The sequence below is a fragment of the Miniopterus natalensis genome, chromosome 8 (genome assembly GCF_054644295.1).
Source record: "Miniopterus natalensis isolate mMinNat1 chromosome 8, mMinNat1.hap1, whole genome shotgun sequence".
Taxonomy (NCBI): Eukaryota; Metazoa; Chordata; class Mammalia; order Chiroptera; family Miniopteridae; genus Miniopterus; species Miniopterus natalensis.
Genome location: NC_142088.1, coordinates 14,581,281 through 14,869,638, shown reverse-complemented (window position 1 = coordinate 14,869,638; position 288,358 = coordinate 14,581,281). Strand labels below are relative to the sequence as shown.

The window sequence follows — 288,358 nt, the reverse complement described above, 5'->3', positions numbered from 1 at the left end:
TCCAACCTGACCATGTGCAACTGGCCCACTACAGACAGAGAATTAAAGTTTGCAATTGAAATTTGAGAGACACTGCCAATATAACATTAATTAATTATATTTGAAAGTATCATGAGGATCTATAAGGAGACTTATTTTGGTCCCATACAATCTTTCAGAAACATCATGTATTCAGTCATTCAACACATACTTATAAGGCAGGTACTGTTTGTCAAGCACTGCATGACAAAGTATGTGTCCCCTGTACTCGGTCTTTGTTAGGGTACAGCCATAATGCAGTGTCGGAAATTAAGTCTAGATGCAGTTGTTTAAATTATCTGTGATTCTTCAAGTCATCAATGAAAACAATTGAAATTCCATATTTTAGAATGAAAGGGGGCTCCTTAAACTAGACATCTGGATTTTATTTTCTTCATATTTCAAAAACTAGACATTCTTTGCTATCTAATCCACATAGACTATTTCTTCATGTTCATAAACATGCAAACTCTTTGTGGATGTAATTGCTCAGTCCTCAGAGGTGAGAAAGCTCTGCGTCCAAGCCTCTCCTTAGCCTGATGTTCACCTGCTGTGGACCTGAACACTAACTTTAGGAATAGTGAACTCCTGTTAGTTACCACTGTCCGAATGTGAAAATCTGTTAATGCAATTAATTCCATACTTCTTAAATACCACATCTATCTTTGTAACCTGTCTTTTATTCATCTCAGAATTGTAAAATAATTTCATGATAGTCATTGATTCAAATGTGGGAGTCCTCAGCTCTCTCTGTGTTTCAGTTCTAGCTGGTTATGCAAGTCTGGGTGCAATTTAGGAGAAAATGAGTAGTATTTTATACTCAGCAAAATTGCTTGACCAGGATAGAGCTCAAATTTTTACACAAAAATTATGGCTTTTTCTCTTTTAGTCCTATAAGTTTTTACTTTCAGAAGTCAATTCATATAATTGCCTTCTCTTGCTTAAATTTGTATGGTACTTCTCACACAGATTTTTCTGACTCCTCTGAGCTTTTGGCTGGGGAATGACAGATTCACAGCTCTTCTGCTTGTTAGATTAACATGAGAAAACAGAATTTGCATCTGGCCACCAGGCCTTTACTCATCAAATCAGCAAATGGAACTAATGTGGAATAATAATGGGAGAGCTGTTTTTTGAGAACGGAAGACTAAAAAGGATTTTTATAAAACATGCAGTTCACATTAAAAAAAAAACCCACAAAAGCCATTAAACACTGAGTGCATCTTATTTTTCATGTCAGCTAAGGTTGTCGTCGTCTCTTCGAGGACACTCATGATTTTCATGCTACAAGTCATGTTGTTGAGAATTTTTAACTGTTTTAAATGCCAGTCATGTAAAGAGCCTTCCTTGTCTTTGGATAAAATCCTACACTAGACTGTGCGTTTTGCACATTTTAAAACATGGGGCTTAAATTGACGAATTTTTAAAAACTAAAGTAAAATGTGTTCCTAGGAGACTATCACAAGACTAGCAAATGCAAAATATAATTTTTCTGTGTTGAATGCATAAACACCTTTTTTAAAAAAACATTTTCCTCCATGATATTTTGATAGAGTGATTGAAAATGCTCCAGGGAAGAGAGAGGTTTTAAAGAAGGTCTTTAAAAAAAAAAAATGAACTTAATTACATAGTTAACTCCTTTACATGTAAATCCACTTATGTGCTATTAAAAGTAGACTTGCACCCTTCTCTTTTTATAAAAAATTGAGCGAACATGGTTTATCTTTTGAATTATAAGCGTTACCAACAATCCTCTTTAAAAGCTAGTTAATGCCACTTACAATTTTTATAAAATTTTGATTATATAGTTGGAAATGATAAAATGATTAAGAATTTTAGTTGAGTTACTCGATCTTCAAAATGACTGTCATAGCCTAAAGTTACCTTCCCGTTCCCTGTCTCATGCATATAGAGGTATGTTGTCAGATACCAGTCGTTCTCAAAACATTGGCACTGTAACTAGTGTCACTGGACTTTCTCCAGGTCTTTCCTCTGTGTTTGTCTCAGTACAGACACTCTCTGGCACACTTCTTGGATTAAAGAGTAGGTAAGAAAAATTAAAAGGGAACACAAGTGGTTCCTGGCCTGTGAGGCTCAGCTGGTTGGGCTTCGTCCCACACACCAGAAGGTTGGGGTTCAACTCCTGTTAGCACACATGCCTAGGTTGCAGGTTTGATCCCTGCTAGGGGCATTAAGGAAGGCAAACAATCAGTGTTCTCTCTTATGTCTCCCCCCCTCCCCTTCCTCTAAAATCAATAAGCACACCCTCAGGTGAGGATTTAAAGAAAAAAAGAGAATATGAGTGAGGAGCAGATTCCCTCTGTTCCTCACTCACCATATTGCACTGTTTGCTTTGGAATTTATCTAAGAAATGGCTTGAAAATTTTAGAGCTGAGTGCTTCTGTTCCCTCATGTATGCCTGAAAATTAAAATATATATATATGTTCACACAAAGTTGATGCCTACTATTATTCTATAAATTTAAATGATCACAAAGGATGTTATCCTCCAGCCTTTTGTGTATTATATAAGTGCTTTAAATACATTTTTTTCAAAAGTTTATAGCTGCAGATTTAAGTGAATCAATTTATGATAAATAGTCAAAGGCCAGTTCTTATTCTCAAACCAATCAGCCAAATCAGGCTGACTCCATTATCAATTCAAATAAAAATATTAGCATAAATCCTCAAAATGGTCATCTTTTGTAGTTCTAGATAGGGAGATAAAATAGTAGAATGATAGACAGACAGACAGACAGATAGGTACATATGAAAAAGAGGTGGTCTAACAGAATCCTGGGACTTGCCCTGATTTGATGGGAAACAGGCACAGCCACCTCTGACGTCTCTTGGCAACGCCCTGCTGGCTTCCCCGTAAGACTCCTGTTAGGAGACAAGCACTTTCCAACCGCCCCTTGGTTTACGGGGCTGACTTGGTTGTACGCAGGGCGCCTGAACCAGAATGATGGGAACCAATTTTAGGAAGGAGTTCCTGTGTCAACTGAGATAATTGCAAATGGTTATCATATAGCTCTGTGGTCATGTACCCGCTGGGCATTCCTCGTGACTCCTAAGGGTACCTCACACCAATTTGCTCCTGAATAGCTTTACCATCTGGGAAAGCACTCTACTTGCTATTCCACAAGGAGAAATGGAGACTTGTATCTTCTATTAAAGATGCTTTTGCCATCTGCAGGGGCAAAAAGCAAGGAGAAAATAGAATTTGTTTGCACAGTATATTTAGCTATAGTTTAGTGGCATTGTACAATCCCTTATATCTTTTCTCTTTTACTTTTCCAAAGAGGCAGTTCTAATATTTTATGCCATTTTGGATGGTTTTGTTTTCCTTAAGTATTTTTTTCATGTAATATTTCTCTGGTTAACAAGGACCCATGAGTAAGTAAAAATACTCCATTTTCCAGGTTGTACCTACATGAAATTGTTCTTCCATTGCCAAAATGCATTAAAAAAAGAAAATAGTGAAACTGCAATAAGTTTCTGTCATATATCTGATTCCTCTAGAAAAGCTTGACCCCTTGAGACAGGAATTCTCATGCAAGGGCTGCCTTTAGGAGAAATTTAAAGTGTAGTGAGATGAAGATAGGCAGCTGGTACTGGATGACGTCTCTGTTCAAGTCTAGCATCAGCCTGACACATGGGGAGCTCTGTGGAGTTGTCCCACCTAGAGGCAAAATCACCAGGCTTTGTGCCCCTGTATCATTCAGTGAGTGGCTGCAGAGGGCCACCTGGGGGTAGAGAGTGAGCTATAATTTCACAAACACTTCCAGGCAATATGACATTGAGCAAAAGATGATTTTTTTAAAAAAGAAAATATCACCTATGAACATTTAGCAGCCAACACTCCCAGCAACTGGGGGATGGATGCTTCACTGGCTTCAGAAAGGGGACCTGGCTGAAGTCCCAACAGTCTGCTAGGCCAGTCACATATTCTTGTGTAATTAAAATGCTATGAGCTTTCATTAAAACTCATTAACATTCAATCCAAAGTAATCTTTCTTCTGCGTGTCTGGCAGGGGTGTGGGGTGGGGGAGGTATCAATGGGTTGGTTTGGGAAAGCTCAGGACTACTACTGCCAAGGTTTCAGGCGGAGCAGTTCAGTTAGAAAATGAAGTTCTCTGTCAGTAATAGATTTGTTGTGATTTATTTCCTCTGTGACCTTGAGTAGTTACCGAGCTTTTCTGATCCTGTCCATAATCTCCGCAGTTGCAGTCGTAATACCTATCTGTGGCCTATCGTGAGAACATGTGCGCAGGGCTGCTGACCAGAGGGAGATACTCAATAGTGGCTCCTTTTATATACATAGTAAGGTTATTTTACTGTGCTCAGTTTCATGACCTCAGACGCTTCCACTGAAAACCAAATATATACAAAGGGAGCAAGTGTTGCTGTATCAGTACAAGTGGTATCTTACTGGGGGGAAAATGCTCAATACTCAGTATCATTTCTATGTAAAAAATCAGAACATTTAGTTTAGTAATTTTATTTTCAATAATAAATTTCGCAGACACTACTGAGGTGCATAAAGTGATGCACCATTCAAATGTATCGCTGTGTCAGCAAAATTGTGGTAGGCATTCTATAGAGGTTTCTAAAGAAAGTTACTCTTTATATAATACTCAGATACGATAGTCAGCAAATGGGAAACACAATTTGGGCAGGCAAGATATTTAAGACTGTCGCTGACACATTCCAAAGCAGTGTGTTATTATATAACCTGTAAGTATGAAGGGGCTTTTCTTTTTTCTGCTGGCCACCACTAGGTGGTGATATATGAAACGTCCGCTTCAGACTTGATTAAAGATAAAAGTCATGCCTTAGGTCTTGAAAATCAGCTACAGGCAGATCTATCTCCAGTACCTGGATCACAAGTAGTCACAAAGCACATGCACTAACACACATATATTCACATATATATTACTAGAGTACTCATTAAATCCCCTCCCTCGCTCTCTTTCAGAGACCCTGCACTCTTATTTTACAGACTGTCATAGTAAGCTTCAGGTATCTGGTATCTAAAACTATGGGGAAATGAGATAGAAGAAAGGGACCACAATAAAACTACACACTATTTTCAAATTCACATCTAACAGCCTTAGAGCCATAGTTCTTCAAATTTGTGTGTATTTTACCAGCATAAGATACATCTGTGATCCTTATAATATACTATAGGGTTTGCTGGTCAGGTAAATATTCTCATTTCACATGTGGAGAATGACCTGGCATGTTTTTTACTTTTGCAAAGTCACAAAGTTAGTCAATGACAATCATTTCAGATCCATATATTAGATCCACAAGGCTGCATGCTTATCATATTGCTAGATTTTAACAAAGAAGGCTCCTTTAACCCTGCTTCGGAATCCATTTGATACAGGGGGGAAAAATCTACACACTTACTATGAGGACTGAAATACATGACCATATATGTTAGTCAGTGCCTATTTATCTACACAGCCCCTCCATGTGGTAGCCACTGCGCTAGACCCTGGGGACTGAGTGATGAATAAAGCGATCGTGCCCTGCCCCTCGTAAAACTTACGGTCTAACGTGGCAGGCAGACACTAGGCAACTGGATGCAAAACTAACTGTAGCGTATTTTGATTGCTATGAAATTAAAGGACAGGGGATAGAAGAGAAAACCTGGCAGAACCTACAGGGATGGCCTCTTAAAGAAATAACTTAGGAGTAGGCCCGCTGAACTGGTAGCCTCCCTGGCCCAATGGGTGACTTGTAGGAAGGCCCTGGGGGCAGAAAATACTCTGCAAGTTTTAAGGGGAGTCAGAAATGAAGAGTAAGAGGAGCAGAGTGGCCAGTGATGGATGCTAACATGGAGAGATGAAGATAAAAGTATAGACAAGTGCCACACTAAAGAGTTAAATTGTATTCCACATTCAAATGAAGGCCTGGTCGATCTCCAGCAGGGGAAAGTATTATCATCAAATTTACATTTTAAAAGAAAGATTATTCTACCAACTGTGTAAGAAAAGAACTGGAGGGGGGTGGGAGTGAAGAGGAGAGACCCCTGATGGGGCCACGAGAGACACACGTGCAATGGAGGAAGAGAGAAGTGAATAATTTATAGTAGAAAAACATTGGAGGTAGAAGTGACAGCATACGAGCATGGACTTAGGTGGGAATAGGGGGTGGAATGAGTGAGGACGGGCCCTGGCCTTGTCCCGGTCACTCAGCGGTGTGCGGGCCGTGGCCGAGGCGAAGGAGGCTGGGGAAGCCTGGAAACAGACTCAGGAGAGAAAGCAGCAGTTCCCGTTCACACCTGATGAGCTGGGGGTTCTTAGGAGCGCAAATGAAGATCCGAGGAGAAAAGGAGCTGTGTATGTCTGAATTCTGAAGGGGAGTTCCAAGCTGCAGTTAAGAGTTTGAAGTCACCAACATTAAGATTTTATTGAAAGTCAAATAAATTAATAGTATCTTCTAGGATAGCAGAGAGAGAGAGAGAGAGAAAGAGAGAGAGAGAAATTAACAAAACTGCCCAGGACCGAGGCTGAAGAGCATCCGTGTCTTGGGGTCTTTCTGCTATGTCAACTGCTTTACCATTAAAATTTTCAAAATAAGCCTAAAAGGTTACCAGGGCCCGAATCACCCATGTCTAGTACTAGTAATACTTCTGGGCTCTGAAAGAAAGATTTTCACTGCTTCCCCAGTTTTAACTCCACATTGAACATCGTAATCCAGCAGTGTACACGCAGGGAAGGTACATCAATAGGAGAGAGGGAAGGGACTGTGTCAGAAGGGACCAAAAATGCCATGCCCAGCACTCTCCCTTCCCCTTTGTCTTTCACACCCCTCCACCCTTTTCTCCTGGTGAGACCTTGACGTCGCATCATCTTCAGCATCAGGACTTAAGTATGAAAGGATGTGACATCTTGATGCCATTTTTCTACCATACTTAGACAAGCTTCGTGACGGTTTGGAGACCACTTAGGTAGGATCAAAAGGAAAACTGTCCTAAGGTCGTGGACACAGGTTCTGTTCCTAGGTGACTGTGTAATAGTTAAGGAAATGCGAACAGAGACAAATACCGTTGCCGGATTCAGAAGGGCAGAGTGCTAAAGTGTCACCCGCCCCACAACGCTCCAGTCTCCACCGACGGGCCCCTGCAAAGCAAGCCAGACGCAGAAGATGCTCGGAAATTGTAGAGCAAGTCTTTGGAGAAGAAAGATGGAAAGCCAAACCAATTTATAATGCCTATTACATTATTAGGGGTTGAATAAAAACAAAACACATCATATTCGAAGTAGGTACAGTCCTTAGTTTAATTGAATTTAATATTTAAGTCTAAAAACCAGACACTAATTTAGGTTTCAGCTAAACATAATGTAGGAGAGAGCTGAAGGATAGTATAATGCAGTGAATCATAAAGCACAACATAATCCATCAAAACCACAGAGCCTACAATTTTCTTCCTTCATATTACATTGAAAAATGACTTCAGAGTATATGCTTCCAAGGATAAGTGATGAGAAACCTAAGTTGGGGGAAAACGACCTGATACTAGCTTTATATGGTAACGTGTAACTCTAAGAGCTGCAATTAATAATCGCTAAAGGCTTAAATGGCCCTGGGATATATAGTTAACAGGAGACAGGTACACCTGCCAATATGAAGCTTTGGAACATTACTCAGATGAAGTTAAGGCAATTAACCTGACAGCATCCCACTGAACCTCCTAGCACAAATAAGGGTTATCAAAATAGTGTAGGTCAGAAATTGACTTTACAGTATTAGAATTCTGACACATATTTAAATTAATCACTATTCAATCATAACTTAGAAATCAATGGATAAACCCGAACATCAATGTATATGGACAAAATAAATGGGAGCAATTCTTACTGAATTTGTATTCATGTTTTGACATTAATATTATTGTAAAAGGCTGTTAACCCTATTTAGAAATTACAGTAAATTTCAATTTAAATAAAACATCATTCTCTTGGACACATCCTACAATATGAATGGACTAAGTAGTAAATCCCCATAGTGAATAATCCCCAATCTCCTAAATTTTTAATGAAAAAGTTAAAATACTATTGTCATTGCAAATAAAACATAATTGGCATTATTGATAAAATTGTTCCAGGTACTCCATATAACATAGTTCACAAAACTTTTTTTCAGAGTTCAATGTCATCAGAGCCCTACTTCTGTTGTTTCTTCTTTAGTACTTTTTATTTACCTTCATACAACAGCTACATGAGGCTGTACCAGGTTATGGGACAATCCTCTGTTTTTGTGTGTTTTCTTCTATTGATTCAACCCATTAGTTTACAAAGTGTTTATGAAAATATTGAAGACCACAATTTTAAAAAATTATATTAATATTATGAAATAAACATTATCACATTTATTTTCACTTATTTTGTTAGTAAACTATTTGGGCCACATTTGCTATTGAGTATTACCTGGTCATTGGTTGAAAATAGCCAAGGTTTTAATATTCTATGATTTCATGTGTAAATCATGTGTAATATAACACATAACTCGCTTCCATTTTATTTCTAATTTGATAGCAAATGGACTTACTTAATTACTTAAAATGTAGATGACAAAGCAACTCCATAAGTGAAAATCTAGACCAATATGATAGCTAAAATTTTTTCAATAAAAATAAATCTCTATATCACTGAAATATTTTGTTTTCTAAGTATGAAATATTTGTATTGTTTTAGTTTAAATCGTAAGTGAAACAAAAATTTAATTGATGGAAAAAGAATTGATTAGGTATTTCTTTATACAGTCATGAGCAGCTTGTTCTGAGAAACGCATCATTTAGGCGGTTTCATCCTCATGCCAATGTCATAAAGTAGTTACACAAACTGAGATGGTGTGGCTAGCACACACCCAGGCTATGTACATATCTTACGGTGCCACCATCAGATATGCAGTCAGTTGTTACCAAAATGTCATTATGCGGTGCATGGATATAAATTTTTTAAAGATCTCATAAGAATATAAATTTATAAAAATTATAATCTTACAAAAACAAAGTTTTTTGTGAAAGCAGAATAAATTCTAAGGTTTCTGAAACAAATATAGAACTGGATTTCACCATCAACCGTTAGTATTTTTTCTATCATTTATTGTGATAAAATGCACATAATATAAAAATTACTGTCTTAATCATTTTTTAAGTGTACAATTCATTGATATTAAGTACACCCACATTGTGCAACAATCACCACCATCCATCTCAAAAGCTTTTTGCATCATGAAAAATTGAAACTTTATATTCAAAACAATAACTCTCCTTTCCTCTCTCCCCTCACCCCTGGAAACCACCATTCTACTTTTATCTCTATGAGTTTGACCTCTCTAGGTATTTCATGTAAGTGGAATCATACAGTATTTATCTTTTTGTGATTGGTTTATTTCACTTAGCATAATGTCCTTAAATATCATCCATGTTATAGCATATAACAGAATTTCCTTCACTTTTAAAGCTGAATAATATTCCATTTTGTGTGCATATCATATTTTGCTTATCCACTCATCTGTCCAGGGACGGCTGGGTTCTTGAACATTTATCCATTGTAAATAATGCTACTACGAATGTGGGTATACAAATATCTCTTTGAGACCCTGCTTTCAATTATTTGGGGTGGGTACTCAAAAGTGGGATTGCTGGATCATATGATAATTTTATTTTTAATTGTTTTTGAAGAGCAGCCGTACCATTTTCCAGAATGACTGCCCCATTTTAATTTTATATTCCTATCAGAAATGCACGGATTTTCAATATCTCATTAGCCTTAACCACATATGCTATTTTATTTCTATTTTTAATACTAGTCATCCTAACGGATAAAGTACATTTCATTCAGGTTTTGTCAGTCATTAGACTGTCTTCTTTGGAGAAATGTCTATTCAAGTCCTTTGCTTTTTGGGGGGAGCGGGGGAGGGGGACGTCACTTATACCAACAAAAGCCATCATTTAGAAAGAAGTTTAAATTTTTCTTAGGACCAAACCATGTTAACTTGACAGTTGCTTTAGGATATGCCTACACATAGAGGGGGCGCAATTCTCTGGGGAGACAGAGATGGGAAAGGGAGGTGGCTAAGGAGCATGGCCGCGAAGCTAGGGAATTATGACTAACAGTTCATTTCAATTTGTCTTCAGTCTTAGGATACTGTTAAAACCTTTGGTAAGGTAAGATCTGTTCATAGCTAACAAAAGGGCTTGGATAAGTGTTTAACAAAAATCATGGCGATGGCATGAGTTCTCACGATGGTCAGCATCAGAGCAGAGGTGAAGAAACTCAGAAAGGGAGAGACCGAAGCACAAGGATTCTGTCGAGGCAGAGAGTGGGAGCCGGATGCACCAGTGGAAACCTGAACTAGTTTTAAAAAGGACGTTGTAATTTCCTCAAAGCATAGAAGTTAGGTCTGAGCTAATCTCTTCTCCATCATTAAGGGCCAAGAGACAGAACGGCATCTGGGATACACAAGTGTGTTCGAAGCACCAGTACCCAGACGTATTCAAACAGAAAAGCAAAGGAAACAAAAGCTTTTTTGATTTGTCTCTTTGTATCACCACAGAAACCATCACAGATGGTTTTTTGTTTTGTTTTGGTTTGGTTTCCTGCTACCCTGCTAAGCTTTTAAAGAATATTAAAGGATATGATCTTGACAAACAGACCTAAGAGAACTCCCTTCTCTTTTGGTACTAAAAAAACAAATCTTCCTAAAGTTCTATTTTTTTAAATCCCCTGCCAGGTAAATTCTGTGCAGAAATTCAAAATTGATATTTTTAGCTGTATCAATTTAAATTATTGTCCTTTATGTTGTCAAAATAAAAAGATTTACTCAGAGTAAATGAAAAAACCATTATTTTTCTGTATATATGTGATTTATTATTGATGATGAAGGTAACTATATCATGATGAAGGTAATTTTTAATGATGTGTTTTATTTAATTTGCTGGTTCTGGTATATTTCTAAAAGGTCTTTGAACAGTGTACATTGATAACATGTTACTTTGGGTGCCTCGTTTTTTAATTAACATGAAGGATAGAAAACATAAGATTCTGACAAACATAATGATCTCATCTTCTTATCTTGATTTTTATAAATCTCTTATTTTAAGTGTAATTTTTATTCTTGATATTTATAAATTTCATATTTTATGTGTAATTTTTATTCTTGAGATTTATAAATTTCATATTTTAAGTGTAAAATATCTCTTTAAACTACACAGTTAGTGCAGGAGCATCTGTTGCACATCAGATGGCTATATTAAAAACACTTTTGGAAGCACATCATACCTAAGAGACACTTTTACTTTAATTGAGGATACAAAGCCTGCAGTCATCTAATAACATGTTATCCCTGCAAATAAAAATAATACATCAAAGTATGCACAGTATGCCAAATATGTTATAACTTTTGAAGGAACATTGAGAAATTGACCTAAAAAACTGAATCTTAGAAAATCTGTAAAGGTCAAGTCAGGGAAACCGTTGCCAAAGGTTTGCTCTCAGCCTCATGGAAGTTGATTCCAGCAACAGAATGTCAGAGTCCTAAAGAGGGAAACTTAGCCCTCCTGAGAACTCAGTCCTGCCTGAAGGACTTGTGTCGTTACCCCGAGTGCCCAAGCATTCCGAGCAGCTGGCTCTTAACCTGTGACATTTGAGGATTAGACCAGTTTTATTAGCCTTGTTCTTCAAAATTGAGATATATTTGTTTCTAAGCCTGCTGATAAAAAAAAGCCTTAATTGCTTCAGAGTCTTACCAGAAAAAGTTGATTTGCCTTGAGATGATTCTTATTAACTCCTGTGACGTTTGAACTTCAGCCTGTCCGGGTGGAAGAGTCGTTCTGCTTCTTCAATCTATTCTGCAGCGTGAGGTAGCCACAGGCCAGGATGCTACCTTCAAATAAGAATTTTGTAAGGGGCATTATTTTGTCTGTTTCTGCCCACAGTGAGTGCTAGAATTCTGATTGTAAACATCAGAGAGGGTCCACCTAGTTCAGACGCTTGCTCTGAAACCTTTCCTGACCACATTGTTCTGTGGGCTTACCAAAGCAGCAAAGGGTGCATGGAATTGCTTGTCCCCTTCCCGCCTGTCTGATTTCTCTTCCCATCCCATTACCTCCTTTATGAATAAAGTTATTCATTTACTCTAGTTGATTATGTTTTCACTGAAGATGTACAGTGATTTCTGATTCCAAGTTTCCACATATTCTCATTAAGGAATGGGTTCTAGCCCTTTATTAGTGGGGCTGATCAGTTTATATGTTCCTAGTTGCTCTTATCAAATACCAGCTCCCAAAGGCGGCGTTATTTTTATTGAAGATCCCAGCTTTTCTTTATAAACATGCTCAGGGCTTTCAGGGCTGAGTCTGTTCAAGGCTTTATTTTGTATAACGGACCTTTCAAAATATTGGTTAGAGAGCCCAAAAGCCTAAATCTGAATTCCAGCTCTTTCACTTATTAGCTGGATTAATAGTAATGTGACCATAGACAAGGTAATCTTCCTGTGCCTCAGTTTCTTATTTTATAAATTGGAGATTATAATAGTGCCTACTTTGTAAGTCTGTAGAAAGGAAGAAGTAAGACAAGTAATCACAGCCTTGCCTGGCACATAGTAAATGGTCTGTAAGTCAGCACTTTTTTAAATGTTTTTATGGTTATAGGATGATGTTATCTATTTCTTGAACCCAGCTGCTTTGTTCTTTTATTATTATCATTTGTTTTTTGTTCTGTTTTCTGGCTGCTACAATACTTACGCAGATCTTTATTTTTCCAAAAGCTATGGTAAAATTTTAAATCTTATTAGTTGAGAGGATCCTTTCCTACCTAGTGTCCAGACTCAAAATAGACCTACATGCTGGATATAGTCCTGTGTGGCCATTCTGTAACTTAGGCTGTTGCTCTTTCACCTGTTCATGCCAGTTTTCCTGGGGACACACCTGGAACTCTGAATAAGACCAAAGAGCAGAAACTCACCAGCCTAACTATAGAGAAACTTACCAGCAACCTATCGGAAACAGGGATTTCACTTCTGCTTTACACCCCACCGCCCCTGCCTCCTGAGCTATAAAATAACCGTACACAAGGCTCTGATTTATTTGAAATTTTGAAAATGTGTATTCCCTAAGAGCTGTTTGAATCATCTGGGAGTACTGTATCAACAACAAACCCACTGGTGAAATAAGCGACAGGGAGATGTTCTCTGCTCTTCTCTCTTTCTCTTCAACATCTTGAAAGAGTATTATGGGCCATAGAAAGAGATCTGTCTTTGCAGCTAGCTGACCTAGTTTTACCACAATAGTAGAGAACCTTGACCCTTGATTCCAGATATTGTTATCAATATGATCAATGCTCCCAGTTGGTTCATTACTGGCATTAATGCCCATAGCAATGATGTCTTGGAAGAAACATTAGCTCTTCCCCCTGTAGTAAGCCTAATGTCTTCCTCTGTCTGACTTAATTCACTTAGCATAACACCCTCTAGGTCCATCCATGTTGTCCCCAATGGTAAGATTTCATTATTTTCTATGGCTGAGTAATATTCCATTGTATATATGTACCACCACTTTTTAATCTACTCGTTTATTAATGGGCACGCGGGTTGGAGAAGCTTGCAGTTCTTAAGGTCACAAAGGTCTCCCTATTGCACAAGTCCCTTTCCCCGGCCTTGGAGGAAATCTCTTTCCCCAGACTTTGGAACAGTCTCTTCCTACTAAATCTGGATTTGTGTGTTTTTTATTTGACAGTGGAGTTACTGAAAGAAAAAAACACACACTACACAACACAGAAAAAATGAATAAAGGTGAAATTCTATCGAAGCAACCAGCTTCCTTTTTAACTATTCTGTGGCTGCAATAACATTGTCACTTGCCTCCTGAGCCATGTGACACTGTTCTATCTGCTACAATCCACTTCTCTATCAACCATAACTATAAATTTAATTTGTCAATAGTTTCAAAGGGTTCTGACCGCTAACTTTATTTTGTCTTAAATCTCACCTTCAATATGAATCAGCCTAGATCCTAATCCATTCAGACCTTTTCCTGGTTTAGTTCTCAAGATGACCTGACCCCTTTCATGCAATTTTGAGTCCATGAGCTAATTTTGAAGGGCCTAATAGGTACCAATTACAAAAAGTTAGACAAAGGCCATTCCAGATGCAAACAATTGTATGTAAAGTCTTGTAGGTTGGAATTGCAAATTCACGCCTAAGGATGATAAAATCAGCTTAATTTTAGTTTAACTTGGTAGAATAAGAAGAACAGGTTGGTGATATTCAGGTGATATCTTTAATTGTTAGCAGAGGTGATTGAACTTGATCCAAAGGACAAAGGAGTGAAAAGCTTGACTGTGACGGGGACATGATAAAACTGTTCCTAAACAGCCTTAGGAGGTTCAGTGGAGGTAGGAGGAAACTGGAAAGCAGGAAAAATCAACCAACACATAAAAGACTGAGGAAATAATGCAAGTGGGAGATGATCAGGATTCTGATTTACAGGGCTGCTGTAAAAAAGAAGCATGTTAGGAATAGATATTGATTGGAATAAAGAGCTCTGTTTTTTATGTGCAAAACTTCAGATATTGGCAAAATACACAAACAGTACAATTCTATAGCGAATGAAAAAGTGCTGGAACTGTAATTTGGGAGACACCTGAGTTCTGTCATTTAAATGTTTTGAAAGAGTCCTATGATTATTAAAAAAAAAATTCTAAAACACAATACATCTTTGCAGTACAAATGTACTTCCCAAATTTGCGGTAAAAATTTTAGTATTTTCTCTCTTTCAAAAAATATATTAATTGAATTCTTAACTGATTTTGCAACTTTATGTTAATTGTAAGATTTAGACAGGCTTATGTACCACTACATGTTTTGAACATTTCAATACAGTTAACATTTGAGAAAACTTAAGAACATTAAATACAGTTTTGAAATTATTATTTCATTGATTGAAGTTATTGTGATAAAGAGGTATGGATTAACAAATATCAACTTCATCAGACATGAAAGTCCATTATTTCAGATGAGGAACAATGATTTGTTAGAGTCAAGTGGTAGATTTAATACAACCCCATATTTCAATAAAAGTGTTACAAAGTTTTAGTTATTAAAAATTCAGAAAGGTTGATATTTTAGGTACAAAAAAGAGCAAGGCACCCATGGATTTAATGGGAGATAGAAGGTAAAGCACACAATGCTCAGGCTTCAAAACTCCAATTATTCCTATTACTTCCTCTGCATACATTAGGCCGTCATATTTTCGTGGCATCGCATGCCCCACTTGTCTCGCTGCCTCTTATCCAACCTGTTTGCATTTTAATTGACTTGGGGAAAAGCAAAGGAAAAAGGAAAAAAGAAAAAGAAGTTGTAAAAATAAAGAAAAGGCTCTACATATTAGAAAGCATCTGTGACCCCCTCTGATTATATTGTGCCAATGTTTTCAATACTATTGTGTTCCCTATCAGTCAGTTTTTAAATGACCTCTTCCAAACCTAAACACATTTTATGAAAGGTTATGTCACCATTCTTAAGAGTGCTTAATACATATAGGAACCTATTAGACTTGAATTAACTCCCACTAGGCTATATACACTTTCCACATGGTAAATGAATAGGCCATTGATTTGTTGGGTTATGTTTTACAATTATTTAGTGTCTGTGTACCCCGGTTTTCTCATCAGCAAATGGGAATGGCCAGAGCTACTTTACAAGGGAGTCATGAGAAGAGAGGTTAATGTCTGGGCGCACCTGAAGAGCGCCCTGGGCTCCCTGTGAGTTGATTCATGGGGCTTTGTTTGACTTCTGACGTGGTTTTGAAGCTGCTTCTGGGGCAGCGGTTCTCAAACTTCCTGATCTTAAAACCACTCTTAAAAATTATTGAGAATCTTAAAGACCTTTTGCTTATTTAGATCATATATTTTAATACTATATTTTAAATAAAAATTTAAATGTATGAATATTTTTAAATAGCTATTTATTAACTTATTTAAAACAACTATAATAAACTCCACCCTAACATTAAAAAATTTACAAAAATCTATATTTCCCAAAATAAACAAACAAACAAACAAAAAGGAGAAGATTGGCATTGTTTTACATTTTCACCTTCATGATGTCTAGCCTAAGAGACTCAGCTTCTAATATTTGCTTCTGCAATCAGTCTTTTGTGATACATTGTTTTGGTTGAAGCATAGTAAGAAAATCAGGTCTCACCCAGATCTGTGGTTGGAAAAGGGACCTTCTTGGGGCCCCCAGAACTCTTGAAACCACACTTTGAGAATCACTCACTGTCCTAGGGAATAGAAACTAAGGCAAAGAGAGAAGACTGTTTTCAACATTAGCTTCATGCCAAATCTGGGGAAACTGGACAGGAAAATACTGGAGACCTGGGGACCTCAGTTTTGCCTTCAAGATGCCTTTAACCTGGTTTTCTGTCTACTGCCCACCCTGGCTAAGCTTCCCTCAAGATGGTCAGAACTTTAGTCTGCACTCATTTGACAAAGAGCCTGGGAGAGAGCAAGAGCTACTTGCGCAATAACACATTGATGCCAAGGAAGTTTTCAGTACTACATTTTTAGTTAAATGTGGTTTGATTTATTATTAAATACTGTATACTTTTAAAAAATATACCTTTATTGATTTCAGAGAGAGGAAGGGAGAGGGAGAGAGATATAGAAACATCAATGATGAGAGAGTCATTGATCAGCTGCCTCCTGCATGCCCCTGACTGGGAATCAAGCCCTCAACCCGGGCCTGTGCCCTGACCAGGAATCGTGCCATCTCCTGGATCCTAGGTCGATGCTCAACAGCTGAGCCCCGCCCCGCCGGGCAATACTGTATATTCTTGATAAATGCAGATTTAACATTTGCTGTTTCACAGGTGGTCAGGAAGATGCATGGCGTGCAATCATTTGTAACTTGGTTGAGGCATGAGTTTGGAACAGTCCTTAAGACCAGTATGCAAGAGCGAGTGAGTCATGTGACAGTGGGCTTAGTGGACTGAATTTACTGATGGACACTCTCCTTTGGGGAACTGCTCCTAGAATAATTAATGTCATTGTTGGAAGTCTTGAGATTTGGAGGAATATTGTTGTTTTGTGAGGAATGGCCTTGGGAAATTAAAAAGCCAACTACCAGTCTTGGTAATGAAAAAGAAGGAGGGAAGTAACACTATCTAATGTATGGTGCTTGTTAAAAAAATAACTCCACATTTTACTTAGGTCAACTATTTATGAAATAATTAAGTATCCAAAGATATAACTTAAATTTAAGCTTTATTGTATTCTATGATGATAATTTTATGTAATTTTGGTATTCACAAATTTGGGTATTTGAAAATATCAAGAGTCTACTATATTACATCAGTATTTAAATTTAGAATGTTAGAATAATCAGCATTATACTTAATTCTCAATTTGGTGTGGTTTTTAAATCTTTAGTTAAAATCTAATCTTTAGGAAAAGCTGAAAAATATTAATGATTAGTTATATTGGACATTACTATAAAAACGTTTATAAAGTAAGACAGAAACAACTTATGAAGTGGAGGTATTGCCAGCTTATATATATAATTTTTTGCTTATGTTAAATTTTCTATACTATCTCTAATTTAAGATAATCTATTAATAGGACTAAATTTAAAAGGCTTGGAACAATTGCTTGGCATATAAAAAGTGCTATATAAGATTTGTTATTTTTATACTTTCATACAAATACCAATAAAAAATGATGACTAGAAAAAACAATATAATGTATTGAGTGCCTGTTCTTGTGCCAGTTACTATTTTAGGCATTGGAAATAGAGGGCCTGGAATAGAACTGAATGGTATATGTTACAGAGCACAGAATTTTATTTCATACATAAAATTTTCCAAATTCTTAGAAAAAAATTTTGCTAGATTCGCTCTATCTGTGTGTTTAGTGTAACTTATATGAATTTACTGTCACTAAAAGTAATTATTCTGTGTGGCAAGATGACAGATGATTATTCCCATCTGAAATACTAGGCCAACTGTTCCTTTAGTTGCCACTAACTGATGATACAAGCTTAAAGAGTATAAACTTTATTAATAAACTTAATAGGCATGAACAAAGATAATTTAGAAAAATGTATTGATAGATTCGTCCTCCAAAGAAACATATTTTAATCATTATATGTATTGATAATCCATTTCTGATCACTTATTTTATAAGAAAATTTTACATGTAGATAAAAACACTCACTACATTAACATATTAACTTTAAAAGAATATAAGATTAAGAATAAGGTATTTAAAAATAGAAAACTATAATATGATTTCATATGAAGTTTAGTTTAAGCTTTATTACCAGTAACTATTTAAACTTCATAATAAGAAAGTTTACACTTTTTTTTAAAGCCTTGAATCCTTGATCCAGATGGTCTTTTATCTAATAGTTTAGAGCCTTCACCAAAAAATCAGCTTTGCTTCTCATCCTGCCAACTGCCTTCTAAAACTTGCTTGATTTTTTTGACTGGTTAAAAGTTGTTTCAGATATTGGAGATTTTCTAAGTTCTGTCTGCTTGATGCATACAAGCATTTAATGTCTGACTGATTTCAATTGCATTTGAGCTTGTAAATTTTTAAGCAATAAAATTATCCGCATTCTCAGTCTGGAAAGACATCATATAACCTGAATGTTATGACACTCAAAGCCCTCTCAGACTCCCATTTACACCGCTCACATCCAAGCAGATTTAAACACTCCTCTCTGATACTACAATTATGGAACTTAGAATATTCAACTATGTATTACAATTAAATATGGTAGATTGTAAATTCCAAGGAAACAAAGGCTTCTGTTAGGTTTCTCAAATGCTTAGGATAGTGCCAGGGAAGTAATAATCCTTCGACAAGTGTTTATAGGGACTAATTAATTAATCAATTAATTAAGTTTTTTTTAACTTAAAAGCAAAATAAAATGAACATGGTACAAAGATGTGTGTCATGTGGCGGACATATTTTATTTTTTAGCTATTTGTTTATTTTATTAGTCTTCTGGGGGAATACACTTACCACATTCTTTTTCCATATGGTTGAAACAGAATGACACCATTTCCATACCACAGGGTGGTCATGTGATCAGGACTTTTGGAGCTTCTGCCCCATCCCAGTGGTTTAATTATAGGAGCCAACGTATTCTTTTATTTTGCTTTAGATAATTCCAGTTGGATATCAAACACATTCAACCGCATCCCGGCTAAAACACCGTCTGCATTTTAGAATTCCCCCATCGGAAATACCCATCAAGTTCACATTCTTTAGCTGTTTAGTGCTTTATTAACTACAGTTTATAGGCAGATGCAATTCTATGTTTTATTGCCTCATCCTACAAAAAGTTTTCAACTCCCACGAGTTTTCATTTATTTTTCTTTTCATAATGTTTCAAATATTTTGAGCAGAGCCAAACTATTTTTAAACACAGATTTACAGAATGGTGTTTTCTTTGTAGCTTGTCTCATTTCTTCCTTGAGTGTCTAATCTATGACGATTTTCCCTCTCCATTCTCTTTCTCACGCTTGGCATTTGTCTATCTTTTCCCCAGCGATTTTACCTTTGAGCCTATTTTTCTTACTCAAGATAAAGACAAAGGTACATCTGTATCAGACTTTAGCAATATTCATTTTTAAATGTAGCTCACACAGTGGTTAAAGTAAGATGCCTCACTGTATGTCATGGATATTGATAATGGCTTATCTATTAACTTTCTTTATTAAAGAGAGAAACTGCTAAAGAATAGATATCTATTCCTTTTGAATATATTTCTTTAGCTCCTAATTCCTCGCCATTTATCCCTCAAGAAAGGCATAAAAAAATATTTTTGCATTCCAGAACCTATGTACATCCCAGACTGGCTTTAGAACTCTTTAGATAGCTGAGGAGTGATAAAGAAAGTAAGAAAAATATTTATCCTATCTTTATAATTTTCACTTTAGCATTTCAGTTACATGCTTATTAGTGTACATTTATCTTATGTTTCGGGGGTTTGTTTTTAGGGCTGTTTTAGGTTCATGGAAAAATTGCAAAGAAGGTGCAGGTATCTCCACATGCCCACTTCTCCCACACATGCCTAGCTCTCCTCCTTGCCATCATCGCCCACCAAGGGCTACGTTTGATGTGGGTGATGAACCTACATTAACACATCCTACTCACCCAAAGTCCATAGTTCACCTGGGAGTTCACTCTTGGCACTATGTGCTCTGCCTGTTCGTTACTCTTTCCCAACCACAACACTAGGCAACACCAGCTGTTTTATTTTATTTTATTAATTTATTTTTATTGTTTCTATAGTTTTCCCTTTCCCAGAATGTCATATAGTTTGGAATCATAAAACACGAAGCCTTTTCAGATTGGCTTCTTTCACTTAGCAATATGCTTTTAAGTTTCCTGCATTTCTTCTCATGGCTTGATAGCTCATTTCATTTTAGTGATAAATAATATTCTATTTATTAATAAATGGATGTACCCATTTATTAATCCGTTCACCTACCAAAGGACATCTTGGTTGCTTCCAAGACTTTAGGCAATTTTAAATAAAGCTGCTCTTAACAACTGTGTGCAGATTTTTGTGTAGATGTATGTTTTCCTCCTTTGGGCAAATACCAGAGAGCGTGCTTGCTGGATTGTATGATACGAGTTTGTTGGGTTTTTAAGAAGCCACTGACATATCTTCCAAAGTAGCTGTATCGTTTAGTATTTCCACTGGCATAGACTTGAGAGTTCCTGCTGCTCCCCCTACTCACCAGCACGCGGCGTTGTCAGTCTTCCTTATCTGGGCCATTCTAATAGGTGTGTAGTGGTATCTTCCTTTAATTTGCATTTCCTTGATAACACCAGCAATGGAGAATTTTTCATATGACTTCCTGCCATCTCTGTATCTTCTTTGGTAAGGAGCCTATTAAAGTCTTTGACCCTTTTTTAAAATTCGGATTGTTTGTTTTCTTATAGCTGAGTTTGACTTCTTTGTATATTTTGGATAACAGTCTGTTATCCCATGTGTGTTTTGCACATAGTTTCTCCCAATCTGTGGCTGTCTTCTCATTCTCTTGACATTGTCTTTTATAAAGCAGAAGTTTTTCATGTTAATGATGTCCAACTTATCAATTATTTTTTTCATGGATTGTGCCTTTAGTGTTTTATCTAAAATGCGATAGCCTTGTTTTTGATGAGTATAGTATGATTATATTTTTTAGAATGTTAGTTTGATTAAACATTCAGCCACCACTATTTAAGAATTCTTTTAGAATTAGTAAAATGCCAGTTGCAATATATGTAAGATATATGCTAAAAGAATTGGAAAATATGTGAATATTCATTTTAAATCAAAATATATGTTTGTGTCTTTTGCTATCCAGTGTGATATTCAGAGATACTGAATGTGAAATCCATCTCTCATAGCTAATAGCTTTGATTGTCAAATATCTAAAAAATTAATATGTATTTAGAATTGTTTTCTTGATGCAATAAACTGAATGTTTATGTCCCCCCAAAATTCATATGATAAAATTCTAGTCCCTAATGTGATGGTATTAAAGTTGATTAGCCTTTTAGAGATGATTAGGTCATGAGAGCGGAGCCCTCAGGAAGTAGCTGGGGAGTTTTCAGAAATATAACCCAAGGCCCATCTCCAAAGACTGTCATTTAACTGATTATGGAAGTTGTAGTGGTCACTTTACAGACGCTCCGTTAGTGTCCTTATAAAGAGACCCTGAGAGCTCTCTCCCTTCTCATGTCGTGTGAGGTTACAGTGAGAAGACAGGTCTAGGAACCAGGAAGCAGGTCTTCATCAGACACTGAATCTCCCCGTGCATCGGTCTTGCAGTTCCCAGCCTCCAGGACCACACGAAGTAAATTTCTGTTGTTTATAAGCCACTGGGTTTATCATATTATGCCACAGAAGCATTAACTAAGACACTTGGTATTTATTAGCATGATGTGGAAAGATGACCTATTTTGAGCCCAAAAGAACCTTGCCTTCCACACAAACTTGTTAACCCTTTTCAGTCAAATTATAATCTGACATTTTTATCCCAGAAGAAAAATTTTATCATTCAGTCTATGAAAAATCACAGAACCAAGTAGATGACTTTTGTTTGAAATAAACACATTTTCTTCTGTTGTACACATCATGACATAGTTGCTTACTTACCATGTGGAATCCTCAACTACTATTAATATAATTATAGAAAGTGTCAGCAGCATCCATTTTCAGTGAAGTCCTGTGACTAACCCGGCTAAAAGCTATATTTCCAAGAGATTCACCTCAGGAGGCACCTGCCCTGGGATTAACTCACTGCACTTTGGAGCTACCTGGAGCTTCTGTAAAGCACACACTAGACACCTTCCATAATCAGTTAAATGACAGCCTTTGGAGATGGGGCCTTGGGTTATGTTTCTGAAAACTCCCCAGGTACTTCCAGGGTACAACCAAGGTGAAATGCCCTTTATTTGGGCCAAATGGATGTTCAGAATCTTATTATTAAACTTTTAGTCATTTGCTGAGAACTATTTTCTTCACAAAAAGACATTCACTTAGTGTTGATGGATAATGACAAATGTTTTTTCTTTTTAAACAGAATATGTTACAGAATCTCTTGATAATCACAAACATTTGCATTTTAAAAGATCCTCATTGTTGTGAACTATTTTTGCTCATTCAGATCTTCCTGGGGGGGACGTCATCTTACTGGGAGGTAATCTATGTTTAGCCTTAACTAAAAAGATGAAAACTCAGAAAGGCTTGTGGCATACAGGTCATTAGCAAAAAGCTGAAATGGAAGTATTCACTGAAGTACCCATTCAAATAATGAATACTACATTATTATGAGATTTATTTTCCTACAATAGCAGTTCTCTCACGTGGGCACTCTGCAATATTTTATTATAGTAGGTTCACTTTTTAAACTTATGACTGAATACGCATAATATGTAAATGAAACCCAATAGGGAAAAATGGGCATAGATCAAAAAAGGATTTTTTTAAAAGACAAAAAAAGTTAGGCCCAGGCTTTGCTTCAGAACAATAAAATGCAAACGAGTGCAATGGAATGTTTTATTAATTTAATTTAAGAGGCAGTTTTTCAATAGCAAAATTCAAAGCTATAAAAGTAATTTTGGTAATATTTAAAAATAACAAGTTTAAGTATCCTGTGTAGAATATACAATATCCTGTAGAATCTCCCTATTGAACAGATATTTCTATTATAATAAATTATGTATTCCAAATTATAATTCTTGAAATATTTATTAATGCCAAGGTTATTTTCATACTGTACAGGAGATATAAATATGTGTAAGAGATGACTCCTGCCCCTAGATAAGTAAGTATTTGGTGGGTGACATAGCTGTATGCATAACAATTGCCTGTGGCCAGCGCTGGGGCACTGAGCAAGGCTGCCCAAAGGAAGAGGCATCTGCAAAGGGTTTCAAAGGCTGGGGAGCAGTTTTGCCTGCGGAGAAGATGGAGTGAATTGAAATCAATAGGATTTCATTGTGTCCAGAACTTATCGGTACAGTGGGGCTGCAGTTGCTTTGCCCCCAGATCATGGAGAAGCTTGAATGTCATGCTAAGGATTCCAATCTCTCCCCAGGAGCAGTGAAACGCCATCCACACAACATAATTTTGAGTTGTCTAAAGGCTTCTGATTTCTTAGCAGCGTTCCTTGGCCTGACATCAGGCTGTCTCCCCACAGCCATATTTTAGCTTTTTTTTTCACTAGTCAACTTGCTAAATTACTAAAGTATTTTTTAAAAATGAATCAATTTCTGGAAAGTTAAAACAAAACAGTGAATGCCCCATAAAGATATACTTTATTAGCACATATTAGTTATTCACATGAAAGATAAGTCATTGTCATTGGGGTCTATGACTTCGATATGTATAAGTACTTTAATTTTGGTATGTCTAAAATGTTATCATTTATCAAATGCAATTTCCTAACCAATAAATAATATATCATATGAAAAGCTTGACAGCTAAGTCGGAGGAAGTGATTACAAAACTAGGGATTTGGAGAGGAGAGGCTGTACAAGTAATTACCCTGAGAACAGAGCTCCGTTTGCTTTCATTTGTTGGCTAGAAAGAACAGCTTTAGTCTTAAGGTTTATTCTCTAATACTAGGAAATTTTGTTTTTAAGTATTTACTTGTTGGAAATAAATAAATGAATATTACAAACATTCATTCATTTAACAAATATTTATAAAGCACAATGTCACACGTCACAGAACATGCAGCAGTGAAACAGTGGAGTGAACCCTGGCCTCATGGGGCTTGCGTTCTAATGGCAGTTGTCATAATAAGGGTGGAGAGACCATCAAACAATAATTGACTAATGCATGCTTATAATAGAATATCTGATTCAGAAAAAACAGTGAGGGTAAGTGTGAGATGTTAGTTTTGTTCTAATAATTTAAACTGACTACATTATTGAAATCAAATTTACCAACTAAGAGCTTATGTAGATACTCAGAAGCAATTACAGTTAAGTTGATAATATCTGGCCTTACATTTTGACCCTTGACAATCTAGAAATTATATGCTTTTTTTCCCTAGCGAGGTAGTCATCTTGAATCAAGGAGTCTGACTGACTACTTGTGGAAGAAAGCCAACAACAGGGCGACTTCAGTCCTTAGATAATATGGGCTGGAGACAGAATCTGAAAAGGATTTGATTTGCAAATCACTGCATAGCAAACCAATCTAAATTTATTGGCTCAAACGTGAACTGTTTATTATTTCTCGCAAGACTCAGTGGCTCTCAGCTGTCGTTCACTTGTGCACAATTTGCTGGTGTGTTGACAGGAGCCGGCTGGTCTCAGCTGGGATGCTCAGCTCTGCCCTTGTGGCCTCTCATCTTATGAAGGGTTTGCCTGGGATTTTTCTTATGACAATGGTGTAAGTTCAAGAGAAAAGTAAAAACTGCACAAGCACTTTTTGAAGCCTCTGCTGTGTCAAGTCTGAGGGCATTCTGTTGGCCTTGGCCAAGCAGGTTACATGGCCAAGCCCGGATGGAAGGAGTAGGGAAAAGGCTCTGACCGGTTAGTAAGAACTAGTAAGAACAACTTAAAGTCGCAGGAAGACGACAAGCAAAACAAATGGCATTAACCTCAAACACAAAAAGTATTATGCAACCGTTTCTTTTTCAAGTGTCAAGCCTAGAAGACAAGCAACTTTCATTAAGGCCTTATTTCCAATAGTGACCCTTCGCTGCTCGCTGAGACTTGACTGCTGCGCCCAGAGCAGCAAGGTGATACACAGGCCATTTAAAGCACTTGCACAGTTCTCTCCAAATCTTACCCTGGTAAACACATTAGTACAATCACGCAAGGTCATATTTTCAGCACTTAGTTGAAAAACAAGAGAGCCAAAACATGAAATTCCAGAATTATTCAGATGGCAGTTTCATCTTTGAGAAAAGATAAGGTGCTTGCTGGCCAAGTCTGATTCCCTGTCTTTTAAAGTGTGATTGGTTCCTTAAAATTTCAATGGTCAGGTCATTGAGAGTTTTAAAGTGTGCTTGGTTTCTTAAAGTTTCAATGGTCAGGTCATTGAGAATTTTACTTCATGCTTTTGTGTATCTTAGGCTTTACACTTATCTTTTATTGATATCAGGCAATAGCTAGACCGGCATTAAAGCATGAATAAAAATAATGCAAAGATGGTTAAAATCCTAAGGACACTTCACAGGTACAACAATGCACCAGTCTAGACAATTAACCCCAGAAATGTAAATAAATCCAATAAAGTCATTTTAGAAAGAGGTTTGAACATAAATTATTAATTATCTTCAATTGAGCAATTAAAATCATATAAACTTCATGCGTAAAACCTGTTAAATTCTGCCTTCCTCCTGATAATTATTTTAATTAATTTGTGGTCAAATAGTAATTAGGGAAGTTTTAGAGATTCTGCGTCTTCTGTTTAACTTATTTACTATAAACCATGATCTGAGTAATTTGCTGCCTCAATAATGTCAAAATTAATAAGCTGAAGTCAGTATAAGGAACTGTTTCAACATTTGCTGCCAAATAGCCCTAGAATACTTTTCAAAACACAATAGGAATGAATAAATAAAAGCCAATGACATTAATATTGTATTTTATTTTATTATTCCCAAACACTACATATATTTTATCTCCTGCCATTCTTGCTTAAACTCCTTTTCCAGCCAGGACTGCAGTATGCTCTCACCCACCTCCCAGAGACAAACGTGGTGACTCTGCACAGTCCCATTTTGCTCAGTGACATGGTGTGTCTTCCTCTTCTTGCGCTGGCTGATGCTGACAGGCGCCGTGGCTTCTCTCTAAGGTTCTCTCCTTTCTGCCATGTGTGGCAGCCGTTTTGAGAATTCCCACTTTGCCAAGAGTAGCTAACAGTTTGTGTTACTAATGAAATTGTTTTCTGGTGGAAACCATGTATGGCTGTGTGCATGCATGTATTTACACACCCCAAAACCTCTTCTTTCTCCACCTTACTGTGTCCCCCCTTACAGGTCAGTCTTGGATGGCCATGGTCTTGTCCAGATCAGGAACTAAGAATGGCAACTGGTCTAGAGATGAAAGTCTGGCAGATTCCTTTATTTAAGCAGTTAACCTGGAAAGTCTTTTCTCTCTCTACATGCCTTTTGCTGAGATTCTGCACTGTGTCTGTTTGTAAATATAAAAGCTGCTTCTGGAGACAGATGATTATTTACAGTGTTTTCTCTATTATGCTGGATAAATTATTAACAAGAAAATAATTGAATATTGAATATGCCCTGGAAAAGAAATAATCCTTCACCGACTCTGTCACTTGGTATGCTGCAAGCATGCATTACAATTAGTAGAGTGGGCCAAGTAGATTAATGTATCAAATTGTTTAAATTCATTATCCAAACCTGCATTTCTTAAGCACTTAGTACAACTGTGAGTTAATTGTTATTCAAGTTTGTTATCCTTTCTGCAAGTTGAACATAGTTTATGACCCATGGATTTAAATGATAATTCTATGTGCATACCATTGAAAAATTTTCTTGAAAGCATTTTTTTTCATTTTGATAGTATTATATCACAGCTGATCAAATAATTTGTCATTTTGATATGTTAAAATGTATCGTTAGGAAATATATTACCTCATTTTTTATAAGTAAGTTTTCAAACTACTAAGTATTAAGATAGTAAAGATTATATTCATCTAGGACAGTAGAATAACTAGAATTTTTGAATATTAAAGGATTATAATATCAATATAGGAGCAAACAAACTTTTAAATCATTATATAATAACTATTCCCTATATCGGTGGTTCTCAAAGTGTGGCCCTTGCATTGGCGGCATCAGCAGTACCCGGCAACTTGTGAGAAATGCAAATCTCAAATCTCAAAATCTCTGAATTAGAAACTCTAGGTGCAGGGCTCAGCCATCAGAGTTTTACAATAATATCAAAGTAATTCTGATGATCACTGAAGTTGGACAGCCACTGTTACCTAGAATTATTTATTCTTTTCAAACACCCTTACAATCATATTATTTAATTTGCATTCAGAAAGTCAAAGAACTACTATCCACCTTTAACAGCTGAGCAAGTTAAAACTCATCAAGGTTAAGGTTAACTTCAGAGTCCCACAACTAAACTGATAAATTCACCAGCACCTGATTTGACTTTCACTAACACTTGCCTCCATGAACAAGCTCACAATTTTCAGCTTAATTAGACAAAAGAAATAAAGGAAAAGGAAAGTCTAAGTCAGTCAGGCCAGACGTTGACTTTCGCATGATGTTGAATTAGGGGAAGAACAGTCAGTACACTCATATTTATTAAGTATTATATAAACTACAGGGGGGAATTTCCTGGTAGAATGAAGGCTACAAAGAACTATGTTATATTGTTCCTGCCATGGAACATTTTTCCCCCCATTTTTAAAACAAATCATTTATCAGTAACTATTTTAGGCATGGAGGATACAACCAGAAGCAAGACATAGTGTTTGCCCTCAAGGATCTTGCATTCTACTGGGAGAAACACCAGAAAGTGGGTAATTTCAGCATAGAACTAAAGATGCTACCACCTATAAAGGATGTCACGATGAGCACATAGGAAAATCACTTCTCGCTCTGAGTTTGAGAGAAGGGTTGGCAAGTGATTGAAAGGCCGCTTCCTGGAATATTGTAGAATCTTATGGTAGAGAAGAGAAGAAATGATCATAACCCATAAAAAAGCAAACAATATGATAAAGAATAAATGAGCATGAGTTCTTATCGTCTTGTCAATTTTTATCTAAAGAAGGGTACAAACATTTTCAAGTGTCTTTATTCTGAAGCACCTTTGCCCACAGATATAAATCCAGAGACAAGTTTTGAATTGAGTCTCTTTATTGGAATACAACAATTTAAGAAAATTACAGCATAAAAATTAAGCAAATATTCTGTTGGAAACCCTTGATAATTTAGAATCTTAAAAACAAAAAGAATGGCTTATTGCTTAGTTCATAGTTTGGTGGAATCAGATACAAAAGGTGACAATGCCACTAGAAAGTATTTACATAGTGAAAGTGGGAGTCAACATTGAACATGTAGAAGAATGAAAGAGCTGTAATCTGTATAACCTTCTGCTCTGCTACAGAGTTATTACGGTGTTAATCGATGCATTTCCTTCTCATAACAGGATCAGCTAATTTCAGCACAGTGATGGACTATTCCACTTTTTCCTCACTTAACCTTATATTGAATTTACTCCTATCTTCCAATGTTATACATGATGAATGTAGAAAACCAAGTGAACACCTAGTATACTGGAGAAGATGCAGCAAAATATAGATAGCTAAATCAAAATAATTCTCTACATTTTCAGCATGTGAGACAATGACAATGAAGATTTAATATGCAATCACCTTTCCATTGCAATTATTCTACAACAATGAATCCACAGTGATTAGAGTATTTCATGTATTAAATTATATTGTTTGACACTATTACTACCTGATTCTGGATAATATTTATATCAGCTGGATAATTTCTAAATTAACCAAAATGAGAAACTAATAGACCAAAAAAAATGTGACAAGAGAAAAGAGGTGTCCCTAACCCTGTGTTAGCCCACAAACATACTGAGCTCTAGAATATCTGAAGAATATAGTAGTTTTCACCATTAGTCAAGTAACATCAGTGTGCAGTTCTGGCTGACTATGCCTCAAATTCTCTTTGCAGCACGAGGTGTAAATAAATATGTCAGTGGTGTTAAATATTTATTACATTAAATGTTTAAGTGTTGAAAACAACAATTTATCTCAGGGAGAGATATTATGATAGCTTAAAAATTAGTTCATAAATAATTGTACATTTATAAATTCACCACTTTGCACCCAGCAGGGAATTAAAATACACCTCTATGCACATGCTGGTACAGAAGGCATGAAATGTAGATTAGGAACAAAAATTCGGAGACTGGATCCATATAGAGGCTGGAAAATACAGTCCAGTTCTAACTTGGTGTCTGATATCCAAGGCAGAGGCCACCATTGTGGAGATGTTGAATGGGAAGGCATTCAACAGGGGCATATTTCAGAAGTAGCAGATTTAGCAATTGTTTGGGTCAAGTTTTACAAAGAATATTTTGAAAGTAAGATGGGTCAAGCAGACTCAACCATCTCTCTGTCGTCTTGGGTATCAGTGCCCTTCGAGGAGAAATAGTGATTGAGAGAGACTGCTCATCCAAAAGGCCTTAGTGGGAAGTATAATCACAGGGTTCTAGTGTCTTCTTGACTGACTAGCTCCAGCTGACCTTAGCCTATCTCAGTCTTCAGTGTTGTCTGTAATAATTCTTTTTTTAAAAAATATATCTTTATTGATTTCAGAGAGAGGAAGGGAGAGGGATAGAGAGGGATAGAAACATCAATGATGAGAGTGTCATTGATCGGCTGTGAGCTCACAACCCTGGCATGTGCCCTGACTGGGAATCCAACCCCGATCTCCTGGATCCTAGGTCAACGCTCAACTGCTGAGCCACACCCGGCCAGGCTGTAATAATTTTTAATGTCCTACCTCATTGGTTCTAGTCCGAGTTGGAACAGCCAACAATGTCCTAGAGCCGTGGTCAGTGGAAACAATTGAAATGAGGACAGTATTAGGCCAGGACTTAATATAGTTTGCGTTATATATTGATAAATGTATTTCACATATAATCTAACCTAGAATAAAAAGTGTACAAATCAACCTGGAATAGATACTAAAAATGTAAAAATTGTTGCGCTGGCATGGTTCACTGGTTGAACATCGACCTATGAACCAGGAGGTCACAGTTCAATTCCAGGTCAGGGCACATGCCCGGTTGCCAGCTGGATCCCCAGTAGGGGGCATGCAGAAGGCAGCCAATCAGTGACTCTTATCATTGATGTTTCTATCTCTCCCTCTCCTGTCCTCTCTCTGAAATCAATTTAAAAAATGTAAAATTTAGCTTTACAAGTGGCTATGTTTAAATCTAACACTTTGTTAGAACATGATTTCTTCGTATCTAAGATATAAAGTCATTCTTTATTAAACTTCAGAATGAATTGTGGAAACCCATGATTTAGAAATAAGACAAAAATAGTATCAGCTTAGAAAAGAGTGTGGGCAAATAAACAATATTCATGATTTTAACTTTATAAATATTATATAACACACCCATGAATACCAAAAGTCATAGTATTCTTTCATTTACAGTTTTGAAATGTCTATTAAAATAAGACTATTGCTCTTATTTAATTATGATTTCTTCCATTAAAATAAAGAAAAAGTACATGGGGACAACATGTAGACAGGACATATTACTGAAATACTGAGCCCCAAAGGGAAGGAGAGAGCTAGTGAGGAGGGAGAAAGGGGCAAAGAGAAACTTGACAAAGTAAAGCACATTCTGCACTTGCAGAGGCATTGCGTATTTCTAAACCCATCGTCAGCTTTCACCAGGGACTATTACCTGTTTCTTTTCTTTTATCAGAGCGTATAAGAATGTGCTCATGTATTTTGCTTGCTAAACTAAAAGTTAGCTCAACATGCTTTTTGTTTTTTCAATGACTGAGAATAAAATTTTAAATAATTTATTTTGTGGGGGAAAAAAAGAAGACAGTATATATAGCTTTATTCAAATAGTTTTAATATCTGTTTATTATTATATAACTTAGACATATCATGTGATTAGTTTTTCTGCATTAGTAGTATATTTTGAAAATTAAACTGACACAGTTTTATATGAATAGAAAGAGCATATAATATCACATAAGACCAGCCTTAGAGTATAGTTGCCTGCAGTAACATCTATTTTCTGTTACATGAATTTTTAAATATACTTTCTTGTTCTCGCAGTCATAGCTAAGAAAGAAGCTGTAGGGGAAAAGTAAACATATGGTAGATGCTATTTATTCTCTTTTTTGGAAATAAGGAAAGTCAAATTTAGAATTTTAATCTAGAGTTGTCTCAGATTGTAATATCTTTACCTTAACTGTATTCTAAACTGCTATGGAATATTTCACTATTTCATCCAGAATTTAAATTAAGTTCACTTTTATTATTTTCATTTTTTTCTGCTTAATATTCTCTTTTGATAGCTGCAATATTGGTGGTGAATTTAATTTAGAGTTTTCAGTGGCTGTGGAAAGTCCAGTTAGTCATGGAACTGATAATTACAGAATTTTTGAGAATATTTCAGATCTTAAACTATATTAAGAAGCCTAAATTAGAGAGATGCATTCATCATCAGTGACCTCTGAATTGGGGGAAGGGGTTATTTCTTATTATATTACATTTGATTGATCTATTCTCAAAGTGCTAAATGAAGATGTGAACAGTAGTTCCTCTTAAACTTCTGTAAATATAATTATTGTCCTATATGAAATAAATAAAATTTAATGTGCATTCAATGACATTTTGGGGCTAAATCCTGCTTTTTCTTCTCTGGTAATTTTAGAAGGTCATCTCAGATACAAATGGCATCACTAAATTCTGAAGGGCTTCATTTTTCTCTTCTGAATAGATGTTATAAGAAGCCAAGGTCATTAGTTAAGGAGAGAACTAAGAAAACAACCCAAGCATCAGTCAACAGCAGAATGGAAAACTAAAATGTAATATATTCGTGCAGTGGAATGCATGTAATGATGAAAGTGAGCGCACAGCAAACCCTAATGTCGAGGGAAATCAATCAAGCAAGAAGAATACATAATCTATGATTCATTATGCAAAAAGTTCAACATCAGGCAAAACTATTCTATATTATTTAAAGATACATACTTGACAGAACTCCACAGCAAGACAAGAAGGCGATGACCATAAGAGTCATCCAGGGGCTGCTCCCAGGAGGGAGAGCCAGGGTCGGGGACAGGAAACGGCACAAGGAGGGAGCACGGGGCGGGGGGGGGGGATTCTGGCAATGCTCAGGTGTTTGCTTTACAGTAGTTTCTCAATCTGCATTAATTTATTAATCTGTATATGTGCCCTAACTCTGTAAAAATAAATAGATCAGGTAATTGATTGATAGATGTAAAAAAAAAAAAATTAAGAAAACCTGGGCGTTTGAGGTGGTGGTGCCTGTTTCATCCAAGGCGTCCGGTTGGACTGCCACAGAAAGCATATCAGAGGGTCGGAGAGAGACCGAGGACTTGGCTTCACAGCCCACATCCACGCTTACACAATTGCATTCTGTTTATCACGGAAATTCCCTTCAGCTCTCTGAGCCTTAGAGCTTTTATCTGCAGATTGGGAGTACAGAAAAGTGGGTGATAATTTCAACGAGATTATGAAAGTCATCTAGATAATTAGCTCCTCATCTCTAGCTTCTTGCCACAAATCCTCAGTCCTATACATAAGGATGTGAACACAGTGGCAGAGTTATAATTGCCAAAATGTGTGAAGTACTTTTACACATAGCAGGCGTTCAACAGCACATTTGACAAAAAAAAAAAATTCTACAACTACAATAAAATGTACATTGATTTTATTAAATGAAAGCCCAAACTTAACATTTCTCTGATTTAAAAATATTGTTTCCAAATAACTATACCTTTTTCAAACAAATATTGTTCAAATAGATATTGCACCCTAGCTTTCTCAAATAAATTCTGAACTGTAGCTGTCCTTTGAGGATTCAAATGTCTTGCATCAAATACCTGAAACTCTAAAGAGCCCTCCCTCGTGCCCTGTATAGAAAGGATTCAATACATATATGTTGAAATATGAATGGAATTGAAAAAGGTGTGTCTACCTCCCTTCTTACGCCACCGAATGTCTTACCGCTGGTGGGACAGAGGAGTGGTCTGTGGTCACCAGGTTTTTAACCAGTACTAAGAATGTACTTGTCTTTCATATTCATGCCCATTGGCAAAGTAAAACAAATTGCAATGTTTAAACCATTTCAGTTTTGCTTAGTTTTCTTTTGATCATAGCACCAACTCTCATTTCTAGCAATTCAATTAAACTGTTTATTTGTTGTCTGTATATTGTAGCTATCACAGCGGCACAGTATATACCCAAATCTATCACCGCATTTTACAACTACTAGTGTAATTGGAATTGTTATTTGTCTACTTTTCAGCACTTTTATTTTGAACTAATTTTAAGGACTTAGCAGTGCAGTGTGTAGAGTGAAGTGGGATACAGTCGTTTGTTATTCTGAAGAAAAAAATGCACATCTCAAAGGAATATAGTAGGAGTGTAAATATACTTATTTCATCATGACTTTGATAAATAGAGCCCAGCCGTCTTCTAGACCATATTATTGAGTAAGTAATTCCCATCAGGTGCCCTACTAGCAAACTCAGATCAATTAGTACTTATAATCGAAGCTTAGTAATAATTACAGCTACATCTAGTGAGCACTTATTTCCTGTGTGCCAATCATGGTGATAGATTCAATTTAAGCTGTTCAAGTTTAATACAATGAAAATTATATTAATATTGTAGGTGATTATAAAGAATTACTAGTGAAAAGGAAGCTAAATATTAATAAAGTCTTCAAAGATGTAATTTTTTAATTCACCTCCTATATTTTGATTGCCTAAGCATTTATCATCATGACTTACCAAATAAGGTGATGATCATGGAATAGGGATTTTTAGATCCTGAGGCCTTAGGCCTCCTCTGGATTCAAATGAGTCCCCTGAACATATTCTGTATCCTAAAAGTGACTGTGGAATGAGAATTAACCAGAAGGCTTATGGCAAAGCTGAGAGTGACAGAATTCATGCCACCTTTTTTAGAAAAATGGCATGATTTCCATTTTAGCTCCTTTACATGCATTTCCCATTTTATTACTGGACTTCACTCTGCTCATAGAGACTCCTTCTTTCCACATTCATAATGTACACCTTTGATCCTTGGACCTCATCATGAAAGGACAGGGAGAACTTTATTTTAAGCACCAGAATATGTTTTCATGAGAATCAAGAGTTAGAATATTGTGAGTCCTCATGTGACCAGCATTAATGTAGCAACTGCGAAACACAATTTCATCACTTTGCAAACAGATTCTCAGTCTTCTCTTTATGCTCTGGATTTAGGCTCTGTTCTGATGTCAGGAAGGATGTACTTCTCAAGAGCATTTTTTAGTTAATAGTGTTTGATGAACTGGCTATCACACATTTGAAAAACATGGGTTTTAATCCATTAATTGCTGTTAATATTTTATTTATAAGGTAAATAGCATCATGTAATCATTAATGATCTACTCCCATGGAGAATGTCTTTGTAAAATGGTATTTCTGAGATGTTTTCATACTGCATTACTAGATTTCTGAAAACAACTCTGAATTTCATTTAAAATGTTGATAGTAAATTTACTAAAATATTTAACACATAGAGCCTTCCTGGAAAATGGGGAAAAATTAAATTGCAAATTGCACTTATCTCTTACATCATTGTAAAATGCAGTAATAACGTGGGGACTAACATTTTGTTGATTCATCTTTTGTTACTTACCTAATCAAATAATAGTTTGCATAATATAATTCTGTTTCTATGACTTTATACTTTCCTTCCTGGGAGTAATTTTTTCTTTACTTTATCTAATTTTCCTTATAAAAAGTAACCCAGGATAAAAAAAAAAAATAATGTAAAAGTATGTTTTTGAAAGAACATGGAGAAGAAAATAAATTTAATATGGTAGATTTTATATATAAAAAGATTAAAATTAATAGTTATAGTAGTTTTAATTGCTGTTTTTCCCAGTTAGAAACTATAGTAGTATCATTTTCCTAAATCTACAAGCTTGTTGATATAGACTTAGAGATTAGAGCATTATATCTAATTCTAAAACAAACATTAAAATGGTGAAAAAGATCTTATACTGCAGAAATCTATTCTAATTTAGAGTGTCACTAACATCAAGATTTCTTATTGCATTAACAACTTTCAATTTAGTCAATTGCATAATTTGTTTTTATTTTATAAAAATGCAATATTTCCATATAGGTTAGCAACTGAAATATACTACTTCTAGCTTTTTAAATGTTACCTGAAGTTCAAGTTGTCAATGGTAGGGCAATATAATCTGGACAGATATGATATAAGATACTTTATGTCTAAAAGTCCGTCTTCTTAAGTTACCACTCTTTTACTGGTTTCACTTCATGCTGTCTAATTTCTATGGAATTCTCCCCTCTCATCTTGTCAATCCCTTGAAATTGAACTGTCTTTTATTCAGAAATTATTTTCATACCCAGGATCATCTTGTGAATTATTTTTTATTATTATAAACTACCCTAGTGTTACCTTTTAAATGGTATAAAATTTTGATTTGCCGGTGTTAATGTGTTCTATCAGTTACAGTGCCAAGTTCAGATGGTAAAACTGTAATTGCATTTTAATTAGAAAAGTTAATTTAATACATACTGAAGATATTTTGTTAAATTAACACTATCGCTGTTATTAATAAGGCACTATTAACTGAATATTGTATGAATTAAATTAAATATTAGACTACTTGAGTCGTTTAGGATTTCATGTGCTCAGTTTCCTCTTTTCACAAATTCATAACCTTATGTGCTTGACTTACAAAAACTTAACTCATGAGGCTCATAAACATTTTAATTATTTATTTATTTTAGAAAAAGACCATTCCTATAGCTCTTTATTTTTTCCTGTGTCAATGGGTTTTTTTCTTTTTTTTCTCAGTCCCTCCACACCCTGAACCCAGCCCCTCAACCCCCACACCTCCAACAGATGCCGGCTTGTTCTCTACCTATAGGTCTGTCTCTCTCTTTTGCTTGTTAGTTCATTTTGTTCATTAGGTAGGAGTAATTAAAGAAAGGTGAGAAAACTGAACCACAGAAATCAGTTAGTGTCTTCCCAAACTCACATGATTACTGAGGGACTAATATTCAGCTCCTTTCTCTCACCCCTCAATGCTCCTTCGGCCCTGACATTTGGAGAGCCTTTACCTTATCATCCAGTCCAGGGTCTGAAAGCAGCACAGAACTGCCCTCAGAAGACAGAGGTATTGTTTCTGATTTCCCACAAATTAATTCCTTGGAAAACTTCCAAAGCCAAATAATTCAAATGCTCAGTTGTATTTGGCTTTGTCATTTCATTTGTATTTAGTCACATCCCTGACCTATTTATCATTTTATCCCTCAGGCTTTTCAGTATCTGGCTTACTGCGATAGATAAGAAAGCCTGATGAGTGAATATTTGGCTTCCAGGTAGAATACCTGAAAAACTACCTGATTTCTGTTCCAACTGCACAGATTCCATGTCTCATACACACCACCACCAAAGCAATGCTTAGGAAGGGTAAGGTGTCTCCGAAAGGAAAGACGAACTAGAGGCCTTAAAGTGAGAGATGCAAAGTTTCCCTTTTTATTTCGCCTGCAGATTCTCTAAGGATTTAAAACATTTACCTGTACAATCTATCTTAGGTAATGACTTCTAGATGCCATTGGCCAGTTTATGCCAGATAAAAATCATCTGAGATTATAATGCAAATCAGTCATCATCAAAAATGTATAATACAGATCTAGAATTTATACAAATTCTATTAAGCATTTATTTTATATGAGAGAGGCATATATCCCACAGCACGTACATAATTAGATGTAAATGTATGCTGAAAGAGCCCCTAATCATGAAAAATCCATATCCTGATGGACTGCTTTTATTTGGCAACCTTTTCCTCCCAATATCTGTTTTAATATTCAAAGGTAGATCAGAAATTTTATCTACATTCCCAACTCTTCCTATGAAATATGTATAAGAGGAGGTATAGATAATTTTCCTTCAGCTGTACATAGAGATGGATAATTACATCTTTCTGAAAACTTAGTGAAGCCATTAGAGTTCTTCTGATGTTTTACTGTGTCTTTATGACTTTAATATTGTCAGCTAGTCCAATTTAGTTATGCACTATTATTTGAAGGTGACCATCCCATTTTTCTAGCTTCTTTTATGCTGTCATAACATTTATACACAGTATCAGTATATATGGCTTTATTGTGTGACTTAACATAAATTCTTTAGTGACAGCATTTTCAAGAGTAAGTTTTTACTATGTAGTTGAATAAAAACAAATTGATGATGGGAACTCTCTATACTTTCTTAGAAGTGCAGAGAGTTCTAAAGCTGTTCTATACATTTAAGACGGCCCTAAGAAGTAAAATCAAGTAATTTAAAAAATAAATTGATATAGGACAGGTTTTTAAAAGTATTACTTATTTTTCAATAATAAAACTTTTTTTTTTTTTTTTTTTTTTAAATATTACTTAAACTGGAAGAGAAGGGGGAGGAGAAGAGTTTGATAATCTTAAGGTTGATTATTTTACAGGGCATGCTAACTGCCTTTCATCTTCCAGAAGCATGGGGCCAGGACACGTACTTAAACTGTCCTAAGAGAGATATAAGGTGTATAAAAGAAACATGCTAATGATTAGAATTGGTGAGTAGTATTGAAACAGATTTCTGACTGAAATTTCCAGAATTTCATGTCCTAAAAAAATTAAATTGAAGATACAGGTAATCAATTTTCTGGTATGGCTTAACTTTCTCTTGCCTAGAGCAAGGAAACGAATTACTCAGAATTAGGAAAACCAAACCGACCTCCCGTGGCTATGATCCCGTTTCCTGGACTAGATTGCTCGGCCTATTAAAAAATGTGGGCTTTATGAATTGAAGGTCAGAGGTATAATTCTTATTTCAATGTGTTAGCTTCCCCTTCTTCTAAGGCCATAGACCCTACTCCCAACCTTCACAGATTATCTTGTAACTTTCTTCCATTCTAAAGACAATATACTGGGAGTGGCCAGGCACTCGATTATCCCCCAAGTCTCTAGAAGATGCCATGTCACAGGCTGGACTCTCAACACCAAAGGAAAATTCATGCAAAAGCAGGGGTGGGCTCATTAAAATTCTGCTTGTCAAAAACATATAAAGGCTAAGATTAGCCTAGCAAATTGCAACTCCCCTGTGTCAAGAAAAGAGAGCTTTAGAGGGTGGTTCTATTTTCTCCTTCAGAGATTTACATCTAATGATTTTGAATTTTGCTTCTCTAATTCTTCATTCCTGGTGAGTAGGAAACCTCTTAACTATGTTCACTGAATCTACCAAAATATTTTGTTTTGAAAAATAGTCAAGAAAGAAAGAATGCCTTTTCCTATGTTTTTGAGTAATAGAATCTCCTTGTTCATGGGCTATAAGAAAATGGAGAAAAAAAAACTCATGAACTGGTTAACATTATAAAAAATATATTAAAGCCCTACTGTGCAAAATAATGCAAAATCCACATTTCACAAAGTCACCATAATTCATATACTTAAATTTTTTGCAGTAAAAGAAAGCTTGCAAAACGTGTGGTGACTTCTGTCTGCACATATTTGGTGTCTTCTGCTTGGATGCTAAATGTAACCTATTAACTATCATTTGGGTAGATGTGGCAGCACACGGATTGTTTCAGCCTTTTTATAAAAGAAATCTCACCTCAGGAATGACTTGCTGATTTGAAAAGCTGAATTCTCTTAAGCTTAGAGCTTGGGAAATCAATAATTGGAAAGATAAATGTTTAGGGACATAATGAAAAGCAAGCATAATAAAATCTTCTCGAAGCTCCTGAGGCATCGTCCAGGTTTATAGGAGTGATAACCAAGTGTTCAAAGACTGAGGAGCCTGGAGAGAGCCTGAGACCTGGTTCAACACCTGGAAAGATTTCTCTCTTTATAGTGATTAATGAGTTTTAATCAATTTGACTGTAGAAACAGAACCAGAAGCAGCATTATTCTAAGTGGTATCAAGGCAGAAATCCTGCTATTAGGTGCTCACCATCTTTTTCAGTAGTCCCTTGAGATGAACTTAAGATATTAACAAAAAGAACTTGATTATGACAAATTTTCCGTATTTATTTACAAAATAACCTCAAAGTATAGTTTACTTGTTTATTTTTTAAAACATGTCTTTATTGATTTCAGAGAGAGGAAGGGAGAGGGAGAGAGAGATAGAAACAATGATGAGAGTCATTGATCGGCTGCCTCCTGCACGCCCCGACTGGGGATCGAGCCCGCAACCCAGGCATGGGCCCTGACTGGGAATCGAACCCCGATCGCCTGGATCCTAGGTCGATGCTCAACCACTGAGCCACGCCTTGCCGGGCTATATAGTTTATTTTTTAATAAACTTGTCTCCTTGGAGTAAGGGTTCCTAAAATTCATCTACAGTAACTGGCCTAATGTTTTATGAAGCATATGTCCATTATGTTAATGTGAATTACTAATTAATTAGTTTCTTATATTGATGACTATAACAAATCATCTTTCTATGATATCCTTGGTATGCAGATAACCACATAAAAGGTGATAATATATTCTAAACCATTAATTTCCGTCTATAGTTTATATGTCACAGGTGTCTAATTTAACTACATATAAATATATGCATACCTATCACTTCCTTTTTGAGACTTTATATTTAATTGTTTATATTTAGCTTCAAGTGGTTGCCAATCACATACAATCAGTCTTTCCTGATAATTTAAATTAAGTCCATATAAATAATTTTTTGATAATTTAAATTAAAAAGATATTTTAAATTGTGTCATAAAGTATTGAGCCATGTGGAGTTTGGATTGACACCAGTAAATAGCACAGAGTATGTTCCCGCTCCCTTAGCCTTTTCCTGAAGGTTTTCTCATCAGACTCACAATTGCATTCAGATTTCCAGCATACTGACTGCCTCTAGGCAGTGTGTAAATAAGAATGAAGAAATTCTCAAATCTTCAGTGTCACCATAGGGCCTGGGTTAGGTTTTGCTCCCAAGTCACATATCAGATAGAAATAACTAAAATTGTAATGTAATTACCAGTTGAGTTTCTGAAGTTCAAATTTAGAATTTTTACATTCATTTATAAATTCATAAGTATAATTTTAATCACAATGCATTGTGCATCCCATGAACTCCTAGTATAATAGCTTTCTTGGGAATCTACTCAATCATTTTATATGTAATAAGAAATTTTTAACAAGCCTTCATATTCTAAAAAAAAATAAATATTGAAATAAACATTTAAATTGAATATCTTTAAAATAATTGAAATTTTATATATAATTCCATGGGTCAGAATCCATATAAAAATTGGAGACATGTCCTATAGTCATCAGCTGCCAATGCAATTATAAACAGATTTAATTGACATTGGGATTTAAGGCTTACTTACTAGTGTGTAACAAATTAATAGAATTTTCAGCTCACTCAGCATGTGACTTCTTCAATGATAAGCTGAAATTTTGAAAATAAAGACAAAGTGACTATGCATATGATTTTTAAATTACTCTTCACCTTCTTTGACAAAATAGGAGACAACATGTAGTACCTGATTATAGGTTAAAATATTGGTAGAATAACCAATTGCTACAAGTGAACTTTTATACTACTAAAACTTTTCAGAATGCAATTAAAAATTAATTTTTAGAAAAATTGCTATTTTGAAGTTCATTATGACTACCAGTACTCTATTGGTTTCCAATAAATAATAACATTGAAATTCTATTTTTATCATAATGAGCTTTCCTGCTGACTAATCTAGCTAATTTCTATTATTACACTTTAATCAATTTCCATATTCAGCATATGTTTCTTATTCTTTGTACTCTAAACAAGAAGCTATGCTTAGAAATTTCTGTAGTCTTATTTTCTCTGCCTCTTCTAAAAAATAAAAAAAAGGCTCTATTACAAATATATCTTTCTAACTAAACTTTCTTAACTCTCTTTGCAAACCTTAAACTATGCCTAGACATCTTTCAGTGTCATGGCACCCCTGGTTAATTTTTGTGTTTCAATGTCCTTAAACTACTGTTGTCTAAATCTGCATTCTAAGTATAAATTATTCATGTTCCTCACATTCCACCTATAAACCTCTACTCCTGCATGCTGTTCCATAATTGTGAAGTTGCTGCACAAGGATATTATTTTGACTCTACAGCAACTTTCCAAAATGATCGATTTAAGATCAGTGTAGATTTTTGTAGATGTTTTTAATACCTACCATATCCTCAACACACTTGTTCTATGTATACCCTACAGTTTCCTGATTACCTTGCCTTTCTCCACCAATATCTCTTCCAAAGATAATTCAGTTATCTTCCACTAAAATGCCTTGGGCACCGCCTTTTCCATGGCCTAATGTAGCTTACTGATACATTTTTATATTTTTAAGGTTTTTATGTTTAAAAGAGGAATTAAAGAAAATAGAAGCCATTGAGCATTTTTCCTTTATATAGTCAAAAATACATAATAATATATTGGCTGAAGTCTTTAGAGAGAAACTTGAGCCATCGTCTGAGCATTCTTTTTTTTTTTTTAACTGGTTGGGATTTAAGAAAAACATATTTCTCACACATAAAGAGCTTGTCCTTTTTGTTTTATAGATTATACTGAACACAAGCTCTATGTGTAAGTAAGGCAGCATCTGAACATCTACTGATAAAATATAAGGATATTTCAGGTCAACTTCAAGCAAACATTTTTTAGTTTTTAAATGAGAAATTCATATCAGCATTATATAATATTTGATGTTTGTAATTTTTTATTGGATTAGACCCCTAAGCAGAAGAAATTTCTTTAATTTACCTGACGTGTTAAAATACCCCCAGAATACTTCAAAGTTTTGAATGATTCATAATCAAGTGGATGTGTTTGCAGCGTAGAATTCGTATGGTCATTTAAGACATTACATATATAGACAGGTTTCCAGTATATGTTCCCATTGCATTTTAGTTCTTTTAATGTTCAGTAGTCATTTTATGTGCTTTAGAAATTCCCAAGGAAGTCACGTCAACCACGTGTTCCTAGGTCATTTCTAAAGGCTACACACTGATATGTACAACTTTCTTCCTACTTTGTTGCTTTCAGTCCTGGCCTCCCTACATCTTCACAAGTAAACTCTCTGTTAAGAATATTGTAATGTATTTCAGAAGAGCCATGTGTTAAGTATAACTGAAATAATATATTTCTTCATGTTCCCCCCCCCAAAAAAAAAATTAAGATTTGGATTAGAGTCTTCTGAGGCCCAGTAGTTTGGGTTTTATTTTCTGTTTTTATACATGGAGCTTGTGTGGCTCTCTCATACATGGTCTCTTGAGGGATATAACTGTCATATGTATAAATGGATTCTTCGGGTTTACCAAATATCTGCCCGATAGTAGATGCTCAGTAAATGTTTGATTACTGAATGAAAACCAATAAGAAATTATGTTTTATTAGAGTATAACTTTAAATATCAGTCCCACAACATATATAGTTATTACACTTTGGTCAAGAGAATGTAGTATGTTTATGATTTGCAACACCCCTACTCCAACCAATGTCAACACACTGACTGCAACTATAGCTTTATGCCAAGCACTGGACTAAGGATCATTCTGCAAACCAGAACTGAAGTAATGCAGCATCAGTAAAAGGCAATATTACCTCAGGTCAGTTGTTCCACAATCACATTTAAAGAACTAGCTTACAGAGGACTCAGAGGACCGGGCAACTGCAAAACAACTTGAACCAGAAAGAAGCAAAAGAGACAACGAGAAAGGGTGGGTGAGGGAGTCATATTCAAAATGAATCTAAAAACCAAAATTCCAAAATATTTTTTTAAATTTATTTATTTATTTATTTATTTATTTATTTATTTATTTATTGTTCACAATATTACAGATGCCCCTTTTTCTCCCCATTGACCCCTTCTACCCCTTCCACCCCCTCCCCGGTCCCTCACCACACCACTGTATCCTTGGGTTATGCATATATGCATGCAAATTCTTTACTTAATCTCTCCCCCCCACCCCCCCTCCTCCCCTCTGAGATTTGTCAGTCTCATCCATGTTAAAAACTTATTATTAAAGAAGGTGGCCAACAAAAACATAAGATATTAAACAAGAACAGGCTGATAAAAAAAGCTCTATAAAAAATTATAGAAATAAAATTTGTAGTCATAATAAAATAAACAGAATAGGCGCTAGACCAGATTTAAGTAAGCACTGAGGAATTTATTCAGATCACAGCAAAAAAGATACCGAGATAAAAAGATATGAAAAGGTACAATATGAGTCTAACAATCAGGCCAGAACTAGGAAGTTAGAGAAAATGTCATTGGCTCCGAAAATATTGAGTACCTACTATGTGTCAGGCACTATTTTAAACACTTGACATTGCAATGAACAGGCAAACTTAAAGAATCCTCATTGGATTTAAGTTTTGGAAGGATAAGATGATATACAGATGAACAACTACTTATCTAAGGTGTAGAAGTAATTAATACTATGAAGAAAATTAAAGAAGGGTCAGAGGATAGAAGTGGTGGAGAAGACAGTGATACTTGAGATAAGATGGTCAGGGAAGGGCCCTCATATAGTGAGATTTATGGAGACCCTGGAGAACTTGACGTAAGGCTTACATCTGTAAAACTGGGTCAGTTTCAGAAGTTAAAAAAATAATAAGTAAAAGATACCAAACACTAGAAGAACTTAGAATTCTTTTAACTTTAACTTTTCTTTCCATGGCTTAAAAAATGAATTTATCCTGAAAACCTTAGGGAACCATAAGGACTAAGTGCTAACCACGACAAGAAGAAATACGCAACCTGAGCAGAGATAATGAAGATATCGAAATTGTTAAACAATTTGCTTATCTTGGTTCAATCGTCAGTTCAAATGGGGACTGTAGCCAAGAAGTCAAGAGAAGGCTGAGACTCAGAAGAGAGGTGATGGAAGAATTCGGGAAGAGCACCAAGAGCAGAGGCATGTCACTAGACATCAAGGCCGAGGTCATGCACATGCTCATGTTCGCAGTTAAGCTTGGACACTGCCGAAGGCAGAAGTGACAAAACTGTCCCGCTTCCGGCACCTTGTGAGAAGGCAGGATTCTTTGAGAAAGACCTTAATGCTGAGAAAAATAGAAGGAGAAGACGACCACAAACCTAGAGGAGCCGAGCGGGGCTGCTGAGGACAGGGAGTTGTGGATGTCGCTCTTCTCAGGGTCCCCAGGAGTTCAGCTGGCCCAGTGGCACGAAACACACACACACTACTGATAAATACCGTTGACAAAAATTGTGGTTTATTTATTGCGTCAAAACCCTATATATGAAAAAAACAAAAAACAAAACCCTATATATGTAAAAATTAATGTACAAAATTATTAATCAACAAATTCATTTTGAAAATTGTGCCTTAGGATGCGTATTACTGAATTTTATGGTTTCTCCATCAGATATTTCAAGAACAGTGTCATCTCATGGGCTGTTCTGTATCCAACAAATGTATTCCTCTAATGTTCTCGCTTCGTTTGTTTGACTCACTGCCTCTAACGTATTCCAGTATTTCTGTCTGTATATGGTTTTCAGCTCAAGGTTAAACTAGTCATTCCTGAAAGACAGAACAAATTGATAAAAAGTAAGGACTAAGTAGCCAAAGGGATATTTATGACTGCCTGCTAAATTTTTAGGAGTAAAACACTGAAAAAGTAGCATAGTGCTTTTAGTTTGCTCATTGTTTCCCTTTAAATTCTGAGGAATTACATCTAAATAACAATAATCTTAAATGATTCAATGTTTTAAATATTATCATTTTTCATTTACTTGGATGATTGTAAAAATTTCTACTCTGTAAGTAAAATTCTATTATGCCTAGCTCATAAAAAATATTCTCAAGAGGACTGTGTTTCCCATTCTGTAGTCAAAGTCTATTAAAAAATTAAATTCTTTGTAAATTTCAGGACCACATCTATTTCTAAAAAGCAGTGTGGAATGATAGTACCAAGAACACTGGATCTGCAGTAGAAAACCTAAGTTAAACGCAGGTTTTGACACTTGTTAGCCTGGGGGAATAATCACTTAATCTTCTGCTGCTATTAAATAGGACAAAAATAGATTGTAATGTGTGTAATAAACTAGTATATGCTTCCATTACCACTTATTACTATTATTGTTGCTTTAACATGAGGTAGTATTTTATGACATGAAAGTTACTTATGAGGCTTGTCTTGAATGACCTCAAGTGACTAGTTTTCTGTGCCCACTTGCAGAATCCTAAAAGTTTTTGTAGAGATCCTAACTGGGTCAGCCACGCACACAGGAGGCCTCACCTGGGTTCTGTTACACACCCAGTCCAGGTGGTCTCCACCCGACATTTCTATCTCAAGACTGAATCCTTGGAGCAGTTTCTGGGAGCAGGAAACACAAGCTGAGCACACATTCTAAGTACGAGGAGGGAGTGGGGAGCCTCAGTTGTCAGGGTCCAGCTTGCAAGTCAACATCTTTTGATGACCTCCCGTGACATTCCTGTTTCAGTGATGAGCAAACAGCAGCCCAAACAGACTGAAATTAACTTTCCATGGCTCTGTGCTATATACCATCTAGTCATTAAAACTTTTCTTAGAATGATGACATTTTGAAAGAGCTTTGTTGAATTAACCAAAATTTTAACAATACGTCATGTCAAAATAGCTCTTTTTCCCCCTTTACTCTCAGTCTCCTTATCTGCAAAATGGAGTCAAGGTTAACTCTGTGATCCCAGGATCCCCTATAGCTCCAAAAGCATTTGATTCTAACAAATAACGGCATTAAGTGCAGTTAATAAGTATCAGATGACAGGGTGTAGGACTGCCCTGTATAAAAAACCTTTCTTTGCAGTAATCCTGTCTGAGTTGCTGCTGTGAGTCAGCAGGGTTTGATGCTAAATCCTGCTTGTTTGTTGAATGTTTCATCGAGGGCGCAGGTGCAGTGGCTCCGCACATGCATAAAGTTCACATTTGCGTTTCAGCTCCTTGACTCAGCACCGTCCCCCTGTGTGTCCTCTCCAGTGAATTCTTAATTACTGATTATTTATGTCTTTACCTGCTTTGTATTGTTTGCAAGGTTTGCAATAAATTCTGCATATCCTTAAATTTGTGTAAATGTGTGGGTATGTAGTAATGAAATCACTTATGTTCCAAGCGCTTGTTAGAAGCATTTGTTTTTGTATCAGTCTCACAATTTCAGGGCAGTTTTGCATACATGGAAGATCCTGTTTTTACTTTATTGCATCACATTACAAAATAACCTTGGCTGTTATACTTCAAGGACTCAGGTGTTGAGACATTAGCAGCTAAGGAATAGATCAGAATTGCATTACAACTGCACAGCCACAAACCAAGGGTAATCCAAGATCTTTCAGGCTTAACATCAGCATATGGACAACTGCTCAGCACTTGCCTGGAAAAAGAGTTAATTTGGAAATTTTGAGCTACATTCCCTCAGGATGACTTCTCCAGATGATTTTTAACTTGTATAATGCAAATAGAAAGGCATTTGAAAATAAGCAGTGTTCAATTAAAAAGAGAACAAATGGTTGTGCCTACAGCTTCCAAAATTGGTCATTTTATAACCAATTGTGTTTTAACATATTTGATTTCTACTTGTGCATACTTGGGGAATATTTAGTTCACTGACACCTTGGATATAATTAAAGTAGTAACAGTAATATTTCTATATACAATTTATCAGCATTATTGAGTTTATACTAAAAATTAAGCAGGAAGTAGTACCTATCAGAATTAGAAACAGGAAACTGAGTTGCATGACATTTGAACTGCAAAAATGTATGGCTGTCCAGACTCTTGAAACTGTTATTGGTGGGGTCCTCTCTGTGTCCCCACCTGTTGCCAGTGAAAGTAGAATTCTTTCCTTGCAACAGCAAGGAAAGGAATATTCTGAGACGTTCACAGAAAGATGAGTGATTTTTATTTTCGTGGAATTAAACCCCTGGGTTTCCAGTGTCACATTTTCCTCTGTCCTGCCATGGAAAAAATCCAGCCATATCTTTAGCAGAGCTAGATTTAAGGCCACTGCCCAGAGTCTCTGCTCTGTAGTCAAATACAGTTCATTCCAACATTTGGCCAGGTTAGCTTGTGTTCCCAGCCGCAGTCCAGCGCATGAGCCATCGGGCTGCTTAATGCCACATGGCAGGCTCGTACACAGGCTAGTACACAGGCTAGTACACAGGCAGAGAGCAAGAGAGAGTAAGGGAGCAGGAGTGAGGCAAGAGAGAGAGAAGTCTTTGGAGATTATAACCAGGAGTTTAACCAATTAACCCTTCAAGATTTCCCATGCTTGCATTGGCTCCACCCTCCTGGCCAGTGATCTTTGTTCCCCGGGCCAGACGGACAGGCAGACACCTTCTCCATGTCACCTGGACTTCATTGCCTATGCACCCATCTCCCCCTGCTCCCCAGCACCATCCAGGGGCTGGTTTGGGGTGGGAGGGAGGGGTGTTAATCCCCTTGGAGAGACAGTGCTGCAATTGCTTGGGGTGTGAAGCTGTAGTTTCCTGGTGAAGCTGCCCAGATGACCATGCTTATGATGTGTGACTTCCCCTTTGCTCCTTTCCTAATATTAATATTAATAAACTAGCTAATTATGATGATAATAAAACTCCCTCCTAATGGTTCTCTCTGCTTGAACCCTCTCCCTGACTGTAGTCCTACCCATATCCCTGAAATCTGTTTCTCCTAATAGCCAGATGGATTGGGGGGAAATCGGATCAAATATCTCATATAAACCCCAGAATGGTTTTCCATTGCATCTTGAACGAATTAAAAATGTCTTCATGGCTTCTGCGAGCTTTCATGACTGGGTCTACCTCATGGACCCATCGCCCCCTCTCTCCTCTGCATTCCAGCAGTACTGGCTTGCACATGCCGTGTGAATTCCTTCTGTGCTTGCTAATCCTTTTGCCTACGATGCCCTGCCCCTGCCCTGCCCCTGCCCACGGATCTTCTAATGACTTTCCCTTTCCTTTATTTTTAGAGCAGTATTGGGTTTACAAAATACTGAGCAGACTCAACCAATCAGTAGAGTTGACAACTCCATCTCTAGTAGTAACCATAAAAATGATTTTCCCCTATATAGTCTGCCTCCCAGAAGCCATCAGGGAGCCTTTGCTACCAGGTTGGCACCACTTCCTTAAATAAAGCTTTAGTAGTTCCTTTGCTGCAAAAATAAAAGAGAAAGAGAAGAAAGTGCAGAGAGTTCTCATATACTCCCTCTCCCTCCACTCTTCCCCCACACCCCATACTCCCTTACACAATTCCTCCTGTTATTAACCTAGTGCATCACCATAGTATATATGTTATACTTAATGAACAGCTATTGATTCCTTATTATTAACTAAAGTCTATAGTTTGCATTAGGATTCATTCTACTGTTGTACAGTTCCATGTGTTTTTTTTGACAGATAGATGATGTCATGTATTTGTCATTACAATATTATATAGAATCCCTTCATTGATCTAAAATTCCCCTGTGATCCACCTACATCTCTCCTTCCCTCCTCCTGAATCCTTAGTAACCACTGATCTTTTTACTATCGCCATAGTTTTAACTCTACTAGAATGTCACATAAGTGGAATCATACAATATATGGCTTTTCAAATTAGCTTCTTTCACTTAGTAATATGCATTTAAGGTTTCTCCATATGTTTTCATGGTTTGATAGTTCCCTTTTTATTGCTGAATAACATTTCATTGTCTGATTGTACAGCAGTTTGTATATCCATACACCCACTGAAGGACATCTGTCTGCTTGTTTTGGAAATTATGAATAAAGATGCTATAAACACCTGTGTGCAGGATTTCATGTAAACATTAATTTTCAACTCATTTGGATATACCAATGAAAATGGTTGCTGGTTCGTATGGTAAGAGTAGGGTTAGTTTAGTAAGAAACTGCCAAAATATTCCCTAAAGTGTCTGTACCCTTCTGCAGCTCCACCAGCATTGCTCCCATCCTCACCAGCATTAGCTGTTGTCAGTGTTATGAATTTTAGAAATTTGAATAGGGGTGTAGTAGTACCTCATTTTTGTTTGTTTACAACACCCCGATGACATATGACAGTGAATGTTTTTTCATATGTTTATTTGCCATCTGTATATCTTCTTTGAGTGTCTGTGTAGATCTTTTGTCCATTTTAAAAATCTGGTTCTTATGCTCTTGCTGTTGACTTTTCCGAGTTCTTTGTATATTTTAGATAAAAGTTCTTTTTCTGATATCTGTTTTACAAATATCTTCTCTCTGTTCATTCCCTTAAAATGCCATTCACAGAGCAGAAGGTTTTCGTTTTAATAAAGTCCAGCCTATCAGTTTTTTTCTTTCAAGTATAAGTGCTTTTGATGTTGTATCTAAAATGTCATCACCAAACTCAAAGTCATCTCGATTGTCTCCTACCTTATATTATAGAAATTTTATACTTTCTCATTTTACAGTTAGGTCTGTGATCTATTTTGAGTTAACTTTTGTGCAAGTCCTAGCGGCTTTTTATAGCTCCTTCTTCTCTTTTGTATTCTCATTGTAGTGTCACCCCTCAGAGAGGCCTTTTCTGATTGTCCCAGCTAAGCCCTTCCTCAGGACCCATCCCTGACCAACCATTGTCCTGCTCTTTCCCTAACATTGCGACCATCTAAAATCATGTTGTCCCTCATTTATTTGCATGTTTGCTTTCCCTTCACCTAGAATCTAAGTTGCTTGGATGCCAAGACTCAGTCCATCTTGTCCTGTGCTTGGTGCATATTAAGGACTTGGCAAATATTTGGTGAATAAGTGAATGATCAGGAAATACTCTTAACCAAACTCTTAATTACATCATGAAATATGTGAAAGGCCTTGACTGTGCCTTTGTAATGAACAAGAACAGATAATCTCTAGGAACGAAAGCAGGGAAGTGCAGAAAAGAAATCACGATTAGACAAAAGCACAGCTATTTTGTGTGCTCTGCCTGTAACGCGTGTTAACCCAGCTGAATCTCGAATATGGTGCCTGCAGAAGAATGCGACTCTTAGGGAAATTCAGTGATTTGCATGGAAGTGTTTAGAGTCCCTGGTCCAATAGATTTTATTTTTAGAGAAAATCTATTTAATCACTGAACAGTCAATAGAAGACTCAGATAGATTGCTTCTCCTTTGCACAAGATGCAAATTAGCTCTGACTAATTTTAGTTGAATATCTATTAAGCAAATAATGGAAAAGAATGTATTTGTAATCTGGGATAGATTAAATGATAAATTACATCTTTCTTCTCTATAGGGAAATAATTATGTGACCCAATCTTCTTATAGCCTCTACTGAATCTTAGATCAAACCAAAAGCCAAAGAGGTATTATAATTGTTTCCTTGCCTGCTGATGGGCCATTCTGAAAAGACTTCTTGAGTTTTGAAAGTATTTATAGTCAGGTTTGCCTGTCATAGACCAGGGATGACTGCCTGGTTTATACTACAGTCATTATCATCAAGGTATTAATGTACCTATTGGGACCAGTTACTCATCAATCACTTGAATCTTTCTGGTCATTTTTTATAGTGCACAAGCCATAAAAAAATTTAATTTATTTTGATCTCTCCTACCGAGTCTAATTACCCATATTTCTGTACATGTTTATGAAGGAAGTGAGGGAGAAATATCTTTCTATTGTTGGATAAAGTACATTAGGTGAACAAAGCTACTATATGACTAAAATGGCTGAAAGCACTGTCTTGGTGACCTACAAATATGTGACACAGTTTCTGATTCGAGAAGTTACTGTCTTTTAGGAGAAATCAGACTCGGTTCCTTAGGAATTAGAAGGAAAAAGCAAGAGAGTGCTATGTGTAAATGTTACCAATTGCTTTAAATGAAATTTGTGATTCAACAAATCAACTACTCTGATTGCCATAGTGCCTAAAATTTGGTGTCCTGTCATTGAAATGATAGAACCATTCCCTAAAATTGCATTTAATGGTGATATGTCAGATTTTTAATTTTTATAAAGCAATGCTCTTATAAATACATTTGTCTTTTTAATAAGATTTCTTCTGAGAATAAATTGGAAATTTTTAAAGCTCCACTTTAAACTTAAATTCTAAGGGTGGACATTTATGTGTCTAGGGTATCCATGCAATATACAGAGAGTAAAATACATAGGTTTCTAGCTATACATGAAAATCCTAAGTAAGCTAGCATGTCATTATAGAAGGGCTTGTCTTCCTGAAGAGAAATGACATTTAAAAACATTTTTATTATAAAATATCATAGCATTAATCTCATTTTTATAAAGAAGAAAAGAAGTCATGCAGTCAAATTCCACCACCCAGATATGGGTAATTGGTTTATGTTTTAGGTATTTCCTTCTGATCTTTAGATATGTGTCTGTTCTTTGCATGGTTATAACTGGCTGGGATTAGTGAACGTAGAATTATGTGTTTTTGCACTACTGTGTGTGTATGTGTGTTGCTTAAATAAATTACATTACTATCAATTCGTTAAATGTCTATATTTTCTTAATCATGCATTTTTATTTACTGCAGTAAATTCAATATACATTTGAGTTTGCAGAACTTTTTCAACTCACTGTACACCAAACTGCAAATTGCAATGACATAAGAATTACATTGCATACACCTTATGACTTTGATCTATTTGTCGGAGGGAGAGGGGTGCTAAAACATATGTCACGTAGTTATCAGAGGAGATTTTCCCCAGATACTTCAAAAGGTTTTCATTCAGGAGAAAGTAATTGCAATAAAGAGAGTTAGTGAGAAGAATCTACCTCAGGCACTTCAGCTGAAGCCAGAAGTCCAGATACTGCCCTCTGAATGATGAGGGGATCTCTTATCCACTCTTCAACATTCACATTTGGTGAAGAAGCTTATCCTGATATGTTTGTTTAGGGGCAAATGTCATTTCCTGATTGAGATCCTATGATAAATTAGTGCCAGAGATAGAACTTAGAAAAGAGAAACAAAATGTCTTTTGATGTTCAGGGCCAGTACTGTCGATGTTTATTGTCATAGCTTTCTCCTCATACTGGACTTGAAACTTCTTCAAGATGAGAACTCTGTCATATTTACTTGAGGGACCTCAGAGTACCAGGTATAATATCATGCATCCAGAAATGTGTTGACCTGAGTAACGTTCCCATGGAGCCTACTTACCTGCATAAATATTCAATTGGCAAATTAGACTTGAAACGATAGTGTTACTGAACATTGGCTGCACCTTAACAACTGCTCCGTTAGTCCATTTGCAGAGCCTTTGTTCAGGTAGTTTACAGTTCATGGCCTTCTTTTCAACCACAATACAGACATATTTAAAAAATAAAAAATGAAGTCCTTCATGGGTGTTTTTTACTTTTGTAAGAACTGAGGTATTAAGCTTGCTGGTTGATAGAATGGAAGCAGTGTCTTGGGATATGAGCTATCTTTCCGGATCCCAATCTGAGGATTCTTTCACTCTCTGCTTACAACATATTACACTTGTTATAAAACCAAGGTTCTCAAAAGGACACACACGAGCCTTTGTGCTGTGGCACCTGACCCCATGTTCTACCTTTATCTTCAATCAGCCTCCCTCTTTCAACAACATTAGCTGTCTTTCTGATCTGGAACATCCTAGAACTTGTCCTTTGCTTTCCTATCTGCCTGGAATGCTTACCCGTTGATTAGTCCTGTGACTTACCCCATAGGTCTTGGGTCAAACGTCTCCATCTTACCTAAAGCAGCTCCTCGCCAGAGCTGTTTGCCGTCACGTCACCATTTTATTTCTTTTGTAGGACCTTCCATGATAATAATCGTGTTTATTGGCTATCCCCTCCAGCAAAGTGTAAATTCCATGGGTGCAGAAACCTTGCTCTACTGTTTCCTCTGATTTAATAGCGCCCAATACACAGTAAGAACCTGAATGAGTAAACAAGTGAAGTGCAAAAATGTAACACTGAACATCTTAACTTATGAACTTGAAGAGGAGAAGTAATTCCAAGGCTCTTTAACTTTTTTGTCTGTCTAGAACCAATCACTAGATTGTCTTCCGTGTTGGGAGCTAGCCAAACTGTATTATTATCAACAACTGAGACTCTGAGAAGTATGAAGTTAGGAGATTTTTCCAAAGCTAATAATAGAGATTAAAAAAAAAAAGAGAGAGAGAGAGAGAGATTTTTGCGCTTTGTTTTTATTAAGAGAAAAAAATAACTAAATATGTTTTTAAAACTTTTGAATATAAATAGGTGCCTTATGATGTCAAGTGTTTTAAATTTCTTATTTATATTTATTTTAATAATTAGCATGGGCAGAAGTTCATAAATTTGGAAGGTTGTTGGGAAATTGTTACTTGTAATGAGTAGAAAGAAAACAATAATTCAAACGGTATATCAAAACCTTATTAAAATAAATATTAGGAGACAAAACAAAACAAAAACAAACCATAAACAGCAGTATTTGAGCTTAACAAGTCTAACTGTTGAACTTTGAAGAGTTTTTACTAAAAACATGATTCTAATAGTATCTACCTCACTTCAAAGGAAACCAGTGAAAATGAATTCAGATAAAATAAGGAAATTTGTGATCTTAATACACAGTGCTATAATGTTGACAATATTTCATAAACATACTGAATATTTCTTGCTTTCCTTTGAAAATTTTATGTCGTACTGAACCATTTCTGTCTGTGTGCATTTTTAAATCATAATTCATATTTATCAATTTGCTTTTTAAAACATGGTACAGGCAGGGTAAGGAATAGCATTAGCTTTCTTTTGCTTAATAAAAACTTAGAATCCAAATTTTAGAGCTGAAAAGGATCCCAGAAATCTGGTAGTCTATCCCCTCCTTGAATGAAGGCGACATCTGAGGCTAATTTAATGACTAGCCTAAGATCTGAAGGATAATTAGTGGCAGAGCTGAAACCAAAATTCGAGTCTCATCACATCCACACCCAAACGCTCTGTGAGACATTATGAGCCACTTCGACTTGATATATTATATATGGTAGCATCATGGATTCTCTAACTAGGTTGAACAAGCCTTTACTTTGGACTGACAGATTCATTGAGCGAAGACAAAAGGATCACAGCAGGTTCAGGTGAAAAATCGACAGGAGCCACCATCGAAATCTGATGCTGACTCAGTAGGAGATGTACGGATGACAGCTACCAGCACTCTAAGATATTTGTATATGGGAGAAAAGCTGCAGCCTAGCACAAGCATAACCCTATATAAAGGAGAATTATTGAGAATTATTAAGAATTCCAGTGCACACCGGTCGTCTGTCAGTACATTGATTTTTATTCTGCTTTCCTGACTAGATAATTTGTTAGTCTTGCCTGTATCAGTTTTTTCGTTGAGTTATTATCATAATTATATGTGTGAAGCAGTTTTCTTGAAAGTGTAAGGACTTTGGTTACTTCTTGCTAATTTATGGCTTAATAACAATAGCAACAACAACACAAATAACAAATACTTATTAGGGTGCTAAGTATATATATGCCTGCTACAAATTAGCACTACGTAACACGTTACATATTTTCACTCCTTTAAATGCTTAATGCATTACATATTTGAACTCCTTTAATTGCCCCCAAAACTTATAAGTTTGGTGCTTTCATTATTTCCATTTTACAGATGAGAAAACCAAGGAAGATATACTAACTTGCAGAGCAGAATAAACTCTGGAGATAACATTCTCAACCACTTTTAAAATGTGTACAATTAGCTTCTTATAAAGAGGCTTGACACGTTAGCCAAAACTGAGAGAAAGGTTGCCTTCCAAACTGATACATTCTGCTGATGTTGGCAGGATTTTTGCTGCTCTCATAGTTTCCACTTAATGGACAAATTGCTTTAAGTACACAGACTCCACTATGGCAGTGAGGATAAAGATGTTTAGCCAATTTCTTTCTCACCTGTGACCATTCCAGTGCTGCCTATTTGTACAACAGCATTCTGAATTTAACCTGAAAAAATGTAACACTTAAGAAATTAACATCGTAAACTAAAAAATTACTAATGCATAAAGGGGAGCAATGAAATTAGTCATTTATTAAATAAAGCACAATGGAAGCATTTATTATAATGTTGTTATAAAAACAATGAGTAATCAGAATGCAGCCTACTGATTTGAGAGCTCTCCAGTGAGGAGACTTTCAGTAAGGAGACGACCACATTTAGCACTAAACACCATGCGCGCACACACACGCACACACACATGCACACACGCATGCACACATGCATACACACATGCACACACATGCACACACGCATACACACACACGTGAGAGAAAGATATGAGGGATGAACGTGCTAACTCACCAGAGGGGGAAATCCCTTCAATGTATACAGATCAAGTCACCGCAATGCACAATTTTGTCAGCTATGCCTCAAGAAAGCTGAATTTTTAAGTGCATGTTTATTTGGAGGTGCGCATGGTGCTAATTCATGTAAGGGAGCAGCAGCTAAAGGGCTTTCCTCTTTGAAGGGATTTGGTTAGTGCTGTGTTGAAAAGAACAGACACGGAAAGTTAAAAATCCAGTCAAACACTTATTAGGTGAAACATAACTGAGCCCTTCATTGGATAAGAAAGCCTGTTGGCTCTTGCAACAACTAGTCCAACCTCATCACCAAGTTAGCCTGTGTCGAAGAATCTCCAGTGATTTCAAATGTTTATGTCAGTGCTTATAAATTTATTTCTTTAAAACCCATGTAAAGCCTTGCCCTGCCGGGTGTGGCTCAGAGGTTGAGCATCGACCTAGGATCCAGGAGATTGTGGTTCGATTCCCAATCTGGGCACAGGCCTGGGTTGCGGGCTCGATCCCCAGTCGGGGGCGTGCAGGAGGCAGCCGATCAGTGACTCTCATCATTGATGTTTCTCTCTCTCTCCCTCTCCCTTCCTCTCTCTGAAATCAATAAAGGTGTATTTAAAAAATGAAATAAAATCTATGTAAAGCCTCAAATAATACCATAAAAGGACAAATAAGCAATTTTTAGAAATAATGATGGTAATGTGTTCTAATGTTCCTTGACATGATTCCTTAGAATTATTAGAAGTGGTTAATAGGCCCATGGAAGTGTTAATGCTCCCTGTAGTAGGTGACTGGTGGGTCACCTCGAACCGCATCTTCCTTGCTTCTTAAATTGAAATATAACTTTTTTGAACAATTGTGTGTTCTAATTATTTTAGAATTACTGAATTACCTAGAATTAAGGCTAGAAAGCCAAACTTACTGATTAATAAAGTCCTTTGGAAAGGATGTTTTAAATCACGTATTCATTTTGGTATATAATGACCTAAATATGATTATAGCCACAAAAACTGAAGTTTAGTTGTCTTACTTGTCTTTTCTCCTTACATATTTAGCAACGCCAGCACCTGCCATGGTCTGCTGTTACCTCCCAAACCTCTTTCTATTGATTGTACTCGTCAAAATATTGACTTTGAACAGTTGCTGAGCTCTATCCATAGATACACTTAGAGCATCTAAAACTAAAAATAACTCGACTCTCCACCATTTGTTTCTTTTATCTTTTCTCTCTATAAGACTTATTAGTGACTTCTCTCTATGTCCCATTATAGGAATGGTAGCCTGAAACAAACCATATGCTGACAGTTCTCAGGTTTATTATTGTATCTGATATATTCACATTTTAAAAGAGTGATGTTCCACAGTTAAATTAATCCAAAGAGGTTAAATCTCCTTAAAAGGAATCAATCCTCTGAGACTGGTGTCTTCTTGCCGGCACTGTTTGATCAGAGCACAATTGGATGTGGGCTTTCTGAGACTGCAGTACTTTTTATCTAATCGTCTACTTTAAGTAGAATTTTTTGTCTTAGTATCTTAAAATATTGATTTCCTGTCTAATCATTACAATCAAACGCGTTCTCATTAGTGCATATCAATGAATGTATCAGCACCAATAGAAAATTGTATTTTGGAAGTAGATTTGGTTCATGCGCTTGAAAAATCAGTGTGTGAGAAAATTAAAAAGTAACAATCTCATGAATATTAGCTTAAAGTGTTTCAACTGACATGCCAACTAAAGTTCTGAGAGGACTTAGTTCTAGTCATAGCAGTGAGCACCTGTCCACTTGAGTCCATGATTTGCCATCTCTCAATCTTGACTATGGTTAATACTCAGCCGGAGTCAACAGCAAGTCATGGGCTTAGTCACAGAGACTCCACTGAAGACCTGATTTGGGGCTGTACGTATTCCATCCTTACCAGGCTATAAACAGCCTACTTTATACCTGTACATGTCCTTCCCCCTGCCCCAAAGAAAGAGAGTTTACCAAACAAGACATGGTAATGCTTATGTCGGATCTTACTGCATTTCCCAAGGTGCTTGTCGGGTGCCAAACTACGCATCTAACTCTACAAAACCCCTCAGCACGCAACCAGCACTAACCAATATCTAACTCAACAAAACTCCTGAGCACGCAACCAGCATTAACATGTAACGGAGAATGCTTGGTTTATTTCAGAATAATGGTCGTGCCCATATTCCTGTGTGGGCGGTGGGCCTAGTCATGGTCACAGTGCTGTCGGCACAGGGTTTGGTGAAATCAGGCCCATCGACTATGGCGAGGTGGAGGGTAGAAGAGGCAGCCCCCTGGCCCAGTAGAAGGGTTAGATATGTGCATGGGAGACCGTGCCCAAGTCCACCACTTCACTCCGTTTTGGGATCAGAGCCCTGCTTTCATCATTGCTTTCTGACAAGTCATGCAGTTGACCCCCAGGGAAAGAAAGCGGGCAGGGCATTTTATGGCTGATGAATCTGAGTGATAACTACTCAATCAATGCATGCATGCTTGACTGTACAACAAATTTTCTGCTCAGACCCTTGCAGTGAGGAATATATTTTAATTCTAAACTTATTCCTTACTCTAATGAAACACCTTTTTTTTCCTAACTAGCATTTCTTAAGTATATTTTTTGCATCTTACCCATACTAAACAATCCTTAAGAAATTCTGAGTGCTCTCCCATCCCAATCTCTCCTTAATTGGGAAAGAAGGTGCATGAGATCAGACCAGGGTGACCAATCCGTTACATATTCTCAGACCATTTTCTTGGCCATATTCAGTAATTTATCTTTTTAAAGCTTCCCTTTAATTAGGTAACTTTAAAATGTGATGTCATCCAAGAAATAATATCCTCACTCTTTTGTGGTCAAAATGCACAACTAACCTTCTCACTCTACATAGCATGTTTTAAAACAATGTGAATCCTACTCTCTTGTCCACCACACTTTTCCTTTTAATTAGAAAAAATGGGAAAAAAAATGTTATTACATAGAAGAGATTAATACTGTGTGCATTTAAAAATGAAGAATTGTAAACCTTCCAGGATAAAAGTATTTCCATACTAATAAGTTGAATTATTCAAAGAAAAAAATATATTTTGTATGGGTTTTAGTGTGTGAATCATTTCCTTTATGATGAAAATGATCATGTTTAATGATGTGAATCATATTTTTTTACCAGTTATGATAAATCTCTTAAACCCAAACTGAAAATTATGTGTCAGAGGCTCTCAAATTAAAAACAAAAGAAATACCCTCCCAGGGTGAGTTAGTAATTTTGAGAAATGTATTATCTCTCCTTTTATGCACTTGAACACCACTTGGTAAGTTCACCTGCTGCAATAATGTGTGCTTTGGTTTCATGCAGAGGGAAAGGTATCTCATTATATCCTTTTAATAATTTTAATCCAAATGGCTATAGAGAGAATAATTTTCATCCTGGGTAAATTTGGTCATATCTCTAAGGTGTACCTGGGCCTGACTTTTAGCCCTTTGCATAGGGCTCTTGGTATCATCTGTGTTTAGCATAGGCTTAGGACACTCCAGATCAGACGAATCCTTCTGCAGGTGCTCATGAATGGACCCTAGATAGTGGCCTCTCTCCGTGTGTTCCAGCCTGCTGAGCTGCACTGCTTTCTAGAAGTTTGATTTTCTACACTAATGATGTTGTATCACTTTATGTATATGGAGCTGAAGGTATTGGTTTATTCTTTTACTTGAATAGCAATCTGTCCTTGGAATATGAGTGATTTAGACATATTATTTTAGAAGTGTCATTCAGTTATTCTAACCAAAAATTGTAATACAGTGGACTATAATTAGTTCCTTTTTCTGTATGGACTTTCCATTCCTCTCTTTGAGGCAGGTGACCTAAGTTCATTTCTGTGGGACAGATCCTGCTGACCAGGCATTCAAGTCAGGTTCTTACTGTGGAAGGGAGGTGGAAAATGGAAGCAACTCCTTCTTTTAACAAAGTATAACCTCCCAAAACAATCACATATGTTAAAAAAATGACTACAGAATAAAAAAATAAGTAAAACTACCTGCACATATCTTACTACATCATTTTAAATGAACAAACTCTAGTTAAAATTGTTTCAAGTAAACAAAATATGTATTTTTTAAAACCAGGTAAGTCAAACCGAGCATTTACTTTAATGAAACTTAATTTATGATCTGTCTACCTAAGTGCCACCTTTAAGGAAATTTAAATCACCACTAATATTTGTAAAAGTTGCAATCTACACTTGTTAGTCCAACTAATAGTAATGTGTACATTCTTGAAAGGGCCGTTGCAAATTCGAAATCACTTGTGATTTAGTTTTAAGGAAACTTTTGCTAAATCTTTCTTTTATCACCTGCCAAATAATTCCCAACAATTCACTAAAGATCTTTCAAAATTAAATTTAACTTTTTCTCTCATTTCACATGATCCTTTTCAATTTCTCCACCCATGATTCTTTTCCAGGTACTTTTTGTTTATTTGCAGAATAAAATTTTTGAAATGAGCAATCAAATATGAGTTTTTCATTCAGGCTGATGACCACCGGCAAGAAGGGCAACATGACATTTAATGGTTTTGGTTTTCTTTTTTAAACTTTTAAAATACTTCTTTATATATTATCAAGATTTGTTTCTTTTATTTTTTTTAATTATTTTATTTTTTGCTTTTCTGTATTATTAGACAATGGCCCGTATCTTTATTAAGCTTCTTATAGTAATTTTTAAGTAATTTAAAGAGATTATTGTTAATTCAAATATTGCTATGCACTCATAATTATTACAGTTAAATCTACTCCATAGTGGCATTATTGACTTGTGTACCTGAGGCAGTATTTGTGTATCTAGGCCTAATAGCTTTTTATTTATTACGACTTTTTTTGTAGTTTAGAGCCTAACATTCTATTGTTACTGTGTACTCTATGGCTAATTCAAAAACTAGCAAACATTGGTCAATTTATCTTACTTCTTTTGAAAATGAATGCATAATTCTATTTTGCCTTGGATTATGCTTTCTTAGGGATTGAATTATTACTATCCCATTAGTAACATTTTCACACATTTAAAATATTTTTTCTTCTTAAGCTAGTTCCATTTATGTAATTATGATTATAGTTGCATAATGTTAAAACTTATGGAGGACAGTTAGCACTAATGTTGTTATGCTTATGTACAATTTTTAAAGTTTCAGGAACCCTAAAATTTACACTAAGTGCTCACTTTATTGTCTCCAAATTCTAAAACATAAAGTCCTAAAGTTCCACTTTGAATTTTAGTTTTAATACTTTTAACAGTTAGGAGCATAGCACTTAAACAGTCTGTCCCTCTCTCTCTTTCTCTCTCTCTCTCTCTGGGCTTTGAATCCTAGCTCCACCACTTACTAGAGAAACCATGAGCAAATTACATAATATCTTCTTGAATATATTGTTGAATTTGGAAGGATGTCTGCCTTTAGGATAAGTGGAGGGTAGGAAGGGAGGAGATTCCAGTAAAGCGAAACAGTGTAATTCAGGCACGAGCAAGAAGTGGTCAGGAGACCCAGAGACGCATTGACTGAGCCAGACAGTGCGCAGGCGTGATGGGTTAGGAAAAGTCAGGAGACGGTAGTTAGACTGGACGGGTTCACAGGACAAAAAAACTTGAACACCTAGAAAAAAGTAACCTTTAAGCAGAAGAGTATCATAATAAGAACTGTTTTCAGAGGTAATTCATTTATGTAGAAAGAATAAAAAGAAGGGACTGGAACATTGTGAGAGGGTGTTAATGGAAGAATTGCCTGGGTGGAGGCTCCCTAAGCCTGTCACCTCCCAGTCACCATTCCCAGTTTCATCTATTTTTTTCCCCCACTGATTTTCAGTAGCAGGAAAGGAATTAACTGTTCGGCGAGGGAAGCATCAGTAAATGGGCAGGAGATGTTAAGAGCGGAGCAGTCAGGAGGTAGGATATTAGCTGCACTATCTTGAGTGGCCTTTTTTTGTACAGGCACAAAAGAATACAGTCCTACACCGACTATTTTTTTACATCTGTTACCAACATATCTGAAGAACACTACCTGCTGTTGAATATCTGTATAGGTGCTATTTATTATTAAACACATTAAACTGATTTAGAGACTGTTACTTCCTATCGTTGGTCCAGTTGCCATAACTTCAGTTTGAAAGAAAAAATAAAAGTGTTCTGTTTCCCTTTAAATAGAACTAAAACCATGAGTGATTTCATCGCAAATATGAGGTCATCTAGGGAGACGACGTGGCTACCTTGAGGTGAATACATTATTTTTTCTTTGTACCAAACCATGCATAAATATCTCTCTTATTGGCTTGGGCTATTCAGATGTAGTTTAAAATGGAAATGTACATTTCAAGGCAGTCCAGACCTCTGGCTTCTAATCCAGTGACAGTGGGGAATGAAATGAGGTTGGAAGTATCTTGTCATTTATCGGCACCAGCCTGTTTTGTCTGTGGAGCATTAATAATGGAAGAGGAGATTGTACTGATTTTTTAGTCCCCTGTATAACCAGCTTCTTTATTATACTAGCCTTGGTCACCTTGGTGACCATGTTCCCTTCTGACCTTTCTTTTTAAAGAAGGTTTTCTTTCCAGCTTATGAATCCCAAGTGCCTTAATGAGTGCCTTTGTAAGCAGCCTATCGTACAATGTTGTGATAAAGCAGAACTCCAGAAAAGCAACACAGCAGTAATCCTATTAAAGAAGGCAGCCTATGTGAGAGATAACGTAAAACACACTTTCAGAGGGATGGGAGAACATCCTGGCCCATGCGTGGGCTCCTGAACAAGGGACGCTCTTAACCTCATCAGCAGGCAGCTGACTGTGGATTCAAATTTTCATTTCCTTACCATGCTGCTGCTCAGTCACGGGCAGTTACTCTTGCCTGCTTTGGTGCTAGAACCTTACTTGGGGCTCTTCTAACAGGGACCGGTAATGAAAGTTGCAGTTAGTAACTGAAGAAATGTCCCCTCCCTCCCCGACCTCTATAGGCCCTGAGATATGAATGAAATGTATTTGGTGTGTTTTGGGTTTTTTGGAAAAATGCTTCCTCCATTAACTTCTATAACTCTAAGCCAGATTTATAGATTCCTCAATCTTAAATAGATAGACATGGTTTTCTTTAATTTTTAACTCGGATATTTTGTCTCAAGATTCTATTAGGGTCACAGGATATAAATCCTTATATGCTGACCCTTGTCCAGTAGCTTCAAAAGCAGCTGATATATTTATTGCCCACATCTTGGCTATTCCCACATTCCTACCTTCATGCTTCAACCTGCTGTATTCAGCACTTTGCCAAATGGTCAGTAGGTCTGATATTGCCAGACCCTGTGCAAAGAGCACTGTGATCCAAATCAGTTAATAAAAAAGCTCTCATTATTGGATTAATAACAAAGCATTATGCCATAGGCATGGATACATAATGAGACACAGAAAGTGTATAATGTGCCTTCCTTTGTCAGGAACCCCCCAGGTTGTAGTGCCTGTTCCTGGTTCCTGGCTGCAAACTGTAGGTAAGTTTGCACTAGAAAATTGGATCCAGGACCCCATTAGAGATAATAGGGTATAGATTCCTGACTTAGTGGTTGAGAAAACCACATCCTAGAGAAAATGCTCCATTTTCTAACCAAGGTCACAGTGAGGCTTCGTGTTCATGTAAGGACGAGAGTCCAAGTTTCCTGACTTCCAGCCCAGTGTTCTTTCCAGTGCACTTTACTGCCACAGAGCACAACTCATCAACATCAGCATAGGATGTACTTGGGGCACATGCTCCACTGGAAACAGTCTGTGTTATGGTATCAAAGAGGATCCGAGTCCAGGAACGGAAGCATTATGGCGTGAACTGTGTGGTGGGTCTCCCAAACGAAGTGAGCAGAGCTCTGAGCTCGTCCTGCCTGCTGAGGGATGCCTGTCCGTCACTTAAGCTTCCCAAACCTACATTAGGAAGTTTCTAGAACGCTTGAGATTCTTTGGACTGCAAATATCCCAACAGTTACTTCTAAAAGTGATGTAAACAACAAGGAGCTAAATAATTCAAAAAACAAGTAGACCAGAGGAAGAGAAGTTCCAGAATAAATTAATCAGTTTCACAATGTCAAGATTCTCATTCTCTGTAATTCTGTTGGCTTTGTTTTTCTGGTACCGCTCTGTTTCCCGGCATTACATGCAGCCATAGGCAGGGGGAAAAAGTGACTAATGTCTGTCTGTGTCCCCTTTTCAAAGGAGAGGACTTTTCCAGTCACTCTCCCCAGCAGATTTCCTCTTACGGCTCATAGTCAGAATTACATCACATGTCCTTGTCCAAACCAATCACTGTCAAGAAAATGGAATTACCACAATTGGCTTAGAGTAACCAACCTTTATTTCCCCTGAAGCAAACAGCCTCAGGTATCTGGACAAAATCAGAGTTCCGTTGGAGAAAAAGAATTTGTAGAGGAGGAGGATTGATTCACATAATTTGGTATATTTCTTAATTGCTAAGCATGTGTTTCTTGTAGAAGGTATTTAGAATGTAAGACATTATCAGAACCCAGGATTCATCAGCATCTGACAGGTCACTACCACTTGCCACAAGTCTGGAAACATCTGTTGCATGCAAGAACATGGCACCTGGGAGTGGGTACTCCTGTGCCAGTTATGACTGATATGCCATCCTTGGAAGAATCATTATTCTACTCACAGGAACAGGAAACTCAGCAAATGTTAGAGATCAAGACTTTTAACTTAGGCAGTAATGGAAGTTTCATTCACTTTCCCACCCTGTCCCCAAATAATCTCAGTGACTCTCCCAGAAACTGCACTTGATGAGGGATGTAGACTCTTTAACAGGCTCCATAGCAGCCCAGAATATAAACCAGACCTACTGTAACAGGATGTTCTTTTAAAGTCTGCAGGTGGGGTGGGCAGTGGTAAGAACAGGCGTCTTGCCTTCAAAGCCCTCAGAATACCCATTTGGCTCTAGCAGAGGGCTCCTGACATAGGTCAGAACCTAACCTGCAGGGGAGCAAGCCTGGGGGGAAGAGCTAGGTCCATTATGTGCAACCAAAAAATGCACTGCTTTTCAGCTCTCTTTGTATCAAAATCTGGCTTTTTGCATTGCTTCTTCTAAAGCACTCTCATTATGTTGCTAGGAACCTGTAAGTGGACACGTGGCCTTAAACACACTTTGGAAACAATGCCAGCCTTGATCATTTGTTCACGAGCAATCCCTTTTCCACTTTCTCCCAGTTATGCTTCAAAGTAGAGAAAAGATCACAAAGGTTGGGTTTTTAGATTCTGAAGGTTTCCTTAATGTTAGGCTAGACTATTTGGATTTTATACCTATGAACTAAGAAAATCAGGGCAAGTGTTTAAAGAGAGTAGTGAAAGCGTGAAATCAGGGTTTTAGAGAGACTATAATGTGTTTTGGACTGTGGAGGCTAGGAGAGTGGAGCAGGCGAAGTGAATGAAACATTGCACTGTTCAAAGGGAAGTGATAAAATCCCAAACCAAGGAAATGACTGAGGCAGAGGGAGCCATTACAGAAGAATAGTAATAGGAATTAATGGAGGACTGTACGTGGAAAAGTAGGTGGAAATAGGAAATAGTACAAGTTGATTTAGTGGCCAAGGCTGAGTGACAGAAACAGTGAGGGAAATGGAGATTTTTATGAGGATCTATGTTTTTGTTTCTTGTAATCTCAATATGCCCTTGAAGGAAAAGTCAGCTTTCTTCTTTCTTCCCATCTTTGTTAACACTAGAATATCTAACACAGTGCCCACAATCGAGTAGATGCTCGTTAGTATTATGGAATAGATGGAAGGTTTCATCTTGAATACACTGCTGTTAATATACCTCTGAAACTAGAATACGGTAAAGGTAAATAGACAGTGAAACTTAGTTTTGTAAACCATTTTTCAAAATAAACTTTTTTAAAAGATATCTTTACCTGTAACATAGAATATTCCCTATTGCCATACTCCTTAAAATATTTGTCTAGTGCCTTGAAATTACACACAGGAAGCCAAGCCCAGGGGAGGTTGTTCTGTGTATTTTGATCTTCCAGAGTTAACACTGCTTTAAAGACCCGCTGTGATCCAGCCCCTGCCAGACCCTCCAGCCTCATCTCTGCTATTTCATCCAACTCCAAACCCCACATCCCCTCTCTGTCCAGCCATGGTGACTATTTTCCTCATTTCTCATCACCATGATCTTTTCTTTGGGTCCTTTGACCTGAAAATTTTTATTCTACTTCTACCTTTACCTGGCCCAGTCCTGCTCATTTTATTTATTTTTTAAAAATATGTTTTTATATATTTCAGAGAGAGGAAGGGAGAGAGATAGAAATATCAATGATGAGAGAGAATCATCAGTCAGCTGCCCCCTGCACCCCTCCCACTGGGGATGGAGCCCGCAACCCGGGCAAGAGTGTTGACCGGGAATCAATCAGTGACCTCTGGTTCATCGGTTAGTGCTCTACCACTGAACCACACAGGCCAGGCCAGTCCTGCTCATTTTAAAGAGTAGTTACTTCCTGCCAGAACTCCGTGTGCTCTCAACCTGGATTAAAGGCTTTTGTCTGCTCCCATGACAGACTAGCCTTTCTTCACAGAGCTCACATCATACAATTTAGTTGCCTTTTTGTCTGTCTACATTCCTTTCATATCTACCATACTCTTACAAGCCCATAGGACATAGCCTGGTACTTAGCTGTTGCTCAATAAACATTGTTAAATTAATTTAGGCATTAATTAATGAAGAAAGAAAATTTTAAGTATCTGGGTTGGCAAACATAAATATTTGTTTAAAAGGCCATAATCCTCTCATAGAATCACATAAGCCTGTTAGTATGTTAGTAAATAAATATGTCGTGAATAGGTTAGAATACAATGAAGGTACTACAGCAAATAGTATTTCATCTAGCTTGTATTTCAGTATTTCTACCAGGAGTAAAGAGTGAGGTAATGGCTGTTAGAGAAAGAATAATTAGAATATTTTCATCAAAAATCGTTTGTGTGACAAGAGTGTGATTGAGAAATTTTCACATATGGGGTTTAATAAAGCAAAGGAAGGATAACTGTCTTCATGTAGCCAAGGAGGAGAAATTCCCCAAAGTTGTGAATAGACATACTCATTGTTATAAGTAGGCTTATACTTCTCAGAAGGTCATGTTCCTTTCTCTTTTCCTAGTGCTGCCAGGTCACATACAATGGTGAACACCCTATAAAAATAAACTTGAAATCTCCGGCTTTACACAAGTTTTATAGTCAAGCCAGTCAAATACTTCCTAAAAAACTAACAGATAGGATATACAGTCCCTTATCTCAAGGAAATCAGACAGGGAGATAAAACTAATACCGGTAGAAACAATCATGAATGCTTTAGATTAGCCTAATTAGTGCTGGTTTATAGTAGACACAATATGCACGCAGGAGAACTCTAGGTCAATGCAGGCTGAAGTAGTCAGGCAAGGCCCTGTGCACAGGATCATTCATTCTACCAAAAAGTGTGCATGGATTCAGCCATTTTGATCACTAGTGACATTAGTTGACTTTTGGGTAGAGGATATGTAAGCATACTTTGTTGATGTTAATGTTTATATTTGCATATAATTATTCTTGGTACAATTCTACCAAGGGATACCAAGCATGGCTGCTCAAACCTACGCAGTCAAAGGTGGTGACCTTGGTTCCACCCTCTTCAGTAGGTTAAACTGACATATTGCTCAAATTGTTTTAATTTACCTAAAACCACTGCATATTAGAAATGTAAATGTCATAAATTATAACATCCTAATTATTTTAGTTGTTTTTTTTGATTTACAGAAATACAAACATAGATTCCAATAATACATCTGAAACACAATTTCCTTTGTTAGAATACAGTTGTTTGTTTATTAAACTGGAATATTATTAGATATTAAATAAATGCTACAAAAGATCTCCCTATGTTGATGTACATAATATTTTATTGGTAAGAAAATTCAAAAGAGTTTTCAAATTGATTAATAGGTAAGGGGCCTAAATAACTCCACTTGTCCTTAAGGTTAAACGTGTGCTTCCTTGAGAAAACCCTCTTTGGTTCCAACCTGAATTAGCTTTTTATTTCTTCCGTGCTTCTGTAATACTTTGTGCATACATTATTGTTATTTTAACCTCCCTAATATACTGCTGGCTTTTAAGTTTGAAAACTAACACCTGTTCTTTTGAAGCAAATGAGCCTATATAGAGTTATATAAGCAAAGATCTAGCAACCTTCTGCTGCTGTCTTCCAAACCCAGCTGTCCTGAGTTAGAGAAAGAATTTTGTATGTTTTCTTCTCCACTTTTCTGTCTCATATGTATCTCTGTCAATTCTGTTACCACATTGATTTATAATTTTTTGGTTTTGGTCTGCCTCTTGCAACTCTTCCAGTGATTCTCAACCCATGCTGCACATTAGAATTGTTTAGGGTATTTTTTTAAAGAAATTCAAATATATTGACATTCCCTCCCCAAAATCTGATCTTATTTGTCGGACTCACTGAGGTGAAAACCAGGTGTGACTTTTTAGAGGCCATCCCAAGGGTTAATGACATCTAATTTACCCATGTAACTCCCATCCCTTCTTCTTCTGGATCTTGAAGTCTCATAAGAAAATGGTACCCATGGTTGTTGAAATAAATCAATTTGTGTTTAGAGACAAAATTGTCTCGATGAGCTGGAATGGAGGAAAGCTAAATCTCATGTTTCTAATTTGTATGCAGAAATGCCTCACCTTATGGAAAAGAAAAAAAATCACAGAAAATTTGATACCAAAGTATATTTCCAAAAATAAATTACATTTCCTATAGTTTTATAAAAAGTTGGAATCTATTTTAGAGAGAGGAATAGCTGGTTCTAGAAAGTTTAAATTCTAAATTTTAGTTAACATTTCAAATGTAATTAAATTCTAGTAAAAGCAGTGACCCTTACACTTCATCTACCATCAGAAAAGTGTCAGCCGATATTGGTAAAACTTAAAATTACACAGTGATAGTGACTTCTCCAGGGAAAAGGATGGCTTGGTAATCAGCCATGCCCGAGAGCAACCTGACTGTGCTCACAACCACAGTGTGAAGCCACAGCCCGGACCCAGGCGACCTCATGGCAACACTGCCTGATCCAAGCGGGGGCCAAGGCCATGGCTCCAGGCTGTTTCAAACTTACGCACAGAGGCCCCTGCAAACCCAGTCGCTGACTGATGGAAGAATTTATTTTTCAAATAACTAAAAGCTGGGGAGCCTTTCTTGGGCACGCATTCCATTATCTTTAGCTCTTTCATCCAAAGGAATTTACTGTGTGCTTTGCTACCTTCCCTCACCCGCCGTGTCTTGATTATTTGTTGAAGTGTCTCTGTCCCGTCGAGGGCAGCTGTTGACATTGTTTATTTAGTGTCCGTCCCATGGTTTTTATCCCAATGTAAAAAACCTGCTCTTTCTCCTGTGCCCTCCGCCGCCGCCCACCCCGCTGAGTTTCAGATTGCTTTTGAAGGGTGATCTCGCAACCTCGGTGGGCACTGTTATTAAACAACGCACTCTCCTCATTTATCTGTGAGATGTTTTAAAAATAGTATTATTTAAATGGTTACACTTGTATCTCAAAAAAGAACCTATATCTATGTAAAATGATAAGGGGACTTCCAGATCAAATATTGGGTCATATTTATCTCAAGCAGGGAACTGGGGCACACTTTAACGACTTCGATGAGGAGAGAAATAAGGAGTTCAAGCTGCTGCTTTTTTTGAGCTCCCACGTGGCCACCCTTAAATATATTAAATCAAGGATTTTTCTCCCCATGGAAAGTTAAATAGCAGGTGTGGTACTTAATGAAGTGCAGCAACTGGGGCTTATTTGTGTGGCAAATAGATTGTGATATTCATTTCCAATTAAAGTTCTTTTGCAGAGATCAATGAAGCACATTTTCACAAATTGAATCACACTAAACTAATAAACAAAATTCTCCCATCCCCACTGATGGCAAATTATTATTTCCTTAACATTTAAAAACCCATCACAATTATAAGATGCAAGTGCTAGGAAAGATCAAATATTTACTTACCCATGTGTTTGTGTTTTACCCCCGATTTTATAAGAAAGGTAAGGGACATTAAATATCTGTAAGGAAACTGTGTAGGAATAATTTCCCAAACCTGAATTTTTGGGAGTCTTTGATCCATGAGTATTTTTTAAATTTACTAAATAACATTCTTGTCCTAATGATGAAAAGGCCTGATCTTTGGTAAATTAGAGAAGAATCTGTTAGAGAGTAACCTTTAATTAATGAATGCACAGTATACATTTACATCAGAAACAGTGAGGTTTGTGCAAAAAAGAAAATAGTAGGACTTTACCTTTAGAATCATTGAATTGCTTCAGAAAATTAAAATGTTAATTTAGCAATCTTAAATGTCACTAGTTTGTTCAAAGAATGCACAAATGCGATGATATTCATCTTTAAGGACCTTCTCACCTTTCACCTCCGCTTAATATTTCTTTCAAAGTATATGTTTGAGGAAATGATACTCATTTGGATAGTTTTTGTTTTAAAGTTTTTAATGGTTTGATATTAGTGCAGGATAACTGAAATGGAGCCACCTCAGAAGCAAAGGGTGAAATTCGAACATACACTCCTATTTCCGAACAACAAAATGCAATATTTGGTGGATATCAGTGCTCTGAGTCAATTTAACTAAACAACTAGTTATTCCAGTTACATGTCAAAAGAGGACACAGTTAAGAATAAAATTAAGTAGACAGCCTTTGCTGAAAGATGGAAAAGGTTTGAGTTGAGGTTCTATCATCTAGGGAGAGAGACTTTGGCCAATTTACTTAATCTCTCTGTGCCTTAGTTTTTCAGGGATAAAAAATTGATTTTCTTTAAGAAATGTGAAGGTTAAGTGAGATAATACTCTAAGGTCCAGAGCACAGACCTTGGCACACTGTGCTCATTACTATCTGGTGTCTGGTACAAAGTGGGAGTTCAATGAGTATTTGTTGAATATACTCACTCAAGGCTACATTTGGACTAAAATAATATGATATTTTAACTGTCTTAATTGTTTGAATAGCTCCATAGTCATCATATACTTTTTAAAATGCAGTTCAAACTATGAACTTATCTATATGGACATATAGAGTACAGATTCTAGATATCAAAGAAATTATTTTTTCTTTATTCTCATGAGTCATGGGGCCTTCAAAGATTTGCTATTAGGTAAGCTTGCATTTCCTTGAGAGTAAGATCATAAGATATGGGATAGACTCTTTTTTCCCCCAAATGTTCATTTCTCTGAAATTGATTTTACCTTCCTGATTGAAAAGTCTGGAATTTTTTGGCCTGCAGGGAACTTTGCAAAAGGCCCATCTGGTTAATCAGTCACTTATCTGATTGATACTAGAGCATCAGCAGGATGGGTTATAGATCATGGAAGGAAGGATCTGACAGTCAGTTAATTCAGTGTCATCTGTTTGTATGTTCCTGGAGACTCTATGGTAGGAGAAGGCTTATAAATAAAAGATAAAGGGAAGCTATTTGTCTAGATTAAATTAGGTTTCATTCTAAATTCATGTTGTATCGTAGTCAATGAGCACGAGGTAATTGATAATATATATAGGATCCCTGAGGAAATCTTGGTAGAAGGACATTATGTTAGACCCCAGTGTAGTTTGGAAACCCAAGCTACCACAATTCTCTTGCATGAACTTACTGACAACTGAAAATTACACATTTGGGCAGTTCAGTTGGGCACATGTATTTAAATCTGATACCACAAGTTACATATTTAAATCTACTTCATAAAATTCAGAAGCTCAAAATTCATGCACTAAGTGTCTGAAAATTCATTGGAATTTTCAATCTCTTTTTTTGATGGTGTCATAATTGTTCAGTTCTACTTTGATTTGTTTTTTTCTTCTATAGCTTTTTGCTTTATGAAAGCTTCAGTTCATACAATCGTAACAATAGTAAATGTTAACGTTCATTGACTACTTACTGAGTTCCAAGCACCTACTAGGCAAAAGCATCTTATATATCTTTTCCTATGTACTGTGTGTGCATTAAACTTGAAGCGACTATTCAGGAAAGTAGCCGTAAATCTCCATTATGTAGATAACGCTGGGGCACAGAGAAGCTAAATTACTTTCCTAGCCCAGTGATTTAGCTTCTTTGTGCCTCAGCGTTCTTATCTGCATAACACCAAGATGGTTAGAGGTGTATCATTGTAGCGTCACATCTCTATGACAAAAAGAACAATAGCAGTTTTCTGGTGCAGAAATAGAGGTTTCTCACTCCACACTGAGAGGCAGGGCTGCTCCAAGAACAAAGCTGCCTTTGAAGCAGAGGACCGCTTCCCCTCAAGTCGACCCCATGGGGGTGCAGAGTGGGACATGATGGGGCCAACAGAGCAGGAAACAAAGTTCAAAAAACTCTGAAATCATTTCCAGCCCTCTGGTGTCAATCCTTAAGAGAATCATTATTATAGTTAATGTATATTTCTAACTGGCCTTCATTAGCTTCTCTTTATTTTTAGCAAATCAGTTTAACCTTCAATATTCATTTATTCTACTTAAGTCAAACAACTGAATAGATGAGATAAAAACAAATAGCAGTATTTTCTGTGCTAAAAAGGCAGCGACACAAAAGGGTAAAAAAAAAACACAAATTGAGGTTAGTGGATGCTTGTACAGCAGAGGGCAAAAGTAGGTTTACAGTCGTTCATATGGAAAATAATAGTAAATGACAAAACAAGAATAAAATCTGTGTTTTGCATACTCATAACTGCAAATCTACTTTTGCCCCACCCTGTACATATTACTTTGTACAGTTTCTAAAATCTTAGATCTGGATGGTGAGGGGAGAAATAAAAAGGTTTCTAGAATAGACAAACAGTTTACCTGCTGTACATGGACGGAAAAAGATCGAAAAGGAAGTTTCAGATTGTGCCACTTTTGTCTTGTTAGTTCATGCTCAAGTCCCCTCTTTGGATAGGATTTTCTTCTAAGTACTATCCCTGGAGTATAGAAATCAATGCAACACTGCCCTGCAATGGTATCCTAACCTGGTGAGATATCACAAGACTATAAAAGACTGCTTTTAGCAAGGTCTCAACTTTACACCTACGACATCAGCGAGATGTCAACTTGAAAGCCCAGGTATGTTGGGGCCATTAGAGAGCAAAGGAAGAGAAGATACATTAAAGAGGGCAGAAAGGAGACAATTTAAAATGAAAAGTTTATGGGACAAATGCAACCAGATCTTTTAGCTCCATGGGAATAGAATGGAAGATAAATGAGAAAATGAAAGGACACTGTCTTATGTCAGGTTCCCCAAGAAATACTCTGAGATGAAGTTTTATTGGAAAGGACCCTTGGGAACACAGAGAATGAGGAACAGAGGGAAAAGCTGTAGTGCACTGGCAAAGATGTGTCAGTCAAACCTGCAAGAAGCTCTGGAGCTGACATGACCCTTCTGAGTTGTCCTGAATCAAAGCAAGGGGCCTTTGACCCCTGCCTCAATCAGTCATTCTGTGCTGACTGGCCATAGGATGGGGGCAAACTCTTGGGCAAGACAGTTTCTTTTAGCCGAGGGCTATGCCTGGCACTGGACCCAGCTGTGGGTCATAAGGAGCCAACACTCTCAGCAGCTGGTGGTCTGGGCCACACATGCAACTTACTTGTGTTTACTTGTGTCTTCTGATCCCACTGATCACTAATCCCAGATGTGTCATTTCCATCTTATTACATACTGCTGCTGGGCACATCCAGTCTTATGATTTAGTGGTTATGACAGAAACCAGATTGTGATGGGCAGTTTGAGCCACCTGGTGATTTGATGTCCCATAGTCTGTGGCTGTTTCTACCAGGGACACAAGTATGTCAGCAGTTGTTTCTTGAGTTGTATATAGTTCTTTGAGGTAGATGGCATCATGTTGCTTCAGAAACCTAGCTTTCTATGGCATGATTCTCCTATACGGGCTTGCCCTAAGTCCAATTTTATGGACCTTCTACAAAGCCCTTTCTTGCTCTACAACCCACAATAAGCTGTCAGCTTTTCATGTCACTCAGCAAGTCGGTTGAAGTAGTTTTTAGAAGCATAAAATATGCTGTGTCTCGAGCTCCAAGTGGCTTACCAGGCATTATGTTTTCCTCTTTGTGGTGGAAATTATGAGATGCAATAATTTCTCCTTTATTTTTGGATGGATGCCCTGCCATACCCCAGACCAATGGATCTCTAAAAACTTCATTAATGTGGCAGACTCCTAAATATTCACAGGATTTATCTCCCATTCTCTGGAATGTTTGTGTTTTACCAAGGCCTCTAACATTCTCACCACTTGTTTTCTCAATTAGACAAACTAAATGAGTCATAAGTAGACCAAGTGTGTCCAAATAGTTCAGATCTCTTCAGACTATATTATGACAAGGGCAGAAGAGTTAATTAATATAACCTTGGGCCAAGACCATGAGTAGTAATATTGCCCATCTAGTCAGCTTCTGATACTCCTTCCTGATGGGGATGGAAGAAAATACAATGGTTGCATGCCAGGTACGTGAAGCGGTGTTGCTCTTCTCCATCAGGGATACTACATCTGAATTCATGATGCATTAGGACAAATATTTGTTTGCATTTGCAGTAGTTTACTGTAATTCATCAAGATCTGTCTGGTTTCTATAGGGACCAGACTGGTTAATTAAATTGGAGTATTATGAGAACTACCTCATTTCATCCCTCTAAATCTTTAAGAGTGGCACTAATCTCTGCAAATCCTCCCCATGATGATGGCTGTTATACCAGAGGCCAAGGAACCAATGTGGGATTCTGTCAACTACCACGTGAGTCCATTCTAATTATACATTCAATAATCAGGGAAATGACCACCCAATGGGCTTGTGGACAAACTGTGACCTAGAACTGGAGTAGGATTCCCTTAGTTACCTACCTCTATCTGCTCATGTGCTCCAACAACTCTAATAAGAGAGTCATGATGTGATGTCATAGTCTGAGTATCAATGTCAATGGTCCTCAAATTGTCTAGATGTTTTCCTTTTCTAATGCCACCTGAGGAAGTGGCCATGGGTCCTTTGGGAGAAGGACAGATGATGATCACTAAATACCTGCTTCATGACCTCAATCTCTTTCTTCAGTGGGATCATTCCTTTCCTTCAGTCAGTAGGCCCTAGATCTGAGAAGTGGCTCAGGTTTCATAACTCAGACCAAGTGGTTTGATTTTTTTATTGATACAGCCAAGTTCAGCCTCTTGATCATGCATACATGATTTCTTTAGATTACGTAGACTGATCAATACTCTTGTTGCCTGTCTATTTATCTTGTACCTAGGATCTCATGTTCTAGAAATTATCCCCATTGTGCTCTGCATGTCAGACCTCCCTGGCTGCCATTCTGGTCTTCTCACTCTTTAACCTTTTACTGTAATACTTTACTTAGAGAAATGTACTGTAATAGTTACCAGTAAGACTAAAGGTAAAAGGAAATGTTTATAAATAACCTGAAAGGACCAATGTTGGATGTCAATTTGCCAACAGCAAATACTATGGGACATAGTATTTCTTCTCTACCTCTGAGTGAATCTCCTAGGCTACCTAATTTCTTTCAATATAACTGAATACAGACAAGTTTAAAGAGACAGAAATTGAGGCACTGCAGACGCCTGCCTGGAGTTCATGACCCTAGTTCTCACTTCTGAAAGAAAGTCATAGCATTGGGCCCCATTGGTACACCTAAGAAATCATGATATTGATCTAATCTATGCAGATCCTTGAGGGTTGCTAGGGTTATTCTTGTGTCTAAACCAATGTTTTTTCTTTTATAGTAAAGCTTTCTTACTTCAAATGGGTAAACAAATATATATCACTTAAAGCAAAGCAAAAGGAATGTTTAGGAAACTTATTACGAAGATACTGAACTCATCAACTTATTAAGATATCCATTTCTAAAATCTTAACCCTGAGTAAGCTAGTGACCCACCTTGGACACAATTTTTTTATCTTTCGATAAGGAAGTAAAAAATATATATATGACTTTGAGGAGCTCCCAAACTATGTATTATTATTTTCTGTGCAGATAACAGGCACATGGCTTGCCATCTCTGATTCACATTGCAGGAGAACAGCCACACCATAGGGATGGTCAAGTCTTATTACATTTCAAATTAATTTAGGAGAACCTTTAGGAGACAGTGTTGTCTGGCTCCTCTAAAAGTAGCTCTACCATTCTGATATTCCAGGGAAAACAAGACAAAACAAATCTCCTATGGGTATTTTAACAAAGAAATGCATAGCTATAGAGAATAATCCAGTACTGGTCCTGACAGTCTCATGAGTCAACTATGTGCATCTCTTCTGAATACTGCATTCATTGATGTTACACTGGTAGCTTGACTTTTGGCCATGGTGGAAGTATTTTACACTATGAAAATCAATAAATACTATAATCCAGGGTTTTTTCTTTTCTTTTATTCTTTTAAGTTGAATGCTAAACATTTCTACTTGAAAACAAGGGAGTAAAACTAGGTGATTAAAGAATTATTTGAGACCTTAACATACTTTTATTTCAAGCTAAGAACTTGGATTTCTTCTTGAAATTAAAAAGCTATTTTTTTTTAAAGAACAAAACTAGGACTAGAGATAGTGAGATTTTTATCTAAATTGGTGCAAATAGGGTACCCAGATATTTATTTGATATTATAAAGATACCATCCACTTAAAAAATATATCTAGGTGAAACCCAAAGTTACATTATTCTGTTTGTAAGCAGTTCATTTCAGCTTGTGCACTCTGAAAAGGGAGGCAACAGAGTTGAGAAATATCTCTAAAATTACTTGAAACCACTTGGACCCATAATACATCTATTTCCTGCAACCTCCAAGGAGAAGAAAAATCCTCCACTAAGATTCCCATGGTTAAGAGATTAGATGGGTCCTTCCATCTTTTGGTTCTCTTTCCTTCCGTTGTTTTCCATCTTTATTACAAACTTAACTTCTCAAGGACAATGGACAGGGAAAGAATGAAAGGAATACCTCAAGTCTATCAGCTTTTTCTCTTTTTAAAGGGCTTCTAAAATGGTTTGGTAGAAATAAAGTGAATTTTTGAACTGTGTCTATAATTGTTAGAAACCCCAATACTTACAATCCTCCTATGCCCCCAGTCCCAGTATGTAATACTGCCATAAAAGAAAAGTTGTTAATAATTTCCTTGGACAACTATTAAATACACTACTTGTCTGGACCATATATTTTGACACATTATAATATCCAATCCAGTGCTTTATTAGTACTGCTTGGTATTGGTTTTATTTTTCTGATGTGCATAAATTATGTTTTTGCCAACAAAGAACATTTTTGCCATTTTATGGGTATGTGTCCATAGCAACCAGAAGTTATAAGTAAAAGCTAAGAAATCAATAAATATCCAATCAAAAGATGCTATGATGATTGCTTCTGCTCAAAGCAGGTTGAATTTAGTAAGGTACTGTTCAGAGGTTGATTACATTCTTTATTAAGCAATTGCCTGAAGATTCAGTTGGCAGCTAAGAGGGGACTGAGTTGTCTTTTTTGGCAATATAACAAAGAAAGACTGCTACTTCTGTACCACAAAAAAACAAACAGTCAAATCCCAGTTATTTGTATTATAAAGGAATATATTAATTCATTTATTTACTCAAATATCTGTTGGTCTGTAATAAAAATATGACAGTAAAAAAATTACCAAGAATAATTTTAAATATGTTGTAAAATAAGACAGACTAGATGGATCTTCTATTGATTAAATCAAACTGACATTGTAATTTAAGTTTACCTCACTATTTAATATCTCTTCAAGACAGTCAAGCTATTCTAGGAAATGTCTGATAGGAAATTTGTTGCAAGAGACCTCAGGACTTTAACATCTCTATTTGAGCCAAACAAAGTACACTTATCAGCTGTAGGATAACAGTGAAACATACTTGTTGGTTCTTGCCTGCATCTAACTTATCTATCATTCCTGCAAAATAAATTTCTCAATATAGTTTTTTATTTTAGGAACTGACACTAACTGTGTCACCACCTTGTCTTTTTTTTTTTTTTTTAACAACTTTGAGGTATGATTGTCATACAAAAAATGTATATATTTAATGTATATAACTTGATAAGTTTGGAGATAAGTATACATCTAGGAAAACATCACCACAACATATGCTATAAACATATCCATTACCTCCAAAAGTTTCCCCCCATCCTCTTCATTTATTATTTTTTTTGTGTTAAAAACAGTTAATATGAGATCTACCTTGTTGGCACAATTTTAAGTACCACATACAGTGTTGTGAACTCTAGGCACTATTTCATAAGCATGAGTGACTTTGGTAAAGCATATTATTTTAAGGTTGATTCTATTGGGCCATTTGGGACTAATAAAAAAATTTAAATTTAAAAGCCAAAGTATAAAATGCATAACAAAACTACAAATCATGACTTGATTGTACATGTTTTTGTAAATAAAAACTTCATCAAATATACCTTGTTTTCAGCTTTATTGAGATATTATTGACATAACATATATAAGGTTAATGTGTACAATATGATGATATGATATATGTATACATTATGAAGTGATTACCACAATAGGATTAATTCACACCTCCATCCACTCACATAATTACCAGTTTTTGCTGGTGATGAAATTTAAGACCTACTCTCTTAACAATTTTCAAGCATGTAATACAGTTCTGTTAATTATAGTCACCATGCTATACATTAGATCCCCAGAATGTATTCATCTTACAGCTGCAAGTTTGTATCCTCTGACTATGATCCCCCACTTCCCCCACTTCCCCACACCACACCTTGGAAACCAATATTTAACTCTCTAGTACAAACTACATTTTGGCTGTTTTTAGGTTTCACATGTAAATGAGAATATACAACATTTTTCTAAGCCTTACTTATTTTACTTACTATAATGCCCTTAAGTTCCATTTATATTGTCACCGAAAGAAGGATTTCCTTCTTTGCATGACTGAATAATATTCCTCTGTGTGTGTGTGTGTGTGTGTGTGTGTGTGTGACTGATATCTTTTTTTATCCATCAATGGACACTTAAGTTGTTTCCATGTCTTGGCAATTACAAATAATATTGCAATAAACATGGAGATGCAGTTTTCTTTTTCAGATACAGATTTTATTTCCTTTGGATATATACTTAGAAATAAGATTACTGGATCATATGGTAGTTCTGTTTTTAATTTTTTGAGCAAACTACTGTTTTCCATATGTATCAATTTACATTCCCACCGACAGTGCCCAAGGCTTCCCTTTTCTCCACAGCCTCCCAAAGACTCATTGTCTTTTATTTTATTTTTTTGCATTCTACAATGTTTTTTCAAATTTATCTTTATTGTTGAAAGTATTACAGATGTCCCCTTTTTTCTTCCACATTCGCCCCCTCCTCCCTGCTCCTGCCCCCACCCCAGGCCTTCCCCACACTAATGTCTGTCCATGGGCTATGCATGTATGTGTATGTAAGTTCATTGGTTAATCTCTTCCCCTACCTTCCCTCTGAAATAGGCCAGTCAGTCGCATGCTTCAGTGTCTCTTGATCTTTAACAACCATTCTAAGAGGTGTGAGGTGGTGGCCCACTGTGGTTTTGATTTTCATTTCTGTGATAACTGATGATGCTGAACATCTCTTTGTGTATATGTTGGCCATTTGGATGTCTTTTGGGGGTTATTTTTTGCTATTAAGTTATATTAACTCCTTATCAAATCGATTATTTTCAGATATTCTCCCACTCCAGTCTGTAGGTTGCCTTTTTATTTTGCTGATTCTTTGCTGTGCAGATGCTTTTTTGTTTTATCTAGTCCCACTCACTGATTTTTTGCTTTTGTTGCTTACATTTAGGTGTCATGTCCAAAAAAAATATTGCCAATACTCATGTCAAGGTGCTTTTACCCTTGTTTTCTTTTATTAATTTTACAGTTTTGCTCTTTAAGTCTTTAATCTATTTTGAGTTAATTTTTGTGAGTAGTATAAGATAGGAGTTCATTTCATTCTTTTCATGTCAATATCCAGTTTTCCCAACACAATTGTTTGAAGAGACTATCCTTTGCCTATTAAGTATTCTTCGATCTCTTGTCAAATGTCAGTTGATCATATGTGTATGGGTTTATTTCTATTCCATTGGTCTATGTGTCAGTTTTTATGCCAGTCCACACTGTTTTGAAAACTATAGCTTTGTAATAAGCTTTGAAATCAGGATATGTGATGTCCCCAGCTTTGTTCTTCTTTATCAGGATTGCTTTGGTTCTTCAGGATTTTGTGGTTTCGTATGAACTTTAAGATTTTTTTTTCTATTTCTGTGAAAAAATGCCACTGGAATTTTGATAGGGATTGTATTGAATCTATTGATGGCTTTGGGTAGTATGGACATTTTAACAATATTATTACTTCTAATTTATAAACATGTGATAACCTTCTTTTTCAGATAGATTTATAAGGGTATAGAAAAAAAACTGATTTTTTATATTGATTTTGTAGATAATGTTTAATATAAGTGTTATATGTCAGTAATTATACTATTGTTCTTTGTAGGTTATGGAACTGACACACATTTAAACCAACCAGATAAACTTAGATATAATGGGATATTAAATTTAAAACATAATTAAAAGTTCTTGCTATTAAGTTAATTTAGTTTCTACTCCAGAATGCCCTCTAAATTAACTTCCAAATTTCAAATGAGCCATAACTGACATAACTAACTCCCAATATAGTAAATAATTTTACTGAGCATAATTAATAAAATTGACTCTCTGGCTTACAGAGCTTAAATAAGGTAGAACAAACAATGAGATAGAACCCAGCGATGATATGAGGTGAGAGTATTCAGAATGCTGTCCTGAGTCTCAAGCTCCATCCTATGCAAATGACTTGTGAGGAACAAATGGGCTTTTTATCTCCTTACCTTAACAATTGTGGATCTCCATTTCCACCATAGAACTTTTCTTTTCCCTTACCCATATATTTTCAGTAAAAGCACATTTATCATCAAGTATCATTTATTGAAAATACTCTTCTATATTCAAGAGAGTATCAGTATGTATTGAAAAAAAGGAGATATGTGTAGATGCTGTTCATTTGAATGACCTCTCGAAACCTGACTTTCCTGTGTAGAGGAGATAACACTTAATAAAGTCAAAGTCTTCTCAATTGTTTAACTTTTAAAAATCAGAATGTCATCACTTTGAAGTATTTGAAATAAAAACTGGCTTTCCTAGTATTATGGGAGCTTCAACTTTATTCTGCTTTTAAAGCTTTAAAAAAAAAATCAAAAGACTTAGTTTAGATGTAGCATTTCTTGTTTTTTCATATATATAAATTACTTGAAGAAGTTATTATTTTTACTACTATAATAAGAACTTTGGTTCTTTTGAAAATCTACTTTAATCCACTTGATTCTATGCCTTTCTTTAATATTATCCAGAAGTAAGGTCAATATTTTTCAAGTTTAATGTTTCCCTTATTTTTAAAAGATAATGGAGGTCAAGAAAAAAGTTAAATCTTTTTTTTTCACATGATCTTATCTAAAGTGTCATGCAAATTACCGTTCATGAATGGCTTGTAACATGGGAATTAAATACAAGCCATTTCTATATGCATGATGCTGTTCTTACAGATGAATTACATACAACATTTTATGTTTATTTTCCATGTGGCAATAAGTAACTGAAACAGAATTTGTTACTTGAGAGAGGGTTGCTGTCATAATAAAACCAAACATGTGGCATTGGATTTGGAGGTGGCCAGCAGCCTGTGGAGGCTGTTGGTGAAGGCTCAAAACAAAACAAGGAAACTATTATTGGAGCTGAAAGAAAAGGGACCCTGGTTATGTAGCTGTGGAAAGTGTAGCAATACTGTTGGCCTTAATGACATGAAAAATAGGAAATGTACCTAATAAACTAAATGATCAAGCTGAGGAGCCTTCTGGGCACAGTGTTGAACACACTACCTGGCTTCTCACCTCCTGTAATAAAATGAGTGATGAGACAGATATAGATGAACAAACTAAAAGAATGAACTGTTCTACTTTTTAGTAGAATTTGAAGGAAATGTAAAAGCCCAGAATAGTCTTTACATTCAGCAAAATAACCCTCAAATAAAAGATAGCTTCAAAGCAAAGAGCAAATCCTGGGCATTGCCAGTGAAACATTGCCTCGGGGGAATCCAAGTGGTACTGTAAGATTCTTTGTTAAAACCTCAGCAAGATTTAAGCTAGAGCCTCACATACCTTCTCATTTAAACAAAAAAAGCCTCTAAGAATGTTAAGGATGTGCTTTAAGACCTCTCGGCTGGACCACAGTGCTTCTACAGGTACTGTTCTAGAAGTATTGTCACAGCGAGCCCTGGGTGGAAGGGTTTCATCTCAAACCTTTGTGAGTGAAGATTTTGTCTAGTAGGTGAGTTTATAAATTGATATATTAGCAACTCGAAGGAAAGTTAATATCTTGAACTGGAGGGGACTGACACAGTACACAATGAAAAGAGGAATTTGAACCCCAAACTTTTATTTCTGTGGAGCAGGCTGAGAACTACTCAGCTGCAAACATACACGACTCTCTATGGAAAAAGGATGTCTCAGAAGGAAGAATCAGGACCCCAGAGGGCAGAGCCAAGAGCTGTGGAGAATCATTCCAGGGGGGAAGTTCTGGGCCCTAAGCAAGGAACTTGCAATGGCAACGTACAGGGTGGGCAAAGTAGGTTTATGTAATTAATAAACACTCATTCAAGAGTAAACTGTTTTCCTTACAACTGTACAGACATCATTAGGGGGAAGCTGACAGTATCGGACAGGTTTTCCACATCCCGTCAGGCGCTTTTTCACCTGCCTCCAGGCCCCGTAGAACTTCGTATTGTGTCTGCCGTCTACATGGGAACAGGCCTCCTGTAGGTCAAACCTGAGGACACACTGGCAAATGCCCAGAATTTCTGGGTTCTCCTATTGTTTCCTGACATGAAAAATAAACAGCGTGTGAAAGAATTGGAAAGGAAGGGGTAAAATTGTTGTCATTTGCAGTAAACTTGAGTAGGTGTGTGGAAAATCCGTAGATTCATTGTGCCTAACACAGAATTTCATAGAAATGGCATCATACAGTGTGCACCCTTTTGTGTAAGCTTTTTTACTCAGCATAATGTTTTTGAGCTTAATTCGTGCTATTTCATGTATCAGTAGTTTATTTCTTTTTGTTTCTGAGTCTGTTTTATGAATATATCGCAGTCTGTTTATCATTCTGCTATTGATGGACACCTAGGCTATTGCTAACTCTTGGCCATTATGAATAAAGTTGTGGACATTCTCACAAAACACTTTCTGTGAGCATATATTTTATTATATTGAAGTAAGTGGCATAAAAGTAGAATTTCTGGGCCATAAGGTATGTACGTATTTAGTTTATAAGCCATATCTTCTTCCAGTTTGTTTATATCATTTGATACCCTCACAAGCAATGTGTGAAAGTTTCAGGAGATGTCGATATTTAATGTTGGTCTTTTTAGTTTTGGCGATTCTGATGGGCGTGTGTGGCAGCTCATTGGGACTTTAACTTGCATTTACTTTATGATTAATAATGATAAGCACTTTCTATGTCTTTTCACATGCTCAGTGAGCACATGAATGTATTTCTTTGTGAAACGTCTGTTTCTCATTGGCTTCCGTCTCATTGTTAGATCACGGGGGCGTTTTATAGTCTGAAAACCAGGCCCTTGTCAGAGAGTCTTTGGTTTGTTTCTTCATTTCTTAGCAGGTCTAGCTTGTCAGTGTTTTCACTTATGATTACTGTCTAAGAGAACTTTGCCTATCCCCAAAACATGACGGTCTCCTTGTTTTCCTCTAAAAACTTTGTGGTAATCATTATTTCCCTACATGGAATTTATCATTTTTTTTCCTTGGCAACTTTCAGGGTTTCTCTCTCTACCTTTGGGCGTCAATAGTTTGACTGTACTCTGCCTAAGTGAAGTTTTCTTCCTCTTTATCCCACTTGGCACTTACTAGTTTTCTGGATTCTGTAACTTGTATCTTCCAATAAATTTGGGAAAATTTTAAACATTATTTTCTCAAATACTTTTTTCTTCTCCTTTCTCTTTTTCCTCTCTTCTTAGACTCCGACCCTCTGGTATTGTCCCACGGGTCCCTGAAACTCTGATATTATTTTTGGGGGCACCTTTTCTTTATCTTTGTTCTTCAGATTGAATAGTTTGTGTTGTTTTCTCTTCACATCTCCTCTATCTTTCCGCTGTTATCCCCATTCTGCTGTTAAGCCCACCAAGTTAATTTATAGTCCAGGTATTACATTTTTTTAGTTCTAGAATTTTCCTCTCTACTAAAGCCTATTAAGCAGGTTACAAGAGAACCACCCTGAGTAGATATTTATTTTGCCATGTGAGAGAGATGAGAACTGTCTGACTCTCCCCTGGGGAAATCTGACACTGAGAAACTATATGCAGTTGGCTGGGTTGGGAGTGAGCCCCACTCCCCTAAACAGAGATGCAGTGGTGCATATTTCCCTTGGTGTAGGTGTTGTCTCCCTGCAAGGCTCAGATTCATCTTAAGAAAGATTCTAGCTAAGAGGCTCTCATGGAAGCCCTGTAACCCCAATTAAGTCACGAACTGTTGGGAGCCCAGAGCCTAACGGAGGAAGTTGTTGACGGCCAGCAGGAGTAAACGTCAGGTCAGTGGATCTGTAATAGACAGACCTTCTGACATTAGCAGGGGATTTCTAAGAATTCTCCAAAGGGAACCCAAGAAAGAAAGATACCTACCCCTGAGGTCAATCTGGAGTTACCCCAAAACATCTGCTAATACAAGAACTGGAGTAAGAAAAGAAATAGATTGAGCCAGACACTCCTCCTCCTCTATAAGCATCCAGCCTCTTGTAAGTCAGAGCTGGATGAGGGGAAGAGCATTAATTGAATCAGACTGGGATTTTTCATACTGTCTAGGAATGGAGATATGTGATTAATAGACAGGAATAGGCTGTATTGTCATCTAACACTGACCAGAAAAGCTCTGAGATTCATATAATATTTCATTTAAGAGCCGAGAGGGAAAATGAATGGCACAAAGCATATGTGAAATTACAAAAAAGAAAGAAAAAGGTTGGTGTTTGCCTATATACACATGTGTACACATACATGCATGAGTTCCATAGCGTTGCAGGATCGCTTCTATCACTCCTATCAAATTATGTCCATAGTTCAGTTACCTATCAATTATATACCTTCATGTTATATTTCTACATACATAGTATGATTTATATACATATATAGAGCTGAAATATCGGCAGGGACATAAGATAATTTTATTTGTGTGTTTTTTGTTTTCTAATTTTCTAAAATTAACATGTATTTTGTTTACAAAAAGCAATACAAAGTTTTTAAGTGGTATATTGGTTAGTGTTTTTCTGTTAATCAAGTGTCCTAGATATTCTAATTGGGTCCTCAGAGATGTCACCATTTTCAAAGTTTTAATTTTAGTGATTTGTGACTTAGAGACCCAATATTTTATCATTCGGTATTTGAAAGACAAGTCACGTTTTGGTTCACTTGATTAAGTAATGTACGTGAGAATGACAAATGCTTTCATAGCCTCATCCTTAAAGAGCCTTTGTCATTCTTGTGACTCTTCAATCTTTAGATCCATCCTGATGCTCAGACCTGAGTTGTAACAATTGTCACACAAGAAAATTAATGCTGCTTTTTTATCTGATTCCCTCTGAGTTCATATGCTTGTCACTTAGTGTTATCTAATACTTTTTTCTCCTCTCCTCTTCTTTAGATATTGCTCTTAAGTATTCATTTCATTTTATTTTTTGAGATTGGCATTTTAAGGTATACTTTTCAAATCCCGGTAAATCCATGTGCTTTGTTTCTGCCTTTTTATTTATAATTTGCCCTTTTACCGCTGGCTCTGTGAACTGTTTGTTCCCTTAGATTTTATGCTGCCTTCGAGATAATTAACTCTAATATATATTTTATCTTGTCATTGAATTTTCTTTCAATTATTTCCTCATAACTTTTAGAGAAAACCTTTAAAGATGCAAATGGTTACTGTTCCACCACCCTTGTGATAAATAGCTTTTGGATGATTTTAGAACTGAACGGAGGAGTGAAGACCCTCCACTCCTCTTTTCTTTCCTTACAAATCCTTTAATACATTTAATATGTGAGTCACTGCCCTTTTCTACTCATATCTTTCCTCTTTTTTATTTTCATTTTTTATGATTGGCATACAGGAAGCTGTAAATATTTAACTAACACAACTTGATGCGTTTGAAGATAAGTGTCCACCAGTGAAACCATCGCCAGAACCTGTGCTGTGAATATACCCGTTACCTGCAAATGCTTCCTGTCCCCCTTCGTGCCACTCTTACTGCTGCTGCTTTTCCTTTCCCGCCTCATTATTATTATTACTGTTAGAACGCTTATCGTCAGATTCACCACCTTAGCGCGTTGCTAAGAATACAGTGCAGCATCGTTAGCTAGAGGCTCTGAGCGTGCAGTGGGTCTCTCCCCGCACTCGCCTTGCGCAGGGAAACTGACCGGGGCCCCCTTCCCCCCCCGCACCTGGGGCCACCACGCTGCTCTCTGCCCCACGGCTCTCACTTTTACTTTCCTCATATGAGTGGCATCGTGTAGTACTTGTCTTTTTTGGTCTGGTTTATTTCACTTAGCATAGTGTCCTGTGGGTTCGTTCAGATTGTGGCAAATGTAAGACGTCCTAGGCTCTTTATTTGAGGAGTCCTGTAGAATTCTTTTACATTTCCTGTTACAAATGGGGCTTAAGCTAAATATTGATTTGATCCAACCATCTATGTTTCCTTGTTGCATAAAATTCACACTAAACCCTAGAAAACTGCAACAAAAGAAGAGGGAGGTGTCTTTACCAAAAGGCTAAAAATCAAGCTGATTAATTCGACATTTCTTAAATTTACTAGTAATTACACATGAAACTCTGAGGGGGGGGATCAACTCTTGATTTCATTTTCTAAATCCTATGATAACACTGTGAATAGAGATCAGTATAATAAATTTCCTAAGCCTAACTACCATGCTCGAAGAATAAGAACTTTTTTTAAAATCACATTTTCAAACCTACAATTTAGGATTTAAATTATAGAATGTTCCAGTTCCAAAATCTATCTGCAAGAGATGTGGGCAGTCCAACCTAGATGGAGGTCTTAGTAAATTCATTCTTTTCTTCAAACAGAGGTCCAGAGATCAGATACTCTTTTTACAAATTAAGCCCTGCTTTTCTTAGATAACAAAACACCCAGTCAGTCAAGGATCAAATGCTAATAGGCAGAGTTGAATCGCCTGGGAATGAAAGATGCAATTAGATAAAGACACAACACCTCCCTTAGAATTCTAAGGTATTTAAACTCTCCCTGAATCTCAATTCCCCTTTAGCCACATGAAAATCAAGATATTATTTATATGATTAGTGATAACCTGTGATTGTAGTTATTATCATATAAAATATAGCAAAGCCAGTAATTTCTAATCTGCTTCTATTATATTTACGTTTTAAGCATGGCAACATGTCTCTTAGCTGTGATTGAATTATATTAGTGCAAAATTTACATCTGGAAATGGAGAAAACAATCATTCCATTGATGTCAGTCTCTTGCTGTTCACGTTAATCAAAAAAGATATACATTTCCCCCTGGAGTAAACATATCCAATACACACATCCCCTGTCCATTTTGAGCAGAGTCAAAAAGTAGGATTGCACACACAGGCTCCCAAAACACATAAAGTGGAAGAAAGTATGTAAATATCTAGGACTCCCGTAATCTATTAACCTTTCTGTAAAAGGCACTTAGTGTATATCAGAGAGCAGAACAATTATTTTATTTTATTATTTATTTACTTTAAAATCCTCCCCCAAGGATATAATTTTATTGATATTTAGTGAGAGAGGATGGAGAGAGAGAGAGAAACATCGATGTGACAAACATCCATTTGTTTCCTCCCCTATGCACCCTGACTGGGAGTCAAGCCTGCACCCGAGATAGGCGCCCTGACCGGCATCAAACCCCAACTTCGTGGTGCGGGGGACTGCACTCCAACCAACTGACCCCCGGCCAGAGCCAGAACAGTTATTTTTAAAAATGCAATGTTTTAAAATTTATTTTTTAAGTTTTCTTTTTCTCTACTTTTGGAACTACTAAGTTCATACAGTGCCTAGTATGAATTTATTATTCTTAGGATTCATGCTTTTCATCAATTCTAGAAAATTGTGCTTTCCTTTTGGATTGCCGTCTCCCCATCCTCTCTGTTCTCTTACTGAAATGCCAGGGAGAAATATGTTACCCTCGTCCACTCTGTTCTTTTCTTACTACCTCGCTTGTACATTCCCACCTGCTTGTCTCTCTGCCCTGCACTCTGCTTAAATTCTTTTGATCTGTCTACTAATTTATTCAGTCTCCTTTCAGCTGTGTCTAATCTGTTCCTTTTCCCACCTACTGAGTTTCTAATTTCAATTGTTCACCTTTTTATTTATGAAAATTCTTTTTGGTTCTTTTTAAAATAGGCCTAGCCATTTGCACTGTCTCTTGTTTCTTTATCATATTTAGATGCTGTCTTTTATTTTCTTAAATATATTCAACATGCTTATTTTGTATTCTTTTTGATATTATCTTTATCTGCAATCTTTGTGGGTCTGTTGTTTAGCTAACTCTCCCTCATGTGGCTTGTTACTGGACTTACTCCGTGATTTTCTTTAGGGTGACTGCTGTTTCACAGAAAGTCTTTGAGGATTGGATTTAAAAGATTCCACTGAGGAGGGTCTAGCTATGCTCCTGCAGGTGTCTGTAGATGCTACTTTCCCAGGAAAACTGCTTCAAATACTTGAGTTCAGGAGTTTTCTGGTCACACACTTAATGTGAATTTGGGGCCTAGAGTCTTAGGAGTGTGACTTTATCATTAGCAATTTTCAGGGGATTTAAAAAGAAAAATATTTTCTTCTTTACGGAGAGCCATGCTGGGACATGCACAGCCCTTGCTGTATCCTTGTGAAGTGCAGGCTTCTTCTCAGTCACTTGGTGCTGGTATTTCCCAGAACTGCCCTGCATGGTGCCCGTGGGCCACGTCACTCCGAGCCCATGCGAAGAGCACAGCCTGGGTTGTGCGGTTCGCGGTGTTTGCAGTCATATGTGCTGGCCTTGGAGTCACCATTTGGGAATCTCAGTTTTAAATGAGTCTCTGACTTGACAGCTCACCTTGCTTGAGCCAAGCTTGTTTTTCTTGTTTGTTTTTGTTTTTCCCCCAGTCACTTTGTCTATTAAAGAACAAGTGCTACTAAGTCACCAGGAATGAGCAGATAGATCTCTACCGCAAACTCTAGCTTTAGTTTTTTCTTCTCATTATTTTTATTGAGGTATAATTACATACAGTAAAATAAAAATTTAAATATACATCTTGATAATTTTTTATATATGCTCGCATCCAGGTAACCATAACCAGTTCAAGATATAAAACAATTCCACCCCACCAGAGAATTCCCTGGTGCCCATTTCCAGCCCATACCCCTCCACTCCTGCTAAGGGAAGCACTGTTCTCACTTACCTGTCTTGCACTAGTTTGCTTGCTCTTGAACTTCATGTAAATGGAGTCAGACACTGTGTGTTCTTTTGTGTATGTCTTCTTTTGTTCAGAATAATGTTTTCGAATCTACCATTGCTGTGTAGTTCCTTCTTTTTATTGCTGTGTAGTTTTAATGATCTTCTGTATTTCAGAACTTTTGTTCTTGAGGGTTTTTTTAAAACTATATCCCACTCTCCTTTGCAAGCCAAGCAGTGCTTTTTAAAATATATATTTTTAAATAGTCTATACAATATTGTTATATGTTTTGTACCGGAAGGGGTTATCTGGACAGTTGGTCTATCACACTGCCAAAAACAGAACCTGTAGGACCTACCCTGAGATCACAGACCTAGTCACTGTCATTGCTGCTGTTCAAACGACCCCTGTGAGCAGGGAATCTACTCACTATGGCTCCAGGGTAGGAGCTCTGGTGGTTGTGGCTTTCTGAGCTCTGGCGACTTTATTTCATCATGAAGAGTCCACAGACTCTAATAATGATTGGACTTGGGAAAGATGTAACAGGAGGAAGGGTGTATTTCTAACTTGTCAGGCTGATCAGTTGACTCTATGCTGGGTATTTTCAGTTTCCCCTTGCCAGGCATATTGTCATTTTGTATGACTACAATAATTTTTGCCCGCTACTTTGGAATCTATGATCTTACAGCAAAGGAGCCTGTGGATAACTATTTGCTGCTGCTTTCCCTTGTGTGGGATGCCTGATTCTTTTCACAGCTTCACAGAGGTATAGGGGAAAGGAAGGATCAATTATTAAATGCTTACTAAAGGCACCCGCTAGGTACTACTTATGAGATACTTTTATTTTTCCTGTTTTATAAATAATAGCAACCAATCAGAGAAAGACAAGTACCACATGATCTCACTCATATGTGGAATGTAATAAACAAAATAAACTGATGAACAAAATAGATCTAGAAACACAGAAGCATGGAACAGACTGAGGGATCTCAGAGGGAAGGGGGGTGGGGGGGAGAGATTTATCAGAGAACTTATAGGTTTATAAGCATAACCCATGGACACAGACATTGGTATGGGGAAAGCCTGGGGGTGGGGTGGGGGTGGGGTGGAGGGGATCATTGTGGGGAAAAAGGGGACATCTGTAATACTTTCAACACTAAAATAAAATTTTAAAAATACTTAAACTAAAATAATAATAATAGCAACAATTGTCACAGTAATACAGGCTTACATGTGCTGAGAGTTTACTGTGGGTCAGGAATAGCTCTAAGTGTTTCATATTTATCAAATTTTATAATCCTCACAACAACTCTATGAAATACCATTTCTATCCCTATTTTATATAGAAAAAATAATCTGAGAGAAGTTAATTTTCCAAGTTCACACAGCTGGTGAGTGACAGGTCATGGATAAAACTCAGGTCTTCCCAACTCCAGACTTTATATCCTTTCTATGTGAGGCAAATAAGCTACTTTCCTAAAATCATGTTGGGCATTTGGGGAATCATTACTTTTTTGACAAAACAACAACAAAAAAGACATTTCAGTGATGCTGAAGAGTTAATACAATTTTCGAGCACAAGAGAGAATGTTTTTTAACAACTGGGAAAAAAATTTAATGCTTTGGCCTTTCAGAGAGCATTTAATTCTCATGGCCGTGCCTATCCTGTATTTCTACATCAATTGCGGATGAACTATTAACTCTCAAATTAGTCGCTCCAGGGTTCTATTTACATTTTTAATAGAGAAAATATCAGAGGCTCATAAGGCCTAAGTTAAATTCAAGAGAATTTTCTAGAGAAATAAGTGATCAGAGCCACAGAATGTATCCCAATGCCCTATATATCATTAAAGAGTTAATTAAATGTATTAAGCAAAATGTAGCATCAATTTGCTGCAATTAAGAAAATTTTTTGAGAGAAATTATTAAAACCAGACTTAAAGGAAGAAGGCTTGGTCTGCATAATCTGCAGGAGGCTCGTCTGGCCACCGAGGACTCCTTGCTAATAAGCTCTGACTTGTTTAAAGTCCCTTTGAGAGAGAGTACTTAGTCTACAATTGGCTTCTAATGAGCACTGTGGAAATGTAGATAGGTCTCAGGTGCTGTGCTCTGAAACAAGCACAAAGTTCTCCTCTCAAGGCAATTTCTCAAACAGAACTTGCTATGCAGTTTGACCCTGTTACCTTCTTCCAGCCAAAAATCATAGCGGTAGTGTCATTCCTCAGGACGGGGCACAAAGAATATTTATCTTGAGATGAGATGATGTGTGATGTTGAGGGCACCCATTATTTCCCCTTAATGGTGGTCCTTATCAAATGGATTATAAATTGTTAAAAATCAATATGGCTTGATACTTTAATAGATTTAATAATGGAATAATTTTTTGGAAAAGAGAAACAAATATTTTAGACATTCGAGCATGTTTGTGTAACTCTTAAACTGCTACAGACAGAAAAACTCTCTAAAAATAAACTCACTCCAGGGTTTTTTCATGTCATTTTAACCATAGCAGACAAATTGAAAAGTTGGGTGTTCTATAGTTTTCCACCAACATCCTCTTTATAAACAAATTCTAAAATAATTTACAACAAGTTTTGGAAGCTTAACATTTTCACAGAAGCAAGGTTCTGTAGCTGCTTTATTATATTGTTAAACAAAATTTATATCACCATTTACAGGATATTCTGAGGTAGATGCAAATCTATTATCCTAAAAGTTCACCACTATGGTGTTACATGCTTAAAGTAGGCTCCTAGGGCCAAAGTTTTTCAAACTGAGTGACACCACTTTAGTACAATGCAGTCCTTACAATTTAAAATTGTCTTTTGCCTTGTCCTAGTCAGAAGCTGCCAACCATGCCGTATTGATCAGTAAATTAAAACCCTTCATCTGTGATGTGTGCTTTCTTGGTTTGCTGAAACCTTGCAATTATTGCTCAAGTGTTTGAGACACCAATAATAACATCATTTAGAAATATAGGTATCAAGTAAAGTAGGATTCTCAGGCTCTACACCCACATATGCATGTACATGCACACACATACACACGCTCATTTATGTTTTTGCCTCTGTTATTAAGTTCATTATTATGGAGTCACACTCAGTGCGAATTGCTTGTCCAACTATAACATTGCCCCTTAATCTAATCTTAGTATTTTTGTTCAGTTTAAGCAGAGAAATAATTTGAAAGATTATTTTAGTAGAGATGATTGAACTTCCAAAATTAGAGAATTTGGGAGGCTCTGAATATTCTGAACATGAATTTCTACATATCTGAGAAACCATCTGCATTCTTCCCTTTTGCTCCTGCCCTTTGTCTTCTAAAATTCAACTCCAGATGTGCCCACCTGCTTCCAATCTCCACACACAGCTCTCACAAATCCATTCTATTATATTCTACTTAAAGATAATTACATTCTATTGTTTTTAAATCGTTCCATTTGTGCACATCTTCTCTGCAGCTAGACTGAATGGGTGCCAGGCACTAGGCTCCTTATCTTCGTGATTCCAGGCATCTCCGACGACTTCTCAGGGAGAGGGTCTGGGGAGGAGAATGCATCAGTCTGGATCATTTGCCATGGTAACAAACAATCCCAAAATTTCAGCAACCTCCTGGAACAGGGTTTTATTACTCAGTCATGTAAGGTCCATGGCAGGGGCAGAGGTTCTGCTCCATGTCATCTCCAGCACTAGGCACAGGGTGATGAGTAGCCACTAACCTGTGATATTGTCCATCTCATGGCAGAGGAGGAAAAACAAAATTGTCAAAACACATCACCTCCACACTTCATTGATCAAAGCCAGTTATACAGCCATTCCTGAGTTCATCAGAATCTGGGGGTTTGCTTTCCCCACATGGAAGAGCCAAAAGGGCAGTGTCACGGCAGCTTGAATTCAGTGAGTAGGGAGGTGTAATCCTTCCTCAGGGAGAGGTAGCAACTCCTTTGAACAGTAATACAATCTATCAAGATGGAGCGTACACAAGGGTAATCAAATATATCAACATAACTTTGTCTCACTGGTTGTACTGCACGGGTGGATCTACTTGATATCCCATTTTCACCATTTTTCCCCTGAATGCAGAGCCCTAACAATCTTTCCCCTTTTCCAGCCTCATAGTCTAGTGCTATGCCCATGGTTGCCTCTTCACTGTGGATAGTCAATAAAAGACTACATAATGAATACATGTCTAACCATTATTATTTAATGAGATCGCTACAAAAATATACTATATCAGTTCCCCCTAAATTGCAATTTACCAAGCACTGTCCTAAGTGCATGAAAGAACCATGAGAAAACTAGACACAAGACCTGATCTTTAGCAGCTTGTGCTTTTACAGGGAAGCTACAACACAAATAGCCGTGATTCAGAGTAGAATGGGATGCTTGCTTTAAACGAAATACAAAATGCCATAACCAGTGGGAATCATTTATGTACACGCATGAAGTTGGAACCATTGGACTCCACCAACCTTCTTCATTTCCACCTCTAAATTCACCTGAAGTGCCGTCCCTCCTAGTTTGTTCTCCTGCGCCCTAGGCCACGCTTCCTGCCAAGACTCTTAATTCCATTCCTTGCTTCCTCTTTGCACTCAGACCCATGTGTTTCTTCACTCCCTTAGCTTTAATCTCTTTCCCTGAAGATACTTTACTTTACTTTTAGTTCTAAAGCATCTCGAGCTGGAAACCTCTACTTACTCCCTCTACCTTCTCATTTCCCTTTCACCTCTCAACCCACTCAGTCTGCCTCCCCCATCACCCTCTGTGCCTGTGCCCCCAAAGACCAAACCAAGGGGCCTCTCAATAGCTGAATCTGAGCATTCCCATGACAGCTCTTCATGAGCTAAAGCTGCCGACCACTCCCTGTATCTTTAGGCAGCCTTTTCTCTTAGTTTCTCAGACACCTCCTCTAGTTTCAATGTACATCTTCTCTTAAAAAAATAAACCATTCCCATGCCTTTAAATATTATTTAAATGTTGATGAGTCTTATAGACCCATGTTTCCATTCATCACACGGACATCTTGCATATAATTAAATCTTAATAGGTTGAAAAATGATCCAAATATATTCCCTCCCTGGTATTTCCTAATTTGATCAATGGGCTTACCATTCTTTCCAATCAAGAAACCCAAAAATCTTAGTAGATTTTTCTACTGTCATACCCTCATATGACTAGAGAGCAACCATTATTATCTTTTTGTTTAACTAAAACACGTTACATAGTTCTTCCTGCTCTTCTCAGTTCCTCCCTCTATAATATCCCCAGCAATTAGTAAGGTCTGACATATAGTACACTCTACATAAATATTTGTTGAATAGATCAACTGTTTACTGCTTTGGGATACTGTTTCCTTCATGTGGAATGTTTTTTCTTTGTTCTACTTGTAGAAATAGCTCAAATCACACTGACTCTATAAAATGTTCCTTGACCCTCTGAATAGATAGATGCTTCTCTGTGTTCCCATTGTACTTTGTTAATACTTTTATTATAGGTAAGAATTAATAACGATTTATGTTATTTTGTATTTTTCTTGGTTTTAATATTTTTTTCTCCTGTAGGCATTTCATTTCTTGAGGATAGGCATAAGTGTTATTTATTTTTGGTATCTTAACCATACTTACAAAAATATGGTTGGATGTTTGAAAGTGTGAATTTATCAAAAGCTTCACATAGAAAACATCATTTGAACAGAGATTTAGGAATACATTCTATTGGGTATGATGAGAATGACATTCTGATTAAACTTAAGGTACAGAGTATTTTCTAAGATTAACCAGTAGGGCAAATCAGCTAAAATATGGGAACATTTTGGAGGAAGGATTCATGGCAAGTATTTTGGAAGGTAGATCAGAGACAATTATAGGAAACCTTGAATGTCAGACAAGTATATTTATTCTATTTGTTCTCTCTGGGCAGACATGAGCTATATATGGTTTATGAGAAGAGGAGTAGGTTATTCAAATTTATAATTTTAAGAACATTATTCTGATGTCAGTATATCTTATGAAATGGAATGTAGACTGCAAAAGCGATTAGAAAGATATTCAACAGTCCAGAAGGAAGAAATGTGTAAATGAGCAATCAAGAAGAGAGCGAAGGGGAGAAGACACATTCGAAAGTTTCCTTCCAAAGGACTGAGGAAAGTGGCTGCTAGAGGGTAAGGGAGAGAGATGATAACGGAGGTTTCAAGCCTGAGTGACAGAAAGGATGCCTCTGCTCTTAACAAGAGATAGGAAATACAAGAGGAAGCAGGATTTTGTAGCAGAAGATCATGAGTTCAATTTGGACATAGTGAGTTTAAAGAGCAAATATGAATTTGAACTTGAATATCAGCACTTACTTTAACTCTTCATATCAGGGTTGCTTTCCTTTTCCTGTTAAGTGACTCAGGGAACTGTCACATGGTAAGATACGCAGGACCAGATCCTCCTGTTAACCACGGCCTTCAATGAATGACTGCCACCTTGGCTGGCTGGAAGTCACAGTCCAAATGTAATCTCACAGCTGAAGCATAAAGTACCACTTTATCAATGATGTGAACAGCAAGTGTAAAGCAAGATATAAGAAATGTAGCCTTAAGAATTTTAAATAGAGGAAAATCCATGCTTCAGGAGCATTCCTTATATAATATGCAGTAGTGTTAAGAAGTGAGTAAATTAAAAAAACAACATTTCATTCTCAAAAATAGATTAAAATTATAATTTTTCATGGTATTTCCATTAAAAGCATGCAGTTGACTGATGACCATTTCTTATATTTTATGTTTTGAAATATATTAATTTTCCCTTCTCTGAAAAATGAAATTCAAAAATAATGGATTGTAGGGAAAGATGACATCTTTGCCCTGTCATATAAAACTAGTACTTCACTCTCTTCAAGGTCTGTTTCTTTCTAAAAGTGACAGTCTGATATATTCTATTATCAAATTCTAAGTAGCCTTGATAAAACACCCATAACTTTTATCCTTACAACTGAAAATAAAAAAGAATTCTATAAATGGACATCTAGGAAAAATGCTACAGGCTGGTCACCAGAACAACTATATTTGTCAGATGTCTTTAAAAGATTTCTACTTTGTGTTTCCTGTGAATTACTGAACTTGTGACTATGGTCGGATAGCAAGTGTTTAGCCCTTCCACTAAAACACTTTCCCACTACTGAGTGAGAGATTGGTATACTGTACTTTTTCAAAGTATTACCAAGGCCAGATATATTTAAATATTTCCTCAGAGAAAACTTATCCAACCTAATACAGAATGTCAGTGTGTGTTTCATGTATATACCTAGCACATATGTATCTAGTATATATATATGTGTATATATGAATATCTATTAGTGCATGTATAGATCATTATATGAGTAAATCTCAAGATTTGCTTTGATTTCCTGTATTCCTGTGACAAAACTCAAGTCACTTTTGAAACCAATTTATATGACCTTACAATGAACTTCTGTTGTTAGCTAAAAACCCTTATACCTCTTAGAGATTCTGAAATTTCCATCTCTGTCTATAATACCTTAGCTTTCCAATTCTCCATCACCCCTGCTCTTCTTAGTCTGTTCCTTGTCAGAAATTTTACCAGAAGCCCTCATCTTCTCTGGTTTTGGATTTACTTTGTCTTCTACAACAGAACTCCATGATCTTGAATCTTGATGTTTTTCTTTACCTTCGGCCACACCTCTTGTCAACCTCCAACCCTGTGTCATCCCAACAAATGTCTGAACTTAACAACTGTATGGAAAGAAAAGAACAGTTTTGTTGGTCTAACATAGACCAGAATCCTGTTCCACCATTTACTAGATGAGGGATGTCTAAAACTTCAGTTTTCTCATCCATAAAAAGAAGATAATCATGTCATGAGATTTTTATGAAAGCTACATGAGAAGAAACACTGGTGCAGAGTAGATGATACAGAATAATTCTGTCCCCCTTTCCACTGAGAGAGATGATGACCTATTTACTGTTCAACAAGACTGACCCTTAGTTAAGTCTTCTTCTCATTATCTACAAGAACTTATTTTATTTTTTTTCTAAGTCATATGCTCCCTGTTGGCTCCTGCTTCTTAACAGATGATATAATCTTTTTAAAAAAATCAGTAAAATATAAATCGTGAGGTTGTGAACTCCCTCAATTTTTCTTCCAAACATCTAAATGTTCACTTATGCTATCTTAGATGAAGAAACAACTCCATTCCAAGGTCAACCTCTCTATCGGTAACATTGATGTTACTACTATTTTTGCCGCCTCTGAGATGATACTCTCTCAATTATTTCTCCTCTGGTCTCATTAATCTCTCACCTCTGGATGTTTTTCCCACTCTCCCAATCCATTTTACTCTTTAGAAAATTTTTTAAATGCATTGACACCCTCACCTGCGTATTGAAATTCTTTGTCAAAGGCCAAAAATGACCTGGTGGTTGGCAAGTCATAACACTTCCCTTGGTCTTTATATCTGCACCTCTTGACATTAATGCCTAGAACCTACTTCTTGATAATACAGTACCTTTCTGTAATGTCTACAATGCCTCCCCTCTAGTTTTTTCTTCCTAGTTTTCAGATTAATTGTGTGTATCTTTACCGGTGGCTCTTTTAAAAATTCTTTCATAAAACCTCTCCAAATTGACTGAAATTATGGAAAAAAATGGTAGGGTACTTTCCATTTTTCAGTAAGTGGAGTGGTTTTTAGAAAAAGAAGTCATGACAGAACTTTTAGGCTATTTCTATTTGACTACTCCCATCCAGGCCTGAACCCCAGCCTGCAACATGCCCCTCACCTCGATTGCTGTGCTTCATGTTACACAGTTGCATTGCTCCCCTAACGTGCATTGATCTCTATTTAAGGGTTCAGTTTTACTAGAAACCCTAACCCTCTGCATTTCTCAAGAACATGCGTTAGAACACACTGTAATAATAGGGCTATGGTGTGGGGATGAATAAATAAAGTCGCATTTCAATGGAGGCTTCCATTCAAGTCCCAAACCCCTTGATATTCTCAGGCCTATTTGCAGCTGAATGTTTAACTTCCAGGATTTTGGTGCCCATCCACCACGGTTGTTCCAGGTCATTAAAGAGCTCCGAAGGGACTCTAGTTGAGTCATCTCAGGTTCACAGATGAAGGCGGACTGCTACTGGGGTAATTCACTATACCTGATTGAGGGCTCCAAAATGTGAGATACCCCTGAGAGTATTCTTTAACGAGATTGTACTGATAGCTGTACTCTGTGGGGAAAATTTGTTCTTCCTACATAACAACAGCCTACTCAATTATTTAACAAGTGTGTGTTGACATTAGCCCTCGGGCTTCCATGCCAGGCTCTGTGCTAGAGGCTGTCTGTAAAGGCAGTCAAACCTGAAAACATTGTAATTCATGTCATTGGCTTATGTGAACTTATTTTCCTGTAAATATTAGAAGATTCTGATATATGTGTGTATCTTGTGGGTATCTTGTGTTTAGTTTATTATTAGACCTTCCCTTGTCATCTCCTAACTAAAATCTGCCATGGTCTCATAGGTCTCTTCTATTAGGTCTCTCCTATTTTGAATGAAATTGAAATACCATGTAGCAGTTTTCATCAGCAGTCAGTGCAGGAATTAGTGATTCTTCACATATTGGGTTTGAAGTTTAGAGAATCATATACAAAATTCATTGAGGACCTAAATTCCATGCTGTGTTATGCTTCGTCTATAATAGAGATTGTATAAATAGCCTGTAGTGTGTTATATTTTCTTTTCATGTTATATTTTCATTTTCATGGCCAAATGGGACAAGTAGTGATCTCAGCTTTCCTTGAAGCATCCTAACAGTATAATTAATTTGTCTCTATCATTTAAGTTTCAAAATTAAACAAAAATCAGACTTCCTTTCCTAAAACAAAAACAAAAACAAAAACAAAAAATCAAACTGCATGTAATCAAGGGTACCATGAATGCTTGAAGGAAAAAAGTTAAAAACAAGTAACTTTTCTATTTAATGTCATTTGAAACATATCTTGGGAATTGTTTCAAACAGGAAAAAAAAAAAAAGCAGGTTTTTGTTGAAGGTGAAAGGTGGGTGTGAAGGCTTCTGACAGTCCTTTCTCTGTGTTGTTCATTCATTTGTCCACAGAGGATTACATGGATTTCAGACTTGGTCCCAATTTAGGGCATAAGAACATGTCATTCTATTTGTAGTGTCTTATAATGACATAAGTCCTAGACAAAAGGAGTAAGGGAAATATTTTTTTGGCCAACCTATAGTAGAAAACCACATCCCTTCCTGTTATTACTGTACTGACCCCAAAAATAAGTGTTATGAGGTTCTATTACTCATCTTACTGTTTTTTAAGATTAGAAATAAATTTTATATTTAAGTTGAAATATTCAGATATTCATACCAGCAAATGGTGCTACCTACATTTACTAATGCTCTGGAATCACTAAGCTATATTCAAGAGGAAGAAAATCAGGATGGATGTCTTAAGGAACTCCAAGTCTGTGAGACAATCAGAGTATATCAAAGAACATAGTAAAATTCTGTTTTTTGTATTTATGAAATCCTGGTGAGTTTAAATACTCCTCCAGATTGACATTTTCTTAATAAAGACAAATAATTGCTTCAAAAAATTGCTTCTAGAATAAACTAATAATGCTGAGGAATCTTTGTGGGTGATTTGATAACACCTTTTATAAAATGTCACTTTCTCACCACCAACAGATATTATGAAGATGATAGGGAGGTGCTACATGCCAAAGCCAAAGTGTAGGATTACATTTTCCTCCCCTGATACTATTGATTACATGAAACGTGGCTATAAAGTGATGAAACTGATTAAAAGAGCCACACATTGTATGTTTAAAGCTTGTGATGTGGCTCATCTTCTCAGATCAATATCAAATATAATATATTTGTGTGGGATAAAAGTTAAGAAATTATTCATTTTTAAAATAGAAGTAAATTATTATACAGGCAGTCTGTGATATGAAATGTTCACCTTGTTCATGACCAATGAGTAGAGTACAGAAATGTCAGAGCATAGCCTCCACTTCCCCAGAACAGTGACCCATACTTTCTAATTTAGAAGTTTGGGAAGTTCATCCAAAGAGAGACAGACAGAGACAGAGAGACAGATGGAGAAAGGGAGAGATAGACAGAGAGCGGTAGGAAGAGACAGAGACAGAGAGGCAGAGAGAGACAGAGACAGAGAGAGACAGAGAGAGAGAGAACTTTGCTTATGGGAGTGCAAACTTTAAGGGAGGGGGCTTCTTTCACTTCTTTCATAAAGAGGCAGAGGTCATGAAAGTGAGTAATTTACTTTTGATGCACAGCTTTTTTCAAAATCTCATGGCAATAATGTAGGAACTAGAAGTAGTTCAGATTTCACTTTATCATAGGAATAGTTTCATAAATCATAGTTATAATTGAAATAATGGGAACTTGTTACTTCATTTAGCAAATAATGCTTTGAACACCCACCATGTGCCCCAAACTGGCCATGTTCCAGGGTTATGGATGCAAGTAAGGTAGATATGGCTTTTACCCTTGAATTTCTCAGTCTAGGGAGAGCCCAAAATAAGTAAAATTCAAATATAGTAGGATAAAATGCTAACACAAACACTGCAAAGTCAGTAAGAAGCAGTGGCTGGAAATGGGGCTACAGATAGTTTGAGGCCAGCTTGCAAAGGACCTACCTGGAACTGTAATCCATTTGGATTTTGTCTTATGGGCAACTTCTAAACACTGCCTTTATGCTAATTATTTTAAATGAACATCCAAAAGTGTCTGTTTGGCGGAGAGAGTCATAAGCCAGGAAGGGAATCTGCAAATGACTCTAAAAATATCTGGAATGATTTTCTTCAGATCTAATCCCCAAGCAAGCAAATTTGTCCAAAACCTATTTGGCAGATGTTAAAATTAATCCGTACAATGAAATATATCTGAGTATACATTAAACAGGACAGGAAATGTGAGGGGCTACCAGCGTGGAACACTAACCTCTAGCTACTTAGCAGATATAAAATAAGTGTCTGCCCACATTTAAACCCCTTATGGCTTATTTCTCTAGCTCCTGTTGCCTGAAAAACTTTCTCTAAAATATTTGGTATCACAAACGCTTGTATCAATGGAACCAAGCAGAACATCAAAATCTCTCAATTTCTCAAAATATACAAAAAAGCTGGAGAGGCAGCCTGCACCTGCAGCCCCAAAAGCAAATGTGTTGAATAATCAGGGATCCCAAACAGAGCTGCGCTGGAGTAATTTACTCAGCTAATCATTATATGAAATAGAACATTTGATTTCCGCACCCAAGTTAAATCCAAGTAGATGCATACCTCATTCGATTAAATAAAGCACCACAAACAAAACCATTTAGCTCAACGTGTGGTTCTTAGTGAGCCCTCAATAAACCTAAGCTCCCTCCTCAGAGAGGACACTGTGTCTCACTTGGGGTGTGTGCGCTTCCTGGCACCTGGAGTGAGGTCTGCATGATAGGGCCCTGTTAGTGACCGTCGGGTGCCAAGTCCTTAGGATATTGTGGAAGGGCGCGCTGTGCTGAAGATATTTAATATCAAAAGGCCCTGAGATAAGCATGGTGTGCTGGACAGAACAGGGCTTCTCTCCAGAGAGCTGGCCCCTTCAGCCGGTGCGTGCTGAAGGTCAGGACAGCAGCCTCGTTTACCCCCTTTCTCTAGCACTCGCTTTTCTAGGCCTCAACTAACTTTGAAACTGAACTTTAATTTCAATGGTTTTCCAGGAAATATAAAGGGTTGGGGTTTCCGAGAAAATATGCGGGATTATTAGAAAATGTAAAAGTTGAAGAATCTCAAAGTTATTTTAGGTTTTCCAGAAACTTGTTAGGGAAGAGTTGTCAAAAACCAGTTTACAACATAGGGCAGAGGTTTATCTATTGTATTTATTTACCTTGTGTTTCATATTCTCCCTCTAGTGCTGGAGAGCAGAAGATAGCCTTCCATGACATGTCACCTCTAACACTGTGTAGGCTCCCCACCAACACATGAATGCACACGGGCACATAGATAGTCCCCCACTAACACACAGACACATGCACACTGCACTCCACACACCGCACACATCACATAAACTATACACGCCGCCCACTGCACACGCCACACATACACTGCACTCACTGCACACCCTGCGCACTGCACATTGCACACCGCACACACTACCCATGCTGCATGCACACACTGCAGCGACGCGCACGTTGCCCACACTGCACATGCTGTGTACACTGCACACCACACACTGCACACTACATATAACACTGCATTCGCTGCTCACCACACACTGCGCCCACACACTGCAACAGTGCACACATGATGCACACACTGCACATGCTGTGTACACTGCACACACAATGCACACAAGCAAAAACACCGCTCTACAGCGCCCTTCCTGAAATGTTGCAGATGTGCATGGTTAAGTTGTGGAAACAGTGAAAAAAAAGGAAAAAGTAACTCTAGTGTGCTTTGTTGCCTATCAATATATTTATTAATTTTAGGCATGTAGACTCTGAACCATGGAAAATTGGGAATTATACAACATCATACACCCTGTGGGCTTCTTTCACATGTCTGCAGTTGGTATTGAACTATGCACAGTGGTTACCTCTGAAATGAGAGATATGGAGGGGGAAGATTTTCCTAATTTCACAAGTTAGCATCTCTACAATTGGGAATCATTTAAAAATTGATAGTGTGTCAACTTAATTGGAAGTGTTTCTTTCTTTCTAGTGGCACATAAAACAGCGATGCGTGTTACAATCTGTGTGCCTCAGATCCGGTGAGATCTGCTGTTGTCAAGCAGCTGCATTATGGGTGATTTTTGCTTTCCTTTGACCTTCAGTGTTTTCAAATTTTTAAATAACAAAGAGGAAGGAATAAAAAAATTTTTTAAAAAAAAGAAATGCTGAAAGAACAGAATAGAAGCTGATAATGGCGTGATTCATGGCTAATTAAATATTCTAAGACTTATCGAATGTGTTTTAGTTATTTGTGTACCTGTCCCGTCTCTAATTAGAGTATGGCAGACCATGCACATCTTAAGCACCTTTGAATTGCCTCTGGGATGCAATATATTTCTCGTAACTTAGTAACTCAGCAAACATTGTTTGGATAAATAGATTATGAAGTGAATTAGCTTTTAAATATGTTGTCCAAAATCATCCAGACCACATCTCTCAGACTTCTCAGGCATTATCTGCTTGACCGATAGAAACCTGACCAGTAGAAATCTAAGAAACATAATTCAAAATAATAGGACCAGATTGGAAATTGATTAGCTTAAGACTATAGTTTTCCTGATGATAATCTTGTGCTGTAGTGACATTATAATCTATATCTGTGATTTAAAAGACCTTATTATAACCAAATAGCCTAACGTGGCAATTGGAGTGAGGGCTCTTCTCTGTTCACATGGCTTCCACTACAGCACAGAACACTCTAAGATCACTTGACTGCTGGTCTACCTTTCCCTTTTAGAGAGGGGCAAGGACCCGTTCACCTTTGTAAATGAGATGCTTAGCACAGTGTGTAGCATGTGGTGTTCTATAAATGTAGATTAAATGACATGACTAAATCACAAATTTTAAAAAGTATAAAACTTGATATTAGTGATGCTTAGGGGTGGGAGACCACGAAGAACCACGTTAGGGACGTAGCCATGTGGCTATGTTAAGCACATGGGGCAAGCAGAATAATGGCCCCCCAAAGATATCCCATCTTAATTCCCAGAGTCTGAGGTCATATTACCTTGTGGAACAAAAGAGATTTTATGCAGATGTGATTAAATCAGGGATCATAAGATGAGGGATTATCATAGATTTATCCAGTGGGCCCAATATAATCATAAAGGTTCTGGAGAAAGAGAATCAGATAAGGAGATGTGATGAGAGAATTTGAGGTAGGAGTGAAGAGGAGCCATAAGCCAGGGAATGCGAGCAGCCACTAGGAACTGGGAAAGCAAGAACATTATTTCTTCCCACGTGCCTCCAGAAAGAATGTAGCTGTACTGACCCATTTCAGACTTCTGGTCTCTAGAACTGTAAAATAGTCAATTTATGTGTTTTAAGCCACCAAGCTTGTGGTAATGTACAATAAGAAACTGATACAACAGGTCAATCAATCAGGGATAATTTGTCTTCAACTAGTAGTAGCAGCCACCCAACCTGGTTTAAACAGTAAAAGAGTGCATAGGTTTACATATTCTGAAGTCTGATATGAGTCAGAGTGGGTCGCTCCTTTGTCTCCATGATAGCATCAGCCATGCTATTTAATTTCTTTCTGTATTTCTGCTCTATTGGCTTCATCCTAAGCCCAGTTCCCTCATAAATTTGGAAAGGCTGCCAGTAACATGCAGCCTTGTTAAATGCTTTCTTGTTCATTTTTAGCAGGAAAGAGCCAGGCTTCTCATAATTAACTACCTCGATTCAGTTGGACAAATCAGGGGCCATCCCTGGAGCTTTCCTTAAGGACTACCCTCAGGGCAGACACTTGAACAAAATAAGAGCTCTGTTAGGACGGAAAGAGGAGAACGTATCCAGATAGGACACTAGCAATGCCCCACCAAACACATCACAAAATCTTGTGACTAGGAGAGTGTAGGGATGAAATGGCTGAACGAGTTCCAAGGAAATTGTGCCCTCGGTCCCAGGTCTAGCAAGCAAGTTCCAGCTTCTACTTGGCAAGGTTTTCCCTTGCTCTGTGAGGACAGTTGTATGATAGAAAAAGCAGGGACAGTTAGTAAAAACGCACGACCCATTCTGCCAGGCTCAGACTGGCAGTTAGTCTGGACTTTTTCCACCTGGGGAATGGCAACGTGCCCAGCACCTTGGCTCATCACACCACCGTCTGGCATACCTGCTGCAGGTTGCTGAACTCTGGGTTAGATTGACACCAGATAGCCTCTTGTGAATCAGCCCCCAAATGGTGCATTCCCTTTGAAGACTGATGCATCCTATTACATATATTATTGCACCAAAATCGGCTTCTTTGTGTGTGTTTTACAAGTACCTGCCAAGCTAGTTCTCATGACTTTCCTATCCACCCAGCTCTGCAGCCAGGCAAAGTAATACAGGGAGAGAAAAGGAGATGGGGGGATACTAAGTGATTAGTTATAAGACATGCTATACACTTATAAAATATTTTATTTAATCTCTAACTTTCAATGCATTATTTTCTCCAATTTTATAGAAGGGGAAGTTTGAGAACTAAGTTGCAAAGCTTATAAATGTCAGAGCTGTTATTAACCTTTGGGTGGTATGGTTCCCAAGCCCAGTTTCTTCCTTCTGTACTTGAAAAGGCCACTCACAGAGTTGGGTATCTGAATAAACTTGACCTGCGAGAGTTACCCCATCCCAACGCTAACCCTGTGATTTAAGGTTCATCCCAGAGCTGGTCCCGATGTTCTATAGGAAGACTGAGAAATCTGAGGGCACCGAACTTTCCTCAAGTGTGTTAGAATTAGAGATACAGGTGAGGAAAGGTCCCCCTGGACTAGCTCCAGAAGAAAGCTAGGATACCATAGTGGCTTAGGGCCCTGTTAGGTCTGCTCTTTCCCAATTAGCTTTAATGTGAAATCTGAGTGTAATAACATTGACCCTCAGGACTGAATATGTAATTTCACTTGCCAGGTGGGCATGTCCTTCCTCTATCACAGTTCTAAGTATTTGCAAAGTTTTAACGTCAGAGATAGAGAAGAATTACCCTTCAAAATCCTTCTGTTTCTGGGGGCCTTTTCAGAAACAACACATAAAATTGCCCTGAACCATATATACAGCTGAGGTGAACCCAGACATCCAGGAGCCAGGGTACGAATGGGCCAGACTCAGTTCCAGGAGGGCAGAGAGTGCGTTATGGACACTGCATCTCCACAGTACCTGGCCCACCACAAACCATGATGTTATATGGAGGACTGAATGAAGGAAAAAATGGCCAACTTAGTAAACATTTTGTCAGCAAAGAGGAAAGCAAGGATAGAGCAAGATAGGGAGGCGGTGGCAACCGGGGCTAGATCTATGTCATTATCCAACAAAAATCAGGGGACATTTTGCCTTAAGGCAGATCCATGAGTCCTAATCCTATAGTGATGACCTTTAAAATAGTGCGGATTCCACCACTGGCATTCGTGGGATAGAAATGAGAGATCTTTTTACCCAGGGAGCATCACATGAATTTTCAGACTTTGCAAAATGTTAGTGTGTTTGAAAAGCTTTCCTAGTTACTGGCAATCTTCAAGAAAATGCCAAACACCATTTTCAGAAGCGCTTCTATTGAACTCTAGTGAAATTATATTTTATATAGTCCTGTGTGATTGCTTCGGCTTTATTGTTCAAGAACTGTTAATAACGAGTGGGAGTTTTAATACGCAGAAAACGAGCCTCAGAATGGGACCCTCGGTTCCTTTATTATATATTTTTTAATAAAAAAAGTAAAGACCCTGTTAGAGTCAGTTTCCAGAGATAGTTTACTGGAGCATAATTATTTAATTTATTTCTAATTTAGAGATAAATCAGTGTATTAAGAAGTTAGAACAGAGCATGCCTTCAAAATAAGGTGGCTCCGAGGCTCTCGGGATGCACAGCACCTTTTTTCCCGACAGCTGTGACTTGAAACCCCAGCATGGAAATGAGCACCGCTGAGTATATCAGGCCACGGCCCTGGGCTGGACACGGCCACCACTGTTCGTCCCCATTTCCAGGGGATGTTTTCCGCTATGGGAAGTCAGGCACTGTGGCCACGCCCGCATTAGTGTAAGTGGCCCTACTCTCCGGAGGGTTGATCGAGGCAGTTTCAGTGAAGAAGGGCCGGGGGGGCGGGGGGGCCTTTGCTACTGAATCCGCTGCGTGTGGATAACCACCCGATCTTCCCCCGGATCCTAGGGGGATTCTGGAGTCTGTAAAAGCCTCTTTCTCTGTGCAAGATAAAGCGGAGGTCACTGTTGTTGTTTTTCAAGACTCTTGGTATGCTTAGTGACAACAATCCTAAGAAGCAATACCTTTCAAAGAATTGATGATCATAGTATGTTTTAAAGACCATGCCAAATGTGTTCAGAGGGCAGTTCAAATGAGTACGCGTACAAGACATATGCCATTTCTAACCAGTTCTCAATTTCCAGTTACTATTAAGAAAATGCATGCCAAAGCTAAATTTCCAACAGTTCCTGCCTGAAAACAAATCTCTGGTAACTTAGCAAAATCCAAAGGAACTTTACTTTGGGGAAAATTATTCCAAGTTTGAAAGAGCAACGATGCTTTTTCATGTGGGCAAGTCCTTCCTGCAGAGACTGTGAGGGACCGGGAGGCTCAGTTCCCAAGACGGTTGCCTCTCTTCTGCCAGCATTTTTCATTTTAGGTAAAATATTTTCTGAATGCCCGAGAGATTTCATTATTTGAATAGAGAGCTGGCACATCACATTTACAGTGTATTTGGCGAACATCATAATGCGATGTAGAAATCAGAACCATCTACAAAATCATGCATGCATTCTGCACACGTTGGGATGTTGAGAGCGGCTGGTCTATGGGCGAAGCTACGTTAGGGGTCTTCAGGTGAGGGAGAGCGTTCGCATCTGTGCCGTCCCCGGTGGGACATGGGTGATTATAGATTTTCTGGCCTTGGAGAACCCCGATGCAAAGCAGTAGACAATTTGCTACTTTATCCAAGCTAAAAAAAGCAAACAAACAAAATAAACTTTATTAGATGTCTACACAAATATTCTAAGGGCTGGAACAATTATTTAATTCAGGTGAGGACAAGCAGGTCTGCCTCTATTACCTGGATTGTTGCCTTAACCCTCAGCTTCGCTTTGAAAACCAGACCTCGCTTTGCATCCTCAGAGTAATATTAAATCAGAACTGACTTGGATTTCCTTCCTTGGGCAAAAGGTTAAGTGATCTAGAAATGTATTTCCCTGTAGATTTGAGAAAAGAAAAGTAAATATCACAGTGATTTGTTAGCCAGCTTCTTTGCAACAACAGAATCATCGAGTGTCCCTCCAGTCACCAGAATCAATGCCATGTGGTGAACAGAAAATAAAACATATAAATAAAATGTATAAAAATGTATGGCTCATTCACATGAATGATGCTAATAAACAGAAAGATTAGATCCTCAAAGAAATCTGATTAATCAGGAACTGCTCTAACCTGCTGCACGACTGACTAAGAACTGAATTGCGTTGCAATTGCACGAAGATGCATAATCCATGAGTTAACATTACCTTCACTGTGAAGAAATGCTCAGCATCTCTAAACCATAACATATTTGTTGCAAAATAGAACTTGCATTTTTTCAGGGCTACCCTTAGATTTTTGTGGCTCCCTATCCAGTGACTCAACATTAGTGTAACAAATACCTTTATAACTCGTGACAGGTGCTGCTCTGTGCGGCAGATTTTGTGATTGCAGGTAATAGCCTTCAGACTTAAACACTCTCATGGAGGAGGGTGTGCTTGAAAAGATAATAGCGGTGGAGAGATTCTTAGAGATGGCACCATCCTCGCCCAGCAACAATAGCTCAGTTACTGAGTATCCATCAAGCAAATGACATTGGTCTGTGCTCACTGAAAGTTTCCACATTGAATCTGAGCCTCTTTTGCAAAATGAAGAGCATTCATTGCCTTCATGTCCCTTTGTGTCTCCAAATAATTGTTCAATGTGCAGCAAGAGACTAGGCTTTTTTCCCTCTGAGAGTTGTGAAAAGATGGGCCCGATACAGAAAATCATACAGTAGGAGGTATCCCAGGAGATCCTCTTGTCTGGCCCTTTGCCCCTCCGAGCATGATTGTTGCTAAGGCCTTTCATGAGAGGCACCGAATGCTACCAACCTGGAGTCTTGCCGTGGACCCACCTCTGTGCCTTTGCTCATGCTGGAACCCTACCCGGCCTCAGCGCCCTTTCCCCACGCTCCTGTCCAGTGAGAACCAACCGAGCCCGATGCACAGTGCCTGTCCCAGGCAATAGGGAGGTGAGCCAAACAGACATGCTCCCAACCTTCTCTGAACTTATAATCTAGAGGGGAAGACCTGCGTTAGGTAAGATTCTCACAAAGAATTATTTAAGTAACTGTATGTTGCATGGTCTGGAAAGAGGTAGAGGCACTCTGGGGGCATTTAATAAGGGGTCCTAGTTTAGTCTGAGAGATCAAGGGTGGCTCACAAAAAGGAGGGACATTCAGAATAGTGCCTGAAGGAAGCTCATTTCATGAGGAAAAGGAAGTGCTTGGAAGGAAGGACCTTCCAGCCAGAGAGAAAGTAACTTGCCAAGGCCCCGAGGCGGAAGGGGGTGGGGAGGTGATGGAGAAGTCAATGCCAGGGAGATTCTGTGACCCATCAAGCGAGTGGGAGACCATCAAAGGACAGGTGGTTACAGGATCAGATTTAGATTCCTTAAAACTCACTCGATTGTGTGGCTGCTTGTTCAGATAGAGAAGATGCCGGGAGATGAGAGGGGACGCTGTTGTAACAGTTCATGTACACGGAGAGCCTCTATAAGTCTCGGTTGATAAAACAACCTTGCGCATCAGCCTGTTGTCACTGACGTATTTTTCCTATCATCCAGGTAATTAATACATATTTAGGATGCACGGTCCAGAACTTCTCAATAACATTATCGCTTTTAGGATGGAACAAAATTTAAAGCATTATTAGAATAGAATAGATTTTGCCTCCCCTTGATGTTGGACACAGCTATTATTTGTTACTATCCCCCCCACACACACACAATAATTGTCATTTTATGTATGGAATTGTCCTTTCTACTTAAATAATACTGACACTTGTTAGCACTCATTTTTTTTTCTCTAGAGATGATCCTGTAACACCCCAAGCTATGGAAGTTGAATGGGACAGTTAATGTGAATGAATGAGCTTCTAATTATGCCTCTGTGACTCCGGTGTGGCTGCCACTCAGGAGACTGTGCTGGGTTTCAGAGTGGTGCCATATGTCATGCAAAGGAGGAAGATTTAGCTCACGTTTCTCCTCACGACCGCTCTCTCTGCATTCCGCCTCCCTGCCCCGCTCATGTATAAATGTCTTAGGCATCTTGCACCCCTCTCCAGGTGGAAGGTAGATACTTACACGCCAATGGCAGAACATGTTTTCCAGGCAGGAAAACTTTTTTCAGATTCCTTCCATTTATGCAATAGGTCCCCAGACGTGCCATCTGCTGACCTGGTTTCCAAAGCATATGGCTGCTTCTCCAGTGAGCCACGCAGGAGACAAGCTGAAAGAAGTCCTCGTTAGGAGTGTGCGACGAAAGCACCCACAGTTGAGTCGCTCTCCTGTGTGTTGTACATTCCGTTCCTGGGTCAAGCGGGAATTCCTGAAGTCCTCATACTTGGAACACGTTAGATTTGCCTTCTGCGGAGCTGCTGCCGCTGAGTTCCATTTTAATACTATACTTTAAACATAGACGACAGGAGACAGCCGCAGAAAATCCGTGACTGGGTTTGCCTTTAAATAGTATTGAAAATGCTCTTTTTCCTCTATCTCAACACTAATATTCATTAGATATAAAGCACTCACGGTGTGCCAGACACTGGCTTTTATTGCTTCAGACGGCAGCATAGCCAGGAGCTCGGAGCCTGGCTCTAGGGCCAGGCCACCTCGTTAGATTCTGGTTCGATCACTTGCTATGATATGCTCTTGAGGGACTCAATGTAACTTCTTGGTGCCTCATTTGTAAAATGGGGCAGAAGATAACGGCCCCCCCCTTGGGGTTATTATGATGACTAAATGACTTAATGTGCATAAAGCACTTAGATCAGTTCCCACCACATACTCAACACTATGCAAATCTTACTTACTAGTATCTCATTTAAGCCATGCATAGTCTCCCTTTGATCTACGAGGAAACTGAGGCACAGAGAGCTTAAGTAACTACTCCCAGAGCATCCCAACTCTAGAATCCATGAGCTTAACACCTTATTCTTTATGAAAAGACTCAAGAAATAATATTTTTATTTTGAGTGATATCTTTTTATTAAAATTATGAACTTATTTTTGACTCGGCTACCAGCAAGCGCAGATCAAACTTGAAGTTCAGTAATGAAGACACTGTGTTGAATTGGCTGGTCGCCATTTGTGGGTTCCCTCTTTCATGATCCTGATTTTCTATTAATGTTTCAATTTGACTCTTAGGCTGTATACCTATTTGGTACTAACCACCTCACAAAATACTCCATAAAGGGAAAAGGCATGAGTATTGTGGGTTTTTTTAAAGAACATTGCAGTCTATAGAGAGAAAAGTCAGCTAAAAAGGAATAACGAAGTTCATCCAATAGGGAAATTTTGTTCTAACAGGGACCACTGAGGAATGGACATAAGAACACAGTATAAGAGTATAAAATTGGGAGGTTGACCTGCCTTGGGCAGCCGCCTAACTTCCCAATTAACTTAACTTCCCCAAACAAGTCAAATTCCTTCACATGTCCATTTCTTTTTATATACTGCTTCCTTCTACCCCAAATGTTCTCTGTTCACTCTAGTATCTCTTCAACCTGATTTTTTATCATTAAAGATTAAACTCAAATCTCACATTTCTCTGTGAAGCAAACATTGTCTGACACCTTTAAGCAATTAATACCTTTCCCTCTCTGAGCTCTTATGATGCCAGATACATCATACTATTATGGCATTTTATTGATTCACTGCTTACTCTTTCAACAAATATTCATTGAGTGCCTGCTGTCTGACACTCTGCATTAAGCTGGGATTATCATGCAAATGTTATTTCCACTTTTAAAAATAGGGACCTGTTTTATCCATCAATATATCTGAAACAAAGCAGGTTCTTTTCTTTTTTTAAAATATGATTGTATTTATCTTAGAGTAAGAGGAAGGGAGAGGGAGAGAGAAATAGAAACATCAGTGAGAGAGAAACATCTATTGGCTGCCTCCTGCACGCCCCCTACTGGAGATCAAGTTCGCAACCCAGGCATGTGGCCTGTCTGGCAATCGAACCCATGACCTCTTGGAACCAGGCCAAACCAGGTTCTTAATGTGCATGCCTGTTGAAGGAAGAACTGGGCCAAATAAAATAATTCCATGGCTTTGTAGTCACATTCTAATTTTTAACTGAAGGTAATGCTGTTCCAATGGCTTCTCTCCTTTCCACCAGACTCTGCATATCTTTTGATGTCTTCAAAAAATCAAATTTATCCTTAGTAACCAACAATTTACCATCACTTAGAAAATGCAAAAGCACATACTATCTTCCAAAGTGTGCTTGGACCATAATTGTGACTTCTCCCAAGCAATGAAAAGTCAGGTTGTTTCCATATATTTAATATCTTAAAATTGCTACAGTGATCCTTGTGTATATATTTCTTTGTGTATTTGGCAGTTCTTTCCTGTTGGAGATTCACATTTGTGAGAATGCCAAAACAAAAATGAGGTACATATTCCAGATCTACTGGCCTAGAAATATGTCCAAGCTCAGGAATAGATACAGACTTTGTGGAGCCTGCCACATAAAAAGTCAGGAGCCCTCTTTAAGGAAAACACACACACACACAAGAGAATTATGAATAAAAAGATTTCCAAGTCCTCTGCCAGGGCCCTAGAAGGGGCCCATACAAGTGAGGAGCCATATAGGTCATGGTTTATTTATTTCATGGTAAGCCTTGTCCATGTCCATGACATATTGTTCAAGGGAAAAGAACCAGTTAAAGAATATATATGAGATTCACATTCCTCTAAAAACTTAAAGCCACGATATTTTTTGCATATATATATATTTATGAGGAGATGAAAACTATGCAGTTATGTAAAACAAATGATTGAAATTAGGCTCATCAAGGGGAAATTTAGGAAGAGCTAAGGAAACATTTGTGGTGTGTATAGCGTGTGGTGTGTGTGGGGGGGTGATCATTTTTATTTTTGACACTTTTGTTTATTTGCATTATTACAGTGATGATGGGCAACTTTTTAATTTTAAAAACTAAAATACACTTTAGTGAGTTGAAGCGAAAAGCATGGGGCTGCTGTGCTCTGGAGGCATTCCAAGGAGGGAATTCTGCAGTTGCCTTGGGGATCTGCGTCCTCCCAATGTGACCACAGGAAAGTACGACATAGACTGGTTTTAGAAGTCAGACTGTATTTGTTACACAGTTCGCCACATTCTTGTATGAGAACAGCCCTTATGTTAATAGACTGCTCCCCAGGCCTCCCCTAAACACATGCCACAGAAGAACCAGATAAGGAGAGAGAACGCAAAAGCTCAGTGACCTACAAATAGGGCGTCAGGAAAACCATCTGTAATAAAGACCTTCCAGCATATCCACATGAAATCACTCACATCAGTCAGTCACCTTTTGAAACCAAGAGGACCGCTCCTCCTTAGAGAAGACAAGCTTAAGATGAATGCAGATGCGTATAGACCCCACAGGAAGAGGCTATAATCAGGACAAGTCAAGCCAAAAATATTTATCTTCACTTCAATCCAGGTGTCACATGATCGTGGTAGAGGAACATCCAATACACATTGCAAAACAACCTATCATAAAAAGAAATGAAAGGAGATTCACACCAGGAAAAAAAAAAAAAAGTTTTTCAAAAGAGCCAGTTCCACCAATATGTGTGCCATCCAGCCGCATGGTATCCCGGTGCCAACGGCGTTTCCCAGCAGGCGAGTGTGGTTCCAAAGGCCAGTTCTGCGTGCACGGCGGCCCCGGCCTCAGCGACAGGCGCGGAGCGGGGCCTTCCTCAGGCGTCCCGACGGGCTGACACGAAAGAGCAGCAAACGTCAGGCGACGGAGGACATCCGCCGGCCTCCCCGACAGGTTCTCCAGGGGAATGCCTGTCCTGTCAGGGCCGCGGGCGTGACAAACCCGAGAGATGACAGCAACGCCAGTGTTTAGGTAAAAGAACAAGCTGAACCGAGATGCCGCCGTCGACAGTAACAGGCTCCCGTTCGAGGAAGCATCCTTGCTTTCATTCTCCCCTGGAAATTCCCAAGCTCATTTCAGAATCTTTTTTTTTTTCTCCTAAATCTTACAAAACTACCTCTTAGTCCTTTGCACAGGCAGGGGACTCAGCTGCCAGTCATATTTTCTCATCTGTTTTTCAAGAGACCTCGGGCCATCCGATCGCTGACATTTTTCGGTCAGGGCATTCGTCAGGGTGGAAGCAGAACTTATGCAGAATTTTGAAGCCACTGCGAAACGACGGCCTATTTTGGGGGAGTGCACTTCAAATTAACCTTGGGGCTAAGCTCGGGAATGGCTGTCACCCAGCGTTCGTGCCGGAGCCCAGCGTGTGCGGGGCACCTCGCAGTCACTCCAAATCCACCATCTCATTCTGTGCCACAAATGAGATAGATGAAGCAATGTGTCTTCCTCCCCACGAACTCATACACAGTTTATATTTCGTGCATTTCCCTGGATATTCAAGTCGCGGCAGTGTCCGTATCACACCCCGGCATCGCCTTCTTCCACGTTGCCGGCGCTCCTCCCGAAGCGTTTCACTCTAGCTCCGCAGCAGGCCCAGTGGTAGAGCATGCGGGATGAGCTGCCAGTTGTGAATTGATGCTAAATGAATGGGTACGCTTTAAAAAAGGAGTCCTTCCCGCTCGTGGGCTTTAGTGCTCATCTAATTATAATGATTTCAATTTCTCTCCAGGCTAAAATTAGACTTGGCTTCCTGGATAGCCAAACAGCGACTGTTCTTCTGCACCACCCAGCTCCCAGTTTATCCCAGCCTCACGCTGAGCATGAATTGGTTAAAAACAGTCATGTTCTGAATGCTGAGTTAAATACCACTAAAAATATAACTTGAAGGGGCAGTTAAAATCCGATACCAGCCAGTTAGTGACAGGAGAGCACCGCCATCCCCTCTCGATGAGATGGAGAGGCAGGTGGTGGCCGGGGAACACACACAGGTCCGAGAGGAGAGCCGTGGTCACGGCTAGTGTCTAATGGATGGAAAGTGTGGAGCCAAAGGGAACGTGACGAGAAGCACAGTTCCAGTGGGAGCCTGTCAGGGTCAAAACCAGGGTCCAAACCTGAGGCGCCGACCTCATGTCAAAAGGGACAGCCCACATACGACACCGGTGGCACAGATGAGGGTGCTCCAGGAGAAAGCAGGCATGCAGCAAGGGCAGAGCAAAGCCCAGACATTCCCCAGGGGGCGGCCAGGCAGCCGAGGAAGGTACTTGATTAGGTGTCTGTGGCTTTGGACATCGTGGCTCGTGGGAGCTCTTAAGATCTATAGAAGATGCTTGGTCACATTAAAGATCACAGAAGCATGACCTGCGCTTACACAGGCTGTAAGCATACAGTGAAGTGCGGAGATTTCAGACCAAAACACATTTTCTCTGATAGAGGAATTTCTATTTTATTTATCTAGGTAAATTTATTTTCTCCCCAGCTTTATTGAGATTTAATTGACATTTAACATTGTATAAGTTAAAGCTGCACAACATATTGATTTGATATGTGTATATATTGCAAAATGATTACCATAACATCTTAGTAAGCATTTATCACCTCATGTGGTTACAGGTTTTGTGCGTATAGTGAGAACTTTCAAGATTTGTTCTCGCCCTCGCAGTGTGGCTCAGTTGTTTGGCGTGTGGTCCCATATACCAGAAGGTTTCCAATTTGATTCCCAGTCAGAGCACGTGCCCAAGCTGCTGTTCAGTCCCCGGACAGGGAGCGTAAGGGAGGCAAAGATTGATCTTTCTTTCTTACATCAGTGTTTCTCTCTCACATCGATGTTTCTCCCTCTCTCGCTCCCTCTCTCTAAAATCAATGAAAAGCATATCCTCGGGTGAGAATTAAAAAAAAAAAGGGTTATTCTCTTAGCAACTTTTCAATATACAGTATAGTATCGTTAACTATAGTCGCCGTGTTGTGCATTACATCCCCGGAGTTTATTACATTTATAATAGAGATTTACATCTGACCACCTTTAGTCATCTTCCCCAAGCCCTGCGTGTGGCAATCCCCTATCTGTTCTCCTATCTATATTCTGTCGTTGTTGTTTTTAGATTTTACATATAAGTGAGATCAAACTGTTTGTTTTTCTCTGACTTATCTTACTGAGCATAAAATCCTCAAGGCCCATCCATGTTACTGTGAATGGCAGGGTTTCATTCTTTTTATGGCTGGATAACCCCGTTGTATACCCTGTGCCACATGTTTACCCATTCATCTGTCTATGGACACTTCGGTTGCTCCCAGGTCTTGGCTATTGTAAATAATGCCACAAAAACATGGGGGTACAGATGTTTTTTTGAGTTAGTGTTTTCATTTCCTTTGATCAGCTACCCAGAAGTGGAATTGCTGGATCACACGGTAGTTCTATTTGAAATTTTTTGAGGAACCTCACTACCGTTTTCCGTAGTGAGCAAACCAATTTACATTCCCACTAGCGGTGGACAAGCATTACCTTTTCTCCGCATCTTTGTCCGCACGTCTTATTTCCTGTCTTTTAAGGAAAGCCAATGTGAATGGGTTGGCTTATACTGCGAAGCTCCCTAATGATACTGGAATTGGCACCCACCGAGATGAATGCGTCTTGATCTCCCTTTGGGTCGCTGTGTACTCTCAGTGGTTGCAGTGGGCACTCAGCCCTGGCCTGGTCCATCACACCCTCCCACATGCCAACCCTAGTAATTGGTTCAGGGATAAGCACATGATCCAAGCTAGCGAATGAGGGACAATTTTTACCCAATATAAAACTGCTGGGCAATAGAGGTCATCTGTCCATAGATGCTGAATTTGGGCAGCTACGAGCCCGAACCTGTGATGACCACCATGTAGAGAGACACTGTCTGAGGGTGAATTCACACTGTGGAAAGCAGAGCTGAGGGAAGAGATATGGTGGTCTTATAACATCCTTCCTACTTCTTGGTCCAGCTAGTTCTGATTTCAGTCTATGTGTATTTCTGGGTTCTAAATATATATTCTTAAACTATTTTTTCTCTTTGCCACTTTGAGTTGATTTTCTTTCTCTTACAACTAACTGAAAAATGTCCTAATATTTCATCTACTCAGGTCAATTAAAACTCTTGTTTTTTAAAAAAATCAATTGAAATGTCAACTTTGCCATTTTTATGTCTCGTGCATATCTAAACCATTTGTGTCTCATTTTAACCCCAAGCAATCATCAGTGCCCTTAAACTCAAATTGTCTCTTAGCTTTTAGAAAATGTACATTTGATACGAGTGGAATGTCAGATTAGAGGGTAAGAGCAAGAAAGTGTGATGGAGGGAAACTGAGTAAAGAACAAACTAATTACATTTTCTGTGAGGTTCAAAGCCAGGTTATCAGAATACAATATACTAGAATATTACCTTAGATTTCCATAAAGATGACTTCACAGAATTATGAATTAATATAAATGTATTCAGCACCTCATGTAACAGCCATATTAGCTTAGCCTTCTGGAATAACTACTTTCCTTTCTCCCCAAGCTATAGACTAGAAAGGGTTTAGAAACAATCTTGGGTTGGCATTCTTGTTATCTTGAAGAAGTTACTTCACTTCTCTGATTCAATATCGCATTTATAAAACGAAAATAATGTTTTCTTCACATGTGGTTGAAAGGATGATATAATATAATAGAAAATATTCAGGAAAAAGTAGATGCTCAATAAATGGAAATGAATAGTTTTATCTTTTATCAACCACTTGAAATAATTTTGAAGGTAAAATATCAATTGTTAGGTCTTTGTATTTCCTCAGGTAATGAATTACAAAAGATCTGTAATTTAGGCTAATCTCTCTATAATTTCAGAGAATTTGATGATATTCTAAACATCAGCAGATAATAATATCTTTGAACTAACTTATTTAGCTACTCCAGGCTCATACATGACTCTCACACTTGACATTCCAGCCATTCTTTCCCTCTTTGGGTGGGTGGTCGGCATTACCTTGGCTCTAATTCTTTCCTCGCATATTTACATCTTTTTTACTATAATTATGGTATAAAATACTATAGCTATTAATGGTGTGGTAGTGCTGATTTATTATTTAACCACCTTTATCCAGTGGACTATGTTGCCCTGCAGTGGGAAAGAATGAAGTTCTAAAAACAAGGGTACAATTATAATAACTCACCACCTCAGCATTAACTCACAAAAGCTGGCACCATTTCCTTCCCCACTGACGAAACTCCACATTCGGGAAGGGGCTGGCCCTGCAATGAAGTCAGCGTCGACGCGGCTGTTCATGAAGAGAAAACCTCCGAAAATATTAGCATTCTAAGGCTTCGAGTCTTAAAATGTAGTAAATGTTATGGTTTAAATAGTGAAAAATGAGAAATGTTACAGGTGGTTTTATTACTTTATAATAAGGCTAAAAAATTAAAGTTTTAATAAAAATTATGGTATAAAATACAGGCCTTCAGGGCTTTGTCTGCTCATGAATAATGTGGAAGCAGCTATCACAGCCCACGAAGCGCACTTTCCCATAGCTCGTCCGATCCCCATAGCTGAGGTGAAACTATGTTCCCTGACATCAGCCAAAGCTTTTCTGAAATGCCTGCCAAGCTGCAGGTGCATGGGGCCCCCGAGTAAACATGATTTCAACACTGCTCAGCTGCATAGGTGAGGACCAAGTTAGGAAACTTGTCTACCAGGATTTCTTAATGAAAGCAGGTGGTTTTTGATATTCTAAATAGACTCAATAATTAGAACATTTTTAGGACTTTCTGTGCACCTCACAAGGAATTTCTGTAATATTCAGAAGTCTGCTTGTGTAGGAAAGCACCTGCTTAAGAAAATATTCATGCATGTTCTCCTAATAGGAGGAAAATGTTTTTAAAAGTACATATGGTAAGACCGAGAGTTATGTTCCTAGCAAAGAAAGACACTTTCTGGATTTATTTACCTGCTAAATTTTAGGAATTTCTGCATTATCAAAGAACTGCCTTCCTAAAAATAAACAAGAGTGGATTTCATGTGAAAGACAAAAATAATTATTGTATTTGTTTAAGACTGTTTGTTTAGGGCAAACAATAAAACATACTCTGTGGATAACTCAGTAAATAACATTCTATATCAAGTTTAAGTAATAGTAGGTTTTGTCTTCAACCTGTTTGTTGTATCCATTGAACATAGGATCTAATTTCTAAGTAAAGTAAACATATCTGCTTGTCTCATCTTAAATTAAGATATTGACGCTCTCTCTACTGTCATGTTTATGACGTGAGTTTCTACCCAGAGAAATTTGAAATGCATTTATTTTTTAACCTATCTTTATATTTTGACACCAATTAATCTTTGTTCAGGCTGTACTACCTAAAATAGAAAAGTTAAGACCCTTTGGCAAGTCTATACATAGTAAAAATACTGAAAAAAATTATAAATTGTTATAGCACTTAAACAATTAAGCAAGTTAAATTCCCAAGTAATGTTATTTCTTTTTCTGAAATGTATTGATCAGCAATAGGATGCAAAATAAACTAAATCAAATTTCACATTTGTTTCAATGGTGTTTTTGAAATTCTAAGTAATGACTTAGGTTGAGCCATTAATGCAAATCCTCAAAACTTAAATAGTTTCTTGATACTTTTCATTTTTGGGCATCTTTTAAAGAAACAACAGAGCCTTCTCCACACGCATTCTAAAAATCAATACAATTGATCAATAGTGCTCTCCACAGGTAATAAATGCTGAGAAGCATTTCTGCCTATCTATATTGATTGAGAGAATTGCTTCTGATGTTTATAAAAATCATTTCCTTATTGATCAAAGATTCTCTTTTGCTCTTTGATATGTTATTTCATATATGGCACACAGTGTTCTAGACTTCATTCTTGTATATTTGTGATAAAAATTTTCCTATGGCCTGTCCTCTGAGACTAATTTGAATGAAATGTAAAATTGGTGTTTTTGTTTTGTAGGGAATGTGTTGCTTAAAATTTAATCAAAGAATTCATAATCATAAGAAATCACTAAAGTTATTTTTATGAGGAACATTTGATCTATTTCATTCACATTTTCACTATTTAGAATAAGCTTAAAGTTTTGAGTCTGCTCCTATTTCTTATAATAATTCCATTTAAACCAAAATGATGCTATTCCTGATGGTATAAATAGTAGAAAGCAGCATAAGTTTTAGTCAAGTATTGATTCATAATATTGCTGGAAAATTCTATTTTTGTAACATGAGCTAATGTGTCAGTGAATTTTGTGACGTTTTTGTTAATATATATGTTAATATATAAGTGTATAGACATAGAGAAATAAGAAAAGTATGTCTTCTAAATTAATTTTCTAAACAATAAGTTTATCATTTCATTGGGTACAGCATTTAATGAGTCTGATTAAACAGGACTCTGTTCATCTTTGGCATAAACAATGTATGTATCCATAGTTGCCTTGGTTGGCAGTGATGGCAACCGATGGTTCATTGGGTAAATGTTACTAGGTCAATTAAGAAGTTTTCCAAGGAAGCTCAACTTCTAACTCTTGATACATTAACCAGCATTATGAATTATTCCTCCAATAACAACAACAACAACAAAACCCTCAAAGATTCCTGTGAACATGATTTAGCAAGTTTCATAATCTGCAGTCACTGTTTTCCTTCTCTAAATGTTCCATTGAAAAATGACATTATTTTGTCCAATGAATACACTATCATGGGATGTGCTGCTCAACCATTCTCTTCTAAAAACTTGACCACCAGTTTACTTCATTAAAAGGTTTCATTCATCTCATAATTTTTATTTTGAATATCAGGGACTATGAACTGTCATATTGACAATTGGGGTCCCAATATCTCTGTCTTAGATAATTAAATTTTACTTTATGAACCTAACAATTTAATTTTGTCCCTTTTTAATTCTGAAGGAATCTTTAACACAAAACAAATTAAGTTGAAATCTTTTAACCAAACAAGAACTACTCTTTTTTCATGAATAATTTGTGTATTCCCAGAAAGCTAATTGCACAGTAAGACTCTAAGAGTCAGTGAGTGCTATTAGGGTAACCACAGAAGTGAAATTTTTGAAATATTTCTTGTACTTAAGTAGAAATTAATTTTAAAGTATTCCTAAGAGAAGCAGAGGTTCAGCTGGGACCTGGAGCCACACACCCAGGAGATGTTTACTCTGACTCATACTGTATTTTACTAAGGGCAGCTTAATCACAGTGGGAGGGAGAAAACTGAGCCAATCAATAACAATTCATCTGGAGGTATTAAAGTATGTCATGGAGGATAAGAGCATGACTTTTTGGAATCATACAGGCCTCAAATTCAGACTCCACTACCTACGAGCCGTGTGGCCTTGGAGAAGTTGCTTTTATCTCTATAAGCCTCTCGTTGCTCCTCGTGAAGCCAGATATGTGCCAGCATTGCCCAACTAAAATGTAATGTGAACAGTGTATATAATTTTAAATTTCTACTAGCTACTTTAAAAAAACACACAGGGAAATTAATTTTTTAAATGTAGTATTTAATATAACATATCCAAAATGGTATCACATATGTAATCAATATAAAAATTATTAGTGAATTTTTTCCTATCAAGTCTTTGAAATCTGGCAGGCATTTTACAATTATAGCACATTTCAGTTTGCACTAGCTGCATTTTAAGTTCTCAATAGCCACATGTGAGTCATGGCTGCTATAATGGATAGTGCAGGTATGTAACTACCCCATAAGGATGTTGTAGGGGAAAAAATGAGACAACATGTATAAAGGGCTTGGGACAGTACTTGGCAAATTATAAGCAGTAAAAAAGATAGTTGTGAAAACTGTTACTATTTCCATTGAGCATTGACTACAACAGCCAGTGTGCTAAGCTGGGGGGAAGGCAAAGGTATGACATAGCCCCTGTTCCTGAGTAATTACAAATTTAAGAAGGTGTGAGACAAACATGTAGCTAACTATTACTTATGGCATCTTATAATCATGTGAATGGTATGAATAAAATGCAAAAATAAAAAATTCGAAAGAAGACCATGTGGGATGCCTTATGCTGACTTAGTGAAAAAAGTCATTTTGAACTGGAATTTAGTAAATAGGCGGACTTTTATTAGGATGATCTGGTCAGGAACCATGGAGACAACTAAGGAAAATATTCCAAAAGGAATAATAGGAGTAACAATCCAAAGTCGGGGAAATGAAAAATATATTCAACAAATAATGGCAAATCATTTGATGAACATGGGGTTCACGTAAGTGTGTGTTTGGGTGAGTAAATGCTAAGACACTAGGTCCACTATTCAGTGTCAGAGGGAAATGGTGAAAAAAGTATTTTTGGTTTGTTTGTTTCTTGTTTCCTTTTGCTTTTGTTTAGTTTATTTTGTTTTTTGGTTTTCACATATAAGTAAAGTCACATGGTATTTGTCTTTCTCTGTTTGACTTCTTTCATTTAGCACAATATCCTCTCGGTCCATTTATGTTATCGCAAATGGCAAGATTATATTCTTTTTTATTGCTGAATAATATTCCATTATATATACCACATCTTCTTTATTCATATATTGATAGACACCTGGGTTGCTTCCATATCTTGGCTACTGTAAATAATGCTGCAGTTAACATAGAGGTGCATATATCTTCAAATTAATGTTTTCTTTCTCTTTTTTTCAATAAATACCCAGAAGTGGAATTGTTGCATTGTATAATAATTTATTCCTTGAGGTGCCTCCATACTGTTTTCTATAGTGGCTGCACCAGTTCGCAATCCCATCAGCAGTGATGAGGGTTCCCCTTCCTCTGTATCCTCTCCAACACGTGTTTGTTGACTTTTTGATAACAGCCGTTCTAAGAGGTGTGAGGTGATATTTCATTGTGATTTTGATTTGATTTCCTTGATGATTAGTGATGTTGAACATCTTTTCATGTGCCTCTATCAGTATATCTCCTTTGAAGAAATGGCTGTCAAGGAATCTCCACCTGAGAATATGTTGCTGTTATTTTTAATTAATTTTAGAGAAATAAGAAAAAAGAGAGAGAAATCAATGTGAGAGAGAAACATCGGTTGGTTGCCTCCCCTATGCACCCAGACAAGGGATTGAACCCACAACCTGGGTATGTGCCCTGATCTAGAATTGAGGAATTGAACCTGTGACCTTTCAGTGTATGGGATAACACTCCAACCAACTGAGCCACACCAACCAAGGCCTCTGCCCATTTTTTAATTGGATATTTTTTTGATGTTGAGTTGCTTGAGTTCTTTATATATAGGGTGGGGCAAACGTAGGTTTACAGTTGTTCCTATGGAAAATAATACAATAATTAATAAATAATAATACAAGAATAAATGTTGTGTTTTGTGTACTCACAACTGTAAACCTATTTTGCCCCAACCTGTATTTCGGGTATTAATTCCTTATCAGATATGTCATTTGCAAATATATTCTTCCAATCAGTAGGGTGACTTTTCATTTCATTGATGGTTTCTTTTGCTGCACAAAAGCTTTTCATTTTCATGTAGCCCGTTTGTTTATTTTTGCTTTAGTTGCTCATGCACAAGGAGACATATTCAATAAAATATTGCTGAGATGGATATCAAAGCTTACTGCCTATGTATTCTTCTAGGAGAGTCATGGTTTCAGGTGTTGCATTTAAGCCTTTAATCCACTTTTAGTTTATTTTTGTATGTGGTGTAAGAAAGAGGTCCAGATTTATTTGAATTTGTATGTTCTGTCCTTTCAATACCATTTATGGAAAACAGTCATTTTTTTATTGTATGTTCTTACCTCTTGTCATACATTAATTGACCTTATAAGTGAGGGTTTATTTTTAGGTTTTCTATTCTGTCCCATTGATCTATGTGTCTGTTTCTTTGTGCTGACTCCATACTATTTTAATTACTATAGCTTTGGTGGCTTCATGATTCTCTCTTTAATTTTGCCACTTTAATTACAATATGTCTTGGTGTGTGTCTCTTTGGGTTCATCTTGTTTGGTCTCTGTGCTTCCTCTGTGTGTGCTTCCTTCCCCAGTTTAGGAAAGTTTTCAGCCATTAAGGTCCCTTAAACTACCCTCATTCTTTTATATTATTTTTTTCTTTTCATTTTTCTGATTGGGTGATTGCCGCTATTCTGTCTTCCAGGTCACTAATCCATTCTTCTGTATTATTAACCTGCTGTTGATTCCCTCTAGTGATACATATTTTTTAATTTCAGTCTTTGTATTCTTTAGCTCTCATTGGTTTTGTATTACACATTCTCTTTGCTGGTGTTCTCACTGAGTTGCTCTTTTCTTGTCCCAAATTTGGTGAGCAGCCTTAATACTATTACTTTGAATTCTTTATCAGACAAATTAGTTTTCTCCATTTCATTAGGGATTTTTATTCTGGGTTATTTTTTCCCTGTTCTTTTATTTGGAATATATTGCTTTGTCTTTTCGTTTTGTTTTACTCTCTATGTTTGTTTCTATGTATTAGATGAAACAACTATCTCTTTCAATCTTGAAAACATGGACTTGAGTAGGAACAACCTTTTAGCAGACTGTGTGTGTTGGGTGGTATTTGTCAGGCCAGCTGGAGCATAAGTGGGTGTATGTGGCTCCTGGGGAGCTATGGTGGACCAGCAGGCTAGGGCTTCAACGAGCATTGGCCAAGATAGCCAACGCATGCTGTGGAGGACTTGCAGGGTAGCTAAAGTGCTTCGACCACAGGGGAGTCTGTCTGCAAGGGCCCCTCAGTAATATTTCTCCCTACTACAATCATGAGTGAACTTTCAATGATTACCATACTTCCATCTCTCCTACCCTTCTCTATGTGGTTTCTCTCTCATTTATTGTGCAGAAGCTGTTCAGTCAGTCCTCAGTTCCTCAGAAGAAATAGTTTTATATGTAGGTTATCTGTTGTGTTCGTGGGAAGAGGTTAGTTTTGGTTCTTCTTACACCTTAAGTTCAGAGCCATCTTCACCTTAATCCATTATACTTTTAATAAAATTAAACATGATTGTAAATTTATACTCCTAGTTCAAGTAAACCTGAAAAACATTACCATAAACTTGCTGACTCAAGTCTGTCCTAGCAAAGACAATGTTTTTTAAAAACACCTGAGGCACTGTGCTGCTGAATTTTATAGTCCTATCATTAAATTTCAAATTTATCATTTCCTTCATTTTATTGAACAAACTTTTGGAAATCACCAAGAACCTTTATAATTATTTCTAATTATAATTTTTACAGATTTGACTTGAACAAAAGATAATGATTTAATACTAATTCTTTCATTTCTCTTTATGGGCTTTGATTCTGTTTAGTTTCAAAAAGAGTAAATAATATTTACCCCCTTCCTGGCTGTTATATGAAGACTACAAAGAAAAAAGTTATTTGTTTTATTCTTAGAAAAGTCACAAGCAGCAGTTGCCTGTAGAGGGAGGAAGTGAAATCCATATGCAATGCCTCTGTCAGCAAAGACTTTGTAGAAGAGGGTTTATAATAAATATTCACATCTGCTGCTTTGGACACTTTAATCCATCCTAAGGATCTTTGCTGTGTCAGGCTTTGTTCTAGATGAAGAAGCCCAGTAGTTATAAAGGTTTGCAAATAAGCTATATTTATCATGGTTAGCTTCCTTTTTATAACTTTTCTCTGTTTTAGAGATATCCATGACAATTTTCAGTATAATTTGTGATTAAATATTTCACTGTTACTCTTATGGTGATATCTTATAGAATTTTCATGATGGAATAGACAACTTCTATTTTCACACTATATCACCTGCTTAAAATGTGTCAAGAAAGCATCATTGATAACAATGCTACCTGGATGTGGAAAACATAATTCCAAGTGCTCGTTATTAAATGCTAGCTCCCTCCATACATAGGGTTTCATCCTAAGCAAGTTTCTTAGTTTTTCCAAAACTCTCTTTTTTCACCTGTATAATGGAGTTACTATTGGATTTTTATTATTAGATTATTATAGGGATTATATGAAATTATCCATGTCATGTAATTAAATCTAGTATCTAGCATATTGAGTTTCATGAATTTTAAATATTGTGGCTAAAATGATACTATATGCCTTTTAAGTTTTATTAGATATTACCATCAATAGTATTAATATTATATTTATTTACCCCACATACTGAACTTACGTAAGCATAACCTATTGCTTTTACTTACCTCCAAATTTTCTGATAGTTTGCTACTGAACTTTTAAAGATAAAAGTATTAATTAGAATTGGAATGCTGATATGTTTTGCCCTGTAACAGAAATATTCACTCAAAAATATATGGTATGAAAATAATGAGTATACTTTGTGTTGCATTTAGTTCTCTTATGTAACAAAAACTTTACAAAATTTTACAAAACTTTAACAAAATTTTGAATTTTAAATTAGAGTAAAATAACCAGAGTCATTTTGAAATGGAGGTATTTTCACTTCACTTCCAAAGAAATTTGTTCAGTGTCACAGTGTTTAAAGAATAAATGTATTATTATAGTCTTAAGTAACAATTTAGTATAACTGTAATAAAAAAGTTTAAGTATAATACAAATTTTTAAACATAAATAAGTTATACACTATATTTGTGCTTATCTTTCCCATGGGTACATTTGAAGCCTATGTTTTTTTAACAATTTTTCACAAATAACTCACTTAAAAAGGAAAGCTGTGTTGCTTAGTGCTTTCAGACTCATGTCCTCAAAATTATTTATTAATCCCACATTTAAGGGAACTATCAGAGCATTTGATGACCTCTGCATATAAAGTAGGTAAAACATTAGGTTTTACTTTCTCATTTTAAATTTTTATAGTTTAATCATCCATATGTCTTAATTTTGACCAGAATTATTTTCTATACACACAAGAGTTAGTTAATATTCAATGACTGATATCTAGCATAAAATGAGTCTGTTGAATTAAAATTAAAACAAAATTATATGTTGATCTCACTAATATGTGGAATCTAATGAACAAAATAAACAAACAAAATGGAACCAGAAGCATGGACACATGGGACAGACTGGCCGGTGCCCACGGGGAGGGGGTTGGGGGGTGTCTGGATAAAGAAGGTGAAGGGATCACCTAAAGAACATATGTGCATACTCCGTGGACGCAGACAGTAGTGTGGTGAAGGCCAAGGGAGGGGGAGGAGAGGGTGGGTGGAGGTAAGCAAAGGGGCAGGGAAAGGGGGACACCTTGCAGTTACGGCAACATTAAAAAATTTTAATAAAAAAACCTATATATTCCATTGGTCATAAACTGCTTGAAATCAAACTTTGATATCCCCCTCTTTCTCTCTCCCTCTCTCCCTCTCTCCCTTTCTCTCTCTAGGTCGAGTATTAGCTCAGGCGAGTGGCAGTGGGGTTATTCATTTGCTGGATCTTCAATCAGGGCAGATTCACAAATTAGTGGGGCATGAGAATGAAGCTCACACAGTCGTGTTTTCTCGTGATGGAGAGAATCTGTTTTCCGGAGGCTCTGACGGCACTGTCCGCATATGGTCCTGACGGTCAGCATATCCCACTGCAGAGGGCATTCCCTTTAAGGTTTGAAAATGCCTCATATAGTCCCAAACCAGTAAATGCTTGGTTAAGTATGCCAGCAGGTAACATTTACAATTTTCTTTAAAACATGCTTTGAACATATTTTTTAATGCTCATACTGTTATCAATAAAAAGCAAAACAAAACTTTCTGTTCATTTATTTGTGCCTGGGTCTTTTTTCTTCTTCTTCTTCTTCTTCTTATTTTGCTAAGATTTTAGAGACAGAGCATTTTTGCTAGGGGTTTGGAAGAAGCAGCTTTACAATGACGCCTAATGACAGACTAGATGAATTACAGGAGATTGATTTTGAATGTTAGAGAGCAAATTGCAGGAGAACCAGGCTACTTTTTAAAAAATCAGATTCAAGCTGCAGGAAGACCTGGAGTTTAACCACGTAGTGCGAGGAAAGCGTTTCTTCAACCGAAGAGTCAGTGAGAATTGGGAGCACTCCTTATTACAGATTCTTTGACAACGACTACGCCTTATCTATTAATAATAATCAGAGACTGCAGCTGGCTTACATCTAAACGCAAGGCTCTTCACCAACTTTCATCTCTGCAGCCCATCCAAGAATGCATTAAGTGTAACTGCAGTGTGTTTATTTTTTATTGTAATTTCAATGCAAATAAGTATCTGGCACGTCAAGTGCCCTCCCCGCCCCCGCCCCGCGCCCCGCGCCCCGCGCCCCGCGCCCGCACCAGCGTATAAAGCGCGGCTGCCTGGAGAACCCCCGCCCGGGCCAGGCGGCAGCTCGCGCTCGGACCTGACGGGCGCGGGAGCCAGCGGCGCTGTCCGCGGTGCTGAGGAATCCCGGCGGCCGGCGGAACGGGCTCCGAATCAGCCGCCTGCAAACTGCTCCCAGTGATGCAGAAGCCCAGCTAAAGTTGCTCCTTTCCTTCGTGTCCACACTTAGCCTTTTCTGGCGTGTGAGAGGGGATCCGAGCAACACATGGTGGATGATGCTGATGTTGCTGCCGGCGGAGCGGGCTTTGAGCTACAGCATGCTGTTGCTGTGTGTGATCCACAGCGCCTAGCCAAATCACCTCCGCTGCCGTAGCCAACGCTGTGCAAGTGAACTCATGTGTGGAGGAGGCGTAATCAGCCGGGAAATTTCATAGAAGGATCTGAGGAAATGCTAAAAATAAGTTCAACATGATTCTGCTCCTGGGGTCTGGATTTCTACAAGACCAGCCTTGCTTCTTGCTTTGAATTCTGAAGACAGGTCCAAAGCGTATTTCTTATGTGTGTCTGCTGTATTTCTCTCTGGAAGGGCGGGAGACTGCTTCTTGACTGTGGTTTGAAATGAGGGGTAGAGAGAATGGATTGCCTTTCATTCAAGCCTGAAAATGCATTCTTTGGATAATTAAAGAGGAACTGCTTTCCTAAAACATACCTGATCTTTTAGTTCATATCGGTCTATGACCCCCATCACCACCATTAACCTCCAGAGGGATTAGGTAAGTGTATCTTATGACATGAGTTATCCTGGTTTTCTCAAAGAAATAGATGCAGTCGTTTTAAATGACACGTAGCAATGTGGGGAGTGGGGGGGAAAGTTTAGCTGGAAAGTGATCTCCCATTCAGCGGTGTTTGCTTACTTATTAAAAATCCTCAGATAAACATTTTATTGGCTTTCTCTAATGTTTTTTTTTCTCTTAATTAGTGTCTTAAGCTGCACTAGAGCAGCTCAGTTATGAAGAAGATTTTTTTTAAATAGCTTAAGAACTTTGTTATATTAAAAAGAAAACCATGTTTTCTTCATGCAGATTTTAAAAAGGTATTTCATATAATACAAGCATATTAATGTTTATATAAAGTGGATATTACACCCCTTTTACCTTTAAGTTTACATTTACCATAATGTGACTTTAATGCCTACCTGTAGCTTGCATAGCGATCATTTCTGTCTATGTCTTTTTGAAGCAGAATGATATGGGTATTTTATGTGGCTTATTTTGCATGTATTGACAGGTATTGCTGGAATACCTTAAGAGAGCACAATAGATTTTTCTTCTTCCAAAATAAACTTTCTAAATATGTGAGAGCTGTATAAAATGCATGCCTTAATTAGTGAAATATATATATCCTTTTTCAGAAGCTTCTGTAATGTTTGTAGCCTTTGTAGTAATTTAAGAGGGAAAAAATGCTTTGTCAAAGGGAGCTTCCAGATTCTCAAGTAGAATTACAGGTTTGCATATTTTTTGTTCTGTCATGACTCATTATTTTTGACATATTTCAAAAGAAATTCACCTCATTTATCATTAGCTACCCAAAAGGAATTCTAACATCAGAGCAGTTTTCCCTTTAAGGGGGGGTATGAACATACTACCGTCTATTTCACTATTACTAGAATTTGCATATCTAACTTCAAATGCAAATATTATAGTTCATGAAGTTTCCTAATGCCATCTTTACCTTATTTAAAAGTATCATCTTTAGACTGAAAAGAGATGGTTTATCATTGCTCTTATTATAATCTGAAAATAAACCAATAGATAGTATTTATTAATGATCTAAAAGTGTCCTGTATACAATTTTAGTGATATTTGGCATAAAGCCAAAAGCATTTAAATAGACAAATGGACTATTTGACAACACTTCACTTTATCTATTACTCCTAAAAGTCAGTTTCCCCAGAGTCTACATATGAATTACTCACTCTAAACATTTAAATGAGTGTTGCTAGTGGGCAACACTCCACACAAGCTCTAATACTAAGTGAAATTTCCAAGAGTCAATGTCACCAAACTAATAAGGCATGTTTTCTTTGAGTGGCAACACCTCACTACTATTCTATGAAACCAATAAATAGTTTTACTGTGGCATTTTTGTGCAAAGCATCTCGGGCATGTCAAAAGAGGGTTATGTTTTTAAGACTGTTGAATGATATTTATTACATATTTTATTATATACTGAAGTAATTCATTTAAATAGTATTACATGAATCTAGATTCAAGTTGCTGTAAGAAATGCTCTGATATATTTTTCCTGTCCACTAGGAGCTTACTCTCTGAGTAAAATAAAGGTGTGGACAATAATATAAATTCATTTATTTTTAACAGGTTCTTTCACATACAGGGAGTTCTCTTGTATCATTTATTGTTTTAAATTTTGTTCACTGTAGACTAGTCATGCTATTTTCCTTCTTAGCTATGTTTCAAAATCCAGATTTACGATGACTGAAACAAGGAACCTATATTGAGACCAGTTTTTCTCCAATCTGGGACATAAAGAAGCAGAGAGGCCTTTATCCTAGCTCCATTCCAGTTATAATTTACATTCAGTTGTTGATTCTTTCCCTTTCTCTTGGAAGCAGAAATTTTCTCACTAATCTCTTGAGTGTTTGTACAGATGATTATAACACATATACATTCTATCACCAACTGGAACAGTTTAAAGAATAATAGAAACTGTGAATTCAATTATTCTGAGTTATTTGTAAGTAACCACTGGTAAAAATCACCCTTTGGGGTTCAGTAAAGTCATTTCTTATAGTGTAGGCAAATCCAGACAGACCTTTGAAAATCAGAAGGTAAATTCAAGCCGGAGGTTCCTATGTGAAATAGCTCCATAAAAATTGTCAAGGATCAACTCTCCAGACTTCATAGTAAAGTGTAGAAGGTTGCATGAACTTGGTCTATATGAGGTCTATCTTCCAAACAGATCCCAAATAAACAGGTTAAGAGCATAGGCTTAAATAAATCCATATTTTCTTTACATATGTCAAATTGTTTCTTAAAAATATTTATTTTCAGCCTACCCCTCCCCATGGAAGGAGCTGAGTATACTCAGTATTAGGAGCACATCCAGAAGCCTTTGAGGAGGGGGATGGCTCTTCATATTCATGAAGCTTGCATACTTCTGTTGGTCATCCCTGGATTGGTCACCTCTGCTGCCATCAGTCATGAAGACTATCCTGCTGATGAAGGTGACCAGACCTCCAGTAATGACAATCTGATCTTTGACGACTATCGCGGGAAAGGCTGTGTGGATGACAGCGGCTTTGTATACAAGTTGGGCGAACGGTTTTTCCCAGGGCATTCCAACTGCCCATGTGTCTGTGCTCTGGATGGACCTGTTTGCGACCAGCCAGAATGCCCTAAAATTCACCCGAAGTGTACTAAAGTGGAACACAATGGATGCTGTCCTGAATGCAAAGAAGTGAAAAACTTTTGTGAATATCATGGGAAAAATTACAAAATCTTGGAGGAATTTAAGGTATGAGCTGCCATCCATACTTATCAAATACTAACTTTTCACATCACATACATAGTAAATTATTACATTAAAATGAAAGCTGGAAAAACATTTTAAAATCTCCCTTTAATTTACAACAATAATCCAATATGCACCACTGTAGTCAACAAATAGCTAATTGGCTTGTTGAGCAACACCTAAAGGGTTTCACAGTAATCTTTTCTTTCAGAATTATTTATGGCATGCTGACATTTTGTTGTTGTTGTTGCCCTTAAGGTCTCTTCTGCATTATTACAAAATATATTTTCTGATGGAAACACTTTTAATTGGAAGCTATGTGTCTATTAAGTTAATGTTTAAATTTTAGGAGATTTGTGTGTGTGTGTGGCTTATTAGCCTGTATTTGGAGCCATTTAACCATAGCCTAGAACTATCTGTTCAGTGTGTGAAAATGCAAGTGCTATAGACACAATTCTGAGCTGTGGTCTGCATATTAAGAATGTGCATTGGACCTACTTCTTGTAGAGCATGGTCCCCATTCTGTTCTCTGATCATTAGATTTTTTTTTTTTTTTTTTTTTTTTTTTTTTTTTACTTATAGGACCCCAGAGTGGACTGAAATTTTATCATAGTCCATTGTAAAAAGTAGTAAAAAAAAGAAAAAAAAAGACTAATATCTCAGCCTTCATGATATTTCTTGGCCTTTCCTTTATGCTTATATCATATTTTCAGGTAACTTGGAGCTCATTTTTATCTCTTTTTAGAGTCTCTTTTCTCCAATGGCTAGTTTTAATTAAGGGTTCTTACAAGTCATATCGGAGCCCTGAGGGTATAAATTAATATGTCAAATTACCCTCCTTAAATGTAATGGCACTTTGTGCCTTGGAGTGTCTGTCATACTGATGGCTTGATATAAAAGATTTTAATTTCATCTAACCAAGTTCAGTGAGAAAGTGCTCAGAACCTTATAGGCAAAGAAGATACAGCTAGTTTTCAGAGTGACTGTGCTTGTTGAGAAGAATGTTCAGTCTTTAGCACTGACCAAACTCCTCCACAAGAGTCAAATGGTAGAAGTCCGTTTGTGGGGGAAAAAGTTTTAACTGATAGCAATCAGAGCATTCTGTATATTAGCATTTCATTCCATTCAGTCCAATCCAGGTTATGGGTACAAATCAGTTCCAATATACCCAATCATTCTACCTAGATTCCTGAGGGGAATTTTAAAGATAATTATCACATTCAACTATCTTACACATAATGTTATTCTAGACTTTTCTCTTTCATGTATTATAATGCTTTGTGGTACAATATTGAGGAGAAGCCTGAGAGTCTCATCAAGTTACCATTATTGACATCATATAATAGTTTATAGTACATTTATTAATTACTTTATGGTCTCTAAAATATTAGATACATTGGCAAAAGTTGGTTTCTAGTTGTGAGTATACAAAATAGTTTATTCTTGTATTATTATTTATTTATTATTTATTATTATTAACCTACTCTTCCCCACCCCTGTATGGTCCTGCTATAGTCATTATATAACTCACTGATATGCACAACTTTTCTACCTGACTCTCTATGCCATGAGATCTTTAAATATGATTTTTTTTTAAAAAAAAAAGATGCCACTTTTCCACAACAATTTAGATATTATCTAGGGCAAATTGTTAAGAATGAGGAGCTGAGACCAAGAAAGTTTGTTACTTATCCAAAATTGTCAAGTTATTTTACCTTTTCTAAATACTGCCATTCTGACAATAAAGTTGCATAACCTCTCAAAGCACTTTGGCTGAAAAGCCAGATAGGCCTGGATTCAAATCCCAAATTTATTACTTAGATGCAAGACTTTGGAAAGAGTCTTTAAACTGTTTTTGAGCATGAAGGCTGAAAAATGACCATCATAATAATTACGTCTCTTGGGAGGAGATATGGGAAAGATTTAATGAGATAATTTATGCAAAGTTAGCAGCCTTGTGATGACTGGTACACCATAGATATTTAATAAATAGTGTTCCCATTCCTCTAAACTCTAATGTCCAAGGATTTTCTCTAAGTTGTAAATCCTCTGTGTCTTCACCTACATTTTATAATGGAAGACCAACGTTAAAAGTGATTCAATTGAAAAAAATTCCAATACCTTTTTAAAAATGTTCTACTTATCTATGTGAATGAAGTATATACACCCAAGCAAATGTCAGCCATAACCTGGCATCTTGATTTTCTTTCATTCAGCTTCCAAGAAACAAGTAACTAATTTTTAAACACGTATGGAACTTTCGCATAATAATCTTGGCATGTTATTAAGGAAGTTATTTTATGAGATATGTTTACATATAATATATCCATCTAACAAGCATTTATTGGACTGTTTAGTATATAGGATACTGTAGATGTACTTACATTGGAACATAAGATATCTAGAAGACAGAATCCCCACTCACTAGAAAAGCATAGACAATGCAGAGAGAGATGGGGTGGGGACAGGGGGAAGCAGACTAAAATATGGTACTGTGAAGCTCAGCACCAAAAATGTGGTGTCAGAGGTTTATCAGTATGCTGTGAAGTTTGGTCAACAAACTTTCTTTTTCTTCAGGATGGTCCAAATTGAGCCTGTTATTAAAGAAGCAGTTAAAATTGATCTGGGGAGATTAAAGTTCCAAAGAGGAAACTGCTTGGGCACAATCAGAGACTGGGAAGAATGCAATCTGCAGAGAGAGGAGGGGGTGGGATAACAAGAAGCTGGATCCTATGAAAATCCTATTATAACGAGACAAGTAGATCTGTATATGTGTTTTGGACAGTGGAGAGAGGAACTTGAATACTGGGCCAAAATATTTAGATTCAGTCTAAAGAATTCCAGGAAGAAAATACAGGTTGTTGTGCGTGGAGATGGCCTAGTTAAATGTGTTTTTTTAAACAAGATTACCTTGTAGCCAAATATAGAATTGAATAGAGGTGAAGATAAATTAATGGGGGTGAGGCTGTTGCAGAAAACAAAGGAGATGACCAGCATGCCGCAGGGCACAAGCATTCAGGACAGTGTTTAAGATAAAAATCTAAATTTCGTAGTACAGTCTAGATTCTACTCATCGACCTCTCCAAGTACCTCTCATTCTCAGTGACTTCCCATCGCACACTTGTATAAATCCTACTAGACTACTTCAAAACTCCTTTCAAATCTCATCTCTACTGGAAAGCCCCCTCTGATCGCCCCACTGCAGTATCCTGGGCTGAGTCTAACTCTTCTGCTCTATCATCTCACAACATGCTGTGCACACCACTGAAACAAGACCAGTAATCAGAGCCAGGCACTGGAAAGACCTTTATGGGTATTAAAATGCATCTCATTTCATAACATCAGCATGAGGATTATACCCTTTTTGAGCATTGCTTCACAGATAAAAGTTTAGCATCAAAGTGTAAGTAGCTTGCCCAACCTCAAATAGCTCTAGAGCTGATGAACTGGGGCTCACACCCAAGCAGCCTGGCTGCAGAGCCTCAGCGCTTCACCACCTCTGCTGACCCTATCACACTGCAACGACACAATTTCACACCTCTCTCCCACTAGGCAGTGACCCCTGTAAGCTAGGGGACAGTATTTTCTTTTCTCTCTTCTGCTCCCAACCCCAGCACTATGTGCACCGCCTAATAGGCATTCAATACATTTTTGGTGAATAAAGTGAGTCGGAGTGTAATTGAGCCCATCGGATAAGAATTTAATTAGAGTTTCCTTAAGATGCCTTAGTTTCTTTCTGTTTATGTGTTGATCTCTTTGTTTTAATTAGTTAAAAGGAGCACTCAAAGTTCAGATAAACACTACTTTTTGTGCCCCTAAGGATGACGCACCTTGTTGGCAGAGCACCTGCTCCCATCCTGTGACTTTCTACTTGTCTCCCTGTGTCTTTCTAACCAGGCCTCATCTTGGGTTCTGTCTCCCTCCCAGTGACATAATGACCACCGGTGTTTCGGTCCCGCTGCCTCACTCCATCCAGTTGCAAAACATATGTCCCTCCTTCAGTCTTCTCTGATCACCAAACTGAAATGTAAATTGAGCCACAAGTGTCACCTGATAGGAAGAATAACGTTATGTATAAAGGTTGAATTTTTTTTTTTCAACATCACTAATGCAAGCTTTGAAAATGGATTCATCTCTACTCTTTCTGAAAACTCTAAATTTTCCAGTGTCCTAGTAATATTGTATTAAGATAAAGGTCACTGTATAGTAGGTTCTCTCATCTTTCTTTTATGTGTACCCAGGCGAAAGGCACTGGTTCTACTTTTGAAGAAATAAGGAGCATAAATAATAAATTACAATAGCATTTTCTACCAAAGTGTTGATTGGAAATGTAGGCTTTGTCAGCTTTGCCTTAACTATCTTATGCTGAGTTTCCCAAAGGGAGAAATAGTTTCTTATTTTGCTCAGTATTTTTATAACTCTCACTCAGCTAGAATTAGCCTTTTTGGATTTTTTTTATACTTTAAAACTTGTACTGATTTAGTTTTAGGTCAGACACTGAAGGTTATACCACATGCAGCTGGAAGAGATAGTTCAGCTTTTACAGAGCCTGTCTCACTGTAAAGTGATTTTCTCAAGTTGACACCCACCGTCCCCAGCTTGGAAGTGGGGTTTGCCCACGATCTCCCTCTCTCCCCAGGCGCTGACCTTTGTCCTCGACGCACTGTGGGCCAAAGACACAGATCAGGTTTTGAATTTTTATTTTTATTTTTTTTCAGTGTGAATGTTTTCTCATTCCGCACATTTTTTGTGTATGTTGTCACTTTAAAAAAAAAAAGTAAACATATTTTCATGCTGATAGGCTACCTAGTTTTTTGTGTGTTTTTTAAATTTATCTTTATTGTTGAAAGTATTACAGATGCCCCCCCCCAACTGATCTCTCCACCCACATCCATCCCCACCCCCAGGCCTTCTCCACACTATTGTCTGGGTCCACAGGTCAAGCGTATATGCATCTAAGTTATCTGACTCATATCCGCACCCCACTCCCCACCCCCTCCTTCCCTCTGAAATTCCTCCGACTGCTCCATGGTCCTATACCTCTGTATCTATTTGCCTTGAATTTTGCATTTACTGTTTAAATCTTGAGGAAAGAGGCAGAGAGGGCAGACAGTTAATCACTCGAAGCATTTTGCCAAATCATCAGGCCCACAGAAGCTGCAGATGCCAGCTAAGGTTTAGAGGGGCCTGCCTGCAGCGGGTGCCCCGTGGGAAGACCTTCTCCAGCTTCCTCATTACTCTGTGCCCCGCCACTCGTGTCCACTCTGGTAACATTAAATCCGTAAAAGTATTTGAGCAGAAAGGATTTTTGAATTGAGGTTTGAGAAATTTGTTTGAAGTCTTTTTAAGTTTTAATGTGATAGAAGAATGGAAGGCAATATGTTCTGGGAGCTAAGAACCAGATATGTGAAAGAACTGGGGAGCATGGGGCTGTAAGGAAACCTCACTTGGGGGGATTAATAGTTAACACCTCGCAGCAGCACAGTTCACTGCACCCCCACCCCACCCCCACCCCCGACGTTGCACCAGTTTCCGTGAAAGGCCCAGAAGCTACTATGCTTGCACTAGGAAAGGGGCACAGAAGGTTGTCTTCATTCTAATAAAGAAATGGGTGGATCTTGAGTATATGGGTGAGATTTTTAAATATCTTTTTTCAAGAGGGGGTTAGAAGTTCTGGACAAGTGGTTAACGGAGTTACCAGGGACAGTTTTAAGATTCCATCTAAAGAAAGTCCTCAAAATTATCATAATTTTATACAATAACAGTTGTTTAGGATCTATGTTGGGAGACAGAGAAGACGTTCTACAGTTGCTGACTCTGCAAAATAGCCTGCGTTCTGCAGACCATGTTGTGATTTTTAATATTAAAATGGCCTTTGGTTAAATTCAGGGATGGCTTCTTTCACATTTCTACAGAATAGCACAGATTAAGTAATTTTAGTCCATGATGACTGTTGCTCACCTGGAGCTCAGCCCCAGGGTGAATATTCTCAATGGGAATATTCTTTGTAAATAACTAGGGAACTTCTACTTAATATGTGTAATCCCTGACCAATATCAAAGATTAGAAGTCCATTTTATTAAAACTTAAATCTAGAAAGCTACTTGCCTCCTTCATTAATTTTATATTCTGCTCACTTGGCATTTTTTAGTTCTATAAAACTACGCTAAGTCTAGGAAGTAGATCAGATTTTTTACAACAACTTATTTTTTCAAAAACTCTAGTAATCATCGGGAATGATTTTCTTCAGTTAAGACTTTTTAAACTGAGGGAGTAAATTTAAGTGGCTTCCAAGATAATCCTGGAGGGGTGAAATAGTCTGTTGCGAGTTAGAAGTGGCGTCTTGGGAGAGCCGGTGGTCAGCCAGCCCTTCGGTGAGCTGTGTGCAGGGCAGCCTGTCACCAGCGCCCGCCCATGGCCTGCCGCCCGCCGCGCGGCAAGGTGCCGCTGCTAATGATGGCGACTGTGTGATAAGACCGGCGAGGAAGGTTTGTGAGCAAGCTCCCTGTGCCCTGTGCACATGGGCAACTGGTGCTTGATTTGCAGCCACATCTGAGATTTGTGGGGCGTGTCGCCGTCAGCGACTCTCTCAGACCTGAGGTCAGCCATCAGCCGCCTACAGACAGAGCTGCCCATCCCTGGCTGGCTCTCCAGAGGCGGGGGAGAAGATGAGACCGAAAAGGGAGTGACCGGGTAGTCCCCCTCCCCAGCCTTAGCTCCAATTGCACAAGGTTTTGGATATTTTAGACATTTACCTAATTTTAATTGTGGCTTTCGTCTCCAAAATACGTAATTGGTCAATGGTATGATATGGACAAGCATCATTTTTTCCTAATTTTTTATATATTATTTCATAAATTAGGTCTACGTATTTTATGCAAATTTTGTAGATTAATCTATATAATCTAAATTGAGATTGCCATGTGCATGCATTGAAGCGCGCGCGCGCGTGTGTGTGTGTGTGTGTGTGTGTGTGTAAATTTGAGGGAGCTGGAATGTTCTTACTCCATGAAAATCTTACTTTAAGATTATGAGAACCCTGTGTTTCTACTTCTCCTCATTCACCCTGTGTTTTTTGTTTTATCTTATTTTCTTGCAGCTTAATTTATACATCAGGCAGTGTTCTATAAAGGACAGCACAGGAAAATTTACTGGTTTATTTTTTAGTTGTACCTGCCAAGCTTTCGAGGAAGAGCTTGAAACATAATTAAGAGGTGATTTCCAGTGACCAGTGATGTTGCTTACCCAGGTGATCTCAAACAATAGCCATTGTTAATTGGGAACTGACTTATTTTAGAGCCTGTACTTTGTGCTTCTATCATCGCTACTGATTAACATCAGTAATTTCAGTCTAACACATGCACCTCCATTGTCGATTCCTTGCTGCTAGCCTGCCACAGAGCACATCACAATAAAACCACCTTTGCCAGGACTAAATGACACCATGAAAAGCGTGAATGAAGTACTAAAGTGACAAGAAAAATCATTTATCTCCTGAAAAAGATTTCAGATGATATTTTATGGCTGTATAAAGTTTTCTAAGGTGGATGAAAGCCCACTGAATACAACTCATTTTTTTCCTTACTATGATATCATGTGACCATAAACAAAATTTAAATAATTTTAATCTTTTTAGCTATGGGATGGACATGATACTATAATGCCATCATATGTCTTATAAAGCATAAATAGTATTGGGAATTTGAAAAGTATAGTATTACATATTGATTTCTAACTAAATTCTAACTGCTTAAAGGTTTTCTTTTTAAAATTAATTCTTACTTGGATGGGACTTTGAAATCATTTTGTTTTAATACTGACCTTTGACTACCATTGTTACTTCTTGGCATAGGATTGGATTTCTAGTGTCTGAGCTTATATAAATTCTATTTATAAAAGGCAAGTATTATGGTCTGTTTTTCATAGTCTAAGTCCTTCCTACTTTTAAGAGCTGACTCTAGAATTAGAGATCTGGCAAAGAACTTTGAAATTATTTTGTGTAACTCCCTTATTTTACAGGTGATAAAACAAGGCCAACAGGAACTTAGTGAAACACCACGGTGACATAGCTCATTTCTGGCAAAGGTGACACTAATACCTTGCTTTCCTGTGGTCTTTTTTCTACATTTTACTACCCGTAGGTGAAGCAGGAAAATGCTGCTTATTTGCATCTTCCTTTCTAATAAATATGTTGGATGCAAAGATTTATTTCAGCCAATTGTCTATAGAAATGTGATAGCAGGCCCATCACCATGACAACCCAGAGTTAAAGTACACGAGAACAATACAATGTTGGCATATCTAAAATCAGTCGGACGCAGTCTCCTTTTGCAAAACGTACTCTAAGTTAGCAAAGGCTCTGATAAAAAGGGGGTCGTTTGTCTAAAAATGACAAATTCTGTAATTAAACAGGCAACACAGGCCAAAATAAAACAAGTATCTTAGATTAAACACTACCTATTTATTTTCACAGAGACTATGCGAGGAAGTAACAAAGGAACTAAATTAGCTATACATTTGGAAGGAGCTACATTGCCTCACATTTGGTGATCTTAGGAACTGAGGACTGCATTCTTGATTTTTTTCACTCTGCAGCCTCTGACCTCACTTCGTGGCAAGAATGGAGAGTGCAGGATCGGGGGGTATGCAAGTCTCAGTTACCTGGCAGTAGAACAAAGGCATATCCCTCACTGTCATCTAAGCAGGAAAACTGCAAATCTCACATGCCTTGATCTCTCCCTTTTTAATTACAATTTAAATGATGTCTATTTGTATTTTTCTAAAGTTTCCCAGATTTTTCTAATGATCAGCTGGATTTGGAAATTGCAGCCATCATGTGATCTTTCTCAGACTGTCTTCTAGGGAACACTAGCACCCGTGAGATTCTTAGTGAGGTTTTTGATTTTTTTGTCACGGTCAAGTAAATTTGAGAAATGGTGATTCATTTACCATCCACTGGAAATGTGCAGAGCACATTTGTGTACTGACAGTGCTTGAACATTTTCAAAAGGTTTGTCTGAGAGTCAGTATGTGCAGTTCAACAGCTAAATCTCAACAGTGTGATGGAAAACTGGCATTTAGAGTGGGCTCTACCACCTACCAGCCAAGGCGCACGCTACTTTACTTCAGTGTGTCTTAGGGTACACATCTTTAAAACAGAGATAATAGTAAACACTTGGCACACAAGAAGAGATTCATAAAGGCTATGGGACATTTTTATTATTATTACTATTAAGCTGAATTTAATCCAGTATTTCACAAATTTATGTAACAGTAAAACACTTTTTTCTCAGGACTTCTATTAACATCTTAAAGTTAATAACAGTTCAATGAAACACAGTTTAAGAAATATTTTGCATATTGATTCAAGATGGGCAGCTAATGATAAAAAGTCTTTATGTCTCAGCTCATCTTCTATTGTCTGGGGGTTTTTTAAGTTCCCAAAATTGCACTTAATAATTATTTGTGGTAATTTATTAATTTTTGTTGCATAAAACAATTTAATTGGAAAATTACTTATTTAAAATGATGTAACAATGATGCCAGTCACATATAATTAAAAAACTAAGACAGGGCTCAGCACAGTATAATCCATTAGCCAAATCCAGCTCACCATCTGTTTTGATAAATAGAGTTTTATTGGAAAACAATGATGCTGATTCATTTATGTCTATGGTGTCTTTAGGCTAGCATGTGGTATTTGGTATTTGCTCCATAGACCATAGGACCCCCATGGATCAAAACACTACCTGGCCCTCTATAGAAAAAGTTTGCCAACTTCTGATCTATAATCAAATTATTTTTCTTCCCTTTCCACTTCCTTCAAATTGTTCTCTCATCAAATCTTTCTAACCTCCATTCTTGAAGGTTATAAAATCTTTGGGTGTTGATAAATGTAGGACCTGCTTCACTTGTGGGTGGTCTCAAGGATCTCTTTTCAAACATGTAAATTTAAAAGGCATCGAGATTTACTTAAATTTGTTATATACATACTTAACAGTAGACATGCTTAGTCATATCTCTTCACATGCTTGTCTCCAAGGAGTACAGCTTTGCTCTTGGATGTGTAATACTTTGCATGGATATATAATAATTTACATATAATATACATATATATTATTATATTTATAATTTCCTAAATATATAAATTATTCTGTAGAATAATTTAATAACTTTCCCCTTACTGAGAATCCTCTGATGAAATAAACAAAGGTAATAAAATTTTCATAATTTTAGTATCCCATGGGCTCTCTTCTGATTGTGTGACAGGTCAAGTAGGTATTTTTAATTTAATGCTGTAGATTTTATTTTTTATCAGTAAGTGAAAATATATATACTGTCTGCTTACTTATTCAGTCCATTATTACATCTTTTCAAGTCATCTGTATAATCCATAGTTCAATTTTATTGTATCTCATTTTATTAAATATCTCTTACATGTGGAGAAGTGGTAGGTGTTGTGGTATTGTGGGCGTGTACCAAAATATATGACATAAATCTGACCCTCCAGGTGCTCCTAGTCTATCAGAAGAGTAATACAGATGCCACTCATAACAGGTGTCCTGTAATGACTGCTCTAGGAACTCCTATGAAGAAAGGAGTAATTCATTCTGAAGGAAGGTATCTTAAGAGTGGGAATTTCAGTGCAAAATAGGACATTTTGCAAAAGTAAATCCAAAGCACGTACAGAGAAAAGTGAATTAACACCAGTGGCCAGAACACAGAGGCTATAGAGGAGACAAAAAGTGTGAGATAAGAGTGGGAAGGGAGCTTGGGGCCAGCTCATAATGTCAGTGGAGCTGGGGCCGAAGCCTGGACTGAGCGGAGAGTCACCTAAGGGCTTGTATAAGGGAAGGGACACAACCAGATGAAAACAAGTAATTCTTGACAACTCTATGAAGCATTTTGCACCAGTGTTCCCTCATGGAATGAGTTAGTGCTTAGACATTTTTATTCTCATTTTATAAATGAGAAGGAAGGGCTTCTTACTCTAACTCTTGTGCTTTCTCCATTGCACCCGACTCGCCTTCACACGTTCACTGTGGACCCTGCAAGACGAGGTAGAAATGGCCTGCTTTCCAGTTCAGCATATTCATGCCCTATATTCTGAAACGTGTGCTCAGTTCTAACTCAAATATTTCACATCAAGTCCCTTATCTTTCTGGCGAAATGTAGTACATTGCTAACATGAGGGAAATTCTTTCCCTGCCCCACATTTTGCAGGGCTCAATTTGTCTCATTTTAAAAACTTCCATGGCCATAAAGAAATATGCATCTAAACAAGCACATTCCCATCCATTAAAACAAACAAAACCCACATTCTGAATGCAGTGAGAATTGACTAGGAATATTTTTGCAAATTTAGCTTGTTTTTTAAAATCAATTTCTACATCAGTGAAATACAAATGTAAACAACAAACACGGACCTTGATGATCAGTTTTGCAGACTTAGAAATTCCATAGTCAGCTGTAAAAACTGTAAAAACTGCCCTTACCAAATTGTCATTTTTCTTTATAGTGAGAGAAGAGCCACAGCTCTCTGAAACTGCACTTATTTTTACTGTATATTAGTTTTATTTCCCTTTCCTAAATATGAGAGGGAAGAAATTAAATTGTTCAGTCTAACTTTAGTTTTTTTTTCTCAAGATGAAAAATAAAATCCTGGTAAAGTAGCAAACCTTTGGCTGCTGAGATTTAAAAAGCTTCATTAGGGAGAATAAAGAATCACAGAGAATTTTCTTTTTGCTAATGAGACTCTAGGACATTCACATTGAAACTAGGAGGTACTTAAATCAAGACTCCAAAAAAATGTGAGTTCAAGTTACCCTTTTTAAAAAATCTGTTTTTTGTACAAATTTGATTAAAGATTGAAGCTTTATCTTTGTAAATAAGAATCTAATTAACTATCTAAAATTTTGCCCAATGTCGTTCTCAATCTCACCATGATCTGAGGGCAAACACTGCTATATTTCAGAGATGAAACCCAGATTGTTTTCAAAACTCTAAGCAATATATTGTTTACCAATTCAATACTTCACATAATTCAAAATGAAAATGATTACGCCATCATTTAATAAAAATAATTCATGATAAATATACAACTCCCTTGAGAAATACATGGCTACTGATAACATACGAAGGGAAATAAAGGAAAGAAACACTGGTCAAGCTGAAAGCTATGATGAAGATAATAGTCATTTAACAAATGCTACATAGTTTACAAGTTCACATGGTTTCAAGGTTCCTTTTTGTCTTAGGAGAATCAAGTGAGAAAATTAGAGCCCTGTTAATATTAGGCTGTTTTTACCTCCATCTTACAAATGAAAAACCCTTGTTCAAGTGTTTTAAGAAATCTGTCCAAGGCAAAACCAATGCTCAATGGCAGGACTTGAGCTCCAAATGCATTTATTCCATACAGCCAAATTCTACTGGGCAATAGCACCAACAGGCTTTATACACAGTTTCAAAACTGTGACTGAGTCTGCTATACCTTTCACATAAAAAAAAAAAAAAAAATCCAAAGATTTATCAAGAAATTACTCAGTGGAGATTTTTTAAATTAAAATATACTTTCATCTTATTGCCCATAAGCCATCTCAATATGTTTTTGTGGAATGAGATAATCTGTGAGTTAAGTAAGCATCGAATAATGGAGTCTAAAATTTAGTAGAAAATTGCTGCTGGGACTTAAAGTTGAAAATTAATATATTGTAATGTTAGCAGTTATAAAGCCCTTTATTTTATTAATTTTTAATTACTCCTTCTTTTAATATATAAGAGAACATTACCAGCAAGTAGAAAAATGAAGAAGAGATTTCAACTTTTAGAAATTTTTTGCCCAGAGAAACACTGAGACAGTGGCAAAGAGAGGCTCCTTAGGTAATACTCTGATTGGCGCTCCCAGTACAAACGGACTTGCTGGGGCCAGGCCTATAACTGCTGTACCTCCTGGACAGTGAAAAGCCCTCAATCCAGCGTCACCGTGTCGGGCACAGGCTGAGCTTTGGCCCTCTCCCTTTTCCGTCATCACCTCCTTTTAACGTCCCCCGTGGCACAGGCCTGCCTGGTCTCCTAGATGCCTTCAGGTGGTGGAAGCCTAGTGGCGATGTACCTCCCCGCCCAGCTTTTTCAGCGATATCAATAATCTGGCCTTTTCAGTGCCTAAAGTAACGCTTTGCAGTTGTGCTGTTGCTCACTGTTTCTCTTCTGCATCAATGGGTGATAGGCAGAGCGTCCCCGGCACGGAGACACACAGGCTCTACTGAAATGCGCAGTCCACTGCCAAGGGCCTTTCGGTACCAAGTCACCTGCCAATCCAGCTTATCAGGGAAGCACTTTTCTTGGCTATTTCGCAAGCATAGGTGGGATGCTTTCTGCAAATCTTTATCTCGAATCCTTCAGCCTTTGTCTATTCCGTTGGGTTCTCCTAAGATCTTAGAGGCTGAAAGCACATCTCAATACGAACTGATATTTTCTTGGTAAGTGTACTTTCCTACCTAAAAAAAAATACATCTGCGATTGTAACTAAAGAAAGATAGTTTTGTTTGCATTCTCCTTATCTATGTTTTGTGTGTTTTTTCTGTACGCTATTCTTCATATTTCAGAAAAAGCTGCATTTTATTGTCATGAGACTCTTTGAAAACATTCAGGGGGGAAAAAATGGTTCCATAGACCACCAGCTTATCAGAATAGAATTGTAGAGTTGCCTGCCCATAAAACAGAAGCCAAAGTCTATTTAATTATTTTTTTTCAGGAAAAAATACTTTTAGGGGGAAAATATAAGCCATTAATATAATGTCAGTGTTGTGTTGCAACTATAATGAAGAATTTTCAAGAATGAGGGAACTTTTTTGTACTTCATAATTAATAATTTTTGTTGGGCATTTTATCAACTGTTCTGCAGTATTCTTGAGTTTTACATTAGCTTAGAGTAACTGAAAATAAATATATAAAGATTAGTTCCAATAATCCAGTCTTCCATTATAATAGCAGCATCAGTTATTTTTATTAAAAAACTATTTGTTTTAAAACTTATTTTTATAGATATCTAGACTGTCACTATTGTCTTTTAGATTATCATTTACTGAGGGCAAGCTAGATATGAAGTTCCACTTGGTTTACCTTATATACATTCTCATATATATAATATACACCTAATAAATATGTGGAATAAATAATTTTAAAAATTTATAATTTATTCCTGAATTTTGGTTTATTACCTACCTGGTTTATCACATCTACATAGGCAAAGCTATGTGCACCTTTTACAATCACTTGGCTGAAATGTTTGTATTTCTAACAAAGATGAAGTAGTTTTTGACAAACACCTAGAAATAATGTTCCAGACTGTATTATCAAAAGACCCAGCTTCTCAGAAAAAAGCCAGAACAGCTACTGTTTAACTTGTTACTCATACGATAACCAGCATACACATTTGCTGACCAGCTGTGGTGGTTATAAAAAAAAGTATGCATCTGATTTTTTTATTTGCTTCAACAGTATTAAAATGCTTAGGGAAGTTCCAGCTCTGTGTTTATAATTTGATAAGACTTGAGACCTCAGTATTTCAAATATACTCCAATCAATAGGGCAGATCACTGAATAGGTCACTACGATCCCATTAGCATAGGACACTGAGGAGCATTTTCTTCAGTAACGGGATGGCTCTTGTTTCACAGGATGGTGAATTTGGGGTAAAACCCATTGGATCCATTGATTATTAGATGATACCAGCCGCATGCAAATTCTGTCTACGACAATGGTGGTGGATGCTAAATATCCTTGTACTCAATAATTTGATGTATGTTTTAATGAAGTGAACAGTGAGATTCCTGACAGGCATCAGCAACTTTGAAATAGTGTCTTCCAAATTCCTCATACAGTTTGAAAGTAATGAGATTTGTTTCAGAAAGTGATGAAATTTATGCCATAAATTATCTCTAAAAGAAGAGTGCTTCTTAAAGCGGTATCTTTTCCTTGGTAGAGATCAGATTTTAAATAGTTGTTTAATGGGAGGTTTTTGCCAAAACAATTAGAGCTATCTTCTTTTTGATGATTTTTGACAATTATCAAAGACATAGAGCATATGGTATCCAAAATCTAGAATCACATGGTCAGATCACAAGGAAAGTCGTTGATGCCATTAGTGTGCTACAACTTGGCACTTAGAATATATCCTGTCCATTTAGCTATTCTTCCCTTCAACAATATTCACAGAGGTCTTCCTAGAAATCAAGTTGGTTCTCAGAATATTCAGAATATGTTTTGATAGGCTTTGTACACTAACCTGTCCTTTGGGAAGGTGGACTTGTCTAAAATCAGAGCTTTTTCCTAAAAATATATATATATATATATATATATATATATTATAATATACTAAAATAATTTTGTTCAATAAGCAGCCATTAAACTTGACACACATTATAAAATGAAACTAGCTGTTTTTCAGACCCTCTAGCAATTCCTCTGCATGTATTCTTGTCCTAAATTCAGTCATCATGGTATTTTCTAGTGCAATAAAAGTCTGCAATCATCTGCTAGTCTAGTGAATGGAGTGCTTGAAGATTGACTTACCTTGTGATCCACACAATAGATATCATGAATTTCAAATTCCCTTAGAGAGTGAGTTTATGTTTATTGCCATAATATTGAAACTCCAATAGTTATTTTCTGACTCATAGTCAAAAACCTTCCCCCCTAAAGTGCCCTTGAACACCGATGGAGCTGCCCTGAGGTATGGCTTAACAAGTAAGAAAGTATAAATAATGCATAAATGACTATGCATATGTTAACAACCATTTATTGAGTATCTATCATGTGCTAGGATGTCTTCTTAGTGCTGAGAATATAGCAATGAACAATAATATACTGTATAAGGAGCGTATAGTCTATAGGGAAAGCAGATAAGAATACATAAAGTATAAATAAATTCATAAGATGTCTTCATGAACCGCTTAGAGCTCTGAATGGACAACTTGATGAAAGGAGACAATGGAGAGAGAGTCAGGGCAGACCTCCCTGGAAAGAGGAGGGCATTTGGGTTGATGTCTAAATGATGAGACTTCAGGAAAATAAAATGAATTTGTTGCTTTTCTTTTGCTGAGTGACTTTTTTTTTAAGTCTTTATTGATTTCAGAGAGAGGAAGGGAGAAGGCGAGAGAGATAGAAACATCAGTGATGAGAGTCATTGATCAGCTGCCTCCCGGACGCCCCCTACTGGGGATCGAGCCCACAACCTGGCCATGTGCCCTGACTGGGAAGCAAATTGTGATCTCCTGGATCATAGGTCTATGCTCAACCGCTGAGCCACACCTGCGGGGCTTGCTGAGTGACTTTTAATGGTCACAATCATTCTTTATCTAGAGGCTTCTACTAATTTTTAATGTGTTTCTGATATTAATTCTATTAATTCACACACGCCCCTGACCAAACCAAGTTCTATGAAACTTATCACATCTCTGCAATCAGATTACACTTTGAACAAGAGATGTAACCTAAATATTCTTTTAAACAGTCTTATGCTTCCAATTGTATATATACTTTTTGAATTTTTTTCAGAAAGCCATCACTGAAAATGCAATAATGATGATGATGGTGGTGATTATAATATTTTACATATTTTACGTATTTCACAATAACTCTGTGAAGTTGGTAATACTGTTATTCCCATTTTATAGATGAAGAAACTAAGGCACATAAAGGTTATGTAATTTTCCCAAGATTCCCACCTAGTAAGTAAAGCATCTAGACTAGAACTCAAGCACCATGGTTATAGGGAACTTACTTTTAACCATGATACCAAAACCAGACAAACAAAGCCAACCAACTGAAACATTATTTTCTAATTTAGAGTTCTTCAACTTGTATGAATCTCATTATTTTGAACTTCACCAAATTAAAATAGTAAAATGAATACTACTATGATCCTTGTCACTTTGAGTCTTGAATTCGTATAACAAATCTTATAGACTATTACTATACCCTCCGGGCACTGTATGAACAATGCCAGTAACAGTTACCACATAAACAATGATGCCACGAGGTATTTGGACCAAACATCCAGGCTTTCCTCACGTATGGATACAAAATACAAAATAAAAGGGCATTTTCTATAAACTCTAGGAGAAGTCTGTGTAACCAGTCTAGAATAACATGTTCCAATAATCCTGTGTTAGCTTCCAAATTCTCACAAAGAACATATTTGATAATTTTTCAGGAGTTAGTTATTCCAGTAATTAAGTTACTGGTTCTCATTCTATGTTTTCCCTCTTAAAACATAATGGAACCTTCTATTTTTTCCAGGATTCTGATACCTCTCCTTCAATTCTCCAAGAATCTTCAAAAATCACAGACAGGGACATTGGGAATTCAACTTCAAGGTTTTTATTTTTATAAATTATTTTTTAATCCTCACTCAATAATAAGTTTTTATTAATTTTTTGAGAGAGAAGAAGGGAGAGTGAGAGAGAGAGAGGGGAACATAAAATGCAAGAGAGAAACATTGTTCCCCAACCAGGGATCGAACCAGTAGCCTTTGATGTAGGGGCCGATGCTCCTACTAACTAAGCCACTGGGCCAGGGCTCAGCTAAAGGGTTTTTACAAGTTAACCATTTTGAAAACAATATACATTGCCATGTTTCCATTCTCATACAAGGGAGGAAGATTCCTATTCTAGTCACCTAAACCAATATTTAAGAAAAAATCTTGGGCTATCTATCTACCTATTTATCTAATCTCAGAAGAGCCCTTTGAAATTTGGGGGCAGCTGGGACAATGTTTGGATTTGCCATGCAAATGTATTCAGTGATAGCAGGAACTACAGATAAAATGCAAGGCTTCTACTAAAACAGGGTCCCGCATTGGAGATTCAAAACACTAAGCTGGAGGTATAGGGATTCATAACAGACGTACTGAGGTCATTGAATACATTCAGTAACAGATTAATTTGACCTCCAAACCTAATTTCAATTAAGATTTATATAAAGGTGTATGTGTGTATGTATACAGATATATAGTGAATATTACTTTATGTTCCCAACCTTTCATAGAAGTAAAATATTCTTTGACATTTCTTAGAAAAAGATTTTCCTGGTATGAAATTTTAGGATGGTGTTATTTAATCATCTCACCAAATCTCTCGCTGTGGAAGCCAGGCACTAGACATAACTCACACGTTCCTTTGCAAAAAGCTAGTGAGAGTAATTTTCTCCCTAGTACTTATTTCCATGTCCTCTGTTCCGCTAAGGGTAACTTTATTGTTTAATCTTTGGTTTTACAGGGACATTTTCAGATTTAATCTATAGTGTTCATGTTGAAGAGTCTGATAAAGGGAAATCTGTAACCAGCTCAGTGCTCGAGATGTAAAGATTTATTCAAAGCAGCAGACTTTTCAGAGTTTTACGCTGTTTGGTGGAAGGATTGTTAAAGTCTGAACTCAAAGTCGAAGTAGCTCACGGCTCACTCTTAGAAAGCTTCTCGATGTTTGAGCATCGTGTTTCCAGAAGAGCGGAGGAGATCAGAGCAGCGAAGGTAGCTAAGCTGGGCAAGGAAACAGTGGTGTCTGAACGGCTGAGTTCATGAAGGAGGGTGGCGAGAGTCAGGGGCTGTAGAGGGAGGCCAATGGGTTAGACTTGATGGACTGTAAGAGGGGGAGGAGAGGGGCTCAAGGAGGCTGAAAACGAGAAGAAATGGACTGAAACAGAGACATCATTTGAAAAAAAGTTGAATGAAAAGAAAAGAGGAAATGGCATGTTTCACACAAGAGGTTCTGGCCCAGGAAGGGACTTATGAATGTGGCATATGAATAAAACCATGTCAGGAAAAAATTTAGTAACTGCCGATGGCTAGGGTAGCATTTTAATTTTTCTAATTAATGTTTCTGATTATTCAAAATCCCTTCAAAAACCAGGCATAAAAAATATTTTAAGAATTAAAAACCAGGCATACTCCTACCAGGAAGCCTTGCAGCCTTAGCTCTTACTCAGAGTGTTTCTCAGGGTTCTAGTCCACACACATCCAGCCTCCACTGACTTCAGGCAGATGCCCCAGAGGCTTTGCCGGTCCAGTATCTGCCAGTGTTTTTCCCAGGTACACACACGTGTAGCTACCAGGCTCCAAGGCTTGAAGATGCCGAGCTCCAAGGACGTGAGCCTCGTGGCAACCCCGCTCCAGCCTACTACAGTTGTCTACTAACTCACATTTGCAGAAAGTCAAAAAGCTCTGTGGCTCCGTAATCATCTCTTCATGCACTTACTACCCTAGTGAGTGAAATCTCCTTCTTAGCAGGAACTATCTATCCTCTATAAATCAATTATTTAGTCACTAATGGTTATTACCGAGGCTCTGGTCAGCATGAAGAAGTGTACAAATCACTGAAAAATAAACTACTCAGAGGGGAGTGCACAGAACAGGGATTCTGGCTGTCCTTTGAATTGGAGTGGTGTTCATCATCAGTCTGTGCTGGGAATCCAAGAGTCCAACAAATCTTTCTCAAAGACCTCAGTTACTTTGAGGTAAACATTTTGCATGGGGACATTTAGAGGGTCTTTGGGATTTTTAATGCCAGAATCAGTCCATTGCTGTTGCACAGATCAGCCCCTTCTTCAGCAAGAAGAAACGATCACAGCTGTGGAAGGGCAGGGTATGGAAGCAATGATCATAGCGGCTCCTTTTTCTCTCATATTAGCAGGAAATGCAGGCCAAGTCCCTGCTGTACTTTCAGAAGGCCGTGCAAAACTGCAAAACTACTGCTTTGCAGTCAGTCGAGGAAAGGGGACATCTGACAGTTTTGCTTGGGAATGTAAGATATCATAATGGAGCAGTATAGCAGCAAGAATTTCCATCTCTCACACTGTTTCCTCATTAAACATTTCCTCCATCAAAGAGTGTGCTGTGATATCAAAGCTTTTCCTCCATGGACTGAGATCATTCAGTAGAGGAGTTTCAGGAAATCCCAGCTCTTGGGACAATCCAATAAGTTCTCCTGAAATACTTAACACAACTCACCACATGGTAAAGTGTCTAGCAATACCTTCAACAAACTTATTAACCATGCTAAGAAACAGCAATACTTTCCCACAGATTCTGTGGCTACTTTCCCTGTTCCTACTAAATTTGAAAGTAAAATAATTCATTGAAAGCTAGGTTACCATTCTTCAAGCAGAAAGCACAAAATAATTAGTTGAAAGATTTCCACCCCCACAGACTACCTGAGTCCAGGAGCAGTGATACTGCCCAAATTGTCAGGTTCGAGAAGAAATAAGAGCTGACTGACTATGGACAGTAGCCAACGAGACAAAGGCAGAGGGCTTTAATTAACACAGCCTGGAAAGGAGGGCCTGTGGCACTGTGGCCTAGGGTTGGAGGCAGAATTTTCTGGAAACAAATGGCTTGATTTGAGAAGTACAGACCTGCATGACTTCTAACACCATCAAGGTGTCATCCAGAATCCTAAACCTCTGTTTAATGAAAAAAATCACAGAGGGGGCCACTGCTTGAGATCGTTTGACGTATAAGCAGTTCCTAAAAGGAAACAAAATCCCAAATTCCCTCTTGGTCGGTAAGTACTTTGAAGACAAAAATTGCTGATTTTTTTTTCCTTTTTTAATTACAATTTACATTCAATTTCTTTTTTCCTCTAATCACTTTGGTTCTATTTTTAGAGTCTTTGACTCATAAAGAGAAGCTTTTTAAGTCTAGAGTGGCTTTTTAAGTTGGTGGAGTTTAGTTCATTCATAAAAGCAAGTAAGCAAGATGCAAGGTATTCACTAAATTTTCAAGAGGCAGAACCTGGATGTTTGGATCCCAAATGCAATCTCCTCTAAAATTCACATTGGGGAAAAAAAATGCCATTTAAAGTCTAGGTTAGCTGGAAAGAAAAGAGTTCCTAAAGAGGGTAAGAATGTCCATTTACCATTTTCTGGCTTCTCAGTAATTTTCTTAGGGAAAAAAATGACAAATGGCAAAAACGTATTTCACATGTTCCAGTCATTCCTCTTGACCAGAGGCAGGCAGAGCAATCAGCACATCTGAAAACCAAACCGGGAGGTGACATTTTCGTTGTCCAAAAATGTCTTTGGAAAGCAGGAACATAGACAGGGAGAGTCGCACACGAGTGCCCTCTTGCTCATGGCAACCTGCGGTGGCTTGGACGGCCAGGTCGCCGTCCGTTGGGAAAGAATGATCACGCACGTGGTAATGGAGTTAATGCAGTAAAGCCAATATAAACACGAATGTTTTGTCTTCTGACAGCATATGAATGTGCAAGCCTTAAGTTATAGGAGAAAAGGGGCTAATTTTAGATTTGTTCCTAGCCCTCTCCATGTGAATGGTGTCGCTGTGAGCCCAGCAATGAAGTTCACTGTGTTGTAGCAGACTGCGCAGTTCCTGAGTGTGTCAACCCAGTCTATGAACCAGAACAATGTTGTCCTGTCTGCAAAAATGGTAAGACCACGCTGCCTTAGCTTTCCAAGAGGGGTTAGTGCCAAACAGGCGTTTCACCACTGCACACCATTCGCCGCAAGAGCCCTCTGATATCCGCCTCTGGTTTTTCAATGTGGGCATGGCCAGTTTATAGCTTTATCCCACCCTAGGGTGAAAATAAGCCAGCAATGGGTGAATCGTGAAGCTTTCAGTCTGGGGAACTGCAGCTCCTATGCGCTGACTTTGTTGTGATGCCTGTAACTTATTGTTGATTTACAAGGAGGAGGTCAGAAAGAAGAAGTACCATCTTCTCGTAGTGACTGAATTTCTTCTCTCTCGTGGGTGCTATGAAGCAGTTTGCCTCGTTTCATAGTGCATAACCCAGACGAGAGAGGAAAAACGCCAGGTATTTTGCTTGGGGCATAGATAAGACTTTAGGTTTAAAATTAAAGAAATACAGGATTCAATTATTAATGCACTTAAGTTGACGTAAGAAAAGACTAGAAAGTTTAAGGCTTTTATTCTAGGTCTTTATCACAATGGAGTCTTGCTCTCATAGTAATTGTTATAGAGGGGGTTTTGGTTTATAAGATCACGGGTTTCGGGGTAGCCCTCATCAATGGAGAGGCAGAAATGAAAGCAGTATGCTAATCACCCCAAATCAAGGTGACGCTGCAGAGCAGACGATGCAAGGCCATAACCCCAGAAGAGCATGTCAGCAGAGCCAGTATTGTGCTCTTCCTACTGGTCATGTACTATCAAAACATAAAGCTCTGCTCGGTAACACTCCCTGGATGCCCCCTCTTGGCATTAACATCTGCTTGAAAAAGTAATTCTAGCTCTTAATTAGGCTGAGGTCACTGTAGTGCCGAATCCCTGTGCCCTCTCTTGAGCTAGCAGCGCTCATCTTCCTCCATTACACGTTTTTTGGTCTTTTTTGGGGGGGGCCTGAATTGGGCATAATGTTAGCTCACATACTTGTCTTTTACTTTGAAGAAGTATAATTGGTAAAGAGGGGTATCAGGTTATTTAGTTAAAGAAAATTCAAAAGCAGCTCTGATTATTTTTAATCATAATTTTATGTTTTAGTATCTTCCCAAAGGACTTATGAAGAATCCTATGACATTTTTCCAGACACAGTTTTTACTCTTCCTGATCATATAAATCTAATAAGTTGACTATTAAACTGCTCACCTGGCTTCTCTTTTTCTTTTCCCTATCGCCCAACTGACCTGTCACAGTGGCCATCTCTCTGACTTAGAATGTGGAAATCAATATTATCCTGAAGTTCTAATCTATATAATATAGGCAAAGATGTAAAATTTAAGACTTTATATATTTAAAAAGGATTTTGAAGAAACTGGAAAAGGCACAGGAAGAACCATAAGATGATTTAATGGTTGAAAAATAGGACCTATGAGGACAGGCTGAAGGAGTTAGCATAATTTGTCCTGGAAAAGAGAAAGCTCAAGGGAAACCTAACTGTCATAAAGCATATGAATGGTTAGTCTAAAGTGGAAGAGGACCTGTTATTTTTCATTTTCTCCAAGGACAGAAGGAAGAAAAAATCAGCTACCTAATCAATCTTTAAAATTAGGATTGACACGTCTTTGACTGAACACTGGTGTGTTTTTTTCTAGAAGCAACTGTCTAAATAGGTCCTTAAGGATCCTCTCCTCCTTAAGTGGCCTTGGTCGGCTTTGTTTTTACATGTAGGGTATGCGAAATTATGCTCACAGTTAAAATCTCTTGTCTGGACATCCTCAGGATATTCACAGAATTAAAGCATACGAGATCATGTATTCAAAATAGAGGTTTTATGTGTGAATCTGCCACATCAGCCCAGCCACCCCACACCAAAGCCTATGATATGCCCAGAGTGAATCTCAATGTCAGACGTTAATGCAGCCACTACAAGCTAGTCACTTAATAACTGATGTCACCAAGATTATCCTATTTTGCTCTAACATGTGCCAGAGTAGGAATTTGTTTTCAAATGAAACCCTCTTTGTTCAATTAATTAATTCATTAGTAATCCTGTTGATAGAACAAGGTGTATTAGTAAAGTTTTCCAAATTGTTGTTCATGAAGCACAACAAAATGACCACTTCTGTTCTCTTTTGCCATTTCCAAGCAAACGTTTTTCCTTTTTAAATTAGGGAAATGGACCTTAATTAGAGTTAGTAGAAACAGTCTTATTGTACTATAACATTATGATATCTTTTTTTTATTATTAAATTCTAGTAATTAGTCACTTGTGCCCCAAAGTATGGTATAATCATTACCAAGAAGAGCATATTAAGGCCCACTAGAGAATCCTTATGGTCACCAGGGTTGCCAGCGTTTTAGTGAGACAACAGACTGAGCCCAAGTCTTGCTTGCCCTCAGCCCTCATTGGAAGTCTAGCCCAGAAAACAGCAACAGATCGCCCATGTAAAGAAAAAGTGAAGGGAAATAGATGTGTACTATACAAAATATAACTAGGACACTTTCCTAAATTTCCAACACACGATAACCCTGTCTTATTCTATATGACAAGATAAATTTGGCCATTATAATGTAAACTGTTTTAAAAGTATGCTACTATTTTCTTATATTAAAAAAAAAAAAAACAAGATTAAAAATCTACCCTGTAGAATCAAGCTAGATGTACTAGATCTTAATTAGTAAACAGTCCTGTAACATTTTATACATTTTTAAATCTTCATAAATATTAAAAAATTTCAGTTTGCATAAATGCTGATTATCTTGGCTGGCAAATACTTTCCTTTTGCATACTAGATTTTTCTGCCTTCCTGAATTACAATTTGCAAAGAGCAAGAGGCATTAAAGATACAAAATGAAAGTTTAGAGCAATAGAACCTACCACACGTAATATTAAAACACAGTATTCAGCCAATATCAAAGTCTTTCTTCTCAGATTATTTAAGAACAAACAAAGCAAAGAAGTTTAATGATGTGTAGTTTTTCAGGAAAAAGTAGTCACCAATGAAAATGTAACAATTATCTTTAGATACAAGGATTTTTACAATATTATAAAGTACAAGGTAATATGTTCCCTAGATAAACAATGATAGCTCATCTTTACTCTACATAATGTAATTCTTATGAATAAATTTAAATACATATACTTGTAAAGTTTTTCTCATAGGGTGTTTAAAAAAAAAAAAAAGAAAGGAAAAACTTTAATTTCCTTGTTTCAATAATTACCTCAAGCAAAGTTTTCAATGGTTATCAATGAACATAGCCAAGCCATAAAACATAGTCCATTAAAGTTACTTTAGCACCAAATAAAGATTCTCCATTTACTCTGAATAAAACAGAAACATTAAGGAAAGATTTGAATGGCTGGGCACACACAAACCAAGAGGGACAAGAGGAGAGGAATTATTTATCTGGGGAGTATTCGGGGGATTAACATAGGAACATGAGAATGTATTGTTTTTAAGAGTATTATCAAGCACTTGCATCTCCCTCCTTTGTACATCTGCAAGAGCTAGTAATCCAAACGCCTCCTGAAACATAAGACATTTCCAGACTGGTTTTCTTTCCCCAAGATGGTATTACTTTGACCTATCTTTCCACCCCAATCCTTTCCATGTGAATTAATGAATACTCTTCATGTGTTTTTTGTTTGTTTTTATAGCATAAAAAGAAAAATAGGTTAGCATAGCATCTGCTTGAAGAAAATGTTCTACACTGGAGTATCCTATAAACATTTCAGATATTTGGTAACTGATCATGCCTTTGACTACTGAAATATATGATCATGAGAGCACCCAAACTACAAGCTGCATGTTTTTACATTTCATCAGCCAGTATGTCAGTGAGTTCTACATTTTCGCTGGAATATATATTCAGTCATTATTCATGGTTCTGAAGGAAAAGTCACTTTATGAAAAATTGGGATAGACAGGAAACACCCACAAAATCCTCCATACACACTAAGTGAGGCATTTTCATATCCTTTCTAACTAAACTAAAGTTGTCATAAGCCCTGTTCAAATATTTAATTCCATATCCCTTATGCTCTTCTAGTTTAGGAGTGAAACAAATAAGGCAGGAAACAGACCAGCCAGAAGGGCAAATGGAAAGAAGACAATAGCGGGATGGGCAGAGCACCGATAGGGGAGAGGGGACTTCAGAAGCACCCAAAGCCCCTAGAGGTACTTGGGAGAAAAGGCTCGACACAGGTAATTGCTAGTATCCCTAATACACGAGGAACCCCTTGAAATAAGAGAAAAGCAGTTCCACAGGGAGGAAGGAAATGAGCAAATGGCATACAAAGGAAATTCACAGAAGAAAACCAAATGTCTAGTAAATATATGACAATTTGCTTAAACTCACAAGGGACCAAGAAGATAAAAATTAAAGAGATACCACTATTGTAATGATAATATGTGAGATGGTGATACCTCAAGTTGGCAAAAGTATTAAGGCCTGAGAATGTTAGAACAACTTTTAAGACGGTTCTTTCCATCACCATTTTCATGTAACTTGGGGGAAGGCAGCAGTTCCATGTCTTGTACTTTGTCCCACATTCACATGCTCAGTTTTCGCTGCATTTTAGGAGTGAAAGGTGAGAGAGAATGTAATAGCCTTTCAATGGGTAGTGAAATACATTTCAACCTTTAAAAAGGCCTTACTGACATTTTTTACTGCTGTGTAAAATAAGCAAGCAGTATATAGTGGACTACGCATTATTTTATGCATAATATAATAACGTAGCCTGTCTATAATACATACATTTTAAGGAATACATATTTTAAAATATTTTATTGTAAACTAATATATAACTTCAAAGAAATATTAAATTTGTATGTACATAGGAAAAGAGCTAAATGGATACACAATAGAACATTAACAATACTTGCAAGGAGTAGAAATGAGAAGGTAAAGGGAGGGGAGACGAGATAATCTCTTTAAAACTTTAAATCCTTACAAATTGATGTTAATAAAAACTACAGAAATGTATACAAACAGAGCTCACAAACAAAATACAAATGTTTCAAATGCATGAAACATCTCACTAATAAATTAGATTAATTTATATATTTTTTTAATTTTTTAATTTTTAAATTGATTTTAGAGAGAGGAAGGGAGAGAGAGAAACATGATGTGAGAGAAACATTGATCGGTTGTCCCTACAAGCGCCCCCACAGGGAATTGGACCCGCAACCTGGGTATGTGCCCCGACCGGGATCAAACCAGCCACCTCTGTGTGTACGTGATGATGCTCCAACCAGCCAACCCACACCGGGCAGGGCTGATTTTTATTTTTTAAGCCCCTTTTTGTTATTTTTATGTGTGGCATTGAGAAAGCTCTGGAAGAATACATGCCAAATTTTTACAGTGATCAGAAGATTAATTAAAGATCAGAAGTGAGAAGGTAGAAGCAGAGAACTTTGGCTTTTTATTTCATGGGGCTTTATATTGAATGAATTTTCAATAAACTATTTTATTTTATAATTTAAATGGTTACATCAATCCTTTAAAGAAAAGATAAATATAATGACATTTAAACTCTTCCAGAGGAAACAGAACAAAATTTTCCATGTCTTTTTTTTTCTTTTTTTTTTCTGGAGTATAATATTGATACCAACCAAAGATTACACACTAAGGAAAAGAGAATAGAGGGTAACCTTATGTTTTATTAGTATTAAAAAATTATTAAAGTACTAAATCCCTGATCTAAAGCCCTTGGGGTGTGGATTTTACAGAGGAAATGAAGTTCATATATTGTATAATATGCCACCAATGTTTCAGTACAGCATTCTTCAGTCAATCACATGGACAGTTCTACAGCAAAATGTATGACAATCATACTATAAGGACTGAATAAATACGGAGTCTCCTGTCATCTTGGGTAAGGTTTCCATCCCAACTGAGATTTGGTATCAAAGTTGTGAAAAAATATTGAGTCTCAGAGATTGTGATAAAGGGAGTGTATATTTGTGTTAACAAACAGAGTCTAACAGTGGGTTGAAATAATTATTTATCCTGACCAAGTGGACTTTATAAAAATAGTTCAAAATTAGGAACTGTCTTGATAGATTTTATTCTACTAGTAAATCGAAGAGAAATATCATAATATTATTGCTATAGATACATAAAGACATTAGACATAAATCAGCAAAAACTATTGACAAAAACTCTTCATCAGATAAGAGTAAGTAGATAATTTTTACATGGCAAATTATATCTACCTTAGGCCCAAAAGATAGAACAAGGTTTAAGGTAAACACTGAATGCGTTCTCGATAAAATCAGGAATAAGACAATGATGCCCACTATTTAAAATTTCAGACACATAGTAGATATGAACTAGCTAATGTAATTAGGATAAAAAAGAATCAGAGGAAAAAAATTGAAGAAAAACCTGTTATATTGGCAAATGATATGATTGTATACTTGAAAAAAACAAGAAAATACATTAAAACTACTATAAAGAGAATTTGGTAAGATAGGACACAAAATGAATGTACAGATCTTTTTGTATATGTACATGCATATGTATATGTAATTAAAATAAAATTGTAGCGCTGATACATGGTACAGAGATATCAATAGAATATAATAGTTCACACACAGACCTAACAATGGGAAAATGTGGCATATAACAGATAAAGTAGTATTTTAAATCAAGAACAGAAGGATAATTTGTAACAGACACATGGGATAGTTGTCTGAAAAATAATTTAAAATTCCTACCTTATCTCATAATTTATAATAAAATCAATTCAACCCAGACTTAAATATAAACTATTTTCCAAAACAGACCAAGAAGAAAACCTGGGTCATTAGTTTTATAATCTTGAAGTGGCTAGATTTTAAAAACAAACAGACAAAAATCTCCACATAGCAAAACAAAACAGAATACCACTGTAAACAAATTAAAAACTGGGTGAAAAAAATTAATCTATATCCCAAAGGATTAATCTCTCTCATCTATAAAGAGCTCTTAGAAATTGATAAGGAAACTCTATTTTTAAAATGCACAAAGAACTTCAAAAGTCATTACACAAAAAATGAAACAAAAAAATTCCTAAAATATGTTTAAAAAAATACTCAAACCACTTCTAAAAAAATAAAAATAAAAATTTGATACAATTGTTTTTACTTACAGATTGGCAAAATTTAATAAAACAGGCAAGCAATCTTTCATGTTGCTGGTGCATTCCCCCACGGAAGGAAATGTGACAATATATGTCAAAATAGAAGTGCATGTATCTTTTATCTCAGAAATAACACTTCTATTTACAGATGTGTGAAATGACAGATGACCCATGCTACTCATTTTCTATGTTGTACTTCCAGTTTTCTGATTAATGAAAAATGATCAGAAAATTTTTAGGAATTACTATAGATTTAAATGTTTAAATGAGCTGTAGATTGATAGTCAAAAAGAACTAATTTCTTTAAATACTTCATCAAATAGTTTATTGCACATAATATTTTGGCTTCCATTTACCTTCGTTTTACTTTTTCATCTCATAATATATTTATGAACTTTGTTCAACACTGTATTATAGAAATCTACTTATCATCAACAGGTAACTGGCTACTTTTGAAAGAAAAATAAATAAAATAAATATTAATGTTTGGTGGACATATATATACCATTTAAAAATTACAAACCCTTACAAAAATCTATTTTAAAATAATAACAAAGAGGACATATAAGATTTCTAAATGTGAAAACTCAAATTTGATAGGTTGTTATCTTCCTCGTGATAAATGGAAATCCTATCACATTTTTTAAAGTGATGTAATTTTTTTTGTAAGTTGACAAAAATTGGAAAATTTAAGTACATTAAAAGAAATGCACTTGAAAAGACTGGAAAATTCAATCTACCAGATATGTTAAAATAATATATAAAGGTAAAATAATTTAATGTGATAGTAGAACAAAAATAATTCCATTTATAGAATAGAAAATTAGAAAATATCAATATTTGTATTACAGTTTTGTACACAATTAAAGTGACATCCAAGTATCTGATGACAGGAAATATTGTTCTAAAAATACATTATAAAGGTTTACCAGTGATTCCAGCTCTGGGAATATAGATGAAGAAACCCTAAGACACTAATTCAAAAGAATATATGCTCCCCTATGTTAATTGCAGCGTTATTTACAATAGCCAAGATTTGAAAGCAATCCAAGTGCCCATCAGGAGATGAGTGGATAAAAAAGCTGAGGTACATTTACACCACGGAGTACTACTTGGATGTAAAAAAAGAGAAAATCTTACCCTTTGCGATAGCATGGATGGACCTGGAGAGCATTATGCTCAGTGAAATAAGCCAGTCAGAGGAAAACAAGTTCCATATGATTTCACTTATATGTGGAATCTAAAGACCAAAATAAACTAACAAACAAAATAGAAACAGACTCATATATAGAGAATAGACTAACAGCTGTAAGAGGGGTGGGGGGATTGAAGGGTTGGGTGAAAAGGCGAAGGGATTAAAAAAACCAAACTCATAAACACAGACAGCAGTTGACTGTCAGAGAGGAAGGGGGGTGGGGGAGGTAGATGAGAGTAAAGACGGTGATGGAGGGAGACTTGACTTGGGGTGGTGAACACACAATACAATATACAGACAATGGATTGTAAAATTGTACACCTGAAACCTATATAAATTTATTAACCAATGTCACCCCAATAAATCCAATAAAATTAAAAAATGTTAATCATTTTGTAAAGTGAAATTACATTTGTCTAACCCGTTATACAAAAATAAATTTCAGTTGGATTAAAAATCTAAATCTTAAAAATAAAATTATAAAAAAATGTTTTTAAATAATGTGAACATTAACTTATTCTCAGGATGGGAATGGTCTTCCTAAACATAAAATAAATAAAGAATTAAAAAGAAAAACTAAAATTCAGATTAGGTAACATTATTTTATCCATAAATTTCTTCATAAAGTAAAAGAAGACAGTGTCTAATTCGGAAAGGTAAAACACAGCAGGCAATCTCATGTACGGTGGGTGAGAATATAAACTGATGTATCCTCTCTGAAGGGCAAAAAAAGTGTGCAGACCTTTGATCCAGCAATGTCACTACTAGAAATAGATCAAAAAGAAATAATCAGTAAGTATATAAAGATGTGTATTATAGAGATATTTATTACAAAGTTGTGTATAATAACAAAAATTTAGAAAACCTAATACCTGAACAGTCAACAATAAGGTGCTATTTTAGAAAAACTATATAATATCTACATAGACTGACCACTAAGAGAATACTACAAATAGTATTATAGAAAAAAGTTAAAAACATCCTCCACAAAAAAATGCCTATTCAGAGTATATTATTAAAATAAGCTAGTAGGCCAGAAGGCATTTTTTTGTTTAAAAAGAAATATATATATCATCCAGGCCGGCATAGCTCAGTGGTTGAGCATTGAACTATGAACCAGCAGGTCATGGTTCAATTCCCAGTCTGGGCACATGCCAGGGCTGCAGGCTCCATTTCCAGTAGGGGGCGTGCAGGAGGCAGCCGATCAATGACTCATCATTGATGTTTCTCTCCCTCTCTCTGAAATCAATAAAAACATTTAATTAATAAATAAATATAAAAAGAATATATATCATATGCATAGAAAAAAACAGGAAGAAAATACTTCAAAATGTTAATGGTACTTAACTCTGAACAGTAGACTAATGGATGATTTTTACTTTCTACTCTTTACTAACCCATATTGTCTACATTTCCTACAACAGACACGCATTATCCATGTGATTTAAAATTATGATTTAAAAGAGAAAATAGAAAATACCTTTAAAAGATTATGTAAATTTTCTCACTATTTTTATAATTCCATTAAATAATCAATGACGTGTCACTTATTAGAAATTGTATTATAATTCCTGGTTGTAATTTGTACTCTCTAAATTAATTAACCAACTAATAATCCTACCATTTGACTTTCAACACCTTAACTTCAAATTTCTTATAAAGCATTTGGACAAACCTCATTGCCCATTTTATGCACCTATGAGGACAATTGCTAAAATATTCACCTAAGTATCTCCATTTATATTTTCATGAAGTTATTTTGCAGAATCAGCCTTTTAAATTTGAATATTGGATGCAAGTATCTCACCTTAAGGTGATATTTTCTCACTTCCTCTGAGGTAGATAATTAGTAACATGTGAAACAAAGACATTGAAAACAAACACACTGAAGATGAAAAATTTTCTGGCAACATATACGTTTGCCCCTGAAAACAGTTTGTGATGAAAGCACATCCTATGAAAGGCAGTTTCAAAGTCTGCATTTCACTGACTCCACAACTGAAGGTCAGAATTATCATATTCATATAGAGTAGATGTCAAAGCAGAGTAATTATAAATAGCTATTTTAATGAGCCACAAACAATAATTTCCTATTGCTTTCATAGATATTCCTCCAAAATATGAAAGGAAATATTGATATTTATGTTGTCTTAAACCAACAGGATTCCTTCTTAATTCATCAGCAAATTAGGTTTCCAAAACATTGTTGTACAATGTTGACACAATGAAAATTAATGCCATATTCATTTCCTGCTAATCGAGTCTCGTTTTAATTTATCAGGACTACCCAGTCCTTCAGAAAATAAAGGAAGGCCAACACATGCAAAAATGTGCACTTTTTCGCCGTTCCCCCTCACATATAGGAAAAGCTTAGGGACTATATTTTCTCTACAGAAATCTTTGGAATGTCGAGTCCAGTCCTCCCTCAAAGCACCCACTTACTCCCACTCCTTGCTCTCACTCCTTCAAGTGCCATGTAGTATTTTAATGTTCAGTGTCTCAGCCCACAGGGCACCTGAGAGACCAGGGGAAGAGTAATACTATCTTTTTCCTAAATATTCATATAACCTCAAGATAATCTGGCTCAAAACTAGTAGCTCGGCAAAGTGTTGACTGTATCTCCTAGAAGTGACCATGTGTTTCTAATCTTAACCTCACCTACTCTCTTACTCTTGAGCCTATCTTCAATTATGTTTTTGTATAATGTTGCTGACTTTTAGGACTGTATAGCTATCTCTAATAAAACACCTCTGTGAACCAAAGATGGCAGTAACAGGGCAACTGGTATCATGAACAGGTTTCTTGGGAGCTGGATTGGATTCTAGTAGTAATTAAGTGGGGTGAGGTCTGACTGGGAAGCCAAGGCATTCAGTCACCCCAAGATTCGTGACCTCCGAGAAATCATCTCATCTTTCTAAGGTAGACTTAAGTCATTGGCCCTAGGAGAGACCGACTGCTTGGTCTCAGAAGTGTGGAGCCATCCATCTATAATAACCCCCAAGCTCTTCTTCAGGTGCTCTCAGAGGACATCCACATAACTCTCAGAGGACCCAGAGACTAAGGGGTCACTGCTGACGATGAAGTATCTGATCAAGTATCAGAGTTTCGCTGCATCTAAACCTCCTTGCTGATGTAGACACATGAGGAAGTTGTCCTCAATGCACCTCACGTCAGCATCACCATGGAGCAGCACAGGCTTTCCAGAGATAGAGGTCCAGAGCAAACCGTACCCCACCATCCACCACCTTTCACCCCCACCAATTAATGTAAACCTTGTACAGTCAGACAAAAGCCAAGCAGAGTTGTACTGTAAATAATGTGCCTTGACCTTTTTTGAATTTAAGTGTCTACAAAATAATTTGAGCAAGATGAGCTTGGAGGGCCTCAAGCAAGGTATTAGTTCATCTTCCTCAGAAGTTTCAGAGGTCCAGAGCAAGAATCCCTAAGAGACTCATCCCGAGGCACAAATTCCCAGACTCCTTTTCTTACAGATAAGATGGAACCTCTTGGTCCTCTACTTCCCATGCCATTGGTAAAGAAAGGACTCAGAACTCAGGGTGTTCCTAAAGAGATCTTAGCACCTCCTCAGCCAACATTCATGGCCTCACCCTCACTGTTGGACTTGAGACACTTAGGACTAATTTTTTCCTACTTATCTCAGACCGCACCAGAAGCCTAAGACCTCAGCCACTGGGCTCTGATCCACACATGGTTCTGCGAACTATGAGGTAACCCCCAAAACTACCACTTTCCATTCCCGTTCCCTGCTTTTTCATTCTCCATCACACCTACTGCTACCTGAATAATATAGATTTTTACACATTTAGTTGCTTATCTCCCCTCTGTCCACAAGTATAAACTCTATGTGGGAAAGGACTTCTGTCTGTTTTGTTCACTATTGTATCCCCACAATCTACAATACATTGTAGGTGTAAATATATGATTTGAATGGATAAATGAACAAACACCCATACTGTTATTTTGGAAGAGCTAAAATTAAATCAGGAATTTGATTCTTTGACTTACTGTAAATTCTCTCTTGAAAAGTACCAGTCTTATATTTGATAGAAAGGAGCTATCAAACGGAGAGACATTGTGCCATGGGAAGAGGAGTGCTAATTAGATTTATTTCCTAATTTTAGTTTACCAATAAGATTAGTGGTGCATATGCTGATGGAAAGTGTATTGGGGTGATTTAGAAAAGACAGGCTGATTGCCAGGGGTAACCAAGTCCAGCTTGATCTTTTATTGCTTCATGATCTTGTCATGGACCCAGAAAGCTTCTGTTTCTTAAAAACTGACTTAACTACTTAATGTAACGTACAGGTCACTGTGGTGCAAGATTAATGTCATGCTTTAGCCAGTGTTATCCTTAATGATAGGTTTTATCTAAAAACAGGGATTGCACTTTTAAGATTTAAGGAAGCCATAAACATTGAATATGTGATTTGTCAGGGTTTGGTGAAATCAACTGAACTTAATATGAAGACATGAGACAAATTCAGAAAATGTGACTTTATCATGGGAAGAAGGAGAACAATTGATTGCAAGGGATAATATTAAATTCTAGAAACCAAATTGTGCAGCTGTAAATGAAGTAAAAAATATGGCATAAAACAGGGACAAAGGGACCTTGCTAACCGATGTCTTCTCTGGCACACAGTGATTGGGGAACTCTCCAGGGATGGCTGTGGCTGAGGAATGAAGTGCTTGGCAGTAACACCTTGGATATTTAATGCAGCTCTGAACTGCTTTAGATCAATCTGTCAGAAATGTTAAACCTCTTTTGAAACATATTTATGGTTGGATACCCCTCAGTTGAGAAAAGGGAAATGGGAAGCTCCTGCATGCTCACTTATGTTGCTTCCATGAGCTTCATTTGTACAAGGTGATGACTCATCGGCCTTAAATGGTGCTGTTTGTCAACGTACATAGCCACCCCTGAGTCCTCCCTCCCTCTCACCCTCACTTTTATGTGTTCCGCAGAAATGTCCATAAAGCAACACACCTGCCTCCTGGAAGGCTAAGCTCAGTTAATTTCCGGTGTCGTTAAATAACAAAATAGTCGGCAGTGTTGTATCCACATCTTTTTCTGTGTTGTGACTTCTAATAGGGGGAACACATACAGCACCAGGGACTGATTTGATGATTTCTTTAGTGAAATGAGTCAAGCAGAGAAAGACAAATACCATATGGTTTCACTTACATGTGGAACCTAAAAATGAACAAACAAAACAAAAACAGACTGAAAAAAACAACAGAGACCAAAGGGATGGTTACCAGAAGTGAGGGGGTGGAGAGGATGGGTAAAAGGGGAGGGAGGATTGTCAACAGTATTGCGATGTTTACAGGGTGACAGGTGATTGCTAGAATTAGTGGGGTGATCACACTGTAAGATATTAAAATGTTGAATCGCTATATTGCACACAGGAAACTAATCAATGTAAGATTATATACCAGTTATACCTAAATAAAAATAAATTTTTTAAAAAGAATGGAGATAGATGACACAGAAAAGCGACATAGAAAAGCTGCAGGACAGAGGAGAGCATGGGGGCCTTTCAAGCCAGAATTCCTGCAGGCTGATGACTAAAAAACACACCTTAATTGGATTCTGTTTTAACTCCCAGCAAAGGCAATGGTCCGGTCCCTGAGCTGAGTGAAATAATCAGCCACCTATGCAATATCATCTGAAGTATACTAGACAGTGCCCCTTCATTAATTTCTCTCAGCACTGTCTCGTAGTTTTCAGTGTACAAAACTCAAAACTTTCACATCTATGGTCAGTTTTATTCCAGAGTATTTTCTTTTAAATGCTACTTAATTAGCATACATTTTAAAAACTCTATTTGCTGCCAGCGTATAGAAATAAAATTGGCATTTTTATACTGATCTTGGATCCTGGGACATTGCAAAACTCAGTTATTAGATATAGTTGCTTTTTGGTAGATTCCGTTTGACTTTCTAAAGAGATGATCATGTTACCTCTAAATAAAGGCAGTCCATTTCTTTCTTACCAATTTGGATGCTTTTTAGTTTTTCTTATCTTATTGCATTTGCTAGAACATTTCATACAATGTTGAATACAAGTGCTAAAACCACAGATCCTTGTGTTGTTCAGATATAGAAGGAAAATAATTTAGTCTTTCCCAATTAAATAGAATTTTACCTGTAAGTTTTTCATAGATGCCCATATCAGGCTGAGAAAGTTCCCTTCTATTATTACTTTGCAAGGAGATTTTATCAGTAATGGATACTGGTTTTTGTTAAAGGCTTTTTGGTATCATGTGATTTTTCTTTCATAGTTTTAAAATATATGATTCATATTGATTGATTTTCAAATATTAAGCCATTCCTAAAGTAAACTACATTTGGACATGAAGTGCTGTCCTTTTTTATATACTGCTGAATTTCATTTGCTAAAATTGTGTTTAATTTTTTTAACAATATTGAGTCTTCCAATCTAAGTTTGCGAGGCATATTGGTCACTAGCTTTCTTTCTTTGCAATATCTTTGTTGGGTTTGGGTATCAAGATATTGCTAACCAATTAGAATGAGTTAAAAAAAATATTCTTTATTTTTTTTCTAGTTTTCTGGAATAATGTATAGAATTAGTATTAATTTTACCTTATGTGTTTGGCAGGATTCACCAATAACCTATGAAGTTATCTGAGCTGCAGGTTTCTCTATGGAAACTTTTTTTAAAACAAATTTATTTAATAACTGTGGTATATGTGTTATTGCACTCCGAGTTAGCATTGTTAATATTTCCTTAGTATCCATTTAATATCTTCAAATTCTGTAGCTATTTCATCTTTCTCTTTCCTGATGCTGGTCAATTTTACTTCCATATTTCTCCTCATTAGTCTGGCTAAAGATTTATCAATTTATTTACTCAAACAACTTCTGGAATTATTGATTTTCTTTAGCAATTACTGTTTTCTGTTTTATTGATATCCCTCCAATCCTTATTGTTTTCTTTCTTCTGCCTACTTTAGGTTTAACTTGATCTTTTTTTAGTTTCTAGAGGTAAGATTTAGCAGACTCAATTTGAGACCTACCTCCTTTTTTAATACAGGTGTTTCTATAAATACCCTAAGTTCAACTGAAGCATCACCTTCCAATTTTGATATATTGTGTTTACATATTCATTAAACATAAAATAATTTCCAATTACCTTTTTGACTTTTTCCTTGAACCATGAGTTATTTAGAATGTGTTAATTTCAATTTGAAAATATCATATATTTCCCAGGTATCTATCTACTTATTGTTAATTTCTGATTTAATTCCACAGGAATGGAAGAACGTACTTTTATTACTCAAATTATTTTATATTTACTGAGACTTGTTTTATGGCCAAGAATATCTTATATCTTGGTAAATATTCTATATGTAACTATATGATGTGTATCAATATTGCTGTTTCTGAGTATGGCATCCTATAATTGTTAATTAAGCCAAGTTGATTGATAGGGTTGTTCAAATCTTTCATATTCTTACTGATAATCTGCCTACAATCATTGAGAGAGGGATATTGAAACCTCAAACTATACATGGATTTGTTCACTTCTTCTAGCACTTCTATCACCTTTGTTTCATACACATTGAAACTTATGTGTGTCGATATTTAGGATTTATTGTGACTTCTTCATAAATTGACTGCTCTATGATTATTAAATGATATTCTTTATGCCTTTGTATTCTTTGCTCAGTAATCAATATAGCTAATCTAGCTTCCTTTAGTGTTAGCATGCTCTATCTTGTTCCACCACCCGACTTTTATCTATTTGTGTTTGTATATTTGAAGTTTTTTACCTATGGGCAGCATAAAGTTGGGTATTGCTTTTTTTCTGATTCCAAAGACTTTGTCCTTTCCATAGTGATATGGTTATTATTTACCATAAAATAGAAATAAGACATTTAATAATGGATTTTCTAATTATGCTTTTTAGCTCGGTACATTAAAACATTTCTAATTTGCCACCTTAAAAGATTTAGCTGACTACTAGAATTTTAAAAGAGATTTTCTGTAGATCAGCAGGGAAAGAAATTTATATTGCAAGGACAAAAGTAATAAAATATAAAGACTTTAAAGTGGTTAATTTTATCACTCGGTTTAATGACAAATACTGAGAACAAGAATTTGCAGTAGAAGGGGAGGCAAGACTCAGGAGGAAATTGGTTCATTTGACAAAATGCCAAACATAGCACATGACTGCTGACTTAAGGACAAAACTTTTGGACTTTTGGGTGACTTACAAACCCCTTCTCAAATGTTGAAGATATGACCTTTATTTTATTTTATATTTTTTATTGATTTGAGAGAGAGAAACATCACTTGGTTGCCTCCCACATACACCCCAGCCAGGGGTAGAATCCACAACCCAGTTATATGCCCTAACCAGGAATCAGACCTGCCACCTTTCGGTGTATGGGAGAATGCTCCAACCAACTAAGCCACGCCAGCCAGGGCAGAAGATACAAACTTTTTAAAAATTAGCATTATCCATTGAATCTTCATTAAAGGTAATCAATATTTTTTATTTAAAAAATATTACCAAAATTTTATATTCTTTTGATCGAAAGGCACTCAGATCTTGGTTTAAATATTTTAAATAAATAAAACTTTAATAAATATTTTCAGAACAAAAATAATCATTTTTTAAACTTCTGTTATTATGACTGTTAGAGAGCATCAAATAATTGCATTTTACTACTGAATTCAACCAATGATGAAAGATACACAAAGTATAATAAATCTAAGAGAACATTCCATACATATTGTGCTAATAACTCTGTCAAACAGTCAGAAACAACTAGTTAGCTCCAATGTAGTCCATGCAGTCAACTCAATCCTGACATGAGAAGCAGGTCTGCTTCAGATTTATACTTCCTCAGTAAGAGCTCTTTCAAGGATCGTGGGTGTATTGTACTTGAGAAGATGAAAAGAAAATCTGTATAGCATTGGAGGTCTCTATGTTCCCTTAGGGATAGCTAGAAGTAAAACATCACCTTGAAAGGCATTAGGACAAAATCATAAATTTTCCAGAACTGCTCTGCACTCATTTCAGCTATTTAAAATTTCCTACACTTAAGCAAAATGTAAACTTTATTTCATTCCCGTTGAAGAAAAGCCTAAGAAAGAATATTGGCTGCACAAATGAATACTCATGATATGATTATTTTTCTTTATAGCATGGTTGTAAAGAATAGAAATGGAACTGATTTTCCCTATGTCTCAGCATTCTTCAAGCATCTAGGAAATTACAGCCAACCTTTAAACAGGGTTTGACTTTAAAAAAAGGCAAAGGGAAAATGATGTTACATGTGAGTCTCCAAATGAACTATTAATATATGCAAAACATCATCATGATAATATGGATACAGGCATGGACTCATTACAGAATAGATATAGTTCAAAGAAGAGGGCTATACCTCAGACTCTATAAATGAATTTCCCCCCCAAATTACTTTCTAGATAAAATTGGAAATCATAGGAGAATAGAATTTAAACTGAAGGAGACCTTGGAAGTGATTTGATATAAGTCTCTTATTTTGTACTTGAAGAAATCCTAAGGTTGGAAGGTGAAGGTGAATTATTCAGAAGACTACAACAGAAAGAGCTATGACTAGAAACCAGCTCTGCTCACCCTCAGGGGACTAATGTCTTTAAATAAATACATACTCTGTGTTATCCCAAAGGTGTTTGTTGGTTTGTTTTTATTTAACAGAAATGCTCGTATATTTTTATGACAAGTATTTTATATAATTTAATTTGTTTTTATATGCCGCTTGATGTTGAGTGCCAATCAAATGATTCTTAAGTTTATTTTTGATTTTGCAAGCCCTTGTGAACCTACAAGTAAACATGTGTAGTTAGAATGTTAATGGCAACATTTACCCAAGAAGACTAGGATGTCTAGCATGTTAAAATGTTTGGAAAACTCCATGTCCTGGGTCAACGTTGAAAAACAAACAAACAAATAAATGAAAATCTATTTCAAATTACTTCTTGGGATACAAAAATCCCAAAATTTTTTAGTAGAGTGTTGAAAAATAGCTGCTGAGAGTCCCTTTTTAGCATCTATGTCTTTCTAGTGGCATGTTTTGTAATTGTCATGATTAATACATTCAACAGCACAATAAAATTAAAATATCAACACAGTTGTGCTCAATTCAGTTTAGCAAGTATTTATTGCCCTTCATCACTTAGTCAACACATATTTATTGAGTACCCACCATTTGCCAGACATTGTGCTAACTTCTAGAAATACAATGGTGACTAAGATTAGTCCCTGTCTTCAAGCAACTCCCAGCCTTAAGGGAAATCTTGGCAAGAAATCAAGTAAAGAAGCAATTAATTGCCGTTATAATATGCTCAAAGAAAAATCTGCTAAAGAGTGCCTAGGGGAAAAAAGTAAACAGAACTGTAAGTCACTTTGGCCACATTAGAGAGACTCAATTGTAAGAATTAATTGCAATGCGGGGCAGTCTATTGGTTCTCATGCTTTTTCCCCTACAGAATCTTCGAACTGTTATGTCCACTAGTTTGAACACAGGTGAAAATATTTCATGTACATGTAATTTGATAAATATTTAATAGTTTTTTATTAGTATCTGGTTACATAGAGGATTGATGGAGTGTTAGGAATTGGCAGGTCAAAGAGATTTTTGTACTACTTCCTGCTCTCTTCTGCCACAGTTAGAAACAAAAATCTGATAGGAGAGTATTTAGGAAAATAATAGAAATACGCTAAAGATTAGAGCCAAGGAAATTAAGAAGGTGCAGGTAGAAAAGTTTATTTGAGAACCTCTGTGTTTCTTTGTTTTCTTCTTTCCCTCTCACGCCACTTGATATTTCTCAGTCATCTTCTCTCTGTATTCCTCTGACAGTCCTAGCTACTTCAATCGTCTATAATGTCACTTAAAACACCAGCAGGTAAAGAATAATCTAATTCCAAACCATAGCATCTGTGACTTGTTCTTTTAGTTCTCAGAAGTTGAAAACATTGACTTCCAATGTTGTTTCAGGGACTTCAATAGCAAATGCCTAAAGTATTTTTCAAAGACTCCCTGTGGGAAAAGGAAAATATTTGCTTCTCAAAGAGTAAGCTGAAGTAACAGAACTTCAGTTTATAGCCCCCAATTGAGAAAGGTGATCATGTCATGGGAAGATTATGCTAAAAATCAGGCTTAAGGTCATATTTTAATTAAATGTATCCTCTTATTTTTCCACACAAGGATTTTTAAAAGCTATCTTAACTTGGCAGTAATTTTTGTTGTTTGCAAAAATATCTCAGTAATCTTTCCAACATGAGGAGGATGGCAATATCCAGGTTGGTCATGTTCTAACTGTTACAGGAGAGAAGAGGGGTTTGTCCCCCCCCACCCTTGCTAGTGGGGGTGAAGTTTTTGCAATATCCTGAGAAAAGGAATTTTCTGAGACTCACACAGGAGAATGAGATATAGTAGAAAGCTTTATTTTTGTGAACTTACACCCTGGGTTTCCAAAGTCCCTTTTCCCTTAGTCCTGTCATAGAAGTGTAGCTGGGGCTTCAGCAGAGCTAAAATCAGAGTTTCCTTTCCACATTGGAGCTGGGCCCAGTCCAGCATCAAGCTAGCTTAGCTTGTGTTTCCCTGCTACAGTCCATTAGTCCATTGCATGTGGGGTCTGCATAGCTGTGGTCCATAGGGGCAAATGCAAGGAAACAGGAATGAGAGAACCCCACAAGCCAAGAGTCAAGCGCAACAAGAAAGCAAAATCCTTTGTTTGGGGGATTATGTATTCCCAAATTTCCATGTGCTTACAGTGGCCACGCCCATTCTGGCCAATGATTTCTGTTCCCAGAAGTGACTGACAGACAAGTACCTTTCCTATGTCACCCCAACTTTACTGGGCCTGTGTCTATCTTCCCTTTGTTGTATCTCTCTCCCAGTGTTTTTCAAGTAATAGGCTGGTGGTTCCCTGGGGAGTGCAAAGTTGCAGCTTCCTGGTGAAGCTGCCCAAATGACAAGCCTTCCATTATAATGTAAGGCCTTCCCTTTGCTCCTTTCTTATTATTAATAACTAGCTAACTACAATGGTATCAGTTGTATTATATTTCTGGAAACTTGTTGGAAGAAGAAGAGTTTTGAAGCCTAAATCATGACTCCCCACAGAGCTTGCAGACTCCTTACTTTGCATCTTATGGGTATTTGATTATGTGTAATTTAAATAGAAGACTAAGGTTATTCATAGAAACTCAGTGGGGACTAAATTGATCTTCATGGTGACAAGATGCTGTCAGAATGTTCAGGCTTTATTCCTCATACGCCTATATCTAGTGGAAGATAGGGGGATGGATAGATCTTATATCTACCATATTTGGTGTGACTCAGATTGGCCTGAGTTGAAAATAAACAGGTCCCTGAACAAATACCCCTGTTCAGAAGAGTGTGATTGCTAGTTGGCCATGCTGGAGCCACATTCCTACTTCTGAAGGTGGAAATGGAGACAATACCACTAGAATCACATGGTAGTGAGGGGACAGGCAGTATTTTTCCAAGGAAAATAGGAGTGCTATTCTCAGGGGAAAAAAGTAATATTTCCTAAATGTCAAAAACATGTCATTTCCACTATAGTACAGAATCAGGAAGAAGTTAGAAATAGTTGCTATAAAATGTGTACATGCAGCACAGCTATAGGTGTTTGCCAATAAAAGTAACAAACACGTCATAGATAATCTAAGACCAAGAAAATGTTGATACAAAACATATTATGGTCATGCATGTTCAGCTCAGACTTGATGAGTGAAAACCACCTTCCCATACAAGGGATCCTGATGCAGTACATGACCTCAAACCAGGCAATAGATTGAAGAGACCTAGAACACCAGTCCTATCTGTAACAGTCTGATGTTCCATATCACCGTGGTGATGTCATTCTCCTTATTTGTTCAGAACATCTATTAGCATTTCATGGAACAATTTGAGAAAACATTGCACTTTTGTGCTACCTCCTCAGTGAATATTCATATATATCTATATATCTATATGTCTATATATCTATATATCTATACATCTATATATCTCCCTAGCTTACGCATAGGTTTCTGCTGTCTTGAGTTTGGGAAGGAAAGCAATAAATTTTACAATTTTGGTGGTATCAATAAATTAGACCCCTTTTCTTAGCTTTCTATGACCTTTGGGAAATGTGGTCAAGACCAGGAGCAATTTGTATGTATGGACGTGAGCAAAGCTAAATGGTTATCTTGATCTCATTAGCACATGTCTGAGTGAGCTGATCAATTACAAACAGGTTCACTGAAATTGTGAAGAAAGAACCTAATCATTACAGACACCTCTCAAAGATGTCATGCCAGTCTAAAAATTTTATCCATGAGAGATGGATTTAGAAAGAATGGATTACTGTGGGTTTAAAATGAACGGATTGCTGTTATCAGTATAACCCAAATTCCACTAATGTTTTTGTTTTGTTATTATCCATACTGCAACACTAAAATTAAAAAAGAGAAAGAAGAAAATTTCTTGCTGTGTACATGGAAGGCAGATCATGTTTCCTCACTTTGTTAGAGAAGAGCCTCTTGCATACATACTGAGAGCGTTATCAACCACCTAGCCTAAAAGAAGGGAGGCAGCATGGCAGGCTGAGAAGTGATGAGAATGTGGCAAATGAAGACTGTAATTCAACCCCATTAGAAGAATGACCTTGAGCGAGTCCCTTCATCTCCACAGGACTTGATTTTCTCACCTGCAAAGGGAAGTTAATAAGACCTGCCCTTCCTACTTCCTGAGTCTGTTGTGAGAATTAAATGTGTTGTCAAATATGAGTTCTAGGAAGAAAAATGCATGTTTGTAAAAAAATATTACAACATTTGAGGGGGAAAAGTAATATCTATTATTGCATAAGTAAGCACTTATTTTGTTCCCTCCTCATTCTTTGTCAAAGCCATTGTACAAGACAGTGAAATGATTTTGAGCAAAGCCTGTGGCAATAGAGAGACTAATTTTCCAATGCTACTTGTGTGACCTTGAACCAGCCATTTAACTGCCCAGCATCTTAGACTCCTCGTGTGAATTGGTAAATAAATACATTCCTCATAAAGTAATTATGAGGGTAAAATGAGATAACATATGCAAAATGCTTTGCATAGCACCTGGCACCTAAATGCTGGCAATTTATTGTGTCTATTATATAGAAAGGGTAAGAGGTGTCACTTATCTCAGGCTTGCCTCTGCTGCTTCCCACCTTTCTTGGGTCTCTTATTGCAAAAAACAAACAAACAAACAAAATACTTCAATGCAGTGCCAAACAGGACAGAAATTCATTTTGTTTATTGTGGAAATGAAAGGATACAGGGATAAATGAAAATCTGGTTTGGGAAAACCATGCTCTTTAGCACACAGTTGCCTCACCAAAGCCCCCGAATTCATGCAAATTGCTTACAACTGTTCGGCAAGTTAACTACCAGGCCCCCAGAACCCTTCTACTGAAAGCTTTCCATTGCATGTGTAAAAGCTCTCTTCTGGCTCTTAGACCCCAAAGAATTCTCCCTTTGGTGTACATCAATGGAATATTAAAAAGAAGACATCTGTTGAGAAGTATCTACATGAAGTTGTAGAATTGTAGCATTTTATGCCCAAATGGATCAGGTATGAAAAATTTGAATGCCTAGAGAGGCAGGTAAGAACCTAAATAAGTGAAGTGGGGCTTGTATTCTTTCAACATGGACTCTTCTGTATTAGCATATTCAAATCAAAGAGATCTTTATTTTAAAAAGAAATATATATTTTTTGAAACTCAGATAGAGATACAGATACTGAAAAATATAGCCATACTGTGAGAAAATTGACAATAAGCATAGTTGAGTGGAATGAACATTTAGTCCCAGTTTTGGGAAGAGAATAGGGAGTGGTGGAGACTGAGACAAATGGAAAAAAGCAATGTTGAATGAATCACCATTCTGCTTTGTTCAGTTGTCATGTAGGAATGTGAGACTGGTATTAAGCTTAACAATTTTTTAATGGAAGCCAGAAATCTGTTTTTTAAGTGAAATTTCCTAATTTTTTTTTACTGTTGGTTCAGAAAAACTTAAAAACAGAACGCAGGTAAACAAAAAGTGACTGTGATTGCTGACCATTAGAAGAGTCCCTGTTGCTGAGCAGTAACTGATTGCAAAGGAAGCTAAATGACTTGCTCAAGGTCACATGGATATTGGCAAAGCAAGAAGTTGAACCTGACCTGCTGAAACCCCCAGCCCAGGAAAATCAGTCTGTCATCTCGCATCTAAACCAGCCAGAATATTGTTGAAAACAGAATGCATGAAAATAAAACAGAGCAGTTAAATGTGCATGTTCCTATTTCTTTCTCTTTTTTTTTTCTCAAGAGAGATCTCTTTTTTTCCCATGCTTTATTTTTTCATAGTGTGATAATAATTCTCACACTCACAGAAAGCAATCTTCTGCTTGATAGTTAATATCTTTGTAAATTTAAGTAAATGTACTGCAGCCCGTATGCAGAGAAGTTTGGTACAAAAAGCACATACTGTATCATTTAAATCAATATTTTCAATGACATATATTCAGGACAAAATCATGCACATTCCAATGGCTGGCTTACAGTTTTTAACATCCAGTGTGAAACTTACCACATATTGACATTCTGGTCAAAATCATGGTTTCCCTACAGCATAGTGATTGTAAAAATACTCATTAGGTTACCGATCATGGCGTCTAATGCTAAGTACTAATGAAAAAAGGTTTTTGATTGGTATTTTTTAGACATAGTGCATCTAATTTGTCCCACCTCTCATGCTCTGCTGCACCACAGGCTTAAAACTAAAGAAATGACTTGTGGTTACCTGGTAAGCTAGTGCCACCCAACTCGAGAGCCTTATGACAGCAGGTGCTGAATGGGAAATTGTTAGGCGGTGGGACACAGTGATTAAAACCTAAGCTGGCTTCCTTACCTCCATAATTATATTTATTCAGCAGACTTGGAAAGGAAAATCACATTTCCCCCTGCCATTCTCATGCTCTCTCTCTCTGTTTCCTTTTGAGCTGCTGAAGTACTTTTATATTTATCTACTTATTAACAGTGTGGAAACTCAGTGAGGAAAGCTGAACTTCAAACATTTATTTTGTCAATTGGTTATATAGCTGGAACCAAGGTGTTCTGTCCATGTCCAAGGGCATTGATTAATGTTCCTTAAGTGTCTAAGCCCCTTTGAGACCTCAATACCCAGACAGACTGTGGTTTTATTTTATGATAAAATAAGAAGTTCTAAAAAGACAAAAAGAAAAAAGAGAAAGGTTGCCAATGTTAATTTCTCTTCCATCTGCTAAAGCTGTATGACACCTCCAACTAATACCAGCCCTTCAAAAGAACTGAAGCATCAGAAATACACATATATATATGCAAGGAGAAAAGAGATAAATCTCAATTATCAGAAAATGCACTTGTGCAAACACTCCACTCCCTAATGAGGCTGTGAACCAAGCTCTTATCACCCTGTAACAATGTTGGAAAATGCCCAAGGAATGGAAGGGGCCATGCCATTTTCTCCTTCAACCCAGTGAGTTCCTGGAATCCATAGCCATGCATCCACATAGCAGGCAAGCTTTGAGAGCTGTGCAGAGGTCACTTCTGTTTCAACTCTAGTAGGGACGTGTTTCTCTGGCACAGATCTCTGGGAGGAGATTAGCAATGCCCCCCTTGATTTATAAGATATATATCCTTTGCTCCTTTGGCCACAACCTCAGGAAAGGGGCCAGTTCTGCTTTGTTTCACGACTGCCCCTGGGACTGTAACATAAACAACAGCTAACTTGTGCAGAGCACTTAATTCTTTATGAATGAGCTCATTTAATCCTCACAAGATGCTAATGAGGCAACTATGGTTATTTTTCCCCATTTTACAGCTGAGGACACAAGGGCTTAAAAATATTAAGTGGTTTTTTTTTTAAAGTTTATCTCATTGTTGAGAATATTACATATGTCCCCTTTTTATCCCCACTGATCCCCTCCACCCCACATCCATTCCACCCCCAGGCTTTCCCCTTACCAATGTCTATGTCCATGGGTTATGCTTATAAACATATAAATTCTTTGATTAATCTTTCCCCACCCACACCCCCCTCCCCACCTTCTCTCTGAGATCCCTCAGTTTGTTCTATGCTTCTATGTCTCTGGATCCACTTTGTTCATCAGTTTACTTTATTTATTATATTCCACATATGAGTGAGGTCTTATGGTACTTGTCTTTCTCTGACTGGCTTGTTTCACTTAGTATAATACTTTGTAGTTCCCTCCATGCTGTGCCAAAGGATAAAAGAACGTTCCTCTTTACAGCTGCGTAGTACTCTGTGGTGAAAATGGGCCACAGCTTTTTCATCCATCATCTACTGAGGGGCACTTGGGCTGTATAGATTGTTTTGGGTAGTATGGACATTTTAATGATGTTAATTCTTCCAATCCATGAACATGGTATATTTTTCAATTTGTTTATATCTTCCTCTACGTCTTTTTTCAGTGTCACGTAGTTTTCCGAGTAAAGGTTTTTTACATCTTTGGTTAAGTTTATTCCTAGGTATCTTATTTTTTTAGTTGCAATGGTAAATGAGATTGTTTTTTTTAATTTCTGTTTCTGAGAATTCATTCTTGGTGTATAAAAATGCCATCGATTTCTGGGTGTTAATTTTGTATCCTGCTACCTTGCTGAATTCATTTATTAAATCTAGTTTTTTGGTGGAGTCTTTAGGATTTTCTATGTGCAATATCATGTCATCTGCAAATAATGACAGTTTTGTTTCCTCATTTCCAGTTTGGATGCCTTTTATGTTTTCTTCTTGTCTGATCACTGTGGCTAGGACTTCCAGTACTGTGTTGAATAAGAGTGGTGAAAGTGGACACCCCTGTCTTGTTCTTGTTCTTAGGGGAAATGGTTTTAGTTTTTGCCCATTGAGTATGATGTTGGCTGTAGGTTGGTCATATATGGCCGTTATTATGTTCTGGTATGATCCCTCTATCCTCACATTGCTGAGAGTTTTTATCAAAAATGGGTGTTGGATTTTATCAAATGCTTTTTCTGCATCTATTGATATGGTCATGTGGTTTTTGTCTTTCAATTTGTTTATGTGATGTATCATGTTTATTGATTTGTGAATATTGTACCAGCCTTGCATCCCTGGAATAAATCCCACTTAGTCATGGTGTATGATCTTCTTAATATATTGATGGATCCAGCTTGCTAATATTTTGTTGAGGATTTTAGCATCTATGTTCATCAGGGATATCGGCCTATAATTCTCTTTCTTTGTAGTGTCTTTATCTGGTTTTGGAATCAGGCTAATGCTGGCCTCATAAAAAGAATTTGGAAGTGTTCCTTCCTCTTGGATTTTTTGAAATAGTTTGAGCAGGATAGGTGTTAATTCTTCTTTGAATGTTTGGTAAAACTCCCCTGTGAAGCCATCTGGGCCAGGGCTTTTGTGTGCTTGGAGCCCTTTGATTACTGCTTCAACTTCATCACCAGTTATCAGCCTATTTAGACTTTCTGACTATTCCTTTTTGAGTTTTGAAAGGCTGTATTATTTTAGGAATTCATCCATTTCATCCAGGTTGTCCAGCTTGGTGGCATATAGTTGTTCATAGTATTTTTACAATCCTTTGTATTTCTGTTGGGTCAGTTGTTATTTCACCTCATTCGTCTCCGATTTTGTTTACTTGGGTCCTCTCTTTGTTTCTTGATGAGTCTGGCTATAGGTTAATCAATCTTGTTTATCTTTTCAAAGAGCCAGCTCTTTGTTTCATTGATCTTTTGTATTGTTTTTTAGTCTCTATGTCATTTATTTCTGCTCTGATTTTTATTATTTCTTTCCTTGTACTTACTCTAGGCTTTTCTTGTTCTCTTTCTAAGTTTCTGTTGTAGGGTTAGAGATTCTATTAGAAGTTTTTTTTTTGTTTTTTTGAGGTAGGCTTGTAGTACTATGAACTTCCCTCTCAGAACAGCTTTCATTGTGTCCCATAAATTTGGGGTTGTTGTGTGTTCATTTTCACTTGTTTCCAGGAAGTTTTTTATTTCTTTCTTGATCTCTTTGGTAACCCATTCATTGTTTAAAAACATGCTTTTCAGCCTCCATCTGTTTAAATGTCTTTTAGTATTTTTATTATAGTTGATTTCTAATTTCATGCCACTGTGGTCCAAGAAGATGCTTGATATGATTTCAATCTTCTTGAACTTGTAGAGACTTGTTTTGTGTCCTAACGTGGTCTATCTTTGAGAATGTCTTGTGTGCACTTGAGAAGAATGTATATTCTGCAGTTTTGGGGTAGAATGTTCTGTAAATGTCAATTAATCCATCTGATCTAGTGTGTCATTTAGGGTCACTGTTTCCTTGTTGATTTTTGTCTGGAAGACCTATCCAGTGAAGTCAGTGGGGTGATAAAGTCTCCTCTCCCTTAAAGTCCTCTAGAAGCTTTTTTATAAATTTAAGTGCTCCTATATTGGGTGCATGTATGTTTATCTAGGTTATATCCTCTTGTTGGATTGATCCCTTTAGTATTATATAATGACCTTTCTTGCTCTTGGTATGGTCTTCGTTTTGAAGTCTATTTTGTCCGATATGAGTATTGCTACCCCAGCTTTTTTTAATTTCCATTTGCATAGAAAATTTTTTTCCATCCCTTCACTCTCATCCTGTATGAGTCTTTTGTTCTGAGATGGGTCTCTTGTAGACAGCATATATTTGGGCCATGTTTTCTTATCCATTCGGCCACCCTATATATTTTTATTGGGGCATTTAATCCATTTTACATTTAAGGTTATTATTGAAAGATACTTATCTACTGCCATTTTGTTTCTTTATAGCTATGCTTCTCATTCTCTTTATTTCTACTTCTAATTATAGCAGTCCCTTTAACATTTCCTGTAATGCTGGTTTTGTAGTGATAAAGTCTTTTAACCTTTTTTTGTCTGGGAAGCTCTTTATTTCACCATCTATCTTGATTGATAATCTTGCTGGATAGAGTAGTCTTGGTTTCAGATCCTTGTTTTGCATTACCTTGAATACTTCATGACATTCCCTTCTGGTTTGTAGAGTTTTCAATGAGAAGTCAGATGACAGCCTTATGGGGGCTTCTTTGTAGGTAACAGATTGCTTTTTTCTAGCTTCCTTTAAGATTCTCTCTTTGTCTTGGATTCTTGGCATTTTAATTATGATGTGTCTGGGCCTGGGCCTCTTTGGATTCTTTTTGCTTGGGACTTTCTGTGCCTCCTGAACTTGTGTGTCTTTTTCCTTGACCAGGTTAGGGAAGTTTTCTGCCGTTATTTTATCGAAAAGGTTCTCTAACCCCTGCTTACTTTCAACCTCCTCTGGCACTCATATAATACCAATATTGTTACATTTTATGCTATCCCACAGCTCCCTTAGGGTATCCTCCTGTTTTTTAATTGATTTTTGTTTTTGGGTCTCTGATTGAGTGATTTTTTCTACCCTGTCTTCTAATTCACTGATCCAATCCTCAGCTTCCTCTAATCTGCTGCTTATTCCTTCTAATGTATTATTTATTTCTGCTATGTCATTACTCATTTCTGACTGGTCATTTTTCATAGTTTCTGTAACTTTTTTCATGCTGTTGAGCATCCTTACAATCAGTATTCTGAACTCTATATCTGAAAGATTGCTTATCTCCATTTCATTTAGCTCTTTTTCTGGAAACTTCTCTTGTTCTTTCATTTGAGGCTTGTTTTTTGGTCTCCCATTTTGGCTTTTTTGGATTTGTTTTTAAGTGTTAGGTAGATCTGCTAGAACTCTCAGTCTTTTGGTAGGGTCTCTGGTACAGGCTAATGTCAGATGCAGTTTGTGACTGGCCCTGAATACCCTATTTGGGGCTATCAACAGCCCCAGGCTTGAGGTCTCCACTGCTGGGGCTGGGTACATTTGGACAGGACCAAGATGCACACCAAAGTCTGCTTTTCTAAGGCCCGGGTCCCAAAACAGCTCAGGCAAAGACTCAAAGCACCCTGAGGTCTGCCTCAGTCTGCAGACTGATTAATCTGATTCTCTTAATGAGCCTCTGGCTGTAGAAGCTCCACAGGGTGGGGCGGCTGGTTGTTATCAGTATCTTAACAAGCCTCAGGCTGTAGAAACTCCTCTGGGAAGGGTGAGAGGCTCTCCAGCAGGGTGGGGCAATTGCTTTCCCCTTCAGGCAAAAGCCAAAAATTTGCCTCCCAAGAAAGATGTCCTCCACAGCCTGGGGGAATCACTCTCCCCAGATTCTCCCCACACAGCTCCAGTCCACTCCACCCCCCCTCCGCTGGAGCCCAAGGTGAGTGGCTGCACACGAAACTTTGTGCATTGGCTCTGTAAGAGGGGCCTGCAGTTCCAGCTGCCTCTCCCTGGCAGACAGAAACCCAGCTGCTTTTCACAGCCAGATGTTATGTGGGCACCCTTTTCAGTTCTGGTGCTCTTGGCTGAGGAGCCCAGCCTGGGGTTTAGGCCCCAGAGTCCTCGTTGGGAATCCCCACAGCTGAGATATCCCTCTGGCCCTTCAGCTGCTGCCTGTGGGAGCCCAACCAGCCCTCTTGCGTCCGTACTTCCTCCCAGTCTCTGTGAGGTCTCCCTTTCTCCTCCTTGGTTATGAGGTTGCTCTCCAGCTCGTCTGCAGTTGGTTTTCAGGATTGTTTTTCTATGTTTTAATTGTAAATCAGATTAGTCCTGGGAGAGCGTCAGTGTATTTTCACCCAGTCCACCACCATCTTGGATCTCAAAATTAAGTGTCTTACCTAAAATCACACAACTAATAAATGGTGTGGCAGGCTTTGTACCTGGGCAGGTTGGCTTTTAATCCCTGGGTTATGCTGAGTGTACAATGCAAGGCCTCATCTTTCCTTGAGTTTCATTCATTCTTAGATAATACCTTTGTGATATTAAAGAAACTATTTAGGCTATTTCCCAGCAGTGATTTATTTTAGGGTTTTTATTGGCTGGCTTTTTCACTTTTCTTATACATGTTTTATATTTTATTTTATTATTTTATTTTATTGTGATTAGAACACATAATATGCAATCAACTCTCCACAAATTTTTTAATGTGACTACATTATTGTTGACTATAGAGACCATGTTACACAACGGATTGCTAGGGTCTTTTCATCTTGCCTGACTGAAACTTTGACCCTTGATCAGTAACTTCTCATTTCCCCATGCCTCCAGCCCCTAGCAACCACCAACTCAGCTTTGACTCTATGAATTTGACTATTTCAGGTACATCATACAGTATTTATCTCCCCATGGCTAGTTTATTTCATTTATCTTATGTCCTCAAGGTTAATCTATGTTATTGAATATTGAAGGATTTCCTTCTTTTTAAAGGCTGAACAGTATTCCATTTTATATATATATTATGATATTATAAAATATATATCATAATATATATAATTATAATATATTATGATATATATTTTATATAATATATATTATATAATATATAATATTATATATGGAATATATAATAATAGCCAAGCTGTTTCCACATCTTGACTATTGTAAATAGTGCTGCAATGAACATAGGAATGTTAATATTTCTCTGAGATCCTGATTTTATTTGTCTGGATGAACATGCAGAGGTAGGATTGCTGGATTAAATGGTAGTTCTATTTTTAATTTTTGAGGAAACTTTATATTGTTTCCCATAGACGTTATACCGTTTTGCATCTCCACCAACAGTGTGCAAAGGTTCCATTTTTTCCATATCCTTGCCAACTCTTGTCTTTTATTTTATTATAGCCATTCTGACAGGTGTGAGGTGATATCTCATTGCAGTTTTGACTTGCTTTCCCTTATGATTAGTGACACTGAACTTTTTACGTAACTCACTGGATATTTGTACATCTTCTTTGGAAAAATATCTATTCAAGTCCTTAGGGCATTTTTAAATCAGATTATTAATTTTTTACTATTGAGTTGTTGAAGTTCTTTATATAGTTTGGATGTTAACCTCTTATTAGATATATGATTTACAAATATTTTCTTCCATTCCACAAATTGGCTTTTCACTCTGTTGATTTTTTTTCTTTCTGTGCAGAAGCTTTTTAGTTTGATGTAGTCTCTCTTATTTATTTGTTTTTTATTGCCTATTCTTTTGGTGTCATGTTGCCAAGATAAATGTCATGAAACTCTTCTCCTGTTTTTATATAGGAGGTTTACATTTTGGGGTCCTATATGTAAGTCTTTAATCCAATTTGAGTTGATTTTTGTGAATAGTGTAAGATGATGGTCCAAATTCATTGCATGTGGATATTAAATGTTCTCAACACCATTTGTTGAAGAGACTATCCTATTCCCTTTGTGTATTCTTGGCACCCTTAAGATTGACTGTTCATGCATGGATTTATTCCTGGGATCTCTGTGCTGTTTCACTCCTCTGTATTTCTGTCTTTATACCAATTCATACTGTTTGGATTACTGTACCTTTGTAATATAGTTTGAAATCAGGAAGTGTTATGCTCCAGCTTTGCTCTTTTTTCCTCAAGATTGATTTGGCTATTTATGCTCTTTTGTAGTTACAGATGAATTTTAGAATTTTTTTTCCTATTTCTATAAAAAATGTCCTTTGGCCCTGGCTGGTGTAGCTCAGTTGGTTGGGCATCATCCCATACACCAAAAGATTGCCTGTTGGATTCCTGGTCAGGGCAGATGCCTGGGTTGTGGGTACAACCCCTGGTAGGGGGTGTGTAGGGGGCAGTTGATTGATGTTTTGTTCTCACATCCATGTTTCTCTCTCTCTCCCTCTCCCTTCCTCTTTCTATGAAAGTCAATAAAAAATTCTCTTAAAAATGTCCTTTGGGTTTTGATAAGGGTTGCACTGAATCTATATATATATAAAGATTGCTTTCAGTAGTACAAACAGTTTAACAACGTTACATCTTCTAACCCATGAGCATGGTTGGGGGGGCGGGCAGGCTTCACATTTGTTTGTGTCTTGTTTAATTTCTTTCATCAATGTTGTATAGTTTTTAGTATACAAATCTTTCATCTCCATAGTTAAGTTTATTCTTTTTGGTACTATTGTAAATGAGACTGTTTTCCTAAATTTCCTTTTAAGGTAGTTTGATGTTAGTGCATGAATGAATTTTTATGTTGATGTTGTATCCTTCCACTTTATTGAATTTATTAGTTCTAATAATTTTTTAATGAGATCTTTAGAGTTTTATATATATATGTATACATGCTCATGTTGTCTGCAAACAGAGACAGTTTTACTTGTTACTTTTTGCTTTGGATGCCTTTTGCTCTTCTTGATGAATTGCTCTGGGGAGGATTTCCAATTCTATGTTGCACAGAACATACAGTGAGAGAGTGGGCATCCTTTGCCTTGTCCCTGATCTTAGAGGAAAAGCTTTAGCCTTTACTGTTAAGTATGATGCTAGCTGTGGGCTTTTTATACATGGTCTTTAATACATTGAGGTAATTACCTTCCATTCCTAGTTTGTTGAGAGTTTTATTTGATCAGGAAAAGATATTGAATTTTGTCCAACACTTTTTCTGCATCTATTGAGATAATCATGTGATTTTTATCTTCTATTCTGTTAATATGCTGTATCACATTAATTGATTTTTATATGTCGAACCATTCTTGCATCCCAGGGATAAACCACACTTGACCATGACCTATGACCTCTTTATCATGCTAGTGTTCTGTTAAGAATTTTTTCCTGTAGTTCGAATGTCTATTTATTGGGAACACTGGTCTGTAGTTTTCTCACTGTGGTGCCTCTGTCTAGCTTTAGTATCAGGGTAGTGCTGGCCTCACAAAATGAGTTTGGCATTGTTCCCACCTCTTCAGTATTTTGGACGAGTTTGAGAAGAACTGTGTTAGTTCTTTTTTGTATGTTTGGTAGAATTATTCAGTGTCACCATCTGGTCCTGGGTTTTTCTTTGTTGGGAGGTTTAGGAAACAGCTATTTTAAAATGTCACTTTTGTTCAGAAAATGTTCTTCATGTATTTAGTTTATTGATCAAGGCTAACAGAGATTATGAACAAATGCAACTTTATTTTTGACTCTCACTTTTTTTTTAAACTTCTTTGGCGGACGTTACCTTTCTCCACTCTTAGGTGAAAACTCAAGGCAGGGTGTTGAGCACTTAAAGAGACAAACAGTCTCAGCTCATTGATTACAATATCTAGTCTGAGATATTAATCAAAATTCTAAACCTGATTTAATGTCAAATCTCCACTTGTCTACCTTCAGCCTGGAAGTCAGGAATGGGTAAGAAGGTGTGGTCCTACCCCTGTGTGCTTTCCCCCCATTCCAAAACTTTTGTTTCCACTGAGGTCTCTTTGCCTAGACAACTCCACATGGGCTCACTTCTTATGTCATCCACAGCTGTACAGTAGAAAGTGCTCAAGGCCCTCTTCCTTTGACAGATATCTCCAGGTAATGGCTCTTTCCCTGTTCTGTCACAAAAGGAGTAGGCCAGCCATTCACTTGCCGTCATTATTTCTCAGTTTCTAATCTCTAAGCCACCTTAGTTTTCCCTGGTGGAAGTCAGGCATCAGTGATCTATAGTCCCCTCCCCCACCCCCAACAAATGCAGGAAACATTCCAGAGCTCTCAGTTAGGCCCCGTCATTAGGCTCAAAATCAGGAACTAGTACCCACCCCATATTGATCTTCCAAATTGAGGTGTGAGGGCTCAGGCAAAATAGCTATTTCCACAAAAGCCTCTTCTGCAACGTTGCCCTCCCACTGGGACCCACTATGGGACCCTCTCTAATATCCTTGATCTTCTAGAGGAGCCCTTAGTCATGGAGCAGGTTACTCCCTTTGTAAATTGTGCACATGGGTGAGTTCATCTCAACCTCACCTTGTTCTTATCATATCATGTCGTTTAAAACTGATGGAGCAAACTTTCCTTTCTACCACCTTTTACTGGTATATTCACAGTGTACCGACAATATTATATTTTACTTTATGTTATCTATAAAAGTTTTATTTTTTGTTACAGTCGCTGTGTTTATCATATCATTTCTTTTTGCAACCACCAAAAAGAAGTAATCAAAAGTATAAAACCTATTAAAGGGTTTACTTTCTCAAGAAATTGGCTGTCCTTAAATTTTTATTACATTAAAGTAGAGCCAACAGTAGGAACATTAGATCCAATTAAATTTTATTAGTTTCCACATTTTGGTATTTTTAAAAATAACGACTAGCACTCTATTTTCTATGTTAATAAAAGAGACAGATAACTTGAGTTAAAAAAAAAAAAACTAGAAAAATTCAAAAGTCACTGATTTTGGTGATGGTTTAAAGTTACAGTTGACTAAAGGCAAGGAAGAGCATAATTAAGTTTCCATCCCTGTGTGAGATCAGAAGGGGAATAAACAACTTGCTGATAAGTTCAGTACATTTTGATGACTCTCTAGTTATAAAACACAGGGAGAGATGTCAGCGTTCAGGTGCGTCTGTGGCTATTAGAGAAACCCCAGGAGCAGTACTCAGGCAACCTAGAGAAATGCATTTCTCTTTGACATTCAAGGAACCTAGATGAAATCAGTTCGGGGCTGGTGTGGCATTTCTTGGGGTTGGAGATCCAGAGGTTTATGTGCCCAGCTGAAAAAACAAAGAAACAGGGAGTTTATTTCTGATGAGGAAGAAAAGAATGGATTTTGAAGGACAACTATCAGTCTTTGCCACAGAAGGATGAAGTGACTTACTCACTCTGACAACCACACACAGGGAACTTGGCCACAAGGGAAAAAGACTACAGGGCAGAGAGAGGTGCAAGCTCCCGAAGAAAGAACCAGCTTAGAAAATGACAACGGGCGCATAGCAACAACCCCAGTGCCTTCCCTCCGTGCACATCCCATTCCACTGTGACTCCCATCCTGCCACTAGACACAGGTGGAGTCTCTCTCTCTACCCCTTCCATCTGAGTTGGCCTTAGGAATTGCTTTGGCCCAGAGGACGCAGCAGAAATGATGCCGTGACACTTCTAAGGCTACACCGCCTGAGACCTTGCCGCTTCTGTTTTGATCTCTTCGAAACACTCCTGACGTCCTGTGAGGAAGCCAGCTAGTCTACTGAGAGACTATGTAGAGAGAGTCCAGCTGACAGCCAGCACCAGGATCCCAGACTTGTGAATGAGGCTATTTTTAGAGCCTCCAGCACCATCTGAGCTGACAGCTGCCTGAAGCCTTGCGCTCGAGCTCAGGAGAGGCCCATTGCCCAGTCAACCCACAGAGCACAAGAAATAATAAATCATTGCTCTTTGAAGCCACTAAGCCTTGGGGTGGTTTGTTATGCAGCAGCAGACGCCTGATACAATGGCATATTTGAATATCATCACAAATAATAGTTTGATAGCTGACATACCCTGAGATGCTGGCTTTTAAATTTTAACAAACTATATAGTCCTGATATTAAACAAACTCTATTGCGAATATCAAAAAGATTGACTTGAATTCTAATCCTGAAATCCAATGGCACCGCTGCTATCAAGTTTACCTTCTTTGAAAGGCATCAAGATCTTACTGAATTCTTGAAACTAAAAGGAACACAAATCCTCGTTACCATGTTTGTGCAAGATAAAACTCTTCCCAGATACCAGGGCCTAGTATAACTTTTAAAACGAGTGCTTGGTAAAGAAATGGTCAATACAAGAAAGGCAACCCACTAAATGGGGGAGCAGGACATGGCTAAGAGCAAACCGTGCGCTATAAACCTAGTTTATAGCACATATTCCAAAGGGGCAAATAATAGCACAGTCTGGGATACTGACAATGTAAACCTTGGGGAAAATATAAGAAAAGTTACAATGACATGCAAAACATGACAGAGTAACTAACACGAATAGTCAAGGGAGGGCGAAGACCTGAAGGGCAGTCCATGGAGCTCATAACGTTAAGGAACTAAGTGCAGGTTGGCCTTAGGCCTTCACACTCTTCACACTCATCAACACCATTCAACACCCCATATGTAGTAGATCTTTTAAAGTTCTAATAAAGGTAAATAAAGGACTGCAAAGGAGAAGTAAAGCAGATAAACTTCTTCCTAAAACATAGAGCTCAATTCTCTTTCCTCACCACTCCTTACTGAGGATGGGAGCCACCCCTCTCACTGAGCCCCGCACCAGCTTAAGGACAATTTTCTCTCTCTCTCTCTCCGTAATCTCTAACACAGGAGCATTAACTATGTCTGCCTGTTGTTCCAAACTGGTAGGAAAATCAGATAACATAAAAATGTTCGTTCAACATTGATTTTAGTCTACCTGATGGCCAGTTTGATTTTTTGTCCCCTATTTCTCCCTAAAACCCATCTCCCTGGATTCTGAGTACTTGCCCATTCCAGGGGCGAGTAGAAGTCTCAAAGGACCACTTGCACTAAAAGTACTTGTGTTCAGCCTCTCAGCCCACCGCTGAGAGCAAAGCATCTACCCCTTCCTTCTCTCTCCTTTGTTCCCAGGCAGCAGTGCACAGCAGTGCTCTTGAAATCAATATACTTCGCTCTTCGTCACCCATTATAAGAGCCAGGGGGGTTGAAATGTGATGTTCTAATTGACTGGTTGTTTATGTGTCCTGTAAACAGAACCTAAGTGCTCCAGTCTAAAATGGCATTTCTGGTCTCAGAGCCCGAGCTTTCAACCCTGCCTTACTCCTGTGTGGCTGGAGATTGAATGCAGAGTAACGGGCTATAATAGCTACAATGTCCAAGAAGGCAAATCGATGGGGAGCTGGAGATGAGTTTACACTCTGAGAAACCATTACACAGTAACCTGAGTTAATGAATCAACCTTTTTTTTTTTTTCCTGTTAGACTTTCAACTTCAATGAGCATGGTAAAAATTGGAATGATCTATCTGACAACAACAAAAAAATGGGGTGGGGATTATTAAAATTGCGATGTGCTAGTCAAATCTGTGGGAAGATAGTGGTCAGATGTCAATATTTCTCTTATATGACCCCCAATACTCCATGCTGTTCAAGCAATTCTAGATAGATTTCAAGACCCAGGATACCTAGGAAGTAATTTCTCCACATATTACTCCTGTTTGATAAAAAAGCAAGCAGCAAAACATTTACATTCACTTTAAATAGATCACTGCTTCCCATGATGAGATTTAAGGTGACTTACAGCTAATTGGAACAAAAACAGCACTAAGTGTGTTTGTCAGGTGTGAGTGAAAGAGCTGCTCAGTTTACAGATTAAAATGCTGTCCTTCGTTTCTGAGGGTGGGACTTGTGACTCACTGGCTGCGGCAGTGCACTTTGGGGTCTTTCTCTAGAAGAAGGATGCCCAAGATGAGCCATGAGTAAGCGGAAGAGATTGTGTTTGTTTCTTTGTCCTGCCATGACAAGCAGCCACATTCTGGGTGGCTTAAAACAACAGAAATTTATTCTTTCATAGTTCCGGGGACTGGAAGTCTGAACTCAAGGTGTTTGGCAAGGCCATGCTACCTCCAGAGGCTCTAGGAAGAATTCTGGTAGTTACAGGCAATTGTTGGTGTTCCTTGGCTCCACAGACACATCCCTTCAATTTCCGCCTCCATAGCCTTCTCCCCTGTGTCTGTTTTCAGTTCTTATGAGGATACTGATCATTGGATTAGGGCCCACTCTAATCCGGTATGACCTCATCTTAAATTACATCTGCAAAGACCTTATTTCCAAATAAGGTCACATTCCAAGGTTCTGGGTGGATGTGAATTCTGGAGAGACACTACTCAACCGAGCACGGGATGCTAGTGAGGGATTCAGGTGGTCTGAACTCTTCCCTGAGATTCACCGCTAGCTGACTGTGTGACACTGGGCAGCTCAGTTTACCATCCCAGGCCTCAGCACCTCACTGAGCTGTGTTCCTGCTACAGAACAATGGTAAATTGTGTCCTGTCAGCTTAGTCAGTGGGAGCAAAAACTTCAGTTAGGCCTTTACATGGAGTCTTTCATAAGATATAGCATCAGGTAGAAATCAGTGATGTTTTTACAGCCCAAAAGTATGATTTATTTCTAACATGCTTAAGGTCCTTTGAAAAACCTTTCTAAGACATGGTATAAAGAATGATACAACATGATAACATTGGTGTTCTGTTCCTTCACAAGTAAGTTTGGTCTTTGCAAGTTACATGTTCTCACAAATTCTTGACATCAAGGTAATATCATTGTCAAACATTTCATACTTTTATGCAGCACTTTTCCTGGATTATCTATATGTTTATAAACAGAAAGATATATCATCATGAACATTATTAAGGGGCTGCTTGAAGATGAGACATTAAGAACAAACATTTCCTACCTTTAAAACTCTGTATGTCAAACCCAGCTTGTTGGGGAAGAAATAGTGTACAGCTATAAAGGAAGAAGCCTCGATTTGACATCTAGCTCTGCCACTCATTAGCTGTGTGACATTAGGCAAGTTGTATAACTTCTTTGAGCCTATTTTTTCTTGTGAAAATGAGGCTAATAAAAGTATTTTCTTCATTGGGTAAGCCATATGACATGAAAAATGATGTATGAAAGTCACAGAGCTCAGTGCCTGTTAGAGAGGGGGAAAGAAGGAGAATCTTGCCCTGGCCAGGTGACTCGGTTGGTTGGAGCACCATCCCATATACCAAAAGGTTACAGGTTTGATCCTTGGTCAGGGCACATACCTAGGCTGTGGCTTCGATCCCCAGGAGTGGTGTGTACAGGAGGTAACCAATTAATGTTTCTCACGTCAATGTTTCTCTCTCTCTCTCTTTCTTTCTCTCTCCTTTCCTTTCTCTAAAAATCAACAAACATATCCTTGTGTGAGGATTAAAAGTACAAGAAAAAAAAAGAAAGAATCTTACTGGAAAACTTGGTGTTGGGCTGAAACTCACGCATTTGCCTCTTTCACAGAGGAAAGGTGCTTCGTCTTCCTGTGCGCCAGCACTACCTCGTGTGTATCTCACCCACACAGAGGTTAGGATTGTAACTGTCCCCGTGTTTCTTCTCCTGAAGTACAGGACCATGTCTCTTTCATCTTTTTCTACCCAGCAGGGTCAACACTGTCGAATGACTGACTAAGTAAATTACAAAGAAAGAAATACTAGGGAGCTTGTTCATAGAAATAAATTACGAAGGGTATAGTTCTCATAGACCCTGACCTCTATATCTGATCGTTTCATCTGAGAATAATTCTAAGAAGTCTTTTTTCTTCCCAGGCAGTGTAATATATGTGTGCAGACGCTTTTTGTGTGTGAACAGAAAATAACCATGGCTATATTAAGCTGTAATTATATACTCAGAGCCTATTTTAATTGCTTATTTGTCACAACAATCTGATGAGGAATGTCACAGACATCATCATTTTTCACAGATAAGACCCTGAGCCTCAGCAAGGTTAAGTGGAGTGGCTTAGTGAGGTACGTGCAGGAATCAATGGCAAAGCAGGAGTTAGAGCCTGCAGCCCTGCAATTGCCTATTTACCGCTTAGTGCTTAGCATCACTGCACATGAGTTATCACTATTTGTTATAGTACGTTCCTACAAGAAATCTTAGGAGCCCGGGGATTGAAAATTGATCTGCGACAGGTTGCCACCTTCCCTTAATTCTTTCTGTGCCCCACGGGGACTATCTTGTTCATCTAGAAGCTTCATAAAGCTGATCAGAACAGCACCTTTGCAACTCTGGTATTTATATATAGTTCTATGTCATGGAGTGGAAATTAGCTATTGATGAGGAAGGTAGGGCTGAGAGCCCCACTGCCACCACAGGCTGCGATCTGACACCATCTCCAGGTAGATAGTGTCAGAACTGAGTTCCATTGTAGGACACCAGCTGGTGTCCCAGAGAATTGTTTGGTGGGGGGGAAACCTCCACAAATCTGGTGTCAGGAGTGTGAATATGGTAGCAGTGTGGGAGTAAAGGAGAAACACAGGAGAAAAGATTGTGTTTTCCCAACTCAGAACCAGTCACTAAGATAAGGGGTACTGGAGAGAAAGGGACGTTTACAAATGTGGTTTGGGGCATGTTGAATTTGATCTTTCTGTGAGACAACACATCCATCAATCAGGGTAAGTAATCTAGTTATAACTTATAGTTCAACCTCCCAAATCTCAGGGGCTTAACACCATAAAGTTTATTTCTTGGCCAGTTGGGGAAGATGTGGATGGATGGTGACTTGCTCTGTACAGTCATTTGGGGATTTACATATTCAGCATGTGCCTTCAAGGTCACCTTGGCCATGCCCAGCACTATATGGAGGAAGGGAAAGACTGAAGAAAGCATACCTACTCCTAAGCACTTAAACCCAGAAGTAAAATATCACCTTCAGTCACATTCTTTTGAAAAAAACTAGCCATTGAATGCAAGGGGATTGGGATTATGAGAGGGGACTGGAAAGAGTTTAGCTGTGTATCTGAGGAGAAGACATAGCCATTATCCAGCCAATCTCTGCCACAAATAGCTGAGTGATGTTTTCAGAGGCAAATTGTATTATTATTATTATTTTAAACAATGAACTTCAGAAATGACTCTTTTTAAAAAAATTTTTAAATTGATTTGAGAGAGAGAGAGAGAGGAAGGGAAGGCAAGAGAGAGAGAGATAGACAGATATCAGTTTGTTGTTCCACTTATTTATGCATTCATTGGTTGCTTCTTGTATGTGCCCTGACCAGGGATCGAGCCTGGAACCCTGGTATATGGGAACAATGCTCTGGCCAGATGAGCTACCTGGCCAGGGCAAGAGACGACAAGCTTTAAAAAGCTACTTTATAGCTACAACAAAAATGGGTCTTGGAAACGTTATGCTAAGTGAAAGGAGTCAAACACAACAGGCCACATGCTGTATGATTCCATTTCTATGAAATTTCCAGAATAAGTAAATCCATAGGGTCAAAAGGCTGATTAGAGATTCCAGATGCTGGGGAAGGATGGGAGGGGAAAGGGAGAGGGACTGTTTAATAGGTATGGAGGTTTTTTTGCAGGGCGGGGGTCATGAAAATGTTCTGTAATTAGATTATGGTGATAGTTGCACAAGCTTACAAATACACTGAAATGGTTAAAATGATGAATTTTATGTTATTTGAATTTTCCCTCAATTTAAAAAAATATAAAAGCTAAGCTACAAAAGCAGGGCAAGTGATGTGGCTGTGGATTGGGGCGGGCGTCTTTTTTATTGGGAGAGTCTTATGTGTGCTACATGTAACAGTAAAGACACAATAAGGAGAGAGAAGTTAAATATTTAGAACACGAAAGGGATGATGTTGGGGTTTTGTCCTGCCTGGGTAGAGAGATTTAGGATGCACAGCATAAATAACAGGTTAAACTTGAATTGAAGAAAATACACATTTTCCATCAGGGAAACACCAAGGAAAGAATGAATGTCAGAGCCAAAAAGTTGGTAAGGGAGGACAGTGAATGGAAAAAAACACTCTGCTTTTCTCCAATAAAGTAATGGGCTTTGGGGCAACCATTTTAGATCCATAGAATGTTGATACCTTAGAGGAAATTTTTCTCAACTCTGTCATTAACTAGGAAGCTTAAATACCTTTCCCCAAATCATGGTTTCCCTTCATGCTTTGAGAACGTTTTCACTTACTTCTAAGAAACAGAAGAAAAGAAAAGAAAATTTTGTGCCAGCTGAAAATAATTGAATCCCAGCTCCATTACTTATAGTACCTTGGTCACGTTATTTAACCTTCTTAGTTTTATTCTCACATATACAAAATAGGGGAAATATCTGCTTTTGAGTCACTACAGTTTCTAGCCCAAGAATAGGCACATAATAAGCTTTCTTCTTCCCCTTTCCTCCTGCATTTCAACCTTAAAATAGCTGAAATTTGTAGAAACATGGCAACTGATAAGGAGGGCATTATTGTGTTTTTATTTGACACATCTCTGTTTGGACAAAGATATAAATAAAGGGTAAAACAGCACAGCTTACAATACCGTAGGGCCTCTGGAATATAATATCAGAGAGATAAAAGTGAGCATGATGACAGCTGATCTCAGAGAACTGCACATGGTGAACAAATCAAAGAGGGGAGAAGTCAAAGAGTGATTTTCTGTGTATGGTTCTGGGATGTGCGATGTGACATGTGGCGACCCACTAAGCAGCACAAAGCCTCTTGGAAGCAAGAGGGCATGTGAGAACTCTCCCCAGAGGTAGGGGCTGCTATCAGGGACGCACAGCACTCAGAGTGCGATTTGTGACAATAGGGAACAGCTGTTCAAAGAACTCCACAGCCCATCAGCATGACCACAAAAGGCTATTACAAAGGAGGTGCTGCTGTGACAAGTGCCTTCTCTGTGACATTTGTTGGCAGAGCAGCTGAGGAGCTGTCAGCTTGGGACAACAATGCATCAAAAGATCTACCAAATCCACAATGTGACCCCACAGAGTGCTGTATGTGTGAGACACACAAAACAACCAGAGCCCAGGAGAGATAACCAGGGAAGATAATGGAGTTATATTACATCCAGGCCTGGGGAGGGCTTTGCAATGAATGTGTTTCTTTATCTCGTGTAAATTATTTTTTTTTTGGTAAATTGAATATTATAAATGCAGCAAAGAAACCTGTAATTTAAAGAAGGTTTTATGAATCCATTGCTACTATGAATCATTAACTGTTAATAATCACGTTTTCTTAATGTTTGGTTTTGCTATGCCTGATGTATCAGTCAGTGTTTATTAGGCTTTGCTGATGTAACAAACACACCCCCAATCTCAGTTATTCCTTGTTTACATTACCTGTTGGATGTGAGTTGGCTGTGACTCTGCTCCTCATAATTTCTTCATTCTGGACTCTAGGCTGAAGGAGCAGCCCCTGTCTGGTACCTATACTTTTCCTGGTAGAGAAAGGAAAATGCGATGGTGACAGAGCAGCTGACTTAGAACAACAATGTATCCAAAGACCCACTAAGTCGACAGTGTCATCCCATAGAGTACTGCGTGTGTGAAACACACAGAACCACCAGAGCTTACAATGTGGTGTGTTGACATATGGGGCTCATCACTCCCATTCAAGGTTCATTGGCCAAAGCAAGTCACCTGGCCCAACCTGTGTCCACTGGGTAGGGAAATAGAATTGTTTTACAAGGAGAGAGAGACAAATAATTCAGAACAGTATTAAAATTTATCATAACTTATATTCCTATGTAGAATACACCTGCATATAGGTATCTGTTAAACTTTCTGAAATTACAGGGGCTTCGGTGAGATTATACCATCCCTCTCTAAGAAAACCCGTAACAATACCTTGCCATCTCAGAAGAATATCTCGAGGAATAACTTTATGGCTTCTGAGAGGCAGGGTTAAATGGCTCGTTCAATAGGAATTATTCATATTAACCCGTATATTAGTATTTGGTTAGGCAGCCGTCTTTGTGCAAACAAGAAAACCTAGCCTTGTGTTAACAAAATCTGAAGGCAAACTATTACACATATAACTGAAAAAATCTAAGAACAGGTATAGTTTTATGCGAGACTAAGCTCACAGGCCCGGAAGTCCCTTAAGGTTTCCTGTCTCTTTGCCTTTCAGTACTTTGGCACTGACTGAATGATCCGTTCCCTTCATTCTTAGGCTTGCTTCCCGCCCTCATCAATTTTTGTGGTAAAGGCAGCACTGACAGTTTTATACGCTACCGACCGAGCAACTGCAGTGAAAACAGGGAATATCTCTCTAAAAGCTTTGACAAAACTTTCAAGGAGGATCTGTTTGGTTCAGCGTTAGCTATGTATCCACCTCTGAAACCAGAAATCAGTATTCTGAGGTCAGACCTTAGTCACCTGCCCATCTAAACTACTAGAGGCGGATGTGGGAGCGTCACCTGGACCTCATAGACTGGACAGGATGGTTATAGAGATGACAAAGAGGCCGCTGACCAAGGAGAGGTTGGGCAGAAAAACAAGCGAGCGAGGTACATCTAATACTCTACCCGGAAATGTTTCTGGGGTGAAGTTATTTCTTGTTTCTTTCATTCAGTCTCCACAATGAATCAGTCTAATACCACCGTCTCCTAATAAGCCAAGGAACTAACATACAGCCAAATTCTATCATTTTCTTCCTAATTTTCTAAAGTTCAAAAGGAAATCAGCAGAGAAGTAGACTCTGCTTTGCTACAGTTATTATATTTTATGCTAAATGCAGCTTCCATTTCCTCATCAGTACATGATGAAACGGTAGTAGTCTTATTTAGCATAGCCTCATTCCCATATGAACAGGGAATACTGTAAATTGCTTATCCAGCCCTAGGTGTAATAAAATATTATAATTCATTCTCATAGACATGAAGTAAAGTACTTCTCAATTATTCTAATTTAGATTTTTTTTTTTTTTTTTTTTACCAAAGCAAACTGCTTTCCCCTGTAGAGTGAGCAGAATGACTTAAGACAGATGCATTTTGCCAAAAGCTTTCTAGCAGCAAACTAAGCAACAAAACCCCACTCCGCATGGTGCTGAAGAGTTTCTCAGTTGAGGATCAAGAATGAATTTGACCTTCAACCTGTTCAGAGCCCCTCCCATTTGTGACAATCTCCTCCATTTTCGAGGAAAATCTCTCAGCTCCTCTTTGAGCCTCAAAGTCTCTTCCGATCAGCTCTGTTTACCCCTGGCTCTCAGAGGTTCTTCAAGTCAAATCAGAAATTAAAGTTTATCCGAATTAGGCAGGTGTTGCTGCCTCAAGACTTGAATGTGCTTAAAATTCATCCTTGAAATGTTATACAACTATGTGTGTTTTTTATAGCACTGGGTACTTTTTTTTTAAGTTTCTAATTTGGTGCCTTGGGTGTTTTCTTCTTGCTTTCCCTTTCAAGGGCACCCTTCAAGTAGACAAACTTTCTGGAAAAGTTACAAATCCACCGCTGCTCTCATTTACCCATTCAAGTTTCCACCTAGAACAATTCTTAGACTTCTAATGCCTTTGACTGTTCTGAACTATCTTCTAACATATCATAGTCTTTAGCTGGTACTTTTAAATGCTCTGATTTCTCTAGAATTGTCATAAAACCACTAAGGATTTCGCACCTTAATGTGTATGACAAATTTAATGGTGTTTGTTGTGTTTTACTCTATTTTACATTAATCTGACATTATGTTTATCTGTATTGGAAAATATTCTAATTATGCTTTTTTAAAGAAAAACCAGAGCCTGATAGTAATTACAGTGATAAGAACAGATTTTATTCAGAAATTATTGCAATAAGGGGGGAAAACCTCAGTATAGAACTGGCATCAAATCTGAAAACAACATGGACAAGTGGGGGTTTCCACCAAGGGGGTGGGGGTGTCAGGGAATGGAAAATTACTATAAATGGGGTGTTTCTGGCTAAACAGGCTTAATAGGATTTTTGCTGAAGGCGGGCCCTAGTGATCAAATATCACCTAGGGGGTGTTGGGGAATGAGGAATTTAATCAGATGTAGAGGGTGGGGGATTCTCACTGACCTGGCTTAGCAAATCTGTGCTAAATTTGGGCTCTGCAAAGACAGACACAAAAGTCCAAACATCCAGGCCTAGCTGGCAAGAGAGTCCATAGGAGCCTGACTAAAGTGGGTGAGGGGAGAGTCTGTCAGCGATCTCCTCCCACGGTCAAGTCACCAAGAGTTGCAGAAATTAAATTCCTAAGGCTGCTGAGCCAGTCCCCGCTCCCCATCCTTTGCTGCCCCCTCACTGCTGCCCCCCTACCCACCACTCTCTGCGCTGAGCCAGCCCCGTAGGGTTCCCCTTAGAGAACTGCGAGCTTCTTGGCAGCAGGGATGATGCTTTCCTGTATTTGTTTCACCTGAAATGCCGGGGTAACTTCTCAACAGACATGTCTTAATTTGAATGATTTCATTTCCCTGTAACTTGCTAAGGTAATAATAAATCAGAGGTCCCTTTCCAACTTCAGTTTTCCTCGGGTGACTGACCAGCGTCCCGCTAGTTTGGTGGTGCGATGTTTCAGCAAGGATGGCTTAATCTCCTGTTATTTCAGTTTCCTCATCTGTCAGTGAGAACCAGTACAGTCCAACCAATATGTTTCCACCATCTCCAGCATGGGGCTATTGTAAGTGTCAAACAAATCACCTTGGTCAGAGGATTTGGTAACCTTGAAAACACCATGACCATTTTTCCTAAAGGAACACAAGAGCACCTAAAACATTCACACTCAAATTATATCATTTTACACAGAAGGGATAGAAGCTTGAAAAGCAGCATGATCTCCTTCTGAAATCCTCATGACCAGCTTCAAAACATGTAAATCACAGGACATAATATTTCAAAAAGGCCAACAAGTCAGATCAGGTAGTCTGTGAACTGGTTATCCCACATTTTTTAAAAGAAAAATACAATAGAAGAGTTGCAAGCAAGCTTATGTCACCTCTTCCTCTCCATGACTTGGCTCTAAATTTACTCAGAATATCAGGCATCCTCTCGCAGACCATGACGCCTGTGTGCTGGACTGTATATTTAGAAATACCAGTTATGCTTAGGTCTCCAGACCATCAATCTACAGGAGCACCAGCTTTCAGAGCATTGATGGACCCCTAATTGATTTGCTATTTCTAAGAACATGTTCACCACCGTGCGTTGCCCACTTGGGGTTTGATTTCACTAGTACAGAGCAAAGATGTTGTTAGCTAGCGTACCTGATTTTCCAGAGGAAGGACAGTTAGAGGGAAATCCTCTGTAGTTGTACATGATTGCTTAAAGCTGTGGCTGACCCATCAAATCGTCAATGATTTTTAAGGGATGTTTTAATTTAAACAAAGTTATAATTTTATCTACTACTTATTCTAAAAGTTCACTTCTTTCTGATACTCTTCTCACCAGATACCTGGGTTTCCATAAAAACTGGGTGGTGATAATGCCTACAGTATTTATGATATGGCCTGTAACTCACCAGGAATAGAGGTACATTTTTCATGGTCCCTAGCATTACATGCGTTGATGTGTATATTTTGGTCCTTTCACTTCTTGCTACAATCTTTCTTTTAATTGTGAGACTTACACAGAACCAAAAGACCATATTTCTTTGAGGGGAAATGATGGTCTGTTCCATGTTAAAGTGAAATGTAGATTTCCCATTAAAAAGCAAATTCTACCTTTCAGAAAGTTGAATTGGCTGGTACTTACAGAATCCCAGCTGGTTAAATTTAGAGCCCTGGAAACGATCCAATCCAAGAATAGTCTTTGGATTTAAGCCTGTAACATTTTTATTTGATAGTGTATTGGAAAGGTAAAAAAAAACATTGATTTTAAGCTTTCGCCTTTTCACACGTTGTTCTTCTGTGATAGGCAAATGGGTGTTGATAGTAGTGTTATCTCAAAACCATCACTTCCCTTAAGTGGTCTATTTTAATTGAATTATGCCAACTTACAGGGGCTTGTTTGCAAGTGTTGACACGGAAACTATCCCCTCCTGGCTCTCTTCGTGTCAACTGCTTCTTTTTTCCTTCACCTCATTTTTGCAACCCTGTATTTGAGCCTTTATCTTCTTTGAACTATGGCAGGGCCATGGGTGTGAGAGCTTTAGTGCTCATTGCTGCACAGGGAACTTTTCTCTAACAGTTTCCCACTTACTGACGTTTAGTTCATGCAGCCCACACTTTGGCTCAGGACATAACCTGCTGTCCATTTCCAACCCCAGACTCTGAGCTGCCATTTCTGCAAATCCACTCACTTTATCAGTATTCCTCTAAATGTGCATCTAAATCACCTAGAATGGTGATGAAAATGCCTGTTTCTGGGCCCCATCCCAGACCTAATGAATCAGAATCTGGGAGTGAGGCCTAGAGATTTGTGTTCTTAAACAACTTTTCTCTATAAAGAGCCTGAAGGTTGAGAACGGCGCGCTGCTCAGCCAGCTTTCTCTCATGGCTGTAACTTCACAGCCTCTGTTAGAGCGTAGCGTAGGTGCACCACCCGAGGCCGTGCTGGGTGCTAGCGCACCGACAAGCTGACATCTGCGTGGCTTCGCCCAATAGATAGGTGGGGAGAGAGGTTCCGCCTTCTTCAATGCATGTGCCCCACGGTCACACTGCACATGAAAACCCAGCCAGCCAACCAGGAAAAAGAGCGTAGAGGATCACCTAGGCTATGCTCATGGGCCTGGCCTGGAGGGGGCTTCCATCACCTCTGCCCGTATCCCTATGAAAAGAACTTGAGGCTATACCTCGATGCCTGGGAAATGCTGGGAAAGGCAAACTCTGGGCAGCTGCTTCCCAGCAACCACCGTGGACCCCTGGCATCTCTGTCCCTAAGTTCCACCAGAGCAAAGAAACAAACTGCATGGTCCCCACATACGGTGGAGCATCAGAGGCCTGTTATCTGAAGGCCCTCATTTCCAGCACTTCCTACCCAAGGAGAGCCAGGACCCCCTCAAGGTTTATCTCCAGAACTATTTGAATCCTCAGTACTTCTTTGTCTTAATATTTATACCTGGCTACCTTATAACACAAGCTGATTTTATTAAATTTTGGAGATGAGCTATATGAATATGAGAATATATAAAAATTAGTGAGTGAAACTTTCAATATGTTCCTGATATTGAAAAATGAAAAAAATTGTCTGTGTGTGTGTGTGTGTGTATATATATATGTGTGTATATATATATGTGTGTGTGCATATATATATTTGTGTGTGTATATGTGTATGCGTATTTATATATATGTATATATAGTATATGCACATGTTTGTGTATATACAAGGGTAAGCAAAAGTAGGTTTACAGTTCTGAGTACACTAAACAGAGATTCTTCTTGTATCATTTATTAATTATTATATTACAACTGTAAACCTACTTTTGCTCACCCCTTATATATATACACCAGTCATATATTGTATGTACATAAGTGCACATATTCATATATGTACATTATATATATATCTGCAGATATATTTTTCATGAATGTAAAACATTGCTTTGTGTTTATTTTATTACTATGAGGTATAGGGTATATCAACTCAAAAAAAACTAAGGACTGTGTGGCCAAGTCAACATAAGGGTGATTTATGAATTCTTTCATGTGCCTTTTGAGGCTTAGAGCTCACCATTCTATTTCTTTCAGATAAAACTGAAAGGAGGAAATCAGCAAAGTTTGAAAAATTGGCTTCTAGCTTGAATACTACCTGTTACAGTAAACAATTGTCACAGACATATTATTTTAACAGGCACAGGGCTACTCTGAAGCCCAAGAATATGTTTGAAGTTCTCAACCTGAACTGAGCGATGAGTCATAGTTTTTCATACATGCATTGCTTTGTTGGGAGTTTTCTCAGAAATCTTTCACAGTCCAGTGTTCATTAGTGATTAATTCAATTGTTTAACAAATATTCATTGAGCAACTACCAAGTGAAAGACTGCTGTAAGCACTGAGGGCAGCAATAAACAATAGCAAAGTAAAAAATGTCAAGAGTAGGGAGTAAACAGAGTGAGGTTATGAAGAGCAATGGGGGCTATTATTATACAGAGGATGAGTGCAAAAGACCTGACTTCAGACATTTGAGCAGAAACCCCAGGGAAGGGAAGGTGTGTGCCACATGAATATTCACGAGAAGAGCTCATCAGGCAGAGGTAAGTACAAGTGCTGATGCTCTGAAGGAAGAGTGTATCTTACACGAGAAATCTCTAACATAGGCACATATTTTTAAAATTTCCCCATGTGGTTTTGAATAACTATTTCACCAAGGGGCATCACTTTTCTTGGAAAAGAGATCAACTGCAAATTTGTATTTGTCTGTCCTAATAAGCTGGCCAGTCAGGACCCATGTTCAACTGCAAAGTAAGAGAGATATAAAAAACAAAACAAAAAACAGGGGCTTAAACGAAATAGGGTATTTTATTTTTTCATGACAACGAAGTCAGGAAACAGATAATCGAGGGCTGGTACAGGGACTCGATCGTATCATCAAGGTCCCAGCCTCCTGTCTTTATTGCTTTTCCTTTCTTAGTGCTTGGGTTTCACCTTCAAGTTTACCTCATGGTCACAATATGACCACTGCAGCTCCAAGCATTATATCTGCATTCCAGGTAGGAAAGAAGGGAAAATGAGCACCTTGTGTCTGAATCTGCTTTCAGGTCCCTACCCTTACTACCATCTTCTGAAGAACTTCCCCACAAGTCTCACCTAACAGCTTCTATTTACCTATTACTCGTCAGTTGGGTGATATAGGTCAGTTGGGTCAGTTGGGTATATGTATTCATCGCTTACTCTTTATCTCTTTTCTTTTAGTCCCTGCGCGAATCTCTTTATTTGTAACCTACTCAGGTTGTTGTAATCCCTGAGGGAACCTATAAATAGCATCTCTCTTCCCTGAACTGAGAAATAAAATAACACAGTAGCAGATGGAAGCCAAATATCATTTTGGTAACTCAAAGAGACCAAGTTGGAGGGCATTGTTTCAGGTTTATTAGCCAGTAGCTAACACTGGACCCCAAAATAATACACACTTTTCTACCAACAATGCTGGACTCCTCCTATAGAAAAAAAAACTCAGCCCGGCCGGGCGTGGCTCAGTGGTTCAGCATCGACCTAGGATCCAGGCGATTGGGGTTCGATTCCCGGTCAGGGCACATGCCCGGGTTGCGGGCTCGATCAATGACTCATCATTGATCTCTCTCTCTCTCTCTCCCTCATCTTTCCTCTCTCTGAAATCAATAAGGATATATTTTTAAAACAAAACAAAACAAAACAAAAAAAACTCAACCCCAAGAGTCAAACCTCTTTGGTTATTTTTCACAAATTTAACAATCAGATAAGCCACCCCATCAGCCCAGTACCATAGTAATTCACTCACTGTCGTCTCCATCGGGAAAGAAACCCGAGGTGTGGGAAAGATGTTCTCCCAACCCTCATGGCCTCTGGTATACTGGTGGCCCCAGGGAAAAACAGGTCTCACAATTTGCAGACCCTCTGTACCCTCCCCCTAGAATCTTCTTGAACCAAAAGGATGCATCAGCCCTAAGCCTAAGCCTTAAAAAGGTCACTTGTTGCTTCCATTGCTCTCTTGAGACCCTGCCAGAAAGGCTGCATGGAAAGGCCACTTAGAGAGGGAGGGGCCCTGAGCTTACAGAAAGAGAAAGAGAAGTCCCCCTATTCCAGATTCCAGCTAAGCCCAGCTCCCCACTCAGCTGCAGCCACATGAGCGGCCACCAGCCCGATGAGAGGAACTGCGCGGGCGAGTCCACTGAGATGGCGAGATTGGAGCAAGTAAAACCATGATTGTTTCAAATGGCTAAGTTTTGGGGTGATTTATTATAAAACAATCAATAACCAAAGCGATTCCATACTGACACTTCTTCTGCAGTATTTTTCATGCTGTTTCCTTCTTATCTAGCCTCAACTTCAGTATGCATTACTGAACTTGAAATATTGGCAAGTTCTCAATAAATATTAGCCACTATTATGTAAGCCCTTTGTAAATGGCAAGTGTAAGTGTAAATATTCAGAGTAATAACCATTTTCGAGCATTGTTTGCTGGTAGTTGCTTTTTTGAGACTCTAAAATGATACCTGGTTTCTTAGTGATCTAAAATTATCATTGTGGTTTTTTATCAGCTATGGCTCCCTCTATTTTTGTATAACACTAAGCTGGTCTTTCTTATGTGCCCCCTCATAGTTCTTGTGAGGGCTCTTCCTGCTTCATATAATGATCATCCTTGTCATCTACACTGTTTTTCATATTCCCATTTTTTCCCTCCCATTCTCCTGTTCCCAATTGCCAGGCTCTACCAGTGAGCCCTATGAGCTGCTGTTCCTATAGCCTAATATTTCATAGATGTGTATTCGTAGGCAGTTGTCAGAGACGTGTTAGTGTGTCACCTAAACCGCATGGTAATACTTGAGCAAAGCGAGACCCAGTATCTCCCCACTTTTGCATTTGCCAGTATTCAGAAGTCAATTGAAAGCTGCCTGCCTGTCTTCATATGTAGGCATCCAGCTTCAAGCACAAGGACAACCTGTAGATTATCTTCATACAAATCGTAACCCCTGAACTCCAGTATGTTTCAATATGATGGTATGTTGAAGATATGAAGTGTTTAGGGCCTAAATTGTCAAAAGGCTAGATTACCAAATTTCTGGGCTGATTAGTCCTCAGTTCTTTCTGGGTTGTAAGAGAAACAGGAAGCCCTGTGCCTAAAGCCCACAGTAATTCTATGGGCCCATGAAAATGTTTTATTTTTTTTTTCCTCCCATTCAGAAGAAGTGAGGTTGAAGGAAAACATTTAATATATAATATTAATATATTCATCTATATGCCAATGCAGTAGTCAAATATAATTTTAAATATTTTTTATGGAGATAGAGACCCACAAAGGAAAGAATGCCTGGAGCCTGTGAAAGTCATAATGTGGCCCAAGATTTATTAGGCTAATTGTCCTCAAACTTTGGAAGGCATTAGACTTTCCTGCACTTTTTTTTTTTTTAATGGATTCTCAGCCACAATAGCAGTGATTCTGTTAAGCAAGGCTACAATAAATCTCAGGAATCTGCATTCTTAATGAGCAATTTAGGTAATTCTACTGCAGACTGAATTAGAGAAAAACTAAAGAAGTGAAACCAGAAATAATGAAAGCTTTTGCCTCTAAGGAGCAGAGTTGAGGGATGGGACAAATAAGGAATGAGTATATTGCTTTTTGTTATAACTTTTCTGTCCTCGTGATTTGTTCTCTCTACTTGCATGTGGCAAGTACTAAACTGTTGGCTCCATGATCAGCAGCACACCTGTACTCCCTGGAAACTCTCCTACCTGTGTGTAGATGATCCTGCAGGGAGGAGCAGGATTGGACTACAAGAAACCACTCACATTGTACAGTGGTAAACAAAAGAGATCAGGTTAATCTTAAAAACAGCTGAGATTTCCCACATTATCCAAATTGTAGCTGGGTCTGTGTACAGAAAGGACCAGTTGAGTAGATGATTGAAATACTAAACAAACAATCAAAAATTCACATTTCAAAATGAGAAGTTACAAAGGTTATTCCATGTTCGTTTTGAATCGCTTTAGGTGCTTTTGCTTTTGTTTCCTTAAGAGAAGAGAGAAATCAAGACGTTCAAGGCAAAGAGAAAAATAAGAGATAGTTGGGTTGGAGACTCATGTTCAAACTAGGTACCTGTGACCCATTGAATGAACCAAAAGAGCTGCAAGGGTGGACTGTTCTCCATATATAAGTATTTGGGTCTCCTCTGATTGCTTGTTTGTGATAAGGTGGGTAACAGCAGCATTACTTATCAGATGTTTGGGGGAGCTAAAACTTATTAAGTTCAGCCAGATTGCCCAGCAAAAGTCAGCTTCCGGCCAAGCTAATTGTACACAGGCCAGTAAGTTATTCTTTAATTAAGATGAATTGAATTGCTCCCAAAGAAATTGTTCAGGGGGCAGGGCCTGAACAAAACTAGAAACCTTACCCCATTTTAAATAGTGTCATCTTCCCTAGGAGAGAACCGTGATGTGTTCCCAGCATGAACTGGAGTCATTGGTTAGTCCCCCAAGTCCTGGGAAATACAATTCAGTGTTTCATGACTGCAAAGTGCCTCATAACATTCATTATTTTATCTTCCCAACAAGCGTATTGGGCAGCCTGGGGATGCGATTCCCATTTTACACGGGAGGAAACAATCAGAGAGAGATTAAGTAATTCGCCCAACGGTCCAGAATGAAAGAGGAGAGACGAGCCCAATTTTGAGCTGTGAATTTCCAGCACATCAGTTAGCTCATCGCCTTGCTTGCTTAAAATCCCAAAATAAATGTGACTGGCCTGAACAGTGAAAAAGATATCATCATGAGTTAAATTAAAGATGTCTTGATGAACTTGAATGCTATTTCTTGTCTGCCCCCATCCCCTTGGACAGGCTCAGTGAAATTTCTTCTCTCAAGGACAGTGTGGATTTAATTGGAGAGAGTCATGTTCCCGTTTCCTGCTCTGGCCACCGCAGTTCCCCCGGCCATATGCACGGTGGCCATCTGGAAAAATCCCTTCCTGACTTCGGGGAGCATTACATCAGTTTGCCCTAAAACTGTTTACCCGCTGGCTCCGCTCTTCAGTTTTCAGAAGCAGTGTGACTTCTGCTTGGGTTTACTTGAGATCCTGCCTAATAACCAAAACAAGCAGCGCTACGTGAGCCTCCGCGGAGAATCTGGGCACATATGTAACAATGCCCCCCAGTGCTGCTCTATCATTTGTTCCTTTTTTGTCAGTTTTTGTGTTTTGTTTTTTTTATAGAGTTGTTTAATTCAGCTTTTATTCAATGTATTCATGACTACAGCTTGTTGTTTTTCTCCCCCCCCCCTTTCCTTTTTTTCAGACTAAGACATACTCAAAGGTATAATCAGGTCCTTCCGCAGTATTTAATTAGCCATAATTAAAAGACATCTACACAAAGCACAGTGTTTTCAAAGCCTTTTCTTCTGTTACATTGCTGATGAATTAAGAAATTAATTGGCATTGTGAGTTACAATAGGAAATGTCAGTGAGAAAATTTTAACTGTTTTATAAAATTACCCTCTTTTGTAGATCATGTTCTGTCACTGAACTGAATTCAGTGTCATTTCCAATCACTAAAAGAAAGAAAGAAAAAAAAAACAGAGGAGGGCAAAGCATAAGAATTGGGAGAGGGTGAGCAGAGAAAGGAACAAAGAATGTTCCTAAGGACCCATATTCCAGTAAGATTATATTAAGTGATCAAATCTCCAAGATATGACATTAGACTTAGGAGACTTTTAAAATCTCCAAACCTCTTACAGATAGTGGATGTGGGGGCAGGAGTGCCAGGAAGGAGATGAACTTATTTTCATACCTAACTATCTGACTCTGTTGCTCAATAACATATATGGAAATATTACACATATGATTAATTCTAACAACAATAGCAAGGTCTCATAAAAGACCATTTAATAAAGAATTTAGAAAATATTACCTCATGGAAATCTTTAAAATCTTTAGTCTTTCAGAAGGCTATTTTTCCATGGACATACCAAACTTTATCCTTGCACTTTAAATAATATAAAATGATTTTTGTTTGGGAAAAAAATAAAAATTAAGGATAACAAATTTAATTTCTTTACAAATAACCTAAATGCCACAACAGTAAAGTTTAAAACGTATTGATTTTCCATTTAGTTGAATATTATGCTAATAAGAATATTTTTGGAGCATATATAATGACATAAAGAAGACTTAAGACTTATGATACAATATTTTGTGGAAACAAAATATAAAACTATATTATCCAAATGTTTTTTTAATGCATATCTAAGTGCGAGAGAGAAGAGTAGAAATACTTTTAACATATTAACAAGTTAAAACTGAGTAGTTGAAATTACTAGGAATTTTCTCTTCTAATTTTTATAAAAAGCTCTACAAGAAAAATGTGCTATTTTGTGATCACAAAATCTAAAATTGATTCTATAAAACGAGGTCAAGATCAATATGTTTCTTCGAAAGAACAAGTACTCAAGCAGAAGCATATTTTTAAATTTAGGCTTCTGCCATAATTAAATGTAAATGAAAATATTGATAAACTGAATCTGTGTATCTGAAGGCCTTAATGACTCTGTAGTCATTCCGTAGATATTTTAACATTGTTGGGAGAGTCTCTCATAGATATAAAAAGACAAATGCCATCAGGTACCCAACATAATCAAACAGAGTCTAATTTCCATTTGTACTTTATTTGAAGTCCCTAATTCTGTGCTAAACAATGTGGAAATCCACAAATTACTGAATGAGAATAGTGATCATAGAAATAAAGATTAATAATCATTAGTAATCATTATCATATGTGCTGCTATATTTGACCTTCATATTTGTAAACAGGAATAATGCTTTCTAATCAGAGATATGGAGGAATTTACCAGAGCAAAATTCATGGAGTTGCCTGTGTCTCTTGGCACATCAGAGACGGAACCGGGTCTTTGCCCTTGTACCTCTGATTTCTAATCCTGGGCCACAGTTCAGGGTTTGTGCCAGCGTTCCATGCTGTCACCCTAAAATCATCGCTCTCTCTCTTATCCATGGATGTGATTCTGCCAAAAAATATTTGCTCTGAAAGTTAAGCATAACATCATCTGTAACTGGTGAGTCTGATAACACACTTCTCAGTGCGTTGCCCTGAAGACAGTCACGAGCCTGACGTGGCTCAAGCTTCCACTAGAGGGCACGTAGCCTGCTTCTGGGGAATGAGACGCAGAGATTCCGCAGCTGTTTGTCACATTTTTAACGTAATGTAAGCAAAATCTTAAGATATTTTTTTAAATGCTGTTATTGGCTTAAAACGCTAATTAATGTAAGAGCTTCAGTTACTTCCTTTTTGAATAATATAGTTACTTACATCTTATTTCAAAAGAATAGAAATGGCCTCTGAATCCCCCGATTTGGAAAATAAAGATGTAACATTTCTCCTTTCTTTCACCCCCACCTTTTCCTTTCTATTTCCCATAACCGCCATCGGTACTTTTACATGGTCAAAGTGGGTAATATTTAGTCTGTCAATCAAACTCTGTTCATAGAATGATTCCAAACGAGGAAACTATAGAGTAAAGTTATAACTAACAGCATAATTTTTTTCACTAAACCAAGTAGTTTACAATATCACATTCCCCTTCATATATAACTAGTATATGTTTGTTTTAATGTGAAATTTCCCATTCCCCTTTTCTCATAAAATTCTTTGACTTTTCTTCCAATACTTCCATGGATTCTTTTTTTTAAACTTATGATCATTTTTAACTTTAAGGATATCTTTCCAGTTTTTTGATTTTACTTTTTATATAATATACTGGGTGTTTTTTTACTGAGGAATTTTTTTTTTTTTTTCTCAACATTACTTGAGAATTTAATATGGTCTTATTTGGGAAGTTCTAACCGTTCCCTGAAAGAGTACTGTTTTCTCTGTGATTTTTCTTTCTTTCCTCCCTCCCTTCTTCCCTCCCTCCTGGTCTGCCTCTTTCATTTCCCGTGAACAGCACCTCGCAGGATCTCCACCTCTTGTTAGAATCAGTTTGTGGACTCAGTGCCCCCGAGTCCCCCGGTGAGATCGAGCCCCAGTTGCGCACAGGCTTCTGTTGGCCGCCTTCTCTCCCTATTCTCTCGTCCCCACTTCCCCTCTAGCGTTTCTAGAGATTACCTTACCAATAAACGACTTGCCCTGAATGAAGACAGTGAATTTTCCAAGGTGTGTTCAGTCTTTGCCTGTTCATACGAAATGCGAAGCACTGACTCAGTGGTGACAGGGCATTCATTCTGTTGAAAGATTCCTACTTAACCAAATTTGAATATTGTGCTCTTCCGTACTAATAGCACTACTATCTGCCAGCCACTAGTTCTTAAAACGCTGCCCATTTACCCCCAAGACAGTGGGGTATGTTTTTTTTTTCTATTTCTTTAAAGAGAAATTTTACTACTTAAAAAAAAACAAAATGCTTGCTGTTGATGTTGAAGTTGCCTGGGAGGTAAATGTCTTAACCTCTGGATGTTGCTGATTTGGATGGGGGGGCTGGAGGGGTGGTAAGGGGAATAAAACTGATTTGAAGTTGTTGCTGCAATCACAACCTTGTCATCATTGTGATCCCTTTCCTCACTGTCTCCTCTACTTTACCTGGTGGACCAGAGCACTGAATTGCTTTGGGGTCCTGGAGGGTATAGTGACCCTCTGCTTGGTCATAACACCTTATTGCATAATTTCAGCAACGGCTTTCTCCTCTCCACTTGATAGCTCGCTTTTCCAAATCTCGAAACTTCTACTGATGATGGTTCCCCTCCGATTCTCTTCATGATTGTAGATTTATACATTTTTAAATCAATCACTTTATGATCAACTTAAGGATGGCCTCTTGAAAGAAAGTAAACTAATGCATGTGATCAGATGGCCATATTAAAAGGGAAGCCAACTGTTATCTTTTTAAAATAAAGCTGTCAGCAAAATGTACTTTATACCTTATGTAACTGTGAACTATTAAAATGAGATCCCATATGTAACTTGAGGATTATAAAATATACACAGTTTTGGTGCAGAAGGCACCTGGCTCAATTTTAACAGGCCTTACTTTTTAATTGAATCTCTATTACATTTCAAGCTTCATTATAATTTTATTTTGTCTCTTTTCAAAATCGAAAAGCCATGCAATACTTATTCTGGAAACTTCTGAATCCTATTAACTCATTAATGGGAACCAGATATAAGCTGAATTGACTATCAGAGATTGTGCTGATCAATTATGTTTGTACTTCTGGGCCTTCTGTTGCTCTGGTGAAATACTTAGAAATTATAATTCATTCCCCTTACACCTTAGGTATTATGAATTAACTATTTAATTCATTCACATGTTATCTGATTCCTCTTTTTGGAGCTACTTTCTGTTAGCTCTAGAAAGTCTCCCAAGAATACTACCTTATTTCTAGCTTTACCTCCACATCCTGTCCTTCAATTTCCTCCTCTATTTAAATGGAGACCGTGCCTTGGCCAGGTGGCTCAGTTGGTTGGAGTGTCTTCCCATACACCAAAAGGGCTGTCAAAAGGAGTAGTTCACCCATACAACAGTGATAGACCAAAAGAAGCATGTGTAATGTGAATGTAACTGGAAACCAAATCATTTATGACTTTATGTATTAAGGTTGGCGTGACGAATTATAGATAGAAATAAAATGATCACATAAACTACAGTGTCTAAGTGAAATATATGCTAGGAAGTTCCTCCTGAAACATCAGTGGTTTTCAAGACTGACTCCCTACAGAATCCACTGAAACTCTAGTGATTTTCAAGGTTGAGTGTTAGCCACTGTAGTAGTAATTCAACTATAATGAGTGGACAAAGGAAGGAAAACTATTGGAAAAGGAAGCTTGCTTCTTGGTCATTAAGATCAGTTAGATAAAAAATATCATTGCACAGCTACAACAAGGGAAGCCTTAGAACTGCCCTAGCACTGACGGTAACATTTTAGAAATGAATGTCATTTCAGTCAGCCTAGCGATTCCTTTAAGGTCAAGGAGAACCAGCAGTGGCTCCCCAATCATTACTCACACTAGACCTTTAACCTGCCCTTCAAGCTTTGCTTCCTTCATCTTGAAATTCAATCAGCCTTCCCAATCAGGAACACCCAACAATATGCAAGCCAGGCTAATGTGTTTGAGAACTGATTATTAAATGATGTCTGAGATGCCAAAATAGCAGTCTTGAGTAATGTTTCTGAAAATTACAAAATATGATTCATCTTTCCAGTAGGTCAATATCAGAGGAAAGAAGGTCCTCATTACCTGATATTTCATCTTCAGTGTGAGAATTACACATGAACACTCACAATGTAGCAGAGAAGATTCTCACTATTGATGCTCCTCAGAAGTAGGATACAAGTGGAATAGAGTTCAATATGATATCTGGAAAGATCTGTCATTCATTCATTCATTCATTCATTCATTCATTCATTCATTCAAACAGTCAACATATAGAAGAGCTACTCACTACCAAATAAATGTTGCTAATGATGGTCCTACTGAGCCAGGTCTCTTTTTTCCATGGAATAAAGGACCAAGTTTGGGAGAACATTTACAATGAAAGAACCCTTTATCCAATAAAATAGTATCATCTTCAGCACCCCTAGAGCAAGAAGTCATCCAGTCTCTGGTTAAAACCTTCCAGAAAACATTAAAGACAAATTCTCAGATGTATGAAATCTGCCCCTAATATGATTACTGGCAGCCACAGTGCTGTCTGCCTGTCACATGGCATACTCAGTTCAGTCAGCAATTTGACAGGCTGCCACTCTGCCAGAAGTGGTCTGCAGGATGAGAGCAGGGGGTTGGCCAAGCAAATATCTCTGGCTCTGGGTTCTATTTATCAGTGAGAACTGATTGATGGTTCAGCCCATACACACACACTCATGCTAATGGCTTCATCTTCACAGCTCTAAATGCAGTGCCATGTTAATTTGGATAAACAGTTGTTAAGGTTCATATCAAAGGTTTAATTTTTTCTGTAGTAATTTACTTAACATTTTCACTTTTCCCTCTCAAGCCTTCCATATTAAATAGTTTAAAGATGATCTCTGTATTGATACCGGATATATACAGAGAGCATCTGTATTGTGCCCAGTGCAGACAAGAGAAACAGAAAAGCCTTAATTTCTGACCTTTAGGCACTACTTTTCTTCATCTTCCTTGGCACCATTTAATGTAACCCAGTGAAATATGATATCAGAATATCAGGGCAAATTCTGTGTTTTTAAGCCTTCCTTTCTGTTCATTTTGGTCTTTGTCTAGATAGACAGATGAAAGACAGATAGATAGATGACCAATCAGTCTACAAACATAATGGAATGGTATCATTTTTACAGCTAAATCCCACCCCCACCCCCACTTCAGAATATCCAGTAGCTATGGGGCTACGTTTTGCCAGTGTTGTAAGAGGAACTCATGATAATTTTTTGCAGTCCGCTGTTCTGCAGCAATTGGTTATTAAATGCCTCTAGCACTTTTCCCCAGGAACCTTTTATTAGGTCAACAGCGCAAGATCTAGTGATGGGAAAAGAAGGACTGGATCCTGTCAATACGTACACATGTCTGAAAACCAGCAGTGGCTTTTTCGGTGGAGATGTGTTATTCCAAAATTGGCACAATCACAGTTTCCACCTCGTTTATGACCAGCATAAAAAAATTGCATAAAATATCACACACAGCTGTAGTCAGAAGGAAGATTCAATTTGGACTTTGCGTAGACTTGACTTGCTGCCAGGGCAGTTACATACATCATCTAGGGCTGTATTTAAAGGGACAAAATGCAGTTTTAATTCTAATGGCAAATTTACTTTTTTAAAGAGAGATAAAAAACATTAAAATGGATCATAAAGAGCATTAAGCCCCTCCCTGCCCCCCCCCCCAGTCTATCTTTTGTTAATATAATGTTAAAGGGTTGGCAACAGATGGAAAAGCCATACAATTAAAGGTTAAGGCTGCAGCTCTGCCTCCCCTCAGAAGGAGAAGTGATCTTGGTGTGATCGCACGCTCCTTTTCATTAGAGAGAGCCTCCTAGGGAACATTCTATGTGAACAGCCTCCAATATTCCTGCTGGTTTCTTTGAGAAACCTCAAAGGCCAGAGTGATAGAGAACAGCATGGGCAAGCTGCTGAGGAAAGACCACATTTTTATCTGAAACCCAAAAGCACAATGTAGCACACGGTCTTACAAGGAGATTTTCTCCACCCCTACGGGGGCGAGGGCTGACTGGCATCCCGCAGGCCGCCGCATCCCTGCTTCTGCACACTCTCCAGAGCCTTAAGGGCCCGCTGCTTCACTTCCCAGCCTCGGGTCCAAAGAAAATAAGTCACATGGCTAATCCTGGGCTGAATCAGAAGCAGACCAATATTCTCTGGAATTTTTTATACAGTGTTCTTCCTACCTTTTTAGACGACTGCACTTTAGGCTGCTTCAGAGAGTACTTGGCACCCGAAGGAATGAGTGAGAATGTCTACTTAGAGATATCGAAAAAATTGTTTAAAAAAACATTTTTTATATGATGGTGTGTTAGAGCTGGTTCGCACATTATTTTTTTCCCCAATGAACACACTTTTATTGAGCACCTGCTATACACCAGACACTGATCTAGACATTGGCGCTAAAGCAGAATACAAAACTGACAAAAACCTCTGCCCCCACAGAGTTCCTGGAACTTACATTCTAGTGAAATCAAATAACCCGTAGAGAAAACGACCAAGTTATAAACCAAAAAACAACTCCTCTGAGCAGTAACAAAAGGGATTCCCTGCTGTTAAAGTCAGAAAGAAGCGACGGAGTCCCTCTTGAGAGTCAAACGCTCTCATCTCTTCCTAACCCACATTTGGTGACCTCACATTGATAGCCTGAAATTAGTCACGGTGGGGCCATTTATACCATAGACACGGGCAAATACTACAAACCAGGGTTCTCCTTTCCAGTGGAGCTGGCTGTTAAAACAGTTAGCAGCATGTTACTCCTCTCATTGCACCACCCCAGGAGTTAGCTCATCAAAGATTAGGTGTAATGCTGCTCTGCCTACCAACACATCCCCTGCCTCACCATCTGCACTATCAGCTCTCAGTCATTCACAGCACAGCTTGAGAGGAGCCGCCGTGAGGCTCCTTGAGAATTACCTGTTTCTGGGGGTTCGGGCTCTACCAGGACACCTGAAGTCAGGAGATGCCAGAACGGGAAGTTTCATCACTGATTTATGGAAAGCTAATATGCTGAAGAGTTTCATCAGAACTTCAGGTTCCTAAGATTTATTTCTTTTCATCTTAAGAGTGCATTAGTACCTTTAGTTTATGTAGATTATGTATAACTTATCATTAAGCAGAATTTTGCTGCCAGAGAAACAGGTTCTTGAAATTAAGAAAAGAAGCTGAGAAAGAAATTATGAAATAATTTCTTAATGTAGAATCATAAGAAATTATGATGTACATAAAATCAACTCAGCTGCAACCAAAATAATATTTCTTACCAACAGGAGGCAGAGGAATGTAGTTGCTCAGAGCATCGTAGGCAGGTAGACTTATGCCGGATCCCAACTCTGACAACAGTGAGCTCTGGGATCTTGGGTAAGTTAGCAACCTCTCTAAGCCCCACTTTCCTGATATATACAATAGAAATAAAAACAATTTCTGCTTCTTAGGGTTATTGCAATGATTAAATGAGACAAAGGGCACTATGCCCTATCCCCTTTTGCCTACCCAAGGATTTTGCTCTTGAATGAACAGGTTTATACTCAAAGGAATGTTAGCAATCAGTAAATTAAAATCATGTAGATGAAATCACTTTTAATTTATAAATTGCAACACAAATATTAGCTTCACATTGGATCACTTACTTCTCTACAAGGCCCTTGAGTTCCTCTGAGGAGTCTCCCACTTTATTTGCCACACACTCAGCAAAAAGGGTCTTAGATCTTACTAGAAGGCCAGTATTCCTGGCAGCACATTAATCCAGGCTTATAGGAAAAACATTTGACTGCAACAAGCTACAGGGGGGATTGTGGCAGAAAGCAGGTTTGCAGGTTGCTGGTGAAATTTCTGTTCTTTAGAAAAGCCTTAACGTAAAAATCATGCTGATTTTTTCATAATCATTATGATTAGGGAGGGAAGGGAAGAGAGGAAACACGAGGACACGTGAGTCCCTAGAATCAAAATCCTGTCCCCTGTCAGATCCTGTCCTTGCATTTGGGATCCCCACTTTTCACCAGTGCATGGCTGGTCCCAAAATAAGAACATTTATGAAGCACCCTCTATGTGCCAAGCCCCCTCCATGGTACTGGAATTAAAACGATGGGTAAGACATAGTCTCTGCCCCTGAGAAGAGTGCAAGAGAGTAGGGCATGCAGACCACTTAAGTAAGTAGTTGAGTCTTAACATAATACACAAATGTGGAAGCAGACATGTGGTGCTGTGAGCACACGGCTCTTAGCTCACAATGGAAACCATTATACACAAGTGTGTCTTGGTAGATAATAGCCCAGCCGGGAAAAGAAATCTCCAAAGAATTTCCAAGATAACAGAAGAAACAAAGCAAAAGCATGAAGTGGCCAGAGCAGCAATCTGGCTAAATCTCTCTCAAACAGCAGGTCATCCTTAGAATACCCTGGCCTCCGGTTAGAAAACACTTTCTCTTCCTTCCCAAGGATGCCACATCATTTCTTTCCACTGTCTGAAGAAATGGTCTCATTTTCTCCCTCCTGCTCCTGAAGGCGCATGTCCAGGTGTGTGTAATGCCTGCACCCAAACCTATAGCCCCCAGGTTTGCATGTCCAGGTGTGTGCATGTCCAGGTGTGTGTATGCCTGCACCCAAACCTATTGCGCCCAGGTTTGCTTGCATGACCCAAAGTTGCCTTTGCACTACAAAGGACAGTGTGTAGAAGTGCAAACCAAGATATTTATGTGCAAAGACGTGCATTGCAATTATCTACATACCAAAAATACCAAAAAGGGTTAATGACATTATAGTATATCTATAAAATAAAACACTCTTACACTCCAAAGCTATTAAAAATATCGAGTTCTAAGATGTTAAGACTATTAAATGGCATGGGAAAATTCTCAAGATGTAATGTTTGCATCTGCTTCGTGTGTGTGTGTGCATATGTAGGCATGTATGCATGCATCGATGGATGGATGAATGAATGGATTTGTATTTCTCAAATTTTGTGCTTTAAGCATTGGCTTATGTAAACATAAAAGGAGAACATGTATGCGTATGTACATATGGATGGATATGTATGTATATATGTGTATATATATATGTATGTGTGTATGTGTATATTCCTACACAACTATTCACCTTTTATGTTTACATAAGCCCATGCACAAAGTAAAAACTTTGAGAAATATAAATAAGTTAATAACCAACTAAATGCTTAAGTGAATATCACATATAATCCCAAACAGGTAGAGATAATCATTACTAACATTTAGATATATTTTTCCAGGCTATTCTCCATACATACCTGTTTTTCAAATACTAAACTGCAATACTGGGGTTCTACACCATGCATTATGCTCATTCCATGTAACATCATATCAAAATCCCTTTTTTGTATCAATTATTCTTTGTAAATTTTAACCTCTGAATAATATTCCATCTTTTGAATGTAGTTTAATTTATTTAGTAGCTTCCTTAGTGAACAGTAATAATTTTTATTCTCTTGTTGCTATAAATGAGTCCTCAGTGAACTACCTTGACCATAGTCATTGTTCATGTGTTCACTTATTTCCTGGGACTGGCTATATAGAAGTAAAATTACCAGGTCAAAACGTAGATGATTTTTAATGCTTTTGAAATATTTTTCCTAAATTGCTTTCAAGAAAGGTTATCCCAGCTGATGCTCTCGCCGGTGATGTATGATGGCCCTCAGAGCTCCAAGTCTCCAGTGTGATTTTTTATCACCACTGCCAATTTGATATGTGAAAAAACACTTTCCCTTTATGATGCTATATTATGTTTAATAAAACAAGGTATACAAAGGCTGTACATGTAATATGATCACAACACTGGAGAAGTAAGCTTAGAAAAACATGAACATGAGGAAATACATGAAAACGTTGAAATGTTTAGCACTTGGTGGTAGAGTAACAGGTCATGGCTATTTTTACATAACAACATTAATAACAATATATGTCCTATTTATTCTAAAGCTACCATGTTTGGGGAGACATGCTAGGTAATTTACACGCAGTGTCTCATTTAATCTGTGAAACTCAACGACGTTTTATTATACCATTTACCAAAAAGCATGACTCTACCAAGAAAAGTAGTTAGAGGCCAGGCCAGGATTTAAACCCAACCTTCACAAATTCCACAGTTCCTGCCTTTTCTTCTTCTTTCTCTTACTTTTTCATATTTTTAAGAGTTTGTTTTTTGTCAATGAGTATTTGTTTTTTTAAAATGATGAAAAGCAATAAAAGTTATTTTTACAGTTATTCCCAAATAAAAAGGCTCCTTGCTACAATTGGTGTCAATAAAAGTTGAACCGCTTCCCCAGAAAAGCGCATTCTCCAGCTCAAGATGTGAATGCGAGACGCAGTGGGTGTCCCACAGTGACCCTGGGTTGACCAAATGCAAGGAACCATCAGCCCCTTTGCTTAAAGCATCACTTCCTGGCACCCCCAAAGCCACAGATAAGTCATTCTAACTTATCTTTTAAAGATACATTTAAGTAAATTTCTAAAAACATACCACTTGCTTATTAATGATTAGTATGAGTTATGAAAATACGTGTTTGCACACAGATGAATACAATAGCTATTTTATACAATAAGAAGATACTTCCCGCCCTGGCCGGGGTGGCTCAGTTGCTTGGGCGGCTTGATTCGCAGGCATGGCCCGCGCCCAGGCGGAGGGCCCCTCCCCGGAGGGGCGTGCAGGAGCAGCAGCTCCGTGTTGCACTCTCACATCCATGTTTCTCTCCTTTTCTCTCTCGCTCAAAATCAATAAACTATTCTAAAAAAAGGAAAAGCGAAGAAGCAGCTACTTTTCAAACTGCTATATTTGTTTTAGGTTTTATTAAATCTTGATATGTTAAATATTTATATTGAAAACACAATACACAGAACAATAAGGAAGGAATAAGGAATGTTTGTACATGAGTAAAAAAATCCCAAAGCTAACTTTTTTAATACTCAAAGACCACATTAAGTTTGTATATGTAATATAATTCAGATTAATCGTTAGACAATGTATCAATATAGAAATAAGCATTAACGAACCAAGCTGTGTTAATAAACTTGCAGGTGAAGGGAACCAGGCCAACATATTCTGTTGACTTTTATCAGAAAAGAAATAATTTTCATAATGATTCTATCATTTAGTAGTGACTTCAGCTTCTAAGGCTACAGTGTCAACATCCAGGCTCTATTCCCCTGGCCCAGGCCATCGGCTCATTTCATTTTCACTCGTTTTCTGCTAATTGTTTGACCTCTGTGACAACAGGAATCAATGCTCAGAGGCCTTTGGGCGTGTACATTCTTGAGGGAAGTTCAGCTGAGTTACCCATTTCTTGTTTTCCAAGAGCCAATAAAAGTCTGGGGATTTGATAAAGTTGTGCATTTCACCTAAGTTGTTCCAAACATTTTCAGTGGTTTCGCAAGCTTCTATTTTGCTGTTTCTTTGCATTTTAAATGAGGATTTCTCATTAGAAAAGAGAAGTATTCTAGAAATTCTAATTTCACTTTTTTTTAAAATTGAGAAACTGAGCATTTTTTCAAAGATGCAAAGAGAATGATCTGAGATGCCAAAGAGGAATTAATATAAAATTATTAAGTCTTAAAAAGATTTAAGTTTTGCCAAATTGCCTGTTTTTGCTGGTAATAGTTACTTCCTGGGGCTAGCTAGAACTACAAAGGGAAGCATGGTGGATGGAGTGATTTAAGGTTAATTTGGGTAGGAAAATTAAGAAATTCATGTTTCATATAGCCATAAGCTTATTTTAAAGAAATCATTGATTATTCCTTGCAGGAGAACAAAAATAAAACACAAAATTTCAAATACATAGAACCATGTCATTTCCAGTCCTATAGAGCAATTTTTAAAAAGCAAATTATCATACTATATACTTTGTCATCTAACAGCGATAAAACTCATGCTACATTTGTCCCCCTTTGCCTGGTTTGTCTCTTGTCAGCCTCTCGGCTTTTCGGGGTCTATCCATCCAAGTTACTCTCAGTCGTTAAATGCTGAAGTTCAATCACATAGTGTCACCTTACTACTAAGAAGAACAGGATCTTCTTTTTCTAAACTTGACCAGGGCCGGTTCTCATAATTCTTTTTCCAAGAGTTTCTACCTTCCATAAAATTCTGAAATCTCAGCCCAGTTCTGAGAATTCCCCTCCATTAGTCTGAGGCGGAGCCTCAGTTTTCTCATATACAAATATGAAAGGATTAAGTCAGAAGGACTCTCTGACCTTTTTTAGAAATAAAATGAAAATTAGCTCCATTCCGATTTGAACCAACTTTGTATTCATTTCATGAATGTTGAGTAAACACTGCTGTGTGCCAGGCACTGTGTCAAGGACCAAGGACAGGAAGATGAGGGGCAGCACAGGGTCCCTGCCCGCCCCTAACTTACCCTGTAGTGAGGGTGTTTATTTAAAAGAATCACATCACTTGACCAACACACTAACTATATCATAGACAGTTATGATACAATCTTGGCTCAAACAAAAGTTAGAAGAACACAAAAAAAATTTCTTTTCATTTCTTTGCTGATGGCTGGAGAGCCAAGGGCACTTTGGCTGACTTTATGGTTTTTAGAAATGCCAAGCACAAGAGTGGTCCACACCCTTATTGAGTGGTTTGCGTTTACAAAGGCAGGGCAGGGAGGGGAGTAGGCATGCTCGCTTTTATTTTTGAAATTTTAAATTAATAATGAGCTCATTCGTTTCTGGTAAATTCTTTTTACACTAGCTAAAAAAAAAAAAAAAAAAAGATTTCATCCTATTAGGTCGGTTCTTCTGCAGGGAAAATCCCTGTTTGGGATTCCTAACCTACCTACCACATACCATTATTATGGGAACTAAATGAGTTATGTGTAAAGAGCTTTGATTAGTGTACAGCATATAAATGTGTAATACATATTAGCTACAATTTGTATTTTCTATAGTTATATCAATATATTTTGTTGCTTCAGTATTACTTGATTTCCTTCGAATATTTTATATATAGCCACAGAGAGATGATAAGTATTGATATTTTCAAAAGCAGACAGTGCTACTCTTTCTCAGAATATCTGAATGTAAATTGAAATCTTGGGGGGGTGGCAAGTCAGAAATTTGGAAAATAGCTATTTCTTATTCAGAGAGTTGGCTACATTTCTATTTTGTCTTATGCAGATATATAGAGTTACATCAACATTGAGAGCCTTGGTTAAAGAGGAAAATGAAGAGAGATCAATCCTCCTGCCAACATCTCCCCATCTTCATGCAATATTTATTTGGCATTGTTTCGTTCCTTTAGGGTAGAATAAAATAAATGACACAATTGAGATCTGAGGCAATTAATGACAAAGCCGCAACCCACTGTGAAAAAAGAAAAAAAAAGTCATCAGTACTGATATAAAGATAAAAAACATAAGACTGATGGGAACTCAAACCTAGCTTAATTCTACCTTGACTCGACTCGTCATAATAAACGCAGCTAGAAGGGGTTGGGGAAGGTCTCTGCTTCCTCCTACTGGTCTTCCTTTTCTCATCGCCTTCTTTCCTCACTAAGACCCACCTCCCACATGATCACGGTTTGCTCCCCTGATTAGAGCGCCCCAGTGACGTCTAAGTGTGCTCAGTGTAGAGTCCTTAACTCGTAAGTGTACGAGGCCCCACTGATGTGGCCTGCCGCTGCCTCTGACTCCTCATCTCAGGTCACTCTTCCCCACCTTGTCCTTCTGTGACGAGTCAAGCTCCTTCGTCTTGCCTCAGAGCCTTTGCACTTGCCATTGCCTCTGCCTGATATGTTTATCCCTCACATCTTATATGGCCTGATTCCTTCTTGCCATCCGAGCTGGTAAGAGATGGTGAGTGGCGTCGCTTTTAACAGCGTTCCCTGATCAGTCTATCTAAGGTAGCCTTCCTAACCATCCTCTCTCTGCTTAAGTCTACCATATTGCCGGCTTATTTTTCTTAGAGTACCAATATGTATTAACTAATAAATTAATATGAGCACCCTCATTGTTTTAGTTGGTTATCTTCATGACACAAATGAAGTCTTCCGTATCTGCTCTACTTTAGGGAGAAGTCACCCCGACTTACTTATTGTTGTTGACCCTTAAGTCCCAGTCACTATGATAAACATTAGCTCATTTTTATCATTCACAATAAATTGCAAGGTCTATAACTCTCAACATTAATTTTAAAGCAATTCCTTGGATCACACAGAGGAAACTGAAGCTCATAGTTCATTGGCAAAATGTTTTACAGTTTTCAAAGAAAGGGACTTTTGGCTCTGTTGGTTGATCCTGTAACAACTCTAGAAGGGTCAAGAATTCATGAAGTCATACAATTTCATTACTGGAAAAAACACAAAAGTCTTAGAAAAAGCCATTCATCTAATATTTGAATCCCTTCCATGATGTTCCTACCAAATGGTTATCCTCCATGAACAAGGAATTCACAGCCTCTTGAGGTAGCTCTTTCTTTTTTGAAGACTCCTGACTTTTAGAAATCCTTAAAAGATGATATGAGACAGTCCTCACAGTAACTTCTATCTATTGGCCCTATTTCAATATCTTAAATCCCAGAGGAATAGTCCTAATCTCTCTTATACATGATAGTCATTTGGGTTTCTGATGACAATTGCAGTATCTCCTTAGCTTTCTTCTTCTCTAGAGTGATGTCTTTAGTACTTTCAACTCTTCTCAATGTGCCATTGTTTTAAATTTTCACCACAGAGCAATATTCTTAATTTACACTATTCTCTCTATAGACATCTTAGCCAGTGGAACCCAGAAATTAATCCTTAGCCAGAGCTAACTAGATCACTGCAGAATAAAGCAGTCTGTGAAAACCTATGATTGTGACGTGAAAAATCAGAAACAGTAACAACAAAGCATATAAAACTACCTAGGAATTTAATGCACCAATAGGGGACAAAAACAAAAGGAAAGAACTTAAAGAACACTGGCCCTTGTTTCACCCTCTAAAACCCTCACCATCTTTGAGTCATTTCCAGTCTCTATTTTTTTGCAACTAAGTTTAGGATCACTATGATAGTCTCTCTCCTTAAATTTGTAGAGTTGAAAAATCCCACTTAGCCTGAACTCCATGAAATTGCCAATATGTGGTTATTTTAACCTACAAAAACATCAATGTCTAAATCAAAATCACAATGAGATATCACCTTATACCTGTTAGAATGGCTGTCATTAAAAATAAACAAGAGACAGTGCTGGTGAAGATGTAGAAAAAAAAGGGAACCCTTATGTACAGTTGATGGGAATGTGAATTGGTGCAGCCACTATGAAAAACAACATGGAGGTTCCTCAAAAAACTGAAAACAAAGCTACCATATGATCCAGTAATTCCACTTATAGGTATATAGCCGAAGAAAATGAAAAGTGAATCTCTAACAGATACCTGCACTCTCATATTTATTGCAGCATTATTCAAAAGAGCCAAGATTAGAAACAATCTAAGTGTCTGTCAACAGATGAATGGATAAAGATGTTGTGTATATATACACAATGGAACATTATTTAGCCATGAGAAAGAAGGAAATCTTGACATTTGTGACAACATGAACTGACTTTGAGGGCATTATGCTAAGTGAAATAAGTCAGACAAGGAAGGACAAATACTGTATGATATGATTTATATGTGGTCTCTAAAAAAGTCAAACTCAGGAAGAGACCAGATGGTAGTTACCAGAGGCTAGGGGCAGGGGGAGAAATGGGGAGATGTTGTTCAGAGGGTACAAACTTTTAGTTATAAGATAAATAAGTTTGGGGAAGTTAATGTACAGGATGGTAATATAGTCAATAATTCTGTAATATAGTCTTGAAAGTTGCTAAGAATGAATATCTTCAATATTCTCAATATAAGAAAGATATGGTCATTATGTGAGGTGATGGAAGTGTTAGCTAACACTACAGTGTAATAATTTTGCAATATATAAGTGTACTAAATGTACACTTTAAAACTTAAATGAAGTTATATGTCAATTGTATCTCAATAAAGTTGGAAAAAATAGCAATTTCTTAGGGCTTGACCCAATATATCAGGTATATATAAACAAAACACACTATCAACATTGCTCAGATGAAAGAATTAGTTAACAGCATCAATAACTTGCCTAAGATCATAAGTTAGATACAGTAATGAGAAAACTAGGATTGGATCAGAAGCCACACTCTTGACCTAAGGTTCTTGTTACATATTATGTGCCCTAAGGCAGCTTTTCAGATTCTTAGAGAGGAAGCAAATGTGTTTTATCACTAGGCAGGTTATATCATCTTCTCCATGTTAAAAATGTAGAAATGGAATTTTAGAGAAGTTTATTAACTTGGCCAAAATTGCAGATCAGGGAGCTGGATATTTGCACACTGGGCCCTGACTCCAGGCAGGGAAAGGCACTCTTAGCCACCGTGACAGTGTCATTATTTCACTGCTGCTCTTTGCCTTTACTATTAATAGTTCCAGGTTTTGTGGGATTTTCTGATTTTTTGTTAACTTGAAAAAGTCAATAGAAACTAAATGGCCAAAATCTGTTTTCTCATTTAATGTATTTTTATAAGCCATTTCTTCTCACAAATACACAAGACCGCATATTTGTTTTTACATCTTTAGGCAGTGGAAACCACGAAGGTGATTTGAAAAAGCTTGAGAGGAAAAAGGCACTTGTACCAAAGCCAATGCCAGGTCCAGGTTTTGTTCCATTACAGCTTTATATCTAAATCATAAAAGTTTTCTACAAATTGGGCTCATAGAAAAAGCGCTGAGTCATTTTCATTATTGCATTGATTGGACACAGGGGCAGCACCATAATGTTCGAGGAAGTCGAACAATTACTCTGTTTTTTTTAAAATTTATATCTCAGATTGATGAAATTATCAAAGCATATATGTGCATCTGTTAAAGTGATTCATGCTTAAGCTTTTATATTTGACGGCTTCATCTTTCATCTTCTATCAGGTGAGGGACTGGTCGTTCCAGATGCCTCCATCATAAAGTCATATAATTCAGTAGATTCAATAGCATCCAAAGTGTAAAAACACAGGCTTCCTCCAAACCGGTGGTTCTTTGGATCTCACAGCAGCAGGAGCTGAAAGAGCAATAACCACGTCAAAGTCATGAGAATTATAGTAGTTGAGAGAATAACTTACCACGCAAAGAAAAAATAAAATTACTCTGTTCTTAGGTCTCCATTCTCTTTGCAAAGTACTTTTTAAATGAATTTCTGCCAAGTGGGGCTCAAGCCAAACCTTCTCTCCTTCACAGCTCACCTTGCCTTAGTTAAAATGTAGCCTTTGTGACAGCACCACTGAGCCCATGGCATCCTCGTGAGTGGGTAACAAAGACAACCAGCAATTACTCCGAGAGGAGCGAAAGTTTACAGGAGGAGCAGAAGGGGTCAAGTCCAGCTGTGAGTGATGGCAGAGTCCTCATTTTCTAATGTGAACTGTTGATCCCCACCTAGTCATTTGTTTACAGTACACATGAGATAATATTTGTCTGTGCTCCAGCGCCACAGCAGCTGAGCCTTTCGTATAAACACATCCTTAGTCCTGCTAAAGCTGGAAAGATAGGCCCAGCTGGCCACCCACTCCTGACTCCTGGACTCACAACTACCTGTGGGAGTAAAGAGAGGAGCCACTGGGGAAATCAGGAGATGGAGCTTTCAGGGAGTGAGAGGAGAGAGAGAGAGATTAGTGATCGAAACCAATTTCAGCCAATTACACGTAATTGTACAAGTTCTGAAAATAAATCGGTGTCACAAGTACCTGGTTCTATCTGTTTCCATCCCACAGCAAGTTAATGAGGTAGATATACATTAAGATTTATGCACATACATGAGTAAAACTCTTTACGTAAACAACAGTTGCGTGGCAAACACATTAAAAGGAGATCTTGAAACCTCTAAGTCAAGCCATTGCTTAAACTGCATATGAACTGTGTGTGTTTTATTTAGTGGTATTGGTAATCATGTTAGGATGAGTAAGTGGAAATGAAAAATACAGTTACATCTACAATAGGGGTGATTTAATAATGCCACCCACTCAGTAATTTTAATGTTTTCCAAATCTAGGGCACTTCCATTTTCATTCTTAAGTGAACTTGACTGTGTTGTGATGTTGATCCTGCTACTTTCCCATAGAGTCAATAAGATTGAAAAGGAAACTGGTTCCTCCCCAGAGACTTTCCAACCAGCAGCTCCACAAATCCTGAATTGTGTTAGGATCACAGAAAACATGAAAAATGCAAGCAATAAGGAGAGCAGGCAGAGCAGCTAGCAGGCCTCCCTGCCAGCATCTACGCAGAGGCCTTTCTGTAGGCAAGTACATTCCGATTGCGTGTAGACCGTGTTCGTCAGGACAGTTTTCTGCTGAGGATGTGAAGAAAAGCTGCCAAATAATTATTACTTGGAAGTAACTGATGCCTTTTAGATCAAGTTACTTTTCCTTTCGTATGCCATTCCTTCTTCCAAATGTAGAGTAGAACAGGCAGTTTGTTCTGGCACACTGGGAAACTGTGAAAATAAAAGGAGCAATTTTGCATTTTCTCTGTATTGGAATATGAGGTCTATTCTGCAGAAACTTGACTCTCCTGGGAGTAAAGGGTTCTGTTTTTCAGAGAAGGTGAACCTTTCAGTAGGCAGGTGTCGAGGGAAGCCATTTCTAACGTGGGCTCTTTGCAGAGCGGTTGGCTTCACATTAAGGCAGAGTCAGAGCTGCAAGTGACTCATAGGACACAACAACTGAAGCCATTTCTCATGTAACTAACTGTCTGGAGGAGAGCCCACCCGAGAACATGACTGTCAATGGGAGCTACCAGCGTCTTGCTTCCTTATTGAAACAGAACAGGCCTGAATGCCAGGGGCTTGGGTTCCCAAAGTTATCTTAGCTATCATATTTTAAAGGATGAGTAGAAATGGAAACTATAGTAACATTTCCAAATGCAGTGCTAAAATATTTCCACTCTCATTTTACATTTCTGTAATCCATAGTCTCAACTTTCGTCCAAACAGAGCTATCCCATAATATTTGTGATTTCTCTGTAGACTCAGTGAGACGAGTGGGAGAAAAAGAAGTATACTTCCCTGGGAATTCCAGGAAGCAGGGTTATAGACCTTGAGATCAAAAATGCAAAGGTAGCCTTAGAAACAGGAAACATGGGCCAGGCTGACCAAGCGCTCCTCTGTGAGTCCCCAGAATCCACTTCTGGTCACAGTGAGATGCCTACGTCCGCCTGGCACATAGCAGGGAAGAGACAAGGAGCGGGAAGTCACAGCACAGGTAGTAACAATATTAGGGGCATCCTCGTCTTTATTTCGGGTTCTAGATAGAAAAAGTGGTAATAAAACCTGATTTCTTGCTTTGCTCCTATGGATATTACTGAGGTAAGGATGTGCTTTTTTTGATAAATGTGCCATGAAAAAAATAACTCACTGTCTTGGAGCCACACTGGGAACAGATAGCACATGAGCTCCTAGAGTAGCCTTTTCACTGACATGAAAGAGAAAATTCCCTCCTTTCCCTTCAATAGTTTAATATCATTTTTATGACTGTGTTGAAATATTTTCTAAGTTCATTTCCACTGTTTGTACCAAGATTAAGACATAAGGGGAAAGGCTAATATCTCTTCATTTTTAATTCTATAGTAATTTTGCAGGCTTTTACAAAACAATCAAGTTTTTGAGTGTTGTTATATATTTTGTTTTTAAGCCGTATATTTATGAACATAAAAAACTGACAATGGCAACTTTACCTATTTGGTGGTTTCGGTGAACTGGGAATAGGAGATGGGGTAGGAAGCAATGGACAGAGCTCATTTCACCTGGCAGTGCACAGACTTAAAACTTTCTCCCATCTGAATCTTTGCCACCTGAGGCTGGATAGGAAAAGCCAGAGGCCACCCCATTAACCCACCAGGCTGGACTGGAGACACAGATGCCAGTGCTGGTGGCCTTGTGCTGCGGGGTGGGCCCTGGTAGGCTGGCTGACTTTTGCACTCATTGCCATGACCCTCCCTTCTCAACCCAAACACTTTCTGATCCGTCTCCCAGCTTCCAAAGACATGGCTCTTTTTCATAGATGAGATCCAGGAAATCTACAACCTCTACAAATGAGCAGAACCCAATTCTGCCTCCATCCATGAATCTGATCCTCAGCTCTGCTCACAATTACCTGACAAACCACTTAACCTTGCTGTGCTCCAGTTTCTTTAGTAACCCAGAAGCACCGTAATGTACAAGTCTTCCTCATGGGAGTGTTTTGAGCAGTAATCACATACACACGTGTGTATTAAAGCACTTTAGCTTTATAAGGTGCTCTAGCAATATTTGAGATAAAATATGAATCACTGAATAAGCCTGCAGCTGTAGTGGGTCTGCTATCTACACCAGGCTGCAAATATTAAACAACACGACTCAGAGCTGTCTTCCCAGGTCTCTACCCTCCAGCTCTGCCACTGATGCTGGATTTTCTCTGCCTCCACATTCATCCTTAAAACAATTTAAAGTGATGCATTCCCTTGCAGGTCTAAGGGGGGGGGGGGGGGGTGAAAGCCAAGGGATTTAATAAGTGTAATTGAAAAAACAAATAACAAACAGGATCCATCCCTCAAATGCACACTTGCTAATTCTATTCACATAAATGTCAGTTCAGCCCAACAATAAAATCACAGGACATTCTCTGACTTAAGGCATTTGCCTACTGATAGTCACAGACGTTTTTCTGGTTTTCGCCAGCGAGTGGAGAGCCGAAGGCTTTCGGGCATGCCTATAACTTTGTGCTGAACAATTCGCGCTGGCTTCTATAAATTAAATTGTTGGGGTTATCTATGGATAACGGCAGGCAGAGTTGAGCCATAAACCTTCCAAGTAAAAGTGACTTCCCAAGCCCCTCTTCTAACAAATATTTCTAAACTGTTTTCCTTGACTCGTCGCCAAGAGAATGGATGGAGCGCGTTCAATTCTCTTTCTCTCTGGGTGGTGGCTCCAGAACCCTAGCGCCACCCTGGTTCCCTTCAGCTGCAGATCCTGGTGGCTGGAATCAAGGGCCAGGCCCCAGAAAAGGTTCGCAGAGGGGACATACGCAGGGCCAAATTGGACCCTCCGACCCGATCCCCGGCGTGTATCTCTGAGACGTGTGGCAAGTGTCAGCGGTACTGACAGCGCTGCAGCCCAGATGGTCCAGCAGAGCCGCGGGCGCGCCGCAGGCTGCGTGGAGCGGCCGGATGCGCCCTTGTCCTGCTGCGGCGCAGACGGCTCAGGCCATCGCTCTCCTGGGCGCCATGCATTTTAATTGCATATGCTGCCATCAAAGTTTAGGATTCAAAGGAAATGACTGCATTTATTGTGTTTCCAGGTCATTACCTAGCATCTCTGCATTTAAAAACCAAAGTTGTAATGTAGATGGAGTCATGGAGTCTGTTGTGAAGCGCTTTCCACTTGAACAGAAAGAAATACATTACCACCAATGAGAAAGCAACGGTGGGGTACTCTCGAGGGGCATTATTTACTCAGATACCAGTGTGAACAGCGCCCCCTGGAGTTGTGCAATGGAGAATTCCTGCAAGATCCCAGATGGACCTAAAGTCACTCCAATAAATTAGAACTGTCCATCTAGAACACGTGGGTCCCAGTTCCTCTGATCTTGGGGGTCTGACTTTTCTCTTTGTAAACAAGGTTACATGAAACCATCTCTAGTATCATCAACGTGAGCACTTAAACTCTGTAATTCTGAGTCAAGTCCAATTAATACTCATTGAGTGATAGGACTAATGCAAATGGTTTCTTCTTTCAAGCAGTAACTTGTAACTACTATCCTATTAGTGAAAACAGGAAGAAATTCCACATAATCACTAGTTGTTTTGAAGGAGGCCCTTGGCAAGAAGCTAAATCCCTGGACTGCCTGACTAGTTTAGTTTATTTCACAACTAATGAAAATACTGCTTTAAAATGAGAGACCAAATAGAATCATAAAGGAAAGGAAAGTTCCATTGAATCAATAGAGGCAGTATTTCAAAAATGAGTTTGGGAGATTTGTTTTTCCCAAGCTGAAAACATATTCTTTGAGCTAAATAATAAAGTTTCTTTTAAATCAAAGACAAACATCTTCTTTCTGGATGAAAAAAGGTGAAGGGATTAGCCAAAAAACATGTATATATAAAACACATAGACACAGAAAATGGTGTGGTGATAGCCAGATGGAAAGGGGGCTGGGGGCTCGGTGGGGGTGGGCAAATCGGGGGAAATGGGGACAGAAAGAGGCTTTGCTTGGGGTGATGGGAGCATGATGCAGTGTGCAGATGATGTTTTATTGAGTTGGACACTTGAAACCTGTATTTTTTGTGAACCAAAGTCATCCCAGTAAATTCAATTCATAAAAATAATGCAATAAATAAAATAAATAAATCAAAGACAAAGCAATACGCTTGATTTGGGGATGTGAGATATATATATATATATGTATATATAGATATAGATGATATAGATATAGATATAGATGATATAGATATAGATATAGACATAGATATAGACATAGACATAGACATAGATATAGATAGATATAGATATAGATATAGATATAGATATATAGATATAGATGATATAGATATAGATATAAAATATGTTCCCTACAATGTTTTCTCAAATTATCATTGGCCTTTCAGCAACCAAATTCTTTACTGAGCTTTACATTCTGCCATTTGATTTGTAAACATAGTAAATATACTGAAGATACCTTTTTTTTATTTTTACATTTTCCATGTCCCTCTCTACTCTGCTGGTCCAAGAGTCTCACACTGCATGGTGAATCTCCCATATCCACATGGGCCTATTGAAATGTGAACCAAGCTTGGCTTCCTGATAGGAAGCACCAGGTTTATAATACACAGACTTAGCGAACACTTTAAAGACTGTAATCCAAGTGGCACTATGATTACTTACAAATCGTGAGCTTTTGCTTCAGAAACATAAACAGAAGGGTGATTCTTGAACTTGTGTAAGTCATCCTGATTTCAAACATTAGGGTTTTGCCTGGCAGCCTGACTCAGGCTGGATACATGGAGCTCAATTAGTTAAATGGAATTTTACAACAGAAGTTAAAGAAATTATGATATAAATTTAAACACAAGTTGCAAAAATGAAAACATATGCACATACATACAATATTCTAAACCTGGGGACATCTGAGATAGAAGAGAAGACACAGGACTCTGATTTACAAAGTGAGTAACAAATACTTTTTTTCTAAAAGAGAATGCTCATACCTTGTCTCTGTCTCTTGGGCTTTCCACCTGAGGCTGAGCTTCACCCTAGGCAGTTCTCCTGGGCATATCTATCCATTATCACACCGCACTGTGAGTCCCAGGAGGACCTATCCTTGTTCACTTTGGAGTCCTAACGGCTATCATGCTGCAAGACACATAGACACACAATGCTCAGTAAATATTTGTTGGATTACCAAATAAAAGCTGAAAGAGTTCTTTTATTTCTTTTTCATAATAAATGTGAAACACACATTTATTAAGTACCGGTCATAAGTCCTTCCTGGCATATAGCAGTACTCAATTAATGTGTAATGTAAATTATAGTGCAGTTTCAACTCAAGGTCAGATTCTAAGATGAGAAAAAGCTTAGTTGGACTTGAACTCAGTTCTTCAGCCGCCAGTTCCTTCTGTGTTCCCAGTGGTCACCATGAGGACTGAACTTAATGACCTTGGCTACTTCCTAGTGTTCGAGAACTTTTCAGCCAGCTAAGAGACTTCTTCCCTGGCCAAATACCTGCTTCATCCACTTTGGAAAATTTGATACTTTAGTGACATCCAGTTGAAGCTAAACATGTAACACTGGTGGGTAAAAACAAGAAAAAAAAAACCAGAAATTAAAATTTGCCCTTTAGCCCTTTCATAGAAAAAAAAAAAAAAAATACATGCATAGCTTCCTTTACATTCTAGAACAAAAGTGGTTTTCATTGTTCCGATTATTCTACAGAGGCATTTACCCTCTGTGCCTCTACAGGGTTTTCAAAAAGATGTATCTGATCTCTTCACCCAAGGCTTCAAATATCCCCAAATGCTTTCAACATGAAGTCCAGATGCACAGTGTGACTTACCAAATCTTGATGATCTCGCCTCTGCTTATTCTGAGAGCTCCTGCCCTAGCTCCCTTCTCAACAGGAGCCACCACTGCCCAAATAAATCTGTAATACTGGACGTTTCCAAATATACATTTCTTTTTTGCCCTTGTCGACAGCTCCCTGTATGATAGTGCCTCTCTCTCCTCACTCCACAAACTCATACCCTACACACACACACACACACACACACACACACCCCTCCACCAGGCTAACTCCTAACTTCTATTCACTTTTTTCATTATCTAGGAATCATTCTTCATTCTTCTAAAAAGACAAGTCCTCACCCATCTCTCCATCCCACAGTCTGGGTAGGCCGCCCTCTTAGATCAAACCTGCCCTACCTTAACTCTTTTCTCTGCTCACCCCTCCCCAACAGTCTGTATTAGAAGGCAGGGCCTGAGACATAATGTCTTTGGATCCCTAGCACCCAGAATCATGCTTCTTATTATAGTCAAGACTCAATAAAAATTAATGAAACAAATAAACAAAACAGATCCATGCCTTTTTAAAATTTGTTTATACTTCCTCCCAAAAGAGTCTGCAAGGATTTCTTATTGAACTTATTAAGTCCATGCATAAAACCAAACGAAGCAACCAGGGACAAGCAGATTGCTTCCAAATGGGTTGGGACTGGTCTGGTTTTGGTGGACTTGCTGTGGGTAAAATTTTGAACTGGACAATGGGTCAATATATATGTCATCTCCCAAGCTCATCCCCTCACCACCATGTCCCAGGCAGTTTTCTCCTCCAGCCTCCTCTTTGGGGCATGTGAATTCTTATGGCCATTTTTCACGAGAGTGCTGTAGGAGACGGGATGGTTTTGCTCAGACTGGATTGTGAAAACAGGCAACAAATGATGTGCCAAGCATATATCCCAATGTCTGCATGGCTGTGAGAGACAAAACAAGAGACCGAGAGGCAGACCGAGCACTATTTATTGACAACTGCTGAATGGCTCTTCATGAACTATTAATTTGCTCTCATACTGGGGAGCTGTTATCACTCAGGAAAATGATCACTTTGGGTAGATATGCCCATAGGCGGCCTCCTACACTCTGTAGGTGAGGACAGTTGGCTTCTTGCATGAGTAGAGAGACAGGGAGATGCTCAGCCTATTTTAGGCAAGTTAAATGAACACTGTCATATTACACGTTTCTGATTCACTCAGTCCAACAAAAATGTGTCAAGGAAATAACTTTGTGGCTTCAAGTGCTGTGGGTGGGGACATACTCCATATAAAAACACAAACAGATCCTTAGAATTCATTGTTGGTATAATTTTAGTATAATTAAGTATATGCTAATTAGCATATACAATTTAGTGTAATAGCATACTTAAAGAAAGGTGTCCTAGTAGAATGTTTTCTCTACCTTCTCCCAAGTACATTTATAAAATATTTTACTTCCTGCTACCTTAATTTTGATATTCTGCTCTGTCCACTTTAAGTTACTGAAGTGCTAGATGTGGTTAAGTGAGTAAATGCAGGGTCACTTCTATCTAAAGCCTCAGTTCGCAGTTATCTGAGAGAGGAATTAGCTGTCTCACCTATTTGCAAAACTCACATTAAAATTTCCATTGGGGAAAAACCCTCCTAATTTCTAAACTGAGCACTTAAATTGCATCCATAGATCTTCTTTGCGTGAATGGACATCTGGCTTCATATCTAGCGATGCTTGGTGCAATGCCTCCTCATAAAATTAAGCAACTGTACAATCAATTAAATGTTTTCAAAGGCAGCGTGGTGGTGCTCTCCTTGGATGCCACACTGCATGTGATTTGTTCGGAGACTACTGTGCTTGACGAAGAATGATAGCAAACCCTGGTTGACATTGCAGAGATGTGAATGAACTCAGAGGGGCAACGAGGCATTCCCCCCTTGGCGTCAGGAGAAGCTATGTGTTCCCTAAGCGTGCTCTGTTCCATCGCAGAAAAGTTCATAAAATTATTTTGGTAGCCCTCAACCAAATTTCATTCCTGTTTCCAAAATGCCGCCGCAATTAAAATGCAAATGCAGAATGAGTGCTGTGACTAGTTCCCTGTTAGTAGAGTGGTCACTGGCAGCAGAAACCTCTGTGTGTTCCGTGCACTTATTAGAAAAAAGGATCGGTGAGAACGAAAGGGGCCTTTGAGTCCCACTGCTGTCTGACTACTTATTCTTCTGAATTATTAAGCTGAGGGCATAAAATTTCAATATCTATCCACAAACTTGGTGAGGGAATAACAAAGTTGCCTGACCTTGCTTAGCAGCGAACCCAGGCTGAGGGCTCGGCTGTGTGTTCTGTGTGCTCTTGACATGCTGCTCCTTTTTGATACACAACTTGTAATTAGATTGCATAAACTTTTCACAATTAGCATTTTACCAAAGATGCTATCTTTCCTAAAGAACACTGTTTTATTTCCCTTTAAAATAAATTACAAAGTTTGCCCTGGCCAGTGTTGCTCCTTTGGTTGGACATCGTCCCTTGTACCAAAAGGTTGCTGGTTTGATTCCTGGTCATGGCACATGCCCGGGTTGTGGCTCCGTCCCTGGTGGGGGAGGGCAGGAGGCAGCCAGTCGATGTTCTGCTCTCACATCCATGTTTCTCTCTCTCTCTCTCTCTCTCTCTAGTTCACCCTCTCCCTCTTTCTGTCTTTCTAAAAGAAAGAAAAATCAATGAAAATATTTTTTAAAAATAAAATAAAATAAAATACAACTTTTAAGCATCAGTGATATTGGAAAAAAAAAAGTATTACACAATTTCATTAAACAGTTTAGATTTCACCGCTAAAATGGTTTTTAAAAGTAAAAAGGTTAATTTTGATCTTAGGTGTTTTTGTAATGGTGCATGGGGTTTGTTTGTGTGTTTTGCATTGGTAAAATTCACAGAAAACTTTAAAACATCAGAAAAATTAGCTGAAGGAACGAGGTATATAATTTAGAAATGACCACATTTATTCATCCTTCTCAAGAAAGCTGCTTGGACTTGAGTACACCTGGAAGTGTTGATACCTGTTTGATGAGAAACCAATAAGAAATAGTGGGTGATCTAATGTTTATTGAATGTTCACATTGAATAGAACCTATATTTGCTAATGATACCACATAAGCCCTTTGTATTGGAAAATTTGGTTGAAAAAATAAAGTTAGAAAGAAGAGAATAGATTATACCACCAAAAACAACACTTAACTTTCGCTAGGCATTTACTCCAGTGTTTATGTGCATTATCTCCTGAACCTTCGCAATTATCTATGAGCGGAACAGCCCATTTCACAACCGAGGCCACTGATGCTCTAAGAAGTGAGGTCACTCAGGCAAGGTCCTCGGGTATCAAATTCTGGATCAAGGTCCAGACACAGGCGAGTGGCTCCAGGGCCCCTCCAGGGAACTACAGTGTCTAACCACAAAGTGCTCTTTTCCCAGAAAAGATGTTTCTCCTTGCGTGTAGCAGACATATACGGAACGTTGGTGTCTTTCACTCATGTGTAACCAACATCTGTACTTGAGTGGGAGGCATTTATTTCCAGAGTTTGGTTTTCAGTGCTAATGAACGTGAAATTCTCACCAAGATTTACATGAGAGAATGCAGACCTCGAGTGAGTTAGAGGAATCCCGGGGACAGTAATTTGCTTCCTGAGAACGGGGTGGTAGATAACAGGCAGCTATTCTTCTAAAATGCTTTGCATCTGTAAACAACACATTAAAGAACAAGACCAGAGAGTAGGGGTGGGTTTTTTTATTCTTGCAAACTAACTTTTTTTTACTGATGCTTAAAGCACTTCCAGTTAATACGTGGACACCTTTCTGATGGACTTCATGATGATGTAAATACCAGCAATAGTGTCAACTGTTCTCTCCTTCACCAGACAGCGACTAGAGTGGGACCAAAGCTTTTCTTTAGACAACATACAAAAAAAAATTAATAAAGACCCCCCCCATGTATTTCACTTTCTTTTACCCCTAATGTCCCTAAATTTAGCTTTTCCTTTCCCATCACAGGTGGCACCATGCTTTGTTTTGTTTTCCTCAGAACACACTAGTTAGATGATAATACTGGGAAGAGATAAAATCACAAAAGACTGGGAGTTCAGCCACTAACATTCAGGGCGTGTTTTTCATATAAACTCCGAAAATACTTGGGTCCAAGTGGTAGGCCGTTATATAAGATGGAACCTGGGCTGGGGTGGAGAGCAACATGTCCCCTATTCTGTCATCGCCAGTCAAGGCCAGCTGGCTCCTTATATAATTTCTTCACTCCTTTCATCTCCTGCCTTTTGTTTCCAGTCTTGCTACCACCCCGACAGGAAAATAAAACCAAACCTGTCCCTTCTTTGACTTCTCCCTGTGCATTGCTCTGAGTGGCGTAATTCAGCCGCTTCCACAGCGGGCCGAGCCACCCGCACGAATGTCCCCGGCGGGCCCAAGCGCTGCTTACTCCGGCCCTATCAGAGCCGCCCGCGGCCTCGACGCATTGATTTAGCGGCTCCCTGGCACAGAACCCAACTCGAACAACACTTGTCCAAGAAACGTTTGAGTAAACTTGCCATTTTTAAGGAAAGATGAGCTGGGGAAGAACTTTCTGGGCGATGCCTGGGTAAAAGTGGCAGTGTGCACGTGGCGAGGAACTTGAGGCTTGGGGCAGGGCGGGCCCCCTTTTGCACCCTGCTCTGTCATAGATGAGCAAGGGCGCCGAGCGAGTCCTCCAACCCGCCAAACCCTGGGTTCCCCAGCTCTAAAACTGGGACAATCAGCATGTATTGTGCGCAGCTCTGTGCCTGACGCCAAGCGCATGCACTATGGTAGCACGTTTTTGTTTTTGTTTTTGCATTTTGTAAATGCATTTTGTAAATGCATTTGATTATAATGTGGAGATTTTAATACGTCGTTGAATCCGGTATGTTCTAGGTGAGTTTTAGAATAGCATTAGATTCTGGGGAGCAGTAAACAGTTTATTCCTTTTTTTCCTCCTGAGTTAAAAGTGTTAAATCTGATTCAGAATAATAATGAACAGCTACCAGAAGGGGGATTCAGCCGCCGAAGGTTTGCGTAGTTGTTTTCCCTGCTCAGGTGGGAGAGGTCATTCATTACGGGACAGGGTTGGCCCCCAGGGTGAATGCAGTGCTGATCACAGTCTGCCTGGCGACCGCGGCCTCCCCTCGTTTCAGGTGGCTCTCACGGGTAGATCATTAACAGAGTCCCTTTCTCTTGCTCTTGTGTACAGTGTGGTAAAATTTGGGGAAAACAAGCTGTGACCACTGGGGACAATTTCCATCTGATCATTTATACACATCTCACCAAGCTTCCAGGCAGGTTGGAAAATCACATAAACACCTCCAAAGCCGACCAGGATTGCAGGCCCTCCCAGGCGCCCAACACCAGCAGCTGGCACGCCTGCCTGGGGACCAGCCTTGCCAATTGCTTTTCCATCTTCCACGCTTGCTGCATCGCTGAGCAGTCGCTGCCACTGACAAGACTTTGATGGTCCTAACGGAGGTGGGAGCAAAGTTGAAGTGACTGAAAACCTCTCCTGCTGCTGCCTGGCTCCGATTGACCCTGACATGGCTCAGGAACATGCACTTAATGCAAGATGCAGATGGCTAGTGTTAGAGCTGCCAGGGCTGACAGAGTCCCAGTTTTAGCTAGTGTCCACCACGCAGGTGACAGGGGTGCCCTAGGCAAGCAGAAATCTCTGCAGGCACCAGTCAAAACAAGCTCCCTGCATCTTATTACCCCCCCTAGGGTGCCTCTCCTATGCCCTTTCCAATCTTTCAGCCTTCACCCTCTCTCTGCCTTTCCCAGTCCAGGAATGGATTTATCCCAGGGGTGATTACAGCTAATGGCTGTACAATTTTCATGCACTTTCATCCAAGACATATTTATATAAACCTTCCCATTACTGAAATGTGTGCACGATTTAGAAACGATGTGCCAACTTCAGGTTCATTCACTCAGCAAACGTTTATTACACACGGACCCAGTGTTAGGTTGTCACTGCAGCACACACGTCGCAGCCTTTTCTTTGCAACTTTCTGATAAGTTCTCATTGACACTTCTAAACCGTGTTCATAAAATGACCTGCTCCTGAAAGAATGTAGTACTCACTTTGCATTGGTCTTTTCTGGCAGAGATTCAGTAGCAACAGCAACCTGGTGACAGCAGCTCTTTTAGGTTAATAGAAAAAGTTGACTTCCAAATTAGAATACTAAAGACCCCTCCTGTTCAAATATGCTCCCCTACCTTTCCTCCAGAATTCTTAAAAAGCTTGACTAGGAAAGATTTCATTCAGGTGTGTTCAAACATCACTTGCAACCTACCCAAGGCTTCCATTCATTTTTGAGGCCTCTCAGTTTTCTAGGGAGTGTTCACCTTTAAATAAGCTTGGTTACCCTCTAGCTGAATATGCTGACCAAAGAAAGCAAGAGAAATTAAAAAAAAAAAAAAGCAGAGAGAGAAATGAAAATGGTTGGCAAGGTCTCTCAGTTTAATTGAACCAACAAGGGAATTCTGAACAGTGTCCGGGGGCCCTCTCCAAGCCAAACCAGTTTGGCTGATGCTAAAGTGCTAAGTGGTTCCTCCTGGGCATTAAGAAGTCCTGGCTTTTGGCCAGATCTGCCAAATGGCTTCACTTTCACTGGGTTGCTGGGTAAGGGGAAAACCTAAAGTCTTTACGGTGCGCCCAGAAGTGTGGTTATTTGTCAATATCACAACTATGGAAATGAGAAGTATACCATAGTGCTCTGCAAATTACAGGAATAATTTCTCATTTTTTATTTTAGTTGGCAATCCTGCAACCCTATAAGTATAAAAATACAGGCATGATATTGCTATCCCTGTCCAAGGGTAAGGACTTAAGATATATAATGATCACAAGGCTGAAAAGACTCGGAACAGAAGCTTGAACTCCTAGCTTCTGATTCCAAGTCCCTTTCTTTGTGCTTGTCAAGGGGGACAAGGAAGGGATTCCAGGCCTGAACAACCAAAGCCGAGAATTCCAAATAATCTGGGACATGCATCTGTACAGACATAGAGGTGTAGCCTCAGAGTTGCTGACCCATTCTGTAGCTGGAACCCAATGTCATGAGATGATCTGGTGTGTAAAGTCTTCAAGAAGATAGTAGTTGGCCACTAGCAAGTAGTCAACTTGGTCAACACAGCCCCTCTCTTCAGCCCCTTTGTGACTTGGAGTTTCCTTAGGCCTGGTCGTCTTCCAGAAAATTCCCCATACAGTGGGCTGTCTTTCCCAGGACATCCCAGCCTAAGACTGATGCCCTTGATACTTTCTGGTTCTGCACTCCATCCTCACGGTAGGAGGAAGCGTCTCGAGCCAAGATTTGGTAACAAACAGGTGCTTGAATAATGGTGAATGGAGCATGGGGTTTAGAATTGACCCTCTGGCATGTCTCCTAACCTCTCTGAGTTCCAATTTTTTAATATACAATGGAGGAAATTACTATTTTTGCTAATTTGCTGAGAAGATTACAAAAGGTAAATGGATCCATCTCTTATATTATGCTATGGATCAGCCACTATTCTATGCCCTATACAAACCCTATGAGGTAAGTATTATTGTTGTTTTCAAATAAGAAAGCTACAGCATATAGGATTTAAGTAACTTGGCCAAGCACATGCAGCTAGCAAGTAGCAAAAATGAGATTTCAACCCAGCCTCCCGGGTTCATTATACTACGCTGCTTCCCAGTTATCCTGAATTTTCACATACTCCATACTCCTTAAACTGCAAAGTCTTTTATGTTGGTTAATTTGGAGAGCAGGGCCTAAGATGCCCAATCTCTATGAATTTATTGCTAAATCTGTCTTCCAATAATTATAGAGTAACTGCATGAGGAGTAAATGATGCCTATAGAACTTTGACTATTTTACTGCTTTGCTTTTATGATTCCTCAAAGTCATTCTGGAAAGTTGAGTTATTTTTTGAAAGGTATTTGTAAAGATTAGTCAAATAGAAAAACAATCCGCCAGGTACTTCAGGAGCGTTGGCATGTGCTAGACCTGTGTACACTCTCACTTTGAACACTTATTATTAACCACTCACCTTTAAGTAATACCTCTGCCAACACACTGACCAGCACTTCTATCCAAGCTGTTGTAGAAAACATAGAATGACCCATGGCTGCTGCTGCTGTGGGTTAATGTCATAAATTATTTTTAACCGAGTATCACAGTAGCACATTGTCATTGTAAGGGGTGTGTTTTAAGCAAGTCATCATTTTGTTCAAGACACAAAAGGTATATGCAACAGTAATACTAAGTCTGAAAAATATATAGCATCTTACATGAAACCAAATGGGTGTGTGTGCTTTTAAGACGATGTTTCTGAAATCTCAGAGCTGGCAGAAACCTAAGGAAAGGCATTGATGTCTCTCCTGAAAATAAGTTGATCTCTGTGTTAATTTTATAAAGTGTTTTATTGATTTCAATCAAATTTAAAACATGATTTAAAGACACTCTCTTGGCGGGACTATCGAGGGAACTGAGAAATTCCATAAACATTCTTGGTGAGCATGTTCTAAGAACCTAACCACAAAGACAACCGTGATATCCCACAGGTCCTCACTATGTGACCTGAAGAAATGCTTGATTTTCCTTCCTCCCACCCCCAAAAGGAAAGAAATCAATGAAATCATTTAAGTACTCAGCATCAGTGGACTAAAATGTTTTATGCTGGATCTAACAAAAATAACTGAGGGACGTTCACAAAAAATAATGTATTCCCTTCCTGAAGGACACTATTGTACCCACCCTCCTACCACCTCTATTCCCTGCTCGTTAACTTCTGGATTTGATTTGCAACCCCAGTGCCACTGCGTGGATATTAACATGCTTGCAGTGGGGGTGGTAATTTGTATAAACAAGGGGGGTAACAACCCCAGTATAGATCTAGGAAATTAACTGCCCCTAATACAGCCCAGTGAGCTGAGCCTGAATGATTTCTGCTTCCTCCTCGTGTTGAATCTTTCCTTTCCTCTTATGCCTGACCCCATTTACTAAGCAGTGAGAAAGAATTGCTGTGGCGTTTGGCACAAGGCTGCCAAGATGTACGAAACTTCAGTTTGATTACCATATGTTCATTGTGTTAATTTTCTTTCAGCCAAATGCTCCCTAGATCTTGTTTGCTGTCTCTTTTCGCTTCTGCGATATTCTCCTGAATTCTAATGTTTTTCTTCCTCACTCAATAATGCTCTGGTGGGGAGCACTGAAAAAGCTCTGTTTTGTTCTAGAAATGGCCACAGTAGGAGTAATATTGCACTTCTATGCGACAGTTGTTCTCATTGCCAGTGACTGTTAGTTTCATAAAAATGAAGTGTAATGTTCACAGGCAGGCCAAGTAATTATTGCAAATATCAGATTTTTAACAACAGAAAATTGCATGCATCGTTCGGGAACCTTGTCATATGGTTTATATTATAATGTCCACATATCTGAAATCAATGTCATTTTTCCATCCTCGAAGTTCCACTTTTAATAAACATCATTTTTAGCAAACATTGAGAACACTGAATGTCACTACCATATAAGTGTCGGTGGTGGTGTCATGGTCACGTAATTCTCTGCCCAAACCAAGTGTCACAGGGGGAATGCCCAAAGAGGTGATGCCTTCATTTTAACCCCAGAGGCAAGCCTACTTTCAGCAATCCTGCTGAATAAATGCTACGATCACCTACTGAACTCCTCCTACACACTGTGCTGAGTGCCCTTGTGGTTGTCAAAGCCCAGCATGAAAATGGACTTGAACGTAAACTCTCTTCTACCCCAGATTCCATAACAGAGACACGGAGCACTGTGTGGGCCCTAAGGAGAAGATGGTCAGCTCCAGATGGTGGCATTTTGTTAATCAGGACCTGAAGCTCCCCTTGAATGAGCAAAGGACTTGAGTAAATATGAGGGAAACAAACAGAACATTTGGGTTATATTCCAAACTTTGGAGTTTACACCCTCCTCAAATCCTTGAATCAACCCTAGAACTAAAGCAAAGGTATTTAGCCCTGCCGGCATGGCTCAGTGGTTGAGCATGGACCTAGGATCCAGTAGATCTCTGCTTGATTCCCAGTCTGGGTACATGACCGGGTTGCCCGCTCAATCCCCAGTCAGGGGCGTGCAGGAGGCAGCCAGTCAATGACTCTCTTTCATCATTGATGTTTCTATCTCTCTCTCCCTCTCCCTTCCTCTCTCTGAAATCAGTAAAGACATATTTTTAAATAAATAAATAAATAAACTAAAGCAAGGGTATTTAGAAGCCAGAGTAAAACAAAGCAGAGGTATAGATGTATATAGCCTGCCGTAGGCTGGAAAACCTTTTTACATCACAATCTGGGGCCAGGTAAACTTTACCAGGGCTGAAAGCATAAGAGATACCCAACCCCCTTTCATCAAGTGGCCTGTGATTGTTAACATCTGTGTTTCTAGTGCTCCTTAAAAATAAATGCCACAGTTAATTTTTCAGTGATAAATACTGGCCTCAACATGAGAGTTACTGGGGCGTAGGAGATTAACTGAGCAGCTCTCACTGAAGAACATCGCAGAGCAAAACGCAGCAAAATTCTACCTAGCTCTCTCCTCTAGTAACAGGACTCACTCCTTCACGTGTTCTCGGTGCTTTGTGTCACAGGTGCCAGAAAGTACAGAGGTTTCATGGGAAGCAAGTAAGTAAATGCTCATTCTCTGAGTACCTGGGTTTCAGTGGAAAACAGTCTTGCCAAGACCTTGTAGTTCTCAGCTTAGTATGACCATTCTCCTGTAGTAATAGTTGGAAGCCAACCATTCTTCTCAAAAAGTACACTGTGTGGTACACAGTAGGCACGGAGCAGAGCTTGTTGGGTAAATCCATAAGTACAAGATTTTTCTCTTCTGTATGCATGCGATTTTTTATTTCTTCTTCCAGCTTCTTGCATTGATTTCAGTTTCACACTGAGTTGCACCAGTTAATGTAAATTTTGCTTTCTTCAACTGTCTTCTCAATTTGGAGGCAATGCCAACCTAATTCTAGGGTTGTCATTAAACCTACAAAAATCATATGACTCATGGATGTTTTCTTGCCTTGGGCTCTTTGCCAGTAGTACAACTAGCAGAACAATGATTCACTCTTACTACTCAGGACTCTCATTAGTCCCGTGAGCCACGTGAGTGTCTCACTGTCTCTCCTTGTGTTATGGGTGTTGCGTCACTGCCTGACAGCACAAGGTGTGCAATATACAAGCTTAAAACGTTGCACAATTTTTTTAAAAGTTATGTCAATATTCTCTAGGACCTGCACGGGCATTTCTTTTAGAACTGCATGTTGGCAGAGATGATGTACTTTTGATTTCTGAAAAATGAACAGTACAAGCCGGGACTTACAATTTGTAAATAAATTTTCATGTTTTCCCTGCAGGATATAAATACTCAAAAACGCTGCCTACAAATTCAAATATGAGCAGGGAATTCAACCAAATTGAATGGATTATGGTACCATTCTGAGAACATTAGAGAATTCTTTTCCTTCCTTCCTTCCTTCCTTCCTTCCTTCCTTCCTTCCTTCCTTCCTTCCTTCCTTCCTTCCTTCCATTCCTTCTGGGAGTTTCAGGAGAAAATCCATGTCCTTGCATTTCCTTGCTTCTAAAGGCCACTGGCATTGCTTGGTTCACGACCCCTTTCATCACGCCAGCCTCTTGCCCCTTCCTCACATTTCCTCCTACTGACTCATATCCACCTGCATCCCTCTTAGAAGGACTCTTGTGATTATATTGGGCCCCCTGATAATCCATGATAATCTCCCCATCTCAAACTCTTTAACTCATTCATATCTGCAAACTCCCTTTGACCATGTAAAGTTAATATATCCACAGGCTCCAGGGATTAGGACGTGGACATTTTAGGGAAGCCATTACGCACCATACCGCAGGTAGATATGCAAAGGTGACACCACATAGCAACTCCATTTATTTAGGACGTTATTTCCTCTCTAAAAGCAGTGAAGAATCATGGATGAAAAGAATCTATGAGGAGAACACTGTTATGTGACTGCAAACAGAAGAAGTTGGCCTAACCATATGTTATAAAAATTGAGAACTGAGTAGAATTGAAGGGCATATTTCTTGGATCTCCCTTCTTGATGCCCAAGCATACCATCCTTGATGCCCTTACTATTGCCCTACCTCGATGCCCCTGCTGAGGCTCAGAGACAGGCACTGAGTTGGATCAAGAACTTGACTTCCTAACATATTTCTAATGCAGAAAACTTTCTAATGCAGAGAAGGGACCACTCCAATACATTTAAAAAGTGCCTAGGTCAGTGTTTGGAACCAACTCTTTGGCTTGAAAGATTTTGGCTTGGAAATCTGCATACAAAATGCAAATGTGGCACAAATCCTCTTTATTGCTCAGATGCTCCAGAAAGGACAATCCCTAACGATGTGTGGTGCCATTTGGAATGAAAATGAGCATCGTATGAAAAGTTGGGTGTATCTAAAGGTCAGTGGAGTTTCAACCAGATGCTTTGCTTCCCTACCACGGTGTTGGCAGTAGGAGTGGTTTATAAATTCCACCTTGGGGAAATAAGTGTAAATATTTTTAATAACATTTTCCATTTCAACCTTGGCTCTTTAAAGTTCAAAACACAATCTCGCATTCATTTTATGCTAATGTATTCAGCCAACATTTATTACCATAAGTAAAATATTTTTAAATGTCTAAAATTGAACTCATCACCCCCCACCTTCTACATGTCATCACCATTCCTTCCCTCCACCCTGAACCTGTTTCTCTCTGTCCATCTCAGTGAATGGTACCACCTGTATCACCTAATCTAGAAACCAGGGACAAGCCATAGGCATCGTCCCCTGACTCATCCCCTGCATCCAAGGTCATCAAATCTTACCATGTACGAAATGAGAATTTTCCTGTCCAGACCAAAGTTGGGCCTTCTTTCAGACTCTTGTCTCTCACATGAACCATCATAATGGCCTTGTAACTCATACCCTTGCCTCTCATCTTGCACACCTCTGGTTAGTCTTCCACACTCTATATAGAGTGAGCTTTCAGAAACATTAATACCATGTCACTTCCCTCCTTGAAACTTTTCAGCAGCTCCTCATTTTAGGTTAAAATCCAAACATCTAATTTTGGTACAAAAGGCCTTTCATACTCTTCTGTTAAGCCTCTCTCTAACACAATCTCCCCCATTCCTGAAACCTGTGATTCAGCTACAAAACCTCCTTTTTTTGTCCAGCACTGCAACAAAAGTTAGCACGACAGCTCCTGCTATTTAAGATTTTACAATCTCTTAGAAGGGATAAAACTGCTGATATATATATTTAAATGATGTCAGAGGAAGGAACAAAATGCCTTGAGGTTTGAAAGTTAAAGAAAGAACATAGAACATTTTGGGGGAGATCAGTGTAGCATTCATAACATACTTCAAGTATACATTTTACAAATGGTTATAAAAAAAAAATAAAGGGCATTCAAGGTAACAAAGAACATCGTTGTGATATCACTCAGATTTTGCATGTCTTCTTACTCCCATTTAAAGAACTGAGAAGCTGTAGATTTCACAATGAGGAAGCTATCTGAGTGGGTAGTTTCATTGCCCAGAGCAGCCCAGACTCGCGTTGGATAGGTGAACAGGGAAGGGAGAAGAATAAAGAATGTTTTAGATGGGTTATTTGTAAAACACAGAGGCCTTCAGTGAGAAGGAACAGCTTTCTTTTGAACAAGCAGCCACTGTTGCTGGCAGTGTAATATTTCTCATTTCTATTAATGACTATGATTGACCCCCATCTCCTTCCAAGCTATCAGTTCTCATTGATTTTTTTAAAAATATGTATCTTTACTGATTTCAGACAAAGGGGGAGAGAGAGAGAGAAACATCAATGATGAGAGAGTCGTCATTGATCAGCTGCCTCCTGTCCGCCCCCGACTGGGGTTCGAACTTGCAACCCGGGCATGTGCCCTGACCAGGAATCGAACCCCAATCGCCTGGATCCTAGGTCGATACACAACCCCGAGCCACGCCCAGCAGGGCTTATTGATTTTTATTGATTTCCCTTTTCAACCTAGACCCTGTGGTTCATTAATTCACCCTCTTTCTTTCCAACTCCCACTTGCATAGGAAAGCCCCAAACCTACATCAGCCTAACTGTGCCTCCTCCAGTGCCAGCCCCAGGTTGTTGGAGACGTCTACACAGCCACTCCACTGTATACCACAGTAAAGTCCAGGTCTCTCCCTCAAGCTCTCAGCCCACCCACTCCAAGTGCAAGAGCTGGCTCTCTTTTCTCACGTGCACTTACGCTCCTCTCATTCTCAGTAGATCACTTTATTCCTTCACAGCAAAATGGGACAGCGTCATTTTAACCCCCTCCCTTGCTGACATCAAGAAACTCATGTGTCCTTTTCTCTGTATCTTCCTGATCATCCTATTACAGGAGAACTTTATTTCTTTTGACAAGACAGATTCTGGTGTAGGAAATCTGGGTGGGGCCGACATTGCTTATTTCTAACAAGCTCCCTGGTGATGCCAAGGCCCTGAGGTCAGTGCACTTTGGTTAGCAAGTCCTAGAGCTCTCTCCCTGGGCAAACATCCAGAACTTCCTCTTCTCCAAACCTGCAATTTTCCCTTCATCGTGGGTTCTTTTCTCTCAGCAGATACATACATCTCTCTGATTTTAAAATTTAAAATAAGGGCCTCAGAAGTTCAAGGAATACATTCCAGCCCAGTAACTTCTCTTGTCATTTAGTCTTACATCTCACTTTCTCTTCACAACAAGGCTTCTTTTTATTTTTCTATCACAGTTTACATTCAGTATTATTTTGTAATAGTTTCAGGTGCATCACACAGTGGTTAGGTAATCATGTGCTTTACAAAGTGCTCCCCCAGGTATTTCCAGTAACCACCTGGCACCATACATAGCTATTACGATATTATTGACTATATGCTATAATTTACATCCCTGTGACTATTTTGTAGCTACCAATCTGTACTTCTCAATCCCTTCACCTTTTTCGCCCAGTCCCCGAAGCCCCTCCCCTCTGGCCACCATCAGTCTGTCCTCTGTATCTATGAGTCGAATATAAGGTTTCTTGAATGTGTAGCTTACGTATTTTTTTCCACACATCAGTTTAAACCCACTAAAGTCAAGCTTCATCCCCACCATGACCTGGAAGTTGCTTTTGCTTTTTGCCTGCTGGATACCAAATTCAATGGACTTGTTCAACTCTCCTTTTCTTCAACACCCCCCAGCATTTGACTCCTTTCCAAAACCTCCTTCTCCGTTGACGTCTATCACAGCATCCTACTACATCTCAGCATCCACTTATTCACAACTCCCTTCCCAGGGGTCCACTCCTCCACTCACAATTGAAACCTTAGTCCCTCGGGGTTCCATCAACAGTAACCTCTGCGTAACCTTTGCATTACTTATTTTTTCTTTTCCTGGGAAGCCACTCTCGTGGATTCAATCACCATCTATATCCTGAAGACTTCTAAACTGATGCCTCCAATTCAGATATCTCCCTTGAGATCTCAACTGTTCTAACTACTTACTTTAAGCTTTCCACTGGTTACAAGCCAAAAACATTTAAAACTCAGTGTGGACCTCCCACCTAAACCTGACTATTCTAGATTTCTCCTCCCCATGGAGGAAACCACCTGATACCCAGTACAAAAGCAGGAAATATGGACATCACTTTGATTCCTTCCTCTTTCCGTACCACTTACATCAACTCTACTCCCTTTCATATTACCCAGCTTGTCCCCTCTTCCACATTTCTATTGCCACTATTTCTTTGTGGGTCTTTCTCACTTCTTTTCTGGAGTAATTACTATTGTTGCTTCCTCCAGGCTGGGGGCCTTCCCACCCCACACAGCAGCGGTAGTGACCTGGCTAAAGCACAGCTATGATTACAACACTTCGCCATTTGAAAGTCCTTCAGTGTCCCTCCAGTGCCAAACAGCAAAGTCTATTCTATTCAGTACAACTTCCAGAACCTGGCTGCCGCCCTTCCTGCTCTTCCATCTTCAGCTCCTTATACTCCTCCTGGGGCCCTACGTTCCAGCTACATAAAACTCCTTACATTTTTTCCCAGTGGGCCATGACGCCTTCTTTGCTCATGCCACTAACTTCCCACCCACCACTATCACCAAAATAGTTCCTGTTCACCCCACAAGATCGACTCAGTCTTCATGTGTTTCAGCAAGCTTTCTTCTTTCTCAGTTTTGATTAGATCACCTCCTACATTCCCCTATAACATCCTGTTTCTAACTTTGTACTTGCCTCATTTCTGTTAGAGTATGAGCCCATTGAGAGCTGGGAATATGTCTTGTTATCACGGTATTTCTAGTGATTTGCGCAGTCTCTGGTACATAGGAAGCCTTCAATACATGCTTTTGAATAAATGAATAAATAAGTTATTCTTAATAATTGACATTTGTCTACTGACAATTCCTGGGAAGGCAGCAGATTAGGGGATATCTTCGAGATAAGAGTGGCAGTATTTGCACCTCAAATGAATTACCCTGATCTCTTTCTCTCCACCCTGCTGACCTCTAGATGTTTCCTCTAGTTTCACGAAAAAAATCACCTGCACAGACAAGAATAAACTCAAGGTTTCTAGAGTCCCGGGGGGGGGGGGAAGGCTCTAGTCTATAATTGTACTTTATTTACTTGCTTGTTAGTGCATGAAACTATTTTCCTATTTTCAGAGATCTCAATGTAATATTTTTACCATATAAAATTTCAGTCTGAATGACTATACAAAATGTATTCCCAGAAACAAAATAGCACCTCTGAGTGTCTCAGCACATCAGCGATGCAGAAAGTTCCTCTTAAAGTTCAGTCTTGGAGGTTGTTTATTCTGCAGCAATTCAAGTTTGGGCCAAAATGATTGTTTTTCTGGCTTAAATTGCATTGCAGACCTCAAGGAAAAGAACATAAACTGTTGGCAAATTTACAGCCTTTAAATAAAATTGCCTTAACTGGAGGGGATTCCCTTAATATTGCTTGTTATAATTTTTTTTCATTTTAAGAACTCTTCCATTTCATAGGCATTCAGAACATGAAGTGTCACACATAGAATCTGCTTCAAGCTAACGTTAAGAAAACAACACACACTACAGTATATTTTTACTGTAAATTCCTTATGTATTGGGTACCACAGCCTAAGGATAGAACAGGAACTGAAATGAGAGAGACCAGATAATGTTATTCATTTTCCATCAACACTCTAATTCTGTCAAAAAAAAAACTAGCATACTCTAATCTTAGGCCAGGAATCCGTACCAGGAGGATTTGTATTTGTATTTCAGTATATACAAAACAATCTAGTGATTTCCAAAATCAATGCTTCACCTCCCTTGTTTTCCAGCTTAACTCCTCTGCCTTCAATGTCAACCACTCTTGTTAATATCTTCCTTCCTTCGCTTCTATCACCCATGCCTGCCACAGCCCCAAAGCTGATACATGCAGAGTGTATACTATATGCAGACTATTTTCATAACTGTCCTTTGTATTAACTCTGTTAATGATCCCAACAATCCTAGCAGGTGGGCACTCATCATTTCCAGTTTACACGGGAGGAAGTGGAGATTGAGAGGGTAAGTGGCTTGCCCAAGGTCACACTGCTATCAAATGGTGAAAATCTGCCTCAACACACATACTATTGCTGAGCTCCAATGGGAAAGGTCACACGTGCAATCAAATTGGTTACCACCGCAACCTGCAGTCACTGTCCTCATCTAGACCTTCGCCCTAGTCAACAATTTTATTGTGCTTCCCCAGCCAGCTGTTTTCATTCTTGAATGACTGCCTCAACCCTCTCTTTTCTTCATTTCTCCCTTCACTCTCAGCAGACCGGTGTCCCTCCCCCTTCCCAGAGACAGTACAAATTGTCAGACAGAAACTCCTTTAGCTTCCTATTGTCTATTACAATAGGAAGTTTCCCATCTCCCACCTTAGAACACAGATTTCCATGATGCCCTTTCGCTTTCTCAGGGACTCGAGTCTCTTCATTTTTCCTCCCCACCCAGCCTGGTTTTTGCCTTCACTAATCCACAGAAATTGCTCTTGTGGGTCACCAATAAATGTCTCAGCCCATATCTTCTAAGCCATCTCAGCTGCATGGGACACTACTGCGACTACTACTGCCAAAAATGCTTCCTTTTCTTTGCTTCTCCCGTGCCATGGACTGCTGTTTTTCTCCTTCCTCTTTGGAGACTTCCTTTGCATCGCCTTAGTCGGTTCCAAATCTGCTGTCTGCTGCCCTGGGCCTTCTTTCTTCCTGCATTACACCCAGTGCTCCAGGGACACCTCGCACTCTCCCCCGGCTTCAATCACCATTCATTTGCCAGGGACTGCCAACTCCTCTGTGTGGCTCAGTCCATTCTCTTCCCCTACTCAGCTCCACCTGGAGGATCCTGTGTGCATAAATCCAAAATTTTCAGCATTAGCCTCACTCTCTTTTCCCCAAGTCCTGCTGTATTATCAGTGTCCTATATAAACCAGAAGAAACTTGATGGGCCTGGTCTTATTCCACATGGTCCATCCACCACCAAATCACATTGCTTCTACCTCCTAAATAGTGCTCACACCCATTCGCTTCCCTCTATTCCCGTGGCCACCACCCTAGACCAGCCCGCCATTCTCTTTGCCTGGACTAATGCAAGAACTGATTAAACTGGTCAACCCTCTGCAACACAGCCCTCAGCTCTGCCTCATCTCCTCATCTACAGTAAAGCCAGTGTCATCTGTTTAAAAAGTAAATCTGGTGATGTCATGGTTTCAACTGCCCTTTAGATGGAATCCCAAATCCCAAATATGGTTTTTAAAAGCACCAAGCACCAGCTTCTACTTATGTCTGCTTTTAGTTTGGTCCCCCTTCCACTGGCTCTCTGCTCTGCGGTATCGCAAATGCTCTCCGATGCCCCAAGCTTCTACTGTCCTTAGGAGCTGGTCAGGTGTGGCTTCTTGGCCTCTCCCTCCCATTATCACCCATCACTTCCTGAAGTCACTCTTCTCTGATTTCTAATCTAGATTAAATCTCCTTAATATATGTGCTTTACCTTATTTTCCATATTACCCCACTGTTATTTATATTCAATAGCTACTTTTCCCATATCCACACAGGAAGGAAATATGACTATCTAGTCAACATTACATTTCCTGACTAGTCTAGACTTATTATATAGTTTGTGAACTGTTTTTACTAATTTTGTCATCATTTCCATGTCATAGTTATTAGCGATCTACAGGCATTGTGAGATGACCATTAAAGAAAATGTCACTTTGTTGCTTAATTCACTGTGGCATGTCTAAGCATCTAGGGTGGGGCAAAAATAAGCTTACAGTTGTGAGGACACGAAACACAGGGTCTATTCTTGTTTTATTATTTATCAATTACTTGCCATATGAACAACTATAAGTGTACTTTTGCCCCACCTTGTATATTATTATGAAAATCCTAGAAATATCAGGAAGGCAGCTTTGGTCATATGTTCCAATAATAAAATGATCTGCCCAGTATCTTCTTTTCCAGTTGCAAAGCATTTGTGTCTTTGAATATAGAGAATAAACATGGAAAGTTTTCTGTTTCATCTCTATGATGAAATGTGTTATGGGGGGGTTGAAGTGATGCCCACTTTGTTGAGCAGCACACCTCATGGCCCATGGCCCTCTCCCTGAGTGTGGCCGTCAATTTTATTGTGCTGTGTTCAATCAAGCATATTATTTTAAGAAAAGAAAATAGGTTGGTAATTTTTTTCATCAGTGAGGTAAACAGTTCTCAAAGATGATACTAAATTATTTGTCAGAAGTAGAAAATTTGTTGCTTAAAAAATGTTTATTTTTTATATGAAAAGTGGGTAAAACTGAGCCATGCAATCTTTTCTAACCCGATTCTATCCAAAATATAAATGTGTGCTATTTTCATTCCAGTGACAAGTAACTTGTTTTTGGAAAGTGAGGTCAGTAAAGCATCCAGAATGGTTCCAAATGCCAAGTTGCACACATGACCCGTTGATTCTCAAAGCTGTCTCATGGGTAAAAATCACACTTATCAAAGAAACGCTGTAATGACAGCTCAGAGGTCGATACTGAAACTTGAAAGTAATTGAACCATTTAACCACCATTTACTAGCTCAAAATTCCTCCTCGGGAATGACCTGCTGCTAAAAGCCTATGCTCTTGTAGAATGCTAAAATCATTGCTTTACTATGCTCTCTTCCTAGTTCCTAATAATATAGTTTTTATCCAAGTTGCCTTATCTGAAAGCAGGGGTCCTCAGGTCTTAGCCCGCATCATAATCACCTGGAAGGTTTGCTAAAACACAGATTGCTGGGCCCATACCCAGAATTCCTGATTCAGTAGGTGTCAGATGGGGATGACAAATTTGCATATCAGAAATGTTTCCAGTGGTGCTGATAATGTTGATCAAAGGCCTCCACTCTGAGAAACCTTATCCTGAAGATATGCCCTTTTCAACAGCATTTAGTATTTCTTCCTACCAAATTATGTCAAACTTAGTTTCCTCTTGGTTACTCCGAATGCTTCTTTGTTCTTTTCTAATTCCTCTAGGCCAGTACTGTCTGATAGAAGTATCATGTGAGCCATGACATTTTCTAAATTTTCTAAATTAGCCCATTAAAAAAGTAAAAAAAAAAAAAAATAGGTGGAATTAATTTTTTTTAATTCTCACCCAAGGATATGTTTATTTATTTATGTTTTTTAGAGAAAGGAAGGGAGAGAGAGAGAGAAACATCAATGTGAGAGAGAAACATCCATCGGTTGCCTCTCCTACGTGCCCCATCTGGGGACCGAACCCTCACAACCTAGGTACGTGCCCTGACTGGGAATCGAACTCGCGGCCTTTCAGTGTATGAGACAGTGCTCCAACCAACTGAGCCACCTGGACAGAGCAAGAGATGAAATTAAGAACATATTTTAAGAACATATTTTATTTTACCCAATATATCCAAAATATTTTTGTCCAACATGTAATTGATATGAAAAGTACCAATGGGCAATTTTACATGCTTTGTTTATGGTCAAGGCATACTAACCCTTTGAGATCTGATGTGTATTTTTCACATTTGCAGCACCCTCATTTTGGACTAGCCACGTTTCAGGTGCTCCATAGCCACACATGGTTAGAGGCTACTGCAAAGGACAGCACCGCCCTAGACCTTTACAGTCAAGGACGCCAGAGAACTGATGGCTCTGCTTGGTCTGCCTCTTTCTGACTTTCACTACATTTTTTCTGTTTAAAATATGCCTGATTGTCAGATGCATTATCAATTTAATAACACATTTTAAGGTCAAAAACAAAACCATTACATCATTAAATGCACACATTGATTTTGAAATGCATGCCAGTATAAGAATTTTCTCTATTTTTATGTGTAGAACCAAGTATGAAATGTCACAATGCACCTGTTTTTCTCTTGCCGTTTTGTTCTACTCAAATCCTTCCCCATCAAAAACTTTTTCTTCCAGCGAGATAATCCACATTAACAACACAGTATTTGTGCTTCTTTATTTATCCCTCATCCTCACATAATCCTATACAAACATACACACAGGAGCTTGTCTACATTTGTTTTATAAAAATAGGATCATATTATACCTACACCTCTCTGCATAATTCCTTTCTTATTCAACAATAACTCACAAAAATCCCTGCAAGTCAGCTGGAGGTTGTAATTCATTCTTTTTTAGTGGCTACAGTAGAGTCCATGTGGTGGGGCACCATAATTTTTGCAATGTTTCTGTTATTGGCAGGCATTCACACTTTATCCTAGATTTTTAAGCACTGAGAAAAATGCTGCAAAAAAAACCAAAAACCTTCTAGATAGATAGATATTTTGATATATAGATATATATCTTGCTTACCTTCTCTTTGATTTAGCTTGCACTCTCTTTAGCCTCTAACTTAGACTTTCTCCCAACATATCTGGGCCCTTTCTTTCTAACAAACACAAACAGTTATCATTAGTAGTCCAAGCAAACCATTTTAAATCATTTTCCTAATGAATCCTTCTACAGTCAACAACTGGTTCAGACCAATGCATCTCCCTTTAACCCTTTCCCCATGAGACTGTATCTATTCACAGGAGAAATCCACATTGAAATAATTTTACTGTTATATGCTCACTCACCTTGCAAAAAAAAATATTAGTCGACATCAAAGATTAATTTATTCACTGATGTTTTAAAATTAACAAAATAAATATTAGACTAGAAATCCAAGGACCTGGACTTGATAACCTACCCAAAGTAGCACAGATTGTAACTCAGGTAATAACTATAATCAGAATGATAAATAGCAACAACTAACATTTATTGGGTGTTAAGTATGTGACAGGCACTGTTTTACACATGTTAATTCATTTGCTCCTTCAAAATTCCCATAAGGTAGGTACTCTTATCATTTTAATATTATCCCCGCTTTGTGTCTGAGAACATTGAGATATGTCCGATAAATGGCAGAATCAGGATTGAAATGTGGATGTCAGAGTCCTAATCTCCTCACCTAGAAGTAAATCAACTACTCAATAAGTAACTAGTAAATCACCTCAGCTCCTCTCTCGTTGCAACTCAGTGCCCTCAGCTATAAAATGGGTATAGTAACGCCAGTTCCTCCAACCTTTAAGATTGCTGAGATGAAATATGAAAGTGATTTTAAAACTACCAAAAGCTCTAACAAGGGAGGTTGTCTTGTTTCAGCTTGGAAATTTGGCTGAGACTTTCACCATTCGCAGCAAAAACTAAGCAGACAAAGTGTTTGATGCAACGATAAGCCAAGACATATGCCGGCCACACACACCCTTCTGAAGGTGAGGCTGGACACAGACGGCCGGCCAGCACAGAGCGGGAACGGCGCCAGATTCTCACAGCCTGCTGATTTGCCTGAAATTAGAAAAAGAGCAGCCAACCTTTACCTCTATTGCGCAGCCCGAGCGCGTCCTTCCTCTCTGCTCCAGCCCTTGCATTACTTAATTGGAGCACTAAGCTATAAATCTTACATACTTAAGGGCCAGGAAACTCTCTGGAGCCCTCACACTGAAATTTGTGTGGGAGTTCAGCAATATTGAATTTTCAGATAAAATGATTAACAGGAACCTTTAGGGCAGCCTCAGAGAAAACAATCCTTCCCGAGTCTTGCCACCTTCATCTGAGGAAGCTTTTTGTTCTCGGGTTTAATAAAATGGTTGGAAAGTGGCACTGTGGTGAGCACCTGAGAGCAGGAAGAGAGGGGCTCTCCCTTCTCCACTCAGAAGCTCCCTTCAGCAATCAGAGCCTTGTCACTGCTCTCTGACCAGGCCTAACAAGGCCAGTGAAACATGTTCCTGGGAAGGTTTCAGCCACTTAGTTCCATTTTAACTGTAATCAGCTCTAATTACTGGTTTTTTAAGAAACATTTTCTCCAAGATTTTAATAGTCAGAAGTAGGCACACCTGATCAGAAAGCTTATTTGCTTTTGCATAGCATAATGACATCTATCAGACTTCGTGAAGCAGAGAATAAAATCGGATAAAAGGAGGATCATAATCCAACCGGTTCAACCCCAGACTGAGGTCTTCAAGCCTACTGTTTGCTGAGGCAATGATTTAGACGCTCTGCCAAATAAATATGGGACATTTATGGTCTTGCACAATAGGAATCTGCCTCATTTATGCAGCAGAAAGATCATTTACAACCAATTTCTAAAAGACACCAAGCGTCAATAATAAATTTTCAGATCAAGGCCAGAAATTGGGATACTCAAACAGGGGCTATTAAGCAATATGACGCTGTTGTCAGAAGGAGGATTTTCAGGGATGCCATACCGATTTATAATTCGGAAGCATGTGTCAAGTGGTCGTGACAGGCCCAGCTTTCCTCATCTCAGAAAGAGGAGGCTTGGCGGGAGAGAGGATCTGGGTCAACAAGCAACAAGGACAGGGCATCTCCTGCTGAGAGATCTCAGTGCCAGTCTGCCTGCCTTCCGAGATGATCACTAGACTCACACTGTTTTCTCAGACACATGTGCTTCTAGGGAGCAATTCTGCTTTGTGGTTATGGAGAAGAGGTTGAATAAAGCTGCTGGAGGGGCCCACTTCTCTGCCTCTCATGGGAATTTTGTAGCCAGGCCTACCCCTTTCCATTCACTATTTGCCTATTCACCCCTTTGCCTGCCTACTTTCTCTCTCTCTCTCTCTCTCTCTCCAGAAACTTAAATACCTTAGCCTTTTCCCTCTAACCCACCCCACACCATCCCAGTGCTATTAAAATTTGGATGAAATGAAAAGTAGCTCCTACTCACGGAAAGACTGATTTCTGGAATGAAACATAGAACAGTGGCTGTGTGTCCCCAGCTTAATCACGTACTAGCTGTGTGACTTTGAGAAAGTCACTTGACATTTCTATGTCTCATTGACTCACCTGTAAAACACAGAAAACAGTAGCTCATGTGAGGAGGGAAAAGGCCATGCATGGATATTCTTTAAAAGTATTCGTTGAATTCAGTGTCGTCAACTGGATCTGGGTTTTATGTGAGCTTCTGGCAAAAGGAAGCTGGGGAGGCAGGAACAGGAGGATGTTTGATTATGACCGACATCTGGAGTAAATGACAGCACATATAAAGGAAGAGTCTCCTCAAGGAAAGTAGTTATCCAGGGGTCAGAATAGGAGGGCTGAAATGTAAGCTCTCCTGCTATTTAGTTTTCTGCCCTTTATCAAGTCCCTTAATCTCTCTGAGCATTACTTTCCTCACTTGTGGAATAGGATTCATGGCAAACACATTACAGCATGATGGTGAATAAGAAATAAAAATTAAAAAAACATATGTGAACATGGTCTGTAAACTATAAAGAATTTTTCCACTCTGAACCTAGGCATTCAACTACATTGTCTTGTTTATTTTCTTCATAGCACAAAATGACTTGAAATGGCCCTGTTTAATTGATTTTTGTCTGATTCACCCCACTAGAATGTCAACTCCCTAAAGGCAGAGACTCTGTCTTATTAATAGCTGTATCACTTATGCTTAGAGCAGTCTTGTTCTGAATGAATAAATATTCAAGACTGAAACTCAGCCCCAGAAAAAAAAAATTTGAAGCAGATAAAGTTTGACACATTGACCCCTCTCTCCATCAGTCTTAGCATCGGAAATGAATTGCCCCCTTCCTATAATTGGGGAATTAGCTACATATAAAGAAAGTCCATCTCTTTCTAGAGGAGTGCAAATGACAGATACTCATGTTCCAGCCTCCCTTGCAGCTAAGGTGCAGGTATTTTACTAGGCTCTGTCCCCAGGCCTACTTGCTGCAGACTTCAAATTGAAAGCTAGTAATTCCAAGAAGCATAGGACCACACAGTCTTCATTCTAGCAAGGCTGGTAAGAGAGGCAGCTGTGCCCATGGTTCTAGCAGCAGCATCCTAGGTCCTGAGCTTGGTGATATTGTTGGGGCAAGCTGCTACATCTGAACCCAACATATGTTTTCACTGGGTCAAATCTGTGGCATTATTTTGGCCCTTACCCTCAACTGTATTATGATCCAAGCTTGGTTCTTTTGGCTATTCTGGATCATCTCTAGATACAACTTATTCTAAATTGTGCCTTTTATCCAGGATTGGTTTTGTTGCTTGACTGGCAGAACCCTCCTCTTCCCCAAAGTGCCCAATAGAATCTCCATCAAATAGCTCATGATCCTTTTTCCCTAGGGACTCCAAGGAAGGTTTTGTTCTACAAATTACACCCCTCACCCTCTAGCCCTTCTCTTTCACTCAGATCAGATTTTACATTTCCTGGTCCTTGTTTCCCCTGGGACCTTACTTTCTATAAGGTATAATCTGGTCAATTAATTGAAGCCAATGTGTTAATTGCTGACACTAATTTAATATTACCCCAGCATCTTAGCAGATACTTTTAATACCTCCAAGCAAAGGATTAAAAAAAAAAGTGTTTTTAGTACTACACAGGGCCAGGGCCTGTGAGGGCTCTTGTCTATATCTGCAATATCAGAGGACCTGCACCCATCAAGACAAGTCATGTCTAGTCTGACCTTGGGTGTTCTGTGGACTAAACATATAGTGACACTGTGCATTTCATGGAACCAATGCCTTTACTTTACGATTGTATACACACACACACACACACACACGAACCTACCTAAAATACTTCAATAGCTTCCCATGGTTTTTAGAGTAAAGATTGAAACTTTAACATAGCCAACAAGGCCCAGATCTTGAGCCCTAACTTAGTGATATAAATGTATAACAACTGGCTCTTGGATCAGGGGAAGGGTGGTTAAAACCTCAATTTGTAGCACTTGCTGATTTGGGTGGCATAAATACTTCCACCATGGCCAATTTCAAGCTACTAAAATAATGTCAAAAAGGATACAGAACCCCCGAATATTTGAGCTACCAGCTCCAGCACACCACTATTTTCCAAGCCACTAAAACTTGTTTTCCTGACCACTTCTTACTGCACTCACCATTCTTACCCCACTGGCTTTTCAACTTCCTCAAAGGGTCTTATTTCCCCCCGCCCTACACACACACACGCACGCACACACACACACACACACACACACACCCCAAGTCTTTCCATTTACTCATAGCTCAGATCAAGTCATCTATTACAACCTCCTACAGCTCTCTGATCCTGTCCTTCAGTGCACTGATTACCTGTTACATATTTGTTCCTTCATGCAACTGATGTGATGTTTAGCATCGTGAGCAAGCACGGACCTATAAGATGTGTGATTAGAGTAGCTATAGACTCTCTTTTCTGTAGAGTTTCTAAAATGTTAAGGCTTACCAAAATAGACAATTTTAGTGGATGAGTAAATCTGCTCAGTTCTTACAACCATAAATATGACCGTTTCCCTTCTATTTTCTCCTGGTCTCTTAGATTATTGAAGCTGGAGGAAATAATTCCACATGCCTTTCCTCTGATCACTAGATACTCTGTGTAGATGCCTCATGGGCTACATTTGTGAAGTTGAGGTGGGAAGATAGGAAAAAGCAATGCTGATAAGACAGTGCTCCAGGCTCCCACAGCCACCTTGCCAGAGGAGTTCTGCTTCTATGTATTTAATAAATTGGTCTTCCTTATAAGATTATTTTGAATGATTTCTATTGTTGAAAAAATGTTTCAAAACTGGGTTTTGTTTTATAGGAGTGTGAAATAAGTACTCCGAGAAATACAGGATACCAGGGAAAGTATTGATGTTTCATGGAAAATTTTTTATGTATGAGACTTCCCAGCCTGCTTTTCCTTCCCCCCTTTCTACAATTCCCAGGAAAGATTTAAGCTGCATTTCCCACTGAGTTGCATTTTCAAAAAAGATGAATCCTTTTTGAGACTAGACCATATGGCCCCCATTTGTATTCAGGTTACAGAGCATTTGCCTAAATCATAGAGAGAATTGATTGTAGAACCACAACTTGAACCAGGTCTTCTGAGTCACAGTTTCCTTTCATTCTGCTTCTGGGTTGGTCTACTGTCAGCACCAGTGGAAAATGCTGCCCAAAGGAAAACCAAAGTCCCACACTGCAAGCATCTTCTTCATGGGAACTGCCTTTCCATTGTTAGATAGATTATGTTTTCTGGAGACATAATCTAAAACCAGTAAATCTGATAAAGATCCATAGAAAAGCAGTTCCACATCTTCCTAGCCATCAAATTTCTTACCTCAGGATGCATCCTCAATACTAAAGCCAACTGGACTTCCAATTCTGAATAGAAACTGAGGATCTGGGCAAAGGATCCAGCGATGCTCTCCATGGCATCCTGTAAGTCAGGGATCTGAGTATATATTCCACTGATGTCACTTACTAGGCATGTGATTTCACACAAGTCATTTTCCATCTATGAGGCTCAGAGTCTTGAGGATGAGAATGTGGCCCTGATATGGTTTATTGGAAAGATTAGATAAGACAATCTCCTGGAATGAAGTGCTCAAGAAATTGTCAGTCTATGTTTCCATTAATTAATTAATATTTCTATACCTATATTACTAAGGTAAGGCCAGATAGATTAAATTAGGTAGATGATAGATGATAGATAGATAGATAGATAGATGATAGATAGATAGATAGATAGATAGATAGATAGATAGATAGATAGATGATAGATAGATAGATAGATAGATAGATAGATAGATAGATAGATAGATAGATAATAGATAGATGATTGATAGATAGATGATGATAGATAGATAGATGAGGATAGATAGAAAGATAGATGATAGATGTGTATGTGTAAAGCCTGATCTGTAAGTTCATAAAATAATTTTGCTTCCAATATATAGCTAGCTTGTTCATCCTACATTATCCAGTTAAACAAACATATCCCAAGTTTTTCATGTTTGCTCGATGTAGTATTAGGCCTGGACCATAGGAAATGATAGCTATTCAGTTCCTGTTTTCAAGGAGTTAATGATTTAAATCCTACCTGACAGATGAGACGTCCTACGTTCTTAAGGGCCTCTAAGAGAGGAGGTCTCCCCACACAGCTGGCAACTGCCACACTCCATTCTCAGTTCTCCGAGCAGTTTGTGAGAGTTTACAATTCCTTGACGACCAATGTGTCTCCATTTTCTCCTCTGCTAGGCGTCAGGAGGAAGAAAGAACAGTTGGTCCCCGCATCTCACCTAATAAGCCTCCATTCCCTGGGAGTTACTGAGTCCCTCCCCTGCCTTCTCTTTCTAGATTAAATAATTCCGATCCCTCTAACCTCTTCTCCGAGGTCCTACTTGCCGGCCTTCAGTTTAATCATTTTCCCTGCTCCCCTCCAGAGTCGCTCCAGGTCTCCTGCATTAAAATACGTCGCTTTCGCTAGTAAGTTGTCTCTTCTAAGCGTCTTATTCTTTCACCTCAACCAAGACGGAAGGAAAGCAGCTCCCAAGTAAAAGGGGGAGGAAGGGAGCCAGAGGACAGGTTTCCTGTGCGACGAGCCCGTGTGGGACACACACGTGCTCAAAGAAAATTAGCATTTACTGCCACCACTGTCAAGAAGGACAGACCAAAGCCAAAACAGTTTCTAAATCGTGCCAACCGTCCTGTTTGACAATGATCTAGATTACCTTTAAGCAGGTCAGACTATTAACAGCAAACTCCAGGCTTGCTTTAGTTACACCTGAAATTTGCACTGTAATGGGTGCAAACAGGGCTTTTGGATTCTGTAAAATACCTCTGACTGCCGAGTGGACCGCAGAGAAGTCGTGTTTTTCACGGGCAGTGCCTTTTACTGGTCAGTCCTAGCAAAGTGCAAAGAATGTTTCTTTGCATTCCGTCAATCAACATAAATTAATATTTCCTGGGCTGAGGGCGCAGCAAATTCTAAATGACTCTTAAAAATGATGCCTGGGGAGGGGGGCGAGAGATGGGGGAGGAAGTCAATGGGGAAAGGGGACATCTGTAATACTTTCAACAATAACAATAAATTTTAAAAAAAACAAAAACGGGAAAAAATGATGTATTGAGGCTGATCGAATACATACAGATCATAGCATGACACCGACATAGGCAGAAAAGAGAAGATATGAAAACCAGAACCCTAGTAAAATAACTCCTCAAGACCTGCACGATGCCTTGTCAGAGATCTGCTTTTACCAAGAGCCCCACCCCTGCCTTTTTCTCTTATAGTGCGATTGAGATGAACCTGCCCCTGTGAGCCAGCAACATCCCTCGGACAAATTTCTGAATTCTCTCCAGAAGCTGGGAGAACACTTACTGAATAATATTCTACCTACTTCAGGGACTTCTTTGTTTTGAAACCACTGTTTAGAATATTTTTTTTTTATTCTCCACCTGGAAAAGTTAAAAGTATACACTTGGGGAGAAAAGAACTGGTTAGACGTAGAGGGGTGGAGAGAGAGACACCGCCTCCTCCAGGTGATTCCAGGAAAGCAGGTGGTGGTCACCACCAGTTCTATTTCTAAAGCTAGTTTGGCTCCAGCCAGGTCTGATCTGGGACAGGCTGGGCTAAGAGGGGTCTGTCAACACAGCCACAGGAGACAGAGGTGACGTCTGGAAATGCTTCCTTGCCAAGTTCCCTGAAGACTCCCTCGGCTGCTAGTCACCGAACAAACTCGTGATTTGGTGTAGGAGCTTCCCAGGGAGGTCTAGTCCCAAAGATAGTTGAATGTATCAAACAATGTCTAAATCCTAGGACTTATGAAATTGATAGAGTGATCCTTAAATACTCAGCGATTAGGATAGTCAGGGACTTATAACCACAGCATCATAAGAAGTGCCCTACAGGGTAAAAGTAGACAGTGCACTAGCTGTTTCATTCTTGCCCTTGGCCAAGTAGATCCCTCCTGCCTTTACTGATTGTCCAAGCCCAGGCACATGTCCGAGACGTTTGTCCCCCAGAGTGAAGGAAAGGCACAGGCACACAAATGCCACTGGTAAGTGCATGCACAACTGAGGTCTGGGAGTCTAAAACAATGGGTGATTAAAGGGATAACATATTAGATAGTTTTATGTTGATAAATAGGCATCGTTCCTTAATAGTTATCATTTTTATAAGAGCAAGATTACAGTTATGAAGTGGAACTACAAATCCCCCCTGTTTTATTTATTTGATAGTAAATAGAGTCTCATAAATTCTTATCAAGTGGTAAGAGAGTGAGAGTAGGGCACTGATATTGATGTATGTGGCCGTGTTACTTTGTAGTGGTTATGGCAGGTGGCCAGGAGCGCTGGATTAATAAATCACTACTAGACACAACTCCGTGTTCCCTCGCTTTATCCTAATATGCACTTCAGGAACTTATAGCAAATGATTTCAAAGAAACAGCAATTTGCACCACCCCACTCTAATCCACTGCACCCTGGGATGCAATTTTTATTCCATTTGAATCTGAGAAATAATATAACCAACACTGAACACTGGCATTTGTACATTGGGAGGGTTAGGAAAAAAAAAAAAAAAGAGAGAGAGAAGACAAATAAAGGGAAAGTCAGAGAAAGGAGCAAAAGACAAGGAGTGAAAAACTGAGATTATTGGTGAATTTTAAAAACAACCATCTATGATGAGCGAGTGACATTTTCAGTAAAGAGTTCTGGATCTGAAAAAGTAAAATAAAATTCCAGTTGACTTTCAAAAGTCAACCATTGGGGTCATTCTTTAAAACAACAGCAGAAAATAAGATAGCCAACAGATTAAAGGAACTCCATTTATAAAAATCAAATGAACTTCTAACAAAGCTTGTTTGGGACATGAATAAATCATCTGGTCATGAATTATTCATTATTATCAAGAAACAAGCTGGGGATTCCAGGAACTGGGCTTGGGGAGGTGCTGACTGGGGACTGAGTGAGCTCATCACCTCATACCCACCACGGGAAGCCAGAGAGCAGGCCGCGGGTACCATCATCTGATGCTGACCTTGCTTAACCCCTGCTCGAGTTCCAGGGGACAGCTCAGCAGCCTTTGCTCCTGAAAGCATAAAGCAGATAGAGTTTAATTCATAGGACCTTACTTTAGAAAACTGCACGTACTCAGTAACAGACAATATTTTTTGAGCACTGGATCTTTTTTTATAATCACAAATTGCATAGGGAATACTAGCTGTGTGCAAAAGATAGCAGGGGTGGAAAGTTTTTATTTAAAGGAGGTGACTAGATAATTCTTTAATGATAAACTGTTAAGTGTAGTCTGACCTACTCATTCATGGCTTTGGAGACTGGACTGTTTAATTGAGAAAATTCATTAATAATAAACTGTTAAGTATAGTCTGACCTGCTCATTCATGGCTTTGGAGGTTGGACTGTTTAATTGGGGTGGGGTAGGGAAGAGAGAAAGGGAGCCTCTCAGATTCAGTCAGCTAACCCACATATCTGTGTGTTCCAGGTCCTAACTGCTTTGCAGGAACTACAATCATTCCGGCTGGCATCGAGGTGAAAGTGGATGAATGTAACATCTGTCACTGTCACAACGGGGACTGGTGGAAGCCGGCTCAGTGTTCAAAACGCGAGTGCCAAGGCAAGCAGATCGTGTAGAACGAATTGCCAGTCGATGACGAGCCCTTAGGAGAGGATGCGATGGCTTCCCCTCTGCACACGTTTCAAACAGAACAAAACAGACACACAGACTCCTGCCAGCTACAACAGGGTCACCAGCAAAACCTCTTAGGGTTGACAAAAGTGACTATTTTGCTAAGAGGAAATTTCTCTCTTCCTCCCTTGCTATATAAAATTATATCTAACATACGGCTACCGAAACCGCTTTTGTAATTATCCACGCTTGATGGTGACTTGATGACGGGATTTCTGGGACAAAAACAAAGAAAGAGCCTCGCACAGGCTCCTTCCCTTGGTGTCACCTCTAGCCTGCCGGCTCGCCGTCTGCCGAGTTAATTCATGTTTACGCTCCTGTCCATCAACCATGGCATTTTTCTCTTGTAGTCTTTCTTTTTCCCACTTAGAGTCTAAGGGGCCAGAGCTGGCCACGCAGGAAAGTTTTGAGTTGTGTCGAACAAGCTTTGGTAAAGAAAAGTCAGGGGTGTGGACCCTGCCCACCAGGAAGACCAAAAGCGCGCAGCCAGGCCCTCCCCTCGCGTGGCTCATGCCCCGCAGGCTGAGAAACGAGAAGCGCGCACAGAAGGACCCGCTGCTGGGCGAGGCAGGGACCTGGTGCGCGGTGCGTCGCTCGGGGGCTCCGAGTTTCATTCTTACAAACCACACATTTCATCCGCAAAACCTTGAAACTGCCAATCAAAAACTAATATGGGAAGTACACCACGAACAAGACGAAAGAATCCAAAAGAGACAGGTATTCAAAGCTGTAGCATCAATCACCAAACTCTCTCATGGCGCTGAAGTTGAGTTCAGCTCGTAACTAAACCCACTCTAAACCCACTGTCAGCTGGCACTACACATACCAGAACCAGGGTGAGCAGCCCCACTGTGAATCTGAATCCTTCTGAACACTACTGGCTTTTGAGGGCAGATTCGGCTGAGAGCCAGTGGCACACACAGGCAGTTCTTATGGTTCAGGACCGTGTTTGCCATGTTAGAGTAACGACCGCTCAGCCCTATGTCTAAGACACAGATTCAGGACACTCTTTCCACCTCAAGTGCTGATTTCAATTAAAGCTTAGGGTAGAGTGAGTCTTGCACAATATTATTCCAGCCGTTGAACATTTTTTAAAATGTATATATTAGATACTGAACAAATTAAAGTGAACCTTTGAAGAGTCTCAAGGTTGCCCTGGCAATGCTGCGAGTATAGTAACAGAAAAACTCAGATACACAGGGTATCCCGTGCCACCTCGAGGCAAGTGCAAATCCAGCAGTTCTGAAACCACGTGGCATAGTTAGCTGCTTATTCCACCTTCCTGTCTTGAAAACCCTGGCGCAGATCTGGCAGGGTCCTTGAGGAAACGTTAAGGTCGTCTCCATGATCATGGTTCTTTCCTTGTCTGCCCCCACCCACCCGGGCTTTGCCCCAACTCCTGAGGAGGGCCGCGTCCTAGGACGGGATTCCTCAGCCTCAGTGCTGTTGACACTTGGGGCCGGACAATGCATCACTGGGGGGGCTGTCCTGTGCATTTTTAGGATGCTTAGCAGCATCCTTGACCTCTATTCACTAAATGCCAAGAGCAACACCCTAGTTGTAACCACAGATTGTCTCCAGGCATTCCAAATGTCCCTGGGAGGTGAGGGAGTGGGCAAAACATCACCTGGTTGAGAAGCACTGGTCTAGACCAATCAGTGTAGAGTGGCTTCTGCCAGGGGACATACCAGGCAAGCTCAGGCTGAGCCTGCGGCTTGGGTGAGCCTCTGAGCCCTTTGGGACACGCATAGTCAGCAGCTCCAAGGGGGAGGGGTCAGGATCCTCCAAAGGGAGAGGTGCTTCTATGCCATAGATCCACCCTTAAGACACATATTTCTTGAGTCTCATCAACTGGATTTTCATTTAAAATTGTCCATCTCTCCTCCCTGGAAGCACCTTCTGTCATCATGAAAGAGTTGTCATTTCCAAAATTAATGCGGTGATGAGTTGGACCTGACACTCCTCGCGCACACTGTGCTCGTGTTACGACACAAATAGCCATGCGGCGCCATCCGAGGGAGAACAGCAAGCCGCCTCCCCTTAGCACCAGTTTGCAGCAAGGCTGGTGCCTTTCAGTTGCCACCACGGATACGTCATCTAGACGGTCATGAATCATTCATGAACAATTCTGCATGATTTATCCCTGCACTCCAAAGCAAAGGCATTTCAGACTTCAGCTTGTGTCTAGACAGAGATGTATTATAGAGCTTTCTTTGCCCCCAGGTTGTCTGCTTCCAGCTTCAAAAATCCACACTCTTGGAAAGAAATAATAAAAATAATAAATGACAGGAATAAGGTTTAAAACCCGGAAAACATCATTAATGGAGCCATGTAGCATAGTACCCTATGCATTATTAAGGAGTTACTATGGTCTCTTTTAGAAAACAGAAAGAGAGTGCCACTGGGAAGCCAGGGTACAGAAATTTTGCATCAGAGTCATGGCACTGTGATAGTCGCAGTAAGAATTAACTAGAATGAAGCATAATATCCATCAGGAAACTCTCCTTAGAGTGTCTGCAGAATGAAGGCTGCTCAGTGGCCGCTGTGACCAGCCAGAAAAAGGGATTTTTTTTTATTGTTGTTGGATTTTTTTTTTTCCACTCAAAGTTTCAATACAAGCTGTTTCATTTAAGACTTTGTAGCACTGACATTTTTGCCCTCTTAGGGAGAGCTGAACCTATACTGTGACAGAATTTCTCACGCACCGTCAACACCGACAACTTCCCTCCACCCAGGTCATCGAGAAATTCTTCCCAAACTCTGACCAACAGAGCCGTGGCCTCACCTGTTGCTGTTTTTCCTTTGAAGGCTCTGTTCGCCACCCCACTGTCGCCTCTGTCCTTACATTCCCCCTCCACTCCACCGGTGGTTCTCGGCTTTAACTACAGCTCTGCTTAAATAAGGGATCAACAACAGCCTGTTTGTCAGCTGATGCCTGTTTAAAAAAAAAAAAAAAAAAAAAGATTCAGTTTCTAAAATCTTTGAAAAATGGTGTGCCTGAAAAACTAGTGAGAAAAATAAAACCTAAACACTAAACTGTACAAAGGGGGATTCTAGCAACAATATTTGATGTGTAAAGAATATATTATTAAAAAATTATTTTGTTAAATATAAAGTGTGTTAACCAGCAAGCACTGTGTGTGGTATATTTCCCTTCCTAAGCCTCTCCCTTCCTGCGGCCGCCCTCGTTTGCTGACCGACTCTCAGGGACCCCTGCCACCTGAGAGTGCACGTGCCAGCAGAGCCACACGCCAGGCGAGTCAAGCGTTCGCCTGAGCGTTTGCCTGCGTGCAGTTGCATCCTTTATGCCACGAGGCGAGGCCGACTTGGGGGCCCGAGAGGAAGCTTGAATAAACCTGCAGCCAGAGCCAGTGACAGGGAGATATTCCCCGACCCGTGTCCACACGCGATGCTGACGATCATCTGTGAGTATCGAGCGCTCGCCCTGTGGCAGGCCCTGTGCTGTGCACCAGCCCCGAGCATCTTACTCAGTCCTCAGGGCGGCCTGCCGGGGGGGACACTTGTGATCTCCGCTTTGCTGTTGAGGAAAGCAAAGCACGAGGAAGCTACCTTGGCCCTGGCCGGCGTCGGCCTGCTCGGTGGTTAGAGCATCGGCCCGCACAGCAGAGGGTCGCAGGTTCGATTCTCCAGTCAAGGCCATGTCCCTGGGTTGCAGGTTCGATCCCCGGCCCCGGCCTGGGTGCGTGTGGGAGGCAACCAGTCTGTGTGTCTCTCTCATGTGGATATTTCTCTCTCTCTCTCCCCTCCCCCACTCTTGCTAAAAAGTCAGTGGAAAAATATCCTCACTCCTTGAGTGAGGGTTAAAAAAAAAATAAGTTAACTTGTCCAAGGTCATAGGGTAGGAAGCGGCAAAGCAGGAATTCTGTGTTACAAAAGTTTTCAAACACACGCAAAAATCAAGAACACAGTATAAGAAACTTCCATCTACCCATTGCCAAGATTTAACAGTTATGAAGATTTTGCAGAATGCTTCCTCTTTTCTTTTTTACCCTTGAGAATTTTAAAGCAAAGAGCAAGCAAGCATTATATAAGTTCGTCCCTACATCTTGCAGTCATCATGTCTTTAAAAAGATGGGATAGTTTCTTACAAAACCATGTTATATTACCAAAACCCAGAATTCCTTCAACTTTCTGAAATACGAAAGGAAGCGGTATTTGCATGATCCAAAGCACCCCTAACACAGCACTTGGTGTAAGTCCCCCTAAGTCCAAAATAAGGATCCAGTTCTGTCAACTGACAGCGGTGAATTCTGACGGACTCCTGGGTTTGTTGTTTTTGGAGGGTTTGTGATGGGAAAATTACTCTTTTTAAAGCTCCATGTTAAACTCCCTCCTAGACATTGAGCAAGGCAAGCAGCAGTCAAGAAGGGGGCCTTCAGGGGGCAACAAAGAGCCCAGAGCGGGAGCCCTTGCAGGCAACCAGCACCCAGAGGGTGCTGCTTTTTATACGCACCTAAGCTTTCCTTGGGGACTGAGCAAACTATTATTTTTCTTCTCTTTGAGACAAACATATACTACCTAAATACAGAGTAAAACTGAACAATAGTCTATAAATTGCCATCATCTTCTGCACTTAGAGGAAGAAAGAAAAAAGCCAGCCACTAAGAAAACATCAGCATGGAGTCCCCACACATATGCATCCTCACACCACTCCACCACCATCCTCTGAAAACAAGATTACATGCTCTCCCTTTTCAATTTCCCATGTGTCCAATTCTCTGCCCCCTGTGTCCCTTGCAAAGGATTGTTTACAGTTCATTCCTAATTCAAGTTTCAAAACATAGGAAAGAAAGCTGCAAACTGTGACAGTCCTGGGTCTGTGGTTATTTGAGGGTTTACATTGGGACTATTACTCTTTTTTTTTGAAAAAGGAACCTTCATGATTTTGAAAGACAAATGCTATCTCTGAGCCAGCAACCTCACCCATAATTTCTCCCACATTTGTAAGAGGTTTATGCCTTGAATTGGGGTGACAGTCTTATCAGTGAGCCTCAAACTGTGCTGTCTGATGTGCGAGCTTGGTTCTCCCTGATCAGCCAGATACATCGAGGAGGCACATGGTTCTTTTGATGAACAAGACATCACTTGGTGCCACCGTGTCTTTCACAGAGTAAGACTTAAATGAATTGACATAAAAGAATTTCTTTCATTTAATTTTAAAGACTTAAATTATGTTTTATATTCCAAATATGTTCAGTTGTGGTTATGATTTGATGACATGTTTAGGCAGGAAAACAAATAAATATATTATGTATTAAAGAACCTAGACAGTGATGGAGGAAGATGGACAATTTAGAAATTTTTTTTAATTTTCTGATTATTAAAGCATTACAGTAGAAGGGAAGTTAGAGATAATAGAAACTAATTTATATTTTTTATTTTAAAACTTCCAGAGACTAAAAGTCTACTTTTTAGAGGAAACAATCTCCCAGAAAATCACCTGAAGGTGTCTCCAGGTCTAACTTCCTACTCAAGTTATCTATCTATTTTGTAAGATACAGATAAATAAATAAATAAATGTGGTTACACAATTTTCCTTAATTTCTAGGTTAGTGTTGAACATTTTTTTCTGTCAAATATTGTTTATTAGCTCTTATCAAGAAGCCCCAAACCAAGCTACATAAGCAACTCCTGGTGTAAACCACATTCTATATGCTACAATGTACATCCTGTACTTTTATTTTTAAGAATAGCATAATGAACCAAATTTAATATAACTCAGCTTTAACAATTAACTCATGGCTAATCTTGTTTCATGTATTACCTCTTGCCTCCCCAGGTATTTTTTTAAGGATAATGGGTGGGAGAAGTGAGTGAATGGATAGCAAACAATCGCTTTCTTTTTAATTTACAAAAATCTGGAACTCAGCTCTTTGAAGCCCAAATTTCAATTTAGTTAATCCCAGTACCTGCATTACCATCTGGCTTTGAGTAAGGGCTCTTTCTAAAAGGTATACCTTTAGAATTAAGTTTGAGTTTTAAAACTTTCCATATAAATAGTTATATGAGGTGGGAGGGATTGGGAAAAATTTGGACATAAAGTCCGGCTACCATTTCTTAAGCCCCTTCTGTGTGTCATACATTGTATTGGCTACTTTGCATGGGACAGTAATATATATTTATTAGCTCAACCATCTTAATAACCACCACAAAATTATGAACTGGCATTTCCATTTTTCAGACTAGTACACTGAGATTCAGAGATATTTTATGATTTTCTCAGGCTCACACAAGTAGAAAGAGGCAAAGCCAGCTTTTTATCAAGGAATTTTAAGTCTTAAACAATACTACCCCCTAAAAATAGCTTAGAATAGACCCTGGAACATAAAAAGAACTTATTTTATGTTATCTGTCATCAGGTCTGGTGGTGTCATAAGAGAGATCTCCTGGCTAAGGCAACCTGGAATTTAGACTTTATAGATTGGGTGCAAGTTGGGAAGATAATTAGGGAATAATATTATATTACAGAAGATAAGTAGTGTATTTGCAGTGTGACAAGCAGTCAGGTATGATGTGAGTGTGAGGTTGGAGATGGGGTGTAGACGCAGTGAGAGATGAGTCCAGGAGGAAAACTCAATTGTTAGGCCCTGGAAGATCATACGGAGAAAATTGAGTGTGATTTTATTGATCCTGTGAATTAATTAACACCAAAAAAGAGGGTGATATGGCCATATTTGTGTCTTGAAATAACAATTCTGATACCAGAGTGAATGGTGGGTTGGGGTCTGGGGATACAGAGGTGAGGACACTAGTGAGAGGCCAATAGAAGAGTTCTGGAAAGAATGATAAGTATCTGATCCTGTAGTGGTGAGACCCAAAAAGACTGTTGGGCAACAGTACTTCATGGAAGGTCAAATGGGAATTGGAAAATTAAAATAACTAACATTTCAAGTTCAGATGATTAGAAGAATATTGATGTTAAGTGGAACCCATAGTTTTTTTTTTGGGGGGGGCACATAATCTCATTTTAGACTATGCCAGAGATGCTAGTAATATCAGGTATTTAGGATCAACCTCAACTATTCTTGTGTCCAGGGTGGCTCAGTCTGTTTGTATTTGCCAATTCTATTCTCATCTTGGTTTGAATAATTGGCATTTGAATAGCCAAAGCTCTTTACTGGTCATACTTTTGTTCATCGTATTCTTGAAATGAAAGTCGAAGGTTGGAATAACAGGAATACAGAATTTCTCACTAATTGGTGCAAGTATTAATTTCACACCATAGTAAAATAAAATTTATTGGCATATTGCAATATATACTGCTTACAAATTTCCAACATATCTTCCAGCTCATGCCCCTTCAGAATATAAAATTTTGATTTTATTTTTATATTGTTGTTGATCTGGATTCCGGAAATTCAAAAAAAGGGATTATTTAGCCATCCACTATGACCTCTCTTATTTTTGCTCCCAGAACATAAAGGAATAACTAGGTCCTGGGAGAGTCTTTTGATTTGAGATCTCCAAAGATGCCCACCCTGCTCCCATTACACTTTTCTTTGCCTTTGTTTGTTTTTTTGGTTTCATTCCCTCTTTAATTAATCACAACATTGGGTCAGCCAGACCCATTAACTGTATTTCTCATTTAGACCTTTCAGAGATGCAGCTGCAGATGCAATTTAATTTGTTGACCTATGATCGATAGCAATTAATAGCATCTCTTTAATCTTGTTGAAAGGCCTCTCTTTGGCTTCCAGTAGCCACTATCTCAAAGGAAAGGTATCCATTCACACACACACACAGGTTATTTAGCTTCTAGGCAAATGTTTCCCTCAACCATCTACTTTTCTCATGACTTAGTAGCCATTTCATAAGTCACTATTCTCTAGGGAATTTTCAATTTTTACAAAAAAGTTCATCTGCTCTCTGGTATGAGGTTCCTCCACTGCAAGTTGATCATAGCAATGTTTTGGGCCAGGAACTCTGAGAATAATACTATAAAGTACTTTTTTAATTCAGAAAAATAGACTTGACTTTTTAAAATGCATTTTGTTAATTAAGTAAATGCTCAATTTTCTTGGGACTTCTCCACGTTGTCTTGTGGTTAACCCAATCACAGCAATCCAGTCTTTTCCTTTTATCTGCCACATTAATTAAAGAGTTTATTCATATCCAGAATAAATGGTGACAGAAGGAGATTTGACTTTAGGTGGTAAACACACAATGCAATATACAGATGACATTGTACACTTGAAACCTACATGATTTTATTAACCAATGTCACCCCAATAAATTTAATTAAAAAGAATTTTTAAAGATAGCATACAAAAGAGTAAACTAAAGTATACCAAAAAAGAATTTATTCAATTAATAAATAACTTTCCAGCTAGGAAACTAGGTACTGTGGTTAAATCTCAATGGGGCATTTTTTTCCCTGCTCTCAAGGAGCTTACATTCTGATAAGGCAAAAGCAAGGCAACTCCACAGTAACAAAGGGAAATGCTGTGCTCTAGGCATAAACAGGTACACCAGGAATTTTTGCAAAAGGCAGTGCATCACCCTGAGCCTATGGGAAGGCTTCCTGGGAGATGGACCTTGTAATATGAGTTTTAAAAGAGTAATAAAGGATGAGGGAAGTAGCCAATGCCCTCAGTTTATAAGGTGAAGTTTCTACTGATATGGGTCAGACCATGTAACTGGCCCATTTTGCTACTAATGAAATCCATCCAAATCAGTAAACATGTTCCTGGAATCAAACCAAGGGCTTTGAGAAAATAAAAATAAAAAATGAAAATAAATAAAATAAAAAAATAAAAAAGATGAGTCACCTTCATATTGTGAAGGAATGAAGGGATCATTTATTTGTCTTGGTGCCATCAGCTCTTCTCTATATAGGCAGACCTTGGAGATAGTATGGGTTCAACTTTAGACCACCACAATAAAGAGAAGTACCACAATAAAGCAAGTCACACTAATTTTTTGGTCTCCCAGTGCATACAGAAGTTATGTTTACACTATACTGTAGTCTATTCAGTGTGCAATAGCACTGTCTAAAAATATAATGTACATGTGCCTTTCTTAAAAATACTTTACTTCTGAAAAATGCTAACCATCATTTGAGCTTTCAATGAATCATAATCTTTTTGTTGGTGAAGGCGCGTTGTCAATGAGCAGTAATATTTTGAAGGAAATCTTGTTTGAAGGGAGTAAGTCTCAACAGTGGGTTTCAAATATTTAATAAACCATGTTGTAAACAAAGGTGTTATCATCCACGTTTTGTTGCTGCATTTATAGGGCACGGGCAGAGTAGATTTAGCATAAACTCTTAAGGGTCCTAGGGTTTTCAGAATGGTAAATGAGCATTGGCTTCAACTTAAAGTCAAAAGTTGCATTATCCCCTAACAAGAGAGTCAGCCTGTCCTTTGAAGCTTTGACACCAGACATTGGCTTCTCCTCTCCAGCTATGAAAATCCTAGAGGGCATCTTTTTCCAATATAACGCTGTTTTGTCTACATTGAAAATCTGTTGTTTAATGTAGCAACCTTTCTTAATTATCTTAGCTAGATCTTCTGGACAATTATAGTAGCTTTTACATCAACACTGGCTACTTCAGCTTGCACTTTTACATGATAGATTGTTTCTTTCCTTAAACATCATGAACCAGTCTCTACTAGCTTCAAACTTTTCTTCTACAGCTTCTTCACCAATCTCAGCCTTTATAGAATAGAAGAGAGTTGTGGGCTTGCTCTGTATTAGGCTTTGGTTTAAGGGAATGTTGTGGCTGGTTTGATATTCTCTCCAGACCAATAAAACATTCTCCATATCAGCAATAAGGCTTTTTTGCTTTCTTATCATTCATGTGTTCACTGGAATAGCACTTTTATTTTCCTTTAAGCACTTTTTCTTTGCAATTTACAACATGGCTAACAGTTTGGCGTAAGAGACCTAGCTTAACATCTTTCTTGATTTTTGACATGCTTTCCTCAATAAGCTTAATCATTTCTAGCTTTTGGTATAAAGTAAGAGATGAGTGCTCCTTTCATCTGAACACTCAGAGGTCACTGTAGGATTATTAATTGACCTAATTCAATATTGTGCTTAAGGGAGTGCAGAGGCCTGAGGAGAAGAAGATAGACAGGGGAATGGCCAGTCGATGGAGCAGTCTCTACACATACAACATTTATTGATTAAATTTGCCATCTTATATGGACAAGGTTCATGGCACCCCAAAACAATTATAATAGTAACATCAAAACTCACTTATCACAGATCACCATAACAAATAATTTTTAAAGTTTGAAATATTGCAAAAATTACCAAAAGGTGACACAGAGACACAAAGTGAGCAAATGCTGTTGGAAACATGTCACTGATAGACTTGCTTTATGCATGGTTTCCACAAACATTCAATTTGTAAAAAATGTGATATCTCTCCCTGGAATTTGGATATCTCAGTAGAAATTTGGGTAGTGCCATCCTTCAGTGATATTTGCATTATATTGGAACTGAGCTCAGGTGTGGAATGGAAGGGTGTAGACCCTGCTAAAGCATCAAAAAACAAGCAAGAGATTTATTTTTGAGCAAAAATCTCTTTTCAAAATTTTGAAAATGATATTATGAGGATGGCCAAATGCTCTGTAAATTCACAAGACTGGACTCAAAACCAATTGTCAAGAAGTTTCTTGTGTTACAATTTACAACCAAATAAAAAAAAATGCTAAGCAACATCTTATAGGTAAGATTTGAGAATAATGAATGTATAAATATAAGAAATATAAGGCTTATGATTTGTAAATTACAAATATAAAGTGTCTAAGGTGTACATGTGTATATATTTGTATCTACATGTAAATAGTACAGTCTATATGTTTACAGAAATGTAAAAAGTATAGACATCCTGGTGGGCTGATGGCTGTGTCCTTAAGATCACTTACTTTCTACATCCCCATGGAATGGGTACCGTCTTCTCCCACTTTTGTACCTGACAATTGCAGGCTTGTTTAGTCTACAGTAATTCTTATCCCACCTTTGCCTTGTTGTAAGGCATTTCATTAGTTCTGCTTGTTCATAGATGTGATTTCCCATCTCTAGTCATTTGTGACTCACGTGGTCCATTGATTTCCGAGGGAGGCTGAATGTGATAAGCAAAGGAGAGTCCCGGAGGGGAATTAAAATCAAGCTGCTGTGGCACCTGAAGTTATTACAGTGACAATCAGATTTCTGTATAAAAAAAAGAAAACATTTCTTATTAAATGTGCAAAATATTAATATAAACATACTGTTGGGAGTTTCTTTATTTTTATTTGTTTTTTTTTTTCTTTTTTTGCAACTGAAGAATCATTTCTGCCTGAGAAGGCTTATCTGCCATTTACCTGCCCTGTTTCCTATCTGATGTGGCCCTTCAGGGCACTACTCCTATAAGATGAACAGAGAGTGACCTCCCTGGGTATCCGGACATGCATGAGGATACTTGCACACAGTCAGAGGAGAATGTTCTCCAAGCCACTCCACGTGCTTACGCAAGGTGAGCTCCTGTCCTGCTGGTTGGGCTGGGTGTCACCTTCAGTTCTCCAAAGAACCCAACAATGTTCCAGGAGGTTCTCATCACAGTTGCCTGTTTCTCAGCCTGGCAAGTATTCTGCTCTCAGGAATGTTGAAGTTAATTGCTTGGTTTGCTTTAAGAGACCCACATGTACCTTCCCGTTCATCAGTTATTGAGCAGCTCTACATGGCAAGGCACCTTTTGGACATCAATAGCAGTACAGAGGCCCAGCACCACTCATGAATGAGAGCAGAGAAGGCCATGATCCCTCCCTTTCTTCCAACACTGTGCTTGTCATCAGAAGCCAGGCCACTGGCCACTAAGTCCCCAGAGTCAGCAGCTTAGAGTAGCATCATTAGTACATTAGGACTGAGTCTTTAAAAAAAAAATGCAGTTATCCTTCAATGAGTAGGGAGGCCAATGTTACAGCAGCAAAGCTGTAAAATAATATACCTGAAAAGCATAAAGTGACTTAAAAAATAGGGGAGGTGCCCAGAATTTAGATATTTCACAGCACCAATGCAGTGTGGAATGAAACATTTCCCTTCCTTGCACTTGCATAAGTGAAACCAGAATATACATCTGTAATCACATACTCCATCCCATTGATTTGTTCTCACAGAAAGTGGAAGGCTAGTCATCAAACTCATATGTCTATTGAAATGATGTCAACTCAGAAAAATATTCTTTGTTTACCATAAAATCTATTTGGTACATATAAATTTACAGTATGTAGAGTGGGCTTACAGCATCGTACAGTTTTCTTTATCTTCTGGAGAAATAAAAGGGTATATTGGCAATGCATCATGCATGCAATGAAATACAACCTAGAAACGTTCTCTAACCCTCTGCTCTGATACACAGTGAGGTGCAGAGTTTCAAAACTGTTTGGTTAGTTTGAGCAATTGTATACTTGGCATCATCAGGCCTGGGGTTGAACAAAATAATCTGGTTCAGAGTAATTTACTTTGAGGCCTGATTTATATCTATTGAGCTGAATCAGAGAAACTGGATCATCGTAAAGGCCCACTTCTTAATGGCTCTGTAGATATTGCCAGAATCCTGTTTGCAAGGCCAATTGCTTTCTTCCTTTACATAAAGAATTCATCTTAAGCGCACATATTTTTTTAACTTTTTATTTACCTACATTATATATACATAAGAGTACACATATTATAAGAATACTTAGAACATGGGGTACATAGGATGTACCACTAGTAACCCAAAAGTCCCCATATGCTTCCTTTCAGTCAATACCTTCACCACCACTAAGGATCTCCCCCTACCGGCAATGGCTAAACTTCCAAAAACCAAAACTCACTTTTTGTGTGTTTTAAAATTCTATGTAAATAGAATCATGCAGTATGTATCTTTTGAACTGCCATCTTTCACTCAACATTTTTTTTGGTGTGGAATTCATCTATGTTATGCATCTCTTTATTTTCTTTATGAAAAAGGAGATTTGATTTCATTGGAAAAGTTACATCCCTTTATTTCCTAAGGATGTAATTAATTATAATTAATATTTATAATGTAACTATTAATATCAAAACCTAAAATCCCACCTAAAATTCAGGGATTATGAAGAAATGGGGGGGGGCATTTAAAATCTCTGTAAACTTACAATTTTTTCTCTTCTAGGAATTTAATAGTAGATATTAATCTAGGATTTACTGGACTCCTACATTGGAACTGTTTCTAAAAAGAGGTTAATGGTAGGGTACCAGCTGTGAAGCAAAGTTTCTATTTTTGAAGTATTTCATCAGTTCTAGCTGAATTTGTCATTTATCACTTCGCCCTTTACACTCTAGTAAAGTCTTACACTGGCCTAGAAAGAGAAGCAAAACTCTCTGGCAAGTGAGCTCAGAAAGGTCAGATCTGAAATAGAGAAGGTAAAAAGAAGCATGACATCCAGGGCGGGATCACTGGAGACGAGAGAGGCTGTCGAAGTATTTCCCAAGGAAGACAGCTATCCGGGCAGGGACTGTGTGCCCTGTGATCTTAGCCTGGAGCACCTGGACCTCCCCCACCCCACTCCTTCCCCTCGTCAGTTCTCAGCCTAAATGCCGCTTCTTAGGTAACACCAGCCTTACACCCCGACTGGGTCCGGTCCCTCAAGATGCTCTCCCTTAGCCCTCTGGAGTTCTCTTTTTGGAAAACTTAAAACTCCGTAAGTAAACTATTCTTTGGTTGTTTCTTCCACCAGACCATAAGTTGATGAGGCACTTATAAGTGTGTCTGACACATAGCAGATGTTCATCTAATATTTCTTGAATGAGTGAATTAATAAAGGAATAAAATTAAATAAGTACTGCAGTCATCTTCAAGGTACAAAATCAATTTTACCCCTGAACATTTTGATTTGTGTCCTTATATCGGGGGTAGGAGGATAAATCTCTCTAGACAAACAAACAAACAAAAAGTCCTTAATGTCACATGAATCCACTTCTTTCTAAAAAGAAAATGTTCCTTTATTTCCAGAAATATGTACATAATAGTTTCCTTAAATCAGAGGTCCAGCTGCTTAGCATTTTGGTGCCAAAACCCACCAAATGAGTGGAAGGTTAGTAGAGCAAAAACATTTGCATTAAAAGAAATATATTACACCATCTCAGACAAATGGATCGTTGTAGACTACCAAAATGACATCTTTAAAATGACTTGTACCATGTGTGCCCCCCCTCATATCTAATGGGTCACTTAGGATGACACATTTGGCCGAGAGGAGAGACAGTTAAGGTGTTGTGTGTTTTTATGTTAACCTCTTGTTTCTTCAAAGAAATTAGGCTCTTCGGCTGTTCTTTACTTTCAAGATTCTTAGACTTAGAAGGAAATTTACTAAAACGACCAATAGAGCATGTTAATAAAAAGTGTTTGGGCTTTCTTCAAAAGTGATACGGATGGTCACATGATGGGTCCAGTCTTCCCAGCTATAGAGGACCAACGTGACCAAATGATGTTCTGACCTGGCAGTTACAATAAAGATGCAATAATCATGATTTTGAGGTTTCTTTAGGGGCAAGGAATTCTTAAAATTCCAAAACTGAAAAGGCCTCAGAGATTGTGAATTGCTTAATCTGATAGGCACTAATTATTAACAATTTACACATAAAGGTACGTATATTTCTAATAATTAAAATGAATTTATAGCACATTATTCCATGTGATAGCAACAATCCTATAATCCTACCCATGTAAACCAGTTCCCAGAAAGTTTTAGCCAGTCTCTTAAAAATTTAAACTGAAACTTGGTTAAAATCCTTTAGGACATTTTTATTTATTTTTTGTTTGTTTTAATTTTTTTTTTTGTTTTTTTTTGTTTAAAATATTACAGATGTCCTTTTTTCTCCCCAAAGCCCCATTCCACCCCGTCCCATCCCCCTCCCCAGTCCCTCTCCCCACCACTGTCCATGTCCTTGGGTTGTGCATATATGCACATAAATTCTTTGGTCAATCTCTCCTTCCCCACCCACCCACCCTCCTTCATCCCTCTGACATTCGTCAGTCTGATCCATGCTTCCATGTCATTGAATCTATTCTGTTCATCAGTTTATTAAGTTCTTTAGATTCCACATAAAAGTGAGATCATGTGATGTTTGTCTTTCTCTGCCTGAGTTATTTCGCTTAACATAATGTTCTCCAGGTCCATCCATACTGTCCCAAAGGGTACAAGATTCTTCTTCTTTACAGCTGCGTAGTATTCCACGGTGTAAATGTCCCACAGCTTTTTTGTCCACTCATCTACTGATGGGCACTTGGGCTGTTTCCAGATCTTAGCTATTGTAAACTGTGCTGCTATGAACATAGGGGTGCATGTATTCTTTCTGATTAGTGTTTCAGGATTCTTAGGATATATTCCTAAAAGTGGGATCACTGGGTCAAAAGCAGCTCCATTTCTAATTTTTTGAGGAACCTTCATACTGTTTTCCATATTAGTTGTACCAGTCTGCATTCCCACCAGCAGTGTACTAGGGTTCCTCTTTCTCCACACCCTCGCCAGCACAAGTCATTTGTTGATTTGTTGATGGAACCATTCTTACAGGTGTGAAGTGATACCTCATTGTGGTTTTCATTTGCATCTCTCTGATGATTAGCAACATTGAGCATTTTCTCATGTGTCTCTTGGCCATCCGTATGTCCTCTTTGGAGAAGTGTCTATTCAGGTCGTTTGCCCGTTTCTTAATTGGGTTATTTGTCTTTCTCTTGCTGAGTGCTATGAGTTCTTTGTATAGTTTGGAAATTAGCCCCTTATCAGATTCATCCTTGGCAAATATGTTTTCCCAGACCGTGGGGTTCCTTTGTATTTTGAGGCTGTTTTCTTTTGCTGTGCAGAAGCTTTTTAGTTTGATGCAGTCCCATATGTTTATTTTTTTCCTTTGTTTCTCTTGCCCTAGGAGATGGATCAGTGAAAATTCCACTACATGGGACGTCTGTGACTTTACTGCCTATGTTTTCTTCCAGGACTTTTAGGGTTTTGTGACTTACATTTAAGTCTTTTATCCATTTTGAGTATATTTTTATGTATGGTGAAAGTTGGTGGTCTAGTTTCATTTTTTTGCATGTATCTGTCCAGTTTTCCCAGCACCCCTTATTGAAGAGACTGTCCTTACTCCATTGGATACTCTTGCCTCCTCTGTCAAATATTAACTGACATAATGGCGTGGGTCTATTTCTGGGGCCTTTGGGACATTTTTAAACACAATTCTTAATATTAAAACCTGTTTTCAACCTGTAAGTGACACAGAGAGTATCTAAATTAAGAATTCTTCCAAGGTTTCTACAGTAATCTGCCCAATTATTCAAGACTCTCAGCAAAGGAAAGGAAATCTTATGTAAAACTATTAAATGTATCAATTTAACTCAAAGATGATTTAATGAGCATTTTTAATCGTTTACCGAATGGAACACATTGGGCTTCATGTTGAGGGTACTACAATGAATACAAAATAATCTTTTTCTCAAAAACTTTATAACCTAGTGAAGTAGAGACACAAACAAACTGTTAATAAAATTTCAATATATAGAGGTTTGCAAAGGATGTGATGGAGCATAAAAGAAGATTAATTATTTCAAATCGAATTTCAGGAAAGTCTTTCTGGAGAGGAAAAAAATGCTGCAGCTGATTCTTGAAAGATGAGTAAGGACTAGCTGGAAATAGAGAGACGAGCGGGTGGTTGCAGCCGAGGGAACACCACTGATAACGGCATGCAATGCAAAGCAGCATGGCCGGTGCGGAGAGTTACAAGCAAATCCATGGTGCACACACCAAGGCAGGTGTCGGCCTAGTCAGGAAGGATTTTGTGAGCCCTGTTAATACGTGAAACTTCAGTCTGTGGGTGCTTGGAAACCACTGAGAAAATGTAAAGGGGGAGCTGCGTAGTCAAATGTGCACATTGCAGAGAGGATTCTGGTTCTGGATACGCCATGAAAATGCATCTGGGGAAAGTGACACTCTGCTGGAAAGCAGGATTAGATGACAGCTGCGTTCCAAATAAGAGATGGCAAGAGTCTATCCTAGAGCACTGTTTATAGGGATAAAAAGAAGGAAGTCAATTTGAGTTAATTTTGGCAATAAAATAATGAGGACTTGGGAATGAGAGTTGAGAGACGGAAGCAATATAGCCTGGCTGAGAGCTGGCGTATAAAAGAGAAATAGATTGGGTTTATGAGAATATGACTTCAAACTGTAGGCATTTTGAGTTAGAGGTGACAGTGAGATTTCTAAGGAGCTCTCCTCAGCAGCTTATCGGATACATGAGTTGGATGTTCAAGACCAAGGTCAAAATAGGGATACAAGTTCCATAGCTCTAAGAATGTAGAAGACAGTTAAAATCATAAAGCAGTTAAGCTTGCATAAGTAAGGACTATTGGGCTGAGAAAATATCAATTATAACATAGAAACGAGACAAAGATACATGTGACTGTGAGCAGATCACACATCTGTATGGCCACCAATTTTTCTGTATTCTATTCATGCTAAGGTTCTTTCTCAGTGTTTCCAATGGTCAAAATATTCACTAAATCTGTTCGCCGTTATTTTAGAGAAGCAAAGCCAAGAGCTCATGCTGGAGTGATGTTGAGCAAAACTTAAGTGTCCTGATGAAAACTGATTCTAGTGATATCAGAGAAATTCAGCAGAACGTGTTGATGTTACCTACCCCATGTAGATAAACACATATATCGCTGGAAAAAGGAAAGTGAGTAATTTATTCTCATGCAAATAATTCTTACCTATACGTGCTGAAATGCTCATTTTTCAGAACATTAGGTTCAATTTAATGCATACAGAACATGTCTAGAATCAATAGGGCTTTGAAGGTTTCATTTTTAATTTTACTCAGATGAAAAATTCTGAGTGCTGTTTGATAGTTCTCGCACTTACGCAGCATCAGCAACAGGCCCCTCAGGAAGCATGAGGCCAAGGTTAAAGCCCTTCTAAGTCAAGATGCTACAATACCCAAAGAACCAATTTTCACAGGATTGCATGTCTTCTGGTATTTTATTGGCATTCCCAGAATCCATGAGCAGAAGGGGTGCACTGGGACTCATTTTAGTTGCAGATGTAGAACTCTTGGCATTAAATTTTCCTTAACTTTCAATAAATTCAAGGTTACTGCTTTAGCTTATTAGACTTTAGCTAATTTTATACCATGTACAAAAAAAAAAAAGCAAAAGTACGAATGCTGTTTTCCTCAAAATGTAAGATAACCGTGGGTCCCAGTTTCTGCTGAATTAGCAAGTGCATGCTAAAGAAAGAACGGTTCACATAGCTTTTCCTCATGACTACCGTAGGAGTTGTCTGTAGACAAAGGAGATGTCCCTCTGGCCAAGTGGCATTCCCTTACATTGTTTCTTTATTATTAGAGATGAGTGTGTCTATCCCTAGCTATATTCAAGCTCTCATTTGCAGAATAGTAGATTAGAAGTAGGACTGGGGTTGGGATAATATAAGTATAATATATGAGCACACTCCCTGGCAGCAGCTCAAACACAAGGCAAAACATATCTTCAGGGCACGAAATTTCTCATGCCTTTCTACTAGCTATGTGCCTTAGACTCACCCTTTACTGACACATAATTCCTGGTGGTCCCTGAATCAATCTGGCCCAATAACTTGATGAATAATATTTCATACTTAAATTTATATTTGAGCCGTATTTTGCAATTTTCAATGTATTTTCAAATATTCTACTTTATAACCTGAGAACTCACTGTAGTGACAGAGCAGCTGACATTATTATTGCATTATATTCAGTTTTTTATTGGAGAAACTGAAGCTCCAAGAGGTGAAATGGCTTGCACGAATTATATGATTAATAAATGGTGAAACTGATCTAGAAGCTAAGTCTTCAGACATCTAGGCAAGTAACTTCACTGTACCAAGGGCATCCTATAAAAATAAATAAAATCCCTAAGGTCTTGATCAGGCTAGGAATAGTGCCTAGTGTCATGGAATAAAGGGTTTTTCTGATGTTTCTTAACTGGTTGGTACAGATGACAGCACAAATGAGAAATAAACTTTGTCTTTGACATTCCTACCCCTTTTCCCAGATTCCCATTCCTTTCCCCATCTTTTAACCACCAGATCTGAATGTAGGGTCTTCAGCATCCTGAGGATAGTCATTCCCATCTCTTCCTAACAAGCAATTCCCCCATTTTCACTAGACACAAATGTGGCCTCCTCTTTGAAGATTTTTCTTATTTCTCCTGGAATCGTTTATTGTCCCCTCCTCTAAGCTACCAGAGAATAGCTTTGTTCATACATTTTAATATTGTTCATTACATTATATCTTAATATTCCATATTATCCATTTTTTTCACTGGACTGTGAATTCCTAAAAGGCAAGAACCACAGTACTTAGCAGAATCTCTGGCACTTAAGAGATATTCAAGAAGTTTTGGGTTCATGGATCTGAAAACTTCTAGCCTAAACTGCCAGTGACAAGGTGCTTGCTCCCTGACAATAGCAGATAGATATAAATGTTAAGAGATGTCCTCGGGGAGAGGGCAATACTTAGCACAAAGTAATGAATCTCTCCTTGTGAAATAACAGATTCTATGATAATTGTGAGCAATTGATGATGGTGTCAATAAAGGTCACTTAACAAGAACAGAGAACCACAAAGTTGTGTTGAGAAGCACATGCTGGGTCCATCACAATTCCAGGGCCTACTGGAGGTCATTTGGGAAAATTCAAAACCTCAAATGTTAAATCTTCAAATGCCAGGGGTTTAATATATAATGAGCACCTATTACATGCAAGACATTGTGGCGAGCGCGGCAAAAAATTCAATATGTATAATTGTCCCTGTCTTAAACAGTCTACTAATTAATCCAGTGCCTCTATCTCTGTTCTATTATTATTTGAGCTTACATTTTTAATAGAACTCCCTAAAGAAATAGCCTAAAGTCTCCCAGTCAAGATGGTGCCTTGAATTAATGCTTCGGCCTTCTCTATGACTACTCACACACATAGTGCCGATAGATTAAATACCATGGACATTTTAAAATACATAAATATGCATAAGAGCTGGAAATAAAACAGAAACAGAGGTAAGTAGGAGCTATAGCCAGATCAAACAGATTCCAGAATTACTCTCAATACATGTCTTAGACAGCTCAGGCTGCTACAACACAGAAGTCAACATCATGAAAATGATAAGTAAGTGTAATAACGCACTGTGTTGCATATTGACATGCACAGGTTATCCTGAGGAAGAGCTATTGTTTAATTGTTTGAATTGTGACATGAATTACCACTTTTTCCATGAAATGCCATTTTTACTTGAAAGAATGACTGAAATATAAGAGAAATATCTGTAATGATTTATTTAAGAAAAACTCTGGCGCACATATAATAATATGTTAACATTTGTTAAATTTGCATAGGGGCTACATGGGTGTTTATAAACATTATTATTGTTTATGCCCTTTTAAAATTTTTATTTATTTCTTTTTTTAAAAGAAGTTCTAAATTTCCCTTAGCTTCCCACTTAAACTTGGAATCAAACACCTGGATTATAATCCAGGCATTTCTACTAGATACCTGTGTGTCCACAGACAAGGCTTCTGAGTTTTAAATGGAAATGTAATAACTACCTTGAAGAGGTGATTAAATGAGGTACCTTGAGTCATGGGGCTTCAGGTATTAGCCAACTATATATGCCAGAATGACGTACCACAAACTACATAGCTTCAACAACAGAAATTTATTGTCTCGGTTCTGAGGACAAAAGTCCAAACTTAAGGTGTCAGCAGGATTGGTTCCTTCCAAGTTCTATGGAGGAAAGATCTGCTCTAGACCTCGCTTCTTGGCTTGTTGGTGATCTCACTATATCTCTTCAGATCATCTTCCCACTATGTGTGTCTGTGTCCTAACTCCCCCTTCTTGAAAGCACACCAGTCATACTGGATTAGGTGCCTCCTAATTACCTCACTGTAACGCATTTATCTCTGTGAAGACTATCTCCAAATAACGTCACATTCTGAAATACTGGGTATTATGACTTCGACATATGAATTTTGGGGAGGACATGGTTCAAAGCATAACACCTACCTCCTAGAGCTGATACTTAAAATATATAGAAAAAAGTTTTCTTCAAAAATATTAAATTCCTCCCAACTAAAAGTGAATTTAATTTAATGATATTCATTCATTGCTTATATGTTAGGAGGCACGACTGAAGAGTGGCAGAATGAGGTTTTTGGTCTCAGCTCCTTCCTTTTCAGATGCATTATGACACCTATGTTGGTGAGACCTGTGGCCAAAAAAGACTGGACATGCCAGCTTCTCCCTTGTCACTCTACACCCAGTGTGCTGGGGGGTGGGGGCTGATACTAGCAATGCCAAGACCGTATGTTTCATTCCTATCAGAGCTAATTAGCTTCACTCATCCTTACTTGTATTTGACCACTTAGCTGTTGCCTGCTGACCCAGGGAACAACTGAGGTCAAAAAAAACATCAGGGCACTGGCTGTTCAAAAAGCCCTGACTTCACCCGGCCGGGCGTGGCTCAGCGGTTGAGCATCGACCTATGATCCAGGAGATTGTGGTTCGATTCCCAGTCAGGGCACATGCCCAGGTTGTGGGCTCGATCCCCAGTGGGGGGCATGCAGGAGGCAGCCGATCAATCACTCTCCCATCACTGATGTCTCTATCTCTCCCTCTCCCTTCCTCTCTCTGAAATTGATAAAGATATATATTTTTTTAAAAGCCCTGACTTCTGTTTTGAGTCCCAGAATGTATCACCAAAGAGCAGGAAAGAGGCAATAGGAGGTTACCTTTATCTCAGTTCAAACCACCACTCTTATGTTATTTCAAACCTCTATAACCAGGTGATTAAAACTGTGCAAAAAAATCTTCACAGAATGGAACAGTCTACACAAACCAATGAGAGGGAGCAGCAAACTCAGATAGAATGACCTGAAGGCACCATAGCCTGGAGTTAACAACACTCTTTCCTCTGGCTATTTCTTTCTACCTAATTTCACATTGAAATAAATACAAGTTTAAACTGAATAATCATTACTTACAAATATTTTACCTGCATTTATCAACTAGCCCAGCTTTTTCCTCTGTAAAAGCCTGGGCATTCTACAGAATAAGCTTTTTAAAAACTTTGCCAAAAAAATGACTCTGTGCTTCTCTTTTGTTTATTTTGGTCAAATCTTTGTTATAAAAGCAGGGGTTTTCATATTTAGAGGCAGAAGGCAGTAACCACATTCCCAATTTCTCATAAGTGCATTCAACTTCCCAAGTTTTTCCTCTTTAAAGTGCAGAACTCTTAGCTCCTTCCTATCTCAGAAACTCTGAGCCTTAGAATTGATGTGGATTATAATGCAGAGAAGTCAGCTAGGAACATAATTCACTGGACCCTTCAATACACAGATATAATGGGGGGGGGGGGGGACTCGACCTGCTCTTTCCTCTCTGCTAATATCCTAGCAACGATGACCAGAGAACATGTCTAAGAGAATTCTTGGTTACAAGCAACAGAAACTCAATTCAATCCAACAAAAAGAGAAATTTTTGACACTCATAATTCAAAAATCCAGGAATCTACTTCAGGGAAAACTGGATCCAGGTGCTCAAATTTCAGGCATCTGTACGTTTTCATCTCTCAGGTCTACTTTTGTCATATAAGATCATCTCAGATAATGACAGTCCTCCAAAGGAGCTCTCAAATCACATCCTACTTGTTTAACAATAACAGGAGAAAAAAACGTACAAACTTCTCTTTTCTGAAATTTCCAGCAAGAATCCCAGATTTCATGATCACATGCCCATTACTGAACCAAGCAGTATATCTAAGCAGATGTTGGGCTCTCATCTACTCTGCTTGGTCCATCTATCTGCCCACAGAGGCTAGGAGAGGGATCGAACACCACCTCAATCAGATGAATTGAAATAGGTGAGGGCTGGTTCCCCAAAGGAAAACTAGGGTGATGTTATCAGAAGGGGAAATGGCAGGCAAAAGCAATAGATATTCATTATCAAAAGCCTAAACTGTTAGCACAGAGAAAAAAACACTATTTGTCAGAACAGGGTGGAGTCAGAAAACACTCATCATCATATCTAGAAAAAATAAATTAAAAATCCATTTTCTACTGCTAGAGGGCCAACATTGCATTGTCACATGGGCAACTAATTATAAGTTGTAGTTATCATTTGAAAGCTGCCGTGTGGGAATGAGAAAGCAGCAAATGAAGAGTGACACGGAAAGGCTGTTTAACTCATCTCCAGCCACCAATAAAATCACAACTAAGCCTTCAATTTTTGAAGACCCACAAAAACAAGGTACTATCATCATCATTCCATTATAATTAAGTTAATAAGAAAATTGATATATGCTGCATTTCTAGCTCTCTCCATGCAAGGGACTAGGACCTTCTGTACAAGTCATTAATTCATTTTTTGGAACAATTAGTTTCAATGCTCCTGTGAGGCCTGCTAATTACTCACCAGGGTAAAATGAGGCACTTGGATAAAACTTGTGCTTCTGAAAGGCATGAATGTCCCGCCCTGATAATGACTTTTGGATCAAAATAG

At 38.2% G+C, this 288,358-nt stretch overlaps 1 protein-coding gene across 1 annotated transcript; it reads left to right on the top strand.

Moving 5' to 3' along the window:
- Positions 1-131,388: 131,388 nt before the first annotated feature.
- VWC2L (von Willebrand factor C domain containing 2 like) lies at positions 131,389-264,751 on the top strand. The gene is made up of 3 exons (XM_016196894.2): positions 131,389-131,825; positions 153,135-153,264; positions 264,603-264,751. Exons 1-3 carry the CDS (start codon positions 131,436-131,438, stop codon positions 264,749-264,751), a joined length of 669 nt encoding a protein of 222 aa, XP_016052380.1. The 5' UTR covers positions 131,389-131,435.
- Positions 264,752-288,358: the final 23,607 nt, after the last annotated feature.

What these genes read in the sequence shown, in the direction of transcription:
- VWC2L (XM_016196894.2), top strand. Translation starts at nt 131,436, where the DNA reads ATGGCTCTTCATATTCATGAAGCTTGCATACTTCTGTTGGTCATCCCT. An exon ending in AAATCTTGGAGGAATTTAAG is followed by an intron (nt 131,826 to 153,134) that starts GTATGAGCTGCC and finishes ATTTGTTCCTAG; the next exon opens with CCCTCTCCATGTGAATGGTG. An exon ending in TTGTCCTGTCTGCAAAAATG is followed by an intron (nt 153,265 to 264,602) that starts GTAAGACCACGC and finishes TGTGTGTTCCAG; the next exon opens with GTCCTAACTGCTTTGCAGGA.